This window comes from Stenella coeruleoalba, assembly GCF_951394435.1.
Source record: "Stenella coeruleoalba genome assembly, chromosome: 20".
Classification (NCBI taxonomy): domain Eukaryota; kingdom Metazoa; phylum Chordata; class Mammalia; order Artiodactyla; family Delphinidae; genus Stenella; species Stenella coeruleoalba.
This window is the reverse complement of record NC_137166.1, coordinates 4,753,515-5,035,246: the sequence shown is the minus strand read 5'-3', so window position 1 is coordinate 5,035,246 and position 281,732 is coordinate 4,753,515. Positions and strand designations below refer to the sequence as shown.

At 52.1% G+C, this 281,732-nt stretch overlaps 9 protein-coding genes across 21 annotated transcripts; 5 read left to right on the top strand and 4 right to left on the bottom strand.

Moving 5' to 3' along the window:
• The first annotated feature begins 6,839 nt into the window (after positions 1-6,839).
• Positions 6,840-23,880, top strand: MLYCD (malonyl-CoA decarboxylase). Of its 2 annotated transcripts, none has more exons than XM_079906238.1 (5): positions 6,840-7,511; positions 16,114-16,226; positions 17,114-17,270; positions 19,980-20,132; positions 22,232-23,880. In XM_079906238.1, exons 1-5 carry the CDS (start codon positions 6,972-6,974, stop codon positions 22,763-22,765), a joined length of 1,497 nt encoding a protein of 498 aa, XP_079762364.1. In that variant the 5' UTR covers positions 6,840-6,971; the 3' UTR covers positions 22,766-23,880. The 2 variants fall into 2 exon arrangements, with proteins under 2 accessions (XP_079762364.1, XP_079762363.1); XM_079906237.1 differs by having other exon boundaries at positions 16,020-16,222.
• Positions 23,881-65,570: 41,690 nt separating this feature from the next.
• On the top strand, positions 65,571-76,967 carry OSGIN1 (oxidative stress induced growth inhibitor 1). Its single transcript, XM_079907573.1, has 6 exons — positions 65,571-65,676; positions 69,867-69,971; positions 71,082-71,218; positions 72,332-72,523; positions 72,757-72,848; positions 75,402-76,967. Exons 2-6 carry the CDS (start codon positions 69,905-69,907, stop codon positions 76,348-76,350), a joined length of 1,437 nt encoding a protein of 478 aa, XP_079763699.1. The 5' UTR covers positions 65,571-65,676; positions 69,867-69,904; the 3' UTR covers positions 76,351-76,967.
• A 1,009-nt stretch (positions 76,968-77,976) lies between these two features.
• On the top strand, positions 77,977-116,276 carry NECAB2 (N-terminal EF-hand calcium binding protein 2). 5 transcript variants are annotated; one of them, XM_079907572.1, is made up of 13 exons: positions 77,977-78,213; positions 80,698-80,722; positions 85,965-86,073; positions 88,015-88,040; positions 88,211-88,308; positions 105,646-105,782; positions 108,312-108,415; positions 108,627-108,706; positions 111,771-111,824; positions 112,418-112,509; positions 114,665-114,742; positions 115,186-115,277; positions 115,807-115,954. In XM_079907572.1, the coding sequence occupies exons 1-13, from the start codon at positions 77,998-78,000 to the stop codon at positions 115,833-115,835; spliced, it is 1,140 nt and encodes a 379-aa protein (XP_079763698.1). In that variant the 5' UTR covers positions 77,977-77,997; the 3' UTR covers positions 115,836-115,954. The 5 variants fall into 5 exon arrangements, with proteins under 5 accessions (XP_079763698.1, XP_079763697.1, XP_079763696.1 ...); XM_079907571.1 differs by having other exon boundaries at positions 112,406-112,509; XM_079907570.1 differs by having other exon boundaries at positions 112,397-112,509.
• Positions 116,277-121,268: 4,992 nt separating this feature from the next.
• On the bottom strand, positions 121,269-150,068 carry SLC38A8 (solute carrier family 38 member 8). Its single transcript, XM_079906991.1, has 10 exons — positions 149,878-150,068; positions 145,289-145,487; positions 137,303-137,444; positions 136,374-136,475; positions 133,147-133,204; positions 127,363-127,477; positions 125,932-126,079; positions 125,343-125,551; positions 124,092-124,143; positions 121,269-121,767 (listed from the first exon to the last, which is right to left on the bottom strand). Exons 1-10 carry the CDS (start codon positions 150,064-150,066, stop codon positions 121,674-121,676), a joined length of 1,308 nt encoding a protein of 435 aa, XP_079763117.1. The 5' UTR covers positions 150,067-150,068; the 3' UTR covers positions 121,269-121,673.
• A 13,087-nt stretch (positions 150,069-163,155) lies between these two features.
• MBTPS1 (membrane bound transcription factor peptidase, site 1) lies at positions 163,156-213,141 on the bottom strand. Of its 4 annotated transcripts, XM_079908552.1 has the most exons (25): positions 212,974-213,141; positions 201,812-201,919; positions 201,623-201,704; positions 200,595-201,080; positions 199,624-199,881; positions 196,486-196,689; positions 194,769-194,879; positions 194,249-194,358; positions 192,556-192,672; positions 191,825-191,892; positions 188,121-188,223; positions 186,658-186,809; positions 185,201-185,362; positions 180,937-181,081; positions 178,018-178,206; positions 177,411-177,583; positions 176,806-176,921; positions 176,156-176,312; positions 175,304-175,428; positions 174,533-174,610; positions 171,371-171,511; positions 169,441-169,572; positions 168,462-168,588; positions 165,144-165,274; positions 163,156-163,964 (listed from the first exon to the last, which is right to left on the bottom strand). In XM_079908552.1, the coding sequence occupies exons 4-25, from the start codon at positions 200,761-200,763 to the stop codon at positions 163,768-163,770; spliced, it is 3,165 nt and encodes a 1,054-aa protein (XP_079764678.1). In that variant the 5' UTR covers positions 200,764-201,080; positions 201,623-201,704; positions 201,812-201,919; positions 212,974-213,141; the 3' UTR covers positions 163,156-163,767. The 4 variants fall into 4 exon arrangements, with proteins under 4 accessions (XP_079764678.1, XP_079764677.1, XP_079764680.1 ...); XM_079908551.1 differs by lacking the exon at positions 201,812-201,919; XM_079908554.1 differs by lacking the exon at positions 201,812-201,919 and having other exon boundaries at positions 178,018-178,086.
• Positions 213,142-214,645: 1,504 nt separating this feature from the next.
• On the bottom strand, positions 214,646-231,755 carry HSDL1 (hydroxysteroid dehydrogenase like 1). Of its 3 annotated transcripts, none has more exons than XM_079908064.1 (6): positions 231,501-231,755; positions 224,235-224,293; positions 221,109-221,334; positions 219,987-220,432; positions 219,551-219,778; positions 214,646-217,462 (listed from the first exon to the last, which is right to left on the bottom strand). In XM_079908064.1, exons 3-6 carry the CDS (start codon positions 221,326-221,328, stop codon positions 217,364-217,366), a joined length of 993 nt encoding a protein of 330 aa, XP_079764190.1. In that variant the 5' UTR covers positions 221,329-221,334; positions 224,235-224,293; positions 231,501-231,755; the 3' UTR covers positions 214,646-217,363. The 3 variants fall into 3 exon arrangements, with proteins under 3 accessions (XP_079764190.1, XP_079764189.1, XP_079764191.1); XM_079908063.1 differs by having other exon boundaries at positions 221,109-221,293; positions 231,501-231,623; XM_079908065.1 differs by lacking the exon at positions 224,235-224,293 and having other exon boundaries at positions 231,501-231,664.
• Positions 231,756-231,814: 59 nt separating this feature from the next.
• Positions 231,815-257,832, top strand: DNAAF1 (dynein axonemal assembly factor 1; the record flags this gene model as incomplete). Its single annotated transcript, XM_079907367.1, has 12 exons — positions 231,815-231,950; positions 234,389-234,524; positions 234,976-235,067; positions 236,893-237,114; positions 237,253-237,419; positions 240,577-240,698; positions 248,089-248,255; positions 249,515-249,805; positions 253,901-254,010; positions 255,570-255,626; positions 256,508-256,880; positions 257,711-257,832. The coding sequence occupies 12 exons, from the start codon at positions 231,815-231,817 to the stop codon at positions 257,827-257,829; spliced, it is 1,992 nt and encodes a 663-aa protein (XP_079763493.1). The 3' UTR covers positions 257,830-257,832.
• A 375-nt stretch (positions 257,833-258,207) lies between these two features.
• Positions 258,208-267,629, bottom strand: TAF1C (TATA-box binding protein associated factor, RNA polymerase I subunit C). 3 transcript variants are annotated; one of them, XM_079907364.1, is made up of 15 exons: positions 267,503-267,629; positions 264,504-264,707; positions 263,296-263,377; positions 263,017-263,114; positions 262,852-262,941; positions 262,683-262,756; positions 261,843-262,081; positions 261,630-261,746; positions 261,429-261,546; positions 261,271-261,342; positions 260,992-261,127; positions 260,696-260,839; positions 260,022-260,196; positions 259,798-259,935; positions 258,279-259,720 (listed from the first exon to the last, which is right to left on the bottom strand). In XM_079907364.1, the coding sequence occupies exons 2-15, from the start codon at positions 264,639-264,641 to the stop codon at positions 258,858-258,860; spliced, it is 2,484 nt and encodes an 827-aa protein (XP_079763490.1). In that variant the 5' UTR covers positions 264,642-264,707; positions 267,503-267,629; the 3' UTR covers positions 258,279-258,857. The 3 variants fall into 3 exon arrangements, with proteins under 3 accessions (XP_079763489.1, XP_079763490.1, XP_079763488.1); XM_079907363.1 differs by having other exon boundaries at positions 258,208-259,720; positions 262,852-263,114; XM_079907362.1 differs by having other exon boundaries at positions 258,852-259,720; positions 260,992-261,342; positions 261,503-261,546; positions 262,852-263,114.
• Positions 267,630-272,360: 4,731 nt separating this feature from the next.
• Positions 272,361-278,377, top strand: ADAD2 (adenosine deaminase domain containing 2). The gene is given in 10 exon segments (XM_079908113.1): positions 272,361-272,876; positions 275,902-276,042; positions 276,374-276,421; positions 276,509-276,634; positions 276,717-276,867; positions 276,943-277,108; positions 277,110-277,383; positions 277,508-277,751; positions 277,995-278,115; positions 278,200-278,377. Coding segments are annotated over 10 exon segments (1,836 nt in total). The 5' UTR covers positions 272,361-272,416; the 3' UTR covers positions 278,305-278,377.
• Positions 278,378-281,732: the final 3,355 nt, after the last annotated feature.

Sequence of the window (281,732 nt, the reverse complement as noted above, 5' to 3'; positions counted from 1 at the left end):
GACATTTCACATAAATGGGATCATAAAAAACGTGGTTTTTTGTATCTGGCTTCGTTCACTTGGTGTCATCTTTTCCGGATTGGTCCATGTTGTAACATGCATCCATATTTCATTCCTTTTGATGGCTGTTAACGTTCCCTTGGATAGATAATGTGACATTTGTTTTATTCCATTCATCCACTCATGGACATTTGGGCTATTTCTACTTTTTGAGCTTATAATATTGCTGTGAACATTCATGTACAAGTTTTTCTGTGAACGTGTGTGAACACGTACCTAGGAGTGGAGTTGCTGGGCCATACGGTAACTCTCTGTTTAACTTTTTGAGGTGCTACCAAACTAATTTCCACAATGGCAGCACCATTTTACATTCCCACCAACAGTGTATGTGAGTCCCAGTTTCTCGATATCCTCACCAACGCTTACTTCACTATTATTTTGTTGTAATTATCGTTATTGCCATACCAGTGGATTTGAAGTGATATCTCACTGTGGCTTTGATTTGCATTTCCCTAATGACTATTGATGTTGACAGTTTTTTCATATGCTTATTGGTTATTTGCATATCCTCTTAGGAGAAGTGTTTATTCAAATTCCTTTGCCCATTTTTAAAAGTGGGTTGTTTGTCTTTTTGTTACCAAGTCATAGGAATGCTTTATACATTCTGAATACTAGATCCTTACCAGCTATGCGACTTGCAAATATCTCTCCCATTCTGTGGACTGCCTTTTCACTTTCCTGACAATGTCCTTTGATGCATGAAAGTTTTAATTTTGATGAAGTCCACTGGATCTATTTTTCTTTTGTTGTTTATGCTTTTGGTGTCATATTTAAGAAACCATTGCCTAATCCAACCTCCTGAAGATTTACACCTGTTTTCCCTTCTGAGAGTTTTATAGTTTCAGTTTTTACATTTAGGTCACTGATACATTTTGAGTTCATTTTTGTGTGTGGTGTGAGGTAGACATCCAAATTCATTCTTCTGCATGCTGATATCCAGTTGTTCTGGCACCATGTGTTGAAAAGTCTATTCTTTCCCCCATTCAGTGGTCTTAGAACCCCTTGTGGGAAATCAGTTGACCGTAGATGTATGGGTTTATTTCTGGAGTCTCAATTTTATCCCATTGATCTATATGTCTGCCTTTTTGTCAATACCACACCGTTTTGATTACTGTAATTTTCGAGTGAGTTTTGAAATCAGGAAGTGTGAATCTTCCAAGTTTCTTCTTCTTCTTAAAGAACAAACAAAGAAGAAGTTTTGGCTATTCAGGGCTCCTTGCGTTTTCCTTATGAATTTTAGGTTCGGCTTTTCCGTTTCTGCAAACCGGAATTTTGATAGGGACTGCATTGAATCTGCACATTCATTTGGAGGGTTTTACCATCTTAACAATATTAACACTCCAACTCATGAACATGGGATATCTTTCCATTTACTTAGATCTTCTTTAATTTGAGTGTTCTGTAGTTTTCAGCGTACATGTCCTAAATGTCCTTGGTTAAATTTATTCTTCAGTTTTTTTTTTTTTCTTTTCTTTTTGGTACTCTTGTAAATGGAATTGTTTTCTTAATTTCAGTTTGGGATTAGGACAATGTTTTGAACCAAGGGCACAAGCAGGGAGAAGCAGAGAATGGCCGTTGACACCTGGAGGAAAACAAGTATGAACACAGAAAAAAGCAGATTCAAGAAATTATGTGAAAAGGGAGGAAGTTGGGAGAGAGACAGGATGAGAACCGTACTTGAAGCAAATACCTGAGCAAAGTGGACAAGGTCCCTGCAGCAAGGCAGGAGTATCCCAGGACAGATGAGAGCACATGGGACAAGGAAAATAAGGACAAGCACCAAAGGAACCTGTCTGCACCAGGCAGACTGCTTTCACCAGCTGGAGATGAGTTTTCACCACTTCCTTAGAGAAGAGGAACTAGTATTCCTTCAGAAGGCTTTGTGTATTTCTGTCCCTGCAAAAGGAGCCAAACAGAGTTCCCTGGAGCCCTGTAAGATCCGGTATGCCCAACAAAGGCTGGCCCCATAAAGAACTGCTACCTCTCGGTGTTTTTATACTGTAATGCTTGGACCAGAGGGTTCTACCTATAGGAATTCTGGCACCTAGTCAGCCAGATACCGGCTCCCCTACCATTGAACAAAAGATGCTTTGGATTTCTATCTGAGTGGAACAAAAGTCCCACGTATTCCTAATGCTTCCTGCAGTTTTGCTCCGTGGGAGACCTGGCTGGTGTGGGATATTCTCTCCCATAAATGTGGTGGTGGGGTGGGGAATAGAAGGAGGAGAAAATGGAAGGGAGGTCAGAGCCTCACTTCCTAGAGGACGAAATCATCTCCCTTGATAAGTGTAACTATTTGAAAATTGTTTCAAAAGAAAAATCTTTTTGTTATCCTGGCAATTGCTCAAGGAAATGGCTTTCCATCAGCCTCTCTCTCTGTCTCCGTCTCGGTCTCAGTCTCTGACTCTTTCTCTCCCTTTCCACCCTCTTTTCTCACACTCAGCTGCCTCTTCCCTCACTTATTGCAGAATTCCAGGAAGAAGCTGCACAGGAATCAGAGTGTCTCTGAGCCCGGGGTCAACATGGTGCTTCATTTTTGGATACATGCAAATATACACCCACCCCCAAATATTAATGACCGTAATTTTGCTAAAATGTTACAGAGGCTTTACTACTTGCCACGTGCTTAACATGAATTGTTTCATTTAATCCTCACAAGCCTGCAATAGACAGTTACTCTCAATTACATCTGTTAGATGTGGAAACAGCCTTTAAAAGGTGACTAAACCTACTCAGGGTCACTGAACTGGAAAGCAGCAGGTCCAGGATGCGTCCCCAGGACCTTCTGCTGATTTCGGAGCCCATGGTTTTTATTAATGTGCTGTCCCAGCTCCCTGTACTTGCCTCTGGGGATGGAGATGCGCCAACCAAGCCCCTCCCCCACCTTTATTTTGCTGTTTCTTCCTGGCCAAGGTGCTCCAGCAGAGGATTTTTGAGACTGAGTCCTTGTTGTCGCCAGAGATGGCTGTTCCACCCTCACCTCCGTCTCCTTGCAGGGACCCTGCTGTTGTCCTGGGCTCCCTGCCTGATTCCTGGTCCTGCCGATTGAGAACCCAGGTCTGGTCAACCTTGTCATTGACCCATTCAGCAGATGGAGGATGTATCTGTGCACATTGCTGGGCCAGTTTGTGATGCTGAGAGATAACTGCCAAGGCACCCCTCACCCCCCCACACGGGCTGTACCAGGTGATGCTCCCACCAGTGGTGGAAGAGGATGCCTGCTTCCCCACAAGCTCGTGAGCACAGACTGTCACGCAGCTTTTTGATCATTACAACACGGTAAATCAAAACTGGTAGCTCACTGGAGTATTTTAATTTGCATTTTTTAATCACGAGTCAAGTTGAGCGCTTTTCATATATTTTTTAAATTTATTTATTCTATTTATTTATTTTGGGCCGCATCGTGTCTTCGTTGCTGCCGCGGGCTTTCTCTAGTTGCGGTGAGCGGGGGCTCCTCTTCGTTGCGGTGCGCGGGCTTCTCATTGCGGTGGCTTCTCTTGTTGAGGAGCACGGGCTCTAGGCGCATGGGCTTCAGTAGCTGTGGCTCGTGGGCTCAGTAGTTGTGGCTCGCGGGGTCTAGAGCACAGGCTCAGTAGTTGTGGCGCACGGGCTTAGTTGCTCCGCGGCATGTGGGATCTTCCTGGACCAGGGATCAAACCCGTGTCCCCTGCGTTGGCAGGCGGATTCTTAACCACTGAGCCACCGGGGAAGCCCACCTTACAGATTTTTCAGAGCCATTGCTATTTCCTCTTCTATTTCCTCTCACCAGAACTCTCTGGTGAGATCTTTTCTCCATTTTTCTGCTGGGTTGACAGTCTTTTCCCATGGTGCTTTGTAGTTCTTTATATATTAGGGAGATTAGCCATTTCTATGTGATAATAGCTTGCAAATATTTCTCCAAGGTAGTGTTTGTCTTTTGCTTTTGTTTTTAAGTGTAAAGAACTTAAAAAATTTATATACTGAAATTATCTTCTCTTTTATGCATTCTGGGTTTGTGTCATGCTTCAAAAGGTTTGTTGCACTCTGGGATTATTTTCTTCTAATACTTTTGTTTCATTTTGTGAAATTTTAAACCCTTAAGCCATCTGGAATTTCTTTTGTACAGTGTGAGGACACAACTTTGCTCTTTTCCCCCCAGTGATGTGTGATGCTACCATGATGTGGGCCGCTACACCCAATACCCAAGCACCTCTGGGCTCTTCTGTTATTTTCATAAATGTTTGTGTATTCATTCAGTTTTAATTACTGGAGCTTCATAAATTTTAATATCTCTTAGGGCTGGCCCCCCTCTGCATTTCTCCCCCATTATAAAATAATAGTTATCACTCCCTGTTGGTTCCCATCATCACTGGGATGGAACTTGGGAACAGATGGATGATTCCCGTATGGCCTCTGAGGAAGGAAAACCTTTCCAGAAACTTAACTCACGAGAGTGGGAAAAGGAAAAGCTTCGGCGCCGATAGACAATGGTCAAACCTGGACTTTGCTTCTCACTGACAGGATGACCTTGGTTTGTCACGTGACCCCATCAAGCCTCGGCTTCATCTGTAGTTGGGGGACAACTACCTGACAGTGTTGATGTGAGGATTGAAAGCAGTCAACCCTCGGCCATGTGGGAGGGAGTTGGTATTTATTAGATTCCTGTCTCTCCTGTCTTTTCCTCGGCATCTCAGCATGAAAACAAACTCAATTCTAAATAACGCAGGAATCCTCATTTTAGCAGAGGCAGGATCCTGGGGTGGAAGGAGCGCAGACTTTGGAGAGAGAGCAGCCTGCGCCCAGATAGTCCTTCTGCGCCCCAGGCTGGGAGAGACCTAGGGAGCACTGCTGCGTTTACTAGTGGGAGCCCTTGGGCAAGTCCCTGTATCTCTCTGTGCCTCTGTTCCCACCTCTATAAAATGCGAATAATAGTGCTGGCCCCATAGGGTTACTGGGAAGCTTAAATGAGATACTGCAGGTAAGTGCTAAGAACAGGGGATGGCATTTAGGAAGTGCTGAATGACTGGTGGTCCTATTAGTGTACAGAGAGGCACATGAGGGGCTCGGCCAGGGCCTGCACACATCCTTCTCACGGCACAGGGGACATCAGAGGGACTTCAGTGGGACATCAGTTACTGACTACTGTGTGACTAAGGAAGGGAATGGTTCACCGTCTTCTGCCCACCCATCGCTGGGTGCCCTGTAGCTCCCGAAACACACAAGAAAGGCCCTGCCCCAGAGCCCACTTGCCCCGGGCATACTGCCCACCATGTGTTCTCAATGGTCTCTTTGATCCTCTCCTTCATCCTTTGTACCTAGATGAGGCTTCTCTTTCTCCAAGAGCACAGTGGGACCCTGGATGGCTTTTCCTCTGGACTCCACTGAATTTGGCGTCAAGCCCTGCAAACTCCCCCCAGTCTCTCACTAACTGTGGCAGAAATCTCACTCCTGGAAGGAGGGACTGTCTGAAGCAGGGGTGTGTGTCAAGGCTGTAGACGGAAGCGATCCCAGCCACCTCCCCACTCCCTGTCCTGTGTCCGTCTTCCCAGTGTTTAAAAACTGATCCCCAAATCTAAACATCTGGGAGCCACCAGGCCACAGAGTAAGGGACGTGAGGTGGGAAGAGAGAGAACACGGGGCCAGAGAGGGGAGCAGGGGCCGTCCGTGCCAGGCTCTGCCTGTCAGGCTCAAAGCATTTGGTCATTGAACAAGTGAATAATGTAGTTAGATGGATAGTTTAGAAAGTTCACCCAGCGGCTGATGCAGAGAATGGATTGGAGCAATCAAGCCTGGAAGCAGAGAGGCTACTGCAAGTGGCCCTCGTAAGAAGAGACACGGGCTGCAGGAGCAGAGAGCCAGAGAGAAGAGATGAATGCAGGAGTCTTTTTAAAGCAGATTCGATAAAATTTAGATGTTGGGATGAAAGGCAGGGAAGAGGTTATAAAAAACGCTGCTTTTGAACTTGGGAGAATGGATAGGTGAGCTTCTCCCCACCTCCCCACCTCCCCCCGCTTCCGGTATCAGTTGAAATGTCACCTCCTCAGAGAGGCCTTCCCTGATGACCCTGTCCACAGTGGGACGTCCGCTCTGACCCAGCTGTATCACTCCACCCTGTTTATTTCCCTTATAGCACTTAACACAATTTGTAGTTTTGGTATCATCTGTCTCCCTCGTTAAACTGTAAACTCCCTGCAGCAGGTTCAGGTCTATCTGGTTCATTATTTTATCCCCGTGCCCCATATAGGACCTGGCACATACCAAGCGGTTAATAAACACTCTGTTGAATGAAGGAACGAATGAATGAATGAATAAGGACCAAGGAAGGAGGGACAGGTTGGGGAACCAGATGCTTGGGAGAGCCCGGTTTGCCGTATCGGTGAGAAAGTTCTCCAGCAGGCAGCTGGAAGCCTAGCTCTGGGGGGTCATCTGGGTAAGTGAGAGCGCCTAGGCAGGGGCCAAGACAAAACCTACCTTGCCAGAGAATTACCACCACGAATACTTCGTAGGCACGCAGATTGCTCCGCTCCTCCCCAGACACACTGGATCAGAATCTCCGGAGTAGGGCCAGGAATCTGCGTGCGTAACAGGTTCCCTAGGTGACCGTGATGTTCCTTGGGGCTGGAGAGCTCGGCCCTAGAGGAGAGGGACTGAGGCGGTGACTTTGGGTGGCTAGATAACAGGGCAGAGGCCTGCCCTGAAGTCGCCACCCGCGCCGTCGCTCGGCCCTCCGATTGGTCGCCTCCCGGGTTACCTTTGGCCACACTTGGCCTCGCGCCGCCCTCCGCCCCGCCCCCGTCGCTCCGCCCTCCGATTGGTCGCCGCCCCGCCCGTCCCCCGGGCTGGGGCAACCGGACTGGCGCGTGCCGGAAGCCGGAAGCGCGGCGGCGGCGGCGGCGGCGTTGGCGTTCCTCAGGCAGCTGTATCCTTACGCCATGCCAGTCCTTCGGCCGACCGTGTCGGCGGGGCGCCTCCTCCTCCTCTGGCTGCGGCTCCCCCTGCGGCCGCCCGGAACCCGGCTGTCGAGCGGACGGGCGGCGGCGGCCGGCGCCCTGGAGCGGGCCATGGACGAGCTGCTGCACCGTGCGGTGCCCGCGATGCCGGCCTACGGGCTGCGCGAGAAGACGCCGGCGCCGGCGGAGAACCAGTGCGCGGACTTCGTGAGCTTCTACGGCGGCCTGGCAGAGGCGGCCGAGCGTGCCGAGCTGCTGGGCCGCCTGGCGCGGGGCTTCGGCGTGGACCACGGCCAGGTGGCCGAGCAGAGCGCCGCCGTGCTCCAGCTGCTCCAGCAGCCGCGGGAGGCGGCCGTGCTCCTGCAGGCAGAGGACCGGCTGCGCTACGCGCTGGAGCCGCGCTACCGCAGCCTCTTCCACCACATCAGCAAGCTGGACGGCGGCGTGCGCTTCCTGGTGCAGCTGCGGGCCGACCTGCTCGAGGCTCAGGCCCTCAAGCTGATGGAGGGACCGCACGTCCGGGTAAGGCCCCGCCCGGGCCGCCCCCGACCCTTGGCGGCTCTCCCCATGTCGTCCTCACCCGCTCCTCAAGCCCCAAGCATTCCACCTTCCCCTGCCTGGAGCCGCGCACACTTCGCCCCGAGTCAGAGCCCCCGAACCCTGTCCCCTTCCTTCCCACGCTTTCCCAGTCCTTGCCTCCCTCTAGGGTCACCTCGCTTGTCTTTATAGAAACTCGGCCCTCGCGTACTTTCAAGGTGACTGTCACGCCTCGTTCCTGATGAGCGTGCTCCATAAAATCTCTTTTTCATTCTTTTACCTGAGAGGTTTCGTCCATGTGGTACACTTGAATGCGGACCGAACCGAGCATCCGGTAACTTTCTGAAGACCTGGATGGGGTCAGTAAAAGTTAGTCGCAGGACCCACTGTGTAAGCCCTTGTCCTAAAAAGTCCTGTGAAACGTACACAGGTGACTAGAACTCGAGGTCGCCACCGTCTAGGAGTCTGGATGCCTTCTATTTTCTCTCTGCCTCGTAACTATGACCAGGGTATTTTTACCTTCCTGAGTTCAGCCCTAAAATAGGATTCTAAGTTGACTTCTTGAGGAAATCAGGTGTTTAGCACAGTGAGCTCAGGTTAGATGCAAATAAATAGATTAAGATTTAAATAATGATGACTTGAAAGGTGGCTGATAGTTGACTATAGTCCTTTTATTACTATCGATGTTAAATATGGTGGGACCACTAACTCGCTCTTTTAGTAAACCAAAAATGCTGTAAACGTTCTGGCCTTCAGAAGGTTAGTAGGTGCAGTTGGCTTTAAAAAGAATTGAACAGTTGAACGATTCCTTTAAGAACTCTTGACACTGGCGTAACGGTTTTTACGTTCATTGCCTCACTCTTGGGGAGGTGATAAGCGTGTCTCCACATGGCGACCTCTCACGTGAGGTCACATGACTTGACCAGGCCCTCAGAGCAAATAAGCATGTCTCTGATCATCCACCCACACCCACATTTCCCAGGTTCTTTGCTCTGCACTTTATATCCTCATCATGTTGTGTGAGTTATGGTGTCTATCAGAAACCTTCGTATCTTTCTTGGCTACGGAGCCCGACATGCATAAAATTGTGTGTAGTTAGGATAGGGTTAATCTCAGGATGATAACAGTAGCTATGATTTGATTGCTCATAATAGCTGGCTAATCTACGATGCTAAGTGTTACCTAGGACCAGTGAGCCTTCAGCTGTAAGAGTCACAGGCTGAGAACCTCAGTTGTTTATTGCATTGGCACCACATCAGTCCTGGAATCCCGGTGTGTTGAATCGACCATGTTCCCAACTAAATCCCCATCTGAATGGCTGAGACCTTGGGTTCCACACACTGTGTGCATACCCATCTGGTTCCTCCCAAGAGAGGCTTGGGTTTCGTCTGCAATCCAAGCAGACCTTTTTTTTTTTTCCTCCTTGAAGCGGAGACAGGTGCTCCTGAAAGCCTTCTGAAACTTAATTCTCATTGCATAGGAGGCTTGAGAATTAGGTAGGATGTCTGTCTACCTCATCCAAGGTAGGATGTCTTTTGGGTAGGTGACCTGTCCCCAGATGGAACTCTCCACCCATCCATTCAGCCACTCATCGGCTGTCTGTATGGTACCAGGCGTGCTCAGGCTCCGAGATCACTTGGTCCAGAAGCTTCCCTTCTAGTATGGGAAGAGGTAGGGGCGGGCACGGTATGCGTGAGCGCCTTTCACGCACTTGCTCATTTCATCCTCAGCAAGATGTGGTGACTGTTGGACAGATGAGGTGATTAAAGCTTGTCGAGGCCCAGTGCAGCGCCTCCCCCCAAGCCCCGTCTCCACGCTCCACGGTGTGTACTTCATCATGGCACCCCAGCTCTCTTAGTTGACAACCTAACTAGATCGAAAATGGGCTTATTCTTTTAGATTTGCCTTTTTCTATAAAACTGAAGGGAAGGTAAGACAACCCAGCTGATGAATGGCTTTGTTTTATTTACTTTCACTGACTCAGGAGTTTAATATTCTCTAGTTGTGACTGTGTTTATCTTTCCAAGACTTTGTGTAAGCTTCCATCTTATCAGCAACCTCAGCACACACCTTGTTCTGAAACCTCAGGTCAGTCTCTGCTCTTCTGTCGAAAAATCATCAAACCTTCCGTGGCCAGGAGGATGGCATTCGGTGTCTTTCCTTTGGCATTTTTGCTGCCCACCAGCCATCCTGCGCATTCCCACTCCCCCAGCATTACTCGCTCCCCTCCATGGACCCTCCTCTCCAGCCAAGCTGGCTCCTGGATGGAACGTTCCTGAACCCGCGCCGCTGCGTGATTCCTGTTAGAAAAAGAGCCGCCTGCACTCCCAGCTCGTTTGCTAGGCTTTTGCAGGTGCTCCAGCTCAGGGTGGCCCCACCCGGTTCTGAGCTTCATAGATACGTCATTGTACCACTCAGTTGGATTTGATACATTAACCACAGAATCTGTTGTTTGAAATGTATTTTTCCCCCGCAAGTGGATGATCAGCTCCTTGAAAACTGGGACCTTCGTCTTGTGTAGCAAAATGATGAATGAAGCGTGAGATAGACTCCCGGGTGCCCTGCCATCTGGCGAAGCCAGCAGCTAACCACTCCCATTCGTCCTGAGGTCAGACTGCTCCATTCAGAGGTCTGAGCCTGGAACGGAACCTGGAGGCCAGGGGAGGTTTCCGTGCGGCCGAGAGAGAGAGAGAGAGAGAGAGAGAGAGAGAGAGAGAGAGAGAGAGAGGAGAGAGGAGAGACATCCTAGCAGACGCTGGGACCGCCCTTGTCCTGGGGGATTCCTGATGTCACATCCGATTCTGTGAGACATAACTGGACTCGTTTCCTTACTCTTCCCCACATACAAGAGACGACTCTTGGTTATGAGGTTGAGAAGGGACATCATCAGAGCTCAAAGCTGTGACCCTGAGACTTGACTTGTGGGAGAGGAGCTGGCCCCAGGGAGATCCAGAGCTGCCAGCAACACCATGTCCTCAGACGTTCAGGGTTCCCTTGTTTTATAGCCAAGGCCGTCCACACACGTAAGGGAAAAACATCACCAACCGAAAGGCACAAAGTCACGTGGAATCAAGATATGTCTCAAGCAGAGGGTGAGTGACCCTAGACTGACCTTGGCCTCTGCGCACGGTCGGGACACGCTGGGTGCAGAAGCCTTTTCAGGTGGCTCCGTCACACCTCTTGCGTTTCTCTACCTAGAAATCCTGCTCTTAGCCCGAGTGCCTCAAACCGCTAGCAGCTAAATCTGTCGCTCCCCTTCCCCTTGCTCTTTGTGGCTGCGTAAATGTTTTTTTATCCCTATCATTCAAAACATTCAGAGTTGACTTTTTTTAACCCATAGAAATCGTCACTGGGATCTGATATTGTAATTAATCACCAGAATCACTTAACGTGTGTGTGGTCCATCTTGATTCCGTGTTTGTTTCATTCTGGATTTTGCAGCCAAGTTAAAGAGGTGGTTAAAAAGCTAGAGCTTTTCGCTTGTAGGAATCCAGTGTTGGAAACCACCAGCAGCTTGGCCCTCGAGCTTCAGCGCAGGAGCCGCAGATCCCCAGGCGCCTAGGGTGCCGCGGGACGCCCGGGAGGCAGGGAGTAGCAGACCTGAGCACCCCTTGCTGTGCACACGGCACCCCATCACACAGGTGTGCTTCTCCCCTGGCCCTTGCTGACCTTGGAGCTGCCAGCTGATGTCAGGTGGACGAGAGCTGCTGTGGGCTCAGGCCTGGGCATTGCCCTGGACTGGACTCAGTGCCCTGCTTCTCCTCACAGCTTCTTGTTTGCTGAATCTCGTGAGCACAGAGGCATCCTTAGAATAACTGGCATGTGTGAGGCCCAAAGGGATGCTGACTGGGCATCTCATACAGAACAGTGGGTACAGCAGAAGATGCACCAGGTGGGGAAGGAAGGCCCCGGTTATGCTGCTTTGAAGCGTGATTTTAGGTGATCGTAGCCACGTCCCTTAACTGTCCTGGGCCAACCAGCTCTGCTGCTGAGGCGATAGTGGTCAGTCTGCCCAAGGTCAGCCTGCTTCTCTTCTAGAAATACTGCGGGGCTTGGCTAAAAACACGGTTATGAATGAGGACAGTTTGTCAAGATCTTGGTCTCTGACCGAGGGCTGTGATTATTGGAAATACGGGAAGAATCCAGAGGCTGACGCTTCTGTTTGAGTGGAGCCCAGCGTGCAGCCCAAGGCGGAAGGCCCGGCAGGGGCAGGTCTCTTTTCTTGGGTATTTTAAATCCGGTGAGGTTTCTCTTCTTATTCTTAATCCTTCCTGATAGGAAATTCAGAGTCGGTATCAAGTCTGTTTGCTGGGAAGATGCAAGTGCTGTGTAGAAAGTTTTTACAGCCCAGCAGACGTCAGATGTCTGCTGTGGTTTTCAAGATAGCAGATCAGCTGCAGAGAGGATGGACGTTGCTGCCCATCGATTAAAAGGTCGTTAGAAGCCTAAGTGTCTTGGAGGCCAGCCTGGGACTTCTTGATTCATCCCAAGTCTCTACTGCGATGGTCCGTCCCTCTGATGCCACTTTGTAGCAACTCTTGGATTATAATAAGTGAGTTGATCTTAATGGATTTACCCCAAGAAAGGGATTTTAGTTGTTTTCATAATTGAGGAATTTGTAGAAAAGGGACTTGTCAATGTCCTTGAATTCTCTGATCGCAGGACCCCTGCCCCCCACCCCGAGTTTTAATCTTAGGAAATAGAACAGTAAATCAGTCATCCAGTGTTGGGCAGGGGTGGGTAATACCAAATCCACAAAGCAGCTTAATCACACCAGGAAAAGAGACGGTCCCTTTGCTTACAAGACCAAATGCTCTTTTTGTTAAAAATGCTCTTCTTCTCTGTTGAGGTTCCAAGTGAGTTGAGAGGCTTATTATGATGCCTGGACATGTGGCCGCAAGTCCGGGTTTGCGTGTTCTTTCCCGAGGCGGGGAAGTGTGGGCTTTGGGCTCTGAGGTGTGAATCCAATCCACCCATCAGTTGCCCTCCTCAACGAGACGCCCTGTGAACTTGCGGTTGTGTGTCCAGCTCCTGAGCGGGGTACGCGGTGTGCGGGCAGGCGCGTGCTTCTTGTGTGTGCAGTTTACAGGCTTTTTGTTTTTCTTCAGAGTTATTTCCAAAAGCCCTTTGGGGTTGAAGAGTTCAGTCTCTTACAGATACAATCCCCAGTGAAGCCGAGGGGACTCCCATTCTAAGAGAGGGTCTGGGCACCGTGAGATATTTGTGGGCAGCAGAAGGGTGCTGGCATTTAGGAAACGATGGGCGATTTGAATGTAGAAATGACGGTGAGACCTGTGGGAATCTTAACAGAAGCCCGGGCGGAACACTGGAGAAGGGACCAAACTCATATCAGGCAGGGTCTCCACGCCACCAGCCGCACCACAGTTTGTTGTAAAGCTTCTCTGGTGTCTTGTCCTGTTTTGAAGTTAACCTGGTGGTCCTCGTGGTTCTACTAAATTCTGCCCTTAGCTAGACTAAGAGATGAACTCATTTGTAGATGGGAACGTTGTCCCAGCAGTTGTATTTTTGAGTCCTGGGTCGCTGATAAATGATTTCTCAATCACTGAGCATGACGCATACACGATTCCTCTGCCTCCTGCTGTCTGAGATCGGGTAGCCTTGCTGCCCTCGGCACCTAATTCCAGCCTGAACAGCTGCGGTCCTGTTAGCACTGGGCGGTGGAGATGTGTAACCTTTAACCTAGATTCCCGGATCTCGTGTCCAGTGTCCCACGTTATAGCTGTCAGTAGCCCAGAATAGAACGAAGGGACTTGTAGAAGAGGCGCTTCCGTCAGCCAGACCATTCCTTTCATAATCAATACTGAATGAATGCCGAAGGCAGATTTTTCCAACTTGTTCCTATTGTGCGTCTCATAGAGATGCCATAGAGTTCCATGTACATCCTACATGGAACTCGGCTGGTCCGTTCCTAACCTTTCAGTGCAGAGGTTCCCAACCTGGGGACCCTGGTTGGGAACTGAGTTTCTAAGGGCTCCATGAACCCCAGGAAGCTGTGTGCAGAGTTTTATTAATGTGTTTGCATTTTTCTGGGGAGAGTGTCCCCAGTTTTTAGCACATGTGCAAGAGTGTATGAGGACCCCAGGAAGACTGAGAACCACTGTAGTCAGTGCAGGAAATACAGTTTTATAAGGAGCCGTTCTGTGTTGCCTGGTGAGCCATCCCTTCTCCTCCCTTCCTGCTACTTCCTGGTCACTGTTTTCCAGTTTGTCTTCTCTTTTTCATTTGCCATCAATCTGTTAAATCATCTTCCACATGGAGGACCCCACTGATGGCTTTGAGAACCAGAGGACTAAATCAGAAATGACCTCTGCCCTTACAGAGCTGAGAGGCCAGTAGAGGAGACTAGACCATGGGATAAAGAGTTACGAGGGCCGGGCGCGGTGGCGCGCGCCTGTAGTCCCAGCTGCTCGGGAGGCTGAGGCAGGAGGATCGCTTGAGCCCAGGAGTTCTGGGCTGTAGTGCGCTATGCCGATCGGGTGTCCGCACTAAGTTTGGCATCGATATGGTGACCTCCCGGGAGCGGGGGACCACCAGGTTGCCTAAGGAGGGGTGAACCGGCCCAGGTCGGAAACGGAGCAGGTCAAAACTCCCGTGCTGATCAGTAGTGGGATTGCGCCTGTGAATAGCCACTGCACTCCAGCCTGGGCAACATAGCGAGACCCCGTCTCTTAAAAAAAAAAAAAAAAAAGAGTTATGAGGAATTACAGAGATCACATGGTCCAGTCACCTGTCGACGTGGAAATCCTTTCTAAAACATTTCCACCGTGTTCTTGCCCACCCTGTGCTCATCTCTTCCCGTGGGGAGGGCCGCTGTCTCCCAGGAGGACCTCTGTGGGTGGCCCTAGCTCCTCAGAAGCTCTTCTTTACATGGAGTCTGACTGTGCCTTCCCCCTGTCGGTCCTGGACATGCTCCCTCTCCTTGCCGCCATGGGGCCTCTTGTGTGCCCTAGGCCTTCAGTGTTTAAAGATGGACCTCGCTTCATTCTGAAACCCTTTCTGAGCCACCCACCCCCATGCCTGCAACTTATCCTCAAGTGACAAGGTTCTGAGTCCTTTGACCTTTTACCAGAGATTAAAATGTGAAATGGCCCTGTAACAGTTTTATAGCTTGTGTACAGTTTTACAGGTGTTTTCCATCATGGTCTTTGCGATTCTTAAGGTCAATTCTGTACCAGACATACTGAGATGTTTGCTGTTATTCAATAATAATATGCAGTATATCTGTTAGTATGCAGTTCATCTATAACTAACAGAGACTCAAAACAGCAGTGGTTTGAATAAGAGAAGTTTGTCTTTCATGAAGAAGTCTGGACGTAGGCAGCCCAGGGCAGATCCTGCTCTGCGGTGCCCTCAGTTGACCCAGGCTTCTGTTTGTTGCTCTTCCCTGAAAACCTCATCCCCAAAGTTACCTCATGGCCCAAGATGGCTGCTCCAGCTCTAGCCATCACATCGCCTTCCGACCTGCGGTGGGGAGGACAAAGAAAAAGATGGAAGGACATCTCTTCCCTGCAGTGGGAAGGACAAAGAGAAAGAGCAGCCCTTTGCTGCTCCTGCCATCTTTCAAGGTTCCCAGAAGCTGCTGCAGGATACCTCTGCTTACATCTGAGAAGCCAGAACTCAGTCTCATGATTAGCCCTGGCGGCAGTGCAGACTTTATCCTGAACAGTCACGTGCCCAGGTAAAAATGAAGCTTCTGTCGATTTGGGAAAAAGGGACGCAGCCATTGAGGAACAACAGCCTTGTCTCTCGCCCTGGACGTCCCCTCCGCTCTGGCTGTCACGAAGCTTACCACTATTACATGGGCAGCAGTCACCACAGACTGAACTGGGATGGTTCTGCCCCTGCATGGTGTCCTCTCCTTTCCTTACCTCTTGTTCTATTCTTGCTTGAAAAGTTTCAGTGCGAATGTATCTCTGATGGTAAAGTTGACTCAAATCATTTTGGGAAGTAGAATAAATACAAGTAAGTGAAATTAGAATAACGTCATCCATTCTAAATGCATGGATTGCCCGACACACTATTATTCTACGGCCCACTCGGGGGGGAAAAAGCTGCCGACTAAGCCGTGACCCGCCATCATGTGAACAAGGTGTCCTGACCACCAAGATGTGAAAATAGGAAAACACACACCTTAGAGCTGTCGAAATGTGGGGTCCTCGTTTCTCTTGGGAAACAAGAAAGGGTGTTTTTGGTGAACCAGAGAATGTTCCTGAGAGGGTGTTGGAGCTTCCTGCACTGAGACGCCGTTCAGCGTCAGCTTAGCATCACGTGTGCAGCTGTGTTCACGGCGGCGAATGTATCGGCACACTTTATTTGATTTGGGCAACTTAGCTCAGATGGAACCCAGGTGTCTTGCAGGTGGAAGGAGGGAGGGAAGACGTGGAGCTGAGTTCGGTCTGTCGTGGCCGAGAGCAGAGCCCGGTGGAGCTGCCTCAGAACAGCCTCATCCTGCCCACTCCTCTTTTGTATCAGGTTTTGGTGTCGAATTCCCTGTGCTGGCAGCGATGCGGGGATGGGCTGGACGTCTTTCCCTCGGAAGGCCAGCGCTCCCCCCTCTCCATTTCAGGAAATGAACGGGGTGCTGAAAAGCATGTTCTCAGAATGGTTTTCTTCCGGGTTCCTGAACCTGGAGCGGGTCACCTGGCGTTCACCGTGCGAAATGCTGCAGAAAATCAGTGAGTAAGTATTTATGACGTTTCCGCTTTTCTTGCGTTTCAGCGGAAAGCCAGTCTCCATTCCCGTGTACGTTTTGTTCCAAGCCTGATAAAACCCAAACACAGGATCCACAAAGGTGGCTGTCCTACCAGGGGATGCCGGGACCACGGAGGAGGAAGGGGCACAGGTGGAAGCTGGTCCTCGTGCCGGTGAACCTGCGCTTGGGGTCTCGGTCACGTGCTCATATTTAAAGCCCTCAGGCCCGCGTCTCCCCAGCAACCCCATGATCAGAGCTGCCCGGGTTCACTGGACCCAAGCATTGGCATTAGTAACTCAAAAACCGTCTGTCTCAGCCAGCTGTGAAAATGTCTCCCTTGGATAAAATCTCCAAATTCACAGTATAGTGCGTGATTCCCACCTTCCCCCGGACACGGTAAAATGCAGGCTGGCCGACAGTAGCGTGCGGCCACGTCGCATGTTGAAACAAAGCGGTGGCCGAGGTCGCCGGACCCATGGAAGCAACCAGGCGATGCGTGTCCTCAGGCAGCGCGGACTTCAAACTGCAGAGATTCGGGGGAAGCAAGAGATGTAGGATGTCCGGTGACGGGCATCTGGTCAGGTCTCTGTGTTGAAATCTGCCACATACCTGCTCCCCCGGGGCCTGGCAAACGAGTCTTAAGACCGGCGATGAGAGCACAGTTTTGTGTGTTAAACGGTCACCAGTTGTGCTTCCTCTCAGTCAGCGCTGTTTTGCGCTAAGATGATCTTTGAATTTCCCGCAGAGTCCGCTGAAGCTGTATTTAAAGGATTGCTTTGACTTGAGTGAATAGTACGAGTAGGAATCAGCCCCGCGGCTCTTTAACTTGTGATTTGTACTTTTGTCTTGCCCTTTTTCATCACGTTCTCTTCAGGGCTGAGGCTGTGCATCCCGTTAAAAACTGGACGGACATGAAACGGCGCGTGGGGCCCTACAGAAGGTGTTACTTCTTCTCTCACTGCTCGACCCCGGGGGAGCCCCTGATCATTTTGCACGTGGCCCTGACCAGTGAGATCTCCAGCAGCATCCAGGTACCTGTGCACGGTCGATTCAGGACGGGGCGGACGGCCCAGGGTGCCTTAAGTTTTCTGTTAACTTAGTTTTCTCCCTTTTTGAAAATAAATTGCTTTTCGGCCTTTGTGGATCTTTGCATTAGCTAGACACAGTCTCCAGATCTGCAGCCACAGAGTGGAGGCGGGCAGTGTGTGGGCAGTGATGGGACAGGGCAAGCTTTTGCCAGGGTGTGTGGACCTTGGGTTGAGACGTGGTCCAGGCTGTTATGGATGAGAGGGGTACAGGTGCAGGGGCACGGGGATCAACTCTTCAGCATCTGAGTGCCTGTGGGTAGTTTCAAAAGACAGCCGATTGAGAAATTGGAAAGTCGGCTGTGCTGCGTGCCTGACACGGGCCCAGCGCTCTGCCCAGTGTGGTGGTTCCCCCCCCCGGAAGCAAGCTGGGCTTCTCCTCGAGGCGTTGGGGAGTGTCTGAAACACTCAGTCCGGAGGCCCACGGTGGGCAGGGGCTGGGGCTGCAGAGCAGGTCCGTTGAGGGGAAGTGGGCACACCTGGGTCACTGTGGCTTCGGGGTCGGAATGGCCTGTTCGGAGGCTGAGAGGTGATGGCAGACGTCAGGTGGGCGCTGGGCAGCGTCTCCTGGCATGGGAGGGCGGAGGGCTCGTCAGCAGGGAGACGCTCCCATAGGATGCTTGTCTGGAGGCGCCTGCACTGTGATGACGCACTAGACGTCATCACGGCCTCCCTGGGGGCAGTTTGGTAATAACTATTAAAATGTAAAACGTGTGTTCCTTTTGACCTAAAAATTCCAGTCTCAGGAATTTATCCCAGGAGAGGCTCAGAGCTGAGAGTTTGGGCGGTTGCCCCCTGCAGCATCGTCTGGAGGTGGGAGTGATAACCCAGGTGCCCACCGGGAGAGGCTGCTGTAGGGAGCGACGGCGTGTGCGTCTGGCCTGTCCTCACACACCCTGCGGTCCCACGTGTGGGCTTAAGTGTGGATTTAGCTTTGTACTTTTGACCTGGCACGTCAACCTTGACTTACTATTGACTGAAGATCCGGGTTCCAGCCTAGCCCACCTGGTGTGACCTTCTGCGTCGCCCGCGCGCGCCCTCCTGTGTGACTGCTCACAGCGCCCTGTGACTCAGGCTTGTTGCCGTTACTGTCCTCACCTTAGACATGGGGACTCCGAGGCTAGGGGAGAGCTTTGCCCGGGATGATGGAAGAAGTGGGGACGGTGGAGGGCCGGGGTCCCAGCCCTGAGGGCAGGTGCCTTCCGTGTGAGGAGACTCGCGCATCCGGACACATACATGAGAGCCGCGTGTGTGCGTGGTTTTGTGTGCACACGTACTTACGTGTGTACCTGCCTGGGGCCAATGGGACCGACCTGGAGAGGCGCTCCCCAGAGCGTAAACAGTAGGACTGGGTGTTCAGTTGTGGAGTGATTTGTGATTTTTTCTTCATGCATTTATTTCTTGCCTCTTTGATATTATGCATATCTCATTCACATAATCAAAGAAAGGTTCATTTGTTTGGGTTTGGGGGTTTTTTTTTGGAAAACTTTAAAAAAAAGATTTGCTGGAGACAAATTTTGAGTCCAGAACCACGAGATAACCTACAGACTTCTTGAAAAACAAAGGAGGTGATCCAACAAGATGAGGAATGATGGGAAGAGAGCTCCTCTGGCAGCTGCCGGTGCAGGAGAGGCTGGTGGGGCCCCGGATGTCACGGCCTCTGCGTCACTATCCGCCCAACTTTCCTTATGGTGACGGTTCATGGCTTCCCAGGAGTCACAGAAAAGACCCTCCGAGCGTCTGAAGGGGATGAGAGCTGAGGATGTTTCTCCTGAGGGGGGCACGCGCAGACCCACGCGTCCCATTGGCAATTTAAGGAAGTCTGTGGGCTCCAGACCTCAGCCTGGACTCTGGGCCAGACTCCCCTACTCCAAGCATCCAGGGTAGCTGGTAGGAGTTGAGAGCAGCATAAGCGTGTCCTTCAGAAGCAGGCTGGCAGGCCTGTGTCCACGCCAACTGCAAGGTCTCCACCACTACTGTCCAGTGGCCCTCAGGGTATTAAAGCTCAGAACGCCCCGCACTCACATCTCAGAGCAGATCAAGTCGGACTTGGCTAAGGGACCTCCCAGTACGAGTCATGCTGATTCTTAGATCGCTTCTCGTACGTGTCTGTGCGGGCGTGTGGTTTGACTGTGGAAATATAAGGACGTGACAGAAAACCAAAAAGGTACATAGGAAAAGCATAAAAAGGTACACTTCCTGAAAGAAAACTTAGGTAGGACTGCATCCGGCTTACTGGGAAATGTAAACAGCTAGGATTCAGAGGGGAGGAGGGACGCCTGCAGGACGCAGTGGGCAGCCTGCGCACAGGAGCCGCAGGAAGTGGGCCCCGTGGCCTTGGCAGAGGGCTGGCGTGCTGTCTGGGGGTGTCGCAGGGCAGCAGATTGCACAGAGAGAGAGACCCCCCCTGAGAGAGACCTAGGGGACGTCAGTTGTGATTCAGCGAAGCTTGTGGGAGAATTTCAAAGTGGTAGAAATGATACAACATTGAGCAAACAGCCAGGGAAGTTGTGAGACCACTGCCGCCTCCAGAGAGGTCTCAGAACAGGGTGCTTGCCTCTAGAGCCTGGTCCTTGGGTCGAGGGACCCCCAGGAGGGGTGAGGGCGAGGCGGGTGCATCCACAGCCGCCCGTCACCGTCCTTTATGTTTTCCAGACCATCATAGTGAAGGAGAGTCCCACGTCGGAGACGGAGGAGCGGGACAAGATCACCACAGCCGTCCTATACTCGCTGAGCCTGACCCAGCAGGGGCTGCAGGGCGTGGAGCTGGGCGCCTTCCTCATCAAGCGGGTGGTGAAGGAGCTGCAGGTGAGCGAGGCTCGACCCTGACCCCGCCGCACCTCTGTCGGTGCCCCCGCCTTGGGATGGCCCAGCAGTTCTGCCCTCACCTCTGCGGACAGGGTGAAGCTGTTGGGCCGGAGCGATCAGGAGGGGTGGAAGAGTGCCAGGTGCCCCTCGGCACTTCCTAGGAGCCCCGAGACTCGTCAGGGGGTGGAAGCGGTGCCGAGGAAAAGGCCCTCAGAGCCGGCTTCTCATGGGCCACAAATCCAGATGCGTCCTGGGGGCGGCGGCTTCTGCAGGGGACCCTGCACCCTGGCTGGCGGGGCAGCTCCTGATGGGCACGTGCTGTCCCGGCATAGTCGCCAGCAGGGCCCCCTTCGCTCCCACTGTCCAGTCCTGGCCCTGCCAACCTCCCTACCCACCCTCGCCCACTCGTGGCCCGGGAGGGAGCATCGAGGTTCGACTTCGACCGGGCAGTTGGAGGGTAAATGCACTGGCACCTGGTTTTTTTTTATAATTGCCTTCTCTTGGTTGCCCTGGTAAACACAGAAATGTTCAGGTCCACGCTGGGTTTGGGCTTTTTAAAACTGTCTCATGACGGGCTGGAGTGAACTCTAATGTGCAGAATCTAATTTTTAGGTAAAATAATTAGATCATGACTAATTGGCTCTGACAGCAGCACTCTCCGCTTCTGGTGGTTTCAACACAGACAGCTGCTGCAGAAGCTCTTCCTCAGAGAATGACAAATAGGGTGGAATTTAAATACTTGCGTGCTTCGTGTTAAATTCACAGTTTTAAGTCTGAGAACTTGGGATTCAGTTGGGTATCAGCTTCGTTAGAATCACTCCCTGCCACTTTTTCCCCAGAGGCGGTAAGAAGCACATCTGATTACTCTGAGTTTCTTCTTTTATTTCCTGCTTCTTTGCTGAAGGTGCTAATGCTTGGGGCGAGGGTGGGCGGGTAGCAGGGCTGGTGTGAGGCAGAAAGGCAGTCAGAGGGGGGGCAGGCTCCGGGGTCTGGGTGATACAGCAGGTTCTGTTTCTGAATCAGGCAGCCCAGGAGCCATCCTGCTGCTGACCTCTTCTCCACGTCTGGGCTGGGAGCCGGAAAGTCACCTGAGAAATCGGGAGGGAAGGGCAGCCCCTCCTCCACAGAGGTGTTCGTGGAGGTTTATGGAGGAGGCACCTTAAATGCCCAGTGAAAAGAACAGGGTTAGGAAAAGTCATGGGATCGTTTTATCTTTTAATATTGTTCTGTCGCTAAAGTTACGGTTCTGAATTTTGAGTGACAGTGAGAAAGCGCTCATGATATAAATGCACAAAGCAGGATGAGGGTGTAAAATAACTGTCTTGCCCTTGCAAAAGTTGCCTAGAGAAAGACCAGGAGTTACACTCTGTCAGACCTGGAGAGTGTGGTGGTTTCTTTGCTTCCGTCCTAAATTTAAAAAAATTTATTCTATAGTGAGCGTATATTACATTTTTAATTGGAAGATACTGAGTTCTTCGAAATGATCATTGCGATCTCTCTGTAATTTGAACAACAGTGATTGAACCGTGTTACCTGATGTGGAGACATAACCGTTACCTCCCCTTCTATCCCATCCTCTGCACCCACTGTGCTATATAGTTGAGCGATCAGTTATTCATTCAACAAACAGAAGACAGTCACTGGGTACTTGTGTGCCAAGCACCAAACCAGGTTCTGTGGCGGCAGCAAAGTCCATGGGAGGGGCCTGGTGGGCTAGAAAGACAAGACCTGTAGTCAGAAGACAGCACCCCACGTCGTAGCAGCCCACCCCTCCAATTTCAGGCAGGTCCCCCAACTTGCCGTTGTGGATGGCGGTGCAGATTGGAGACCCCAGTAAAGGCTTGTCCTGGGGACTCAGGTTGCCTCCAGGACCTGGCACACATCAGATCCTTAATAACTGTTCCTTGAAAGAAGAAGATTCGTGCGCAGCAAATATCACTTTGTAAACCACACAGCAGCACACGGAGGTTAATGATACGTAAGCGAGAAATGAGGAGGTGTTTCTGAATCCGTGACTCACCTGCTGAATTGTGTGTGTGTGTGTGTGTGTGTGTGTGTTTTCTCCACCTTCCTTTCCCCACCCCAACTGTGCCCTGCAGAAGGAGTTTCCTCACCTGGGGACGTTTTCAAGTCTGTCCCCTATCCCCGGGTTCACCAAGTGGCTTCTGGGGCTGCTGAAGTCAAAAGCAAAGGATCACGGGAGGAACGAACTGTTGACAGATTCCGAGTGTAAAGAAATCTCCAAGATCACGGGCGGTCCCGTGAATGAGACCCTCAAGACCATTCTCAGCAGCAGCGAGTGGGTCCAGTCTGAGCAGCTGGTCCGGGCGCTCCAGGCCCCCCTGATGCGGCTCTGCGCCTGGTACCTGTACGGGGAGAAGCACCGGGGCTACGCCCTGAACCCCGTGGCCAACTTCCACTTGCAGAACGGGGCCGTGATGTGGCGCATCAACTGGATGGCCGACGTCAGCCTCAAGGGCATCACGGGCTCGTGTGGCCTCATGGTCAATTACCGCTACTTCCTGGAGGACACAGCCACCAACAGGACCACCTACCTCAGCTCCAAGAGCATCAAAGCTTCCGAGCAGGTCCTCAGCCTGGTGGCCCAGTTTCAGAAGAACAGCAAACTCTAAGTCACCTTTGCTGAAGCCAACGTCCCCGGCTTGGAAAAGGATAATTTTCCGAGGGATTGGGGATGGGGTTATGTACCCAAAGGAGCTTCTAGAGTGAACCAGAGTTGAACTGTGCTCTCTGGCCCGTGGCGGGGTCACACCGGAAGGCCGGGCCCGGGCTTTGCACGAGGGAAGATGTGTTACCGCTGCAAGGTAGTGGTGGGTACAGGTAGACGTGGGCTGGATGGGGATGCTGTGCTCTCTCCAGAAGATTCCATCTTGGCCTTTGACCTGGCTCCCTGCCCTGGGATGGTCTTCAGAAACCATGGAGACTCTGCCGGCTCTCGACCCAAGGTGGATGGGTCAGCCACTCTGGGACCCGGGCAGCTGGCACAGGTGAGAACAGATGTTCCTTCCAGCGTAGAACGTGGTTCAGCCATGATCGTTTTAGCCGTTTCTCTCTGCTGATTGCAAAGGGATAGAGGGCTGTGCTACACTTCACTAGTTAAATTCTGGAGATTGTGAACGTGTGAAAAGGTTTGTGACTTTGCACAAACTTCACTAAGCCAAGTTATTGGACACGAGAGCTCTTGTCGCCTGGGGCTTAAATTGCATTATAGACTTGACAGTTATAGCGATTCAAGTTCGTGATGAACTCCGTAGCAAAGAACACGTTTGTCCTGTGAAGCATTAAACACGTGGTTACTCACGATCGCATAGTGGTTGTCTTTGTGGTCTGAGACCTCGTTAGCCGTGCCCTTGGTCCCCAGCCAGCCCGTTGGCAGGTTTGATGCTCTGTGAAGCGGGCCTGGAGCGTGTGGCCTGAGGACAGAGGTGATGGCAGAGGTGCTGCTGATTGTGGGTGAGGAGACGGGTGTGAAGTTGAGTCAGGCAGCAGGAAGCAGCCCCCTCCTTCTTGGTTTTGCTTTGAGCTGATGGTGAAGGCCCCCGAGCTCTGCAGGCCTGATGTCACCACCGTCCAGGAGCTTGGAAAAAGTTAAGGCACCAACTGCTTCCGTGTGGCAGGCGGCCCCTGAGACCGTAGCCCCTGATTCCCACACTGCACGCCTTATCTTTGTTCAGCCTCTTATATGGGAATCTTCAAACAAAATAGAAGTGGAGAAAATAGTGTAATGACCCTAGGTACATACCACCCAGCTTCCACAACCATCAGTAATTTTCCATTTTTATCAAAACTTATTTCTTGGACTTCCCTGGTGGCGCAGTGGTTGAGAGTCCGCCTGCCGATGCAGGGGACGCGGGTTCGTGCCCCAGTCCGGGAAGATCCCACGTGCCGCAGAGCGGCTGGGCCCGTGAGCCGTGGCCGCTGAGCCTGCGCGTCCGGAGCCTGTGCTCCACAACGGGAGAGGCCACAACAGTGAGAGGCCCGCGTACCGCAAAAAAAAAAAAAAAAAAAAAAAACTTAAAATGTGTTACATTTAGTTACATCCAGTCTCCAGTGAAGACTGGATGATGGATGGGTGGACATGGATGGTGCCGTGCTCTGAATGTTTATGTCCCACCAATTTACATGTTGAAATCCTAACCCCCAAAGGTGATGGCATTAGGAGGTGGAGCCTCTGGGAGGTGATTAGGTCATGAGGATGGAGCCGTCCTGAATGGGATTAGTGTCCTTATACCTCATGACCTCAGAAGTTCCCTAGGCAATTCTGCAGCTGAAAGAGGGCCCTCATCCGACCGTGCTGCCCCCCAATCTCAGATTTCCAGCCTCCAGAATTGTCAGCAACCAGTTTCTGCTGTTCTAAGCCACCCAGTCTGTGGTACTTTGTTACAGCAGCCAGAGTGGACTGAGCTGATGGATACAGATGGCTGGATAAGGACTCCGCGCCTCTGTCCACATGACTGAAGGGAAAGCTTATGACGCTTCCATTACAGTGCACTGGGTTGAAATCCCCCTTACTTCATGTGTGTTACAGGGAACCCCCTTCACTTCCCACACTTACCCTACAAGCCCTAGAAGGGCAGAAGATGGCTGAAACAGCCCAGCCGCCCACTTCCTCTGAGGGATGGTCAGACTGCCCACTTGTGCGTATGTTGTCCTTCTGGCAATGGCAGCCAGGCAGGAGTCAGACAGCAGCTGGCTTTGGAGGCAACAGAAGTTCACTCACGGACCCTCCTCACGTTGCGAATTCACATCCTACGGAAGAGTACAACCACTGCCCGGGGGCATCATCGCAAGGGGGATGCAGTAACACGAGCACGGACAGTGTCTCCCAGGCCTGTTTTCCATCCCACTTGCTCTCAAGCCATCGCTCTGACCACCAGATCTTCCTCTACTTGTGCCTGGCAGTATGGTGGGCTCACAGTAAGGGCTCAGTAGAGTGTCATTAGTAGTCAGTTAACACAGCGCCCAGGGTTCAAGGCTGCAGCCACCCTCCACCCCTCCCCAGCACAGAGCCTGCTCCCCCTGGCATTCCCAGCCCGCACCCTACAGACCCCACCCGTGGGGGTGACTGTTCTCCCCTCCTTTCCCGTGCACGGCTCTCCTCCTCTCTCATTGCTTTGGGGTCTGTGGTTCAGATGGACCCCAGATCTCTCCAGCCTGTTGTCCAACAGTCTTGGGCTATTCTGGAATTCAGATGAATTCCGTTTCCAGGGCTGCAAGTGGCCTTGGTGCTGACCTGCTCTGACTTGTTCATGGGCGGCTTTTGTTCTGAAAGGCAGTAGGTGCCATAATGGTTGACGTCACCAGCTTTGGCTCCAGCCAGCGGCGGGTTCAAATCCCGACCCCACCACTTCCCAGCTGGGTGACCTGCAGCAAACCACCTACCCTCGTCTTGCCCATTTTCCCATCTTTAAATGGGGGTAACCACAGCACCTACCTCGGGGGCTGCTGAGAGCCTCCAAGGAGATGACGTGCATAAAGCTTTGAAAAGGCACCAGCTGTTGTCTGTATTACAGATGTTTATACATCTGGACTCTGGGACCACCGTCACACTCACCCAGATGTAGGTTCCGGAATCTGTCGTCCCCCTCTTTGGAAGTTAGAGTTGTGATGGTTTTCTGGCTTCCGTTCTATACGGTGACTAAGTGCACCAGTTCATTTCCAGGAACTTCTGTGCACTGAGGTGTCCTCACCGCCCCATGGCAGCTAAGCAGCACCTCACTTTCAGACGAGGATCCCCATGTTCAGTGGCTTGGCCCAAGCTGAGCTCTCCCGGCTGGTACCTTGTCCAGAAAGCCCTGAGCCGGCTCTCCCATGCTGGCTTGAGGCACTCCGATGCCTGCCCCCGCATTGCTCCTCTGCACCACCCACCCCATCTTCCATCTCAGAGGGCTGGACCTTCTCTGCCCTCCGGATCTAGGGCAGCTGAGGGTTGCACAGCCCTGCCCTCTATCGGTCATCTAGGGGCATAACACTTCTGCAGGAGGGCCATGTTGTTCTGTTTGTGGCTTTATATTTGTTGGAATATAAAGTCCATTTTGATCTCTTCTTGGATAGAAACAAAAGCTGCTCCGTGATTCCTGTTCACCACAGAAAGCTGCTGCATTATTTGCAGTTTATCAAAATCGGTAGAGTGACCCCAGGTCTCTTTCTCGTCTTTGGTTTTTTTTTTTCCTTTTTTTTTTCTTTTCTGATTGCATTTGCATTTCTCGACTAGCTAATTTTTTTACATCTTTATTGGAGTATAATTGCTTTACAATGGTGTGTTAGCTTCTGCGGTATAACAAAAAGTGAATCAGCTATACATATACATATATCCCCATATCCCCTCCGTCTTGCGTCTCCCTCCCACCCTCCCTATCCCACCCCTCTAGGTGGTCACAAAGCACCGAGCTGATCTCCCTGTGCTATGCGGCTGCTTCCCACTAGCTATTTTACATTTGGTAGTGTATATATGTCAGGGCTACTCTCTCACTTCGTCCCAACTTACCCTTCCCCCTCCCTGTGCCGAGCTGATCTCCCTGTGCTATGCGGCTGCTTCCCACTAGCTACCTGTTTTACATTTGGTAGTGTATATATGTCCGTGCCACTGTCTCACTTCATCCCAGCTTACCCTTCCCCCTCCCCGTGTCCTCAAGTCCATTCTCTACATCTGCGTCTTTATTCCTGTCCTGCCCCTAGCTTCTTCAGGACCATTTTTTTTTTTTAGATTGCATATATATGTGTTAGCATACGGTATTTGTTTTTCTCTTTATGACTTACTTCTCGACTAGCTAATTCTTAGTCTTCGAGGAAAGGAGGAAGAAACAGCATTTATCTCTGCTCTGGGCTGGATGTTCTCCGCACCTCCCAGCCCCGAAGCCTGAGGGAGTGATTCCCATTTACAGATGAGGAAACTGAGGCTCTGGGAATGCTGAGAGCAGCTGCTGAGGCTGGAGCTGGGGCCCGAGCCCAGGCCTGCCCAGCGCTGTCCACGCCGCCCTGACTTCCAACCTCACAGCGCAAGCAAAGCCCCAGGGCAGGAGGCCAGCGGCACCGTGGCAGGAGTGAGGGGGATGGAGTCGGGAGGGCAGCCTGGCCGGACAAGACGGCCAGGGATGGAGATGTTGTGACACTAAAACTCCAGCAAGGGGGAGGCTGTTGCGAAGGTTTAAATCCAGTGTCTTCTCTAAAATCTGAGCAGTCGGTATTTGCCAGTGGTTCAGGGACGGACGCCCCGCTGCAACCAGTTCAGGGCAGAGAACCTCAGCTCGTAAAATCCACCGGACGAGGGCAGAGCCACTGAGCGCACGTGGGCGGAGACAGCAGGGCCCCGCGAGCCTTGGGAGGGCAGAGCAGGCCTGCTGCCTGCCCAGGGCCCCCCCCATCTTCTCCGCTGCCCTCTCCGCTCTCCTCCAAGGCCTCGCCACTTTCTGGAGACCCACTTCAGCCCAGGGGTCTGCCCACAGTCCCACCGCTGTAGAGACCATCTCTCTGGGTCGCCCCGCCGCTAGTTACCCGGCCTCAGCCGTGGGCAGGGCGGAGGGATGATCGGCCCAGTCTGGAGACGGGGAGACGGGCCCCGCGAGGGGTCCAGCTGGAAGGCGACTCTGTCTCTGGACCAGTCGAGTGGAGCGGTTGGCATCCACTGTTCCCATGGTGGTGGGAGGTGACAAGTGTCGGGGGTGGGGGACGGTTCCTAGGGGCGGGGGCGGGCCGTAGCCCGTCTACCACAGAGCCTGGTGTGGATGGGTGACAAAGGCTGGAACCCACCCCCCCCAGGCTTGTCCGTTTCAAGTACGTTGCTGTGAATTTTCCCACCACACCTGGCTCGTAGCAGAGGCTCAGTACGTATTTTCCATCCACTGGAGAAACGCAGCCCTCATTCCTGTGCACTAGACAGCACTTCCTGAGCAAAATTTAGTCCCTCCTTGATAACTCTGGCAGGGAAGGAGGGAGACCAGAGAGCTGCCTTAGCTATTGCAAACGCTGTTTTCCTGGGAGAGAGGTGCGGCTCTTTTCCACGCTGCTCCAGAGAGGACTGCCACGGGCACTTGCTCCTTCCCCTCGCCCTGCTCTGGGGTCCACCTCTCACCGGCTCTGCGATACTCCCAGCCACCCCGAAGGGGTAATCCCAGCAGGTGCCCTCTGGGCAGCAGTCAGGCCCGGGGAACGTGCTCTTCCCCCGTCGCTACTGGCCGTCCCGCTGCCTCCTTCCCGCTACCCTCAAGTCTTGGCAGATGGTCCCTCAAGGTCTGATCCCAGGAGTCCCTTCTTTCCCCTCGAGAATCTCATCTCCATCCACGTCTTCACTTGCCACCTGCACACCTGATGACAAGAGTGACCGTCGTCCTTGCTTGCCTGGGGCAACGCCCGTCCGAGGTGCCCCTGTCCTGGCATAGTTGTTACGAGAGCGTCCCTTCCCTCTCGGAAGTGTCCCAGTTTGGACCAACAGTTCTATGGTCTGCCCACCGAGGACGCACACGTGGGTATCGACAACGCAACTCAGCCACCTGCAGAGGGTCCCCTGGCTTTGACAGCGACCATCACCCTGGGCGCCCCGCATCACGGCCCCTTACGGACAGGGTCTTTCTGACCAGGCTTGGCCCCCTGCCCTGGCTCTCCCCACAGAGTCCTGCCCCCTGGGGCTGCTGTGTGGGAATAGGACACAGTCCCCACCCACCCATCCCAGGAGCCCACAAGACCTCACTTCCTGCAAATCCAGTTCCTGCCCGGGAAGCACAATCCCAGCTGCCTTGACGGAGGGCTGTTGGGTGCAGGCATGTTCCGGGTGATGACTTGCATTCAGTCTGAAGACCCCGAGGGGGCCTGTTACAGGAGCGCCATTGTCCCCACTGACAGCTGAAGACACAGGCCCAGAGGGACGGGCCTGGGAGCTGCTCTTACAGCCCAGCTGTGTGACCTGAGACCTACAGGGCAAGTTCCCTCTAAACACAGAAAAGGGAAGTTAAAAGACATGCTTCTCTCCGCAGTCCCACTTCCACCTCTCCCGAGCTACACAGTGTCCCCAGGGCCCCTGCCTGGCAGTGAAGGCAGGTCTGCAGGGAATGCTGGTGTTAGCGCCCAGTCCTGGGGCTGTGAGGGGGGATTTGAGGGGACAGATAGGTCTGGAACCCAGCACGGTGTCTGCGGCACGCAGGCTCTTAGGTGTGGTGGCTCCGTGGGTGGTGACCTGCCGTGGCTGGAGAGGCAAGGAGGCCACAAATCCCCCTTTGCCACTGTCAGCAGGGTCAGAAACCGGTCTGATGCTAAAAATGGTTCTGAGCCTGGATCCCAATCAGCAGGCATCGCGGGTGCTGTGCACACTATTGTCCACAAGATGGCGGTGTTGCCTTTCCTGAACTTGGGGCCTTTTTTTATATATATATAAATTTATTTATTTATTCTTGGCTGCGTTGGGTCTTCGTTGCTGCGCGCGGGCTTTCTCTAGTTGAGGTGAGCGGCGTCTACTCTGTTGTGGTGCGCGGACTTCTCACTGTGGTGGCTTCTCGTTGCAGAGCACAGGCTCTAGGTGCGCGGGCTTCAGTAGTTGTGGCACATGAGCTCAGTAGTTGTGGCGCACGGGCTTAGTTGCTCCATGGCATGTGGGATCTTTCCGGACCAGGGCTCGAACCCATGTCCCCTGCATTGGCAGGCGGATTTTTAACCACTGCGCCACCAGGGAAGCCTGAACTTGGGGACTTTAATCACAACTTAGCAAATAACAAACCCACCTGCCACCCCCAGCCCCCGGGCGGGTGTGTAACCTGCACCCAGATTCCGCACAGCAGGCTTCCCATCCTCTCACAGGAGCTGACAGCGCTCAGAACCGCTGCAGTGACCTGAGCTGTCCAAGCCTGCTGCTCCGCTGGCTTTCACCAAGTTTCCCCGCAGGCTCTTGGGGGCCCCCCAGCCGGAGCTGGTCGTCATCTCCAGTGGAGCAAGAGTGGGCATGTTCGCAGATGTCCCAGGGCACCCCCTCCCCAGGCCCTCAGATGGGTCACCGTGCCGGCTGACTCAGACGTGGCTTTCTGGTTCCGGCACGGAGCCCAGATCACAAATCCCTCCCGCTAAATGTAGAGGCCGTGGCCTCAAACTGCAGACGTTTGGTAACCACCAGGGCGATTTTTACATCACTGCCATAAAGCAACACTGTGTTTCCTGTCAATAAATAGAAGTTAAGAGTAAAGATAATATGTTAAAAACAAAGCAGCATTACAACATTCTAGATAAATTTGGTTGCTTCTGAGATGCATGTTAGGGAGTGGGAAAGCTGGACAAAGCACCAGACAGACTTACAGACGTTCCCCTTGAGGATCCAGAAAGTCCTCAGAAGACTTTTGGAAGAATGAGAATCGGAAAAAGATTCAATGAGATGCTGGCTTTGTCCAAGAGCCTCCAGATTCGCGCACCTCACACTTCGGGAAACTTCTGGGGGACCCTGTCTCTGGACACACACAGTGCGCTCTTCCCTTGGGCTTATCGACGTCAGTTGCTGCAGATGTGCTCTCGAGGGGCCAGCGGTCAGTACGAGGACCGGAAGGAAAGCCACGTGCAGGCAGAACTCAGAGCCCGGCGAGGAGCTGCCCTCGGGGGCCAGGAGATGGGCGGCTCCCCAGCCCCACGTGGCCAGCGGCTGGCGCCCTGATGCTGGGGGACTGTCCAGGCTCTGTGGGCCTTCCGGAGCTCTGCAAACACTGGATTAAGCTTTCGCTTAAAAATCTCGCACACGGGTCTGCACGTCACCTCCCTGCATGGACGCTGGTGTTAGCGGCCATGCTGCGGCTGTGGGATATTTGACAAGATAAGGCCAGCATGGTGTCTGCCGGGCAGCGAGATGCTCTCAGATGTGCAGCAGAAGCAGCCCATCCATAAATGTGGCGCCTCAAACGCGAGCATACGGGGGGCTTGGGGCACCAGGTAATCTCAGCTTCATCAGGCCCTCCGAATACCCAGGCTTGCCCCCAGATGTGTTCAGTGGAAGCCCACGCCGACAACTGCCTTAAACTCTGAACATTTGCACCTTTTTGTCTGCACGGCTCAGCGCTCTCTCTGGGTTCTGTGCAACCACAGAGACGGGTCAGCTTGTTGAAATAAGCACTGGACATCCCAAACCCCTCGGTTCCAATTTCTGCAATTCTCAAAACAGCCTTGTCGCTGAAAGCTTTTTTACCCAAGACCTCAGGATCACGAGGCCGCCACCCTCCAAAGCAGCAGCTGATAGCTGACCTTCTGAAGAGGAAGGTCATGTGTTGAAACAGCCATGGGACTCATCAGTCCTGGCCTGGAGCCAGGCAGGAGGGGGCCTGCCAGGGGCATGGGCTTTTGAGGCTCTTACACGTCACACACGAGAGAAGTTTATTAACAAACACGTGACACCTCCGTCCCTCCAAGCTTAACCTCCACTCCTGCAGTGACACCCGTCGAGCCCAGAGGAACACTCTCCGTGTCCCTTGTTTTATGTCCTTGAATCAAAAGGCCGCTGTGCCCAGCACCGGTGGTTGGCAGGCTGTGCTGTCACTGGCAGACACAGCGCCGCTTCAGAGCAGAGGGGGGACTGGAGCGGCAGAAGAGCGTAGGTGGCAAGGAAGACACATCATTCAACTGTCAGGCCCTTCCTTTCCGATGGCAGAAATCCAAGGGATTTTGGCAGGCCCAAGTGTAGCCGCCCAGAAGGCCAGGACGGTTCATGAGTTAGACACGTCTGTACTTTCTGACCATCCCAACCCACGGCCCCATCCACGGAACCCCCAGACATAACTGTACTGTCATGATTGTTACATGGATGACCTTCAGACACATAAAAACTGTAGCTTTACAGTACTTTTTTCCCTTCGATTTTGTCATCACAAGACTACCTGTGACAGTAGAGGTTAGGACCTAATTTATTTGAACCCAGATACGGGTTCTAACCCTGGTGTCATCACTTATGAGCTATGGGGCCATTACTGAATTTACAACAAGTAAATGTCACCATTTTAGTTTATAAAACAGATGTAGGGCTTCCCTGGTGGTGCAGTGGTTGAGATTCCGCCTGCCGAGGCAGGGGACGCGGGTTCGTGCCCCGGTCCGGGAAGATCCCACATGCCGCGGAGCAACTGGGCCTGTGAGCCATGGCCGCTGAGCCTGCGCATCCGGAGCCTGTGCTCCGCAACGGGAGAGGCCACAACAGTGAGAGGCCCGCGTACCGCAAAACAAAACAAAACAAAACAAAACAAAAAAAACCTTGGCTATTGTGAATAGTGCTGCTGTGAACATAGGGGTGCATGTATCTTTTTGAATTACAGTTTTGTCTGGACATATGCCCAGGAGTGGGATTGCTGGATCTCATGGTAGCTTTATTTTTAGTTTTTTTAAGGAACGTCCATACTGTTCTCCATAGTGGCTGTACCAGTTTACATTCCCACCAACAGTGTAGGAGGCTTCCCTTTTCTCCACACCCTCTCCAGCATTTGTTACGTGTAGACTTTTTTTTTTTTAACATCTTTATTGGGTGTTAGGTTACAAGGGTGTGGGTTACAAGGGTGTGTTAGTTTCTGCTTTATAACAAAGTGACTCAGTTGTACATATACATATGTTCCCATATCTCTTCCCTCTTGCGTCTCCCTCCCTCCCACCCTCCCTATCCCACCCCTCCAGGCAGTCACAAAGCACCGAGCTGATCTCCCTGTGCTATGCGGCTGCTTCCCACTAGCTATCTATTTTATGTCTGGTAGTGTATATATGTCCATGCCACTCTCTCACTTTGTCACAGTTTACCCTTCCCCCTCCCCATATCGTCAAGTCCATTCTCTAGTAGGTCTGTGTCTTTATTCCCATCTTGTCCCTATGTTCTTCAGGACTTTTTTTTTTTTTCGTAGATTCCATATATATGTGTTAGCATACGGTATTTGTTTTCCTCTTTCTGACTTACTTCACTCTGTATAACAGACTCTAGGTCCATCCACCTCACTACAAATAACTCAATTTCGTTTCTTTTTATGGCTGAGTAATATTCCATTGTATATATGTGCCACATCTTCTTTATCCATTCATCTGTCGATGGACACTTAGGTTGCTTCCATGTCCTGGCTATTGTAAATAGAGCTGCAATGAACATTTTGGTACCTGTCTCTTTTTGAATTATGGTTTTCTCAGGGTATATGCCCAGTAGTGGGATTGCTGGGTCGTATGGTAGTTCTATTTTTAGTTTTTTGAGGAACCTCCATACTGTTCTCCACGGTGGCTGTATCAATTTACATTCCCACCAACAGTGCAAGAGGGTTCCCTTTTATCCACACCCTCTCCAGCATTTATTGTTTGTAGACTTTTTTGATGATGGCCATTCTGACCGGTGTGAGATGATATCTCACTGTAGTTTTGATTTGCATTTCTCTAATGATTAATGATGTTGAGCATTCTTTCATGTGTTTGTTGGCAACCTGTATATCTTCTTTGGAGAAATGTCTATTTAGGTCTTCTGCCCATTTTTGGATTGGGTTGTTTGTTTTTTTTGATATTGAGCTGCATGAGCTGCTTGTAAATTTTGGAGATGAATCCTTTGTCAATTGCTTCATTTGTAAATATTTTCTCCCATTCTGAGGGTTGTCTTTTTGTCTTGTTTATGGTTTCCTTTGCTGTGCAAAAGCTTTGGAGTTTCATTAGGTCCCATTTGTTTATTTCTGTTTTTATTTCCATTTCTCTAGGAGGTGGATCAAAAAGGATCTTGCTGTCATTTATGTCATAGAGTGTTCTGCCTATGTTTTTCTCTAAGAGTTTGATAGTGCCTGGCCTTACATTTAGGTCTTTAATCCATTTTGAGTTTATTTTTGTGTATGGTGTTAGGGAGTGTTCTAATTTCATACTTATACATGTACCTGTCCAGTTTTCCCAGCACCACTCTTTGAAGAGGCTCTCTTTTCTCCACTGTATATTCTTGCCTCCTTTGTCAAAGATAAGGTGACCAGGGCTTCCCTGGTGGCTCAGTGGTTGAGAATCTGCCTGCTAATGCAGGGGACACGGGTTCGAGCCCTGGTCTGGGAAGATCCCACATGCCGTGGAGCAACTAGGCCCATGAGCCACAACTACTGAGCCTGCGCGTCTGGAGCCTGTGCTCCACAACAAGAGAGGCCGCGATAGTGAGAGGCCCGTGCACCGCAATGAAGAGTGGCCCCCGCTTGCCACAACTGGAGAAAGCCCTCGCACAGAAATGAAGACCCAACACAGCCAATAAATAAATAAATAAATAAATAAATAAGCCAAGCATTTGAAGCCCTTAAAAAAAAAAAAAAAGATAAGGTGACCATATGTGCGTGGGTTTACCTCTGGGCTTTCTGTCCTGTTCCATTGATCTATATTTCTGTTTTTGTACCAGTACCATACTGTCCTGATTACTGTAGGTTTGTAGGATAGTCTGAAGTCAGGGAGCCTGATTCCTCCAGCTCCGCTTTTTTCCCTCAAGACTGCTTTGGCTATTCAGGGTCTTTTGTGTCTCCATACAAATTTTAAGATTTTTTGTTCTAGTTCTGTAAAATATGCCATTGGTAATTTGATAGGGATTGCATTGAATCTGTAGATTGCTTTGGCTAGTATAGTCATTTTCACAGTATTGATTCTTCCAATCCAAGAACATGCTATATCTCTCCATCTGTTGGTATCATCTTTAATTTCTTTCATCAGTGTCTTATAGTTTTCTGCATACACATCTTTTGTCTCCTTAGGTAGGTTTATTCCTAGTTATTTTATTCTTTTTGTTGCAATGGTTAATGGGAGTGTTTTCTTAATTTCACTTTCAGATTTTTCATCATTAGTGTATAGGAATGCTAGAGATTTCTGTGCATTAATTTTGTATCCTGCTACTTTACCAAATTCATTGATTAGCTCTAGTAGTTTTCTGGTAGCATCTTTAGGACTCTCTATGTATGGTATCATGTCATCTGCAAAGAGTGATAGTTTTACTTCTTCTTTTCCAATTTGTATTCCTTTTATTTCTTTTTCTTCTCTGATTGCTGTGGCTAAAACTTCCAAAACTATGTTGAATAAGAGTGGTGAGAGTGGGCAGCCTTGTCTTGTTCCTGATCTTAGTGGAAATGGTTTCAGTTTTTCACCATTGAGGACGATGTTGGCTATGGGTTTGTCATATATGGCTTTTATAATGTTGAGGAAAGTTCCCTCTCTGCCTACTTTCTGGAGGGTTTTTATCATAAATTGGTGTTGAATTTTGTCAAAAGCTTTCTCTGCATCTATTGAGATGATCATATGGTTTTTCTCCTTCAATTTGTTAATATGGTGTATCACATTGATTGATCTGTGTATATTGAAGAATCCTTGCATTCCTGGGATAAACCCCACTTGATCATGGTGTATGATCCGTTTAATGTGCTGTTGGTTTCTGTTTTCTAGTATTTTGTTGAGGATTTTTGCATCTATGTTCATCAGTGATATTGGCCTGTAGTTTTCCTTCTTTGTGACATCTTTGTCTGGTTTTGGTATCAGGGTGATGGTGGCCTCGTAGAATGACTTTGGGAGTGTTCCTCCCTCTGCTATATTTTGGAAGAGTTTGAGAAGGAAAGGTGTTAGCTCTTCTCTAAATGTTTGATAGAATTCGCCTGTGAATCCATCTGGTCCTGAGCTTTTGTTTGTTGGAGATTTTTAATCACAGTTTCAAGTTCAGTGCTTGTGATTGGCCTGTTCATATTTTCTATTTCTTCCTGGTTCAGTCTCAGAAGGTTGTGCATTTCTAAGAATTTGTCCATTTCTTCCAGGTTGTTCATTTTATTGACATAGAGTTGCTTGTAGTAATCTCTCATGATCCTTTGTATTTCTGCAGTGTCAGTTATTACTTCTCCATTTTAATTTCTAATTCTGTTGATTTGCGTCTTCTCCCTTTTTTTCTTGATGAGTCTGGCTAATGGTTTATCAATTTTATTTATCTTCTCAAAGAACCAGCTTTTAGTTTTATTGATCTTTGCTATAGTTTCCGTCATTTCTGTTTCATTTATTTCTGATCTGATCTTTATGATTTCTTTCCTTCTGCTAACTTTGGGGTTTTTAATTCTTCTTTCTCTAATTGCTTTAGGTATAAGGTTAGTTGTTTATTTGAGATGTTTCTTGTTTCTTAAGGTAGAATTGTATTGCTATAAACTTCCCTCTTAGAACTGCTTTTGCTGCATCCCATAGGTTTTGGGTCGTCGTGTTTTCATTGTCATTTGTTTCTAGGTATTTTTTGATTTCCTCTTTGATTTCTTCAGTGATCTCTTGGTTATTAAGTAGTGTATTGTTTAGCCTCCGTGTGTTTGGATTTTTTACAGATTTTTTCCTGTAATTGATATCTAGTCTCATAGCGTTGTGGTCAGAAAAGATACTTGATACGATTTCAATTTTCTGAAATTTACCAGGGCTTGATTTGTGACCCAAGATATGATCTATCCTGGAGAATGTTCCATGAGCACTTGAGAAGAATGTGTATTATGTTGTTTTTGGATGGAATGTCCTATAAATATCAATTAAGTCCATCTTGTTTAATGTATCATTTAAAGCTTGTGTTTCCTTATTAATTTTCTGTTTGGATGATCTATCCATTGGTGAAAGTGGGGTGTTAAAGTCCCCTTCTAATGATTGTGTTACTGTCGATTTCCCCTTTTATGGCTGTTAGCATTTGCCTTATGTATTGAGGTGCTCCTAGGTTGGGTGCATAAATATTTACAATTGTTATATCTTCTTCTTGGATCGATCCCTTGATCATTATGTAGTGTCCTTCTTTGTCTCTTGTAATAGTCTTTATTTTAAAGTCTATTTTGTCTGATATGAGAATTGCTACTTCAGCTTTCTTTTGATTTCCATTTGCATGGAATATGTTTTTCCATCCCCTCACTTTCAGTCTGTATGTGTCCCTAGGTCTGAAGTGGGTCTGTTATAGACAGCATATATATGGGTTTTGTTTTTGTATCCATTCAGCCAATCTATGTCTTTTGGTTGGAGCATTTAATCCATTTACATTTAAGGTATTTATCAATATGTATGTTCCTATTACCATTTTCTTAATTGTTTTGGGTTTGTTATTGTAGGTCTTTTCCTTCTCTTGTGTTTCCTGCCTAGAGGAGTTCCTTTAGCATTTGTTGTAGAGCTGGTTTGGTGGTGCTGAATTCTCTTAGCTTTTGCTTGTCTGTAAAGGCTTTAATTTCTCCATCAAATCTGAATGAGATCCTTGCTGGGTAGAGTAATCTTGGTTGTAGGTTTTTCTCCTTTATCACTTTAAATATGTCCTGCCACTCCCTTCTGGCTTGCAGAGTTTCTGCTGAAACATCAGCTGTTAACCTTATGGGGACTCCCTTGTGTGTTATTTGTTGTGTTTCCCTTGCTGCTTTTAATATTTTTTCTTTGCATTGTATTTTTGATAGTTTGATTAATATGTGTCTTGGCCTGTTTCACTTTGGCTTTATCCTGTATGGGACTCTCTGTGCCTCTTGGACTTGATAAACTATTTCCTTCCCCATATTAGGGAATTTTTCAACTATAATCTCTTGAAATATTTTCTCAGTTCCTTTCTTTTCCTCTTCTTCCTCTGGTTCCCTATAATTCGAATGTTGGTGCGTTTAATATTGTCCCCGAGGTCTCTGAGACTGTCCTCAATTCTTTTCATTCTTTTTTCTTTATTCTGCTCTGCAGTAGTTATTTCCACTATTTTATCTTCCAGGTCACTTATCCGTTCTTCTGCCTCAGTTATTCTGCTATTGATCCATTCTAGAGAATTTTTAATTTCATTTATTGTGTTGTTCATCATTGTTTGTTTCCTCTTTAGTTCTTCTAGGTCCTTGTTACACATTTCTTTTATTTTCTCTATTCTGTTTCCAAGAGTTTGGATCATCTTTACTATCATTACTCTGAATTCTTTTTCAGGTAGACTGCCTATTTCCTCTTCATTTGTTTGGTTTGGTGGGTTTTTACCTTGCTCCTTCATCGGCTGTGTGTTTCTCTGTCTTCTCATTTTGCTTAACTTACTGTGTTTGGGGTCTCCTTTTTGCAGGCTGCAGGTTCGTAGTTCCCGTTGTTTTTGGTGTCTGTCCCCAGTGGCTAAAGTTTGTTCAGTGGGTTGTGCAGGCTCCCTGGTGGAGGGGACTAGTGCCTGTATTCTGGTGGATGAGGCTGGATCTTGTCTTTCTGGTGGGCAGGTCCATGTCTGGTGGTGTGTTTTGGGGTGTCTGTGGCCTTATTATGATTTTAGGCAGCCTCTCTGCTAATGGGTGGGGTTGTGTTCCTGTCTTGCTAGTTGTTTGGCATAGGGTGTCCTGCACTGTAGCTTGCTCGTCGCTGAGTGAAGCTGGGTGTTGGTGTTGACATGGAGAACTCTGGGAGATTTTCGCCGTTTGATATTACGTGGAGCTGGGAAGTGTCTTGTGGACCAGGGTTCTGAACTTGGCTCTCCCACCTCAGAGGCACAGCCCTGACCCCAGGCTGGAGCACCAAGAGCCTTTCATCCACACGGCTCAGAATAAAAGGGAGAAAAAATAGAAAGAAAGAAAGAAGATAAAATAAAATAAAGTTATTAAATAAAAAAAAATTATTAAGAAAAAATTTTTTAAGTAAAAAAGAAAATGCACAGACAGAACCCTAGGACAAATGATACAAGCAAAGCTATACAGACAAAATCTCACACAGAAGCATACACATACACACTCACTAAAAGACAAAAAGGGAAAAAAATGTATATATCGTTGCTCCCAAAGTCCGCCTCCTCAATTTGGGATGACTCGTTGTCCATTCAGGTATTCCACAGATGCAGGTACATCAAGTTGATTGTGGAGCTTTAATCCGCTGCTTCTGAGGCTGCTGGGAGAGATTTCCCTTTCTCTTCATTGTTCTCACAGCTCCAGGGGCTCAGCTTTGGATTTGGCCCCGCCTCTGCCTGTAGGTCGCCGGAGGGCGTCTGTTCTTGGCTCAGACAGGACGGGGTTAAAGGAGCCGCTGATTAGGGGGCTCTGGCTCACTCAGGCCGGGGGGAGGGAGGGGCACGGAGTGCGGGGCGGGCCTGCGGCGGCGGAGGCCTGCGTGACGTTGCAGCAGCCTGAGGCGCGCCGTGTGTTCTCCCGGGGAAGTTGTCCCTGGATCCCGGGACTCTGGCAGTGGCGGGCTGCACAGGCTCCCCGGAAGAGGGTGTGTGGAGAGTGACCTGTGCTCGCACACAGGCTTCTTGGTGGCGGCAGCAGCAGCCTTAGCGTCTCCCGCCCATCTCTGGGGTCCGCGCTTTTAGCCGTGGCTCGCGCCCGTCTCTGGAGCTCCTTTAAGCAGCGCTCTTGCCCTCTCCTCGAGTGCCAGGAAACAAAGAGGGAAGAAAAAGTCTCTTGCCTCTTCGGCAGGTCCAGACTTTTCCCCGGACTCCCTCCCGTATAGCCGTGGCGCAATAACCCCTTCAGGCTGTGTTCACGCCGCCAACCCCAGTCCTCTCCCGGGGCTCCGACCGAAGCCCGAGCCTCAGTTCCCAGCCCCGCCCGCCCCGGCGGGTGAGCAGACAAGCCTCTCGGGCTGGTGAGTGCTGGTCGGCACCGATCCTCTGTGCGGGGAGTCTCTCCGCTTTTCCCTCCGCACCCCTGTTGCTGCGCTCTCCTCCGCGGCTCCGAAGCTTCCCCCTCCGCCACCCGCAGTCTCCGCCCGCGAAGGGGCTTCTAGTGTGTGGACACCTTTCCTCCTTCACAGCTCCCTCCCACTGGTGCAGGTACCTTCCCTATCTTTTTGTCTCTGTTTTTTCTTTTTTCTTTTGCCCTACCCAGGTACGTGGGGAGTTTCTTGCTTTTTGGAAGGTCTGAGGTCTTCTGCCAGCGTTCAGTAGGTGTTCTGTAGGAGTTGTTCCACGTGTAGACATATTTCTGATGTACCTGTGGGGAGGAAGGCGATCTCCGCGTCTTACTCTTCCGCCATCTTGAAGCTCCTCCACGTGTAGGCTTTTTGGTGATGGCCATTCTGACCGCTGTGAGGTGACACCACACTGTAGTTCTGATTTGCATTTCTCTAATGATTAGTGATGTTGAGCGTCTTTTCATGTGCCGATTGGCCATCTGTAGAAAATACGTTTTTTTTATTTAGAATTTTTCCTACTGGCGTTCCAAGTGAGACTTTTTGGTTTGTTAACATTCTCTGAGTCTGCATGTGGGGGAAGTTCGGGAACGTTGGACGAGATAGTTTGCAGGCCTTTCCGAATGGCAGTGGGGCCCCTGGAGTCTGAGCAGCCTCCTTCCTCCGCTTGGTCCGTCCTCACCTCTGCCCTTGGGGCAGCAGCCTGCATGGCGGCGATGCCTCGGGTTCTCCTGGCTCTGGCGGCCTCCTTTGGGAATGAGCCGCGATCTCGCTTTTCCTTTAGCAGCTCCATCCAGAAACCTCCAGTAAATAGAGGGACGTCTGCCCCATCCCAGGTCTGGAGGGTGCCCGGTGCACGCCCACGCTACAAGTGAGGAGACAAGTGAGGAGACAGGTCTTGCAGGCCACGATGTCTGCCCCCGAGACCAGAGTTCTGAACCGTCCAACTGTGGGGCCTCTTGCCCACCTCCCCTTGCGTCGGGCTCACCTTGGCAAGAGGTGCCCATTTTCAGGGTGGCCACCTTGAGGCCGAGGATGCTCTGGTGGAGGTGCTGCGAGGGAATGAGCGGGGCCCAGGCAGGACCCTGGGGCAGAGGCTGTCCAGGCTTCCCCCCACCACAGACCCCCACCCGCCCAGGGTAGGACTTTGCGATACGACAAACAGGCCAGCCTGGCCTCCTGTCCCCCTGCTCCCCTGATGCCACATCCAGGTTGGCGGAGTGCCCCCAGGGGAGGGCCAGCTCCACTGTGCCCACTCCTTCCCAGCCAGCGCTGGTCACCTGTCAGCCCTGCAAACCCAGCCTTACTTGTCACCAGGTAGGGAAAGCGGGCTGTGGCGAGAAGGGGCCAGAGAGGAGGGGGAGCTCCAGGGACGTGGCGGCCAGACCCCGTAGCCCCGTGGGCCCGGAGCGAGGAGGGTTAAGCCCATGGGCTGTGGAGTCAGGGGGCCTGGGCGGGAGCCCCCGGGCTGTACTTGCCGTCACGCGATCTGGGGAGAGTGCTGTGACCCCTGAGCCTCAGTATTCCCAGCAGTAAAGTGGGCTAACTCTGGTCCCTCCCCTGCGAGGGTGACGGGAGCTCCCTCTGGAGGCCCTGGCACACTCCCCCCACCCCACCCCCCCGTTCAGAAGGTGCCAGGACCCGTCATCGTCCCTTGTCATCAGCCCACGTAAGTGGCCACCATCACTCCCATCTCAGCCCGGAGCCGGGGCTCTCCTCAGAGCGCCAGCTGCTCACAGACGCCTGTGGACCCTCCACAAGAAGGAGCCCTCGCCAGTGTGCCCACGCCCCTGCCACTCCGGGGCCGAGGGAGAGGGTGGCCAGGCCTCCCTCCCTGCCTCTGTCCTCCTAGGCCTCTGGCGCCCACCTTGGCCCTGTGTCCGGCTGGTGGAGACAGGCCCGGGCGCTCTGACTCAGTCTCTGGCGAAGCAGCTCCCCCAGGAGACCACGTGCTTCACGGCGCGGGCCCGCCTCGAGTCCTGCAGAGGAACCGCAGCCCCCAGGGATGCCCAAGGCCCCAGCCAGTCCTCCCCCCGCCCCCCGGACAGGGGATGCTGCAGCCCCACTGGGTCCTGGCCCCAGCCCTGCCACTTTCTGCGGGGGTCGCTTTGGGAAGGTTGCGCAGCGTCCGTTTCCTCGTCTGTGAAATGCCTGTAACCGCAGCTTCCCGGTGGGGAAGCTGAGATGCCCCGTGATGTGATGCAGCTGAGGCGCTGAGCCCCCGGGGTTGGGGTCAGTGGTCTGTAAATGGTGCCCCCCGACCCCATCCTCCTGGGTAGAGACCCGCCTCCGGGTGGCTGGTAGAACTCCACTCCCACGATCTGTTCTGGTTTAAATGGCTGGCCTCCAAGGCTGACAGCAGAGCTCCTGGGGCTTCCGGGCCGCAGCCACCGGCAGCCGAGCTCAGGCAGAGCCAGGCCGCACCCCACGTGCTGCCCTGTGTGCCCCGCCTCGCTGGGCTCCACCTCGGGCAAACACCATGCGCAGGCGTTGCCCGGGCGTTGCCGGGGCGTTGCCCAGGGGAGGTGGTCCTGTACCCGGAAAGCTCCCTGCCCAACGCACCCCACCCCAATCCCAGTGCCGGGAGCAGCCGGGCAGTCGGGTGGGACCAGGCTGAAAGCCCAGAGCTGAAACTTGGTGGGAAAGGTAATCCTCGACAGGCCCCTCCCCGCAGGCTTTAATCCCCTGCAATCCCTCCTGTGGGAGCTTTCTGGGACAGCCGTAGCAAAGGACCACAAACTGGGCGTCTTAACACAACAGAAATGTGTTCTCTCACATTCCCGGGGCCAGAGCCCCGATCAGGGCGTGGGCAGGGCACACCCGCGGGCTCTGCCGCGCCCTCCGTTGGCTCGTGACTGCATCGCTCTAGGCCCTGCCTCCGCGGTCACACGGCCTCCCCTGTTGGAGCCCCCTCTCTGTGACAGGGACAGTTGTCATTGGATTTAGGGCCACACTCAATCCAAACGATCTCATCTCAACATCCTTACCGTGATTAACTTTGATCTGCAAAGACCCTTTTTTCTCAGTTGGCCGCATTCGTAAGTTTCTGGGGTTACAGGACTTGGACGTATCTTTTGGGAGGCCACCATTCCACCCACTCCTCCAGTTTCCTCTCCCCGAGCTGTGATGGCGTCTAAACAAAGATGTGGAGACACATGGGGTTTGCCTGGTAGCAGTTCACGTGGCCCAGCTTACATCTTGACCGCCACTTCCTGTTGCACACTCCCAAGCCCCTGGATATTAGAATGGATGGGGGGATGGGAAGGGCAGGTCCAGAATGTCTGAGATGGAAAGTCCCAGGGGAGGAGCCCAGGCCGACCCCCTCATTTACAGATGAGAAACCTGAAGGCCAGTCGACACTCCCAGGGAGCCAGGGGTTTGAAGGTGCCCTGGAAGAGCTGACGCCTCTGATGTTATGTCTCCAGGAACAGAAAGGTCAGCCCCAGAGGAAGGAACCCAGGAGCCTCTGGTCTTAATTGTCCCTCGCTTAAGGAGTACTCTTAGGCCCAATTCATGCAGTGGTATTTATGGAACACCTATGTGCCAGGGCCTATCCTAGGCATTTGTGATCCACCAGGGAACAGAACAGAAAACACCCTGCCCTCTGGGAACTGGCATCCCAGTGTGGGGACCCAGACAAGCAAACGGGCAAGTAAGTGTGTAGTGTGTCAGTGCTGGCGAGGGCTGTGTGGCGAGAGACAGCTGCGTGAGGAGGGTAGGAGCTGCTTCTTTTTTCATTTTAAGATTTATTGATTTATTTTTGGCTGCATCGGGTCTTAGCTGCGGCACGTGGGATCTTTCATTGTGGTGCGCGGGCTTCTCTCTAGCTGTGGCATGCCGGTTTTCTCGTCTCTTGTTGTGGCGCGCGGGCTCCAGGGCTTGTGGGCTCTGTGGTTTGCGGCACGCAGGCTCTCTAGTTGAGGCACGCAGGCTCAGTAGTTGTGGCGCGCCGGCTTAGTTGCCCCGCAGCATGTGGGGTCTTCGTTCCCTGACCAGGGATCGAACCCGAGTCCCCTGCATTGTAGGGAAGATTCTTTACCACTGGACCTCCAGGGAAGTCCCAGGAGCTGCTGTTTTATACAGAGTGCTCTGGCCACTGAGAAGACATATGAGCAGAGACCCACATGGACTGGAGGAACAAGGCACGTGCATGTCCGAGGAAAGAGCATCGTAGGCCCAGGGCACAGCAAGTGCAAAGGCCCCGTGGTGGGAGCAAGCCTGGGGGAGGCCCAGGAAGGCAGAGAGGCGGGAGAGGAGATCACACGGGTGATGCCAGGTCGCAAAGGACTGGTTTACACCCCAGGTGAGAGGGAAGTCGTTGCAAGGCTAGGGCCCCCTCCCTCTCCCCGCTCCCTCTCCCCCCTCCCCTCCCCCCTCCCCCCGCCCCAGCTTTGTTTGATGCGACTGTCCTAGCTGCTGCGTGGAGGCTGGGCCGGTTTAGTTAGAAGGCTCTGCAGCAACACAGGGCAGAGATGTGGCAGCAGCTGGGGTGGTGTCAAGTGGTCAAAGTCCAAATACATTTGCAGATACAGTGGGTGGGATCTGCTGATTGAGTCGGGGTGTAAAGGTTGCCTCTGAGCAGCTGGAAGGAAGGAAGAGCAGCTCGGGGGAGGGGGGGAGGGGGAGGGGGTCGGCGGGGAAGAGGGGGAACCGGCTCTGGCACCCGGACAGGGCGGGCTTCCCAGTGCAGGGAGCCGAGGTGGCCAGGCAGGTCCTGCCTCTTGAGTCCCCCCTTCTCCACCTGGCTGCATCTTCCCTCTGCCAGTCGCTGCCTGCCGGGGGCCGGAGGGCTGGGGCACGGAGTCAGGCCCCCGCCCAGGGCCCTGCCCCACCCAGTCCCGGCCAGAGCCAGGAGGATCCCACGAAGGGATGCCTTGTCCCCAACCGCCTGGGAGCCGCTTCCCTGCCTGCAGGGGTGGGCGGGGTGCCGATCCTCCTCTCCAGGAATGTGGTCACAGCATTAGAGACACAGAAGCTCCCCGTGGGGGGCCTGGAAGGGATCCAGACCCCCCCGCGCCCCTGCCAGCGCAGACACTTCCACCTGGGGGTGTGTACGCAGGGAGAGGCGGGAGGGGGCAGTCGGGATGGAGAAGAGCCGGAACCCCAGACCCGCCCCCCCCCACCGTGGCCTTGTTTCTAAGCTGGCTCTGCCTCCTGGGCGCCTCCATGAATAATGATGATGTGATGATGCTGGCGGTGGCGGAGGCCAGCCTTTCTGCAGGGCTCCCCGTGAGCCGGGAGCAGTTCTCAGGGTTCACGGCCATTCCCAAACCTGTGCAGGGGTTGCTGTTTTTATCCTCCTGTTACCTGTGGGGAAACTGAGGTCCAGAGTGGTTGAGTCACTTGGCGCAGGCCACACAGCTCGGAAGCACCCCTGAGGCAAGTTCCTCAGCACACTGCCTCTCAGAGCTCTGTGTGGTTGGGCCTCCACCCTCCTCCCCAACACCCCCTCTTTTCCCCCCTAGCACTCGGCACCCTTGGTCCCACTGTCACCCTCACGCTCACCAGGCCGTCCCAGCCCCAGGGTGTCCATCAGTGCTGTCCCCTCTGCCTGGAGGCTCCTCACCTATCCTTCCAGTCTTAGTGGAAACATCACTTCCTCAGAGAGCCTTTCCCTTCCCGTTGATTACTGATCAGTGCTGAATCAAGCAGGACCGCCACCTCCCACGTTCTGTAGGTGATGCCCTTATTGATGTGACCCGGGATCGCAGTACAAAGGACCATCCTCTGGCCCCACCCACTGAACTTAGCTCTGGAGCGGTGATTCTCAACCCTGGCTGCACGTGAGAATCACCTGGGGAATCTTTTAAAACCCCAGCGCCCAGGCCTCTAAGGGTGACAGTGGTTATTTATATAACCGTCTAACCCAGGGTTCCCAAAGTGTGTTCCAGGGAACACTAGTTCTGCAAAACGCACCTTGAAGAAAGGGTGTGTGGCCAGTGAGTTTGGGAAATGCTGCTGTGAAGCCATGCCCCTACACCTGGGCATCAGATGCGTCCGGGTGGAAACCACCCTCCCTCCAAGAAAGGAAGGCCAAAACGCCTGAAGCAGCCTGCCTTCACTGGAAGGACCGCTTCAGCCGAGAGCAGCTGGGTCCTTGTCCAGCGGTCAGTCAATCAGAGACGTTGCCAGCCTACCCTGAGCCAGGCGCAGATGCTGCAGGGTGTACGAGGCAGATATGGTCCCCACCCCTCCCCGCCCGAATCCTGGGCATGGCTGTGGGCGCATCACTCTGTACCCAGCTCTCGCGTCCCTCTTCTCAGGCGGGCGCAGCCACGCTCCGCCCACGGAGCTGAGTGGAGGGTTAGGGCAGGGTGGACATGAAGCCCTTGCAGGAGAGAGAAGTCACCGCCGCAGGGTCCCTCCTGCCAAGCCGGGGCTCCTGGAGGGCCTCGGCTGTGTGCCCCCACCCTGCTCAGCCAGCAGGGGGTCGGGGGGCCGGCCTAACTCGAGTTCAGGGGTGCAGGGTGGTGAGGCCGAGTTGAGAACGAACAGGAAGAGGCATCTGTTAAGTTTCGGGAGCCCGTATTCAGTCCTGTTTGAATTGTATCTATTTATTGACCAGATAGTACAGGAAACTGGCTCGGCACCCAGCAAGTACCAGTGGGTTTATGGTGAGAAATCAGTCCCCAGCCAGGCAGGTCCCCACTCACACGCCTGCTGCAGGTGCTGGCGTGTCCCCCCAGGCAGCAGACCCGTCCTTCCCCTCCTCCCATCCCCCTCCCCTCATCCCCTCCCCTCCCATCCCCTCCCTCCTCCCCTCCCCCTCCCTCCTCCCCTCCCCCTCCCTCCTCCCCTCCCCCTCCCTCCTCCCCTCCCCCTCCCCCTCCCCTCCCCTCCTCCCCCCTCCCCTCCTCCCCCCTCCCCTCCCCTCCCATCCCCTCCCCTCCCATCACCCTCCCTCCTCCCATCCCCCTCCCCCTCCCATCCCCCTCCCTCCTCCCATCCCCCTCCCCTCCCATCCCCCTCCCATCCCCTCCCCCTCCCATCCCCTCCCCCTCCCACCCCCTCCCCCTCCCATCCCCTCCCCTCCCCCTCCCTCCTCCCCTCCCCCTCCCCCTCCCATCCCCTCCCCTCCCATCCCCTCCCCTCCCATCCCCTCCCCCTCCCATCCCCTTCCCTCCTCCCATCCCCTTCCCTCCTCCCATCCCCTTCCCTCCTCCCATCCCCTTCCCTCCTCCCATCCCCGTCCCTCCTCCCATCCCCCTCCCTGCCTGCCTTCTTTTCCAGCACAAATGGAGGCAAAGTCTACCCACCACCCTGATGTCCTGTTTTCACTTGCAGTCATGGAGAACCTTTTGTGTCATCCCCAAAAGAATGGCTGCAACATAATCTACTGTAAGAATGTGCCAGAACCTATTTAACGAGTCTCTTGACCATTGGCACTTGGGCCGTGTCCCGTTTTCTTCTAAACAATGCTGTAGTGGATAACTCAAGGCAAACATCATTTCACACAGGTGCGAGGCTGCCTCTAAGACAGATACCTCCCGAGGCATCGCCAGGTCAAGGCCATGTGCGCTGTCATCATGACAGATGCGGCCACAGCACCTCCCGAGAGGGTTCCCGCCGCCGCGCCCACCCGCGATGCCCGAGGGATGCGAGCACTTCTGCTGAGTGCCTTTCTGTCCTCCAGAAGCTCACCGGAGCCCCCGCCCCCCGACCACCCTCACCCCGGGTTTCTGGCCTCTGGTCTCAGAATCATTTCTTCCACTGACATCCTATGCAGAACGTTGATAACTGACAGAAATTGAAGTGAGCCGGGGTTCAGGCAGGGATGGGCTCCTGCTTCATTGTCTCCCACCCCCAGGACACCACCTCTGGGCCACCCAGCCAGGGCACAAGGAGAGACACTGAGTTCTCCCCGGGCTAAAGAGGCAGGGGGAGAGAGCATCTCTGGAGCCGGGAGAGAGCCAGACCACGAGGAGGGATCACAGGGCTGGAGCCAGGCCACAGAGGGCGCTCCAGACAGGCCGGCTGAGGAAGTGTCTCCAGGCCCAGTGGCCTGCCCGCCAGGCCGACTGTCAAGCCTTCAGAAATTCTGGGAACCAGTTGTTAAGCACTCGCGTTACTGAGAATTAAATTATATGAACTTACAATTAATACATTATACTCAAAGCAAAGATAACACCTACTCAAAATTCATCCCTCCCTAATGACTTTGCTCCATTTCGCTGCAAGCTGTGGTCGTGAGGTTCCCTACAGGGACGCATCTGGAAATACTCCTGCACATCTCTCCCCAGCTCTGCGGGCAGACCTGCCATGGGGGTAGCTTGAAATTGACCGTGGTGGGAGCCTTTACACCACAGAAGTTGGCAGACACTGCCAGTTGGGGCCGGTTCACCCCCTGTAGCTGGTTGTGCAGCGTCTGCCCTGAATGCTCCCTCCTCCTGCCCTCTGACCTCCTGCCTCCTGCCTGCCTCTCCGTTTGATCAAATCCAACCAGAGGCAGCTGGCTAGGGCCTCAGCCTCCCGGGGCTCACAGCAGGACAGAGAAGGGAGAGCATGGATCTGGGAGAAGCCAGTGGAAGATAATTGGCACGCCAGGCGCCTGCTCTCGGGGAGACAAAAGACACCTTGTGGTCCGCATCACCCTCCGTGTGGGGCAGGCGTCTGTGACCAAGGAGGCTCGGGCTGGTGCTCTGACGACGGAGCAGACCACGTCAGCCCTGAGCTCCAGAGCCTCTTTGCAATTTCTAGAGTCGTGATAACATGCTTCTAATCCAGGGAATTTGTGTTCCCATTTTGATTGATTCATCACCAACGTGTTCACAAGCCAGGAGTCAGGGGTTCTCACACTTGAGCTGCATCAGAACCCCCGGAGGGTTTGTGGGAACACAGTTGCCAAGCCCCCGCAAGTTTCTGATTCAGTGAGCACGATATTGTGATATAATAAGACATACGTATTTTGCTCCTCATCCCTGCTTCCCGGCCAGAGCTCCTAAAGCCTTTGTCATTTCCTACATGATGAAATGCTAGGAGCATGTTTTATACTAACGGTTGATCTCTGACCCCCACTTCTGGACGCAGGACTTCCACATCCCTTGGAATTTCCTGGGTGAGGGGAGCATCTTTTGTTCTAATGAGGTGACCCTGGGTGGCCTCAGGGACGGCTTCAGGAGGGGGCTGGTCACCAGGACCACGATGGGAAGCTTGGAGCTTTCAGCCCCACCGTCATCGTCCAGGGAGGGGAGAGGGGCCGGGGAGTCAGTTAACAATCGATCGTGCCTCCGCGATGAAGCCTCCACAACAATCCCTAAAGTATGGGGTTTGGAGAGCTGCCAGGTCAGTGAATGTGTCCCCATGCCGGGAGGGTGACGCAGGCCAGCTCCACAGGGGACAGGAACTCCTGTGCTCAGGATCCTTCCAGACTTCCCGTCTGTCTCTTCATCTGCCTGTTCATGTGTATCCGTTCAAATGTCCTTTGTAACAAATCAACAATAGTAAGTAAACTGTCTTCCCGGGTTCCCTCTAGCAAATTAGTGAAACCAGGGAGGGCGTCGTGGGAACCTCTGATTTGTGGCCAAGGCGGACAGAAGCGTGGGTGGCCTGGGAACCCACGGCTTGTGCCTGGCGTCTAAGTGGGGCAGCAGGGACTGCGCCCCTAACTTGGGTCTGTTCCATCTCTGGTTGGTGGCAGAATTGAATTGTACGGCACCCAGCTGGGGTCTGAGACTCAGTCGCTGAGGGCAGACGCCCACACATCTGGGGCCAGAGGTGCTGTGAACATGAGAGTGAAAGAAAGGAGCAGTGAGTGTCCCAGAGAGTGAGTCTGGACTGGAGCCTGAGAACTTGCATCTCTGAGTTCGCAGGTGGTTGGTGCTGATGTGGGCTTTACTGTACGAAGCTGAGCATTTCCTGCTCTGGGACCCCACTTGGAGAATTCAGCTCAGAAGTGTGGCCAGGTGGACCAAGGTGATGTGCACGGGCCAGAGCTTACAGTGATTAAACCACCAGCTCGTTGCAAAGAGGGGCTGCAGTGAGGCACAGGAAACAGGGACGGTTGCCCAGGAACCCCATGCGCGTAGGACCAGGGCAGTGGCACAGCTTGAGTCCCTGAATTTCAAAGATAACTTGCTGATAACAGGAAGAAAACGCCTCTCCCGCTTAGGAAGCAGGGACTTGCTGACAAAGCCCCGACCCGGGCTGAGGATGGAAGGGGAAGAGAAATCTTGGAAGAGGGAGGAAATCAATCAGGCAGGGGCTGCCAAGGTCGCCGGCCACCGAGGCAGCAGGATTCAGGGCCAAGGAATGTGCCCCTAAGTCCGGAGTCCGGAGCGAGCAAAGGACGGCAAACGTGAGAAAGAACATTCTGTGTGGTTCCTTTGATGTGAAGTTCAAGAACAGGCACCACTAACCTCAGGGGCCAAAAGTCGGACAGAGAGCTGGGCGTGTTCCATGTCTTCCCCTGAGTGGGGGTCACACGGGGGTGCACACTTTGGGCTTTACTGTACGGAGTACAGTACTTAAAGTACAGTGTGGGCTTTACTGTACGGGGCTGAGCATTTACTGCACATTCACCGAGGCCTCCTGTGTGCCGGGCGTCCTGCTGGGCTCTGAGGACGTAGCTGGGAGGAAGGGGCTGCCCTGACTGTGTGGCATCCCTCCCGCGGTGCAAACCCGGTGTGCTCAGAAGAGCCCCGGCCAAGGTGGCTTCGAGCGGGCAGGTGGAAGTGGGCCGAAGGATGCGGGTCAGGGCCCGGGAGACGTCGGCAGGTCGCCACGATGCTCTGGTTAGGTCTGAGAAGACGAGGCGGCCGCCTGCAGGAGGGCGACGGAGGGACGTGTGCTCCCAGCGGAAAAGACAGTCCACGCAGAAGGACAGAAATGACGTGTGTGCAGGGAACTGTGGGCCTTCGATACGGCTGGAATGTGAGGTTCAAGGTGGGACAGAGCCGGAGATATTCGGCTGGGGAGATAAACAGGGCCCGTGGTGGAGGGCCGGGCGATGCCGCCGAGTTGGAACTTCTCCACCCCTGCCCAGCACCCCCCCCACCACACCGCACCAAGGCAGGGGCTGGCTGCAAAGCAAGCTTCCCGTGCAGGAAGTTGGCTGGTGTCGGGGGGCGGGGGCCAGCCGGGCGGCGGCCGCAGGGACCCGGCCAAGGTGGTGCGTCCCTCTGGAGGGCCACGTGCAGTGTCTGGTAACCTCACACACTCGCCTTCCCTGTGACCCGGCGTTTCCGCTTCCATGCATTCACCCCAATAAACGAAAGCCAGTGTCCCCGCAAAGGCTCGCTCTGGAACCATCAGAGCAAAAGCTAGAAACAACCAAATGTCCAGGAAACAGACACACAAGCTGTGGAGGATGCAGACGGTGAGGCTCTGCCCAGCGGTTAAGCGCAGGGACCCACGACCCACGCACCGGCGTGAGTGGACCCAGGGCCAGAGATCCAGACATGAGAGAACATTCCGTGCGATGCCGTTGGTGGCAAGATGGAGAGCCGACAACACTAATGTGTGGGGACCGGAGTCAGAGGAGGGGGCATTCCAGGGGGCCGCGCGTGTCCTGCATGGTGGCCTGCGTGGTGGCCACGTGGGCGTGCACATCTGCAAACTTAAGCGTGCACTGCACTGTGTGTAAGTTAGAAGTTACACCCACTGCATAGAACTCACGGGGACAATGCAGGTTACTGCATTGCAGGACAATGCAGGCGAGAGATGGGGAGGCCCTCGGCAATGGACAGACGGGGGGCTGTGCATGGTGGGGAAGTGACAGGATGCCATGCCCCCTTGCTCTGGGGACCCCCTCCTGGGGATCAACGCGTTCAGCCATCCAGTCCCAGGCACCTGAGTGTGCCAGGGAGAAGCCCGCCAGGAGCTCCAGGCTGGTGAGCGTTGGGAGGCCTGGTGAGGAGGGCCCATGGAGACCTTGGGTGCGGGGGGCCCGTCCAAGGCCAGAGTCAGGACCAGCCTCCAGTCTCGGGGCCTCTGCGGCGCTTGGTGTCTGGCGGGAGCTCAGAACCTGATCATGGCGTGAATGGATGCGAGAAGGAGCTCAGGGCCAGACTGCTGGTAAATTCTTTTGCTGGGAGGCATCTCTTACCCTGAAAACGACTGGCTGGCAGGCCCCCACTCCTGCACCTCTAAATGGGACGAGGCCGCTTCGCAGGCGTTCGGGGCTCAGAAGGGCCCTCGCTGGGTTTAAGCTCTGCTTTCACCATCTTGATCTTCTTTTTTTTTTTTAACTGAAGTATGGTTGACTTCCAGTGTTGTGCTAGTTTCGGGTGTACAGCAAAGTGATTCTCTCTTTTTCAGATTCCTTTCTGTTATACGTTATTATAAGATATTGAGTATAGTTCCCTGTGCTATACAGTAGGTCCTCACTGTTTATTTTATATATAGTGGTGTGTATCTGTTAATCCCAAACTCCTAATTTATCCCTCCCCCCCTTTCCCCATTGGTAACCGTAAGTTTGTTTTCTATGCCTGTGAATCTGTTTCTGTTTTGTAAATAAGTTCAGTTGTATCATTTTTTAGATTCCACGTATAAGTGATATCGTATGATATTGGTCTTCCTCTGTCTGACTTACTTCACTAGGTATGATAATCTCTAGGTCCATCCATGTTGCTGCAAAGGGCATTATTTCATTCTCCTTATGGCTGAGTGAAATTCCATTGTGTATATGTACCACATCTTTATCCATTCATCTGTCAATGGACACTTAGGTTGCTTTCATGTCTTGGCTATTGTAAATAATTCTGCAGTGAGCACAGGGGTGCATGTATATTTTCAAATTAGAGTTTTTGTCCTTTCTGGATATATGCCCGGGAGTGGGATGGCTGGGTCATATGGTAATTCTATTTTTAGTTTTTTAAGGAACCTCCACGCTGTTCTCCATAGTGGCTGTATCAATTTACATTCCCACCAGCAGTGCAGGAGGGTTCCCTATCATCTTGATATTCTTACTAACTGTTGAACAAGGGGCCCTGCGTTATCATTTTGCTCCAGGCCTGCATATTCTGTTATCTGTCTTGGTTTTGGCCCTGGGAGAGGGGTCTCTGGGCATCTTGGGGTAGGGTAGAGGGTGCGAAGACTGAACCAGGACAGCTGTCTGGGGGGTTGGGGGCTCCCAGACACACATGCAATCCCACGGTTGCCAGGGAGGAGGGGAGATTCAGGGTGTAATCATGGTGGTATTAGGGCAGGAGACTCACAGGACCCAGATCCTGCCGGGACCCGGGCTCCTGTCCTCCCCATGAGGTCCCTGGGAGAGGCACCAGCACAGGGGGTGCCCACTGATGTCAGTGGGCACCGTGGGCCCAAAGCTTCCTGCGGAGTGGTCTGCAGGGCTGGGCTTCAGGAGCCCAACCTGTTTCTCCATGGCCCCAGGCCCCGGCCAGAGACCCAACCCGCCCTGCACACGTGGAAGCAGCAGCCACGCAGGGCAGTCCCAGGAGGAGGAAGAGGGCATCCAGGGTGGTGGCTGCCCCTGCCCAGGACAGACCACACAGGCTCAGGGAGAGGAGAGCCTACTGGGCGGCTCTGGACCCTCGGGAAGGAGGACAGACCATGCCCGCATGCCCTGTGACCTTTAACCCCTCAGCAAGTTCCATCCACTGGCATTTCCACCTCTCCTGTCTGCGTCTCCTACCCTACAGCACACACGCACATGCACACACACACACAGTGTCTGGAATATGGCCCGACCCAGGTGGAGCTTCTTCCTGGGGACAGAAAGTGGCCGTGACCTTGATGCTTTCTTGGGACAGACACCACAGCCCCCAATCCACACTCACCTTCACCCTCCCCACGATCTTTTCAAAATGTGAGTCTGATCCCGTGACCCTCATCTGGGGTCTTCCCTTTGCTCCTGGGACAAAGACCACCAGGCTGTGCGTGACCTGGCTATTGTCAACCCCTGCAGCCTCAGCTGATACCCTCACTCAGACACACGCCCCCTTTTGGTTTCTCAGAAGACTCCTTCCAACCTCAGGGCCTTTGCACCTGCCACTTCCTCCACCTGGAAGACCTTTTCTAGCCCAGTGGATCCTTCCCACCCTCTGCTCCCGGCCCAGTTGTCTCTTGGGGGCCTTTCCTGACATGACCAGACTGGTGACAGGACATTCATTCACATGCTCATCTGCTCCTCTCCCCACTGGGTTGTCATCTCCTTGGGGGCGAGATCTGCCTCTTCCTCCAGCATCGTGCGCCCATCTCCTAGCACAGCACTGGTACATAGACGCCTGCTAACTGAGTCCCTGAAGGGCGGGGAGCATGGAGCCCCCTCCCCAGAGTCCTGGCCTTTTTAGGGGGAAGCAGCATGGTGGCCCTAGAGGCACCACTTCCCCTGCTGGACCTCAGCTTCTCCACCTGGGAAGCGAGGCGTTGGGCTCATGGGGCAGCTCCCTCTGAGCGTCGATGTCCTGGTGGCCGGGACCCTGCGCCTCAGCTCTCAGGGGGCCCAGAGTTCCCAGGGGAGTAGGGCACAAGAGCAGAGGATGATCTGCGCCTGCCCCCTGGCTGTGGAGACAGCATCTGCCACGCTCATCAAATAGAGGATGGAGTCCGAATCCCAGAAGGAGGGAGAAGGCTACAGCGGCCTGGAGTCAGGTCCAGGGTCCTTGACGGCCAGAGGTGGACAAGCCCATCCTTGCCCAGACTTGTGAAGAGAACAGAGCCAGACCCAGCCCGATGATGATTTAGCCCCCATGCCTCCGATTCCACTGTCAAAGCGTCATCACCTATAGTGCAGGAATCGTCCCGTGACGAGGGTGTCTGGGGCACCCTGCTCATGCAGCGGACACCTCAGCGCCCCTCCTCCCCGAGCCCGCACAGCCAGGCTGCTCCTCTACCCCCAACCGTGCACCAAACGTGCAGAGCCTCCAAGGCCCGGCCCGGACTTGACTGTGCCCGGGGGCGGCACCCCAGCGCTGCAGAGGGCAGGCAGCGGTGGAGGTCAGATGGCAGGCTGCCCAGCATGCTGGCTCCCCCATCAGTCCAAAGAGCCCAGGGCCTGTCAGGTCCTGCTGGATGCAGCCCTGTGAGCAAGGTGGGGCTCTCGTCTATTCAGACAGGCACCCCCTTGTCCCGGGCATCTCCTTACCCAGCTCCAATCACAGTACCTCAGTGCCATCATGGGATTGCCCCCCTTTAAAATGTACAAGCAGTACTCGGCCATGGCAGATAACGTGGAACTACATGTAAGTAACAGTCCTATTATCCCACTACCTAGTGATGGTTCAGGTGAAGATGATGATGAAGATGGTGATGAAGATGGTGGTGATGTTGGTGGTAATGGAGATGATGAAGATGATGGTGGTGGTGATGATGAAGATGGTGATGATGGTGATAGAGAGGAAGATGATGGAGATGATGAAGATGATGGAGGTGATGAAGATGAAGATGATGGAGATGATGAAGATGAAGATGATGGTGATAGAGATGAAGATGATGGAGATGATGAAGATGAAGATGATGGAGATGATGAAGATGAAGATGATGGAGGTGATGAAGATGAAGATGATGGTGATAGAGATGAAGATGATGGAGATGATGAAGATGGTGATGGTGACGAAGGTGACAGACGATGGAGATAAGGATGAAGATCATGAGCATGAGGAACCAGAAACCAGCTGTGGTTCATTTTGGTCTCAGCTCAGCATAGTATCAAAGGAGACCAAGCAGGCCTCGTTTCTTCAGAAAACAAAACCACTCCCAAGGAAGGCTCTGTGTTTGGAGGGGGAATTGGGCTCAGTTGGGAAGGTAGGCAGCAGGGGGTGTTGCCGCCATCAGGCTGCCTGGCTCGGCCCCTCACTGTCCCTTGATTTGCTCCTCTGTAAACCTGGCTGGTGATGGGACCTGCCTCGGAGAATGACGTGCACACTGATGGTACACAGAGCACTGAGCACCAGCCTGGCGTCTGGTTAGGATGTAATAGATCATAGCTTTTATCGTTATCGTTTTTATCCCAGTCTCTCTGTTCTCTCCGGTTGGCCCGCTCTCCTGCTGGAGCCACTTTTCCCTCCCTCCCCTGGGCCACGCCGCCACCTCAGCTGAGCCAGTGGGGCCTCTAAGCTTCTTTGCAAGATCCTCACGGGGTCTGCCTGTGGTCCAGGGGGCCCCAGAGTCAGCGGCCCTGCGAACATGCACCCGTTGCATTGCTCAAACCAGGAGAATGGCTGGTATTCGCTTTTTTTCTTTTATAAATTTATTTATTTTTGGCTGCATTGGGTCTTCGTTGCCACGCGCGGGCTTTCTCTCGTTGCGGCGAGCGGGGGCTTCTCATTGCGGTGGCTTCTCTTGTTGCGGAGCACGGGCTCTAGGCGCACGGGCTCAGTAGTTGTGGAGCACGGGCTTAGTTGCTCCGCGGCATGTGGGATCTTCCCGGACCAGGGCTCGAACCCGTGTCCCCTGCATCGGCAGGCAGATTCTTAACCACTGCGCCACCAGGGAAGCCCCCAGAGTCCGTGGCCCTGTGAAGATGCACCCGTCGCCTTGCTCAAACCCGGAGAATGGCTGGTATTCTTGACCCCTGGGGTCGGCTCTCACAGGACTACGCTTGTCTCTTCCCAACTCCGCACATCGAGTTGGTAGCTTCAGATCAGCCATGGTGGGAGTTTTGAGGCCGTAGGAATCGGCAGGTACGGCGATCCTGGCTTTTCCTTTGGAGGGAGTCAGTCAGCGTTTCCACATTTAGCAGGACAGCACCGCTCACTCCCCAAGTATAACCTGTCATCGAGTCGTGCTGACGCTGGCTCCAGGAGGGACCGAGCACCCATCTATTCCCGGCCTAAACCGCCAGCCTCGTGGCCCAGGGCACTGCCATTTCTCGCCAAGTAGCCACCACAGCCTGCCCACTGCTCTGGGGCTTCGCTGGCCGGGCAGGGGCTCCCACTGCAGCCCAGGTAATGTCCAGGTTGTTTCTCTGCACGGCCTGTCCTTGGCCAGCCCCTCTGGCTCACCTGCACCCTTCTAACTTCCTTTAGTTCTTCAAACAAAGCAGTCCAGTTGATGATCTGGGGGGGCTTCTGCTTGGGAGTGTCTGCCCTGCCTTCCCTCGGCCTCCCCCACCAACTCCCTGGGTGACCAGGCCCCCTCAGTGGAAGTGCTCCCACTGCCAAGGGGCTCCCCGTCACCCTCACCGCCCTCACCCCCATTCCTCCAAAGCTCCCCCGTACCGTCTTCTCTCGGACGTGGGACACTTGGGCATGAAGCGCTTGTTGGCTCTGGTCTGGTTGGCAAGGCCCGAGCCTCCTGGGTTATAAGCTCTTGGTATATAAGTCCAGCGCACTGTAGGGATCAGGAAATGCAAGCTCCGGTTATCCCTGCTTCACGTGAGCAGCAGAGAGCTGGATCCAGAGAGGTTGCCCGGAACCAGAGGAAAGGGAGGCAGGAGATCGCGGGCAGAGCAGGGCAGCCGGCGGGAGACAGCATGGGCGCTCGGTGCCGGGGGAACCCTGAGAGCCGGGGCAGGTGGGGCCCCCTCCAGGTCCATTCCTGCCGGGCCTGTCTGCTGGGCCTGAGGGCAGGCAGGTCCGAGGACACCCAGGAGCCCCTGGAGGTGGCACAGCAGAGGAGGTACAGGGTCTAATTTGCAGTTTATAAGAGACTCTGGAGGTGTCTCTTATGGGGCCTCAGTAAGGAGGGACAGGAGTCTGGAACCCTGCTTCCGGCAACCACGAGACCCCGAAGCCCTGCAGCTCTCTTCCCGGGAATTCACAGGTGCTCTCTGCAGAGAAACATGTGAAACGCCCCTGGGGCTATTCTCCCAGCCCGTCCAGTCCCTGGGGAAAGGTCTAGCTCGCAGGACAAAGGATGGTGAATGAGGGCACTGCGGCCTTGACCTCACCACCGCCCAGGAAGGCAAGGCCTGAAGGGTATGTGAAATCCAATAAGGACAGCAAACAGGGCTTTTTTTAGCAGCATGTGGGGCAAAAGAAAAAAGGAAAGGGATGCCGCTGCTACCCTGGGCCAATGGACAACAGCAGCGGACTTCCCCAGGAGTGCTTATCCGCCCGGACAATGAACTTGGACTAGAAGGAACCACATACCTGCTAGGAGGGCCCGGAAGCTTGGAGGAGGGGCAGGTCAGGGCAGGTCACAGCCCTCGGCAATACCACCGCTCCGCGTGCTGAGGGACCTGGGACATGCCCTAAGAGGACTCACAGGACACCGGCAGGCCCCTCCAGGTCAGGGACAAGCAGATGGGCCCCGGGTTTCTGAGGGACGAGGGGGCACGTGCTCACTCTCCAACCCCAGATCACAGATTGCTTCTGGATTACCAGCCGGAGGGAGAAGGAAGCAGCGGCCCAAGGACTCAGCACGGGTTCTCCAGGAGCAGTCGAGTCAGATGACGGTCATTCCTTTGTCTTGTGGGGCCTGCAGACGGGTCCGGAGGATGGCATGGACGGCAGTGGTTCTCAGGGTCATGCAGGAGACTGGGGACAATGCAGACAGCGGGGCTCATCCCAGAATTTCTGATCTAGTGAATCTAGGGTGGGGCCTGAGAATCTGCATTTCTAGTAAGTTCCCCGGTGCTGCTGAAGCTGCTGGTCCGGGGACCACACTTTGAGAACCACTGCGCTAGAGGATCTTTGTGGGGGAGGGGTGGAAATGTGGGCTGGATGATTGGAAAATGACTCTCTGCCCAGAGTGAAAACGTCTGGATGGTGGGAAGCACAGGTGGCGGTATCCACAGTTTGCTGAGAACCCACAACGTGCCAAGCAGCAAGCTACCCTGAGGGGCAGGTGTCCCTATTTTATAGACGAGGAGATGGAGGCTCAGAGAAGTGAAGTAAGTTGCCCGAGGACACACAGCTAATAAGTTCCAGAGGGGCAACCCAGAGCTTCTGACTCCACAGACAGGACCCTTCTCACTCACCCCTCTGCCAAAGATAGAGCTGTGTCCACTAGTGGGAGGGTCTCTAGTGGCGTACCACAGGGCTCTGTCTTCAAGCCCCTGCAAAGTTGTCATCCAAGACTGAAATATATACAGAAGGCACACCAATCTATATGCACGTGATATAAAGCCAAGGGGGGCCATTCGTGCTCAAAATCTTTTAAGAATCTGTCAGCAAAGTGTGAAAGCAACAAGATTCATTCACTCATTCATTTCGTATTTATTGAGCTGCTACTGTGTCTGTCCCAGGCCCTGCATAAGGCATACATCAGTGAACAAAATGAAACAGAAAATCTTTGTCTCTAATTGCCTTTCCTTATGATTATTACTATTGATTATACAGAGATAGTGAAAATTCGAATTTTAAAGGTCCATCTACAGGAATTCCCTGGCGGTCCAGTGGTTACGACTCTGTGCTTCCATTGCAGGGGGCACGGGTTTGATCCCTGCTTGGGGAACTAAGATCCTCTGTACCACGTGGCGCAGCCAAAAAAAACAAAAAAAAAAATCCATCTACAATTCCTTGGCCCCGGCAAAGATTCTAGCTTCCTTCTTTTTTTTGTTTTTCCTTGATTCCTTTCCACTTCCTGCCCTCAGGCCCACGTCGTCTGCTTCCCTTGTTTCTATCATAGTGAGTTTCCACATTGCCTCCTGGCTCTGTGGCTGGCATTTCCAAAGGCTGCCGAATGGTCCTCTCCGAGCACTGGCTCCCGCTGGCTGGACTGTGCTCAGTGGCCAGCACGGAAGTTGCTTAGTTCTTGCTATGAATATCAATGCTTGGTGCGTGTCTCCTTGTCTGTCGTGGCCGGGGTTTGTCTCTGCTTCCAGGTTTTCCCTTAGAACTGGAATTTAGGCTCAGGGGCTGGGTGTGCATAGAGGGAATGAGATGAAAAGCCGTGGGGGTCAACGTCGAGTCCTCCATCAAGTTCAAAAGTCAAAGCTGAGGAAACCAAATCTCGGTAAATGAGCAAGGTGACATCGAGGTCTGTGCCGTTGGTCGAGGCCCCACCAGGGTCACCAGCTGGCCCCTGCCATCCTGGTAGCCTGCCTCTTCCAAGGACGTGTTTCTCTTTTAGACCTCATGGCTATTCCTGCAACAGCATAAAGACTGTGGTTTACAAAAAGATGGGCCGCCAGGATGGAAGGGAGTCCAATGTATTGGGCATCTCCACGGGCCAGGCAGTTCCTCGGCTGTATCTCAGCTCATCCCCCAACAGCTGCAGGGACAGAGGCTACCAGCCCTGCCGCACATGGAAATCACCAGCGGTACTTCCCGTGTCTGGCCGCATCCCAGCCCCATGATGTCAGAATCTCTGGGCCTGGGGCCTGGGTGTTAGTGTATCTTTAAACCCCCTCCACCAAGTGATTCTGACGTGCAGCAGGGATGAGAAGCACTGCTGTGCCATCTGCAGCTCACAGATAAGGAAACGGAAGCTCAGAGAGGTTAAGTCACTTGCCCAAAATCACACAGCTGAAAGCGATGGAGCCAGAATCCTGGTTGGTCTGACTCCAAAGTGGAAGCCTTTTATACCCTGGGCTGGACCCCTGACCGCCCTGACTGTTGGGCAGACACATTCATTCTCCTGCCAAAACTTCCCTCCTGGTTTTTGAGGAAAAGAGGGGGGGCAATCAGGAAGCAGGAAATGTAGCTGAAGACCCCCACCCTCAACGCTGTGCAGACACTCCTCCTCGGGGCCCTCCTTGGTTCTCTCCATGTGGGGGCAGGATGTGGGCTTCCCCACCTTTGACACCGCCTCCCCCAGGGGATCTATGGTGACTATCCAGGGCGTGAACCTGCCCCGCGTCCTGGCAGCTCACACCGATGTCCTGGGGCAGCAGGCACAGGCTCTGCCACCAGACGGACCCAGCTCTGAGTCCCCTCTCCCCACTTCACTGCCCCTGGCCTTGGGCAAGTCCCTCCGGGTTTCTTCATCTGTAAACGAAACTTGTCATTGAAAATATTTGCCCACCTCTGTGGGTCATCGGGAGAATCGATGGGATGCGGTGGATGACAAGGCTCTGCAACCGGCAAGGGCAAATATTAGCTCTCCTGTCATGCGCTGGCCGGGCCTGGCCTAGTCATGCCAGGGCTCTGGGCCCAGCTCTGCCGCCTGCCGTGACACAGGGCTACATCTCCCATTCTCAGGGCCTCCGTTTCCTCATGGGAGGGATGGGAGGATAACAGCACCGAGCCTTCCTGGCTGGACTGGTTAACAGGTCAAATGTATCAATCCCCCAAACACCTTACAGTGTGAACACCTCACAGAGGGGGCGGCCGTGGAGATAGGGGGCCCTCCGGGAGAGTTCAGGGGTCTGTGCCTTTGTGTCTGAGACAGGAAGCAGGCTGTCTTCCTCCCTTAGTTCCTTCGTAGTCAGCCTTTTTCTTGCAGGCGCCCAGGCTCTGCAGTTGCAGCGCTGGGTTCAAGCCCCAATTCTGCCACCTATGCTGTGTGACCTCAGGCTCAATATTGGCGGCCTCTCTGAGCCTCAGCTATGTTTAAAGAAACTTGTGTCCACGGTGCCCAGTGCCTGGAAGTGCCCAGCAAGTGGCAGAGCCATGGGAGCTGCCCCAAAGGAGAGGGATGAGGAGAGGCCAAGAACAGCCCCTTCGCACCATCCTAGGATTTCTTTTATTTTTTATTTTTGTTCTTATTTATTTATTTATGGCTGTGTTGGGTCATCGTTGCTGCGCGTGGGCTTTGTCTCCTTGCGGTGCGCAGGGGCCACTCTTCATTGCGGTGCGCGGGCTTCTTATCGCAGTGGCTTGTCTTTGCTGTGGAGCATGGGCTGTAGGCGTGCAGGCTTCAGTAGTTGTGGCTCGTGAGCTCTAGAGCGCAGGCTCAGTAGTTGTGGCGCACAGGCTTAGTTGCTCCACAGCATGTGGGATCTTCCCGGACCAGGGCTCAAACCCATGTCCCCTGCATTGGCAGGTAGATTCTTAACCACTGCGCCCCCAGGGAAGTCCCCGTCCTGGGGTTTCTTAGGGAGGGAGGAACGGTGGGCTTGGTGTGAGGGCTGTTTCAGGATCCCCGGGGAAGCATCCTGAGGCTACCCCTCCCCTCGCTTTCCCTGGTTCCCCAGCTCCCCAGCACCTGCAGGGGAGGTGGGGGGGAGCCTGGGGGGCAGGGGGCTGCACACCAAGCACAGGCTGCTGTGTGGGCTCCTCCCGTGAGCCAGGCCCCTGCCCTCAGCTGCACGGACCAGTGGTTGTTACCACCTTGCCAGCCCCGTGCTGGCGGTACAGGGCACGGAGGGGGAAAGTGAGGCTCAGAAGCGAGGTGCCCAGCTGCTTGCAATGGCCCAGGGTGACCAGCCATCCTGGTTCACCTGGAACTGAGGGGCTCCTGGGACGCGGCGGGGCTTTTGGTGCTAAACCCGGGAATGTCCCAGAACGTCCCCGTTTGCACGAGCCGCTGGTGCAAGCGTCCCGCACAAGCCAAATGAGAGTCGAGTGTGTAACTGTGAGTTTTCCAAAAGCCTCGTTAAACAAAGAGGTGGGTGATGCTAATTTTAATAATCTATGTCACTTAACCCAAGATGTCCAAAATATTTTCACGATTTTCATCTCAACCTGGAATCCATATAAAAATTATTGAGCCATTTTGCCTTTTCTTTTTTAGTTGCTTTCTGTTTTTGCTAACCGTTTGAAATCTAGCGTATATTTTACACTTATGGCTAGATTTGCCAGATGAAGTGCAGGCTGCCCAGGTAGCTTTGAATTTCAGATAAACAATGAAAAAAAATTTTTTAGCATAAGTGTATCCCAAATATTGCTTGGGACATACTCAAAGTTTATTTCTTGTCTATCTGAAATTCCGGAAGTTACCTGGGTGCCCATATTTTTTTTTTTTAATTTTTTTTTGCGGTACGCGGGCCTCTCACTGTTGCGGCCTCTCCCGTTGCGGACTACAGGCTCCAGACGCTCAGGCTCAGCGGCCATGGCTCACGGGCCCAGCCGCTCTGCGGCATGTGGGATCCTCCCGGACCGGGGCACGAACCCGCGTCCCCTGCATCGGCAGGCGGACTCTCAACCACTGCGCCACCAGGGAAGCCCTGGGTGCCCATATTTTTATTTGCTGCATCTGAGCCCTACTTTCAGCACATCAGAATGAGGAAGCTCACACTTCTGGCGCTTAATATTCTAAGTCATGGCCAAGAAGGGGTCGGGGCAGGTCTAAAGGAATCGGGGCACCCAGTGGAGTCCAAGAGAGCCAGTCCCCCAAGAGTGAACCTGCAAAGACCCTTCTTTGCTCTTTCTCTGCGGCTCCTCTCACCTTTGCCCCTTTGTCTGCCTGTGACATTATCAGTCTTTGTCTTAGTCGAGCTTTCTAGAAGCAACTCAACACATTTTATTTCTGATCATCTGCTGTCAGGTAAACAGGCGACAGGGAAGAAAGTCCATGTCCCGCCCACAATTCTCCCATATCAGCAAACTTTCAAAATCCGGAAAAGGGGTCAGGGCCAGTGCGGGCAGCGGGGCAGGTTGGGAGGAAAGATCGACCAGACCCAGAGATGGGGGTGCCCGGAGCCCACTTCCTTCCCAGGCTCTCCCTCTGGACCCTGAGCCTCAGCCTCGCCCTGCCCCACCACGCTCCGGGTGGGAGGCTCTGACCCTGGAGTGTGTCCGTCCGCCTCTGTTTACACACCCACCAAAACCACCGGGAGGCTGCAGGCCAGAGCCCTGGGATGGAGAAGTGGAGACAGCAGGCAGGGCTGCTGGGGAAAGTTGCAGCCTGGGCCAGAGGGACAACCAGGGTCAGCTCTGCTCCTCGGCCGTCACGGTTCCTGGTGTGTGCAAACCCCAGCCTAGGTCCTGGTGTGTGTGCGGTGAACACCAGGGTGTCAGGGAGTTTTGCTAACAAAGCCCCGCTGGAACAGGGGCCCAGAGAGGTGGGCCACCGGTCCAAGGTCACACAGCACATGTGCAGCAGAGCTAGAAGCCAGCCAGGGAGCTGAGGCCTGGAGCGATGGACTTCCTGCCGCCACCTGCATGTATGTCACACTGTGTCACCTGACACCAAGGGTCCCTGCTGCCGAGGACCCCAGGAGGAAAGGACTATGAGTGCCATTTCTCCTGGGTAAACGGAGGCCCCGAGGGCGCAGTGCCTCACCCAAGCTCACCTGCCCTTAGAGCTGAGCCCAGAAACCAGGTGTCACCCACCCCACCACGCACCGGATGCAGCCCTGCCTGGACCAGTCACGTGATTTGGGGGCCCGGTCCCCCGGGGTCTCTCTTCTCATCCCAGCTCCTCTCACTGCCCCCCAAACGCTTGTCACCAGCCCCTTCCTGTGGGGCACCCCTCTCTCCCTCTCCTCCCCCCTCAACCTCTCTCTCTCTCCTTTCTCCCCCTTCTCTTCCGGTCCCAGCAGCACTGCATCTTCAGAGCCATCCTTCACCCGGGCCCTATCCCCTGTCCCCAAAGGAGCCCAGCGGTCAGACCCCGTCCCCCCCTCCTGGTGCCCCGCCTCCCCTCTGTGCATATTCCACGGCAGGGCCCTTGTACCCTGTGGCCACCAGGGCCAGGACTAGGAGAGAGGTATCACCTCGAGCACAAAATGCAAGGGGCAGCAAAGCACTCCATAATCAAGGCACGTAGTGTGTTCATGCAGTATTTTTTTTTGGGGGGGCCTCTCACTGTTGTGGCCTCTCCCGTTGCGGAGCACAGGCTCCGGACGCGCAGGCTCAGCGGCCATGGCTCACGGGCTCAGCCGCTCCGCGGCACGTGGGATCCTCCCGGACCAGGGCACGAACCCGTGTCCCCTGCATCAGCAGGCGGACTCTCAACCACTGCGCCACCAGGGAAGCCCCATGCAGTATTTTTGAAAATCAAAAGTAACGCCTCAAATCCAGGATGAACAAAATATCAAAGTTTTAAATACAGGCAGCATGGGTATCCTGATTTTTCTTTTTGCATCAGGCTCCAGTACAGCTTGGCATGGCATGGTTACAGATCTTTGTTTGAAATTTTAACATTTTTGTTTATCTTGGATTTTTGGCATTAATTTTTATTTTTTTCAATTGCATCAAAATACTGTTTTCTTGATCACTGAGTGTTTTTGGCATCCCCTTAAATTTGGTGCGCAAGGTGAGTGCCTCCTTGCTTAACCCTGGTCCCAGCCCTAGTGGGGCCGCCCACAGGGTGGGGCAGGACTGGCAGGGAAGTCCCCAGGCCAGTGCGGACGATGGGGGTGACAATCACATCCGTAATGAAATGACATCTAACATGCACTGAGGTGTCTGGGGCAAGCACTGTTCTCGAGCCCTCCCGTCCTTCCTTCTGGACCACCTACTATGTGCTGAGCGCTCAGGATAGAGCAGACCGATACACTTCCCTGCCACTCAGAACCCACATCCCGGCTTGGGCAGAGAGATGATACAATAATCAAATGCGTGAGAATCGGCAAAATGTGAGGCGCGCCGTGCTACAGGCTGAAGAGAAAAAATAACGAAGAAAAGAAGACATGAACCATGTTTTAGGCACGGTCACCAAGAATGACATCCCTGAAACGCCACGACCACCCAGGAGGGAGAGTTATTACTCAGCCCCATTCTCAGATGAGGAAACTGAAGCAGCCTGCCCAGGAAGTGACAGCTGGGCTCCCAGCCCGCTCCGGCTGGTGCCAGAGGGCTTTTTATTGTGGGGAAGGAGAGGGAGGGGAGGAGCGGGAAGACATCACGTAGAACCAGATGGAATGAGGGCACCAGGACTTCTTTCTCCACTTAAAGGGGCCGCCTTGACTGTACGTTGGGCAGGACTGTCTCCGCCTCCCTAACGGGAAAGGCCAGGTTGGCTCAGCCTGGCCACCACCGGGCCCCACCCCACCAGGGACACCCCCCCCACCCCCGCCCCGGGTAGGGGCCCTTTAAGGCCGTCCCCCCCCACCCCCGGAGCTGGCAACGTGACCGCCCTCCCTCAAGTGCGCAAATTCATTCATGCAGGGGCCCCTGCTGACTCACGCTTATGAAAGTGATTTCCTGGCCCCGCCCACCGCCCGCCTCCTCCCAACTGGTGAAATACCCTCGCTTCCCGGCCACTCATAGCCTCTTGGATCCCCACGGGGTAATGGGTGTCCTGCTCCCTCGGCCGGCACCGTGAGCCCTGGTTCTCCTAGTGCCTGACGAGGCCAGGCTCACGAGTGTCCTGGACCCCTGCCCGTCAGGTGAGTGGCCCAGGCGAGGCATGCGGGGGAGGTGGGAGAAGCTAGTCCCGCCCAGGCAGGGGTGGCCACGGGGCCCTGGAGCCACACAGGCTCCCCGGACCAGCATGATCGCCCCCACCCCAGGGTCCTCCCTCGCCCCTCCTGGCCATGCCCATCTCCAGGTGCCTGGCACCCTCAGCTGACAGCTGCCCTGCCCGCTTGGAGTACACCCCAGCCCGTGTGATGCTGCTCTGGGCAGGAAAGAGAGGTGTGGCCAGCCCGGGCAGGCTGCCCGGCGCCCCGAGGCCACTGGGTCACAGAGGCAGGCTGGGTGCTGCCCTCCGGGACCCCGCCTCTCCTGCTTGCAGGGGACAGAGGTCCCAGGCACCTGCCCTCGGCTCCCGCCGCAGGGTCCCGGGGACCTGGCTTCTCCCAGGAGGGTTGGGGTGCCCAGAATGAGGGGCCCCAGAGGGTCTGGGGAGCCTCGGAGCTCTTGGGGTTCCAGATGGGGGAGGCTCCGGGGGGAGGCGGTGCCACGGGGCGCACGCTGGGGTTGAGGCGTCACCCTGGGGACTGGCAGCGCGTCCTCAGCGCCCCCGGCCCCCCCGCCACTTTCTTGGTGGCACTGTTGTCATGCTGTTTTCCTCAGAGGGCACTCACCCCGCCTCTGACAGGTATCAAGGGGCAGGATTTGGGCTCGGGGGCGTGGTCTCCAACAGTCCTGGGAAAGACACCTGCTCCCTCCTGACCCCAGTTTTCCCCTCTGGGCAATGGGGATAAGAAAACCCACGGGGCAGGGGGGGTGGGGGTTGTCATTAAAGTGAAATGAGCAAAAAGCCACCACAGGTACTCAGTAAATGTAGCCATACAGGTGCCCCGAGTCTTAGAGCGGTTTCAAGCTGTGATAACCCTAGAAGTTCCAATGCTGCAAACTCCAAAGAAAGAAAGAAAATAATTGCACCTCGGAAGGTGCAGTTATTCCCAGTTCTTTTAGGCTTCTTTTCTCTTGTGAACTTGAATGAGTTTTCAATGTTAACTTTTTTCGGTGGACATTTGCCATCTCCAACCAGAGGAACTCCAACAAAACGTTCGCATTAAAAACTGACCGTTCCAACTCCACAAAACTAAAAAGCATAGCAGAAATGGGAAGTTAAACTTGCAAATGAAAGTTGGCAGCATGCGTTCTTCCGAGGTTTTGAGAGCTTTGTCTCGGGACTTGGGGCTGTATCGCCGCACAGGAAGTAACCTCTCAGGTCAGCCTCTGGGTGGTGACCTCATGTGTGTGGCATCCAGAAGTTCTGGCAGCGAGCACTGGACTTGGAGTCCAAAAGCTCTGGTGGTAAATGGGGCCCCTTTGCCTCCGGGAAGCGTGAAAAGGGGGCAGTCAGTTCTGATTCCTCATCTGTAAACGGGGGCTTCTGCAAGTACCCTCCTTACTGGCGCTGGGAGGATTCAAAGGGACTGGGATCCTCAGTCCTTTACTGAAGCTTCAGGTAAAGGACTTGGCCCGGGGTGGGCACTCCATGGGCGCGGGGAACAGGTTGACACCCATTGTGGGGGGCTATGGGGTGTCTAGGTGGTCTGAGCCCTCAGTGAACAAACTAGTTTCATGACCCACTGGCTCTGTGACCAGGGGGGCATGGCCTCACCTCCCTGAGCCTCAGTTTTCCGGTCTGTAAAGTGGGCTCCATGAGGATTAAAGGAGCCGATGCAGAAGGAGCGTCTTGCAAGGACATCACCTGCGTCCCGTTGCTGCTATTCCTGGGGACAGTGAGGACGTGCAGTGCAGGGCCCTGGGGCTGTTTGAAGGAACCAGGAGGAAGAGTTCTGGGAAGCACAGCCCTCCTCCCCAGGACCACCAGGCACACCCAGCGGCCAGTGGTTAGTGAGAAACTGTGCCCTCCCAGCTGCGAGCATTGGCCACCTGGCCTCCCTCCCCCGACACCAGTGCTGGGACAGAGCAGCAGGGTGGGCAGGGATGGGTACGTGTGCTACACTCAGCCGGGTAGGAGGGGCCTCTGTCACACACTGTCACACACTGTCACTCCAGCTCGGGGGGGCACAGAGAAGACTCTGGAACAGGCCATCCCGGGCTCAAACCCAGCTCGGCCTGCGCGAGCTGGGGCAAACTCCTCGCAAACCATACGGGGCTGTGAGAAGCTCGCTGGGCCTCAGTTTCCCCGTCTGTAACACGAGAGTGATTGCGAGAGTCCTTATAACAACGCAGTTAAATACGGATTAAGTTAGTTAATGCGCGTCAAGTGTTTCGAGCACGCCTGTCACCTGGCTAACTCCATGGAATATGGAAACGTTGGTCGTTCTGTATCGTTGTTGGCAGTGGCAGTGGTGTCACCCCAGAATCCTCTTCCCAGGCAGACAGCCTGGGCCCCTGCAGGGAACCAGGCGTGGAGAGAGCCACGTGGTCCCTGATGGGGAACACCGGGCTCACCAAGACGGGATGAGGAGGCTGTCCCAGCCCAGGCCCCAGCTGAGGTGAGGAAGGCCATTCTCAGGGGACCTGAGGGCACTGGGGAGGGAGTCCTTAAATGTCACATCCCCTTGTGTGACACTGGAGACACCCTTCACCCTCTGAGCTTCCCTTTCCTCACCTGCCAGATGGCGGTGACGCCGCCCACCTCTCAGGGTGCCCGAGAGTCCCAGATGCTACGGCTCAGGTGGAAGCTCCTCTCCTCGCAAACTGCAAAGTGCTGTGCGAAGGTCCATTGTTGTTGCTGTGGGAGTGACACCCAGGTCCTCCCACCAGCCTGTCTGGGCGGCTGTCCCTCGTCCCTCTGCTCGGGACCTACCTGCCCAGCGGTGGACACTGGTGTTGCTGTCACTCTGCGCACATCGGAGGTCGTACGCTGGCCTCGCTTGTGTTGCACCAGCCTGTTCAAGATTTTCAAAAATTGTGAATGAGTTGCCCACTTTTCCAAATCAGAGAATTCACATTAAAAACCCAGATTTCAGCCTTTTCTGGAAGAATCCTGAAGGCCAGCGATGCCGGGCCCCCATCCCTGGCTGCTCTGGGTGGTCTGGGCCCTGTGCCCCCCATTCACCCTTTTACTTGCTACCAGCCCCATGTCTCCCTGGGGACAGGCCAAGCAGCGTGCACGGCGCATTCAGGCAAAGCCTCGGCACCATTAGCCCTGAATTTAAAAGTCGGCTGCGTGATACTGAGCAACTTGTGCGACTTCTCCGAGCCCCAGTTTACCCATCTGTAAGTGGGATAATAGCACCGACAGTGCTTTCTGCATAGGGTCAGTATGAGGAGGACATGAGAAAAAACATGTCAAATACCTGGGACATAGAAAGTGCTAAGTGCCTGCCTGCTCCTCACATGCTCGTGTGCGTGTTGCCCTGTGGTGGTCAGGACAGCAGGGCTGCTGGACAGTGGGTGATGCCAGGGCCCCCGTTAGCTCGTCTAGGGGAATGTGGAGAAGGTGGGTCTGGACTCTCCTCAGGCACCTGCAGCCCTAAGAACGGTGTTTGGGTCTCTCTGAGTGATTTGGGCTTGTGGCCAGCAGGGGGCGCTGGTGCTCCAGAGACAAGCAGGTTTGCACGCTTTTCTCCCCAAACCGAGGGGCTCAGGCGTCCGTGGTTTCTGCATGTCCACCTGTTCTAGCCCAGCCTCTGGAGGAGACAGTCAGCTCCGGTCTCTTCCCGGTGGCCCGTTTTCTCGAGGCAGTTGCTTCACGTACAGAACCTGTGTCCTCCCCCTCCCTGCCTCCAACAACCCCATGGGGTAGAGACGATTATTATTCCCATTTTACAGATGAGGAAACTGAGACCCAGAGAGGTCGCCAGTTCAGAAGTGCCTCTCCAGGGCCAAGTCCACTGAAGACCCGAGGGCCGGATTGTGGGGTGAGGGCTGTGGCCGTCACAGAAGTGCTGGGCAGGGCTTGCCCACAGTTGGGCAGAGGGGGGCCTCATGGAAGCTGAATAAGCTTCGAGGACAGTTACTGCCCCTGATGAGATGGGGAGTGTGGAGTGAGGCTCAGAGAGAGGAGGTGACCAGGCTGGGGGAGAGAGCCCTGCATAATTGGACCTGTTTAGAGTATAGCAGGTATGAGAGGGGAGTGTCATCCTGATAAGACTCAGGGAGGACCTTGGACTTGATCCTGAGGGCCACAGGAGGTCACCCTGCAGCTGGGAAGTAAGTGCATGACACCCCGGCTCACCGAGGGCCCCCTCCTCCCCTGTGCCCCCAGGTTGCTGCCAGCCCCAAGCCCCCCCGAGAGCCCCAGCCATGAGCAACGGATGGAAGGACCACCTTGGTGCCCGCAGCTCAGAGCCCCTCCCGGTCATCATCATCGGTGAGTGCCGCCCAGGGCGGGGGAGGGGCTGCACTGATCCCCAAGGGTTAGAGGTCAGGAGCGGGCAGGCCCTGGAGCCGTCACTCTGTGCCCAGTGCTGTGCTCAGCAATTTATAAAACATCATCCGAGTAACCCTCCCGAGAACGCTCGAGGCAAGAGCAGGGTGCTCTGCAGGGGTTGCGCAGTAAGGGCGGGGCAGGGGGTGGGGGGACTAGTTCTGTGCCTGTGCCCGTCCTGTACTTTCCCTGTGCCTGCGTGCCTGTGTGACGGGGACGCAGCCGAAGCATGTTGTCCTGCCGTCAGGTCTGAACAAATGGGGGACAGAGGGCCCCTCCCTCCGGGCAAACACCAGGTCGAACCGCATGAAATGGCCATTTTTGTAAGTTAAAAACAGTTGCGCATCGGTGATTTCATAGGGTTCGTCTGAACAGCTGTCGACGTGTGAGTTAAGACTGAGAACAGCACAACATAAGACAGGGGAAAGACAGAGAAGAATAGGAGTGATGTCATGAGGTTAATTGCCCAAAAAGTGCCTCTGATAAGCAGTGTGGTTCATCCAGACCTGGGGGCAGGCGGCCCCACAGGTGGCTTAGCGCCCACGCTGAGCACCCTTGGCCCCCGAGCTCATCCCCAGAGCACGTAGCCATCTGTGCTCTAATATTTTACACATCCCTCTGACCGACCTGACCCCACTGTCAGTTCTCAGTAATCTCAGGATCTCAGTCATGCCGCTGTGTGACCACAGGCAAGTCAGTTAACCTCTCTGTGCCCCAGCTTCCTCAAGTAGAAAAGGAGGAAAAGTAGCATGTGTCTGGCTCAGTGCGCTCGGGGCTGTGGAGGGGCCTGGTACAGCAGCCACGGCAGTCAGTTTCTTATTATTTTGTTGTTATTAAAATCGCTTGACACGTAGTAAGCACTCAGTAACTGTCAGCGGTTACTTCCACAACTTTATTGTTGTTCAAGTGGTATAGTGCTAATAAATGTTCTGTTTTTATTTTTATGCCTGAAGAGCAAATCAATGAACGAGACAGATGGAGACCAAAGCCCTCGGTGGTGGTGGTCTCTTGTGCTCAAAAGCGCTGCCCTCTGACCCCGCCCTCTCTCCCCAGGCAATGGTCCCTCGGGCATCTGCCTGTCCTACCTGCTCTCGGGTTACAACCCCTACGTGAAGCCAGATGCCATCCACCCACACCCCTTGCTGCAGAGGAAGCTCACCGAGGCGCCAGGGGTCTCCATCGTGGACCAGGTGGGCTTGAGCTCCGGGTGGGAGGGACACCCCCATTGCGGGGAAACTCTCCCGGGCACAAATGAAAAGGATGCATTCACGAGACGTAAGACCAAACGTGCGAGAGCCCACGAAATCAGCCACAGAAACTGGGGAAGAGGAAGCACAGCTGTCTTTGAAGACTTACAAATCCCACATCAGCTTGTCTCAGCTCCCCTAGACCAGTGCTTCTAAACCCAGGGATGATTTCCGCCCCCCCGCCCGCCCCGGGGACACTTGGCCACCTGGAGACAGTTTCGGTTGTCACGACCAGAGTGGTGACACCACAGGCGTAGAGGGTCGAGGCCAGGGATGCTGTTAAACATCCTACGATGCACAGGACAGGCCCCACCACAAAGAATTATCCAGCTCCAAGGCCAGTTGTGCCCCAGCTGAGAACCCCTGCCCTAGATATTGCAGGTCCACCAGCCCCTGCTCAGGAGGGCCCGCCACCCTCCCCTCCACGCCCCTCGCCTTCCAGGAGGCCACTCAGTGTCTGCCCCCCACTTCAGGCAGCATCCATCCTCCTGGGCCCCTCCCAGCATCAAGCTGGTGGGTGAGGAAGTAAGTTGGCACTGGGTCTAGATAGGCATTTTCCAGACTGCCTTCTACAGCAGGGGTTGCCCCCCGCGGGGGACCCCCCCCCAACCTGGGCCACACAGCAGGAGGTGAGCAGCAAGCAAGCGAACAGAAGCTTCATCTGCCTCTCCCCATCGCTCCCCGTCGCTCACATTACCGCCTAAACCATCCCCCTCCGCCCCACCCTCGTCTGTGGAAAAATTCTCTTCCACGAAACCAGTCCCTGGTGCCAAAAATATTGGGGACCACTGTTGTACAGGACAGCCATCCCTCGGTATAATATGCAGAGAAAAATGTCCCTGCTCCAGTAAATCTGAGAGACACTGGGTTTGGCAAAATTAAACGGGTAAGTGACAGCTGCAGGACTTGTCAGAGCCTTTAATTTGCTGATGTGCACTATCTCCTTTTGAGAGGCAGCATTTCCCAAGCTTATCTGACACCCTGGTACTAGGGTGGAAAGGCAGGACCAGGTGGCCTTCCTCCAGTGGGCCCTCTGACTTGTGTCCCCCCGCCCAGGACCTGGATTACCTGTCCGAAGGCCTTGAAGGCCGGTGCCAAAGCCCTGTGGCCCTGCTGTTTGATGCCCTCCTGCGCCCAGACACAGATTTTGGGGGCAACGTGGAGTCTGTCCTCACCTGGAAGCACCAGAAGGAGCGAGCCATCCCCCACCTGGTCCTGGGCCGGAACCTGCCAGGGGGCGCCTGGCATGTGAGTGGGGCCCAGAAGGGGTGAGGGGACTTGAGCCAAATCTACATGAAGTCTGGGGGAGGGGGAGGGGGAGGGGAGGGGGAGGGTCCCTCCTCCTCCCTAACTCGGGTTAGGACGCTTCCATTGCCCACCTTTCTCTATTCACCTCCCCCTCCCCCCCCCCAGCCTGCCCTCCAGCCCTCAGTGGACTGGGGGCTAGCAGAAGCCTGGACTTTGGTCTCCTTTCCTCCCAGTCCATTGAAGGCTCCATGGTGACCCTGAGCCAAGGCGATTGGATGGGGCTCCCGGACCTGCAGATCAAGGACTGGATGTGCAGGAAGCGAAGGTGAGGCTGCGCTGGAAAGCCCCAGATGGGCAGGGAAGACCTGGGCCCGACCCGACATTGAACTGGGAGCCAAAGGGCTTTGGGGCTCATCTAGCCCGCCCTTCCTCTTACTCCAGCGGGGGAAGCTGAGGTTCGGCTGGGGAAAGGACTTGCCCAGGACCACACGGGGAGTGAAGAGCAGAGCTGCGGTCACCTAGGACTCCCTGTCCAGTGCGCCTGCTGCACGACCTCGACCTGGCCTCCTTGTAGCATCCCAGGCTCTAAGGAGAGGGTGACAGCTGGCCTCTGCCCCCCACGCCCTGCCCCGGAGCCTCCAGCCCAGGCTCCCAGCCCTCTGGCCTCCCACGATTCTGAGCCTGGCCTGGAACAGTCTCTTTTTGTCTAGGTCAGCTAATAGGATGCACTTTTTTAAAAAAATATTTCTGCATTAGAAACATAACCATACTATAGAAAACTGAAAACTGAGAAAAGGAAAACAAGTGATGCCTACCTGGCACCGCCGCATCTCGGGGGGGTCTCTTCCCATCCGGTTTCCTGCTCCATAAAGACCACACTGCACACTTCTCTCCACCCCAGAGAGACAGCAGAATCACTGAATAGAGAAATTCTAGCCCCCGCTCGCCCTCGTACGTTTCCGCCGCCCTTGGGGCTGTGACAGGGGGCCTGTTGTCCCCACCGAGGAGGCGGTCGGCCTCTCTGGCAGCTCCGTTTCCACCCCTGGGGCTCACTGTCCCTTGGACACAAAGACTTTTTGTCCCTGAAAATTTGATAGGAAGACATCCAGGCTGGTGTAGCGATGTGTTAACAGACAGATGGGAACGTAAATTTAACTTGTGGACATGCCCTTTTCTATCGGACTCTTAAAACGTAACATTATGTCCTGAGGATTTCACATGGCCATTACACAGTGTTTGCAACCATCCTTTCACATGGCCACTTACACTCCCAAGAGACGGTGAGCATCTTCACTGAGTACTTCCTCATACCCAGCCTTGTGCTTAGATGTTGGAGCCAAAAGCCACAACAGATGCACTCCCGTCCTCACGGTGCTGCCGCGGTTCCTCAACCACTTCCGGTCATGGAGCTTTCATTCTTTCCCGTGCGCCACATCATAAAGAACCCCGGATGCCACATCTTCGCAGGACAGTCCCTCGAAACAATTTTTACTAAAATAGAGGAGGAGAAATGCCCAGCCCACAGGCATGGATTCCAGACTTGCAGTTTCGGGAGCAGACTAGCAGTTGGGTTGGTTGGAGCCTTAGGGGATGTGCTCTGAGCTCACTCTGCAGTCAGGAGTTGTATTGAAGGCCTGCCCGTCAAAGAGGATTCCCTTCCAGTGAGTTAATCCGTAACAAAGTGTCCACAAGTCAGGAAAAGTAACTCACCTAAGGTCACCCAGGTAGCTACGGGGAGGAGCTGAGATGATGTCAGAGTCTGTGCGTCGGGCTTCCCTGGTGGTGCAATGGTTGAGAGAGTCTGCCTGCCGATGCAGGGGACATGGGTTCGTGCCCCGGGCCGGGAGGATCCCGCGTGCCGCGGAGCGGCTGGGCCCGTGAGCCATGGCCGCTGAGCCTGCGCGTCCGGAGCCTGTGCTCCGCAACGGGAGAGGCCACAGCAGTGAGAGGCCCGCGTACCGCAAAAAAAAAAAAAAAAAATGTCTGTGCGTCACCCACTGGCAATGCTGGCCCTAGTCATGGCCCCAGAAAGGATTGCAATAATAGCAATAGAAATAACAACAACAACAATAGTAGTAATATCATAATAATAATAGTCTCTGCTGCTACTGTGTGGGCTAAGAACTATGCTAAGTGCTTTACATGGGTTACGCTTTAACCAACTTATTTACTGAAATACAGGGACATACAGAGAACTACACAGTTCACATGCCTACAGGCGGGTGAAATTTCTCAAAGTGGATACACCTGCGCTTCAGCCGCCCAGACTCAACAAACAGATTCCCCCCATCCCCAGCAGCCCCCTCAGACCCCTCCCGGTCACCACCCACTTCCTAAGAGGCAGCCACTCGCTTGACCTCTAACTCTGTAGATTAGGTTTGTCTGTTTCTGAACTTTATAAAAACGGAATCCTACCACATTTATGTAAAATATTATTTAGTCACTTGAGGAAATAGTAGTGGCCGACCTCCTGTCACTTACTACCTGTCGTGTTCTATTCTAAATTCTTCATTCGTATTATCTAAGCCTCTCAGCAATGGCAGGGAACGGGTGCTGTCACCACGGTCATCCTCATTTTGCAAAGGAGGAGCCCAGGCAGAGGGTTCCAGGCCCCGAGCTCACTGGTGGCAGAGCCAGGATTTGAACCCAGGCTGTCTGGCACCGGAGGCCACACTCTGAACCCCACCCTAATGAGGCACCCTTATCAGCTCCATTGTACAGAAGAGGAGACTGAGGCTCCGAGAGGTTAAACCACTTAACCAAGTCCTACACGTCTGGGTGGTGCAGCCACCGTCCAGCTCCAGGGCCTGGCTCCAGCCTGTCCATCTCCCCCGCAGTCCGCTCTGTGACACTCACCCTCCCTCGTCCTTCCCCGCAGAGGTCTTCGCAACAGCCGGGCCACGGCCGGGGACATCGCCCACTACTATAGGGACTACGTGATCAAGAAGGGCCTGAGCCATAATTTTGTGTCTGGCGCCGTGGTCACGGCCGTGGAGTGGGGGACGCCCGAGCCCAGCAGCCCCGGCGCCCGGGACCCCAGCCCCCTCTTCCAGGTGAACGGCTTCGTGACCACCGCGGACCAGAGCCAGCAGCCCTTCTCCCTATGCGCCCGCAACGTGGTCTTGGCCACTGGCACGTCTGACAGCCCAGCCCGGCTGGGCATCCCCGGGGAGGCCCTGCCCTTCGTGCATCGTGATCTGTCGGCCCTGGAGGCAGCCACGCGGGCAGGCACCGTGTCCCCGTCCTCGGACCCCGTCCTCATCATCGGGGCGGGACTGTCGGCGGCCGACGCGGTCCTCTACGCCCGCCACTACAACATCCCTGTGATCCACGCCTTCCGCCGGTCCGTGGACGACCCCGGCCTGGTGTTCAACCAGCTGCCCAAGATGCTGTACCCGGAGTACCACAAGGTGCACCAGATGATGCGGGAGCAGTCCATCCTGTCGCCCAGCCCCTACGAGGGCTACCGAAGCCTCCCCGAGCACCAGCTGCTGCTCCTCAGGGAGGACCGCCAGGCCGTGTTCCGGGACCCCCGGGGCCTCCAGAAGGTCTTCGGCATCGCCCTGGTGCTGGCCCTCATTGGGTCCCACCCTGATCTGTCCTTCCTCCCGGGCGCAGGCGCTGACCTCGCCACGGACCCCAGCCAGCCACTGAGCGCCAAGAGGAACCCCATTGACGTGGACCCCTTCACTTACCAGAGCGTCCACCGGGAGGGCCTGTACGCCGTGGGGCCACTGGCCGGGGACAACTTCGTGAGGTTTGTGCAGGGCGGGGCCCTGGCTGTGGCCAGCTCCCTGCTGAGGAAGGAGGCCAGGAAGCCGCCCTAGCACCTGGCCTGGCATCCTTGCACCCAGGCCCTAAAGAGGAGGGGAGAGCACCACGGCCCTGCTGGACGCAGAGCCCATCCCAAGATGCCCCAGTGATGGAAGGGGGCCTCTCCCGGCAGGAGACAGGAGCGGCCACGAGCCCATGCAACGGCCCTCTCAGATGAAGAGTGAGAAACCCAGGCTGCCAGGACTCAGACCAGGGTGGAAAGAGTGACCACAGGACAGGGGAGGCCCAGAGCTGTAACTGGGGGTGAGAGCTGCCGGTGTGAGCTGGGGTCACCGGGGCCAGCTGAGCACCGAGCCAGGAGGACCCCAGGCCCTGCTCTTCCCAGAACCGGGTCCCAAATAAAACCAGCGCCTGCCTGCACTCCTGTGTCTGAGGACTCTGTGTTTGGGGAGGCGGCCAGGTGCCCAGGACCTGCTCTGGGAGCTGGGGAGTGGGGGCGGGGGGAGAAGCACAGGGCCTGGTGGGAGAACGTCCTTGGGCTGGGGGGTTGGGAGTCCATGGACGGTGCCCCAGGAGGAAGGGCAGCTGAGTGGGAGCAGAGGAGACAGCAGCTGTGTTTGAGGAATGGGTGCTGGGGAGGCGTTCCTGCTCTGCCCACCCCTCCAGTCTAGTCCCAGCCTCTCCCACTCTCCCTCCAGCCACACTGTCTCCTTTCAGTCGGTCCTTCATGTTCCCCACACTTGCACCTGCCACAGGGCCTTTGCACAGGATAGTGTCTAGCAGAGGGCACTTTCCCCTCCTGTCTTTAACTCCTCTTCCTTCCACTCTCAGAGCATAAGGATCATTTCCTGTAGGAAGCCTCTTCTGACACATACCCCTCCACGGCCTATAGGCAAATTCCCCTCTCATGGCCCAAGGTGCCACCTCTTCATAACAGTTCAGTTTTAATTGTTCATTTATCCGTGGAATCATTCCAGTATCTGGCTCCGCCCACTTGGATGTAAGCTCAAGGAGGCCAAGGAACTCGTCTGTTTTCCCTGTCCTTGGAAGCCAGTGCCAGCACCAGGCCTAGCACCTAGCAGGTGCTCGTTTAATTCTTTGGGTCGGTGGGTGGATGGATGCGGGGAGTGAGGGGAAGAGGGTGTTCCGGAGTGAAGACTGGTTCTGGGCGTTGTTTAACAGGCGGGTGAGGGCTCACCGGGCGTGCACCTGGAGGAAGGGAAGAGTGAGTACCAGCGGAGCGGTGGGGGAGACCCCCCGTGCGTGGGCGCTGATACCCGGAGCCGGAGCCGGCAGAGGGCGCTCCGGGCTCGCCGGACACCGCGCTCCGGCCCCTGCGGCGGTACCAAGGCGGGGCGGGGCACCTTCCGAAGGGGGGGCAGCCCCCAGGGACGCACCCCCGCAGCCAGACCCCCCCAGGACCCCGCGCCTGTTGGGTAGCGTCCAGCCGCCGCGCCCGGCCGCGGGGGCTGGGGGCTGTGGCCACGGGGCACGTGGCTCGGGGTCCGGGCGGTGCGGCCCCTCCCCCACTCCCGTCCCCGAGCGCCGGCCAGTCCCCGCGCGGCCGCGGGGGCAGAGGGAGGGAGGGCAGGAGGGCGGGGCGCACGGGCGGCGCCGGGGAGGGGGTCGCGCGGGGGCGGTCCGCGGGCCGGGCGGGGGTCGGCGGGCTTCCGGGCGGTGGCGGCGGCGGGCGCGGCGCGATGTGCGAGCGGGCGGCGCGCCTGTGCAGGGCCGGCGCGCACAGGCTGCTCCGGGAGCCGCCGCCGCAGGGCAGGGCGCTGGGCGGGCTGCTGCGCTGGGTGGGCGCCAGGATGGGCGAGCCCCGGGCGCCGCTGGCCCCCGCAGTCCCCGCAGCGGACCCCGGCCCCAGCCCGGGCCCCGCCTCGCCGCGCGGGGGCACCGCGGTAATCCTGGACGTGAGTACGCGCCGGCCGGGACCCCGAGCCCCCTCCTCCGTCCCCGCCGGGACCTGCGAGGCCCCCTTCTCCCTGGGTAGGGACCCCCCTGCCCCTCCCCCTCGGCGGTCCGGAGCAGGACCCGCACCGGCCCCTCCGCGTCCCAGAGCGCGGCCCCCTGCCCCTCTACCTCCCGGCGGGTCTCCATGCGAATCCTTTCTCGTCCCTGGACCGGGACGACCCCTTCCTCCCCGTCCCCTTCCTCCACTTCTGGGGATCTACACGTTCTCAGAGCCGGGAGCCTGGAGCCCCTCGACCCGGCCACCGCCCCCCTACTTTTGTTCTGGCCAAACCCTCATCTTTTTCCCATCCCGACACTTCATCCTCTACCCCCATCCCTTCCCGGGACGGGAGCCTCTGGCCGCTTCCGGCCCCCTCCTCCTCCCCATCCCGATTCCTGCCCCAGTCGTTACTTTTCTAAGACCACCTCCCCGCAACACACACACACACGCACACACAGGCACACACGCACAACCCCTAGGTCCGGGGCCACCTTTCTTGTCCTGGCTGTAGACCCTAAGCCCTTGTATTCTCTACCCTAAATACCCTTCCCCCAGGCACCACCTCTTTCAAAGTGAGGCCCCCTCCGCACCTCTGTCTTCCCCTCTCCTGTCAGCAGAGGCGGAGCCATCCCCCGTCCTCCCTGAGCCTGGACCCCTCTGGGGACCCCTATCCACTCTGAGCCCCGTCATTCCCTTCGCCACCCTCCCTACCTCACCTCACCCCCATCCATCCCCTCCGGGGCCCCACCTCGCTCTCCCACCCACTCCCCACCGTAGGAGGGAGATCCTACAGGATGGATGTCCCCGGTAGAGTGCTGGGGGGAGGTGGAGGGAGCTTTGCCCCCCAGGGGACAGCATGGCAGTGGGGTGTGCATGTCCCAGTGAGGGTGTCCTGTGTGGTGGGTGACCGCGGGCAGGGGTGCCTCTCTTGTGCATCGTGGGTTTCTGGGAGGTGTGTGTGTGTGTGTGTGTGTGTGTGTGTGTGTGTGTGTGTGTGTGTGTGTGTGTGTGTGTGTGTGTGTGTGAGAGACACATCGTTGTGAGTTGGGGGAGCGTGGATTTCCGCTCTCCCCTTCCTCCTGGAGCCCATAGCTGGCTCTGGACGGAAAGGGCTGGGCAGGGAAGGGGGATCTGTGCTGTGAGTGCCTGTGGCTCAGTGCCCCCCGAAACAGGCTCACACAGCCCGACACGCACTTGCACAGCTGAACCCTCTCAAAGCCCCAGCAGCGTTCACAGCTGAGAGTCCTGGGCCACCCTTGCAGGGAAGACCTGTCCAGACCTCTCCTGGTTCTCACAGGACTGGAGGTGGACTCTGGAGTCCTCGCATGCTGGCCATGAGCTGGCTCTGAGCCTCCATTTCCTCATCTGTGAAATGGGCTGATGAGCAGGCATGGGGGCCACATCACGTGGTCGTGTCAGCCACTTGTTCAACGCTCAGGCCGGCACGGGCACCTGAAGGTGGGACCCCTGCCTCCGGGAACCTTGCGGAGCAGGCGTGTGGGGCGCTGATAACTGCTCGCTTCTCTGCCTCAGCCGCAGTGGCTACTGCCCCGTGCCGAGGACTCGGGCTCAGCTAAAGGAAGGGGAGATGTTTGAGAAGCTTCCTGAGCTGCTGCTTTGGTTTGTCACAGCCCCAGGTGTTTGCTGATGGATGCCTGCCCCGTTGCTTGGAGGGAGGGGCCTAGGGGGCTCTGTCCTTGAAGGGGTGATGGTCACCCAGGGGGCCCTGCCTCTCCTTCCATCAGCAAGGCTTACTAGGTCCCAAAAACACCAGGAGGAGGAGTCATCTGGTTTCAGCTGAGGCTGGAGGGGATGGGGTTCCCCCCTCCCCCCCCTTCCCCTTCCCACGGCAGCCGGCAGCGGAACCTTGCATCTGCACCAGATTTCTGAGCTGCTGGCAGCCTACCCACTCCCCCACCCCCCAAATAATCCAGTTCTGCCCTGGCTGATCTAGTCATCAGGCCTCGAGGTTCCCTTAGCAGACACCTCTGTTCAGACTTAACCCAACCTCCCTGGAGGAAACCAGGCTCCCAAGGGGTCCTGGAGGGGGGATGTATAAGGCCAGCGGCTGCATCCATGGGACAGGAATTCTGAGTGTGCGACTTGAGCGTCCAACAGGGCGTGCAGCCCAGAGACCCACAGCTCTGGAAGCACACACGCAAGCACGTGATGGGTGTGAGCGTGTGTCCACGCGCATGTGTGCGTGTGTCAGCGTGGCCGTGGGCAGGCTGCCGGCACAGAAGGGAGAGTGGGCAGCTGCTTCCGCGCAGGCGGCGGGAGGACCTCTGCCTGAAACGCCCTCCCGCCCCTGGATCCCAGCCAGGGTGTCTTCCCCGGGGAGGGAGAAGGGGGCCCAGCTTCCCCAGACCACCTGGGGTTGGGGACGGTGGTCAGAAGCCCGCCCCTTCCGGGCCAGCGCTGATTCGACCTCTCTTCTCTGCAGATATTCCGCCGTGCGGACAAAAATGGTGAGTTTCCCTCCCAGGCTGTCCCCTGAATGAGGACCTGACTCTTTCTGGTTGGGAGTGCAGGACTCTGAATCCTGCCTCTGTTCCTCAGTTTCCCCATCTTACAATGGCACTCCCCGTAGTTCCTGCTTAGTAGGGGAGCCGTGCCGATTCAGAGAGCAGGTGCTGGTGATGCTGTGATGCCTTGCCCGTGGTAAATCCTTGATGTTCTTGAATCTCATGCAGCTGGGCTGGACCAGAGCAACCCAGGCGGGGGCCCAGGAAGCCCCCAGCCTCACTGCAGGCCCTTCCTGGGCCCTGGCACACCTGCTCCTCAGAGCCACCTGATACAGTCGGTGCGGTTGCCCCCATTCTGTCAACTCCGTAGTGGCCCAGGGAGGTTCTGTGACTTGCCCGGGGTCACCCAGCTGCATGAAGACAGTCGAAGCTCTGCTGCGGACCCCAGCAGATTTCCCCACTTCACGCGGCTTCCCGAACAAAGTGAGCCCATTGTCGTGAATTCAGGGCCAGTGAATTCAGGACACTCCACTTCTCCTGACTTGCTGGAGATGTTCCACCCTGGACCTTTCTGGAAGGCAGAGGCCAGAAGCTAACAAGGTTTACTAAGGCCCACCTGAGCCTCACAGTGGCCACAGAGAGCGTTTGTATAAATACCATAGTCATTATTCTTGGGCCGGAAGCAACTCTCTGTGGACTCTAACCAAGGCACAGCCCCTCTCCAGGCCTCAGTTTTGCCATCTGTAAAGTGGGGTGATAACACGTAACCTGTCGGCTTCCCTGGGCTGTTGGGGAAGTGCAGGGAGGAGATGGGTGGTGAATTTTTAAAAGAGAAGCAGGCAGTGCTCAGTGTTGATTTATTCATTATTCATCCATCGAGAAAATACTACTGAAGTATCAAGGCCCGTGCTGGGGAAGGAGTGGGGAACAGATGGCCCATCGCTTGCCCACACCCCCCCAGGGCCTTCAGGCCCCAGGCCCTCTCGTGCGTGGGCCGGAGGTCAAGATGGCAGCGCTCTCCCGGGCCCCAGCACCCCTCCCTCCTGACCCTGGGAGTTACCCTTGAGCTATCCCCGCACTGTGTTGTGGGGTAGAGCATGAGACCTTGGGGAACAGCCCTGGGCTGGAAGCTAGTACCCAGGGGTCTCCCTCTCTCACCCACCATCCCTGGGTGTGGCGGTGGCCCCTCCCTGGCCTCTTGGGATACAGGACTGTCAGATGCAGCAATTCCCTACGGAGCACGGAGAAAGAGAGGGACGCGGTGGGGGGACTTGAGTGGCGCTCGAGAAATCGTCGTGGCATCGCGGCCTGAACAGTGTCAGACTAGAGAAGGGGGTTTGGGGTGCCTCTCTCTACCTTCTCTTGTGCAGACGGCCTGGGATCATCACCGTGTGTTGGCCACGCCCCTCGGCAGATGACGAGGATTTTCCAGGGAGGGATTTGGGCTTGTCCGGCCCACAGTAGGTCCTCAGTAAATGGCTGCTGGCTTACAGGTGACGGACTCACTCACCGCTGGGAGTGCGGTGTGTGTGTCCCTGGGATGCAGCCGTGTGGGTCTGGCTGTGCGTCACCATTCATGCTTTTGAGAGTGTGTGTGCACATGAGGGTTGAACGGCCGTTCTCTGACTGTTGCTGTACATACCAAGGGTGTGTGTGTGGGTGGGCGGGTGGCGCCCTGGTCTCCCTTCAGGCACGGATGGGGTTTCATCCTCGTTGCTCATCCCCCGCCCCCCCGCATCCCGGCCCATCAGAGGCCGTGTTTCCGCCCCCTGAGCACAGCTGCGGGGACCCTCGACTTTGCTCCTGCGGTCCCCACAGAGGCTGAGCCCAAGCCCACTCCTGCCCCTGGGGCCTTCGTCTTCCCGGCCAGCACCAGTGGCCGTGGGGGGTTGTCACCAGGGTTAATGGGGTGTGTGATTCTGGTTCCCAGGAAGCTTCCCGGGCCTGTGAGAAGGAGGTAGGGCCCCCGCTTTGCTGCAGGGGCTGCCAGGGCTCAGCCGCCTACCAGCTCTGTGACCTCAGGCAGTCACCAAACTCTCAGGGTCTCAGTGTCCCCATCTGTAAGTGGGGATCATCATTCTAGTGCCCGCTTCGAGGGGCTGGCATGGGGGGTGGGGTGAAGCGCGGGTCTTGGCGTGCTGTAAGGAACCGGCGAGCCCTCACACCAGCTGATGAGCATTGAGTGCCCTGCAACACGGGCCTTGGTTTGTCAACAAGTGTTTGATTCTCACCCCGTGCTTCACGGGGCGTTCACCATCGGGTGGAGACTGCCCGCAGCTGTGCAGCATCTATTAGGCCCCAAGACGTTAATAGACCTCATGTGATGTTCCCTGGGCTCCTAGTGGGAGAAGCAGCATAACCCCCCACCCCTTTTCTACAGGTGTCAAAAATCAAGGCTCAGAGAGGACAAATCAGAGATCGCAGATGCTCAGGTGGGGAGCATAGCGGGCGGTTCTGACTGAGCCCCGCCTAGTTTGCCAACATCGTGTGGGCAGGGAATGGATGCCGGCTCTGCCCCAGTTGTCCACGGAAGCAAGATGCCAGCCCGTGGCCCCCGGCCGCGGGTTGGAGTGGAATCGGCCTTTGGGATCACAGGAACAAGGGCTTCGGCTCGGGCTGGCCTGGCGGCTCCCAGGACAGAGGCATCTTCGTGGAGGTGGAGCCGGAGCCTGGCCGTGGCGCCCGCGGGGAGGCAGAGAGTGGGGTGCCTGCCGGGCAGCCTGGGGTGTAGGACCTGGAAGGGTGGTGTGGCGGCCGGTGGAGGGGTGGGTGCCACTCTGCGTTTCCTCCAGGGAACAGGGACGCTGGCAGACTCCTGGCATTTGAAAGGTCACTGCAGCAGAGGCTGAGCTCATGCTAATTAGCGAGGACACCTGCAAACGGCCCACTCGGGCGGGGGGGCGGGGCGTCCCGGAGGTGCTAGGCCCTCTCGCTCGTCTAATTGGACAGAGGCCCTGGCGGATGTTGCTTCCCTCATTAGCTGATCTGGGTTCAGCAGGGCTGTGGTGGGACTTTCAAGCTAAATGTCACCGAGAAGGCTTTGTGCTCGGGAGGCCTGGCGGGCCTCTCTCTGCCTGTTCTCCTGAGTGCGGACTGGATGGAGGTGCCTGGATGCGCAGAAGATGGTGGCAGGGATGGTGCCGTGCCCGTGGCAGACGTGACTAATCAATCACAGCACGCTTCCACTGAGTCCAGACTTGGCTTCGGCTTTTCCATGTAGCCCTGTGGCTGGGGGTCTCCACACAAGACCCTGCCCCCGGTTGGGTCGGGAGCATGGACTCAGGAGCCAGGTTCGACCTCCCGCTGAGGGACCTGGGCAAGTCCCATAACTGCTCTGTGCCTCTCTGCTCTGTGGAGGTGATGGTATACCTATGTGGTGGGGTGTTGTGAGGACCAGATGCGTGAACACACAGAGCCTGTGTGTCTGCCCAGGTTCTGCTCCCTGGCTCCTGGGTCGTCATCAGTCTTGTTAAAGGAAACCTGGAAAGTGTCCTCTTTCACAGAAGACAAGGACCATAACTTAGCATTCATGTATGTCACGGCTGGTATCGTGCACTGTTTATGGTTGGTTTCTGGGTCTTTATGTGTGAATGGGGGGGATTGTTTTGTTTTGGGGGGACTCTGGGTTTTGAAAGTTAGAAATTCATTCTCCCGTCTGTGACATTAAAACATGAGCCGGGAGAATTCCCTGTTGGTTCAGTGGTTAGGACTCCGAGCTTCCACTGCAGGGAGCGCAGGTCCGATCCCTGGTGGGGGAGGTAAGATCCCGCATGCTGTGCGGGCGAAAGAAAACGAAAGAAATCTGAGCACCTGAGACAGGAAGTTGGAGGCACGCCGGACATTGCCGCCGCCCCCCACGTGCAAGCCCGTGCCCGCTCTCCCATGTTCCCCGTCTCTCAACACGGGCGGAGCGGAGCCCAGCGCAAGGCGTGGGCATCTTCTCCCTACTCAAAGTTGCCCTACTCTGAGCCCCTGCAGAGCTGTTGGCCGCAGAGATAGAAGCTCCAGAGCCTTTGAAATGGACGAGTGCCTTCTGCCTGGGTCCAAGTAGGTCTGCCGCGTCTGATTGGGCGGGTTGTGCCCTGCTCAAGGGCAGCTACTCGAGAGAGTTGAGGGCCTCAGTCCAGCCTGCGCGGCCCTCCCCTCACGTGCTCTGATGCTGTACCACGTCGCCCCACCCCGCCATCAGGAAGCGCGTTTCTTTCTAATCAACACAACGTGCCACGTGGGCTCTCGAGGGCTTTGACTGCAGATTTGCCATAAGTACTGAAGGGGGTCTGCAGAGAGGGGCTGGGGCTCACCCGTTTCCCTGGCCTCCGCTGTCTCCCACAGATGCGGCCCCTTTAAGGAGGAGCAGGAAGCTAAGATCAGTGAGGAGGGGGCTGTGGCTTCCGGGATGGGTTGGGGAGGTGGGTGTACTGAGCAGGAGAGCCCAGGTGGGAGGAGCGGAGGCTGGAAGCTTGGGGAGTCGCTGGAGTTTTGCTGGGAGCCCCTCTCTCAGGGGCCCAGCTGCCCCCAACCCATGAGAACTTCCCCAGCTTCTGCTGGTACCCAGGGCAACCGCAAGTGGAGGTCGAAGAGGTGAGACGGGGAGGGAGGCGTTGGGACAGATATGTCAGCTGTGAGGGCCCCTTGTCCAGAGCCCCAGGCCTGGCACCACCTCCCCCGGGGTTTGGCATCCTCAGGGCTGTATCCGCGGCACGGTGAGTGCCAACGTTGGCAGCGGGCTCACGTCAGACCCCGTGAAGGCAGAGTGGAGAGGGGTCATTCCCTCCCCAGAATCCGGACCCGGGTGCCGAGGCGGAGATGATTAAAGTGTGCGGAGGTGTTCTGGGTTTTTGGAACCAACAGAGAGGGGTCGTCAGACTACCTCCATGTGGTCAGGTGACTGGGAGAAAAGGTTGCCTGACAGGCTCAGGTGTGCTCTATCTACCTGTTGACTGTGGGGCTTAATGAGCCCCAGCGTTTGCTGGTTTGGGAATTATCTGTAAATGGTGTTGGTCTGTTGGTTTGGGAATTAGCTAGATGAGTCTGTGATCTCCGTGAACTGGAGCTGGCTGGTTAATTTGGATTAGCGGCACCGGCAGGGATGATCTGAGCTGGGGTTTATCTGCTAGTTTGGGAATTAGCGGGGCAGGCGGGGATTACCTGGCTGGAGTTTCTCTGTTGATTTGGGAATTGTCTGGGTCTGGGGATGTCCCATCTGTTAGACACCAGCTGCTCTCCCCTCACCCCTTCCTCGCAGATGACGGGAAGTTATCCTTGGAGGAATTCCAGCTCTTCTTTGCAGATGGCGTCCTCAACGAGAAAGAACTAGAGGGTCTCTTCCACACCATCGACTCGGACAATACCAAGTGAGCTAAGTCCTGGGGGCTGGGGCCGAGAGGCAGCGTTTCCCTTCTCTCGCAGTGGCCAGTCTCCACTGCCCACTCCCCTGGAGGCACAGAGACCTCAAAGTCCCCAAACCAGCTAAGAAGTCCCATCTGTTTGGCCCCGACTGGCCGGGGCGACCTGGGGAGTGGACAGGTTGATACTGCGTCGGCAAGTGTTTGTCTTTTCTGAGCACACATGGCGAACCTGGGAGGGACCGTAGATTTGCAGAACATACACCGGATAACGAAAGGGAGAGATGAGCCACCTTGACCCACCTTGACCCTTAGCCCTGGTCTCACCACGAGCTCTGTGATCCTCTCCAGATCCCGTCTTAAACCAAACTGTCCTCACTCTGACCTGAACTCTCCTTCTCACTCTGTACCTAATCACCTTTTCTCCAACCCAGCCGGAACCCTAACCTGTGTCTCAGTCAATCCCAAACTCCGGCCCCAACCCTCAAACTCTAAATCCCTAAATCGAGTCCAGAGTGCGCGTTGTACTCACACACGCCGACCCTTCCCAACCTGAACTCCAGCTTTGCCCTCTCTGAGTGATCCCCAGGCAGGTGAGGCCCGAGCCCCCTTCTCCACTCCACACCTGAGTTCCTCGGGGCTGTTTGGAGCAGATTGGATAAGCTGGGGTCCCCTGCGACAGGCTAGAGATGGTCTGGACGACGAGCTGCCACCAGGCCCGTTGGCAAGGGACACAGCATGGGGCCGCCTGGGGCCAGAGGTGGGGCAGGCGGAGGGGGAAAGGCCCCTTGAAAGAAACGGCTTCCTGCCGCAGGCTCCAGGGGAGGCCTTTGTTTCTGGAGCGAGATGGAGGGTCTGAGCAGTTCCTGCAGCGCCCCAGGGAGCTTGAAAGGGGAGCTTGAAAGGGCTGCGGCAGGTGCCTGTGGGTTATTCATCCTCATTCGGGCAGCTGGGTCTGGGAGGAGGCGGCAGTGGTGAGCGTGTGTGAGTGCGGGTGGGCGGACTTACCACTAGCAAAGCCCAGACCTCTGAAGACCTTTGGGTGTCTTCTTTCCAACGTTCCCCAGATTGTGAGCCGTAAACATCCCCTCCTTGGGATGCTAAACAGGTTTTCTGCCCAAAACCGTTCACACGGCTCAGAAGGGTCGGTGAAATGCTCCTTTGAGCACAATTAAACAGGCTTCGTTTCTGCAGGACTTGGCCGCACTTTTCACCAGGTGATGCGGATTTGGGGAACCTCCAAGACAGAGTTTGCAGGGCCTTTTCCCAGAAGCCTCTTGACGAAGCCGGCACGCTCTGTAGGCCGGCATCTCTCAGGGAACTGGGGCCCAGAAAGGGAAGGTCATCAGAACCTGCACAGAGCTCAGGTCCCTTGGCGTCTGCCGCCAGCGCACCGCCCCGCCGTGTCTGCGTTCTGAAGCTGCCGCCTGCGCCTTCCCCGGCGTGGGTGGCCTTCTCGTGTTCAGCCTCCTCTGAGGAAGGACAGGAGGATCCCAGGCCTAAAGTGAGAGCAGGGAGGGCAACCCGCACCCCCAGCAGAGCCCAGGACCCAGCAGGCAGGGATGCCCGGGGCAGTGCGTCGAGGGAGAGTTCTGCTGACAGCCTGTAATAGCCGTGGGCTGTTCCCCTCGCTTTTCCCAGCCCCCGGTTTAGCCCCATCGGCTCCTGATGTGGTGGGCAGGCTCTGGGAGAGGAAAGGGGTGGCGAAGCACGGTGAGGGGGTCAGACAGACGCACACACATGGAACCCTCTGGAGGGGGCGGCATTCTTCACCTGCTGTTCCCGCACCTGTAAAGCCGGAGTCGCTGTGCCAGCACGTGGGGTGAAAAGAGAAGAGGCCCAGGAGGTGTTTTACCAGCCGTACTAGGCTGTGCTCGCTAGGGAGGGAAGGAGGGCGGGAGGCACGGGACAGGCCAGTCCCTGAGTCCCTCTCATTCTCTGTCTCTGCAGCCATGTGGACACCAAGGAGCTGTGTGGTAGGTGCTGGCTGTGCAGGGACAGAGGCTTGGCTGGGGTGTGTTTTCTGTGAGGGGAGGGGACCGGGGAGAGGCAATGAATGAGGGGCACAGATGGGATTGGTGGGAGGGCCCAGGGGGAGGGGCATGGTCCTCCTATGACCTGTGACCCCTGCCTTCCTTTCCCCTAGATTACTTTGTGGACCACATGGGGGACTACGAGGACGTCCTGGCCTCCCTGGAGACCTTGAATCACTCTGTCCTGAAGGCCATGGGCTACACCAAGAAGGTCAGCGGGCGTGGGTGGCCCTCGGGGGTCCAGGGCTTGAGTGCTGGTTTGGGTCTACATTTCCGCAGAACGTCCTCGCACAAGGGTGCCTGGATTTGTGATGACAAGTGTTGGGCGAATGTGGCTCTGAAGTGGGCTTTGCTTGGGGCTTCTAGAGAGAGTGAGGGAAACTGAAGTACCTGGAGTGGCTTGTTGAACGGCACTGTCTAGCAGTGTCTGGTTCAGAGCGTGAGGCCCTTTCCCACAGTTGGGCTTGGTCCTGGGATGGAGTCCTAGGAAGGGAGCGGCAGTCACCCTGAGGACTCCGGGGTCCTTGGACAGGTGTCAGACCTGACGATGCCACGCCCTTTACAGGGTTACGGATGGGGTGGGATGGGGGTGGACTTGAGCATCTGAACTTGACCAGGAATCTGAGGGTGTCTGGGGTGAGAACGCCGTTTCCAGACGAGGAGACGTGAGCTGGGCTGTGGGTCCATTAGGAGTGTTGGGAGGGAGCCGGGGGCAGGACTCTGCGTGTCCTGGAGAGAGGGCTCGGGTGTGGCTTCAGAGTCTGTGCCCGCAGGCCTGTCACCTCCTCGTTGGCATTTATGCCCTGGAGGAGGGCAGAAGGAGGGAGATGGGGCAGGTTGTGGGCTGGGCGTCATTGTAGCTCAGATGGGCATAAGCAGCCCACCTCCCAGCTCCGTTTCCCACCTGTGAGTCTGCACCGACTCTGGCTGGTGCTTCTGGGGGGAGCAGTGGGGTGTGTTCCTTCTCTGTATCCACGGAGAGGAGTCACCGTGAATTTCCCGAGGCTCTGTGACAGCCAGGATTAAACGCTCACTTAATCCCCCCAGCAGCCCTGTGGGTAACGACAGTCAATCATAACTATAAGTGACATAACCATGGAAACATAGCTTTCATAACTATGGAAACACGCTCGGAAAGGTGAACCCTGTAGGGTCGTGGCCAGACAGCCAGAGCTTCCTGCTGAAATGGGAGGGGAAACTGAGTCAGGGACCTGGCCGGAGGTATGGAGCACAGCATGGGACCAAGCTGACCAAGGCGTGTAGGAGGGAGTGGGCCACGCTGTGATGGACGTGTAATGCCCGAGGGCGTGCAGCCTATCTGAGCTGTGGGAGCTCAGGAAAGACCAGCCCCGCCTGCTGGTTGAGGCCAGGGAGCTTAGCGGATGAAGTCAGCCAGACCAGGCTGAAGGACCCCAGCCAGTCACTTCTCTTTCTGAACCTCAGTTTCTCCATCTGTGGAATGGGAGCATTCATAAAAGGCAGCATGGAAAGCCCCCAAGCTCTGGAACCCTTGTGCAGTGTGTCAGCCCCAGGCCCTCTCCTCACGGCTGGGTGAGGCACACTGGTTGCCCACATGGGACTCCTTGCGATTGAACTCACCGCCTTGAGCCTCAGTTTTCAAATCTGGGAATGGAGCCACTGCCCAGCAATGTTGTCTTCCGTATTAATAAAACGCATACTTGTTTCTTGGTCTTTGGGCATAACTATTCAGAGATGGGACACAATTCTCTATCAAGAGACGATTTTATTTTATTTTTTAAATTTTATTGGAGTATAGTTGACTTACAATGCTGTGTTAGTTTCAGGTATACAGCAAGGTGATTCAGTTGTACATATATTCATTGCTTTTCAGATTCTTTTCTCATATAGGTTATCACAGATTATTGAGTAGAGTTCTCTGTGCTATACAGTAGGTCCTTGTTGGTTATCTGTCTTATATGTAGTAGTGTGTGTATGTTAATCCCAAGCTCCTGATTTATCCCTCCCGCCTCACCACGTTTCCCCTTTGGTAACCGTAAGTTTCTTGTCAATACCTGTAAATCTGTTTCTGGCTTTTTTTAATCTCTTCAAAATATTGTGTTTTTTTGGTTGTTTAAAACTTTCTATCAGCGTATACTTGGTTTACAATGTTGTGTTAGTTTCAGGTGTACAGCAAAGGGAATGTTATATGTATATATCCATTATTTTTCAGATTCTTTTCCCATGTGGGTTGTTACAGAATATTGAGTAGTGTTCCCTGTGCTATGCAGTAGGTTCTTATTAGTTATCCATTTTATTTATAATAGTGTGTATATATTAATCCCAGCCTCCTAATTTATCCCTTGCCCCCTTGTTTCCTCTTTGGTAGCCATAATTTTGATTTTGATATCTGTGAGTCTGTTTCTGTGTTGTAAATAAGTTCATTTGTATCATTTTTTAAAAAATTAGATTTCACATATGAGCGGTATCATATGATGTTTTTTTTTCTCTGTCTGACTTCCTTCAGTTAGTATGATCTCTAGGTCCATCCATGTTGTTGCAAATGACATTATTTCGTTTCTTTTTATGGCTGAGTAATATTCCATTGTATGTATGTGCCGCATCTTCTTTATCCATTCCTCTGTCAGTGGACACTTAGGTTGCTTCCATGTCCTGGCTATAGTAAATAGAGCTGCAATGAACATTGGGGTACATGGCTCTTTTTGAGTTATGATTTTTTCAGGGTATATGTCCGGTAGTGGGATGGCTGGGTCGTATGGTAGCTCTATTTTTAGTTTTTTAAGGAACCTCCATACTATTCTCCATAGTGGCTGTATCAATTTACATTCCCACCAACAGTGCAAGAGGGAACTGTTTCTCCACACCCTCTCCAGCATTTGTTGTCTGTAGACCTTTTGATGATGGCCATTCTGAACGTGTGAGGTGATACCTCTTTGTAGTTTTTTTTGTTTTTTTTGGTTTTTTGGCTGTGTTGGGTCTTTGTTGCTGCGCGCAGGCTTTCTCTAGTTGCAGCGAGCGGGGGCTACTCTTCGTTGCGGTGTGCAGGCTTCTGTTGTTGTGGAGCACGGGCTCTAGAGCACAGGCTCAGCAGTTGTGGCGCACAGGCTTAGTTGCTCCGCGGCATGTGGGATCTTCCCAGACCAGGGGTCGAACCCATGCCCCCTGCATTGGCAGGCAGGTTCTTAACCACTGTGCCACCAATCCCTCTGATTGTAGCTTTGATTTGCACTGCTCTGATAATTAGCGATGTTGAGCATCTTTTCATGTGCTTTTTGGCCATCTGTATGTCTTCTTTGGAAAAATGTCTACTTTGATCCTCTGCCCATTTTTTGATTGGGTTGTTTGGTTCCTTTTGATATTGAGCTGTGTGAGCTATTTGTATATTGTGGAGATTAAGCCCTTGTCAGTCGCTTCGCTTGCAAATATTTTCTCCCATTCTGTGGGTTGTCTTTTTGTTTTGTTTATGGTTTCCTTTACTGTGCAAAAGCTTTTAAGTTTAATTAGGTCCCATTTGTTTATTTTTGGTTTAATTTTCGTTAGTCTAGGAGGTGGATCAAAAAAGATATTGTTGCAATTGCAAAGAGTGTTCTGCCTATGTTTTCCTCTAAGAGTTTTATAGTGTCCAGTCTTACATTTAGGTCTTTAATCCGTTTTGAGTTTATTTTTGTGTATTGTGTTAGAGAATGTCCGAATATCATTCTTTTAAGCTGCTGTCCAGTTTTCCCGGTGCCACTTATTGAAGAGACTGTCTTTTCTCCATTGTACATTCTTGCCTCCTTTGTCATAGATTAGGTGACCATAGGTGAGTGGGTTCATCTCTGGGCTTTCTATCCTGTTCCATTGATCTACATTTCTCTTTTTGTGCCATTACCATACTGTTTTGATGACTGTAGTTGTAGTATATTCTGAAGTCAAGGAGCCAGATTCCTCCAGCTGGTTTTCTTTCTCAGGACTGCTTTGGCTATTCGGGGTCTTTTGTGTTTGCACACAAATTTAAAAATGTTTTACAGGGAAGCCCAGCCATTGATAATTTGATAGGGATTGCATTGAGTCTGTAGATTGCCTTGGATAGTACAGTCACTTTGACAGTATTGATTCTTCCAATCCGAGAGCATGATATATCTTTGCATCTGTTTGTGTCATCTTCGATTTCTTTCATCGGCGGCTTACAGTTTTCAGGGTACAGGTCTTTTGTCTCCTTAGGTAGTTTTATTCCTAGGTATTTTATTCTTTTTTTTTTTAACATCTTTATTGGGGTATAATTGCTTTACAATGGTGTGTTAGTTTCTGCTTTATAACAAAGTGAATCAGTTATACATATGTTCCCATATGTCTTCCCTCTTGCGTCTCCCTCCCTCCCACCCTCCCTAGGTATTTTATTCTTTTTGATGTGATGGTAAAAGGGAGAGGATTTTAACATCTACCGATACAACCTAAAGCAGTTTGCAGGATTTTTGCTGTTAGAGTGTACCAAAGGCTGCGTGATTTCCTAGTGATGGTGGTGATGCTATGATAGGTTGTCACAATGGTGACTGGCATTTCTTGCATGTTTTCTAACCAGTTTTTGTTGGGAGAAGTGCAGCTCGTTGATTATTTCAAATACGTCTCTTGCATCCACTGATTTAGGGTGACTCACTTGCTTTTGTAGATAGGCAGTCATAGTATCAGGGTTAACCAGTGTAGTTACTGTCTTCATTTCTGATGTGTGTTCCTCCTGTTTCTCTGTTGTGTCCTGCTGCGTTTACCCTGAATTCTCACACATTGTAATGGCGCTACGTCAGACATCCTTGTTTTGCTCCTGATGTTCAAATGCATCTCTCTAGTAGTTCTTCACTAATTATAATATTAATAGCAGCTCTTATTTTAGAAACCTCTTCAGTCTGATAAAAAATATTTTTGTGTTCCCTTTGTTAAATGTTGCCTTAGCGGGTGGTAGTGAATTTTTTTTTCAAATGCCTTTTTGGTATTTTTTTTCAGGGATCATATGATTTTTCTTAAACTATTGATGGGGTGGATTCTATTATTAGATTCTCTCCTATTGAACAGTCCTTAGCATCCTGTGATAAACCCTAATTGGCACATTATTCTTTTACCACGTTGCTGAATCTTGTCACTAGCTGAGTGTTTTATCTCTGTGTCTATCAGGAATTGAGATTGGGTGATAGGGAGTGAATTGTAGGTGGTTTTGAATATCTTTCTGTGTGTGAATCAGCTTCTCTAACTTAGGATCATGTTTTTATTCAAAAATAGAAAGAATCCATAGGCTTGGGTGGAGGTACTAAGCAGGGGGAGGGGATTATTATAGTAGTGATTTTAAAGTCAATCCTAATTTTAGGTAAACTTTTGGTGTCCATTTTAGTATATGTTTAAACAAAACTGCCATGGACATGTTCAGTTTTATGATCGATGATGCGTAGTATGTTCTTATGTTTTTTTTTTTAATTCTAAAACATTGAAACAAAACCGGCACATGACGCAGATTACGTTTAATAAAACATCTACTGTTACAGCTCAGGTCTTGATTTAAATTTTGTACTATTTTGCTGCATTTAAACTTCTATTTAACAGAGTTTTGCCTGTTTTTATTAGTTGTTTCTAGAAACGAGCCCCTGACATGTTTATTTAAATTTAATTTATACAGTATGTTTTCTCCTGTATTTATTTTTTTAATTCTTTTCTTTCCTTAAAAAAAAATCTTTTGTATTGAAGTATAGTTGATTTGCAATATCGTGTAAGATTCAGGTGTACAGCACAATTCAGTTTATATATATATATATATATATATATATATATATATATATTCTTTTTCAGATTCTTTTCCCTTGTAGGTTATTAGATAATATTGAGTAGCATTCCCTGTGCTATACAGTAGGTCCTTGTTATCTGTTTTATATATAGTAGTGTGTATATGTTAATCCCAGCTTCCTAATTTATCCCTTCACCCACCACCCTTTCCCCTTTGGTAACCAGAAGTTTGTTTTCTGTGTCTGTGAGCCTCTGTTTTGGAAATAAGTTCATTTGTGTCTTTTTTTTTCTGTTAGATTCTACACGTAAGCGATATCATGATATTTGTCCTTCTCTGTCTGGCTTACTTAGTATGATAATCTCTAGGTCCATCCATGTTGCTGCAAAGGGCATTATTTCATTCTCTTTTTATGGCTGAGTAATATTCCATTGTATATATGTACCACATCTTTTTTATGCATTCCTCTGTCAGTAGACATTGAGGTTGCTTCCATGTCTTGGCTATTGTAAATAGTACTGCAGTGAACATTGGGGTGCGTGTATCTTTTTTTAAAAATTTTTATTGGAGTGTAGTTGATTTACAATGTTGTGTTAGTTTCAGGTGTACAGCAAAGTGAATCAGTTATACATATATGCACTCTTTTTAAGGTTCTTTTCCCATATAGGCCATTAGAGAGTATTGAGTAGAGTTCCCTGTGCTGTACAGTAGGTCCTTATTAGTTATCTATTTTATATGTAGAAGTGTGTACATGTCAATCCCAATCTCCCAATGGATCCCTCTCCCCCCTTACCCCCTGGTAACCAGAAGTTTGTTTTCTACATCTGTGACTCTGTTTCTGTTTCGTAAAGAAGTTCATTTGTACCCTTTTTTTAGATTCCACATATAAGCGATACCATATGATGTTTGTCTTTCTCTGTCTGACTTAATTTCACTCAGGATGACAATCTGCAAATGGCATTATTTTGTTCTTTTTTTATGGCTGAGTAATATTCCATTGTATATATGCAGCACATCTTCTTTATCCATTCCTCTGTTGATGGACACTTAGGTTGCTTCCATGTCCTGGCTATGGTAAATAGTGCTGCAGTGAACACTGGGATGCATGTTTCTTTTCAAATCATGGTTTTCTCCAGGTATATGCCCAGGAGTGGGATTGCTGGGTCATATGGTAGTTCGATTTTTAGTGTTTTGAGGAACCTCCATTCTGTTCTCCATGGTGGCTGTATCAATTTACATTCCCACCAACAGTGTAGGAGGGTTCCCTTTTCTCCACACCCTCTCCAGCATTTATTGTTTGTAGGTTTTTTTGATGACGGCCATTTTGACTGGTATGAGGTGGTACCTCATTGTAGTTTTGATTTGCATTTCTCTAATAATTAGTGATGTTGAGCATCTTTTCATGTGCTTCTTGGCCATCTGGATGTCTTCTTTGGAGAAATGTCTGTCGAGGTCTTCTGCCCGTGTTTGGATTGTTTGGTTTTGATGCTGAGCTATATGAATTGTTAATATATTTCAGCATTTAATTTCTTGTCAGTCGCATTGTTTGCAAATATTTTCTCCCATTCTGTGGGTTGTCTTTTCATTTTGTTTATAGTTTCCTTTGCTGTGCAGAAGCTTTTAAGTTTAATTAGGTCCCGTTTGTTTATTTTTGGTTTTACTTTCATTACTCTAGGAGGTGGATCAAAAAAGATATTGCTGCGAATTATGTCAAAGAGTGTATGTACTGCCTATGTTTTCCTCTAGGAGTTTTATAGTGTCTGGCCTTACATGTAGGTCTTTGATCCATTTTGAGTTTTTTTGTGTGTATGGTGTTAGAGAATGTCCTAATTTCATTCTTTTAAACTGCTGTCCAGTTTTCCCAGCACCACTTATTGAAGAGACTCTCTTTTCTCCATTTGTATATTCTTGCCTCCTTTGTCATAGATTAGGTGACCATAGATGAGTGGGTTTATTTCTGGGCTTTCTGTCATGTTCCATTGATGTATATTTCTGTTTTTGTGCCAGTACCATACTGTTTTGATGACTGTAGTTGTAGTATATTCTGAACTCAAGGAGCCTGATTCCTCCAGCTGTTTTTCTTTCTCAGGACTGCTTTGGCTATTCGGGGTCTTTTGTGTTTTCATACAAATTTTGGAATTTTTTGTCCTAGTTCTGTGAAAAATGCCATCGGTAATTTGATAGGGATTGGATTGCACCTGTAGATTGTCTTGGGTAGTATGGTCATTTTGGCGGTATTGATTCTGTATCTACTACTGAATCTATTGTATTTATAGTTTTTATCATTATTATTTCCTACCACCTATTTCCTTTGGTTTATTGTTGTTGCTATATACTTTTTCATATGTGAAAAGGAATGCTTAAAATTTTTTGGATAATAAAGTTTGAAAGTTTAGAAATCTACCTTTGAATGATACTTTCACTGCAGTGATAGATTTTAGTATATAGGATTAATATTTCCTCTCTCAATATTCTCTAATAGTTTGTTATATCCTTACTTATTTCTCATTTCATGGTATTAGGATAAAACCAAGTAACCAGTAGCTTGTATTCTATTTTTTTTATTTTTAGATTTCTTCACCGCATATTATTTTGACTTAAAAAATTTTTTTTTTAATTTGGTTGTGCAGGGTCTTAGTTGAGGCAGGCAGGCTCCTTAGTTGTGGCATGCAAACTCTAGCAGCATGCATGTGGGATGTATTTCCCTGACCAGGGCTCATACCTAGCCCCCTGCGTTGGGAGCGTGGAGTCTTATCTACTGCGCCACCAGGGAAGTCCCATATTATTTTGTTTTTATAATTCTCCCATGGATACTTGGAAAGAAGATGTGGATCATACTTTCAGAGTATAAAATCTGAAAATAACTATCCCTTCTTTGTTGTGAAATATATGTTGTTAAAAGACAACTTTGTAAAAAGGTAAAGTTGTCTCTTGTACAAATATAAAGTATACACACGTGAAAGATTTTATTTAACTCCTTAATTTGAGAACCAGTAAGGTGTTACACTGTCTCCAAGGAAAATTCAAAGAACATTTGCCATGTATATAGGCAACCAGGAATTCTGAGATGAATCTGTGAATAAATGCAGAATTGGTCACTGTCCACAGGACAACAGTCAGTTGAATTCTGCCGGGCAAAATTCACATGCATTTCTGTGGATGAGAATTATTCGCATTATTGTCAAGTTTTACATGCTAGAGTTTTTTGTTTTTTTAAATTTTATTTATTTTTTTTCAGCATGGGGTCTTCATTGCTGCACGCAGCCTTTCTGTAGTTGCGGCGAGCGGGGGCTACTCTTCGTTGCGGTGGCTTCTCTTGTTGCAGAGCAGGGCTCTAGGTGCACGGGCTTCAGTAGTTGCGGTGCGTGGGCTCAGTTGTTGTGGCTCACGGGCTCTAAAGCGCAGGCTCAGTAGTCGTGGCGCACAGGCTTAGTTGCTCCGCAGCATGTGGGATCTTCCTGGACCAGGGCTTGAACCCGTGTCCCCTGCATTGGCAGGCGGATTCTTAACCACTGCACCACCAGGGAAGTCCTACATGCTAGAGTGTTAAAAGTAGCTCCCAAACAAGGAAAGACCTAGATAACCTAGAAGGGTGTATTAGACGAGGAACCAGTCATCTTTTTTGCCCATTTTAAAGACATTCACATTTTCCCAGTAATGCCCTTTACAATAGACATTTATTATTTCCAATTTATCTGTCCTATGGGACACTGGTGAACTAATTTCTCACACTAAATTGTTTTGATATTTAATCTTTAAAATTCTAATATTTCCTTCCTGTTTATTTAGCCATGCCATTTGATGCCTATAGACCTTGTTGTAATACTTTTGTTACCTAAATGGTACGTATTCAATATTCAAAATTTAGGAAGTAGAGAAAAATTTCAAATCACTTCTAATTCCCACTATCTCTAACCACTGTTACCACTTTATTACCATTGAGCCTTTTTTTCTATGGGTATTTCTCTAATACACTTAAAATCATTCTGTGTACAAAAATTTTCTGCTTTTTTTCACCTAGCATTTTAACAAACACCTTTCCCTTGTTAATAAAACGGTTTAAAAGTATCATTTTAAATATTCTTCCTTAAATTTACATACTATTCCTGTTCTTGAGGATGTTAGATTATTTCCAGGTTTTTGCTATTATCAATTAACACTAACCTTGAGACATCAGTATTTGTCCACATTTTGCATTATTTCTTAAGAATAGATTATCAAAAGTAGAGAATTACTGGGCAGTCTAAGGCTCTTGATATAAAGTAGAATTGCCTTATAAAGTGGTTTTATTCATCTAACCCCGCATAGCCGTACTTGTAGCGATATCCTCTCCCATTGCACAAAGATTTAATAATGCACAAAGATTTAATAATGCACAAAGATTTGATAACGTCCTGTCCTTGTAATGCATTATGCCTTCTGCCGTTTATTCTTACCCTTTTAATCTTGGTTGATGCTTTCCCATTAACTTCTACCTTGATCGTGGTATTGCAGCTTGTCCCAGTCATTCGATCAAATTTGGTAGCAGAATCTTTGCACAGGCTTTTCTTTGCAAATCCTTTGGTGCTCCTTTGCTTTATATATGCTTCCAGATGGACCTCGTTTGGTCAAATCTGGGACTGTGTCTTTACGTGGGGCAATTTAGGCAGATTTTCTTTATTGTTATGATCTGTCTGGCCTGGCTGCTGTCATAATCTTATATGCTTCCCATTTTTTAATGATCCTTCGTCTTTCTTGACATTTTACCTTTTGGTAGTCTGCTTTGTTTATAGCATTGATTATGATTTCAAAGGTAAACATTCTAGTTTTCATTTTACTAGGGACTTCTAAAACATACATTGTTAACACTCTTAATCCTGTTTTTATACCTGGCTAATAAAGAACACTTTCTATTCCCTCTTGTGAAATTAAAACAGTTTTTGAGGTGATTGGCTCTTTTCCCATACTTTGACACTCTTTATTCCCTGAATCCAATGTGATTAAAATTTAACTATTAGTGGTCAATGTTTTTCTTTCCTAACCTCTGTAACCTTCATTTTCATTCGGGCGATCACCCTCACTTTTTTTCCACAACTTCCCTATTCAAGAATATTTTTCTGTGATTCAGCCCTAGAAGATCTGGGAGAAATTCCTAGGCATTCTTTGCCGGAAAGGTGCTCATTTGATAAACTTTCAGAGATCTGCAGATTTCCGAAGGTTTCCCTGTTATCCTGCGTGTGAATAACTCGTCCACATATTGTGGAATTCCCAGCTCTGCCTCTTTCCCTCTGAAATCTGTGGAGCTGGCCTCTCGCTGAGGCATCAGTGGTAGTGGAGGACAAAACTGTACAAGCTGCATTTTTACTCTTTTGAAAATTTTGTCTTTTTTTTTTAATTCAACTAACCAGTTACACTTATTGATCCCTGACTGCACCCTGAGCCGCTTACCTGTGGGTGCTTTTAACAGACTCACTTTAGCTCGCTTTAGCTGCTTGATGGCTTCTAGCAGCCTTTCTCTTTTTGTTCAGTTTTGGTTTTGTTTTTTTTTACCTCGTTCTGTCTTCCTGTTCTTTGGAGTCATTTGTTTGTCCAGAGCCCATCGATCACTGGATTGCATGTGAGTTCAGCTGTCTGCTAGGAAGGATAATTGATCACTGCAGTGCGTTAGGCTGCCGGAACCCGGCATGCTTTCTGCCGTGGGCTCCCTCCCCGTCGGGACCTGCCGCCAGTGCGCCTGGTCTGATGGGTGGCGCGGGAGGTCCACCTCCACACCTCCCCGTCTGCGTGCACCTCTCCTCGCGGCCCCTCTCCACCCACAGCCGTGTTCCCCTGCTCCGCACCCTGGCCTTCATTCCTCAGTCTCTCTGTCTGTAGCCGTGGTTCCCTTGTGCAATTATTGCTAATTAATTTCCAGTCAGAGTGATGGATGGTTTAATTTTCTTTCCTTGATAGCCCTTGCCTGGCCAAGGTGCTGGGTCACGTGGCTCAGGAGGGTAGGGTCTTGGTAGAGGAGGCCAGAGAGCAGCACAGGGCTTGAGGGACCAGCTTCCCAGCAGTGTCATTTTTTTTTTTTTTTTTTTTTTTTTTTTTGCGGTATGCGGTCCTCTCACTGCCGTGGCCTCTCCCATTGCGGAGCACAGGCGCCGGACGCGCAGGCTCAGCGGCCATGGCTCACGGGCCCAACCGCTCCGCGGCATGTGGGATCTTCCTGGACCGGGGCACGAACCCGTGTCCCCTGCATCGGCAGGCGGACTCTCAACCACTGCGCCACCAGGGAAGACCCCACCTTTTTATTTTTAAAGGCAAAAGTTTATTGTTTATTTAGGGGACATGCAGAACACTTAGGAGATGCAGAATTCCCTTAACGAGAGAGATGGGATCTCGCTGTGTTGCCCAGGCTGGGGCGCTGTGGTTATTCCCAGGCACTATGCCACTGCTGATCAGCACAGGCAGGTTTTGGGGTTTTTGTTTTGTTTTTTTATTGAAGTACAGTTGGTTTACAGTGTTGTGTTAGTTGTTTCTGGTGTACAGCAAAGTGATTCAGGTATATGTATGTACAGTTATATATATATTCTTTTTCATATTCTTTTCCATTATGGTTTATCCCAGGAGATTGGATATAGTTCCCTGTGCTATATAGCGGGACCTTGTTGTTTATCCATTCTATGTATAATAGTTTGCATCTGCTAACCCAAAACTCCCACTGCATCCCTTCCCCAACCCCCTCCCCCTTGGCAATCACAAGTCTGTTTTCTATGTCTGTTTCTGTTTCATGAATAAGATCATGTATGTCATATTTTAGATTCCACATATAAGTGATATATGGTGGTATTTGTCTTTCTGACTTACTTCACTTAGTATGATACTCTCTAGATGATCTCTGCAAATGGCATTATTTCATTCTTTTTGGTGGAGTAATGTTCCATTGTATATATACATATACCGCATCTTCTTTATCCATTCATCTGTCGATGGACGTTTAGGTTGTTGCCATGTCTTAGCTATTGTAAACAGGGCTTCTGTGAACATAGGGGTGCATGTGTCTTTTTGAGTTATAGTTTTGTCCAGATATATGCCCAGGAGTAGCATTGCTGGATCATACGGTAGTTCTATTTTTAGTTTTCTGAGGAACCGCCATACTGTTCTCCACAGTGGCTGAAGCAACTTACATTCCCACCAACAGAGGAGGAGGGTTCCCTTTTCTCCGCACCCTCTCCAGCATTTGTTGTTTGTAGACTGTTTAACGATGGCCATTCTGACTGGTGTGAGGTGGTACCTCACTGTAGTTTTGATTTGCATTTCTCTAATAACCAGTGACGTTGAGCATCTTTCCATGTGCCTGTTGACCATCTCTATGTCTTCTCGGGAGAAATGTCTATTTGGGTCTTCTGCCCATTTTTCGATTGGGTTGTTTGGTTTTTTGTTACTGAGTTGTATGGGCTGTTTGTATATTTTGGAAATTAAGCCCTTGTTGGTCACATCATTTGCAAATGTTTTCTCCCAGTCTGTAGTGTCTTTTCTTTTATTTCTTTCTTTCTTTTTTATGGTTTCCTTTGCCGTGCGAAAGCTTATAAGTTTGATTAGGTCCCATTTGTTTACTTTTCCTTTTACTTCTATTGCCTTGAGAGACTGACCTAAGAACACAGTGGCATGTTTTATGTCAGAGAATGTCTTGCCTCTGTTGTCTTCCAGGAGTTTTATGGTGTCATGTCTTGTGTTTAGGTCTTTAAGCCATTTTAAGTTTATTCTTGTTTATGGTGTTAGGGTGTGTTCTAACGTCACTGATTTGCCAGCGGCTGTCCAGCTTTCCCAGTACCACTTGCTGAAGAGACTTTTTCCCCATTGTATATTCTTGCCTCCTTTGTCGAAGATCAACTGACCGCAGGTGTGTGAGCTTACTTGGCACAGTTTTGACCTGCTTCTTTTCTGACCTGGGCTGGTTCATGCCTCCATAGGCAACCTGGTGATCCCCTGCTCTCGGGAGGTCACCCCGTTGATGCCAAACTTAGGGCCTAGTGCACTGCAGCCTGGAACTCCTGGGCTCAAGTGATCCTCCTGCCTCAGCCTCCCAGGAAGCTGGGACTGCAGGCGTGTGACACCATGCCTGGCCCAAAGAATCCACCTCAGAGGAGGGAGGAGGGAAGGAGGCTGTGAATTCTTCTTCCCTAATACTTTATCCCTGTCCACAACAACATCAAGAACACCACCACCATCACCATCTTCATAACCATCACCACCAACTTCACCAACATCACCATCAGCAGCAGCATCCTCTTCATAACCATCACCACCACCATTACCGCCATCTTCACCATCATCATCACTATTACCACCACCATCTTTACCATCATCACCACCACCATCACCATCATCACCACCATCATTACCACCACCATCTTTACCATCATCACCACCATCACCTTCATCATCAGCATCCTCTTCATAACCATCACCACCACCATTACCGCCATCTTCACCATCATCATCACCACCATTACCATCACCATCTTTACCATCACTACCATCATTACCACCACCATCTTTACCATCATCACCACCATCACCATCATCATCCTCTTAATAACCATCACCACCACCACCATTACCACCACCATCTTCACCATCATCATCACCACCACCATTACCACCACCATCTTCACCATCATTACCACCACCATCTTCACCACCATCACCATCATCATTACCGCCACCATCTTTACCATCATCACCATCATCACCACCATCACCATCATCACCACCATCATTACCACTACCATCTTTACCATCATTACCACCATCATCAGCATCCTCTTCATAACCATCACCACCACCATTACCACCATCTTCACCATCATCACCACCACCATCTTTACCATCATCACCATCACCACCATCATTACCACCACCATCTTTACCATCATCACCATCACCTTCATCATCAGCATCCTCTTCATAACCATCACCACCATTACCGCCATCTTCACCATCATCATCACCACCATCATTACCACCACCATCTTTACCATCACCACCATCATTACCACCATCTTTACCATCATCACCACCATCTTTACCATCATCACCACCATCACCATCATCAGCATCCTCTTCATAACCATCACCACCACCATTACCGCCATCTTCACCATCATCATCACCACCATCTTTACCATCATCACCACCATCACCACCATCATTACCACCACCATCTTCACCATCATCACCATCATCATGTTCATAACCATCATCACTACCACCATCTTTTTTTACATTTTTTATTTATAATTTAGTTACTTTTATTATTTTTTTATTGAAGAATAGTTGATTAACAATGTTGTATTAATTTCTGCTGTACAGCAAAGTGACTCAGTTATATACATGCATTTTTAAAATATTTTCCATTATGGTTTTTCCCAGGAGGTTGGATATAGTTCCCTGTTCTATACAGTAGGACCTTGTTGTTTATCCATTCTATATATAATAGTTTGCATCTGCTAATTCCAAACTCCCACTCCCCCTCCCCCTTGGCAACCACCAGTCTGTTCTCTATATCCATGAGTCTGTTTCTGTTTTGTAGGTACGTTCATTTGTGCCGTACTTTAGATGCCACATATGAGTGATACCATATGGTATTTGTCTTTCTCTTTCTGACTTACTTCATTTAGTATGGTAATCTCTAGTTGCATCCATGTTGCTGCAAATGGCATTATTTTGTGTTTTTTTATGGCTGAGTAGTATTCCATTGTGTGTGTGTGTGTGTGTGTGTGTGTATATATATATATATATACACACCACATCTTCTTTACCCATTCATCTGTCTGTGGACATTTAGGTGGTTTCCATGTCTTCGCTATTGTGAATAGTGCTGCTGTGAACATAGGGGTGCATGTATCTTTTTGAATTATAGTTTTGTCTGGACATATGCCCAGGAGTAGGATTGCTGGATCATATGGTAACTTTGTTTTTAGTTTTTTGAGGAACCTCTATACTGTTTTCCATAGTGGGTGCACCAGCGTACATTCCCACCAACAGTGTAGGAGGGTTCCCTTTTATCCACACCCTCTCCAGCATTTGTCATTTGTAGACTTTTTAATGATGGCCATTCTGATGGGTGTGAGGTAGTACCTCATTGTAGTTTTGATTTGTATTTCTCTAATAGTTAGCAGTGTTGAGCATTTTTTCATGTGCCTTTTGGCTATTGTATATCTTCTTTGGAGAAATGTCTGCTTAGATCCTCTGCCCATTTTTGGATTGGGTTCTTTGTTTTTTTTTGTTATTGAGTCGTGTGTGCTGTTTGTATATTTTGGAGATTATGCCCTTGTCGGTCGCATCATTTGCAGATATTTTCTCCCATGCTGTAGGTTGTCTTTTCGTGTTTTTTTTTTATGGTTTCCTTTGTTGTGCAAAAGCTTGTAAGTTTGATTAGGTCCCATTTGTTGATTCTTGTTTTTATTTCTATTGCTTTGGGAGACTGACCTAAGAAAACATTGATACATTTTATGTCAGAGAATGTTTTGCCTATGTTCTCTTCTAGGAGTTTTATGGTGTCATGTCTTATGTTTAAGTCTTTAAGCCATTTTGAGCTTATTTTTGTGCATGGTGTGAGGGTGTGTTCTAATTTCATTGATTTACCTGTGGCTGTCCAGTTTTCCTAGCACCACTTGCTGAAGAGCCTGTCTTTTTCCCATTTTATATTCCTGCCTCCTTTGTCAAAGATTAATTGACCATAGGTGTGTGGGTTTATTTCTGGTCTATCTATTCTGTTCCATTGATCTGTGTGTCTCTTTTTGTACCAGTACCACATTGTTTTGATTACTGTAGCTTTGTAGTATTGTCTGAAGTCTGGGAGAGTTATGCCTCCTGCTTTCTTGTTTTTTTCCCCCCTCAGGATTGCTTTGGGAATTCTGGGTCTTTTATGGTTCCATATAACTTTTTGGATTATCCTAGTTCTGTGAAAAATGTCATTTGATAGGGATCACATTAAATCTGTAGATTGCTTTGGGTAGTTTTGTGAATTTTAACAATATTCTTCCAATCCAAGAACATGGGATATCTTTCCATTTCCTTGAATCCTCTTTAATTTCCTGTATTAATGTTTTATAGTTCAGCATATAAGTCTTTCAGCTCCTTGGTCAGGTTTATTCCTAGGTTTTGTGTGTTTTTTTGGTGCGATTTTAAAAGGTATTGTTTTTTTGCATTCCCTTTCTGATGTTTGTTAGTGTAAAGAAATGCAACCGATTTCCAAATGTTAATCTTGTGTCCTGCTACTTTACTGAATTCCTTTATTAGATCTAGTAGTTTTTCTGTGGAGTCCTTAGGGCTTTCTATTTATCGTATCATGTCGTCTGCATATAGTGACAACTCTACCTCTTCCCTTCCAATTTGGATACCTTTTATTTCTTTTTCTTGTCTGATTGCTGGGGCTAGGACTTCCAATACTATGTTGAACAGAAGTGACCCACCACCATCTTTCTCATCATCATCACCATCACCATCATCGTCACCATCATAGCAGCTACTGTATACTGAGTATTTGCTATGTGACAAGCACAGTGCTGAGCATTTTATGTAATTTTTTCATTCAGTCCTTACTACAGTGTTATGAGACAGCTACTACAGTGATTTCTGTTGTGGTGCGGAGGTCACAGTACTAGTAATTGGTGAAGCTGGGGCTCACACCGTGGTCTCTTGAGTCTGTACCCCTGCCTTCATGCTGGAGCCCTGTGATACCCCCATCCCAGTGCAGAGACACTGACCCTAGGTGTCCCCCCACCCCTGCACCAGATCTCCACCCACGATCCCTCCCCAACTCCTTTCCCCTCTGTGCCCCTTCCCTTCCCGTCACAGGTGTATGAGGGTGGGAGCAACGTGGACCAGTTTGTGACACGCTTCCTCCTGAAGGAGACGGCCAATCAGATCCAGTCCCTGCTGAGCTCGGTGGAGAGTGCGGTGGAGGCCATCGAAGAGCAGACCAGCCAGATCCGGTGCGTTGGTGGGACCTTGTGGGGGCCTGTGGGAGTGGGCCGTGTGTGTGCTGACCTGCTGCCTGGTGGGGACGTTCGTGTGCTTGGGGGCTGGGTGACCTTGGGCAAGCTGCTGTTCCCCTCTGTGCCTCCACTTCCCCAGCTCTTTAAGTGGGGACAATATATACCTGCCTCCTCACAGAGTTATGACTAGTTCCTAGACTCTGGTCCGTTTGGCCCCATTTCCATATTGCTCACGTTATTGTTTAGCTAAAACTATTCTGTTGTTTGACTCATTTCTTAAAACCTGGGAGTAAATTTAGGAAACTCTGGTGGCTATTACCATCATTCGAAAACAAGTATCACATGCTGTGAGTGAAGAAACTGTAAAAATAAGCGCTGTTGGTGCCCGCAGTCAGCTTGGACCCTGAGGCCTGCTCCCTCTTTGTTCAAAAAGAGAGGCTGTGAGATCATAGATGGGCATTGAAAACAGAGGAGCATCAAAGCATGACTTCAGAAAGATTGAAAGAGCAGTGAAATGGAGTGGTTTTCTCCCAATGTTAGTTAGTGTTATTTAAAGCCTTGTTTGTGGGTCCTTGAAGCCGTGGAAAAGTACCTGGTGTCCCCCCTCGTTGCAGGGGGACACTGTTGGGGCGGTGAGATGGGGGTCCGGAGAGTTAGCAGTCTCGTTCCGGCCTGGCAGGGCCAGCCCCTGGGGGCCACGAGCCCTCCCATTTGCTGTCCTAAGTTCCGGCCAACTCCTCTGTGCCGGTTCTTCCCTGAAGAGCTGATGTGCCCGGGGCAAAGGGGGAATAAAGAAATAGAAACAGGCGGGGGCAGCTGCCAGGTGTCCATGCGTTACTGAGCCTTGAGTCTCTGCCGCGGTTTCCCAGGCAGAGACCCGGCACAGCAGGGTGTTGGTTGCTGGCCTGGGGGGTTGTGTTTTTTTGGTTGGTGGGGGGCTTGTCCCAGTCACATATGACTGCAAAGGCTGCTCAGTGATGCTGTTCGCAAAATGCCTTTGCTCTGAGCACCTGCAGCCCGGTCACCTAGGATATGCACAGTGCAGATTCCTGGGCTCCGGCCGTGCCCGCTGGATTAGGGTCCCTGGGAGCTGGGCCCAGGACTCTGCATAGCTGATCAGTCTTGTGATTCTGAGGGTTCCCAAGGTTAACAGCCTCAGCTCTGGAAGCTGTCACATAGATTTTCTTCATTTTTTTTTTTCATCACTATCTTGATTTAAAAACCTGCGGTTTCTCTCCTGCTGCAGAACAGATAGGACCGCTGCGTGATTTTCAGAGCCCATTTCCTGCGCTTTGCCAGTTCCGTCACGTGCCAGCCGTTACACCTGCCTGCCCCCTTTTTGGAAGCTTACTTGGGGATGTTGTTGGCAGGAGTGGCACATCGCGATGGGGAGACACATCTGCTTCACAGGCACTGCCGCCTCAAACTGCCCAGATCTCAGCTGTTCCGGCTCTCAGCTGCAGGTCCCCTGAGCATTCTCTTTCCCAGGCCTAGGGACGCCGTGACCCAGGCACGAGCCACTGGTTCAGACCCTGCCGCCCTTGGGGGACTCCCACGGTTCCCACTCGTGGTCTGAGTTTGTTGAGGCGCCCCGATTGACACCTCAAGGAACCTGCCAGCCTTTCTCCTCCCTTGGCGGAGGGGTGGGGGGGGTTGGCCCCTCTGCACAGGGAGAGGCTGCTGGGCTTTCAGGCTCACAGGAGGCAAATTCCAGAACCTTACCAAGGCAGCCCTGGGGACCAGGCGTGTCGGCCGTGCACACAGGAGTGTGTGTGTGTGTGTGTCGGCCGTGCACACAGGAGCGTGTGTGTGTGTGTTGGGGGGATATGTGCGTCTGCCTGTATTTTTACGTCTGTGGTGAGTTTTCCAGCATTTTTGCACATGGGGTTTGGGCATTTGTTGAGTCGCTACTACGTGCCAGGCAGTGTTGGGTGGGCTGTGTGTGCACGTCAGGGATGCCGGGTGCTGTGCGTGTGTGTGCACATCAGTAGTGTGCGTGGCGGGTGGTGTCATGACGGGATGGGGCCAGGCCGAGGTCAGGATCACGGGTCTTTGTCTGTCAGATGCCCGCTCTCGACTGTGTCTTAGGGCTTCCTTTTTTGGACAGGGGGCTTGTTAGCCAACGCAGGCCCCCACCCCAGAGGGCAGCGAACGCTGAATCGGCTCCCAGCGAGGCCGGCAGGGCCGGGGAGAGGGGCAGCCGTGGGCTGTGGGGAGGCTGGGGGCCTGGCTCAGCCTCGCCCGGCCCTGGAACTAAACCTCCCGGGAACAGGGTCTGGGTTCCTGGAAAGGATCTGAGTTCATCCCAACCCGGCCCCGCTTGCAGCGTGGCCTTGGCCAGTGGGCCTGTTGTCCCCCTTTGTAAAACAGAGGCCACGATGTTCACTTCACAGGGCCGGGGCTCCACGGAGTGAGTTCTCTGCACGTTTCAGCCCCCAGTCGGTGCTTAATGTTTGTCGAAGCTGCCACAGGCGGCCAGAGCCCTGCAGCCCCCCTCATAGTGTGTGTTGCCCCACTCCTCTGCAGACAGAACCACAGCGTGGTGGAGACCTGGTCTGGGAGCTCCACTCCCGTCTACGCCCACAACCACAAGCTCACGGCCGTGGAGCAAGGGAAGAGCTTCCCGCTTGGTGAGCGAGCAGTGGCCCAGAGTGGGGGCCACTGGCTGGGGGGTCCTGGGGGGAATTCTGAGAGTGGTCCACGTGGGGCTTGGGCCTCCCATGGGGACCGAGCCTGGGAGGGCTGGGGACAGGTCTCAGCGCCGGGGCAGGGCCGGGAGCGCCCCTCCACCTTAGGCCTGGCCCTGCCCTCCCAATCAGCATCTCTGTTCTTCCTTCCCAGTCACCTCGGACTCCAGGGAGGAGGGCCTGGAAGCCCAGATCAGCAGGTTGGCGGGGCTGATAGGACGGCTGGAGAGCAAGGTGAGCCCACTGAGCCCTCGCCTCTGTCCCTGCATCCACCCTCCGCCCTCCCAGCCCCCAGGGAGTGCAGAGTGAGGCCAGAGCTCGAGACAGGAGTCAGGAAGCCTTGGAAAGGACATTCCCCAGGTGGAGCGCGGAGTAAGGGTGGACGCCGGGAACGGGTCCATTGTGTAGGAGCCGAGGAGAGGAGCGGCTGTGGAGGGCGGGCGGGCAGCCAGGAGGGGCGTCTCGAGGAACAGAAAGTAGTCGGCAGGACCACGGGCAGCAAGGGGACAGAGCTTCAAGGAGGCGTTAAGGCGGCGGCGTGGTCTGGGCAGGTGGTAGCCTAGACCCAGCAAGGTGGTGGGTGAGGGATGGTGACGTCCCAGGAGAGATTAGAATGACCGGCAGCGTGAAGTTTCTTAAAATGGGACGTGACACATCCACAAGTGATGGAAAGTGGCACAGCCTTTATGGGATCGTGTTTTCGGAGAACATTTCACGGCTCGGTAGGCAGTCAGGATACGATTGTGTTCGCTTTGCAGGGCTGCCAGAACTGGGGCTTAAACCCCGGCATTTATTCTCTCACAGATCAAGGCTAGAAATCTGAAATCAGGATGTTGGCGGGGCTGGTTTCTTCTGAAGCCTCTCTCGTTGGCGTGTAGACGGCCGTCTTCTCCCTGTGTCTGTGTGTGTCTGTGTCCTGATCTCTTCTTATAAGGACACCAGTCATATTGGATTAGAGCCCACCCATGTGACCTTATTCTAACTTAATCACCTATTCAAAGGTCCTGTCTCCAAATATAGTCACGTTTCGCGGTACTGGGGATTGGGACTTCAACATATGAATTTTGGGGGAACACAGTTCAGCCCATAACGATTACCATTCGTTGGAAGAAAGAAAATAATTTGCCTTAAGGTTTACCAACAGGCTCCAGTATCGGACTGCCTGTATTTGAATCCTGGCTATACCACTTAACAGCTGTGTGACCTTGGGCCAATGACCTACCCTCTCTGAACCTCAGAGTCCTCCTCTAACCACAGAGAAAATAATCAGAATGGCACCTCTCACAGGGTCATTGTGAGGATTAAATTAAATGGTGTCTTAATGGCTTAGCACAGAGCCTGCTGCATCGTTAGCATTTAATATTAGCAATGTTGTTTAGCAGTTATTATTAGACGTTCTGATGCCAGAACCTATACACATACCATACCTGTATATCAACATAAACCAAGATAGCAGGGATCTCCAGGCTGTGGGGTTGCAGTGGCAAGTTCACATTTTTCCTACTTCTCTGAATTTTTTTATATCTTTTGCAAAAGGGCAAAAGAAAAATAGTGCTTTGATGGGTTTGTGGGTTCTGAGGGATTCATGAGGGCAGTGGGTGGGGCTCCCCAGGAGGAGGTGAGGCTGAGACTTGGAGAGGAGTCCGAGGGAGGAGGTGGCCATCCCACCTGCAGGTCTGAGGCCGAGGTGGGATTCCCCGCCCCCCCCCCCCGCCCCCCCCCCCCCCCCCCCCGCCACCCCGCCCCGCTAAAGCCAGCTGCTGGGTGGGAGCGGTGGGAAAGGCTCGGCGGGGACCCTGAGGCCCGGTTGTCATAACAACTCTGCGGGCGCCCCCAGGGGGAGGCTCTTTGAAGTTTATTTTTAGCGCCCCAGTCGCCCTAACAACCGGCTGGCTGGAAACCAAGGAGCACCTGTGCGTCCTGGAGACGGGGCGGGGGGCCCTCTTCCCAGCCTCTGATTGGCCCGAGCTGCGAGCAGGGGCCAATCCGGGACCTGCTCTGGACCCCGCCCTCCAAGGGCGAACCTGAGCGCTCCTAGCTGTGCCTGGGCTCCTGGAACGCTGGGACGGCGAGGCAGGGAGACGGGGCGGGGGGCGCAGACGTGGGTGCCGCCGTCCCTCCTCCACCCTCCCCTCATCTTTACCTCATCCTCACTGCCGCGGGGCCCAGCTGGCCAGGAGAAATCTAGGGAACCAGTGCTCTCCAGGAGCCCATCTACACGGTTTTAAAAGCACGGAAAGAGACTTGCTCTGCCAAGCAGACCTTGGCCGCCTACAAACGCCGACGTGCACACCCTATGTCCCCGGAAAGTCAGTACCCTCTCTGGGGCCGGCTGTGTAATTTATGGGGCCCCTTGTTCCAACATTATTAAGAATGTCCAGGTGGTGACTGCATGGGTCATGGCCCTGCAGATCGGCCGCGTGGGTGCGGGATTGCGCCAGGGACACGGGCTGCCCTCGTGGAGGATGGACAGGGATGGGCACAGAGGTGGCCTTTATTGGGGTGCCCAAGAAAAAGGAAGAAGGATCCTGATTCCGTGGATCAGGAGAGAGGCTTGGCCTCAGACTCAGACTCTGACCCTGGACCAGCTTCTGTGGCCTCTGGGTTCTCTGCTCTGCAGTCATGGTGCTGGGCACCATTACAGACACAAGCACGCGGTCAGGAGCAGAGTGCACGGGCTTCCTGCTTTCCTAGAGCTCACAGTAGGGCAGCCATGACCTCGGGGAGTCTGGCAAGTTACATAAGATTTCGTAGAGAGGGTTTAGCCCCCAGGGCCGGTGGAAGGCCACCGAGCACAGACCACCTCATTCAGGCCGTTATATTCATGAGGCGCCAGGGGCTGTGACTGGGGGCGACGTGTAAGTTGTCGGGGAACCTGTTGCCAGCAAGGCTGTCGGCGGAAGTTGTGACAAAACCCCAGCGTCCTGGGTTCAGCACAGTGGAGCCTCCTTCGTGTGCTCTGCAATTGGCGTGCTTGGCCTCTGTGGCTGCAGCGCCCCCTAGATGCCACGGCCAGAAGGGATCTGTGCCACTCCCTGTGGGTGGCCTTGCAGCCTGGCTTCCCGGCTCCTGTCTTGAGCCGGCACTGCCTGGAGGGTGGGCTGAGCCCTGCCCAGAGAGGCCTGGCCCTGGGAGCTCCCACCCGCTCGGGGACTCCAGAGCCGCTGGAACCGTGGGGTGGAGGGGCTGGAGCTCTTCGGTGGCCCTGGGTGCTCAGGGGTCACTGTGGTGGTCCTGGGAGCCTCCCTAGCAGCGGTGGCCTCTGTCTCAGGCATCTCTTCATGCTTTGTTGTTGCAGACCCTTTGGTTTGACTTCCAGCAGCATCTCTCGGATGAAGAAAGCACCAACATGGTGAGGACCCCTCCCTCTCCTGTGGCCCCATCCCTGCCTGAGCCAGGCCTCAAGATACAGGCGGCTTAGTGTCCCTGACACCTCTACCCTGGGACCACCACAAGGGGAGATGCAGCCCCAGCACTTGGCCACCCTCCCCTCCCATGAGCATTCTTAGAGGCTCCAGGGCTGTGATCGGTGGGGCCCGGAGCAACGTAATCAGCAGGACAGTGACGTCAAAATGCTGATTCAATCAGAAACAATTTTGCTGGTCACTCGTTTTGTTGTGTCCTGGACCCGAAGCCTTGCAGGTAGCTCCCGGTCTCTCTGGAGCCTCTTTAAGCGACCCTGTCTGTTTTTTCAGCACTTGTGGGACTACTCCTTGCATTTGGCTTCTTAAGCTTAGCTCACTTTTCGCCAGTTTCCACGTGTAAGAATGAAAAGTGTGTGTGTGCAGCGGGGGAGTGGGTCGGTTTTATTCTGAAGAAGTTATCCTGTCCTGGGGAGGCGGGCTCCTGGGCTGGGCGGGGTCCCGGGGGAGGCGGGATGCCAGGGAGCCCGCAGGGTGGCTCACTGGTCCTGTGGCCCCGGAGCATCTGCAGCTGGTCCGGCAGGAGATGGCCGTGTGCCCTGAGCAGCTGGTCGAGTTCCTGGACTCCCTGCGTCAGTACCTGAGGGGCACCGCCGGAGCCAGGAACTGCTTCCAGTGAGTAAGCCGCGGGGCGCGGTGGTGGCTGGGAGCTGTGTCTGGGGTGGAGGCACAGGGCAGGACCGGCCTCACCCCTGAGAACACAGCGGACCCCAGGGAAGCCCCCTAGCGGGGTGGTCCTAGCGCGGGCTCTTCCTTGCTGCGCAAACGTGCCAACTGACTTCATCTCGCGGACCTCAGCTTACTCATCTGTAAAGTGGGTCCACTGCCCGGACCCGCTCCCTGGTGGGGTTGGAGGCGTCAGTAGAATAATGACCGTGGGGCGTACAGGCCAGTGCCTGGCCCCCAGCGCCCACTCAGCGTTAGCCGCCACTCGGGGGCCTCACCCTCTGGTCCCTGCGGCCAAGGCCTGCATCCTTGCTGGGGGTGGTCCCAGAGGGCCGTTGGCGCAAGCTGCCGGGCTGTCTCCCGTCCGTGGCCCACCCGTCGGTGCCCAGCGGTAGGCTCCGTGCCTGTTCCCTGCCTCGAGCGTCTCCCTCCCCGGTTGCTTTTTTCCTACCTCAAGAGCACATGTGCCTCACCTGCTTCCTGGTGAAGCAGGGGGGCCAGGCCGGGGGGTGCAGCGTGACTCAGCTGCTCTTGCTGCACGTTAATTCCAGGTGGTGGCGGAGGGCAGGTGAAGAAAGATGATTCCGGTTGGCGGTGGGCACTGTGCAGGCCAGCGCACAGGGGGCTTTGGGGAGGGGCTGCGTGTGTGCTCAGGCTGAGTGCTGAGCAGCTCCCCCCGCCGCAGAAGGCCTGGCACAGGCTCGTGCCCAGACCTGGTGTGGCAGTGAGGGTGCCGTGTTTGAGAAAAAGCAAGCAGCTGGTGTGGCTCGATAGAGTGACCCAGGGGTGGGTGGGTCAGATGGCCAGAGAGGCAGGCAGGCCCTGCTCGTTCCGGGGACCAGGGACCATGGGGGAGAGATGCTTAGGCAGGAGGGAGACTCGGTCTTGCCTCCTTTGTGTAAGAAGGGGTGGCAACAGGTGTGCAGCTGGCGGCCAGGGAGAGGCCATGCAGTCACCCGGAGAGGGCACTGGTCTTGGCACGATGTGGGCAGAGCTGGGGTCTGTGTTGGAGTGGGGCTGACTGGACTTGACCATGGCCGGGATGGGGTGGGGGGGCTGCAGAAAGAGGCCGGGCGGAGTGTGAGATGCTTCAGGAACTTGATGGAGGACGGGGCCACAGGCTGAGCGGGAGAAGCCGCGGAAGGTCAGGCGCGTGGGTGCGGGGAGTAAGGCCACGTTAAATTTCAGATGCCATTCGAGGTGCCGATGTACAAGTGGGGAGATCTGGGGAGTGGTGGGCATGCAGGTGTCACCCGGAGCCACGGGAGCGGGCAGCATGCAGTAGGGCGTCCTCTCTGCAGCCCCAAACCTGGAATTGCCTGTAGTAATGCAGCAGACGCCACGGGGGCAGGATTCTCCTGAGGGATGCTTGGGGTTCTGTGCTATTGAGCGTGTGGGAAAAGGAGAAGGAACGGGGGTGGCCGAGAGGCCAGATGGGGTGGTATCGTGACCTCGGAGGAGGCCGGCCCTCCCTCTCCCGGGGTCGGCCACCTTCTTAGAGGCACCCCCCCACCTTGCTCCATCCCCCCAGCCTGGGTCTCTGTCTTACTTGAAATGGGGTGAGTACCCTGGTGCTCACACAGGGACGACAGCTCTGGCCTTGGGCCATGTCTGATTCTCCTACTTTTAAGGATTAAATGAAAAAATGATTATGAAGGACAACGTGGCAGGTGGAGATGCTTTTAGTTTTAAAGGTAGGTTTTTCAATGACTAGAAAGCCTTTTTCAAAGACGTTTCACTGTCATTCATTCAGCAGCCACGCTGGCCCATGTACTGGGCCAGGCCTTGCTCTAGAGGGTAGAGAGGTGCACGCAGCTGATCAGACTAGGTGGCTGGTCCTGGAGGGTTCGGGGGGCCTGATCAGAAAGGGAGCGTCTTACTGAGGGCAGCCTCGGGTGGTGACAGGCTGCCTTGCGGGCCTGTCACCACTCCCGGCTGCTGCAGCTTCTGCCAGCCTCACGTTTCCAGGGTCCTCAGGCAGCCCCGAGCCTGGCTCAGGGGCCGCCCTGTCTGGGGGGCGTGTGGCCCTGTGTGCACCCCATTGGGGAGCAAGCAGGCCGGCAGCCCCGTGCAGCCACTGAGTCCGGTCTCTCTCCTCTTGCAGCATCGCTGCCGTGAGGCTGGCGGACGGCGTCACCTTCGTGGTCTACGAGTTCTGGGAGACAGAGGAGGAGTGGAAGATGTAGGTGTCAGCCCTCGGCCGGGGGTTAGGTGGTGGGACGGGGGGCGGGGACCTGCCCCGGCCCCCTTTCCAGGCCCTTCCTTGTCCCAGAGGCTCCTTGGCTGGGAGGGTGAAGAGGCGGGGTTCCCGCGGCCTCCACTACTCAGACGGCTGGGCCTCAATCCACTTGGAGGTGGCGTTTCTCAGGCTGGAGCTTGACCCCCTGAACGTGCTCTGCTGGGCCCTGAATCTGGGAGCGGAGGCCAGGGTTGCTCCTGTTTCAAAACTGCTGCCCAAGGATAAAAATCCAGAAAGTTCTTTCAGTGAAGGTTGCTCAGGGGGAGGCAAGAGCCAGGCTGTGCCCCCGGGGCCCCGGCCCCACCTTCGCACCAGGGCTCTGAGCCCCGAGCTTGGCTGACTGGGGTGTGGCCCCGAGAGCTCACGGGCGGCCCCCTGCGTTGCAGGCACCTGCAGAGCCCCGTGTGCAAGGCGTTCCGGCACGTCAAGGTGGACACGCTGAGCCAGCCCGAGGCCCTCTCCCGGATCTCCGTGCCAGGTAGCGGGGAGGAGGGCCTGGACCAGCTACAGAGGAAGCGGGGACGCCATGGGCCCGGTAGAAATGGCTGAGCTGAGGCCCAAACCACCCTAGCCTCTTCTGTTCCCTTAGCTGCCAGGAAGTGTAGTCCACCAGAGGGGGTCCTAGACAAGGCAGCGAGCCGGGCCTCAGCCGCGCCCAAAGGCCAGGGCCCTGAGCCCAGCATGCGGCAGGCCTGTGCTAGGGGCCCTGAAAGCACCCCCAGGCCAGGGCAGGCCGCGCTGTGGGACACCCCCCTGCGTTCCCAGCCAGACTGCCATTCCCTCCATGGGCACGTGATCTGCCCCCAGGACACGCACCTCTGTGCCCTTCGTAGGGCCCGGCCCCTGGCTTTACGCACCCACCTCCCCACGGCGCCCCCTGCCGCCCGCCTGGCACAGAGTTGGCACCGGCAGAAGACGGCAGCCTGCAGGCCTCACTCTCTGGCCCGGAGGGGGGAGGGGCCACTGCAGCCTCCTCCCCCTGACGCGTCTCCCTCCCTCCTCTCCAGCTGCCTGGTGCACCCTGGGCCGCGACTGAGCCCCTGCCGCCCTGCTCCCTCTGATGAAGGACGTGCACTCTTTTCTAGAAACTGTGGTATACGAGCTGTCTTTTCAGTAGAAGAAGGTCTTTTCCCGCTGGTTGAAGTGAAGGCGAACCCCCGCCGTGGCACTCCCCCGCCCCGCTTGTTGACAGAGCAGCATCGAGCTGCTGGGCCTGCTGCAGCCCGAGGGCGGCAGTGAGTGAGGGGGGAGCGGCCCCGCCCCCAGCGCATGGCCACACAGGACCAGCCCCCACGCAGGACCAGCCCCCACGCCCTCGGCCGGGCTCGCCCCTCACCCTTCTCTCCCCTCCTGGTTGCCACTCCTCCTCCTGCGAGGAGCTGGGACCCTGTAGTGCCCCCCAGGCCCGGGCCGAGCCCGCAGGCAGCAGTAGACCCCATGTAGCCAGTGCCCGGGACAGGCACCAAATAAACTAGCGTTGGGGACGGCTGCGTGTTTGTTTCCCGTTTTCTAGTTGATGACAGCGGGCGAGTGAAGCTGTCAGGATGCTCGGGGCCCCTTATCAGCCCTGAAACCTGAACCAAGTCGCCTCAGCTGTCTTATCTGTCAAGGGGAAGTGATGCCGCTGAGGTATGTATCTTGACAAACAAGTCACGCCTGTTGCGAGGTGCGGGGGGTCCCCACGACCACCCTCGGCTCGGTAATTCACTAGAAGGACTCCTAGAACGCAGCCAAGCCATTCTTCTCGTGGTTAACGGGTTACGGCAGCAAAAGCATTACAGACTGAACTCAGCATGGCAGAGGGTCCCGGAGGGACCAAGCTTAGGGTGTCCCTTCCCAGTGACACGTGCAGACAGCACCTGGTTCTCCCAGGGCTGCCCTGTGACATTCATTACGCATAGGGAACTGCCAACCAGGGAAGCTCACCTTCAGAGTTGCACTGGGGGGCGGCTCTGGCTGACCTTAGCCTCCAGCCCCTGTGGAGGTCAGGCTGCTCCCAAGTGGCCCCAGGTAAACAAAGATACACGTGTCAGGACTTCCAAGGTCCTAGAGGTTCATCACCTCCTAAGAGCCGGTTCATCACCTCCTAAGAGCCGAGCGCAAAAGCCAGACCTCCCTGGACACAGTCGATCCTTGACTGCACACCCTGTTCCAACAAGCCAACCAGAAGACCCTAGACTTCAAGGTGATTTCAAGTCCAATGCTGGAAGTTACCTCTGTAACTTCCTATTTCCCCAGCCGCAGTGCAGGAGAGACAATACACAGAAGTCCCAAGGGACAAGAAGAGAGACATGCCTCCCTTTCCCAAAGCAGGGCGGAAAGGAGGGCAGGTAGGGAGGCAGCTGCCAGGGGCTGCTGGGGAGCCGGGGAAGAAGGAGAGAGAGAAAGGGCCTGGAACTGGGCCGCGGTGCCCAGTGAAATCATGGGGGCTTGTTGGAAGCGTAAAATGCAGATTCACATCCCAGCTGAACCTACATCCCAGCTGAACATGTCAGCATCCTTGCACTCAGCCTCTGTTTTCTCATCTGTGAAGTGGGGAGAAGACCCCTCCTTTTCACGAGAAGGCCACTGCAGGAGGTCCTGCTGACAGTGTCACCTCACCCCACCCTGAGCTGCTACCGTTCCAGGCTGTTTTACAAAAAATAATCTCAGGGGGTGGAGGTTCTTGGAGGCGCAACTGAGGAAGCCCGCCCTCTGGGCCCGTGACCCTCTGCCCCAGCTCTCGCCTCTTGTAGGCTCGGGGCTGACTGCACCCACGGGCACTTAGCGCCTCCTCAGATTCTGCGTGGGTGGAATAGGCTCTGAAGAGAACAAACATCAACCCTAAAGGGATAAGGGCGTCCACTTACTTCACTCCAGTGCGAGGCACTTGGCAGGCGCCGTCGCTGCTTCCTGCGTCATCCTGGGATCCGCAGGTAGGGAACCCGATACCCAAAGGCAAGCAGCTCAGCAGAGGCCACACAGCCACGTGGCACTGCTTCATCCAAACCCAGAGCAGCCCTCAGGGCAGCTGTCTGCCCCCAGTGCTGTGCTCTAACCACCTTGCACACAGCAGAGACAGGTGCAGCGGAACGGCTCCGGATTAATACGGTCAGATCCCAGTCCGGTTCCCCCAACAGTTAAAGACCGAGAAAGTCCCCGCCCCCGGGTATATACCAGGCCCAAAAGAATTGAGGCGTTTAAGCCAGCACTTGTGCCCGCAGCTTATTCACACGAGCCAGAAGGTAGAAACATCACAAATGCCCATCGTGGACGAACGGACAAACCCAGGTCTATCCACGCAGTGGACCGTGATTCAGCCATAAAAGGAACCTGACCCCGCGGCCACAACACGGGCGACGCCTACACACCCTACGCTGAGTGAAAGCAGCCGGTCACGGAAGGCCACATTTGCACGAGCCCATGCACATGACACGTCTGGAAGAGTTAAATCTATAGAAACGGAAACTAGAGTAGGGGTTGCTGGGGAAGGCGTTTGGGACGCGATGGAGGGGGTGCTTGTGTGCCAGCGGAGGCGCCCCACGCCCCTGCAGCGTGCACTTCAAAATGGTAACTTTATGCTACGTGAATCTCATTTTTAAAAAAATCACAACTCACCTGCTCAAACAGATGTTCAGCATCTGTGTCCCTGGCCGTGTCCCGTTCAAAACCCAAGCCTTCCACGGGAGGCATGTGGCCGCCGTCCTGTGTGCGACACAGGCAACCCCTCAGGTACTGGGCAGCACCTGGGGGCACCTAGAGCCACTGGAAGGGCACCTCCCCAGGACAGTCGGACCCCCTGTAGCCCATGCTGCTCCAGGCAGGAGAACGAGTCCCCTCGCCTGCAGAACGTTACTGGGCCCCATTCACAGCTGTCACTTGAGACAGGAGGGTCTCTGCACTCAAGCACACGTGTCACCACTGACCGGGGTCCTGAGACAGGCCAGGCTCTGGGGGTCTATCTAAGCTCATCCCCATGGCTATGCTGGGAGGGAGGGGCTGCCCTCAGTTTCGTTTTAGAGGGGAACAAACAGGATAGGAACCAAGGGCTGGAGGAGGAAGGAAAGGAGGACGTGCTGACCCAGGTCCCAGGAAGGACACCGAGGCTAAGAATAGCACTCACGGAGGTTTTCCTGGGTCAGCAACCTGAGGACAAGGGCTGTTGAGAGCGGGGACGGAGCCTGGCCAAGGAGACAGCTCCGATTCCAGACCCAGAGCCCGTGCTCAGAGCCCGGCGCCGCCACCCTGATCTCAAGCACGCCGCGTGAGCCCCTCTGTCCTCCCGAACCAGGGGGAGGCGCTCGCGGCTGGAGGAGGTCAGTCCAGGAGATGATCGTACCTGCCTCACGAGCTCAGACATCAGAGGGCGGCATCCCAGCCTGCATTTCTGTGCATCACGTCCTTGCGTGATCATGGCCAATCTGAGGCTCAGTCCTATGAGAATCCCCCCCACCTGTCAGAGAGATGGAAACAATCGTACCCAGGGGTGACACCTGTCATCCCTGCAAGAGCCCCACCCTCATCTCTGCTTAGCATTAGTGCCAGGCCACCACCTCCCTGACGTGCTTTCCGGCTTTGGCATAAGCCCTGTGGTCCTATTTCCCTTTTCCCCTTAGCTGCCAGGAAGCTCAGTGTTCACCTCCTCATACTCTCAACCTAGCTTTTCTGGAAATAAAACTACCATTGCTTGGGTGCCCCCACCAGCTGCTGGCAGAGAGTATTCACAACCAGTAGTCCAACTCCAAAGCCACTTCGTACACTGCCTCTCTTTTTGGCACGACCCTTACCCGCCATGCTTCATTCTTACCCGGGACCCTCCGTGAAGGGTCCTATCACAGCCCAGCCTTCCTGGGCAGCAGCACAGTGCCAAGCACACAGGATGTAGATGATAAGTCTCGGACCATCCAAACCCGCTGCCAGCTCTGGGGTGATACATGCTCCAGGAAGTCAGTTCTGCCGGCACATGTGCCTGTTCTGACGCCCTTGTCCAGGAGGACGCTGTGGCCACTGTAGGGTGTGGCAGGCCGTGGTGGGGCTGGTCAGAGAGCACTTGGAGAAGGGACCTGTGTCCCCCTCACTGGTTCAGAGTCTCCACCAACAGCCAGGGCACTGGGGGGCAGGAGCCCCATCCCCACCCCCTGGGCCAACTAGTTCCCACCCCCCTTGGCCACTCCTAGGAGCGGACAGAAAATGGACAATGGAATTTAACCCAAAATCAGTCGCAACCCAACTCTGCACCTCACGCGACAGGCGGCCTTGAGTTTTCTAAGCCTCAGTTGCCTCACCTGGAAAATGGGCGAGTTTGAAAACATCACACTAAGTCAAAGGAACCAGACACAAAAGGCCACGTATTGTATGCGTCCATTCATGTGGAAAGTCCAGAACGGGCAAAGCCCTAGAGACAGAAAGCGGATCCCTGGTTATGGGGAACTGGAGAGAGGGCGGAACAGGGAGTCAAGGCTCACGGGTCCTGGGTTCCTTTGGGGGTGATAAACGTACGGGAATCGGATATTGACTCTGTATGTCTAATGCGCACCGAATCGTACACTTTAAAAGGGTGGACTACGTGGTACGTGAATTACATCTCAAAAACCAAAGTTAATACAGGTGGATAAACTGGAAAAAACCAAACTCCAACACAGTTCTATCACCACCAGCCTCACACACACAGGTGACACAAGATAACAAACAAGGCCCGGCTGCTGCATACCTGGAGGGAGGTGTCTGAAGGACGTCAGCCCACGCAGGCTCTGGCACTGCTGGCTCCTGGCAGACATCCCAGGGCAGAGGAAGAGCGGCCTGAATCCAGCAACATCCATCCGGGGTTGCCGGGCCCTGGGCAGGGTCAGTGCCGGGGACAGCGATGCGGGAGCCCCTGGCCCCGTCCTCCTCTCCTCCCTGGCCGCGGGCAGATCCCTGCCCCCTCAGCCGCAGCTCCAGGCGTGGTTCCTCACCCCCGGATCGGGGAGGGAATCATGGAGCAGACAGCGCACTTGGCCTCCAGGCTCTTCAGGTCCAGCCAGCGGAAGGGGCGGGGGCTCTCCTCGGGTCCCCCCCCCACCCACCCACTGGAGCGAGGCCAAGCACAGGCTGTGTGGCCAGCTCTGGGCACGCATCTCCTTGGGCATTCCCCCGTGCCGTGGCACTGCCATCCCCACCGGAGGCCGCCCCAAATGCCCTCTGGGCTCTCACCCACCGAGCAATGCCCTTGCCTCGTGCCTTTGATCTCAGCACCCCAAAGTAGGGCTCTCTGGGCCTCAGCACCTGCCTCCCAGTTATGGGTTTAACTTATTTTTCTGGGGGACACAGTTTAAGCCCTAACCTCTGGAAACCGTGAATGTGACCTTATTTGGAAATAGGATATTTGCAGATCCCAATTAAGTAATTAAGATGAAGCCATACTGAAGTAGGGTGAGCCCTGTAAGAGGGAAATTGAGACAGATACATAGGGAAGACGGCCACATGAGGGAGGCGGCAGAAATTGGACGCATGCAGCCACAAGCCAAGGAGAACCAAGGATGGCCAGCAACCAGCAGAAGCCGGAAGAGGCAGGAGGGACCGTCCCCCTAGAGCCTGCAGAGGGAGGGTGCCAGCCCCGCCCACGCCTTGATCTCAGACTTCTAGCCTCCAGACTGTGAGAGAATGCACTGCTGTTGCCAGAAGCCCCCAGTCTGTGGTCACTTGCAGGACAGGCCCAGGACACTAAGAAACTCCTCACCACTGCACCAGAAACCCTGGGAACCAGCAGAAGCCCAAATGAGCAGCCTGGGAAGGCAGAACGTATCCGTTTCTCCAGCATCTTTATGATGAGATAACATCGGTCTCACGGCTGGATGCAGGCAGCCGGACCAGGGCAGCCGTGGAGACCCCATCCCGCTCAGCCGCGGGCCGCCCCTCAGAGCAGCTCCATGACAGCCGCCACCGTGCTCTGCCCGAAGATGAAGGTGCCGACGAGCACGGAGACCACCCCCCAGGCCTCCAGGAAGCACCTGCCAAGTCAACAAACGCGCGTCAACACGCGCTCTTCTTCCGGAGATTTGCACAGACGAGCCAAACACATGTAGAAAACTTACGATGTGAAGCCTACTAGAGTCACCAATTTGGAAAAAATTCAGGTTACCCTCCTTTACCTGTAGGGATGGGTTTCTGAGACAACAGGAAATAAAGTACCCATGCAATTGAAAAAACAAAAACAACTCTCACCCGATCTGTTGTTTCATAACCTTGTTCCTTCCCAATATTTTATCAAAGACAAAGAAATAGCGGGAGGGAGACACTAGTTTCAAACTCCCTTCTCTTCCGCTTCTTTTCTTTAGGGGGTTGACGCCCCCGAAAGTGAGGAAGGAGAAGAAAGCCCTAGGTCACACAGATGGGAACAGCGGCGGGGGGGCCACGGAGGAGGGGACAGAGGTGGCTGGAACTGGTGGTCACGAGACCACATCCACAGGCTTCATAACGTAACCAGGAGAGACGGTGCAGACAGTGAGGCAAAAGCCACGATAATAAGACTCCCACGAAATGATAGGGATATTTCTGGCCCGTTAACAAAGGCCACAAGGATCCGTTGTCATGGAAAGACCATCTCCAGTTACGCAGCGTGGCAGAGCGGCAGCTCGGTGCCGTGAACACCCGCCTGCCTGAACGCGGGGAGAGAAGTAAACGTGATGGGGCTGCTGGCTCCTCGGGGCAGCTTTGATGGATCAGGAAGCCCTAAAGCAGCGCTAGGATTAAAAATATCTTTAAAGTCCATCAGTAACAGCTGCTGTGAACTTGGGCTGAGGCACCACACAGAAGTAGCAAGACTTGAAAGGGCGCTACAGGGAAAGAACCATGTAGGAGGCCCCCAGGCAACCGGGGCTGCTGCTAAGCCCAAGGCAGCTTTGAGATACCCAGAAAAATGCTTCTCAACCCAGAAGGGAGCCCACCCACGCCTGCCGCTGTGGGAAGACCAAGCTCGGGCTCCATGTGGCTGGACGAAGGGGAACGAGAGGCTGCAAGTGGGCCCCAAGTTCACGGCTGCTGTGACATAAGAGAATCTGTACTGGGCTGAATGGTGGTCCCCCAAATTCACATCCACCTGGAACCTGTGAACACGACCTCATTTGGAAATAGGGTCTTTGCGGATGTGATGAAGTTGACGATCTGGAGATGAGATCACCATGGACTGGGGGTGGGCCCTAAGCCCAATGACAGGTGTCCTCAGAGGAGAGAAGCAGAGGGAGACTTGAGACACAGACACAAGGGAGAGGCTGTGTGAGGACAGAGGCAGGGATGGGAGTGATGCGGCCACAAGCCAAGGACCACCTGGAGCCACCAGAAGCAGGAAATAGCACAGAACGGAATCCCCCCGAGAGCTTGCAGAGGGCGTGGGCCCTGCTGACACCATGACTTTGGACTTCTGGCCTCCAGAACTGGGAGAAAATACATTTCTGTTGATTTAAGCCACAAGCAGCCCTAGAAAGCTACTAGTGTCCTCTCTAGCCGTCTTGGCCTCAGTTTTCACATCTGTGAAATGGGACCAAGATCTGCACAGACTCCCGGGTCCCTGGCACCGGCTGAGCTCTGGCCCATCACCCGTGCACACACTCTCTTTCTCAGTGGGGTCCAACTGGGCCCCTCGGTGGCAGAGTACATGGTCCAAGTCACACCACAGGCCGACCCAGCGGAGGGTACTCCGCTGAAAAAAGGGATGGTCCAAACTGTCTTGTCTAACCAGCAACGTGGAGCAGGGAGGGGGTAAGCGTTGGGCCCCGCGTCCAGTTGGCCAGAGTTGAGCCCCAGCTCTGCCCTGCTCGCCACCTGCCTGTGGGTTGGTTTCTGCCTCCTCGTCTTTGGGATGGAAATATCCCAGCACCGCAGAGAGAGGAAGGGGTAAAGGGGCTGAGCGTGGGGCCCAGCACTGAGGCATCGTCCAACCAGGACCTGCTGTCCTGTTAACAGAACGTGTTGCCCTGGTGCATGGGGGAGCCCACGGCCTCCGGAACTCAGGGACCTGTGGGGCAACAGGACCAGCCTGCCCGGGGTCTGAGTGCAGGATAGGGAAGCATGCACGACTTGGGCCTCAAGACGCCGGGAGGACCCCAAATCACATGAAGCTGCAAGCAGAGGCCACAGCGCTCGGAGCGCAAGGGCGGCCGCGCATGGGCTGAACAGGGCGCGGTGTGCTGGCCTGGGATGTGTGGACAAGGCCCCCCTCCCGGCCTGGCCTGCAGAACCCTCACACACAGGACCCGGCGGGCGAGCAGCCTTCGCACGCCCCTCCGGCTGAGCCCCGCACACGCTAGAGGCGACACCCTCACGTGCACACACTTACTTAACTCGGGGTCCGACGGGCTCCACGCTGATGGCACAAATGAGGCACAGACCTGCGGAGGAGACCCGGGGTCGCACCAGCTCTTCGTTATCGAACCCAAAGCAGCCCCGAGCTCGCAAGGGCTCAGCCGACACCCAGCAGTCCCCGGGGACCCGGGAGGCCGCCAGGGCCTTCGCCCGAAGTGGCCCCGCAGGCTCACCCTGCCCCGGAGAGTGGGCACCGAATGGTGGCTAGTGGCGCCACTGTGGGGTCCCCGCTCGACGCCCCCCAACACCTTGGCCTCTCCAGCGACAACGACGGCGCACACTCACGTCTCTGACGAGATGCAGTGGGTCAGGGCCAGACTCGGGGCCTCACCCCTGGCACGCCTTTCACAACTACCAGCTGCCTTGGTTATTTTTTTCTTTCTGTCATTTTTTTTTTTTCTTTTTTAATGGTGCTACTGAGATTTGAAGGCAGACAGCTCTGCCTAAAGATCCTGTCGATCTCCCCGCCGCCAAGCCTATCCTGGCCCGTCCTTTCCAGCACGGGAAACAGCTAGAGCTACAAGGCCCCACTCAGGACACGGACACCCAGCCCATACTGTGTGTTCAAGACACAGCATCACTGGTCCATCCGCCCTAGACGGTGGTTGGCCGGCGGGGGCAGGAAGCCAAGGGAGGTGGTGACGTACTCGGACCCCATCACTCATGTCTGAGAGCGCTTCCCAGGGCCAGGGGCCGCAGGATCTGGGGTTTCTGCCCCTGCGGTGCTTCCCCTTCTCCGGGAGCCCCTAGCCTTGGCCACCCTGGGTCTGCCAGGCCGGGCTAACCCTCAGGCCAATTTGGCTGGAAGTTCACATCATCACTCACTAACACTGGGAAGGTTTCCTAGGAATCCATCCATCATGGAAACTGTGTTTGCCTCCCAGACTGGGGGATAAGGAGGAAGATGTTTGTGGGGCACCTTTCAACCATAGGAGTTTCATATCATTGAAAATATTAAATGAAATCCTACAGTGAGTGGCAGCAGCGGGAGGGTAGACAAGGCTGTGAGGCTGACTCAGCCCCGCTACATGCTAGCTATTCCACCCAGGAGGCCTCAGGGCCTCCGTCTTCCCATCTGTAGGCTGGGTTGATAACAGCACGCCCATTGAGATGTTAAATGAGGGAAGGTGTGCGAAGCCCCGGCCCCCCGCGCCTGGCCCAGTAAACAGGGCTGGGAGCCATCCCTCCTCCGCGGACTCCCACCCCCCACACACATGGCCCTCACCTGGGAAGATGAAGATGAAGAAGGAGCTGACACCACCGATGACGCCGATGATCTCGCTGAGGTCGGGCAGGAACAGGGCCATGGCGAGCGTCACGGTGACCCACAGGACGGTCAGCGACATCCGGACCCACGGCCCCGAGGGCTCGGCCAGGGGCTGGGGCCCACACGCCCAGCAGCAGCCCCTCCTCCAGAAATCCTGCATCACTGACCTGGAGGCCACGCACCATGGGCTCCCACGGGCTCCCGGGGGCGGTAGCCCTGCACTCGCCCACCACTGGGTGCCCCAGAGTGCCCCCCACCACTGCCCTGCACACCGGCAGGGCTCACTCCCTGGGAACCCCCGCCACACATGGGTAGCCGACAGGGCGGGGCCTCATTGGGCCGCCAAGCTCCGGGGGCCAGGCTCCAGTCCCGACACCAGCTGGGCGACACTGGCCAAACCACCTGACTCCCCTGCCCGTCTCCTCCTCTAGGAAACAGAGGTGAAGACAGTCCCCACGCCACGTGGGCTGGCGTGGCGCCTGGCACGTGCTAAGTTTCGACGGGTGCTGTGCTCTGCACTGAACCATGTCCCACGAGCTGGCCTCACCTCCCCAGGAAGAGCACGATGGGGTAGACAGTCACGATGGACACAGTGAAGAGGACCCGGGCAACGATGATGACCCCATCGTTGCCTGGGTAGGACATCAGGATGTCAGCAGAAACGTCTGTCCCAAAGGTCAGGAAGCCGTACACGCCTGTGAAGGGTAAAGGGGGGAACACAGGAGAGCTGATTAGAAAAATGCTGTCCCCCCACCTCAACTCCGACACGCAGACAGCACCCAGATCTACCGCTGCTAAGGTTTCCCCTAGGAGCTGACAGAAAGTTCTAGAATCTCCCAAGGCTTTCCTGTCCTCAGTCTACAGGGTCCTGGTCCTTCTGACTCAAACTCCTGCTGGGCAAAACTGTCCCTTGTCCTTCTTCCAAACAGCTCACGGCACCCGTACAAGGCACCCACTCGTGGGCGTGGACTGACTGGAAGCAGTCTGAACAATGCTTTCCGTGCCCTGTCCACCCCACCCTTAGAGCACCTAGAGAAAGAAGCTGTCAGTGCGCCCATTTTCCTGATGGGGAAAATCAAGACCCAAGGTGTCAACAACTGTCTGGAATAACACAGCTCATTACAGCAGAAGTCAGGTCCCTACCCCACAACCCAGCACTGCCTCTCGGCCTCTGTGTCACCTGCCCGGTCCTGAGACATCCACCGCGGACCAAGAGCTGTGGTTTGCTTTGGTTTTTCTCCAGTCTGCTGGCCCTGGACCATCTGAAGGAGACTCTCAATCACCGGGTCCAACTCAGGGGCCACAGAATGAGAGAGACCTCCCCTGCTAGACAGAAGTCACCCAGCAAGTGTCCAAGGCCCCTGACACATCTGTGGGAGCCCAAGAGCTCCCTGAATCAGAGACTCTGATAGGCTGATGAAAGAAAGGGCTGCTGGGCTGGAGGAAAGCGGCCAGTAGTCAGCCTGAGCCCAGGCCCTGGGCTGTGCACCGGATGTGCCGTGGGACCTCAGGTGGCGCACAGCCTCTCTCTGAGCCACACTTCTGTCACCTTTGAAGACCCTCCTGTGCCAGTGTGTGGATGGTGAAACCCACTGCATCCAAGAGAGTGTCCTGTAAACCACTGCCTGGATATCATGCTCCGACAGCCATCACTGACGCCATCCCACGAGACGGGCAGGCAGGGGCGTGGGGCGTGAAGAGCAGGGGCTCGGGAGACAGACGGGCCAGGGTCTGCATCTCAGCTTTGCCACGTCTAGTTGGGAGACCCTGGACAAGCCATGGCAACCCTCTGAGCCTCAGTGGCCTCCGCTATGAATTGTGGACTCTCCTGGGGGTGTTAGGGACAAAAGCAGCACAGGCAGTCAAACCGCTTAGCACTGCACCCAGGACACGGTAGGGTCTCTATACACACTTGTGATTATCCCGGTTTCTCCCACTGCTCCGCACCCAGGTCCCAGGCATCCCGCGCGGGCCTTACCTGTTAGCGAGTACACAAGGCAGCAGGCCAGCAAGGACAGCACGGAGACGAGGGCCCAGTGCCCGAGGCTCTGGTGGCGCATGCTGCAGTAGATGGACACGGCAGCTTCGTGACACTGCAAGGGAGCAGCAGGGTCAACGGGAGTGGAGCCAGCTGGGCGCTAGAATCACCTGGCGTCATCTAAAAAGTCTCAGTGTCTTGGGACTTCCCCGGTGTCCAGTGGTAAAGAATCCCCCTTCCAATGCAGGGGACATGGGTTCAATCCCCGGTCAGGGAACTAAGATCCCACATGCTGCAGGGCAACTAAGCCCGTGCACCAGAACAAAAATCACGAGCGTTGCAACTAAGACCCGACACAGCCAAAAATAAATAAATATTTTTAAAAATACAAACAAAAAAAAGTCTCAGTGTCCCCAAACGTGGGTAACAACCCAGATGCCCACCAAGAGCAGAAGGTAGAAGTAAGTCGTCAGATATTCATGTGTGGAATATTACACAGCACTGAAAAGGGGTGAACACAACTGCACACCTCAACAGAGAGCCCTGCAGCTGTAACGTGGAGCAAAAGATGCCAGAGAAGAAGAACGTTTCCATGTACGTGAAGTTCAAGTTACAAGCCAAGCAAGCCAGGACGGGGTTCTCAACCGCAGCACTGCTGATGCTTGGAGACTGTCCTGTGCACGGTGGGATGCGGACCACATCCCCTGGCCTCGACCCACTAGATGCCAGGAGCCTCCCCCACAGTTGCGACAATCAAAAATGTCTGCAGACATTGCCAAATGTCCCCTAGGGGGCAAAATCACCCTCAGTCGAGAGTTACCGTTTGTGGTGACACAGGGCAGAATAGTGGGGTGGGGTGGTGCTATTGAGGGAACATTCCAGGGGTGCTGACGATGTTCTATATCCGCATCGCGGTGATGGTTTCATGGGAGTACACATACTTAGGATTTATATACTTCCTACATACTGTATCACATGGTCATTTTTTTTTTTTTTTTGCTGTACGCGGGCCTCTCACTGTTGTGGCCCCTCCCATTGCGGAGCACAGGCTCCGGACGCGCAGGCTCAGCGGCCATGGCTCACGGGCCCAGCCGCTCTGCGGCACGCGGGATGGGCCCAGCCGCTCCGCGGCACGCGGGATCCTCCCGGACCGGGGCACGAACCCGTGTCCCCTGCATCGGCAGGCGGACTCTCAACCACTGCGCCACTAGGGAAGCCCACATGGTCAAGTTTTTAAAAATATAAAATACATGTAGCCAATGCCAGCAGCCCACCTGTGATGTGGACCTTATTTATCTGGAGCAGGTCCTGGGCAGCGGTGTTTTATCAGCAGCCCAGGAGGCCCTGATGAGCAGCCAGGGGTGAGACGTGCTGCTGTATCTGGATGTGCCCTATGGGTTCTGGGATTTTCCCAGGCTCCCGGGGCAGGGTTCCCACCACCACATCCATTTACTCACTTGTGATCAAAGCCAACAGGATGACCGTCCATGCCTGCCCACTCCCCAGGCTCGAGAGCCCTGCTCCCCTCGCCCACCGAGCTCAGCCCACCACGGTCCCTCTTCGCTGCCTCAGGGCCTTTGCCCATGCTGTGTGCTCTGCCTGCGATGTCTCCTGGTCCAGCCAGCTTCTACTCATCCTTTAGGAAAGCCCTCCTTCCCAGCTGGCCGAGTTCTGCTCTCACGGCCCCCAGGTGAACACATCTGGGTTTGCTGGTTCAGCGTCTGTCAGGTATGTGGTGTCAGACACACCTGCCTCCCGCATTCTCAGCACAGAGCCTGGCCCGTGGGCGAAGGGCACTCCGGTGGTTACTCAATCATCCATCCCTTTGCCCCACTCGCAGTCACGAGGCCTCCCTGCACCGAACCCCAGCTCTCCACACTCAGGTGCCCCTTGTTGCGAGTGTGGGGTACCCATCAACCAGCCTCACACAGTCCCCACCCTCATGGAGTGCCCACTGTGAGGGGCTGGGGCACACCAGCCTCAGGCCTCCCGATTCCAGCCACAGAGGCGGCGTCCAGCCTGCGGCAAGCACGCGCGCACGCACACACACACGCACACGGGCCCTCAACCAACAAGCAGTGGAACTCAGGATCAACGTTCCCACCTCCTATACTCTGGAACCCAGACATGGGGGAAAGGATGCTTGGTGGTTGCAGGATGGGGCCCTGCCCTTCTTCCTGTTTCTCCTATGACTCCTGGGTTGTGTTTCTCTTGGTCTTATGCCGGGAAATAATGCTTCTGAGGGCAGGGCTGCCCTGCTGGGACAGCATCTAGGATGCTGGCTGGCCAATAGCAAGCTCACTATTCACTAAGTGATGGGACGCCGGGCAGAGGAGCATGTGGTGGGTAAGAAGTGGAAACGGTCCAAACGGCCACCAGCTGAAGAAAGGAAAAACAAGCTATGGACTCTCCAAACAGTGGAATATCACTCAGCCATGAAAAGGGATGCGGTCCTGACACATGTACCACACGGACGATCCTCAGAAACTCCACGGTGAGTGGGACTTCCCTGGTGGCGCACTGGTTAAGAATCTGCCTGCCAATGCAGGGGACATGGGTTTGAGCCCTGGTCCGGGAAGATCCCACATGCCGCGGAGCAACTAAGACCGTGCGCAACTACTGAGCCTGCGCTCTAGAGTCCGCAAGCCACAACTACTGAGCCTGCACGCCACAACTACTGAAGCCCGCGCGCCTAGAGCCCGTGCTCCGCAACAAGAAAAGCCACCGCAATGAGAAGCCCGCGCACCGCAACGAAGAGAAGCCCCCGCTCGCCGCAACTAGGGAAAGCCTGCGTGCAGCAACAAAGACCCAACGCGGCCAGAAATATAAATTAAAAACAAAACAAAACACCACATCGAGTGAAAGAAGCCAGCTACAAAGAACCGTATACTGTATGCTTCCACTTACCTGAAGTGCCCGGCACAGGCACATGCAGAGAGACAGAAAAATCTGTGGTTGCCAGGGGCCGGGAGGGAAGCAAGAGGGGGATGTCCCGGGAGTGACTGGTAAGAAGTACAAGTTTCTTTTGAAGGTGATGAAAATGTTGTAAAATTGATGGTGGCGATGGTTGCACAACTCTGTGAACATACTAAACACCACTGAACTGTACACGTTAGAGGGGTGAGTTGTATGCCACGTTAAGTTGTATCTCAAAGCCGTTTAAAAACACCAAGGGGAAAGAAGACACACAGAGGGCCAACAGGCACATGAAAAGATGCTCAACAACGCTAATTATTAGAGAGATGCAAATCAAAACTACAGTGAGGTACCACCTCACACAGGTCAGAATGGCCATCCTCAAAAAGTCTACAAATAACAAATGCTGCAGAGGGTGTGGAGAAAAGGGAACCCTCCTACACTGCTGGTGGGAATGTAAATTGGTACAGGCACTATGGAGAACAGTATGGAGGTTCCTTTAAAAACTAAGAACAGAACTACCATATGATCCTACAATCCCACTCCTGGGCATATATCTGGAGAAAACCATAATTCGAAAAGATTCACGCACCCCAATGTTCATTACAGCACTATTTACAATAGCCAAGACATGGAAGCAACCTAAATGTCCACTGACAGATGAACGGATAAAGAAGATGTGGTACATATATACAATGGAATATTACTCAGCCATAAAAAGGAATGAAATAATGCCCTTTGCAGCAACATGGATGGACCTAGAGATTATCATACTAGAAGAAGTAAGCCAAAGAAAGACAAATATCATGACATCATTTATATGTGGCATCTAAAAAAAAAAGATACAAATGAACTTATTTCCAAAACAGAAAAAGACTCACAAACATAGAAAACTAACTTATGGTCACCAAAGGGGAAAGGGGGATGGGGGGAGGGATAAATTAGGAGTTTGGAATTAACATATACACACTACGACGGATAAAACAGAATACCAACAAGGACCTCCTGTATAACACAAGGAACTATACTCAATATTTTGTAATAACCTCTAAAGGAAAAAAAATCTGAAAACGAACATGCATATATATTCAGCTACATATGCCTGAATTGCTGTGCTGTACACCCGAAACTAACACGGTGTTGTACATCAGTCATACTTCAATTAAAAAAACACAAACAAGGGAGAAGTACCGCGTGTGGCCAGGGTGTCTGGGAGCAGAGCCTGCACCCACAACCCGTGCTCCCCCAAGCCCTTCCTTCCGACTCTGCGCAGGCTGGACGGGGTGCCCCGCTAAGTGTGTGGGGAGCAGTGTGTTTGAATCCGACCTCCCGATGACGCCAGGTGACCGCCCACGCCTTCCCCCGCTCAGCAGCCCCTCCAGCCCAGCGCCACTCCTCACCCGGCTCCCTTCCACCTTCACCTGCGCCTAGTTCCCCAACCCCCAGATCCCTGACTCCCCAAGCTGGATCCTGGCAACCCTATCCCCGGCCTCGGCAACTAGTCCTCTGCCCCACCCCCGCCCTGCAATCCACATCCTTTCCCAACTCCCCCATCTCCGCATCCCGTGTCCCTGGAAACGGCAGCCCAGGCCTCGGTTGCTAGGAGAATGGGATGAGGGAGCCGAGGCAAAGGTGAGGGGGGCACCTCCTCACAAGCATCTGGAAAGCACCCCCCTGCCCGGCGCGAGCCTGCTACACCATATGGTGCTCGGGGACCCGAGAGAGGACTGGCTAAACGGTTGACAGCAAAATCGTCGCCTTCCATCTTTCAAACTATTGGGTGTGCAGGAAGAAACGCTTAGCAAGCCTGTAAGCGGCTTGCTAAGCCCCAGAAACGCTACAGCGACTCATTTATAAAAAAGAGCAACGGAAATGTTTCAGGACTTTTCTTTTCCCCAAAAAGTGGTTCTCAAAGAAAACATAAGCTGACAAACACAAAGTGGAGCTGGTTGGTGAGCACAGCAAGAAGCCGCTCAGGCTACGAAGCTGAGACACTGTCAACCCCGAGCCACTTTCCCTCGAGAACTGGATTTCACTGGGGGCGGTTTTGTTGTTGTCGTGGTGGGGAGGTGGTTGTTTTTAGGAGAGAGGCAAATCTTTCCTAAAATAAACAATGGAGCAAGGGAGTCAGCTGCCGCCTGCTAGGAGACTGCGAGACCCCAGGAAAGCCCAGAAGGCGGGGAGCGAAGCCCAACGCCAGCCCCGCCCCTCCAGCCCCGCCCCGCCCCTTGCAGCTCTCCAGCCTGGGACCCCCGCCCCCTCCGGGGCTCTCCAGCTGAAGCGCCCTCCCCTTCTAGCTGGCCACCTCCCACACATTGCTCAAGACTCCTCCCAGGCATCTGCGCCTGGAAAAGGGCATCTCTGAATCTGCCCCACCCAGCGCTGCGGCGGAAGCCCCTCCACTGGATTCCACGCACGGAATTCCTTACTCCATGCCATTCTATCAAACTCTATATATTCTGCCCAGTACCGCCAGCTCCCCACGCACCTTCCCGCCCTCCTAGCCGGCAAGCCTCCAGGCCTGCGCGGCAGAAGCCACCTGCACGAAGGCGTTCTACGTAAAAAGGCCGCTCCAGGTCCCCAGGCGTGGCGACTCGGCCGTGAGGACTTCGCAAAGGAGGGGACAGGTCCCGGGCCCACACACTGGACCCCAGACCCAACAAACAAAGGTGCTGCTGCTGGCTGTCGGCGGGGCCGGTTCCCAGAGCCCAGATGCCGGCCACGTGCACCGTCTGCCAAAGACAGCCCATCTCACCCTGGCACAAGTCCTCGAGCTTCTCCCGACAGGGAGGCCACGCTCTCCTGAGGGAGCAGGCGGTCCCCAGAGCCTGCAAATGCCACCCTCTGCGACACGGACGCCAAGGTTACCTGAAATCCGAAGCAGATGGTGGGAAAGACACTAAATACGGAGGCCCAGGAGGAAGGACTGTAAAGAGATGAAAACGGGTGCTTGTTACAAAAAGTTAAACTCAAGACAACCTTCAACTTGAAAATGAGTTTTCAACACCACCAGCAAGATGTAACTAAGCGTGACTGTAAGACAGGTTTTAAAAACCATGTCCACTGCCGGGTTTGGGGGGTTGGAAAAGCCTGCATGTTAAATGCTGCACTTTCTAAGTACATCTGTGCTGACACATGGTAACTTGACATTCTCCCTGCAGGCACAACTTGAGCAGGGCGTGGCTGGGAGGAACTCCCAGCCTCCCTTGGAGGCTGCCTGTGCCCAGTGAGCTTAGGGCCTGGGGTGGTTGGGGGCACAGGCAGCCTCCATCAAACAGACCCCACAGGGCAAGGATGCTTTGACCTCTGTCCAAGCTGCCCAAGAGAACTGAGGTGTGCATGGGGCAGAATCTTCAGGTCAAGCCCTCTCAGTGGTCCCCACATGGTGGCCCTCCAGCTTCCTTTAATAAGCAGCTCTACGTACCAGCTTCCGGCACCTTTAGGGACACATGGTGGAGGGAGCACATACAGCACCCGCTATAGAATCGGGGTTTCCTGGTTGTGGTAGAAGAGTGGGCCCCAAAGAGATCCATGTCCTAACCCTGGGAACCTTACACGACGCAAGATGACCCTGGAGGATCTCGGGCCAACGTAGCCCAAGGATCCTTGCAGTCAGAGAACCTTCCCCAGCTATGGTCAGAGGGAGCTGTGACCAGAGAAGCAGGGTCAGAGAGATGGAACCTTGCTGGCTTTGAAGATGGAGGAAGGGGCCCCGAGCCAAGGAATGTGGGCGCTTCTAGGAGTTGGAAACGGATTCCAATCTAGAGCTTCCAAAAGGAACACAGCCCTGCTGACATCTTGATTTTAGCCCAGTGAGACCTATTCTGGACTTCTGATATCAGAACTGTAAGAGAATAAATTTGTGTAGTTTTAAGTCACCAAGTTTGGCAGGAACGTGTCACAGCAGCCACGGGGAAAGTGGGGAAAGTATCTCCCTTCTGTGCTGCGCTCCGGCCGCCTCTTAACTCTGGTGCAGATCACGGAGCCTCCCCGCTAAGCCCTGCCTTCCTGGACTTCCCTCAACAGCACTGTCAGCCGATGGCCAGCTTCTTAGCGCCCACGCTCCCACAGCTCCATCTGCCTGCCCGCGTCCTCTGGGCCTCACGTGCTGTCCTCTCCTGTTCCCGTGGGTGAGACTGCCCGAGCTCCAGCCTTGGAGGCTGCATTTCCAGAGAGCAGGACCCTCCCCTCCGCAGACTCAAGGCCACAGATGAGCAGTGGACCTGGCCCTCTTCTGATCGGGTTTCCTCCACTGCTGGGTCATGCCGTCGGTGTGCCGTGGGCCACACGGGACGTGGCCTCTGTGCCCCGGCACTTTCCGCTTCTCCCCTCTTCAGAAGAGCTCTTTCCTGGCTTTTCCCTTCCCCCTCTCCTGAACCCAATCCACCTGGGCCTTCAACCCCGCCTCCTGCCCTGATGAAACTCAGCCACATCGAGCGGCCTCTGTGGCCAAATCAGGCGCCAGGGCTCAGCTCCATGTGACCCAGAAGCGGCAGCTGGTGGCGATCACCCCAACCTTCTTGAAATTCTGCTGACTTCTGAGACCCAGATTCTATTATCCTCTGTCCTGAGTTGTACAGTGTCCCCCTAGATTTACAGCCACTGGGAACCTCAGAATGAAATCTTATTTGGAAAAAGGGTCTTTGTAGATGTAATTGGTTAAATGAAGATGAGGTCATACTGAAGTAGGCTGGGAGTTAACCCAACAACTGGTGTCCTTATAGGAAGAGGAAACACACAGGGCAGAGGCCGTGTGACCATGGGGGCCGAGTCTGCAGCGAAGCATGTGCAGACCAAGGAAGGCCAAAGAGTGCCGGCAACACCGACGCTGGGAGGGGCAGGAAGGACCCTCCCCCGGAGCCTCCAGAGGGAGCGCGGCCGTGCCCACACCTTGATTTGGGACTTTAGCTTCCAGAACCAGGGGAGAAGTCGCTGCTGCTTTCAGCCACCCGGTTTGTGCTCTTGTGTTACTACGAGCAGCCCCAAGAAGCCAACACGTGCTGCTAACTTGCCATCCCTCTCGCTGATCCCCCAGGGCCTGGCGGAGGGCCACCAGCTCAGTTCTCACCTGGGCTCCTGGCCTTACTTCCACGCCATCTATGGGTTGATGCTCCTCTCTCCAGCCCAGGCCTCTCTGGACTCCAGGCGCACAGTCTGACCAGCTCCCTGACGTCTTTATTTAGTGTCTCACAGCCGTCTCCAACCTTACACATCCCCACCCGACCCCTCCCCGTCCCATCCAGCCCATGAAACGGCATCGCCAAAGCTCAGAGTCACCCGGACTCTCTTCTCTCTCTCTCACTCCACTTCCAACCTACCCTCCAGGAGGGTCCACACGATTTGCGGGACCCAGTGCAAAATGAAAGTCCCGGCCCCTGTTCAACAGCGGTTAAGCCTTTCAGGATGGCGACAGCAGGGCGTTAAACCAAGCGCAGGGCCCTTCTCAGCCCAGGACCCTGGGGGACGTCACAGGTCACAGGCTCATGGAGCTGGCCTGCCACCAGCCGATTTGATTTCAAGCCCCTGCTGTGATCAAAACCCTGCAGTGGCTTCCATGCAAAACTGAAGTCCTCACCGCCGCTCTGCATCCCTACAGGATACCCCCCCCAGGCCCACTCCCACTCTTGGCCTCGCTCAGGCTCGTCGGGCCTCACTGGCCTCTGCCCCTGCCCCTGCATCTTGCTGGCTGGTTCTGCGGCCCCTAAGCTGTGGGGAACGCGTCTGCAACAGCCTAGGAGCCCCAGACTGCTGGGGTGTCCAGTGCTTCCGTGTCCCTTAGCCTGTCCCCCGTCCTCACTAGTGATAGCACTGTCGTTCTGAAGAAGGAAAGGAGCTTTTTTTTGGCCACGCCGTGTGGCACGTGGGATCTTAGTTCCCCGACCAGGGCTTGAACCCGCGCTCCCTGCAGTGGAAGCACAGTCCTAACCACTGGACCGCCAGGGAAGTCCCAGGAAAGGAGGCTTTGCTGAATTCTACGGCATCAGAGACTTGAAGGATTTCACGGGACGAGCCAGGGCTCTGTGCAAACCATGGGCAGGGTCGGGGGGAGAAGCGGCCCTCACAGCAGCCCCGGGAAGCCATCGCCCAAGACTCACCTCGATGCCAGGTGGGGCTCACGAGCGAGGTCTTGGGGCCCGAGGTAGTACTGTGCCACGATGACCAGGGCCAGGTAGCAGGCGGCCAGGGTGCCTAGGATGCTAACACACGGACGGAGCGCAGCGTTAGGGGGCCTCTATGGTGAGGTAGGGGCTGGGGAGCCACACGGAGCGGGGTCTCAATGCCAGCTCTGCCCACACAGGCAAGGTGTCAGGCCAGTGTCTGGACTCCATTTCCTTATCTGCACAATGGGGACAGCAGGAAGAGCATTCCAGGCGAGCAGGGCAGGGCCACGCTCAGGCCCAGCGAGGTCAGACCTGCGAGCCTGTGATTGCTACGGGCGCCCCCGTCTCTCCAACAGCCACTGGGATTCAGTATCTAAGTCAGGACACTGCCCACTGGGCCACAGCACAGGGGGAAGGAGGACCCTGACTCAGCTGGTGAGGGCTGCGGGTGCCCGGGGGCCAAGGGGGTCCTGCCCACTCTTTCTCTGCTCCATTTCATTACACGACAGGGGAAGGTGGGTGGCACACTTGTGTGAAGACTTTTGCCAGGCTTAATTTTTCCAAAAGTACGCGGAGAGCCTAAGACGGTAAAATGGGAAAAAGTGTGTGTATGTGTGTGTGTGTGTGTGTGTCCGTGCCAGCATATGTGCGTGTGTGTGCAGAAAAAGTCTACAATCATTAGGTAACAAAATGTCAGCTGCAGGTCCTGTCATTACGGGTAAATTTCTTTTTTGTTTATCTGTATTTTCTATCAGGCACATGTATGACTTGTGTAATTAACATTTTTCCCCCTTCTGCAAATGGGAAGACCCGTGCTAGCAGCTCCCCTATCCCAGGCGGACAGGAACCACCCACCAAGCGTCCGCCGAGGTGGGGACCCAGCCCCAGCCATCGTCCTGCCAGGAAGGGGCTGCAGCCTGTACCTTGTGTATTTCTGGAAGCCGATCTCACGTGGGGCAGACAGGGGCAGGATGGCCAGCATGGAGAGCAGCGTCAGGGTGAAGCGCTGGTCGGTGTACCAGGGCTGCGGGGCTGGCGGGGCGCCGGGCAGCAGCAGGTCGCACACTAGGGGGAGGGAGGGAGGGAGATGCAGCGAGCCCCGCGTGGCCTCCCCCAGCTGAAGAGCCGCGGCCACGGGCTTCCCAGCTCTGGGTCCTCGGGTGGGTTCGCCGTGGGCACTGAGTCATCCCCGTGAGTTTAAAGGGGTGGGATGACAAGCATGATGGGGACCTTGTCACGTGCCACCAGGACGGAGGGAACACGCTGTAGGCATTCATTCAACAGACCTTCACCGAGTTCCTTCCGCCTGGCAGGCGCTGCTCTAAGTGCTGGAATCGGCAGCAAACAACACAACGGTCTGCCCTTGGGGCACCCAGGCCCTCCTGTTTGTGGAAATTTACTCAAGGGCTCAAAGGGTGTGTGCGGTGAAGTCGGGGCCTGGAATACATTTCCCCCAAACAGCAGCCCCGGGCAACCCCATTATCAGAGAGAGGAGAATTAGGGCCGGGCTGAGCTGGCCTTCCGCAAGAGATAGGCTGCGGGCCCTCGGGGGTATTTGGCAGGGGGCGGGGCTGGAGGGTCCTCAACGGCTGCGGCTGCGCTCACACAGGGTGCCTGGTGGGGATGCCTGGGCTCCGCGGGGCCCCCCCTGCAGACCGTCCAGCAGGCTGGTCCATGACAGCTGGGGGGTCCCGAGCCCAAGGCGGAAGGTGCCGTCCTATTAAAGGCCAGGCCTAGAACTGGCAGTGTCCCATCTGCCCTCCTCCACCAGGCCGAGCCGTCACGGAGCCCGCTCTGATTCGGGGGAGGGGACACAGACCCCATCAAACTCTCAAGAGAAGGAACACCTAAGAGTCTGGACCCGTTTTGATTCCACCACAGTAAGACGGAGAATTTGGAGTTATCAGATAGAGGAGGCTAGACAGATGGGGGAGAGGGGAGACAGCGAGATGGCTCGAGGCCGGAAGCACGCAGATAGAGGTGCCCACTCGGGGGGCTGGCGCTGCTGTAACATAACCCTTCCGGTTCTCACGTGCTCCGTAAAGCACGCGATGAAAAGAGATCAACGGCCTGACCACAATGGCTTGCTTCTACTGGAGTGACGCAACGGGACAGCTCCACGTGGAGCTCAGGGGACAGAGACCTCCCCTGAGGGCGGCAAGGCAGGCTTTCCTGGCCAGAGAGGCCAAGGGAATGCGCGTACCCAAAGGTGCACAGAGACCCCACGTGGCCTGGGACGGGGGGCAAGCCCTTCTTAGCCATCTGGACTCCTGAAGCCAGGAAGGCACCCCCTCTGCCATCTGGGCTGCCCAGCTCCTTCCTGAGCCCTCACTTTCCAGGCCATACCTTGGTGTCCTCGGCACCATCGTTTACAGTCTCTTGTACCCGATGAACGTAATGACTCCATCAAAAAGCCCAACGTCCAATTAGCCTTCAGCCCAAGTAACCTGGACTTGCCTTCAGAAAGACATATCCCTAAATACCTAACCAGAAACACGCAGACGATGCTCTCCTCCCACCAGTCAATCCATCCGACATGACCTCTACTTGCCACTGTCAGGCAGGGCATTTCAGTGCCAATTTAAAGTTGGTTCAGATCTACCAACTTTCATTTTTGTGGAGGATAAGAGTCCTTCCCACAACATGGGAGCCTTTAATTTCCATATCCCTGCATCAGGGACCTTTTTTTCACGGTTCAAGAGACAGAACAAACAGCAAAATGATAGACCGAGATGCAACCATCAGTCATTATTACATTCCAAGTAAAAGTCTAAATATGCCAATTAAAACCCGAGACTGTCAAGATGATAAGAAAGCAAGACCCGACCATATGCTGTCTACAAGAAGTGCATTTTAAAATTCCAAGGTTCAGAGTAAAAGAGTGGGAAAAGAAATTCTGTGCAAACACTAATCTTAAGGATGTGGGAGAGGCTATATTCACAGGTGTATTCACAAAGCATTACAGAGACAAAAAGTGAAATTTCATAATAAAAAGGCAATTCACTGTGTGTGCTTATTCATAAGAGAGCTTCAAAAACCATGAGCAAAAAATTCATAGAATTAAACGGAAAAGTAGACAGATCTGCAATCATAATTGGAGACTTTAACACTCTCTCTCTCATAACCTGACAGAATAACTAGACTCCCCCACTGCCCCAAAAATCTGCAAGGCCATGGAAGATCTGATCAAAGCTCTGGATCACCTTGACCTAATGGAGAGTTCTAGAACACTGTACCAAAGAACCACAGAATACACACCCTTTAAGAGCTCACCAAGACAGACCACATGCTGAGCCAGAGAGTAAGTCTCACATGGCAAAATTATACAGCTGTGTTCTCTGACCATGGTGCATTTAAGGCAGAAACCAAAAAGGCGACATGCACAGAAAGACAGACAGGATGAAAAGGCAGAGGGCTATGTACCAGATGAAGGAACAAGATAAAACCCCAGAAAAACAACTAAATGAAGTGGAGATAGAAAAAGAATTCAGAATAGTGTTAGTGAAGATGATCCAGGACCTCGGAAAAAGAATGGAGGCAAAGACTGAGAAGATGCAAGAAATGTTTAACACAGATCTAGAAGAATTAAAGAACAAACAAACAGAGATGAACAATACAATAACTGAAAAGAAAACTACACTAGAAGGAATCAATAGCAGAATAACTGAAGCAGAAGAACGGATAAGTGACCTGCAAGACAGAATGGTGGAATTCACTGCTGCGGAACAGAATAAAGAAAAAAGAATGAAAAGAAATGAAGACAGTCTAAGAGACCTCTGGGACAACAGTCAATACAACAACATTCAACACAACAACATTCACATTATAGGGGTCCCAGAAGGAAAAGAGAGAGAGAAAGGACCTGAGAAGATATTTGAAGAGATTATAGTCGAAAACTTCCCTAACATGGGAAAGGAAATAGCCACCCAAGTCCAGAAGTGCAGAGAGTCCCATACAGGATAAACCCCAGGAGAAACACGCCGAGACACATAGTAATCAAACTGGCAAAAATTAAACACAAATTGCTGAAAGCAGCAAGGGAAGAACGACAAATAACATACAAGGGAACTCCCATAAGGTTAACAGCTGATTTCTCAGCAGAAACTCTACGAGCCAGAAGGGAGTGGCATGATATATTTAAAGTGATGAAAGGGAAGAAACTACAACCAAGATTACTCTACCCGGCAAGGATCTCATTCAGATTCGATGGAGAAATCAAAAGTTTTACAGACAAGCAAAAGCTAAGAGAATTCAGCACCACCAAAACAGCTCTACAACAAATGCTAAAGGAACTTCTCTAAGTGGGAAATACAAGAGCATAAAAAGACCTACAAAAACAAACCCCAAACAATTAAGAAAATGGTCATAGGTACATATTAATAATTACCTTAAAAGTGAACGGATTAAATGCTCCAACCAAAAGACACAAGGCTTGCTGAATGGATACAAAAACAAGACTCATATATATGCTGCCTACAAGAGACCCACTTTAGACCTAGGGACACATTCAGACTGAAAGTAAGGGGATGGAAAAAGATATTCCATGCAAATAGAAACCAAAAGAGTAGCAATACTCATATCAGATAACATAGACTTTAAAATAGAGAATGTTACAAGAGACAAGGAAGGACACTACATAATGATCAAGGGATCAATCCAAGAAGAAGATATAACAATTGTAAATATTTATGCACCCAACATAGGAGCACCTCAATACATAAGGCAACTGCTAACAGCTATAAAAGAGGAAATCGACGGTAACACAATAATAGTGGGGGACTTTAACACCTCACTTACACCAATGGACACATCATCCTGACAGAAAATTGATAAGAAAACACAAGCTTTAAATGACACAACAGACCAGATAGATTTAATTGATATTTATAGGACATTCCATCCCAAAACAGTAGATTACGCTTTCTTCTCAAGTGCTCATGGAATATTCTACAGGATACATCACATCTTGGGCCACAAATAAAGGCTCAGTAAATTTAAAAAAACTGAAATCATATCCAGCAACTTTTCTGACCACAACGCTGAGATTAGATATCAATTACAGGGGGGAAAAATGTAAAAAAAACACAAACGCATGGAGGCTAAACAATATGTTACTAAATAACCAAGAGATCACTGAAGAAATCAAAGAGGAAATCAAAAAATACCGAGAGACAAATGATACTGAAAACACGACGATCCAAAACCTATGGGATGCAGCAAAAGCAGTTCTGAGAGGGAAGTTTATAGCTATACAAGCCTACCTCAAGAAACAAGAAAAATCTAATATAAACAATCTAAACTTACACCTAAAGAAACTAGAGAAAGAAGAACAAACAAAACCCAAACTTATCAGAAGGAAAGAAATCATAAAGATTAGAGCAGAAATAAATGAGAGAGAAACAAAGAAACCAAGCAAGGATCAATAAAACTAAAAGCTGGTTCTTTGAGAAGATAAAATTGATAAACCATTAGCCAGACTCATCAAGAAAAAGAGGGAGAGGACTCAAATCAATAAAATTAGAAATGAAAAAGGAGAAGTAAAAACAGACATTGCAGAAATACAAAGCATTCTACGAGACTACTACACGCAACTCTATGCCAATAAAATGGACAACCTGGAAGAAATGGACAAACTCTTAGAAAGGTATAACCTTCCAAGACTAAAGCAGGAAGAAATAGAAAATATGAACAGACCAATCACAAGTCATGAAATTGAAACTGTGATTAAAAATCTTCCAACAAACAAAACTCCAGGACCGGATGGCTTCACAGGTGAATTCTATCAAATATTTAGAGAAGAGCTAACACCCATCCTTCTCAAACTCTTCCAAAAATTGCAGAGGAAGGAACACTCCTAAACTCATTCTATGAGGCCACCATCACCCTGATATCAAAACCAGACAAAGATACCACAAAAAAAGGAAATTGCAGACCAGTATCACTGATGAATATAGATGCAAAAATCCTCAACAAAATACTAGCAAACAGAATCCAACAGCACATAAAGGGATCATACACCATGATCAAGTGGGATTTATCCCAGGGATGCAAGGATTCTTTAATATATGCAAATCAATCAATGTGATACACCATATTAACAAATTGAAGAAGAAAAACGGTATGATCATCTCAATAGATGCAGAAAAAGCTTTTGACAAAATTCAACACCCATTTATGATAAAAACTCTCCAGAAAGTGGGCATAAAGGGAACCTACCTCAACATAATAAAGACCATATACGACAAACTCACAGCAAACATCATTCTCGATGGTGGAAAACTGAAACGATTTCCTCTAAGATCAGGAACAAGACAAGGATGTCCACTCTCACCACTATTATTCAGTATAGTTTTGGAAGTCCTAGCCACGGCAATCAGAGAAGAAAGAAATAAAAGGAATACAAATTGGAAAAGAAGAAGTAAAACTGTCACTCTTTGCAGATGACATGATACTATACATAGAGAATCCTAAAGATGCCACCAGAAAACTACTAGAGCTAATCAATGAATTTGGTAAAGTAGCAGGATACAAAATTAATGCACAGAAATCTCTTGCATTCCTGTACACTAATGATGAAAAATCTGAAAGAGAAATTAAGGAAACACTCCCATTTACCACTGCAACAAAAAGAATAAAATACCTAGGAATAAACCTACCTAGGGAGACCAAAGACCTATATGCAGAAAACTATAAGACACTGATGAAAGAAATTAAAGATGATACCAACAGATGGAGAGATATACCATGTTCTTGAATTGGAAGAATCAATATTGTGAAAATGACTATACTACCCAAAGCAATCTGCAGATTCAATGCAATCCCTATCAAATTACCAATGGCATTTTTTTTTTTCTTTTACAGAACTAGAACAAAAAATCTTAAAATTTGTATGGAGACACAAAAGACCCCGAATAGCCAAAGCAGTCTTGAGGGAAAAAAGCGGAGCTGGAGGAATCAGGCTCCCTGACTTCAGACTATACTACGAAGCTACTGTACTCAAGACAATATGGTACTGGCACAAAAACAGAAATATAGATCAGTGGAACAGGATAGAAAGCCCAGAGATAAACCCACGCACCTATGGTCAACTAATCTATGACAGAGGAGGCAAGGATATACAATGGAGAAAAGACAGTCTCTTCAATAAGTGGTGTTGGGAAAACTGGACAGCTACATGTAAAAGAATGAAATTAGAACACTCCCTAACACCATACACAAAAATAAACTCAAAAAGGATTCGAGACCTAAATGTAAGACCGGACACTGTAAAACTCTTAGAGGAAAACATAGGAAGAACACTCTTTGACATAAATCACAGCAAGATCTTTTTTGATCCACCTCCTAGAGTAATGGAAATAAAAACAAAAATAAACAAATGGGACCTAATGAAACTTAAAAACTTTTGCAAAGCAAAGGAAACTACAAACAAGACGAAAAGACAACCCTCAGAATGGGAAAAAATATTTGCAAACGAATCAACGGTCAAAGGATTAATCTCCAAAATATATAAACAGCTCGTGCAGCTCAATATTAAAAAAAACAAACAAACCAATCAAAAAATGGGCAGAAGACCTAAACAGACTTTCTCCAAAGAGGACATACAGATGGCCAAAAAACACATGAAAAGCTGTTCAACATCGCTAATTATTAGAGAAATGCAAATCAGAACTACAATGAGGTACCACCTCACACAGGTTAGAATGTGCATCATCAGAAAATCTACAAACAACAAATGCTGGAGAGGGTGTGGAGAAAAGGGAACCCTCCTGCACTGTTGGTGGGAATGTAAATTGATACGGCCACTATGGAGAACAGTATGGAGGTTCCTTAAAAAACTAAAAATAGAACTACCATATGACCCAGCAATCCCACTACTGGGCATATACCCACAGAAAACCGTAATTCAAAAAGACGCATGCACCCCAATGTTCACTGCAGCACTATTCACAACAGCCAGGTCATGGAAGGAACCTAAATGCCCATCGACAGATGAATGGATAAAGGTGTGGCACATATATACAATGGAGTATTACTCAGCCATAAAAAGGAACGAAATTGGGTCATACGTAGGGACGTGGAGGGATGTAGAGTCTGTCATACAGAGTGAAGTGAGTCAGAAAGAGAAAAACTAATATCATATATTAACGCATATATGTGGAACCTAGAAAAAGGGTATAGATGAACCAGTTTGCAGGGCAGAAATTGAGACACAGATACAGAGAACAAACGTATGGACACCAAGCGGGGAAAGTGGTGGGGGTGGGGGTGGAGTGCGATGAATTGGGAGACTGGGATTGACATGTATACACTGATGTGTATAAAATTGATGACTAATAAGAACCTGCTGTATAAAAAAATTTTTTAAAAAAAGAAACCAAAAAGGCAACTAGAAAACTCCCAAATAATTGGAAATTGAATCACACAATTCTAAACATCCCATGAGTCAAATAGGAAATCATAGCAAAAACTAGCAAAGGACTGAATGGATTAAAAGTGAAATCAGAACATATCAGAATCGGTAAGACGCAGCCAAAGAGATGCTTAGAGGGAAATTGTTAGTGGGGGGACTAGAGGCCAAGGGAGCATGGGGCTGAGCGTCTTTGACATCCCCAAATTCAAGGTGTTGCCGGTTCTCTCACAGGGGTGTCTTTGCAGTTGGGGCCGCCTCCCCGTCTGTAGAATGAGTCCCCCCTGGATCCCCAGCACAGCTCCCTCCAGCTCCTTGACTCTCACTGTGGTGGTAATTGCTAACCCTGCACCTCCCTTCGCCACGACGTTAGGAGCTGGCAGTGGTCTCGGCCTCCGCTGCCTGCCAAGGGCCCAAGCCAACGTCCTGCTCATCCACCAGGAGCTCGGGAGACGCGAGCTCCACACCCGGGGTCAGCCCTGACTCCAGGGCAGGTACTTACACTTCTCCAGCTGGTCCCCGATCACCCTGAGGAAGGCCACGGAGATCATGAGCAGGTTGACGATGAAGCAGGCCTCACATAGCTTCCTGATGGTGGGGCCACACAGCCCTCCAACCACGCCCTGGTAGGTGGCCTGGCCACTGACGGAGGCGGCATAGCCCAGGATGACCAGCCCACTGATCAGGAAGACCAAGGAGACCTGCAGAACAGGACCATGGGGCCAGGCGTGCCCACAACCACCCCCCAGGATGCTGATACCACTCCCTCCGGGTCTCACCTGCAGAGGCCACGGCTGCCTACAGCCTAGGGCCTCTACCTGACAAGCGACCAGCCCCCTCCCTTGAAACCAGAGCTGCAAAGCAGGTGGATTCTAGAGGCCGCACTGGCTCTACGTCTGTGAATCTGGGGTTCCCACCACTCCACACCAGTTGGACAAATGAGGCATCAGAAACTCAGAGTTTAAATTACTTTCCTAAGATCACATGCGTTGCAGGTGGAGAGCCATAAAGCATGATGGTTAGGAAGCAGGCATACTTGGGTTCAATTCCAACTCTGCCACTCACCTGCTCTGTGGTATGAGGCCCACCATCAACCTCTGTTTTCCCATCTGTGAAATGGGGATGATACCATCTACCTTACTGGAGAGTTGTGCCAGCTCAGTGCCTGGCACGTGGTAACTGCTCAAGAAATGATGGTCATTCTTATTCTCCAGACTCCCTCTCCAGTGCTCTGTTGGAATTTTTTCCAACACTGAAAAATTTTCAAACATCTAGGAAAGTTGGAAGCATTTTACAATGAACGCCCTGTACCCACTACCTAGATTCTACTAGGAGCAGATCACTGGGCTTATTTGATCACATCTCTACCGTGCGTCCATGTGTCCATCTAAACTTGGGGGTACGTTTCAAGGCAAGTTGTGGATATTAATTAGCATACTTCCCCCTAAAGATCTGGGCGTGCGTATCGTTAATTAGAGCTCGATGTGTGTTTACAGTCCCTCTCGTAAGATAAAATTTACACACAGTGAAATGCAGTCTTAAGTGTATATCAGTATATCATTGGAAGGGGTATAACCAACGTACATGTGCAACCTAAACTCCTACCAAGACACAAAATGTTACCACGTCCCCGAAGTTCCCTCCTGTCCCTTCCCAGTCACTTTCTGTTCCCGTGCCCAGAAAAAAACCACTAATATTTTTCTGCTTTTAGCCATTTTCTTATCTGCCTTTCCACTGAGTGGTAACGTTTGTGAGGGCCAGCCCTATCGGGCACATCGGTAAAGTTTATTCCCATTTTTGCCAAGTGCTATTTCACTGTGTGGATAGAAGCACAACTGGTTGATCCAATCCCGTTGCCAGACATCTGGGCTGTTCTTCGTGTTTGGCTACTACGAATGAAGAGCTGAGCATTCTAGAATAAGTCATTCTGAGGACCCACGTTTCCTTCTCCTGGACACACACCGAGGAGTGGAATTCCTGGGTGTCAGGGTAGATGTGTGTTCGACTCTAGCAATTTCTTACAAACTGCTTTCCAAATCATCTGCGCCACTCGACAACCCCCCTGCCGCCCCCCCACCCCCGCCTCAACTGATGCATTTGAGACCCACTTGCCCCACGTAGTTAAATGTTTTTGAGCCTCTCCAGGATGGACGGCTGCCTGTCCCTAAGCTGGACCTGGTCTCCACGGCCAAACGCCCCTCCCACACTTCTGTGGAGGAGAACAATGCAGGAGCTGTGAGGTACTCAGCTAAGAAGCCCGGGGAGAGCCAGCACGGCCGTCTTCATACACAGTTCGTGCCCCTGAACAGCAGACGCGTTCTTACGCCAGCAGCCACAACTAGGGCTGCTGAAGGGAACATCAAACTGGACTGCCTGAGAGAAACTTGGAAGTTCAGAGCCAGGAGGAACATGCATGCTCCCTCCAGCCCCTCGACCTCTGCCCGTGCCGGTTCCTCTGCTTGGAACACCACCCTCCCCGCCTCCACCACCGTCCCTCACCTGGGGAACTCCTACTCTTCCCCCCTCCTCTCCAAGGTCACCTCCTCCAGGAAGCCTCCCCACACTTCACCCCCGAGGTGGGCTCAACCCTCCGCTTCTGGCAGAACCACACCTTTCGTGGGCCCACTTTTTTCCCCATGGTGGGTGGAACCCCCCAGAAGGTTTGTCTACATCCTCATCTCCAGAACCTGTGAAAGGGACTTACTGGCAGTCATCCTAGCAGATGCAAATAATGAACATGTAATTAAATGAAAAGGGTCTTTGCAGGTGAAATTAAGGATCTTGAGATGAGGTCATTCTGGATAAGCCAAGTGGGCCTTAAATCCAACAAGTGTCCTAATAAGAGACAGAAGAGGAGGAGACACAGAGAAAGCTGTGTGGCGATGGGGCAGAGACTGGAGCGACATGGCCACAAGCCAAGGAACATCTGGAGCCCCCAGGAGCTGGAGAGGCGGGAAGGACCCTGCCGACACATTAGTTCGGACTTGCAGTCTCTGAGACTGGGAGAGAATACACTTCTGTTGTTTTACGCTGCCCAGGTTGTGGTCCTTGGGTCCAGGGGCCTGAGGCCACAGCCTCACAACAGTGCATACAGCGTGAGGATCCCTGTCTCGCTCATCCACCAGACTCTAAGCTCCATGGAGACTGGGATCGTGTCTTTTTTGCTTACCGTTTAGCCCCAGAAAAGCACCCAGAACACAGCAGGTGCTTCGTAGGTATTTGGGGATGAAAGGAAGGGAAGCGGGGTGGGGGGTCAGGCTGAGCCTCTGCCAGTGAAGGTACGTCTCTGCTAACGCAGTGAGCTGTCCACGCAGGAGTAGCTGACCCTCGAGACGGTCCCTGAGCCTCTTAGCAGCCAGTGAGCAAAGAGCCCTCACAGCCCCTGGCCAGGCGCGCCTCTCTTTGGAGCCGAGGAGGGTCCAAGCTCATTAATTTCATTAACCCTCCGGTGCTCATGGGGCCATTAGAGACCTAAAACCTCACACCACTGACCTCCCAGTGGCAGGCATCTTTAAACATTCCTCCCGTCCAAGGGGAGGCCTTGTACCTGGGGACAGGGCAGAAGTCTCACTGGCTAAGAGGAGGGGAGAGTCAGGAAATGATGGGGGAGTTGCTAAGTACCAGCCTGACTTCTCCCCTTGTCGGGAGTTTCCACTTATTCATATTTGGGGTCCCCTCTCCTGAAGGCTGGCTGCCTGCCCAAGACGGGATCTTTAGACCCTCCTGTGCAAAGGGCAAGCCACCCCAGCAGCATCTCTGTTACCCGGGAGCCTGTCAGAGATGCACGATCTCAGGTCCACCCAAACCTGGGCAGTCGGCATCCGTACTCCCGAAAGGTGCCAGGAGACCCCGCACGGAGCCTGCGGAGCGGCGCGCCACGTCCCTGCCTCCGCCCTGCCTGGCGTCCTCGGACTGGTCCGTCTGTGCCTGACCACGGACCCCCATGCGGGCCCCATCCGCTCTATCGCTGACCCTTTGCGGCTGGAGGTCGGGCTCCCTGTTCCGGAAGCGCGGCCTTTCTGCCGCACACATCCAAACACCGCTCTGTTGCCCGTCACGTGCGCCTGGACAAGCTGGGGCTCAGCGCCGCCTTGGCGGGGGCCTCTCTGCCCCCCTCCCGCTCCCACGGATGTCATCCCACCCGTCACGCTGCCCACCATCTGACACTGTGTCATTCGACTTCTTGAATCTTGTCCGAGTTCCCTGTTAGAACAAGCTTCACAAGGACGGAGACCCCAGTGTCTCAGCCACCCGGCGCCAGACAGGCGCTCAGCCAGCATGGGGGTGGCACGGGTTACACCAGACACTACACAGGGCAGCATGTGGCAGCTTCCAGAAGGACAAGAAAGGCCCCGTGGGCCCACCAATGGGGCCATTATCAGCCAGCTGCCAGAAAAAAGCACTCGAGATGATGCCCGTCAAAGAGCTTACCACGAAATGCCTGATTCCTATCAGCTCAAGGAAAAGATTGCTAATAACATGAAGCTGTGCTAATCAGCAGCTCTTTCCCGCTGAGGATGGTCGGGCCCTGGAACTTTCTGGGAAGGGAGAGAGTTCAGAATCCACACGCAGCCAGCAGAACTGGCCAAACACCGCTGACACCGTGCAGGTTGCAGGCGTCACGGCGGCCTCAGTCCTGACCTGTCCACGAGATTTGGGCTTTCACTGGGGAACCGAGACCGGGAGGCAAGACAAGTCAATCCGTGGCTCGGAGACAGCGCCTCCCCAGCTGAAAGGCCAGGTTCATTGGCTACAGGTGCTGAGCGCTCCGCATTGGAGTGCTGATTGGCTACAGGTGCCGAGCGCTCCGCAGGGACCCAGCGCGCCTCTACCTTCCCCCCTGCCCCACACCCCGCCTGGCTGCGAGGCCCTCAGCCGCCTAGAGGATGCTCTCGCCCCGGGTCTACAGGGGGATTCCCTCCTCCCTTCGTGAGCTGAGCGGGATGGAAAAGCAAAAGCCACAGGAGTAATTTCGGAGACAGGCAGCTCTGCAAAAGCAACACCCAGGGCTCTAGCTGGAAAAATAAAATTAAGCTCCTACCTGCCCCCGGAGACCCGCCCCCCGCCTCAAAATGCTCCCCATGGGCTTACCAGCTCCGCTAGGAAAGCGGGGGCCACCCCACCCGCCTTGTGGAAGGCCCACGGGAAGCTGAGCAGGCCGGCGCCCAGCGCGGACTTCAGGAGAATGAAGACAGCACCCAGTGAGGACAGACTGGGGCGGGTGGCCGTGGGGACCGGCTTTTCCGAAAGGCCTCTGTCTCCTGGGGTCTGTCCCTCCATGGCTAGAAGCAGCAGAGGGGCAGAGAGAGGGGGTGGTCCCGGCACTGTCTTCCCAGTTCACGGCACCCTTCTCCAGCTGGGATGCGTCTCTCCTCGATCCAGCCAGAGCCAGGACGCCTGTCCCAACCATCCCAGCCTCTGTACCCCTCTTCCCGAGCATCTGCTGCCCCCTTTCCAAAGCGTTATGCAACCACTTGCCCCCTAGCTTCCGGTCCGCACGCCTTTCCCCTCAACCAACGCTGCCCCCGCAACTTCCAACCTTGTTTACGGGCACTCTTACCCTCCCACCCCCTTTCTGTTCCAAATCCCCAACTCCTTCCTCCCCATGGCTGTTCTCACCCACCCACCCGCCTCCGGGCCAACTTCCACAGCGAAGGGGCTCCAGCCCCTGGTCCTTACCACCAAGTCCAATCTTCAAGACGACAGACAGTCCTGGGCCATCAGGGACGGGGACTCGGGCTCACTTCAGAGGACCCAGAGGGGTGGGAGGAAGGCTCTAGCTCCACCGGGGTGGGCAAATGCGTCATGAATTATGGGAGCCCTAGAGAGCACGTGCTGGGGTCACGTCCCCGAACCTAGGAGGACACGGACAGGAGGTCGGCGCCACCCGTCCCAAGAACTCGTAGCTTCTGAGACCTCTGGCCTGAGCACGGGCGTCTTAAGACTCCTGGGGGCGGGGCCTTCCCGGCCGCCCCGAGGGTTAGAGCTCAGCTGGGAGAAATCAGGGAGGCTGCACCAATCTCACCATCTCCAACGCCTCCTCCCGGGATGCCTCCCAGGCCCCCTACCCCCATCTGTCACCTGTTGGGGGGCCAGCCCAGTTTCCCATCTGCAGAAGGGGGTCCGTGTGCCCTCCGGGGGGGGGGTGCTGTGGACTCACGCATGCAAAGGCTCTGGAGAGGCGCCCCAGGCAGACGAGCACGGGAATCATCTGGGGTCTTGTTAACAGGCAGGTGCTGATTCGTCCCACCTGGGGTGGAGCCGAGACTCCACGTTTCTCGCGAGCTCTGCGGAGGTGGGTGCTGCCGGTCCCTGGACCACACTTTGAGTAGAGACTACCTCTCCGACCCGATACAGTCGGCTAGGACGGCAGAATTCTGGAAACAGTCCCAACACGGAAAACACAGCCCCGTGAAGGTCGGATCTTGAATTCAGAGGTGAACCTGTTTATTCCTGGAGCCCAGGCTCAAATCCCCCCGAGAGCATGTTAAAACACCGAGTGTGGGATCCATCACCAGCGTCTCTGACTCAGGGGGTCCGGGGCCCCTTCCTGAGAACTGCTGCTGTAAGTTAAACATGTTCAACGCCTCCCCCAATCAATCAGTCCTTCTCCGTCGAGATCAGCACCAAAGGCTTTGCTCGTATGGTCTCAAGCCCCTGACCGTGCCACCTCCCTGCAGCGGCTCCGTTTATACTTTGCGGGCTCTGCTCCATCTGCTGAGTGGCCAGCCTGTCCACGGGCTCCAGAGGAAAGGGAGCCCGGAACTGGACGGCGTCGTGGGCCGCAGTTCTGCTGCGACCACGTGAGCGGTGCTCGCCGTGACCCAGGCCTGGCAGCAAGCGCTCCCCGCGTCCTCACCCTGAAACCCGAGGGCTGTCACCGCGGTCCGTAGAGCGCAGGGCTCCCACGGGTGGGGCAAGAGGCTCAAAACGTGAGCGCTGGCCAGGGCCAGGTCCGGAAATCAGCCCCGAGTGTGTGTCATCTCAAAGCCAGCAGTGTCACGCTGGCTCCTGCACCCGCCCGGACCCTGATGGTGCCCGGATGGGAGCGGACACGTAAGGGAGGGAATGAATGGGTGAGCAGACGGCAGGATGTGAGGGGCTGGGGCGCACCCCTCCGGAATTCACATGGCTCTCTCCCCCCACATCCACCCCGAGGCAGTGAGAAAGGAGATCAAGGGCTCTCAGAGCGGCCTGGCTTTGTACTCCTTAATCTTGGCTCTGGGCGCCCGGGGCACGCCCCTGTCCTGCCTGGGTCCCTCATTAGCTGCCCATTAACGTGCATGACTTAGAAATTGGCCACTGGGCTGTGAAATTCCACTCAATGGGGGAAACTTCTTAATTCTGAGGGGCTTTGATTTGCACTCTACCCAGTCTCAGGGCTGTGTGACCTTTCCCGGGGAGGAGAGGTGCCTGTGGGGCCCCATCTGTGTGGGTGGGCAGCCCTGGTGGCACACGGGGCTCAGCCCAGCGCCCCGCACACGGCCCCGTGTCGCCCCCCATGGGAGCACCCGTCAAGGGATGTTCCAGGCTCCCTCCTTTCCGTCACCACAGAGTACTGGTCACCTGACAGGTTGGGAACTTCAGGGAGAAAGTGACCTCAGCTCATTTCCGCAAACGTTTGTCTCACCCTTTAGAAAGTTCTGGAAGACAGACCGGGGCAGGGGTCGGGGGGTGGGATGGTCTCAGCAACCAGAGTGCCTAGGACTGAGATCCAGGCCTCACTGCGGTCCCCTGCGAAATGGTGGTAACAGCCCCTGTCTACCCTGCAGGGCCCTTAGGAGGACCCAGTGAGAAGAGGGTTGCTGTTGTCGAAATACGTACGGGGCAAATCCAATGACCTGTACATGTCTGTGTTTCTACCTCTGCCGGCCTCTGAGCTTCTAGGACAATGCTCTGAACCTGGGCTGCACAACACCCGAGGGACCCTTCAAAGTGCCGGCGCCAGGCCCACCCTCAGAGCTTCGGATGAAGCTGGTCTGGACGGGACGGGCACCCGGTTTTCTATAACGCTCCCCAAGAGGTGTTCACGTGCCGTGTGGAGGAGGAGGGCAGCCCTGTGCGCCTGGGCTCACGGCGCCTGCTCAGCCGCAGCTCTGTGCCGCGGCTCGGCCCTCAGAAGCAAGGGAGCGCTCATGTGACTGGGAGGGCGGGCAAGCGCGCAAACCTCAAGCCCGCCTCGGCCGGAGGCCAGGGCCTCGGGGCATCTGTGGGATCAGGAGGGAAGAGGTCTGAGGCCTGCGCGGCCTGGGCAGGGAGGGGAGGCGCGCAAAGGTGACGGGGAGAAGGCACGGGAACCCGGAAGCACGCAGCAGAGGACGGCGCTGGCTACCGCCTGCTGAGACGGGGTGGAGCCCCAACAAGGGCTTGACGAATGAAACTAGCTGGCACTCCTGACAGTATTTTCTTGTTTCTAGTTTCATATTTTGATCCCAATAAGCAAATACCACCTGTGGGCCAGCTGTCAAGGCAGCCACAGGCCCAAGACTGTTAACTGAACCTGCAAGATATTCCCTCAGGGGGCACACAGAATGACACACGTGGTTACCATTTAGAATTTTTAGGGCTTTTGCCTAGGACAAGGTCAAGCAGGGACTGCTTCGCCTTCAGCTTTGTGCCCTGGCTTGGCCCTCAAAACGCGGCTTAATAAATGAAAGGTGGAGTGAACCAGACGCTGCAGGAATAAAGCCTCAGGTCTGCAGATACAGGAGCTCGTGGACCTTTCAGGGCGACAGTTAACCTCTGCGGGGAACAGGCGCCAGCGCAGGGGCAGGAACCCAGTGCGGTCGGTGGGCAGACTGGCGGCTCCCAAAGATGTCCTCACCCTCGTCCCAGAACTTACGGCTGTGTCACCTGGCCAAAGGGACTCTGCAGATGAGAGCAAGTGCAGACCTTGAGACGGGGCGAGTATCCTGGGTGGTCTCGGTGAGCCCTGATCACCATCACAGCGCCCGAGAACAGGGACACAGCAGGGTCAGAGGGCAGAGACGTGCGGACAGAAGCAGAGGGTGGAGTGGTGTGCACTGCAGGTGGCGGAGGGGCCCCCCGGCCAAGGGATGCGGGCGGCTCCAGAAGCTGGAGAAGGCCTGGGAATCAGTTCTCGCCTGGAGCCTCCGGAGGGAACCAGCCCTGAGTTTAGCCCCACGAGACTGATTTTGGACTTCCAACCTCCAGAGCTGCAGGGGATAAATGTGCTGTTTCAGGCCACTGCTTCCTGGTAACTGGTTATAGTGGCAGCAGGAAACGGACACACCCAGCATCCTGAGTGCTGATGGTCGGGCACCTCTGAGAGGCTGGAGGCCCATGGCGTCCCCACCCCCCGACCCCCAAGCTCAACAGCAGGGGTCTTTTCTCAGCCGCAGAGCAGAGGTTGGGGGCCTCCAGGTGACACACAGCCCAAGGGCACAGGCCTTGCTGTCCCCTCCCTCTTTTTGAAGGGCTGGTGCCCTGAGTCATGATCCGGAGTCCCACTCTGGGTGAAGGAAAAGAAAACTGCACCTTGGATTGGAAAGTGAAAGGGAGCATCTTCACACAGTCTTAACGTTGACCCTCCTCCACCCACTGCATCCCAAGGAAGGGGCACCCGGGAGGCATCAGCGGCCAGACTGGAGGCTGAGTCACAGGGCAGCGGGTGGGCTGGATCCTGGTCACCTGGATCCAGGTCACCTGGATCCTGACCCCCAGATCCATGCTGACGTGTGGTCTGGGGGGCCGGAGAGCCTCTCCCCGTCCCTGAGCCGGGGGCTCCCACCTGGCCTGTTCACAAGAATCCTCTGGGGAGATCTGTGTGGGGGTTTTCTGGTAAAATTACATGAAATTCACCATTTTAGCCCAAGTGTACAGTTCAGTGTCATTTCATGCACTCATACTGCTGTGCACTGTCCCCACTGCTTAGTTCCAGAACATTTTCAACAGCCCAGCACGTCCCCACCAGCAGGCACGCCCCATCCTCCCGTCCCCCAGCCCGAAGCAGCACTAACCTGCCTCCTGTCTCTGGATTTGCCTGTTCGGGACATTTGACCCAGATGGAACCCTACGCTATGAGTGTAACGTTTGCGAGGCGCCTCCACGCTGCAGCGTGGTCAGAGCTCGGCTCCCTTAGGGCTGACTAGTATCCCACTGTCCGGATGGTCCTGCTGCTGTCGTCCATTCATCCATTTGATGGGCACTTGGGTAGTTTCCACCTTCTGGCTACTGACTCATGCGGCTATGAACTTTCACGTACAAGTTTTTGTGTGAACACCTGTTTTCAATTCCTCTGGGTCTACGCCTAGGAGTGGAATAGCGGGGTTGTACGGTCATTCTGTTTACCTTGGGGAGCTTCTAAAACAGATTTCTAGGCTCTTCCCAAGGAGCATGTGAGTTAAGTCGACAGCAAGGCCCAGGAATCTATGTTTACGACACTCGCCTGCACTGCCCTCATGTTACCAGCAAATTAAACCAACATTCTGCGTGTTAATATCCTCTTAACGGCACCACGGTTAAAAAAAAAAAAAAAATCAAGATTTTTTTCTCTGAAAACTTCTACTTACTCTACATAGAAGTCCTTAACTCACTTCATTTTCTAGCCGGTGAACCTAAGTAGCACCCCCATTATTACCAGCAAGTGGGCATCCTTCCTGCCATAAGGAAAGGGGAAGCAGTCTGGCACTGGAGGCTCAGAGCTCAGGCCCAGGCCAGACCTGGGCTGGAATGCTGGTCCCATCTCGGTTTTCTCATCTGAGAAATGGTGGTGAGAGCATCACGGGACCGCTGAGACCCCCAGATCCCACAGCGCACGCAGACTTTGCCAACACCAGGCCAGCGGTGTGCCCAGCAGAGGCAGCACGGTTGTTCCAGGGCAGGTTCACCGAGCACAGACCTGTTCTGGTGGGAGGTGCTCAGGGTCCTCGTGCCCAGGCACCGGAGGGCTAAGTGCATGTGCAGGGAAGACCCTAGCTAGGCCCATCTGCCGACACAGGGCGGGGCTAAGGGTGGGCAGCTGCAGGTGTCCTGCTGCCCTTATTTCTGGCCCATCTCCACGCAGTCAGGGCGCTGCCTGGCTAGATGAGCACGGTTAGGGACCAGCCCTGGGGCCCAACCCCCATGCCCGGCCCCTCGGGGACCCCAGGGCCCCCGAGGACTCCCAGGCCTATCTGTGGTTGTGCTGGGTTGGCTCCTCCGGTTTCTGGTTTTTAAAAGAAATAGAGCTGTTCCCTAGAACAATGAGAGCTCACGCCAGGGCATGAAAGGGAATCTTTGAAGCAGTGAGTAGGCCTTAGGCACATCTGTCACCGCGAAGGGACCCGCCACTGGGACAGGTGACATAACTGAGCACTGGCTCTGTGTCCGGCCCGGGGCTGTCCGATATCAGACAAGGCCCACGGGCAGCAAGTGGCCAGGTGGGAACTGGATGGACCCCAGGCGGTCTGAGTCTATAGCCAGAGCCCTGGATGGTGATACCCTCTCTGGAATGTTCCTCGCAGGTGGACCTGGGTATCCCACCGCAACACCCGACAAGGCCTCCCTTCTCGGACAGGGCAGCACACAGCAGACCCCATCGACTGGTCCTCCGGAGAGCCGATCCCCTTCCTGCGTACGCTCGCCTCACTGAAGCCCTCTCTCCAGCTCGGTCTCACTGCTGCTTCACCACCTCCCTCCTCCCTGACTGTCCCAAGGCAGGCAGCTCCCAGTGGGAGCGTTCTGGCTGGCAGACAGGAAAGGATCCACACACGTGTGACCCAGCTGGTCACGGCAGGCAGGTCCTGTGTCTTCGGTGCTGCTCTGATGCTCCCTTCACACTGGGCTGCTGCTGGCCGGCACCTGTACCTGACCCCCACGCAGGGTTCCCTCTGCAGCGGCAGGAACCACAGGGCCCTACAGCTCTCGGTTCCTTAACAACTCTCCTGTGGTGTCGACCTGGCCTCAACGTGTGCCCTGGGGATCCACGCTTGTCCATCTCTGTCCTCGTCCTGTCCCAACTACATGACCCTACAAATGCCCACACCCAGAGGACACACGTGTGCACCGAGGCTGCTGTAAGAGCACTCGAGGCTGGGCCAGGGGCTGCACCAGCTACAGGGGACGCTGGTCTCTGGAGAACAGGTGGGGCAGTGACCAGCCTCAGCACGGGGAAGGGACGGGAGCAGGAGACCTGGTCCCCAAAGCAAGTAACGCGTGTAGATGCAGACCTCGAAGGCTGGGCGAGGGGTGCTCCCAGCAAGTGGGAACAGGAGACCCCAGGTCCAAGCTCCATCCTTAGGGCACGAGGTATCCAAGTCCCCAGAGAGACAGGCGAACCCAAAGCCTGCAGCCAATGTGGAGATGTGGAGACCAGGTGCCCAGCTCAATGCTCTGAGGTCTAGAACCTCCTTTCACAACCACATGGCTGCAGCATTAAGATGGCCTCACGATGGAGCTGGAGAAACACTCTGGTTGGCAAACAATTACTCTAATTCAGTCATTTGCCAACATTAATACTGGGAGATGCCCCAACCAAAAGACACAGACTGACTGAACGGATACAAAAACAAGACCAATATATATGCTGCCTAGAAGAGACCCACCTCAGACCTAGGGACACATACAGACTGAAAGTGAGGGGATGGAAAAGATATTCCATGCAAATGGAAATCAAAAGAGACCTGGAGTAGCAATTCTCATGTCAGACAAAATAGACTTTAAAATAAAGACTACTACAAGAGACAAGGAAGGACATTATATGATGATCAAGGGATCAATCCAAGAAGAAGATATAATAATTGTAAATATCTATGCAGCCAACATAGAAGCACCTCAATATATAAGGCAAATGCTAACAGACATAAAAGGGGAAATTGACAGTAACACAATAATGGTGGGGGACTTTAACACCCCACTTACACCAATGGACAGATCATCCAAACAGAAAATAAATAAGGAAAGACAAGCTTTAAATGACACATTAGCCCAGATGGACTTAATTGATATTTATAGGACAACCCATCCAAAAACAACAGCATACACTTTCTCCTCAAGTGCACATGGAACATTCTCCAGGATAGATCACATCTTGGGTCACAAATCAAGCCTCAGTAAATTTAAGAAAACTGAATTCTTATCAAGCATCTTTTCCAAGCACAAGGCAATGAGACTAGAAATCAACTACAGGGAAGAAAACATAAAAAACACAAACACATGGAGGCTAAACAATGTGCTACTAAACAACCAAGAGATCACTGAAGAAATCAAAGAGGAAATCAGAAAATACAGAGAGACAAATGACAATGAAAACACGACGACCCAAAACCTATGGGATGCAGCAAAAGCAGTTCTAAGAGGGAAGTTTATAGCAATACAACCCACCTCAAGAAACAAGAAAAATCTCAGATAAACAACCCAATCTTACACCTAAAGCAATGAGAGAAAGAAGAACAAAAAAACCCCAAGGTTAGCAGAAGGAAAGAAATCATAAAGATCAGATCAGAAATAAATGAAAAGGAAATGAAGGAAACGATAGCAAAAATCAATAAAGCTAAAGGCTGGTTCTTTGAGAAGATAAACAAAATTGATAAACCATTAGCCAGACTCATCAGGAAAAAAAGGGAAAAGACTCAAATCAACAGAATTAGAAATGAAAAAGGAGACGTAACAACTGACACTACAGAAATACAAAGGGTCATGAGAGACAACTACAAGCAACTCCATGCCAATAAAATGGACAACCTGGAAGAAATGGATAAATTCTTAGCAAAGTACAACCTCCCAAGACTGAACCAGGAAGAAATAGAAAACATAAACAGACCAATCACAAGCACTGAAATTGAAACTGTGATTTAAGGTCTTCCAACAAACTAAAGTCCAGGACCAGATGGCTTCACAGGCGAATTCTATCAAACATTTAAAGAAGAGCTAACACCTATCCTTCTCAAACTCTTCCAAAATATAGCAGAGGGAGGAACACTCCCAAAGTCATTCTACGAGGCCACCATCACCCTGCAACCAAAACCAGACAAAGGTTTCACAAAAAAAGAAAACTACAGGCCAATATCACTGATGAACATAGATGCAAAAATCCTCAACAAAATACTGGCAAACAGATTCCAACAGCACATTAAAAGGATCATACATTATGATCAAGTGGGGTTTATTCCAGGAACGCAAGGATTCTTCAATATATGCAAATCAATCAATGTGATACACCACATTAACAAATTGAAGGATAATCTCAATAGATGCAGAAAAAGCGTTTGACAAAATTCAACACCTATTTATGATAAACACTCTCCAGAAAGTGGACACAGAGGGAACCCACCTCAACATAATAAAAGCCATATATGGCAAACTCACAGCCAACATCATTCTCAATGGTGAAAAACTAAAAGCATTTCCTCTAAGATCAGAACAAGACAAGGGTGCCCACTCTCACCACTATCATTCAGCATAGTTCTGGAAGTTTTAGCCACAGCAATCAGAGAAGAAAAAGAAATATAAGGAATACAAATTGGAAAAGAAGTAAAACTGTCACTCTTTGCAGATGACATGATACTATACATAGAGAATCCTAAAGATGCCACCAGAAAACTACTAGAGCTAATCAATGAATTTGGTAAAGTAGCAGGATACAAAATTAATGCACAGAAATCTCTTGCATTCCTATATAATAACAACGAAACATCAGAAAGAGAAATTAGGGAAACTCCCATTTACCACTGCAAGAAAAAGAATAAAATACCTAGGAATAAACAAACCTACCTAAGGAGGCAAAAGCCCTGTATGCAGAAAACTATAAGACACTGATGAAGAAAACCAAGGACAATACAAACAGATGAAGACATACCATGTTCTTGGATTGGAAGAATCAATATTGTGAAAACGATTATACTACTCAAAGCGATCTACAGATTCAATGCAATCCCTATCAAATTACCAATGGCATGTTTTACAGAACTAGAACAAAAAATTTTACAATTTGTATGGAAACACAAAAGATCCCGAATAGCCAAAGCAATCTTGAGAAAGAAAAACGGAGCTGGAGGAATAAGGCTCCCTGACTTCAGACTATACTACAAAGCTACAGTAATCAAGACAGTATGGTACTGGCACAAAAACAGAAATATAGATCAGTGGAACAGGATAGAAAGTCCAGAGATAAACCCACGCACACATGGTCACCTTATTTTTGATAATATACAATGGAGAAAAGACAGCCTCTTCAATAAGTGGTGCTGGGAAAACTGGACAGCTACATGTAAAAGAATGAAATTAGAACACTCCCTAACACCATACACAAAAATAAACTCCAAATGGATTAAAGGCCTAAATGTAAAGCCTGACAGTATAAAACTCTTAAAGGAAAACATAGGCAGAACACTCTATGACATAAATCACAGCAAGATCTTTTTTGATCCACCTCCTACAGCAATGGAAATAAAATTAAAAATAAACAAATAGAACATAATGAAACTCAAAAGCTTTTGCACAGCAAAGGAAACCATAAACAAGACGAAAAGACAACCCTCAGAATGGGAGAAAATATGAGCAAAAGAAGCAACTGACAAAGGATTAATCCCCCAAATTTACAAGCAGCTCATGCAGCTCAATATCAAAAAAACAAACAACCCAATCCAAAAATGGGCAGAAGACCTAAACAGACATTTCTCCAAAGTAGACAAACAGATTACTGACACACACATGAAAAGATGCTCAACATCACTAATCATTAGAGAAATGCAAATCAAAACCATAATAAGGTATCACCTCACACCAGTCAGAATGGCCATCATTAAAAAATCTACAAACAATGAATGCTGGAGAGGGTGTGGAGAAAAGGGAACCCTCCTGCACTGCTGGTGGGAATGTAAATTGGTACAGCCACTATGGAGAACAGCATGGAGGTTCCTTAAAAAACTAAAAATAGAACTACCATATGACCCAGCAATCCCACTACTGGACATATACCCTGAGAAAACCACAATTCAAAAAAATACATGTACCGCAATGTTCACTGCAGCAGTATTTACAATAGCCAGGACATGGAAGCAACCTAAGTGTCCATCGACAGAAGAATGGATAAAGAAGATGTGGCACATATATACAACGGAATATTACTCAGCCATAAAAAGGAACGAAACTGAGTTATCTGTAGTGAGGTGGATGGACCTAGAGTCTGTCATACAGAGTGAAGCAAGTCAGAAAGAGAAAAACAAATACCGTATGCTAACGCACATATATGGAATCTAAAAAAGTGGTACTGATGAACCTAGTGACAGGGCAGGAATAAAGATGCAGACGTAGAGAATGGACTTGAGGACACAGGGGGGAAGGGGAAGCTGGGATGAAGTGAGAGAGTGGCACGGACATATACACACTACCAAATGTAAAATGGATGGCTAGCGGGAAGCAGCCGCATAGCACAGGGAGGTCAGCTCGGTGCTCTGTGACCCCCTAGAGGGGTGGGATAGGGAGGGTGGGAGGGAGGCTCAAGAGGGAGGGGATATGGGGACATATGTATATGTACAGCTGACTCACTTTGTTGTACAGCAGAAACTAACACAACATTGTAAAGTGATTATACTCCAATAAAGATATTTAAAAAAAGAAAAAAAAAAAACAAAAAGCACTGGGAGATTTCACATTCTCCAGATTGTAGGCTTCTCTAGAAAGATCAAAACACGTGCCATCCCCAAGATGTGGCCTGAGCACTCTGGTGAGTCCCAGCCCCCCGAGACCCGCTGTCTCACTAGGGCCGTGTCCTCACTCCCTGGACCCCAGCTTTCACAGTGCTGGGCGCAGGTGGTGAGCCGTCCACACCTGTGGAGGACAGGCAGGAAGACCAGAGGCACAAGCCCCTCGTCCTGAGATGCTGAAACCACGCTTAGGTCTACAGCCCGTCTCTGAGGACAACACACCACCGTGAGCCTGCAGATGCTGACACGCTGTGGGCTGCTGGGGACGGGGAGAGCTCTGAGGGGCCCTCGGCAATTCCTCTAAAGTCCTCGAAGCAACAGCAGCCACGAAAGGCGGTGACAAGCTGCCAGCTCACCACTGTGACCTGCCAAGGGTGGCGCGTGGCAGGGAGAGTTGGGCGTTGGCAGCTCCTCCCTCACCCCCCGGCCTGGGCCTGTCTCTTCGCAGGACCTCACCAGCACCCCGATCCCACAGGCCCTCTGCCCTTTCCGGTCAGTCTGTCCTCACCAATGATCCGAAAGCTCATGTTTGGCCACTTGGAGGACAGAAAACGGTACAGGCAGGGGTTAAAACTTAACAGGCTGCCTTGGGTTAGGCAACGGTTTCTTTCTCAGAAATGGCCCCTCATACATAAAAAGGACTTCATCAAAATGAACAACTCTTATGCTTGTAAGGATACCATCAGGAAAGTGAAAAGACAACAGACAGAATGAAAGAAACTATTTGTAAGTCATGTACCTCATAAGGGACTTTCATCTGGAAGCTATCGAAGAACTCTTACAAGTCAATAAAAAGACAACTCAGTTAAAAAATGGGTAAAGGATCGAAATGGGCATTTCTCCAAAGAAGACATAAAAATGTCCAATGAACACATGAAAGGATGCTCAACATCATTATCTTTAGGGAAATGCAAATCAAACCACAATGAGATGTCACTTCACACCCACTAGAGGGCTATCGTCAGAAAGATGAGTAACAGTAACTGTTGGTGAGAATGTGGAGAAGCTGGAACCCTCATACGCTGCTGGTGGGAATGTAAAACGGTGAAGCAGCTTTGGAACAAGAGTTTGGCGGTTCCTCAGAAAGTGAAGAATAAAACTATAGGGTTTTACTCCGCGGTGCCAACCCAACAGGAATGAAAACTTATGTCCACACTGGAAACGGTACATGCATGCTCAAAGCCACACCATTCACAACAGACAAAAAGTGGAAACAGCTCAGTGGTCCATCAAGTGAGGATTAACAAAATAAGACCTATCCATCCGACGGAGTGTCATTCAGGTCTAGAAAGGAGGGAAGTACGGAGACAGCTACAACATGGATGAATCACTAAGACGCACTCCACGAGAGCAGCCAGTCCGCCCAGGCCGTGTATTATACGACGCCCTTTTTATGAAATGTTCAGATTAGGCAAACTCATAGAGACAGCAAATCAGTGGTTGCCTGGGGCTGTGGGAGGAGGGAATAGAGGCTGACTGGCTGCTGGGTAGGAGGTTTCTTTTGGAGGCGATGAAAATGCTCTGAATTACAGCGGTGATGGTTGCACAACCTTGGAATATACTAAAAACCACTGAACGGTACACTTTTAAACAGAATTTTGTAGGACGTGAATTACATCTCAAAAAAATACTTAACAGGTTGACTCAGAAGCCATTCCAGGTTGTCATCAAAGAGAAATGGACAGGTGGGCAAGAGCCCGTTACACACTTCTTTTTAGCTTCATACAGGTAATGCGTATTTATTGAAAATTTTCTTCACCAATAATGGTGAAACCAAGACCCAAATTACAAAACACGATGGCAGTTGGTACTTATAAAAATAAAGCGAAGGGCTATGTTTCACAGATTTGTGCAAGTTTCTGTCAAAATCTCAGTCGGTCCTCTCATCAAAAAGGAGATCATGGCATCTGTGTAGTTCCTCATGATGTAATAGTAAAAAACTGCGTTCTGTTGACAAAAAAAATAGCTTTGCTTCCATACAGCACAAGTCTTTAAAGTGACTTTTCCCCAACAATAAATATAGAAAATAGCCTTTATGGAGCACGTCTAGCTTGGTCAGAACCGTTTCCTCCCCGACAGCCTTTAGAAGTCGTCCGAGTCTTTGGTGCACGGGTGGCCGGCGAGGTCTGACTCCAGGCTGCCCCGCGGGGCCCTCCCGCGGCCCCGCGCCCCGCACGACACACCGTGAGCCTGCGCTCCTCGCCAGGGGAGGCCCGCTCAGCACAGGCTCTCAGAGCGTTTCGAGCAGGGGGACCCCGGGAGCCCACGGCTCCACCCGCCCGCCGCGGCCACCCTCGAAGGCGCTCCCTGGCGCTCACAGCCAGCCGGGCGGACGTCACACCGAGGGGGCCTTTGGCGGGTGAACCTGCTGCACGAGCTGTGGGCGCTTCACCCTGGGCTTCCTCCGCTTTGGCCTGCTCTTGGCCTTGTTGATCTGCACCACGAAGAAGGCCAGGACCACCATGGCTCCCAGGAAGGCGAAGACGGGAATGGTCTGGCCCACCTCCTGGTTGTAGCGGCCAGGCATGATCCCTGCAGGAGGACAGCGGGGGACGGTCAGTGCACACGGCCGCGGCCTCGGTGCCTACAAGGTGAGCTGGGCTCGTAGTGACCCAGAGAAAGAATGAGAGAGAAGTGCATCCAAACTCAGACGAGGGCTTCCTGGGGCAGGGGGTGGGGTGTGAGGTCTCTGCCCCGCCTCCCCACCTGTGCTCCCTCAGAAGCCAGCGTGGTCCTTCTGCTGCCGCGGATAATCTGCAACGGGGGCGCCCTATCTCTGTTATCATGAAAACCACGGAAGACGGACAAGTCTAGGTGCTGGTGTTACACTAGCTGGACGGGGGGAAGAGGGAGGAGGCCTGGCGGGAAGGTGAGGACGGCCGGCCACGCTCCCGCTGCTGGGAAGGACTCCCGCAGATGGGACACGTGGTCGGGAACCGAGAGTGGCCATCGGAGGAACCTGGTTTGTGCTGTCACACGGCTCTGTAACTGAGCGACGCTGGGGTTCCAGAACTAACCTTTACCAGTGCACCCCGGGACCTGCAGGCAAGGCCCTCAGGAGCTTGACGTCAGCACACAAAGTCCCCAGGGTTGGACCACGTGGGCCAGGGTACCCCTTCCTGATCCCTGGAGTTCCTGGCCAATTCCTAACACCAGGAGAAGTGCCCGTGGGGAGCTGTAAACTCGTGCAAGAGCACAGGGATTTCCGGAACAGAAGAGGAGCCCGCACTCTGCTGGAATGACTTGGTCCAATCATCCCAGACAAAGGATGTCCCCAACAGTCCAGTGAGGCCAAAGCCATTATGTGGCAGGTGGGGGGGGGTACCATTTGATGTCACTTAGGGTGAGGGACACCCCACATTTAACTGAGAATCCCAGCTCAGGGAAGTCCCATCCTAGGGGGGCCGGGGCAGAGAATCGGTGAAGACGTCTGGGTTGAGGGTTCAGGGGCCATGCTGTGACAGATGGACATCATAAAAGAAATTCTAACTTGAAAATTCAAGTAGAATTTTCTAAGAGACGACAGCAAGTGAATCCTTTAGGTCTGCTTTGGGCCTTGTTGATTTGTACCACGAAGAAAGCCAGGAGCCCCGTGGTCCCAGGAAGGCAGAGACACGAACGGCCTGGCCCACCTCCTGGGGGACAGAGGGAGGCTCTTTTGAACAAACCATAGTATGAGTCAGCCCAGCAGTCAAACGCCGAAGAACTGACCTCCAGGGATGTCCCACGCTCCGCTCTCTCCCGGAGACAAGGGTCTCACTTGAGGGCGATTCGGTCGGAAGCTGGGTAACACCACCTTGTCCAGGTCGATGGAGAGTAACTTCTGGTGTTTCCAAAGATTACTTCAGGAAAACGGATTCAAACAAAATAAAAATAAGCAACTGTACTGGCCCAAGGAAGCTGAGCCAATCCCTAAGAAACAGAAAGTGATTTAAACATTAATGTGAAACGCTGTCCCACCTACGTCTACCTGAACACAACTGCTGAGGTAAACACAACTGGCGGCACACTTCCAGGCCCCGAGACAAGAACGTCAAGTGAAGTCCGTACACGCAAGATTCAGTTCTAGAGGGTTTACACCACTAGCAACTCGAGCTTGCCTTGGCCTCAACCAGAAACGTCACCCAGAAGAAGGAGAGCAAACTACACGTAACCTCTGAAAGGAGCCGGCGGACGCAGGCGAGTGGACACGGCCCGGCTGGAAGGTGCGCGGTCTCCACCGCGAGGCAGCAGAGCCGTGGGCACTGCTCTCTGACGGACGCAAACCACGGCGGCAGAGGGGGCAGATCTGGTGCCAGGGGCCAGCCGTCACCTTGGTCCTCAAGGACACCCCTCTCGGGAGGCAGAACAAGGCAGACGCACGAGTAACCGAGGCGTGGACAGAAACCATGGGCATAAAGGGATGAGCATCTGCCTAGCCTGCAGGGCTACAATGAGGAGAAAGGAAACACACGTGCTTTGCGAAAGGTACTGGACTTGCTACGATGGTACCATTATTCGTATCACTAATTCTAAGATCGGAAGAAGAACTTATTCAGGCCAATACGGCTTGTAACCGAGGAAGAGAGGCTGGTATACTGCCAAGAGCAGCCTGGGAAGACACAGAGATTAGAGCAAAGAGTGCGAATGGAAACTCTGAAGACTGCTGTGGCTAAAATCAGGGAAGAGAATGAAATATGCTTGCAAATTATGAATTCGCCATTTTTCCGCTTCTCATTCATTTGGAAATTGCTGGCCCATCTCTCACTCTGGCCAAGAGAGAGCAAAGAGTTCAGTTCTATCAGCAATCAGGATGAAGGTCAGCAGGAAGCCGACACTGGCTCTGTGAAGAGGTTTTCCAAGCAGGAAGCAGATAAGCTGCTATCTTGCCCGTCCAACCGGGCAACTGCTCAGAAAATGCCGAGTATTATAACCTGTTCTATTTTATGTAATTTAACTTTACTTTTCAGGTTTAATCAGTCTGAAAATTAAACTGACAAGGCTAAGTTACAGAATCAATGACATTTAAGCTTTATAACCCTGCAGGTGAATATACATGGGGCTGTATGTTAATTCTCACGGTGCTTTCCTGTTCTGGAATTTAATTACCTGGCAGTGGCCCCTTCTCGTTGAGCAGACGGGGTGACAGCGCACCACATTATCACTTGAGAATTTCACAATGTCCCGATGGGAGGACAGGAGGTTAGCCTCACCCAGGGGCTCCTTACAGGTCTGACATTCCTGCAACTGCTCTGGGTACAGATGCCTGACGCCCAGGAACGACACTGGGAGATGAGTCCTGGTTTCAGGAACGGAGTGGACGCCTGCACTCAGCACTGGGTTGACGGACCCTGAGCCTTTCCAGGGCTCTCTGACACTGTCTCGCATCGCTTCAGAGATTCAGAATCTAGACCTAGATCTAGGGCGATGAGAACTGAGAACAATTTTCCACAAGATGTGAGATGTGAGGTAAAGGTGAAGCCTGGTGGGTGTATTAAGGAGGAATTCTTGAGAGCGACAGTGAAAATCAAAGTCTAGGAGCCGCACAGCAGCAGCATCCTTGACGGGCCAGGCTGGGACTTGACACGTTGTTCGACGTGGACACGCAGACACCAAGGATACTGTTATCTATGCTCAGAGCCCCGAGCAGCACTGTGGAGAATAACTGGGTTTCGGGAACCTCTGCCAACAGCCACTGTCCACTGGGCATGAACTGCTGACCACAGCTGGAGTCCAAGTCTGGTGTGAATACTAGGATGATGATACGTTATAAATAAATGAGATGTAAAAGTGGAATCTTATCAGAAATTTTTAAATGATGGCATGGTAACTGAAATGGAAAAGTACTCAGTAATTAAAGTTTCAGGACCAAAAGTGCTGACGAGCAGAGAGCGTAATGAATCTACAATGCTGTTTTCCATCGAGCGTGTTCTGAAGAGGTCGTGCTCCTCACTCACTGAGTGAGTGGCGCACTCAGTGCTTCTGTTCATGACAGTAAAGCAAAGGAAGCTTCGGGGCCTCCTGCGGGCAGCCCCCTCTTTGTGGCTCACAGTGTAGACAGTGGCTCCCCATGCCCTGCCACACACACCCCAACACCTGTACACACGGAGACCCAGACAAAGTGGGCAGGCTAGGCGGGGGAGAGGAGGCAGGGGCCCCCCTCAAGGGGAACCTGCCACGTGCGTGAGGCGCGCTGCCTGTGAGGGGAAACAGCTGCTCGCGGCGTCGCTCAGGGAAGCGGGAGCCGTGGGGGTGGGACTGCTCCCACAGCCACGCCCAGAACATGGGCCCCTGCATCACGTACCAGGACCTCAAATCTCCTCACCAGAGCAGGAAATTGTCCTGCTGGGGCCAGCCATGCCCAGGAGAGAAACAGGGAGAGGGACTGATCTAGAGAAAACCTGGAACCAGCGGCCTGAGCTGGCTCTTCTGCCCGAAGAGAGAAACAGCAGGGGTCACTCAATTTTTGGCTTCTGAAAGGAAACGACAGAAATGAAGAGGCTGAGCGTGACAGATGGAGAAGCAGGCAGATCAACGTCTGTCATGGTTAAGAAGTCACTTTACCAGGGACAACACTCAGCCCAGGGTGAGGGCACAGACGCAACCCTGGGCCCGGCGACAGGCCAGAACCCAGATCTACTCCTGAAGTCTCTGCCTCCGGGTGTGACACAGAAAGACCCTGTCTGTATCCCAGAATCAACACCACACATGGGGAGCGCTCAACTCCTGAACCTCGAACTAAGGGAGCCAGAGCTTCCCTTCAAGGGGACATCACTGTCAGATCACAAGCTTTTTAACCAAGAGCCAACCAAACCTAACGGGAGGCTAATTACCCAAAGCACTTTTTATGCAGGACACCACCAGGGTGCAGAACTCCAAAGGTCAATAAAGGAGTTCGCTAATTTAAAAAACATCACAAAATGACAAGCTAGGCTTGATTATTCGATAATGATGTCAGTAAAATTCCGCTCCCTCTTACTAAAAAAAAAAAAAAAAAAAAGGCAATGAATCATAAACCCAGCAGGAGTGGAAAAGCACAGTGTCACCAACCTGGGAGCCGTCTCATTCAAAGGCTGTGGCTTGGCCCACGACAGGTGCGGACAGGCCGGCAGTGCCCGAGGCTCAGGGCCTCCCAGCCGGGCCTCAAGGACCTTGGAGTACCGGTGCAGGTGGTTCCCTGGGCAGCACCCATGCCAGCAACCAGGCCATCGTTGTTAAGAAGATGCAGGGAGAAAACAAGGCTTCGTTAGTTGTCTGTCTGCTTCCCGGCCGTCAGGCCCACTACACGCGCTTCTCACCTGCCTGCCAGGTGCTCAGGGGTGAGGCCTGGCTGCTGCCGAGAGTGAGCAAACAGATCAGGACAGCCGCTCCCTCTAAGGTGGCCATGCTGTACACACGGCAGCGGCCGGGCCACCCCACTGACCGGAATGACACGCACTAGGCTGTACTCGAGGAGTCTAACCTGTAGATACACTTCGTGGAAACAGCTTCCTCTTTTCAAATATTTAACGCTCAGGCCAAAAAGAAAATCTGCATTTTCAAAATTCAAAATTCTTTTTGCTCCTCAGATCTGTGCCGTCCCTTACTGCAGCCACTGCCCACGTGCGGCTACTGAGCGACTGAGAGGGTGGGCGTCACACGTTTAAATAATGGCGTTCTGGTGAATGGGGCTAAAGAGTTTTATCACAATGAACTTAACCTGTTTCTTTTTAGTCCTTAAATGCGGCTACTGGGAAGTTCAGAACCACACCGCGGCTCGCACCGCGTCCAGGGACAGCCTGGGAGGAGGGGGCTCGGGCTGCGCGGCCACGGGGCTGTCACCCGCTAGGCGACCTGGGGCCCTGTCTCTTCTGTGAACCGGAAAGAAGTACCTATTTTCAAGGGTCCGGAGAGGGCTTAGAGATTAGTCCCTGTGAGCAGCCCCGGGCTGGCGCCTGGTACCTCGAGAGCGCTCTGAGCTGCCGGCGCTCCTCCCAAGAGCCCGTCTCGTGGGAGGACACGGGCGGGGGCGCCCCCCGCGGCCACTCACCTTCCATCCTCTCGGGAGCCACCGAGCGCGCTCCGCTGGGGGGGCGCTGCCGAGCGCCCGAGTGGCTGAGGCTGGGGGGCGTCACCCCGTACGACGTGAACTGCAGGAGCGCATCCAGGAGCCAGAAGCAGTCTGCGGGTTCAGCAACAGGCTGCTTAGCAACTAGACCTGTTTACAGCGACCTCTACAGGAAAATCAAAGCTGGCCCCCGAACAAGGGGGAAACGGGACGGCAGAAGGTCGGGTCCCAGTACAGCCCTGTGCGTGAGACACTCGCGTCCTCCACGGTCATCGGCAGCCCACGCGGGCCTCACTCCCAGCCCCCAGGCGCCCCTCGGTTCTGGGTTCCTCACGACAAGGACAGAAGGGGCTCCTGCAGGGACGGTGGGACCACGCGCCACCAGAGAGCAGAACCGCCCGGAGATTGGGGGTCTGCGAGAAAGGAGGGGAGAACCGGGCACCAAAGCTCCCGCCAATGCCCGCAGGCTGTCCCGGTGGAGGGATCTAGATTTTCAGGGGAGGGTAGAGCCAGGACCAGTGGGTGCACACCACAGGGAGGTGGGTTCAAGGTCAACGCAAGTACAAAGTCTAGCAGTTTGGGCCGCCCTGAGTCAGTGGGCCCTGACCACAGAGCAGGAAAGCTGAAAATGGTCAGTTACTTTCGGGGGTCATCCCAGGGAGTCTAGGTGCTGGGCTGCACTCAACAGCCTCCGTCACAGGGCCACACGGACGGATCCTTCCTATCAGGAGACGAGGAGCTGCACAGACTTTAAACCTGGGATCACTGCTCCCCAGCGGCCACCTCCCTGCATCCCATCAACACCAGCACAGACGGGGTGAGGGTCACAGAGAGGGGACGGCAGGAAGCACTTGTCTCCCGACGGAGCACCCAGTCACGTGCTCCCGGCCCCAAAAGCTCCTCCAGGCGGACACGGGAAGTGTAAGGACCAGGACACTCTCTCAGGCATTTACAGTTTTCATAAAGACTCACCAGAGATCTCAGGTCTTAAAAGACAATCTCTGTAGAAATAAAACATTAATCTTCTTTCAACTATGACTTTAACCTTCACTTTGGACTGTTTTAAAAGAAAACGTTCTGTGGATTTACATGAAATGCTAGGAACGTAGTCACTTGACCTTCACATCACAGAGAGCGAGAGAGGGAGAGAGAGAGAGAGGGGGACGGACGCAGCGCAGACGCCCAGCTCACGCCCAAACCGCCTCGGCCCCTCTGCCTGCACATGAGGACATGGCTCCCCCTGGCCCCTCCTGCCCCCCATCCTCAGGGACCTGAAAGACTAGGTTCTGGTCTGGTCTAGTCATCATCTCACCAGCAAAGAGACGGAACACTTGCACCCATCCATGCCTCCTTTACAAAATGAGAAAAATGAAAGCCTTCGTCCAAGTTCAAACCCCCAGACCTGAAGGTGCATCCAGAGAGGCCGAGGAGGAGGAGGGGCGCTGAGGACGAGCTGCGCCTCTCTGCCCCCACCTCACACCCAGCGATCACACCAAGCACCCCTCACGAGGGCCAAGACTCCCGAGTCTGGGATGAGGGTGGGTCAGACCTGAGAGGGGGACTGCGCGGCAGTGCCAGGGACACAGCCTCCAGAGGGGGACACCAGGGAGGGCAGAGACTGGGTAAACTGGCCTCCCTACCAAAACACAGGGGCCCTGGCCTCCGCTGGCCTCAGCACAAGGAGCGTGGAGGGGGAGGGGAGGGCAGCGCAGCCTGCGAGCGCGCTTTTGTGTTGCTCATTAAACACACCCAGCCCGAGATACCTATCAGAACATCCCAAGCACCTGGCTCACCTGAGCAGCCCCTAGGTACCAGCATCTCATGGGTGCCTGTCCAGGGACAAGGGGGAGAAGGGGCAGGAACCTCAAAGCCACCAAGGCCCACCCGCTGCGGCCGCACCAGCACTTCTCACCCTTCTGCCGGTGACTGTCATCCAAGCAATTGGAGTCTCCGTACAGCACGATCCGGCCTCCACCCTCGGTCGGGATCTGATACAGCCCCAAAATGGGGACGTTTTCAACCACCGCTGCTTCCTGCTTTAAGACCTCCAATCCTGAACAACACAACAGAAACAGCAGTGAGAAGTTCTGTGGAGGCATGAACAACTTTCCAGATGCCCCTTACCTTGACATTTATTCCATATGACCCCCCTGCAAAAAAAAAAAAACCCACAGCAAAATCCAGTAATCACAACCGTGCCAACTTTTAGGATAAGAAAACAACATGTAAAGTGCCACTAACTTGGGCTGCAGCAAAATTCACGTATGTGTGTACGTATATTCCCATAACCCTCCTTTTCCATTTTCACTTGAAACGGTGGTACATAGTATTCACAATCCTAGAGGCGTTGCTTCTCCCTTTTTATCCACCAAACCCAAATTTCTGTCTCTTCTTATTATGCTGAGAGGCTTATGTCTTCGGATCACACACACAAGGGGCAGCTCCTGCCCAACACACAGGTGCCTCTCTGGACACAGTTATACACACTGGTGCCCAGGCTTCACACTGAATACCTGAAAGCTAGGACAACCAGAACTAATTTTTAGAACATACGCCCATGTAGTTTTAGTTTAGATTTAAGGTATCTGTTACATGAATCTCATAAATACAGTAACAAACGTTCCAACAGCAGAGACTTCTCACCTCTACCCAACAACACAGTTTACAACGCTGACCACATCAAGAAGCCAACAGTGCACAGATGCCACGCAGCAACTGCTGGTGACACCATCACATAATCAAAGTCTCCACCCCTGAAGCAAACGCATCCCGCACACTGGAGACGACACACGTCTGCACCAGGATCCAGCATCCACTGCGCTGGTCACACCTAAAATGTCTGTGGCTCAAAAATGCAGTGCTTCCTGCTCTCTACGTATAATCCCACTAGGAACTGAGTGGAAGGGAAAACAAGATTTTCTTTGTTGGGAGGGAGAGACACATCAGTAAAACAGATGACGTGGGGAAAGTGCACACAGCATTGCCACTTGGCCTCGTGGTTTGACAGAGTTTTGTTTCTGACAATAGAAACAAAATGTTGATCCAGCATAACCCAGATTTTCAAATTCCTATTTTGTACCCAAAAGATTACTCAACTTAAAGCCTCTTTGGAAATAAAAAGTCCCTTAAAAAGGATTCCCAGGTAATTAATTTTCATTTTCAGGCTAGCAGAACACCAAAATAAAGTACGCACCCTTAAACCTTTTGATTCCTCTCCCCCCCACAAAAAAAGGAGCTACCAGATGGCAACAAGGTGACAAGGAGACCACGGCCTTCACCCCAGGGGAGTTTCCAGAAGCAACACTGCCCTGTGAGCAACGGATCTCAGAAAGAATTACTAAGCCACGGTAAACTGTGCCAGGGGACTGGGAAGACAGGATCATTTATGTTCTAAAAGTTAATATATACCCTTATGAACACAGAACTACTTACTGACTGACTCTGCCCTGACCGGAAGGAAAGAGCCCCTTCCAGGCAACACAGAAGTAAATTATACGTTGCAGACACAAACCGATGAGTGAGAAATCCTGACTTCTTGTCATTTTCAACTAGGGAAACTGTCCCCGACTTCCAGTTACAGAAAATGACAAAGTTCACAAGGAAGGGGGCCTTCCCTTTTGAAACAGAAAATATCAACGTGCAGGAGGAAACGGATCCATCCTATGAGTTTCCATGAGCCCATCACATCGGTCACGGAATACTCTCTCACAGCCTTGTACAGGTGAGAGGGACACACGGTGCGGAACCCTGGCTCTGGAGGGGCGGGGCTGGGGGAAGACCACCCTGGGCAGCACGGGGGCGGCTGCCACCTTCGGGAAGGGCAGAGGCAGCCCGGGGCACCCCGCTCCTCCCGCACCCCGGTTTGCTCAGCGCGCTCAGCAGTGTCACAGGTACTGATGCCAGGGGACATGGCATCGTTTGCCTTCCTAGGTGATGGCTGTCTGTAGTAAAAAGGCAAAACTGAAAGTAAAGACCTTTCTTCCCTTCTAATTCTTCAGAGAATTTTAGATGACTGTAGTATTCTTTATGTTTACACAGTTAAGTTCAAAGCACAGTCAACATTTTTCTAAAATTTTAGTAATCTGGCAATCACAGAGCAGAACAATTCATAAACAGTAACAAAAATTTCAAGCAACTTTGAAGACAGTCTTAAAAAAAGACCCTACAAATATTCAAAAGCCCCTCTTCTCCTGTAGGAAACTCAACTTATTTTGCAGTGGTCACTACACACATATTCCAACTAGTAGCAAGAGACTGTCTTATCTTTCTACGTATCCCCCAGAACGTATTACACAAGACGTCTCACCTGAAGTACCATACACATACTGCAAAGAATTTTTTAAAAATCCAAACTGCTAATGGGTACGGGGTTTCTTTTCTGGTGATGAAAATGTTCTGGAATTAGATGGTGGTGATGACCGTACAACTTGTGAAAACACTACAAATCACTGACCTGCACACTTTAAAAGGGTGAATGTTATGGTAGGTGAATTACATGTAATAAAACTGTGATTGGGCTTCCCTAGTGGCGCAGTGGTTAAGGATCCGCCTGCCAATGCAGGGGACACGGGTTCGATCCCTGGTCCGGGAAGATCCCACATGCCGTGGTGCAACTAAGCCTGTGCACCACAACTACTGAGCCTGCACTCTAGACCCTGCAGGTCACAACTACTGAAGCCCATGGGCTTAGAGCCTGGGCTCTGCAACACAAGAGAAGCCACCGCAGTGAGAGGCCCACGCACCACAACGAAAACCCAACGTCGCCAAAAATAAATAAGTTAAATTAAAAAAAAAACAAAAAAAACCCTGTGATTTAAAAATGTGAAAGAGGGCTTCCCTGGTGGCGCAGTGGTTGAGAGTCCGCCTGCCGATGCAGGGGACACGGGTTCGTGCCCCGGTCCGGGAGGATCCCACATGCCGCGGAGCGGCTGGGCCCGTGAGCCATGGCCCCTGAGCCTGCGCTACGCAACGGGAGAGGCCACAGCAGTGAGAGGCCCGCGTATCACAAAAAAAAAAAAAAAAAGTGAAAGAAAGAAAAAGGGAAACCAGAAAGTATACGAATAGCATTCCTTACCTTGGTCCTTAAATGTCTGTGTTATCACTATGCCATCTTCTGGAAATTTAGCAATGCTGCACCCCGACGCGTAATACACTAGAGAACAGTCGTTCAAAGTTAGAACGTAGGAACACTGAACGCTTCCAGCAGCAGCTACACATCTACGGCAGATGCAATCTTCAGGCATGTCATGTATTTGCTAAAATCGCTTCTCATCTTAAGAGAGGAGCTGCTATTATTGCCTGGTCACACAAACTGCAAGTAATTACGTCAAAATTCAAGCTGAATTATTCTATTAATCTAAGGTTTCTGGGTAGATTTTAGAAGTTGGAGCTGTCAGGCTTGGGGACAACCTAAGTCAGGATGAGCAGAGTTAGCGACAGCAACGTTCAAGATATTGTTTTAGAAACTAGTCACCAAAATGAAAGGGGGGGACTTCTTAAATGAGATACGCCATTATTTCATAAACAGAATTTATACATTATCAGGGGCCTGGCGGGTTATGACATATTTGGGAACACCCAGGACACAAAGAACCTTATAGGTGGGTTAGGAATGCTCACAGGAAGTATTTTCATTTTAAAAGTCTGGACAAAAACTAGGGTCAACACCCAGTGTTACAGGTGCCCGTTGTGAAGACACCGCGCCGTTCTCTCCACAGACCCTGCTTACTCAGGTGATATCACATCATTCTCTCTCTCTGAAACTTAAGACTTCAAAGACGCACGGCTTCTGCTTGCCCATCTCTGGGAATGATGAGCCCTACTAAAAGCAAACACAAAACCTTACTGTCATGGTTTGCCAAGGTGAAGTCCCCCTCGTACAGGCCATCGCTGAATCCCATGTTCCAGACCGACAGCAGCTCATTCAGGGCTGGGATGTTGGCTCCTCCGGTGTCTGGCATCCACCACTGCCTGTGAAAATGACAGGGACTTCATGAAGGACTGAAGCGTCCCACAAACGCCTGATATTTTTGTCACAAAGCTGACTTCTCCCACCAGAGTCCAGCCCCTCCACACTAGGTTTCGGCTAAAAACGAGCCTAACTGCCTGGGTTTCACTAACACTGCAATGTAAATGCTGCCGCCAGCGTGCAGAATAAAGCAAAGCCCAACTTATTTCATGAAATGCGCCACATTTAACATAAACGCGCTGCACGTAGAGCCTAGACCTTGAGAGGATGAGTAAACGCAGAAAGAAGCTCATGAAGTTCAAGGCACAGACTCTGAAGAAAGAACGCACATCGTAAGGATGAGATATTCACAACACGCCGAGAATTCTTCAGCGAGAACCAACCTACTGAAAGGTTTCTTTAAATAACTGTCTTCTCGGTGCATTTAAATGTACACAGATTCGGTAAAGGAGAGGTGGGAGAGCGGAAAAGAACTCAACAGAAATTTAAAGCCGAAGGGTCTGAGATCAACAAGGACGAGGAACCCTTTCAGTCACGACTTGGGTCAGTGAGCAGTTTACTTCCTTCCCAAGCAACTTTCAAGAACATCTCTGCCAACGAAGAGAGAGCTTGTCGGAACCTGACAGCCGAAAGGACCACCGACAGGCCAAACAATCTACGTCTTTGCTGGGTGGAATTTAATTCCCAGAGAGTCAACTTTCTTACCCAAACACCAGTTGGTATCAGTACCTTGTGTTTTCGTCGTAAAACTTGACCTTCCTCATCACGGACGTGTTGTACCAGTCGCTGAAGACGATGAGCGAGAGGCCGTTGCCCACGTCCCTCCGGAGCTTGGCCACCTCCTCGGGGAAGTACTCCTCCTCGCTGTCCACCATGAGCAGGGTTCCTGAGGGAGAGAGCCCAGGGTGAGAGCAGCGGCCACTGCGCCCACGGGGCCGCACCCACAGGACATCACCGTTTCAGGAGCACGGTACTTCACTGGCCTCAGCAACTCCAGTCACTGGCCTCTAGTACTTTGGCCTGTGCCCTGTTCCGCTTTACAAGGGGGTGAAAAAGAAAGGATCAGGGTCCAACAGTACGCGGACACCAGCCAGCTGCGGCCTGTTTCACTGCTGATGCTCTACGTGAAGGATATTCACTCACCTGAAGAGAAGCAAAATTCTGTGCTAGAGTTTCTTTTAATTAAAATAAAAAATGCAACGGAAGTGTACAAACGTCCTTGTGCCCAGTGATTCTGAGAGCTTCTCATTTCAGCTGAACGCTAGGAACATGGGCCACTCTCTCTGGTCCTGGCCGCCACTGGGAACGGGAGAGCCTACCCTGCCTCCACCCTTCCCCAGCTGAGCGGGACCGCCGCGCCGGCACCTCGTGTCCCTCACCATACTGACTGGCGTCAAAGCACGTGAAGGGGGAGCCGAGGACTTCGACGAAGTAGCCCATGCTTCTCAAGTGCTGATACATGTCCCTGAAGTTGGTGTGGATGTGGTCACCATTCCTGAAACACAGGAAGCCCGGCACTAAAACCAACAGTCCTTACTCGGAATAAAAGCCGCGTGGCCACAGGGTGCATTTCTGAAGGAGCAGCTCCACCGCCCACAGAGGGTTGGGAGCCAGTCCACTGGCAAGAAAGTCAGCCTTTCAGAGCAGCTCTCTCCGGGCTGCACATAAAGTGGGTGATAACAGGAAATCACCTGCGCGGCACAAGCACGAAGGAGGTAAGATGACGAGAAGATGTGGCCAAAGAAACGTTTCGTGAAGGGCCCTGAAGCGTCACTCTAGCGGTGGCGCGGGAGTAAAAGGCCAACAGCCACCTGCACTGGACAAGTTCAGCATGGCAACGCAGGCATGCTGGGAGTGAACCAGGGTGGCCACACACAGGTGACCTTGCATCACTGCCACTGATCACCCTTCCTCCTGTCCCAGCCCCGCGGAGGAAGGACAGGGGCAGTGGCGGGGACGGACGCCGGGTCTGGCGGCCACTTACCAGTCCAAAGGGTCGTTCTTCATCCTCAGGTTATCCCTGGGGAAGTAGCCGGGCGGGTAGCGCAGGTTGTGGTACTGGTCCCAGAGAACCCTCTTGCTTCGAGGAGGAGCGGGGATTATCTTCACCTTAATTGGGAGCTTCACTGTTGAAGTCTGTTCTGCACCACTGTTTGACTGAAAAAAATAAATTTGAAACGTCCCTTTGGCTCAGAAGAAACTTTCAGGTTTTCAGGTTGGAAACCTCACTTCTATTTATCAATTTAACCCAAACAGAACACAAGAATTTCTCACAACAACGGTAGGAGAGGACATTCGTGTATCATAATTAATTCCATTCAGAATTATGAATTCAATTATGATGGTTTCAGAATTCAAATTTAAGGCACCTGGTTTCTAAAAACGACTAGACTGCATAGCACGAGCCTTACATTTTACAATCATTTTAAGCCTGAAATTTGGCACAGAACAGCCCACCCATGCCCCCTTCACCAAGTGGGTTGTGACCCCCCTGCTCGCCGGGCCGGGACCCCGTGGACGGCGCCTCACAGCCCAGCGCCCGGCGCTCAGCCCGTCCCCCTTTGCCCACGAGCCCCCGCGCGCGCACTTACGTCCACCTCCGCCGGGGAAGCCACGGTGACTGTGACGTGCCCCTGTGCGACGCCTTCCCAGGAGGCGGCCTGCTTGGTGACAGAGATGGAAATGGCCAGGTAGCCCGACCAAGGCCACAGCACTGAGGAGTAAGAGAAAGCCACCTCGATGCTGTCTCCGTTCTGCGGTAAGTAGGGCTGCCACTCGGGCTGCGGGAGGAAAGTGGCAGAGGCTCGGGTGAGAAGCTCCGTCCGGGTCACCGCCCGCTCAGCCGGTACCACGGAGCCCATGCCCAAGGCCGCCGTGCAGCGCCAGGCCGTCACCCACCGGAGGGGCCTAGGGACACCGCCGCTGACCAACCCCACCTTTAAAGACAAGTTCCCCGCAAGCTTAAAAGGAGGCAGGGAGTGTGGACGCACACGGCTTGACGAAGAGCCTGCACCTGCAGAGAACTTACAGAAAAGAATATTCCCAGGTTTGGGGTTAGATCTCAACTGGCTGTACACTTAACGAATCACATTGCTTGAAAGGAATAAAATAATAAAATGACACGGCTGCAAAGTGTCACCAGTCAGGTTCTGGGCCAGCGACCGGGCAGGCGGAGTGTGCGCGGCGCCCGGAGGAGGCCTCTCCAGGCTTGGGGGCAGGTGAAAGGGAAGCACGAGACCGGAAACGCACATCAGCTCGCACAGCGAACCAACGTTTCAAGCTAACCTGAACTACTCATTTCCCTCACAAGCCAGAGTGCAACGACATACTCCCCCCAGGCGAGTCGGCATGTTAAAAAAAACTGTGAAAAAGAAGAAAAACATTCGTAGGGCACAAGACCACTGGTTAACAACAGAGAAGAAAATTAACTTTTATCCATCGCTTGTAACACATATCAAGTTAACACAGGTGAAAACATTAAATATTTAACAAGCATAAAAGGAAAGTGAGTAGAAAATAAAATTGAGATTTTTCTTATATTTCTGGAGGGATAAGCTTCTAATTTTTGAAACAGAAGAACTCACAAAAGATGAAAATTCAACTACATGTAAAAGTGAAACTTTTACAGCACCCACCCCCCCAAGTTTTTAAACCACCTCTAACATTAAAGAGACAACAATAATCTGGGCAATCTTTTTGCATGACACACAACAGTGGTTAATCTCTCTATGAAGTGAAGATCTTGGTCGGATTGACAGGGACAACCTAAATCCTAGCGAAAAATGGGCCAAGGAAATGAAACACGAATTCACACAAGAGGAAATATAATCAGCAAACAAACGTGCAGACACGCACCTTACGAATCGTTAAACAAGGCACCGACTACCCCCTGCAGATTTAAAGTTAAAAGATGAACCATGCAGAAACAAACCAAATGTCCACCGACTGACAAAGCGGGGTCTTATCCACACAGTGAACCACGTTTCAGCCATGAAAAGGAGTGAAGCACTATATACACTGCAATGCAGATGAGCCCCTTTAAAGACATTACGCTCAGTGAAAGAGGCCAGTCACAGAGACCACGTAACATACCACTCCATTTATAGGAAACGTCCAGAAAAGGGAACTCCGTGGAGACAGAAGGGGATTAGGAAATGCCACGGTCTGGGGGAAGGGGAATGGAAAGTGTTAACAGGGGTTTCTCCTTCAAGTGATGAAAATGTTCTGGAATTATCCAGTAGGATGGTTGCTGCATCACTACTTGTGAATATACTAATAACCACTGAACTGCACAATGTAAAAGGGTGCACTTTATGGCATGTGAATTTTATCACAATGTTTTAAAACCTCATGCAACTGGGAAAAAAAGGACGTGCCACCAGAGCAGAGACACTACCCCTCTGTACACCATCAGCGGCAGTCTGAGCTGATGCACCTCTTTTGAAAAGAATCTGGTATTACGTACCAAGAGCCATTAATAATGTTCACACCCTCTTACTTGGGATTCTAATCCAGGGAGTTTATGTTAATAATTCAGAACAAAAGAAAACGATATATACAAAGATATTCAGTGAGATGTTTACAGTTGAAAACCACCTAACTGTTCAAGCAAGAAGAAACAGTAAGCACGTAACGATTCAACAATTCTACAGAGCATTAAACAACCATTAGAAAGAACATCGGTGCTCATATATAGTAACATTTTTAAACGTTTATAACGTGAGAACTGAAAAAGAAAAAAGACTAAATTTTTGTCTGCCACACAAAGATAACTAAAAATATCTATTTCAGATAAGGGCTGGAAAAGATTCTTTTTTTTCTTTCCTGCAGGCAACTGACTTTATTAATCTCACGAAATCATAAGAAATGTACTTTCTGTGACAGCTTGATGAAAAGTGAAATCCTGCAGTCAAGAAATAGATGAAATGAGGCACCTGGAAATGAAAAAGCAAGGACGAACACAGCAAGTGTTGGGGGGCATTGAATCAATTTAAACACACCTATTTAAACAACTACAGTGCTTTGTTAGAAAATATGATTTGAACTTTTTCTTTCAAATCGTGGCTCTAGAGTGTGTAGGGCTGAAGTCGCTTTTCTGCTCTCTTTCCCAATCCTTTATTTTTGTGATAATGTTTATGTAGTAAGTGTAAAACAAATTATAAACACAAAATTCAGATAAAGACCATGCCTTCTAAACATGAAGGCCCATGTGTCCTCATTAAACAATAAAATAATTGTAAGTGAGCCTTTAATTACAGACAGGAAACTGTAAAAATGAAGATTCAAATGCAATTAGCTGATTCAGGAGTCAAACCCAAGATGCCAAAGTAGAAGAGTGGCACACTGGCCTCATTACTGTATCCCTGACTTATATACAAAGCACTCAGGGGAGAACAAACCACTACTTCCAATCCCCCGGCACCCAGGCAGGAGGAGGACCCGTCCCTTTTAACTGCAGGAGTAAATCTGGGTCACGTCTAAGCTCACCGCTGGCCAGACGGCAGTCTCACCTTGTCTACGATTCTTCCTGTGACACCCATGCCGTTGAGGATGGTGACGTTGACGATCGTTGGCATCCCTCCGTAGTAGATGGGCTGGGAGCAGTAGGGCCACATGTAGGGACACTCGGTCAGATCGATGTAGCTGGGGCTCAGACTGAAACAAAAAATCCAGTGTTACAGGGCTTCCCTGGTGGTGCAGTGGTTGAGAGTCCACCTGCCGATGCAGGGGACGCGGGTTCGTGCCCCGGTCCGGGAGGATCCCACATGCCGCGGAGCGGCTGGGCCCGCGAGCCATGGCTGCTGAGCCTGCGCGTCCGGAGCCTGTGCTCCGCAGCAGGAGAGGCCACAGCAAGGAGAGGCCCGCGTACCGCAAAAAAAAAAAAAAAAAAAAAATCCAGTGTTACCGTAGACGGCGTTGGAAAGCGTCAACGGGGCGGCCCTGAGCCTCGGAAGGGCCTGCCTCCAGGGCTGCCCTCGGCTGAGGTCTGGGAACCTGGCTTCAGAACACGCCCTGTGCTGCGGAGGCCTCCCGGCCAACCTGCCTCACCAGCAGCACAGCGGGATGCGTGGGCATCACCTCTCCCCTCTGCGAGCCTGGAATCTGGTGGCTGCGGCTGGTGGAGAACGAGTATGTGACCAGCCCCAGAGCAGACGCAGGACTCGGTCTCAAGGCACTGGAGCAAAGATGGACTTTTAAATAACTGGAGCGGGGACAAATGGGTGGTCACTCGGCAAAAGATAAAATCAGATCCCCACCTCAGACCATACACAAGAATAAACTCCAAATGGATCAGATCCTCTCAAGTAAATAAAAGAAAGCCCACAGGCATTAGAAGGAAACATGGGCGAGTCCCTCCTTCACCTCAGTGCAGGGAAAGGCTTCCTGTGCCTCAAAATCCAGGGGCGACAGCAACGACAGGCTAACAAATTCGGCTGTTAAAAAAGAAAAAAAACACATGGCCGAAAACACTTTCACAAAGTCTAAAGGCCACCAACAAACTGGGAGAAATACTTGCAATAAAGGGTTGCTTACCCTAACATAAGAACACGTAAAAACCAAGGGACAAAAACCCCAGAAAAGAAAAATGGTGAAAGAAATGAACAAACACTTCACAAGAAAGATATAAAAACAGCTCTTAACTCTAGACAAAGTGTTCAAACTCACTCATAACCTGAGAAAGGCAAATTAGAACAACACTGAGATAGCACTTCTCACGTGTCAGATTGGCAGAAAGGAGAGCATGGCCGGACACTGCAGGTGAGGCTCCGGGCAGACAGGCGAGCTCCCACGGCACAGCCCTTCTGGAGGGCAAGGGAGAGACCTGGAAGAGTGCCCTCTGTTCTCAGCTTGGACCCAGCAACCCCACTTCTAGGAATCTTCCCTGGAGACGCACCTCCAACAAAACTAAAATGCACAGGCACAAGCAGCTTAAAATTACAAAATACTGGAAAAAGTTTCAACGCCCATATATAGATATGTGTTTGAATAAACAGAGGTATCTACACTATGGAGCTGTAAAAGAAAAGGGAGGAGAAAGATCTCTGTGAACCGACACAAGGTGATTTCCAGGATACTGTTAAGTGAAAAAAGTACAAGAGAGTATTTATAGTAATGCTGTCCTTCACGTAAGAAAGGGGATATGAGATGGTAGGTATGTATCTGCTCGCATGTGAAAAAAGAAATGCAAGGATAAAGCAAAAACTAATGGCGTGGTTACCTAGGGGGTGGAGGGAAAGGGGCAGGGGGAGTGGCACAGAAGGGTTGAGGGGAGCCATACCTGGCCCGGTGCACTCTGTCCAGTTCCAACCTTAGAGTCATAACCCGATACATAACTAGTTGAAATCAACCAGGATGTGGGAGGAATCCGAAAAGAAATAGAAATGCTGACAAATGAACTCAACTGCATTGAAAATAAACAGCAAAACCAGATTGAAAGGGGTGTGGTGAGGAGGAAGATATTAACCTAAATCACTGTGACAAACAGTAGACTACATGCTATAAAGCTAAAGATAAAAAGAACTACACACAAACACAATCCTCTGGTTAGCATATCTGTTTTCAGCACGGTACGAGCTAGCAGTTCTAAAACTTGTCCACAAGCGTGTACTAGGACTGAGCAAATAAACATCGTGGCGAGTGACAGCCAGGTTTCTGGCTGCTGGGGAAGGACAGCCAGCAAGAAGGAAGACTCAAGATGAGGGCCGTGGCGTCAGGTGGGATCAGGAGACAGACGACTTCACGGACAGACATAGAAACAGGTACAGGTGTGTGTGTGTGCAGACACTCGCCAGCTCTGTCTGCTGAAAGGGGCTATGGGCACAGCTGCCAAGAGCACGCCTGGTGCCCAGGTGTCCGTTTCTAAACCCACCCTCCAATTAAAGGACCAGGGCTGCTCGGGCAAAGAAGCGATACCAACACTGGGCACAGAAATGCTGCCATAAAGTGAGAAAGTGCCCCCAACTGATGGAGACGTGCTGAAAAGACACGGGAGCCAACCAGCGGGAGCCCTAGAGAGCCAAACCTGGGACAAATGAGCAATAAACAATGACACTAATGGATCATGACCCACAGTCAGATAAGTACCTATGTGTCCACGCTGATACCACTGAATAAATAAGACAGGAGGACAGCTCTTCCTTACAGCAGAATTTCATTTAATATATGCAGAAGGGAATGAGAGAAACAGAAAATCACCATGGGACAATCTCTACAGTAAGAACTGTTACAGGGAGGAACCATCAAAGGATGCTAAACTTAGCGATGGAAAGTATGTTAAGAAACAAGATCATCTGCTTTTTTTTAATTTTTATTGGAGCATAGTTGCTTTACAATGTTGTTAGTTTCTACTGCATAGCAAAGTGAATCAGCTATACGTATACATACATCCCCTCTTTTTTGGATTTCCTTCCCATTTAGCTCACCACAGAGCACTGAGTACGGTTCCCTGTGCTATAAGAAACAAGATCACCTTCAAGGGCGTCCCCACAAGACACTTCGCAGTCACAAAGGGACAGTCACTGCAGTGGACACCTGGCAGAGATACTCACCGCACCAGATCTCCTGCTGCGGAGCCCAGCTGACGGACGCCAGTGGACCCTCCACTACATCTGTGCCAAGGACTGAGCACAGAGGGCACCAGGGTAGGCCCAGCCCTGGGGGACACAGGTGCCTCTACCAGGCGACTGCGGTTCAGGGAATCTCGGTGACCGGGAAAAGTTCAGACCTGTGCTGGGTGTGAGGGTCCTCCTCCCTCCTCGCCCCTTCATCCTTCATAGGCCCCTCCCCCAGGAAGTCTCTTGGCCGTCTGAGTCTACGTTGACACCTGCTTCCTGGAGGGTCCAGCCTGACACATCACCTAAACTTCATGATGCAGGTGAGCACCACCCAGAACAAAAGGAAGGACACTGAGACAACTGTCCCAACTGGAGGAGACCAAGGACACGCGGCGACTGAACGCAACGTGGATGCTGGCCTGGATCCTGGACCAGGCCAAGGATGTGGGTGGGAAAAATCTGGGTGAAATCCAAATACGGTCTGCAGCTTGGGAGATGGTAACGTATCAGTGCCAACTTCCAGGCTCTGAGGCTTCTACTATGGTTATGTAAGTTGCTAGCATCAGGGAAAGGTAGTGAAGGGTTTATGAGTCCTCGTGCACCAATTTTTAAAACTTTGTTGTAAATCTAAAATCATTTCAAAATAAGAAGTGAAAAAGAATTCTTGCCAAAAATACAGCACCTCACTAATCACGAGAAAGCATCAGAGGACTCAGAGTCATGAATGACGAGACAGATGAACTGTCAGGGGTCCGGGGAGCCCAGGGAGACATGGCAACTGCACGCAACGTGGGGCCTGGACCCTGGACCAAAGAACATGAGGGGAGCCGGCCACTGCGCGTCTGTCTGCAGACTAACCCCAGCACAGCATCAGGGTGCACCTGTTGGCTCTAGCAGAGGAATCACAGACTACCAAGGTGTTGGCCTGAGGGGAAGCCGAGGAGAGGGTATATGAGAACGTCCGTACGATTTGTGCAGATTTTTGTAAACCTAAGATGATTTCAAAGGAAAGGGAACCCCTGACGTTACAAACAGCAGAACATGAGGAAGTGGGGAGCAATCCTGTCGGCAGCGCCCCAGCAGAAGCAGCACGGCAAAGCTCTCCCCGAGGCCCCCGAGCGCTGTGTGACTGGGGCTGGTTCCACGTGGAGGCTAATACTCTGTGCCGAGGAGGCCGGTGCAGAGAAGGCAGGCCTGTTCAAAAGGAAAGCGCACCGACCTGGCCTGTGGCTTGTAGCTGCTGAGGATCTGGTAGGCTCTGAGGAGGTCCAGCTTGCCGTGGCCTTGTTCAAACATATTCACGCCGGGCAGCCTCCGGGCTGCTGCAATCAGGGCCTGCTTCATGCTGGCCGGATTCACCAGCTCCCGTCTCTGGACTGTGCTGGGGGCAAATACCATATTCGCTCATTTTCTCTCAGCAACAGAATGAAAACCAGACTATCCCTACCCTGTTCGTGCGCAGTCATGTGACCTCCAATCTTGATCTGTATCTAACAGGAGCTTCTTCGGTAAAACTCATGCAAGATGCAAACGAACGTACTCGTTTCTGCACCTGCCTAGGGACTGACCACTCATCAGCCTTCCGTGTGGCTTGTGAGAACACGGACTCTTGGGCTAGCGCCTGTTTTTACTAAATCGATCGGGAAAACACATCTTCCCACTAACTTAACAGTCGACCTCAGAGGTTGCAGGAGACAAGAACAGGTAGGAGTTACAGGCTCCGGACACGTGGACGCAGCCCGGCCGGGAGAAGGGAAGGATCGAGGGGGGTCCTGCGGGGACTCGAGGCAGCGTGGCCAAGAGGCCCGGCCTCGGAGTGAGGCCCACTGCGTCCAAGTGCTTGTTTTGCTTGGAGGCCTGTGTGTGACGCGTCACCCCGGTGGGACAGGCCTGGTAGAGGGTTCAGCATCGGAACGCGGCGCCCAGACATTCCCACTTGCTGTAGAACACCAGCATTAAAACACGCATTTCTGCGTATCTACGTATTATAAATACAAGTAAATTTTACGCCCCTAAATGCAGGGGAGAAAATCCAGTAAACAAAAACTGACTCTACTAAGTTGCTAAATATTTTTCTACGATGACGGGTGGTCGTGGAGTGTAGGTGGACCTTTTCTAATAGGTCTAGACGGGAGACCCGACTTAAGGAGGAGTGAGGGGAGGAAAGCGGCAGCAAGTCTTACTGGCAGAAAAAAAGAATTGCTCACAGCTCAGCCCCCCTCCCGCCGACAGCGCAAGACCAGGCTCAGGCTCTGGCTCCTCGCCGGGCTCTAAGGCTGGAAACGAAGAAGCGCTTCTCTGCCGCTCGGCATCTGTTATGAGCTCCTCCTCACACCATAAAAGCACTTCTGACCCACCACAGAGGCATTTTACCTGCTGCAGGGAGAAGAGGAAAGCAAAAGCTTCCTCACCACTGAAAACATCTGTACGTAGAGAAGCCGCTTGGCTGGGCACGGAAGACACAATGGCCTCCCCTCCTCACTCCTCTGACAGCAGGAGGCTTGACGGGCTCATCTAACGCCCACAAGAACCATCTAAGAAAGAACGGACTCCTGCCTCTTCTGTAGAGATGGGGTGAGGCCCCGGGATGTGCTCTACATACAGCCAAGCTGGTGACAAGCAAGACTCAGCTCCTGGTCCCCTGACGCCACCTCCTCCCAGCTGGGCCACACTCACCTCACCAGCAAGGTGACAGCACCTGCCACCACTGGGGAAGCCACGCTGGTCCCCGAGAGCGCCCGGCACCCGCCTTTCACGCCGGAGCCCCTCACTCCAGCGCCGTAGGTGACAATGTCAGGCTTCATGCGGCCATAGCCTCCTGGCAGCTCCTGTAAACAAAAGCAGGGTGGTCTCTACCACGGCACATACACTGGCACATGGTCACGCGCAGTTATGAGTGGATAAAACCAGAACAGAAATGTGGGTCAGCTAAACACACTGTAACCTCAGTACGATGCTGGTTTTCATCTGAAATTCACTGCAATTCAGAAGAAGCTTAAATGACAGTACACAAAATAAAATTATTTTTGGTGCGTTTTGTAATGACCAGCACGACAGTAATGCCATCAAGCGTTTTAAAAGTGAATCTTTTAAATTCTGCTAACATGCAAGGCTGAAGACTGGAAACTGATGTATTTCTAGATAATTTTAAAATTAGAAATATGCTAGAAAAATCAGAAAATAAAAATTAGAAATTAGGAAAAAAAAAAAGAAACATTTTCCTTTACAAGAAAAAAAGTACGTGATATGACTGGATATTTCAATCTTTCACCAGAGGGGAAAGAATGACTTAGAAGAGTGAGTATATAACCATACAAGTAACCTGGGATAAGAGTTTAACTGAGAACTCTCTTAAGCTTCCCAGAAACTGGGGCAAAGTGAGAATTACAATAGGAGTTATATTCTGTAAGAAAGAAGTACACCAATCTGAAGTGACAAAATCCTTCCCGGCAACCAAGCATAAATGGACCCTGGAGCCTCACACGCGGGACACTGAGCAAAGACGTCTTCACCTGCAGCCCCACAGATAATTCAGGAACGTTTCTCAAAATGCCGTCAAAACACAGGCCTCGATAAAGGCCGAGGACATGGCAGGGGGGTCGGAGCAGCAGGGGGACGCGGAGGGCAGGTCAGGGTCCCCAAGTGCCGCCCGAGGGAGCGACCCCAGCTCTGCTCAGATGGGAGGAGTCGGCCACATAATTACAGCTCACGCAGCTGAACTAATTACCTTGCTAGAGTCGTTTCAATTTTGTCCAGCTAAATGCAATCATTCCCACGTTAGGGAGCTGATATTAAGCCGTGCTCACTGGCTTCTCCTGCTTCCCAAGGCCAAAAAAAATCATCCCACCCAGCACGGAGGACTGCTGGCCCTCCTCCTACCAGTTAGGACCAGTGCACATGAATCCAACCGACCTAAATGATGAGTTACTCAGAAACAAGTTAAAAAGAAGTGGACCCGGGAAACACAGTGAGAACCGGCACCTGCCCGCTGGGCCACAGGGACACGGCAGGGAAGGCGCTAGAGCGTGTCCTCGTGGCGGGCTGCCTCCAGGCTGCTTTTCTCTCCGTGCTCACAGACAGCCCCGAGGCCCTTGCACGCGGCTCCCGCGGGCACGCCGGACAAAAGGAGCAGCGCCTACCCAGGTGGTCATTCCCCGCGATGAGAAGCGGGCGATGTTGTCCTCAAAGTCAATGCCGCCCACTCCGATCACATCCATCTGGTCAGCAGGGTTATTCAGAGTGCTGCAGCGAGGCAAGAAAAAGACACAAAGGGTGGGGGGAGAGGAATCACTCTAAGTGAGAGAGTCAAACAAGGGCAAGCAGCCCCGGGACGGTCGGAGCCCACAGCAGCTCTCCCGCGGCGAGGCGCGTGCGGCTGGGAGGGCCCGGCCCGGCACTGCCACCTCTGCCGGCCCGGTGGTCTCCCCACACCTGAGACGCCCTCTCCTCCTCTCCCTCTCTCCTCCCCTCCCTCCCTCCTCCCTGTCAACTTATCGCCCTCCGGCCCAAGACTCTCTTCTGCCCTCACTACTGCCAGGCGTGCAGCAGTCCCCTTCCTCCGAGCTTCACAAGACTGGCCACGACCAGCCCCGTCACCTGCGTACACGTCCGTACACCACTTCCCAACTGCTGCGAGCGCAGCCCCCCCGAGCTCGGTCCCCGGCTCCTCTGGGAAGGAACTACAGCCACACACGTGCACCTGCCACCGTCAGAAAGTGAAAGTTCTCCCTGGGTCTCGGGTAGGTGTCTCCCTTCCTCATGGGAACCGTGGGGACCACTCATCTCTCCGTAACCCCGGGCTCCTCAGCGGGCATGCGGTTCTCCCCTGCACTTCAAGGGCGCTAGATCCGCAATGACACGAACACTTAAACTACGGAGTCAAGATGTAAGTCAAGATGAACTATTTGACAGTATGAAACAACCACTTACGGAACTGCACTTCCCAGCTTTATCTATTTCCGCTCCACCACCACAACATGAACTCCTGAACCACAAGTGAATCCGAGCAGCTGAAGCGACAGCAGCAGCAAGATACTACTGTTTCAACCACACGGGGCCGACCCTAGCATCACCTCCTTAGCTTACCCACCACCAGCATGCTACCAGCTGGTTGTTCAGAAGCACCAACAGTGATTTGTTAATCGGCTGACAGTAAAAGTTTACAAATTTCTATGACATCAAAGAGCAGAGACTAGAACAGAAGTCACTGGCAGTATTTCCCACTGAAGTTGATAGCAAAAAACACCAGCTTCCCACCCTGCCTCTACCTGCCAATCCCTATACTTTACACCCTTAAAATCAGGGGAAAGCATCAGAAAATCTTTGCTGGTGCTGAGAAGGGGGAAGTGCAGCTGCAGACTCCTTGGCACCATGAAATCTAAGCATCGAGGGTGCCGGACCCCAGAGAGCTCCCAGAAGGGGTACCCGTGGGGACATGTCGGGCAGCGTCACGCCTCCGATAAATAACCGGGCTCTTCAAGTGCATGACTGTCACGTGACCAGCCCTATCCGAGGCCCCGCAGTAAGCCACACCCGTTCAGGCTGTGGCACCGTGACCGCGCGCCACCCCCAGCCTACCCAGCAGCTGGCGGACACCAGATGCTGTGAGGCTCTGTGGGCAGACATGAGTCCGACACCGGGGCTTCCTCTCCCGAGATGCCCCTGACACACTAAACACGAGCAGCTCTTTGATTAGAAGCCCTCACGTGGACCGCCCACAGAAGTCACAGGATTTCAGAAGAGTGACCAGTGTGTGCAAAGCAGTCAGGATGGCACGTGGAAGAGCTGGTGTGAACGGAAAGGCAGGCTTGCGGCAGCGGGGGGGGGGGGGGGGGGGGGGGGGGGGCGGTCAGCAGCAGGATCAGGTGACGGAGACCGAGAGGAACACGGTTTCCCCAGGGAGACCTGAGGAGGAGCCTGCTCTGAGGAAGAGTGCACGAGGGAGTGGGAAGTGTTTACCGGGACACAGCCACGCCCATTCGTCTACACATCCATGCTGCCTTCGCACTACAAGGGCAGGCGAGTAGGGGCAACATACCATGTGGCCCACAACGACTCCACTAGTTACTACCTGATCCTTTACAGAAAATGTTTGCCAGCTCCAGGCTAGACTACTGAAGACCTTGAAAACCAAGGAGAAAAGTTTAGATCTGATCAGGCAATAACGATCCACTGCAGATCCTTAGTTAAAGAAACTGCTAGACTCTGTTTTAACAACAGAAACACAGAGAAACGGAAGAGAAAGGAACAGCTACCACTCACAGAGGCTCCGTGTTCGCGGTGCTCTCCCTCGGCTGGCTCATTTTATCCTCATCCTCACAGCCACCAACCCGGGCGGGTCTCGTGCCCTCCAGAGCCAGGCGAGGGGGCCAGGGCTCGGAGAAGCAAAGGTCCCACAGCCCAAGGGCAGGTCAAACTTGCCTGGCTCCGTCCCCGCACCCTCCCCGCCACCCCACATACCCCATGAAGGGAGAGCTGGGCTGGGGAAGACTGGAGGCAAGAGGATGGGCGGGGGAACTGACAGATAACCTGGGGATGCTGAGCTTCGGTGGGCTGGCCTGGAGCGGGGACGTCAGAAGTGGGGGGAGGGACAAATGGAGAAGCGTTAGAAAGACAAGACATGGAAACTGGGTGAGGTCACTAAGTAACTGGTGCTTTTCGTGGCAGAACTACAGCTGGGACGTGTTTACACCACTCACGCCTGTGAGTCACAACACACGTGACTGAGGACCCAGCCAGATCCCCAACCGTGGAGCCCTACAAGGAGATGGGATCGCTGACAGAACAGCTTTTAGGCTGGAACCACGACTGCGCATGTGCACGGGTTGTGACTTATAGAATCGTAATTTCACAGAGTCCAGCCTAATCCCCAACCTGGATGAGCTCAGTCAGCGCTCAAGACGGCCTGCTCTGCCCCAGCAGCACGGCCAGGGTGTCCCTGAAGACAGGGCACGTGCTCCTGAAGGCACGAGCAAACGGCCATGCCAGGCGGCTCTCCTGGATCAGGGCACGCCGGGCAGGCTCCGTATGTTCTCTCCTTCCTGTGCAGTTACTTTAAGCCCTCTGCCACGGCACTGAACCACACACGTCCCGGGAGCCTGGTAAAGTGGGGTGACAGACATCCCACCGCAGAAGTGATTCAGCACAAGAGGTTATTTATATTATCTACAGAATAAAAACTGGAGGTGTAAGCAGAAGGAAAATTGGGATCACTAACCAGACAAACGCTTACGACTGCCTGTGATTCAGTGACTGATGTCCCGCATCTCAAGCCACTTTAATACACCATAACCCGGCACAAAGGGACATTTCTGTGACGCTGTTCTCTGCTCCCTCCCTATCTGATCCTTCTCCTCAGTCCCCCAAACACGGTGTCTGTTACGCCACCCTGCACTTTCTCCTCATATTAGTCTCATCGTACCTGTACCTTATTTTTCCTAAAAGGCAGGCACCTCAACTTACCTACCTCTTTACCCTGTGCCTTGTGCACACTGGGTCTCAATAAATACGGTAGAATCCATTTATTTCTAACAGATTTACTTTCCTGATTGATTTTGGGTTGGGGGTAAAAAGAGTAGAATAAAAACTTTAGGCCTCCAAATTGCTATTTCCAGCAAAGTTAAAAACACAAAAAATAAAACAAAATCGGCCTTGAGTTGGCAACTGCTGGAGTGAGTGGGCACATGAGATTCATTACAAAGTCTTTTGTATGTGCTGAAAATATCCACAATACAAAGTTTTAGACAGATATAAACAGGTATAGCAAGAGACAGACAAACAACAGGTTTTCAGTTATTTCAAGGAAAAAAATACCTCTAAGGTTATTCCTATCAGGGGTACTTACCCATAAAGAGGCCCGTCATTGCCGATAGCAGAAACCATGATGACGTTGTTAGCTGTTAATTCCCACACCTACAAAATTAACAAGCATTTATTTATGAAAGTACACCACTCTTTTTTTTTTTTTTTTGCGGTACGCGGGCCTCTCACTGCTGTGGCCCCTCCCGTTGTGGAGCACAGGCTCCGGACGCGCAGGCTCAGCGGCCATGGCTCACGGGCCCAGCCGCTCCGCGGCATGTGGGATCTTCCCAGACCGGGGCAAGAACCTGCGTCCCCTGCCTTGGCAGGCGGACTCTCAATCACTGCGCCACCAGGGAAGCCCCACCACTCTTAATCAATATATAATTGTTCAAAAATAACCACAACTTCCAAAAACAGAACTAAAAAAAGAAGGTATCCCCCTGAAAGCGCAACACCAGGCCAGTACAGACGTGGTATGGCTGGCAGTCAGAATTTCCAGAGACGATAGACTCCAGGACACAGATCCACGCACACAGAGCAGACCCGGGCTTTCCAGGCACGCCCAGAAAAGACAGGCCGTGTGCTCAGGTGAGAGGAAGCAACACAGCACCCTGTGCTGCTTCCCACACAAGTCACCATGGCTCACGTCCTCACAGAGTGGTCACCATGTGGGCGACTAGCCACCAGCACACTAGACACGAAGCAAAGCGGGGCGCGAGGCAGAGCAGGAGTCGTCACCAAACGCCTCGTCCTCCGCACAGCGGCAGGACCAACCTTGTCGACGAACGGGTGGTCCATGAAGTCGGGGCCCCCGATGCTCAGGTTCAGCACATCGATCTTCTTCAGGATGGCGTAGTTGAAGGCGTCCAGGAACCAGGACGTGTAGGAGACCTGGCCCATTTTTAAAACAGTCCTTTAGGTGTTTCAGTGGAAGTCTCCAAATGCTAGATTCTCAGCAGCATGAAGTATTCACTTAAACTTCAGAAACAGATCCCAAGAACAACAAATGCCCTGCGATGTAAACCACTACACCCAGAGCTTCCAATCCTCGGGGCTGGACTCTGGGGAGAGGCAAGGTTCCCAGGGTCCCGTCCCACCCGGCCTCACGTCCAGAGCCTTCCTGACCTTACAGCCTGCCTGCCCAGGGAAGACCTCAAACTTCTAACTGCCCCTCTTATAAAAGGACTTGTCCTAAGACACGTCTATTCAGTTAAGTGTTTCTAAATAGTTTGATGTATTTGTCTAATATTCTTTATTCCTAAATAGACTGAAGAATAAATGGTATCAATGAAAGTTATTTCACAGAATTACTTCTGATAGTTATTATTTCTCTCATAGTTTCCTTACAAAAGTTAAATTTCTTTGTGTATCGCCATTCACGTGTTTTGTAAGGTACAAAATTAAACTTAGAGTAAAAAACAATAGATGACAGAAAACAATAAAATAAGCGCTGGAGGGAATGAAAAGACTTTCAATCCAGAATTCTATATTCAGTGAAAATAGCTTTTTGAGAATAAAGATGAAATAAAGATATTTGCAGATAACTAAAGCTGGGAGAAGTCATAGCTACTAGACTGCATTACAAGCAATACTAAAAGCATCTCTTCATGCTGAAAGGAAATTACGTGATGTGGAAACTTAGATCTACAGGTAGAAATAAAGAGCACTGGAAATTGAAAATATGTGAATAAATACAAAATGTTAAAAAAAAAACCTTACAGTGGAAAAAGAATCAACATAATGATTAAGAATTATGTTTTTTAAAGGCTTTTAAAAATAAAACATTATATTTGCTTGAATGTGCAAAAGAAATTCTAGGAGTGGGTATGTGAAAAAAAGAAACTACCACATAGGGAACATGGGGAAGTAAAGGTGAGAACCCGTCGGACGGGGACAGGGTTGGGAGAAGTATCCCTGTGTTGCCTTTTGATGTTTTTGAACTATGCATTACCTATGCAAAAATTAAATTTTAACAGTTAATAAATACTAGGACCCTCCCTTTTTTCAGTAACGTTTCCAAATGCAGAGCGAGGGAACAAGCTTCCAAATCCACGTTACCCAACACGACACTGGGTGCTGGGCACAGAGGCTACCCTCAAGGCGGTCAGTCCAGCAGGGGCAGCAAACACACAGACACGGGGTTGTTCTCTCCAGCACAAGAAGTGTGCCCGAGACATGGTGGACAGGAACCCTGGGCCGGCCGGCGGGACAGGAGAAATGGGAAGTCAAGGAATCCCCTCGGAGCAGGGTCTTTGGGGTTCCAGTGAGGCCGATGAAGGGGGCGGTGGGAGCAGGGCAAAGCCACCCCGCGGGGGGACGCGAGGGACAGCACGGCACACGGGGGACGCCAGCCGCAGCTCAGCATCGCAGACGTGCGCTGCTTTTGAAGCAGCGCGTTTTCTAGAGTTTTGACTTTTCACATTTTAATATCAACCCTTTACGTTTCAGGGGTCCTCAAAACACCTACCTGGTTGTTGGTAAAGACCCTGAAAATATGAAGTTCTGCATCCGGAGCAAACCCCTGGCACTCCCTCATGCTGGCTATCACACCCGCCACGAACGTGCCGTGGCCCAGCCCTGTTGTCCAAAAGGAAAAAGGCACGAAACACAGCTGATACAACGTGTGCCAAGATGCAGCATTTCAAATGAGCTCATTCTCTGAGCCCGAGACACAGACTCCCCAGCACCTCTCCGGCCTCGCCAGCCCCACCTCGGGGGGCAGCCACTCCTGCTCTCCCCCCAAAAAGGAGGTTCCCTTCCACCAGGCGTCCCTCTCTCCTCACTCACCTCCCGACCTACTCTGAAAAGCTTCTGCCAAAAGGCACAAAACAACTTGGGTCTGCCTGAGTAACTGTTGTACATGGACTGTTTAAGCATCTACACTGAAAAATACCCTCTCAGCTGATAAAACGGAGGATGGGAGTGATGCGAAGCCCGCCGGTGACCAGAAAACACCCCCTCAGGTTCTCAGGACATCAGCCACCCACCGTCGTCCAGGGTTCGCTCGTTGGTCCAGTTGGTTCTCTCCTTCACGTTTTTGAAGTGGGGATGCTTCTCACTCAGCCCGGTGTCAAAAACGGCAACCCTTACGTTAGCACCTTATGCCAAAAAGAAAGCACAATGGTGTCTGAGAAATCATCGTTTATGAAATACATCCCTCTTTGGGACCCAGAGAGAATGACAGGCGACCCAGGGCCAAAGCCTGCCCAGAGGGCACACAGTAGGCCAGGTGCGAAGGAGAGGAGGGGACAGCAGGGGAATACCATCACCTGCCGCTAAATGAGACCTGAGGACACACAGAAAGTCCCTCCGGACGCCCCTCAACGTCACCGGCTCTCAGGGGGGCGGGGGGACCACCTCTCCCGATCCTCCACCAATGACTGACTTTCCCCTCTGGGCAACTTTCTCCAAGTCTCTACGTCCTCATCTCCTTAGAGAGGCCCATGGGGCGAAGGGCACCACAAAGCACTCACTTCCGGGAGGGCGGGGGCCGCTTCTACTCCCGACCAGGATTCGGTGCTGCTCACTAACGGACAGCGACTCTGCAGAGAGGGGCTGTCCACCACACGCAGGGAAAAGCACACTTTAAGGAGGACCACTGTATTGCACACTTTTCTATGATAACAAGCCTACTTCAGATACTGGCCAAAAGCCATCTGTTGCGATGGGAAACATGACTCATGCTGTTAGATCAAGGAATTCTAGAAAACACGTAGGAAAAAATACAAGATACTCACTGAAAGGCTAACAGAAGTAACAAAGGTAATGTCTTTTTGGTATGAGGGTTGTATTTATGTATCAGTACTACATTAAATAATCAATTACACTGAGATAACCAACAAAGTGTATTGTTTACTTTTTAAAAATGCAGACACAATACTGGAAACCAGCTGGTTTGGGGGGAAGGAAAAATGCTTTTCTGATGATTAGAGAACTTCTGTTTTGTGAAGTTTTCCCCCTAAAAGGATAAACCAAGAAGAGACAATAATTTAATAAAATGTCAGCCCCCCAGGTTTTAAGTCTGAGGCGCGGTTAGGGAAGGTCTTTGGTTCTCTAAGGTAAGGGTCTCTAAGCCAAGGAGAAATGGAAAGACACTGAGACAAACTGTGATGTATGAGGCGCCAGAGACATGGGCTGATATTTAGGGTCCAAACCTCCACATTCGTTAAAACAGGAATCTTCTGCCCTGATGTATCAGCAAGAAAAAAAATCTGATGGGTTGTGAGTTTTATTTCCCAGGGTATGGTCGTTACTATCGTTTCCTGTTCTGAAACAAAAGGTAACCACCTCGACAGTCAATCACTTAGCCATGCCGAACACAGGGCACCACACAGGAGGGACGTGCTCCATTTCACGAGACTGCCCAAATCAAGGTAACTATCTCTGGATTTGATCTCATTCCCTGGGAAATTACAGAACTCTGCTGGACTGCCAGTCAGCTCTGGCAGGGGCAGTGCTGTGTCTGTTCACGTGTGTCAACAGGAAAGAAACACTCCACAATCTACTCCTTGTCACCTCAGAAACAGTACAGGGAAATAAGACACAAAAAGTGAACAGGACTAAACAATTAGAAAAGCCACAGAAACAGATGCCCCCCACAACAGGAGCCAGAGACGAGGGGCAGCTGACTGCGTCCAGCTCAACCCGCAGAAGGACAGACCCGTGAGGCCCTGGAGGGGAGGCCACCCCGGCTGACAGGCCCACCTGTGTAGCCCATCTGCCACAGCACGTCGGCCTGCAGCGTCTGGGCGACCTGGCGCGGGATGGCCCTGAGCAGCCGTCTGCTCGAGTGTCTCCCGGTGGCGTGCCAGAAACCCGAGCCCAGGGAGAGGCTGGCCCTGCGCAGGGGGCGGGACGACTGCCACTTCTGGCTCCAGCGGGTCTCGTTGCAGGGCGCGGCGGGGTCAGCTGCAGCCACGGGAGAGAAAGATCAGAAACGCAGGGGACACGTACCTGTCAGAGAAACAGCCACTCCCCCAGTGCAATGACTCCCGTCTGAAATCCCTTCTGCAGGGTGGTGATATTCCCTCCCCTCGGCCAGAAGGAGCTTCTCCACGTGGCTAGAGTCAGAGGATATTACTTAGCCATCACGTTATTCCCAAATAGGTCTTTACCTGGAATTTTCCAACCAATGTAAGGCAGGGAAAGACTGATAAGATAATCATTTCTGAAGAAATAAAGTCAACTGTGATAATAAAACTGAAGAAATGCCTGGTTTTTCATCAACCACTTGTTCCCACTGAACCAGAAGTGTGTGTGTGTCGGGTGGGGAGGGCGGAGTATAAGAAAATGTCCACTAAGCAATGGTGACACTTCACCGTTTACAGTGTGATCCCTGGGACAGGAAAAAGCCGTGTGATCCCAGGACACCTCGCTCTGACCTTTTCCTACTGTGACCCGCCCAACGTCCTCAGTGTGCGTAGCGTGCGTATCTGCTAGAACGTCACCCTTCAAAAAGCAGAACAGAGGGCTCGGGGGATTGCTGGGGGTGAAGGAACTGTCTTGTATCTTGATTTTGCTGGTGGGCACCTGACTGCACACTTTTACCACGACTCGCCTAACTGTACTAAAAAGCATGGATTTTACTATCTGTAAATACTTTTTTTTTTCTTAGTGGAAGAAAAAAGTAGAAGAAATACCACAAGGGTTGTCCCTTTACCTTTCAAAAACCATGCTATAATGAAGAAAAAACCATATGTCACATCCGTTTCTAAAGGGCAAATCTGTAATACCACTGAGGTTCTGTTTCTAAAGCCAATTACTTTAGCTTTCCTTCCAGTCTCACCAGGCTACACCCATGAAAGCACAGGGACCGGGAAAAATATACAGTCATGTCAATTCTATTAAGTAATTATGTGCCCAGTGCAACTGAAATTATTCTATACTGAACCTCCCACGTTGATTCTGTTCCTTCGGTCAACAGCCTGGGCACTAACTGAAGGACAGTATTCGAACTAAGGACGGGTCTGCTGTGCTCTCCTTTCAGCAGACTGGACTGCAACCAAAGGACTGCATTCAACTCCGGCTTCAGTCGTTAAGAGAAAACAGGAAGCATTCAAAGAAAAGCAATTAAAGTGGTGAGGGGACTTGACGCCAGGTCATATTAGTAACCCCTGGAGGAACTGGATATTTTTATTATCCTGGAGAGAAGGAACTGTTAAGGGGGACACCAGGATAGCCTTGAAATACCCTGCAGTGCTGTCTTGGGGAACTCAGGTTAGCTCTGTCTTATGGCCCATGGAGAGACCAGGGATGGGATCCAGAGCGTAACAGATTCCAACCCAAAATAAAGCAAAGCCTTTGAACAACAGAGCCACAGAAAAAAACGAACTTTTTTTTTTTTTTGGCCGTGCCACGTGGTATTCGGGATCTTAGTTCCCCGACCAGGGATTGAACCCGGGCCCCAGCAGTGAAAGTACGGAGTCCTATCCACTGGACCACCAGGGAATTCCCCAAAAATGAACATTTAATGTCTGCTCACAACAGCCTAAGAAATCTGCTAAGCTCTCTTCACACGCACTACTTCCTTTTACCTTTGTAAGAACTCCGAGGTAGGTGGTATTACCTCCATCTTCTGGATGAGAAGCACTGAAGCTTAAAGAGGCCTTGCTTACCACAGAAGGCCACGGCTAACAAGAAGATACATGCTATTTCCTTACGGGCTGCCGAGCACAGCATCTGACGACCGTGGTGGAGAGGATACAGAAGGGAACCCCCACCATGAGCCCTACGCTTCCTGTGCTAAGATCAGCCCTTCTATGTTTCCTAAAATATTCTGCAGCTCTTTAAGATAAGATTAAAAAATAAAAAAGGCCGAATTTATATATTTGGCTAAGTGTACAAGTTTTGGGTTGCTTTTATCTTCCTGGATTGCTCTGAGGTTATTGCTTTTCAAAGAGAAAAGGCACCACGAAACGTGGACTAGCAGAGAGAGCTCTGCGAAGCCAGACACCTGAATTCCACAGCTGACGCTCCAACTGGCTGTCACAGGATGCAAATTAGTCAGGCTTGTCCCCTGGGTGTTTTTGAAACCTCAGAGGCTCTCGGGCCTAGTATACGACAGACAAAAAAAGAAGAGCAAAATTTTCTTTTTCCATCTAATGAAAGAAATGACAATAAACGGTAATGGAACTAGCACTCTGTTGCCCCAGTTTACGTCAAATGGGGGAAAAAACCCCTTTCCTTTGGTAATACGTTTGCTTTGGAAAATATTATGCAATAATATGCAACTTGTTATCTAAGGATAAACTTATCTCGACAGGCCCGAGTTGTAAGGACTATAGGAGAGTAAGCCCTGGAGCTGAAAGGGACTCAGCAAATTCCTTCCATCACTGCCCCTGCCCAGCTCCCAGCTTAAACAAGCCCAGCGGAGGCGCGATGGTGCGCGGTCGGGAGGGTCTGAGAAAAGCAAAATGAAACCCAAGGAAGAGGTGTTTTGCGAGATGCCTTCAAAAATAAAAACATGCGCTGAAAGAAGCAAAATGCAAATAAAAAGGAGACTCAAAGACACCGTCCTCGTTTCAGAGTGTGAAGGGGCGTCAGGGCCTCAAAGCCTGAACGCTTTGAGAGGAACCTGGTGAAAATCACTTCCCACACGACAGACACAACCATCACCCTCTACTGCAAACCTGCATTATTTGTTTCTATCAGAAGCACAAAGTCTCTTTTTGGTTTTTTAAATTCCTGCCAGGAAAACGTTCACGACTGACGAAACTGGATGGAGGGACAGGAATATTCACTGTACTGCTTTTCAAATTCTGCCACGTGTGAATACGCACATCCTCCCCCTATTCCCAGCGCAGCAGAAATGGATACAGACCAGCCCAAGGTCACAGTACTCACACTCCGTATACTTGAGGGAACGAAAGACTTTCCGTTGGGGTGTTACCCGTTTGATGTTTGGATGGTCTTCAAGTGTTAGCAGCCCCGCTTTCTGTTTTTCTTTTATCTGAATCACCTCAAAATCACTAGGGTAGTCACTGGATGGATTGTTTCGAGGTATAATTCTCCAGTTGTCGATTGCACTGCTCTTCAGGGCGCTTGAAATAAATGAATTTCTAGCTTTGGCTGTAAAGTACCCATTGAAAGCCACGATATACTCTGCAATCAATGACCACAAAATAAAAGTGAGAATTTACGTACTTATATTATGACATAAGATTATACTTAATCTAAAACTTCCCTGGTAAAAGAAAGCTTACATATCATAAAACCTAGTAGAAAGAGGAGTAAACGAACAGACTGCTTTAAACACCCTGGATGGCAGCTTCCAGAGCTCTGAGTTAAAACGATGTGGATGAACCCCCACTGATCACAGGACACATCACTTCGAATCAGATACCTGGGCTATTTTTCAAAAACCAAACATTAACAGAAATTTGAGTGTACGGCAGAGAAATGCATGCAAGGTTTTCAAACAGGAAGAAGGAATTCAGAGAAGCGAAGGCTCAGTTTTATTTTACTGAAAACAGTAACAAAATGTAGAGCAGATTATGTCAGACTAATTGCTTAGTTATCCACAACTGGTCACATAAACTTTCAGCCCCTCCAAAGTCCCCACCCTCACCAGCTACAATGACATCTGTTCCATGGAATCCAGTTTTAGGGAAATAATTCAGAACGTCAATTTACTTCCTTCATATAAGCTGATTATACGGGAAAAACAAACTTCAGCAGAACTAATATCCAAACACTATGCACTCAGCCCATTCGAAATTTATTGTTTTTGGCAAAAGCTGATGTTTACAATAAATCTGAAAAAAACCGCATTGGGGGTGGGGGAAAGTCCCTGACATTTAAAATAATATCATTACCATATTCCACAACTGTTGAGGAGAACTCCACCTTCAAGGTCAGGTGGGAACAGCCAGGGCATGGGGCCTTTTCAAAAGATTTCTTTTCCAGTCTGTCACCCAGATGTTTCTTCCCACAGAGCAAAACCACCAGCAGAAGCAGCCAGATGTGGACAAGCTTCATGGTCATGAGTGAATATGGTCATAAAATCGCATAAATTCAAATCGCACTTTTTTCTTCCTTGATTATAAGTTAATTTTTGTTTCAGCTAAAAGCTGAAACATTACTGATCGGCCATTTTACAGTCTAGTCCAAGGTAAATAAAAGTTAAATTTCATGGCCTTTTGTGGTTTGGCCTGAAAAGAGGCTTTCATTTCTTTCTTCGTTTCTTCTCCATCTTGGGCCTCAGGCTTCGCTCACTCTGGCCCAGACACCTGAGTCCTACGCTCCATCTGCACCACAGAACCAAAGTCCAACAGGGATGAGTGATCACTCCGTGAGCCAGTCTATAAAACAAAGCAAGCGCACAGAGACATGAGCAGTGCGCTGACAGAGCCGGGAGGGTTAGTGATCCCTGCAATTTAGATAAGAGGGTCAAAAAGACACACCAGCTACAAGACGAAATAAATGTATGACACAACCATGGAACATCTTATTATTTCACTTTCATTTAGTTACTCCTCACTTCTTTCAGGGGGAAAAAATGTTTTAAGACAGCTTCAAAAATAAAATAGGATAAAATAAATGAGAAAAATAAGGATGACAAATAACCCCGGGAATATTAAGCACACTGGCCCTGAGCACCCAGCACCACGCAGGAGGAGGAACCATGACCCTCTGCCTATGGTCCTTACTACGCCTCTATTTCAGATGCTGTATTTTCCCATCATTTGCAGCTCTTCATTTCCAGGGCGTTTCCCCAGTCAGCACTTTAATTCCCGATAAATTTTACCAATTTTTCAGGCAAAAGCTTGGTATACACCCTTACTTTCTGCTTTAAAATTAACACCTGAGAGCAAACTAATTTCCATGCAAGTCATGTACTTACCACCTTCTTTAAGAGACGACATAAATGGTCTAAAATTACTCAAACTATGCCTCTTCAGATTTTGAAATACTTTCTGCCAATTCTATGAAGAGAGCACAGAAGAGTTTTTATTGTCACTAAGTGTATTTTACCTGAAGCCTCAACTTAAAAGATTTTCAACCTGCTGAATATGTTATAAAATCAAATTACCTCTTTACTGGGAGTGACATGAGAGGACAGTTCGTGAGGTAAAAGCTGTTGCCAAAGAAAACTGCTGAGTATTAAACTGCACGTGAGCACGAATACCTTTCAAAGTATCTGAATGGTAAGGAAAATCATAATTCTTCACAATGAAGAACAGAGCAGTGATAAAACAACAACACAGGCTGCAGCACGCCCAGAAAAATCCGTTGCACAGCTCACACCAGAAACATAAATAATCCAGCAGGGGGAAGACAGACCAGTGAGACAGACAGGCCTTCCATTCCTACTTGTTTCTAAAAAGAAAACACGCAGGACAAGGAGTTAGCCCCCTTTCAAGAGAGGGATGTCAGGGTGTTAAACCTATTCTTCCGGCAGAAACTGGTACCTGAGAGCAACAAGGAGTCTGTGGTTTCTGGAACTATTCATGTGTGCTTCTATAAACAGGAAAGCACTGATAAAGAAAAGTAAGGGTTTGGGCTTCCCTGGTGGCGCAGTGGTTAAGAATCCGCCTGCCAATGCAGGGGCCACGGGTTCGAGCCCTGGTCTGGGAAGGTCCCACATGCCGCGAAGCAACTAAGCCCGTGCGCCACAACTACTGAGCCTGTGCTCTAGAGCCCGTGAGCCACAACTACTGAGCCTGCGCTCTAGAGTCCATGAGCCACAACTACCGCAGCCCACATGCCTAGAGCCCACACTCCGCAACAAGAGAAGCCACTGCAATGAGAAGCCCAGACACCACAATGAAGAGTAGCCCCGCTCACCGCAACTAGAGAAAGCCCGCGCGCAGCAACAAAGAGCCAACGCAGCCAAAAAATAAACAAATAAATAAATTTATTAAAGGAAAAGAAAAGTAAAGGGTTAAGAGTATCTAAACAATCTTTGAAGTTCAAAAATTAGGACATTCATTGTTATAATAACAAACGAACCTGAAAAGCAGGCCTATCTCTGCAACTGGAGACCAAGGTTGGTGGAACAGAGTTAATCAGATAGAAATGAAATATTAAAACTTATTTCCATAGCAACATGAAGAACAATGAGAATGCCAGTCATATAAACAAAGAAATTGAAAACAAAGACCAGAACAGAAAGATGGAAGAAAAGCAACAGGGGACACCAACAGTCACTCCGACCTATTTTACAGCAAAGCCGCTTGCGAGTGAGGCCCAAGTCCTTGTTCATACTTGATACCTGCAGCAGTATCACAGAATACAACTATCTGAAGTATATAGCTGACTTAATTATAGTATTACGGGTCAAAGTAGAGAAAGCTAATCACTGGTGATAAGAGCTCTAATGTTCATAGGAAATGAACTTACAGTGAAAAGATTTAAATGGGTCTCAATTAAGGCAATTAAAAAAATAAAATAAAAACAGAATGCTAAAGAATCTATGACACATCTTTACACTACCAAACGTAAAATAGATAGCTTTAAAAAAAAAGAATCTATGACACATTTGGACTGGATATAACGCAAATATTAGTGAGCCATACTAGTGAGCAAATATTAGACCTAACAAGTTGAGTTACATCAACTTCAATTAAACCTGTTCCAAAATAATTCACACACAGGTAAAGACAGTGAACTTACAATCAGCCTGTGGGGGAGAGATGGCTGATGTTCTCTCACAGCTGAGGGCAGGGGCCTGACTTGAAAAGAAAAACGGAAAGAAAAGGTCAGGGATTCTGAAATTTTAAAATGACTAAAGTAATCAGTTCTCTTCCAAACAGAAACAGGAAACTTTTTAGGTCTTTGGAAAACAGGACACTGCACGATCGTAAGACAGTCTACCTTAATTTACTCACTACATCGTACAAATTTATGAAGTGCTAACCAAGTTTCAGACACTGCCAGGGGTTACAGAGGAAACACGTGTTGTTAGTAGGTGAGGGACGCAGGCCTCCAGGTGGGAGCCTGCAAGGAGGCCGAGCACAAACGCCAACGGCCAAGCCAAGCGCAGGAAAGGACGACAGCAAAGGAGAGGCACAGGGCCCGCGTGGGGACGGGGGACGGAAGGAGGAGCCTTCGGGAGAGGGGGCGCAGCTGGCTCTGGCCGACTCTACCCCCGCAGGGCTGGAAGCGTGGAAATACGGAAGGAGAAGCGGGGCATCCTGAGCAGAGCTACGTCCCGGCGAGGAAACGCTGGGTGCGCGCAGGAGCAGCCAGTGAGCGGTGCCAGGCTGGAGAGGGTGACAGGGCGGGCGCTGAGGCAGGCACGGGTCTGAACAGCAGGGCCAGCGACAGGCGGAAACAGCCGCTCAGAGCGCCAGCGGAGCGCCCTGCAGAACGAGAACCCCGCGGCGGGGCGGGGTGGGGGGGCGAGCGGCTCAGTTCCCTCCTCCGACCCATTTCCCCGGAGCCCCAGAGCCAGGCACTGCTCCGGCCGCCCCGCAGAGCAGTGAGCACAAGACAACCGAAATCTCTGCCTCGTGGAGCGGCCCTTTCGGGGGAAGACAGGTATCACGCACGATGAGGAGAAGACGTGGCATTTAGCTGGTGATAAATGCTGAATTTTGAAAGCAGAAAAAAGAAAGAAGGGGGATGTGACAAGTCAGGCAGAGGGGTGAAGCTGAGACAGAGTGCTGCAGAAGCTTCTGGAAGGGGACTTCTGAGTGAAGACCCGATGGAAGCGGGGCGCTCACCAAGCCCCCTGGGGAAGGGTGCCGCGGGCGCTGGGGAGACAAGGGCAGGAGCCCGAGCGAGGGCACGCCTGGTGTGTGCCAGGAAGAGCAGAGGCCAGGGGCGAGGGAAGGGGACCTCGGGGGGGAGATGAGAGGCCCGTGCCCTAGCGCTGAACGGGCAGGGAAAGCATGAGCAGAGCAAAGGAGCCTCACCGGCCGGCTGGAACTCCGTGTGGAGCGGACACAGGCGGAAGCGGGGAACCCCTGGAAGGCCCCTGTGAAGAGGGTGGCTTGGGCCAGGGAGGGGCAGGGGTGGCGAAGGCAGAGCCGAAAGGCTCCGCTGACGACCAGATGTGGGGCGCGCCCGTGAGGAGGCAGGGACGGCACCAAGGCCTCCGGCCCAACGCCCAGGGCGTCTGCCCCAAACGGGATGGCGAAGGCTGCAGGAAAAGCCGGCTCAGGAAACACGGGCAGGACCTGAGTGCTGTCGGGCGAGCCTGAGAGCGGGGGGGGGGGGGGGGGGGGGGGCGGCATGGCTCAGGGCAGAGGGGAAGAGGGAGGTCATAATTGAAAGGTCACTGAACCTCTCACCAGAGGGCCACACTAGAGGAGTCTCCAAACCACAGGGGCTGGAAAGCAGACACCCTCATGAGGACAATCCCCATGGAGGGGGAGGAAGGAGAAGGCTGGGAAGGACGGGAACAAGGAGACACTCCCTATCTGGACCTGGCTGACCTGCTTCTGTTCTTTAAAGGTGAACTAAAATCTGGTTCTAGGAAGACACTCTTTTTCAAGAGTGACAACAGATATGGAGGTTTCTACGTTTCCCAGTCCCAGAAAGAGAGAGCTTCAAAACATAAATTTGCACTGAGGAAAAGAAAAATGCCACGGGGGACCTAGAGGCGGGTGAGTGACGGCGTGGGCGCTGGGGAGGGAAGACCCGCCACCGCCTACCGACCTCTGCGCCCTTGGCCTGTCTGTTTTAAAGATACGGCTCCCCCGACTCCTCCGCAGCGCTCTGAAGGCACCCCGCGACCGCGTGCACAACGGCTGCGTTCCGCTCTCACTCCACAGTTCAGCCCTGGAGAGTGTGTCCCCAAGACGGGCTCACCATCTAGTGGCCAACACGTACGCAGCAACAAGCGTAAGGTGAGCACAGAGAAGAGGAGCACAGACACAACAGGAAAAGAAAACACTTTCTGTAAAAATAATCGGCCGAGGATAAGGAGGAGGCAGCGGTGGGAGAGCTGCAGCGGCCTGGCGCGGAGTGACGGAGGCTGAGGGGAGAGGCCCCTGGCGAGGGGTATCAGAGCCTGCGTGAGGCGCCGGCAGTGACGAAGGGACACTGATTTGATCAAATAAATATTTTGTGGATGATGGGAGGCAGATTTCTCACTGACAGGGAAGGAAGTCTCAAATATGAAAGGGGAAAAACTGGAATGAACCATGCAGGATCACAATAAAACTGGAAGTAGTGGTGTGAACTCAAGGTTTTCAATATACAGACAGATGTAGAAAAATACACTCACACAAACACACATACATGTATTTCCTAGCTCTGTCTGCTGAAAGGACACAGGGGCAGTGATATCCCAACAGGAGGGAAGCCAGAACTGGTTTTCTAAATAACTATTCTCCACTAAAAGAAACCAGGCTCCTTGGAGAGAGAGCTAGTTCCAGGCTGGGCAGGGTGAACAGACATGCGTCTGGAACATCTTCTTGCGCCAGAAAGTAAGGAAAAGCTCAAAGAATGGTGGGGATGTGTCAAAGGGACACAGAGGCCAGCACAGGACGATCTGAGCATCGAAGCAAATAATGAACGTAACAGATCCTGACCCACTGAATACAACAGGAAAGCATGAGTCCACTGTAGCATATATACGTAAAATAAACTTAAACTGTGAAGAGGAATAAGTTATTCACATGGGCTCAGAATGGCTCCCAGCAAAATCCTGATTTACGAAAGGAAATAGGGTAACCCTACAATGGAGACGCTTCATCAGGTTAACCAGCGATGGGACAAATGGACCCAGGTCCGCCGGGCAGACGCACTGGAAGAGCCTGGCGTCACCTGAGGGGCTCCTGCCAAAGAAGCACAACCTGAATCAGATCCTAAGGAAACATCAGGACCCCAATCGAGGGACATTTTTCAAAACAACTCGCATAGAAATTCCATAAGTACTGAGGTAATGAAAGTCAAGGAATGGCCGAGATTGAAGGCGACTCAAGAGACATGACCGCTAACTGCAACTCAAGACTCTGAACTGGATCCCTTTACTGTAAGTACATTACCGGAATGAACAACTGGCAAAACCTGAATGGGGCCAACCTGTGATCAGCTAGCAGTGGCGTATCAAGACTAACTGCTGGATTTTGAAGGCTGTGCCGTGACTGCATAAAAAGGTCCTTGCTTGCAGGAAATGCCCACTGAAGTATCCAGGGGTAATGGACATCAGGTCTGCAACTTACTTTCAAATTGTTCAGAGGGAAAAAAGGGCTTCTATTGTTCTTGGACCCTTTCTGGCAGGTTGAATGGTTTCCAAAATATGCAAAAAAAAGGTCCTACATTTAGTCTCAGTTGCTAGCGCTGCCCTCAGGAGGGTGGGAGTATGAATTTGAAAATGTGGTGGAGGACTTCCCTGGAAGTGCAGTGGTTAACAATCCGCCTGCCAATGCAGGGGACACGGGTTCGAGCCCTGGTCCAGGAAGATCCCACATGCCGCGGAGCAACTAAGCCCGTGCGCCACAACTACTGAGCCTGCACTCTAGAGCCCGCGAGCCACAACTACTGAGCCCATGTGACACAACTACTGAATCCCGTGCGCCTAGAGCCCATGCTCCGCAACAAGAGAGGCCACCGCAATGAGAGAAGCCCGCGCACCGCAACGAAGAGTAGCCCCCGCTCGCCGCAACTAGAGAAAACCCGCGGGCAGCAACGAAGACCCAACGCAGCCATAAATAAATAAATAAAATAATTTATAAAAATACAATGTGGTGGACGGGTGGGGGCAACTTTAAGCCTCTTCTGTGAGACTCACTCTGCACAGACCCATGTGTGCACAACCAGACCATGGACCTTATCAAATAGGTTTACACCCACCACCTGTCACACAGAATGATATCTGAACACACCAAGAGATGGACTGAGCCAGTCAAAGAGAAATTAAAAGTATTTCTCATTCCAAGGAATTAAGGAACTGAGATAGTAAACAGCTGCTAAGATTAACCCCAGTGCCTCTATAATCTACAGGATGAAAACCAAGTAACATTTTGACAAAAATTGAGACAAAAATTGAGTATAAAATAAAATCATGTTTAAGAATCCCACCCAATAAAATGAGTACTCTCATAGGTTGCTAGTGAATGCAAAAAACTCTTATGACCTTTTAGAGTAATTTGCCAATATATGGACGTAAAAAACTTTTAGTCTAATAACTTCAGTAATAACAACAACTAACACTTACTGAGCATTTATCATGTGGCAGGTGTTATCCTAGTAGCGTGCATGTATTAACTCACTTAATCCCACGACAACCTGTTCCTACCCATCCCCCCATTTTCAGATGAGAAAACTGAGGCCCACGGTGGCTCAGCACCTTCCCTGGAGTCACCCCGCCAGTAAGTGGGGAAGCTGGGCTGGGAACTTGGGTGGTCTGGCTCCAGAGGCCACACTCTTACGAGGTAGGTTACCCTGCTTTCCTAAAATCCATATAAGTATAAACCTGAAAGCATACAATAATTTACGTCCAAGGATTTTAACTGGGAAAAATTACAGACCACCTAAATGCAATAGGGGACTAGCTAAATAATTAGTGCACCCATACTATGGAATGCAGTGCAGCAATTTCAAACTATGGTCCTTTGGAAGGCTGAATAATGGTCCCCAAAAGATGTCCACATTCTCATCCCCAGAACCTATAAATGTTACTTTATATGGCCAAAGGGACTTTGCAGGTGTAACTAAACTAAGGATGTCTAGTGTCCTGGACGATCCAGGTGGGTCCAATGTAATTACAAGAGTCTTTATAAGAGGGAGGCAGGGAACTGATGACGGAAACATGAGGCTGAAGTGATACAGGAGGAGGTCAGGAGCTAAAGAATGCAGGTGCCTCTGGATGCTGGAAAAGGGAAGGAAACACATTCTCCCCTGGAACTTCCAGAAAGAATGAAGCTGACACCTGGACTTCAGCCCCGTGAGACTGACTTCAGACTACCGACCCCCAGAACTGCCAGAGAATAAATCTGTGTTGTTTTAGGCCACCAAGTTTATAGAAATTTGACACAGCAGCCATAGGAAACTAATATATTTCCCGAAGAATATGGGGGAAATGTTAATGAAATATTAAGGAAAACAGTTCATGTACAGTGTGATCCAAATCTTGATTTTTTTTTTCTTTTTTTTTTTTTTGCGGTATGCGGGCCTCTCACTGTTGTGGCCTCTCCCATTGTGGAGCACAGGCTCCGGACGCACAGGCTCAACAGCCATGGCTCACGGGCCCAGCCGCTCCGTGGCATGTGGGATCTTCCCGGACCGGGGCACGAACCCGTGTCCCCTGCATCGGCAGGTGGACTCTCAACCACTGCGCCACCAGGGAAGCCCCCAAATCTTGATTTTTAAATATGTATCTATGTGCACAAGGAAAAAAGAACACGAAAAACTATCCACCAAAATGGTACCAATGATTCTATTACCTTCCAATACTATGATTACAGGTAGTTATGTTCTTAATTCTATTCATACCTTTTCACAAAGAGCACATGTTACACTTTTAAATTAGATAAAACATATTATTTAAATACTTTAATAAATCTTTTAAAATAAATTTTATAGAAAAACAAATTTTCTGGTAAGACAGCGGCACAAAGTCAAAGTATGTTAAAAATGTAATTTTATTTGTACATATAGCAGCGCTTAAAAGGGATCTATTTCCTAGGAATTGTTTTCAAAAATCTCTGTGTCTACCTTCTAGCTTAAGGCTACGCTTTTAGCTAGTACATTCTGAACGAGTTTATCATCTGTAATATCACTTACTCATAGGGCCTGGTTAGGGCTGTTACTGGATCCACTAAGTGTTTACTGGATTTAATTTCTATAAATTCTTAACGTAGAAGACCTGGTTATCTTTGCATACAAAGGTACACCCTAGAAGATGGTATTTACAAAATTATGGATTTTCCATAAATAAGTATAATTATGCCTCCAATAAAGGTACAATCAAAAAATATTTGACATTAAATACTAAATGTAAAATAAACAGCTCAAAAAATACAATGCCAGGAATAATATTTAATGAGACGTGTATAAAAGGGAGACAAGGTAGAGGAGATGTATTACTTGGGCAAGTGACAGCTAACATTCCTTACAGCTCTGAGAATCTTCTACTTTGCATTATAAAAGGGTATCACTAGGATTATGATGCCCCGTAGAGCTCAAGTACATCCAAAAGGATTTCTTTGCAAATAATTAAGAACACAATTCAGATGAGAGGAAATGACTTGTATCACCTGATAGTCGTCTAATTATGAAGATGTGCCTTGCTTTTTAATGACCCTTTACTGCAACAGATCCAGAGAAAATTGAACTGTTTAGGCTATGGAAGGATACCACTCAGTTCAATTAAAATTTGACTGTAAAAATACCGCTTTTGTAACTAACTGCATACTTGACTGTATTACCATTGTTTAGCAGGCTAACATTTAAGAGATGCCAGACCATGCCAAAACAAAGGTGTATTCTTAAGCCTGACTGAACCATTCATTCTGGCACATTCTGTCCATTAGTAGGTTTCGTAGGGGGAAAAAACACAAGCAATTCAGCCCCAAGAGTCAAGAGTGCCCAAGTGAAGGACCATCATGGTCCACACTGCTTTTATTGCCTATTCTTTCTCAGATGTGGCTGTCTCCTTATTCTCTTGACCCTTCAGCCATCCAGTACTGGCCAGCCCCGTAGAAGGCTAGTACTTTCCTCATTTTACTTGAAACTCATTTTCTTAAGCAAAAAGACATTCTCAATATTAATAAACCAAGTTAACAGATTTCTCAGCGTGTCAAAACTGATCAGGCCACAGGGAGGAGGAAATCAGTCTCCCTAACCTGACTCAGGCCAAACACTGAGAAACCAAGGTCCAGCCTCCCGTTCTTAATATTTCAAGTCACCGAGGGCTGGAGTTGCCAAGTTGTTCCAAAATATAACCAGTACCTTAACTCTCCCCTGGTGTCAGGGGGCAGATGCCAACACACGCCCACCCCAGCTCCACTTAAAGCGCTACGCTAGGAGCCATGTGTGGTCTGCCCAGGCCTGCGGCCTCTCACTATCTGTGGCACTTACTGTGGCTGCCACACAAATGAAAGAGGCAGCAGGCGGGGCAAGAACTATCTACCACCAGACCGACAGAAAATGCGATCAAACAACACGTGGATGGGAAGGGAACGCTAAAACCTCCTGACTCTTCAGAAGAGAGCCTGCTTGATCCCATAGGACCCTAGGTGCTTCTAAGGCTCTGCAAGCACTGAACCAGAATTTCTTTATTTATAGACGCAACCAACTCTTGATTATAAGCCTTATAATCAATTATAACTATAAGCCTTATAATATAAGGGATATAAAGGATACTTGGGGAGCACCATTGAGACAGCTTATGGGCAAGAGTCCCACCCGCCACCCCTGCTGCCACCTCTAACAAAAAGGGCTCTGGCCATCTGCATCATACATGGAAACGTAACATTTTATTTGAGAAAAGTGTCCAGGGGACTGCCCTGGCCGTCCAGTGGTTAAGACTCCGCGCTTCCACTGCACGGGGCTCGGGTAAGATCCCTGGTCGGGAACTAAGATCCCACATGCCACACAGCCCCACCCTCACCCCCAAAAACGTGTCCTGCATGAATGGATAAACAAAATGTGTTATATCCATACACTGGGATATGCCTGGGCCATAAGAAGGAATGAAGTATTGGGGGAAGGCATAAACTAGGAGTTTAGGATTATCAGATACACTCTACTATATATAAAATAGATAAACAAGGACCCATTGTATAGCACAGGGAACTATATTCAATATCTTGGAATCACCTGTAGTGGAAAAGAATCTGAAAAAGAATATATATATGTATAAATGAATCACTCTGCTGTGCACCTGAAACTAATACAACATTGTAAATCAACTCTACTTCAGTTTAAAACAAAGGAATGACTTCCTGATACAGGGTACAATGTACATGAACTCTGAAAAGAGTACGCGAAACAAAAGAAGCCAGACACGATGGCCACATACGATCTCACCTGAATACACGAAATATTCAGAAAAGACAAATCTCAGGAGACAGGAAATAGATTAGTGGTTGCCTGGAGCTGGCGTAAGAAATAGGCAGTGACTGCAGATGGGCACCAGCCATCTTTGGGGGATGTCACCTTAAACTGGGTTATGGTGGTTGCAGAACTCTGCAAATTTACTAAAACAACAACTACCAACAAATACTGAATAAGTACACTTAAAGCAGCTGAATTTTATGGTATGTAACTTTACCTTAACAAAGCTCTCACGTTAAAAAATACATAAATAAAATGGGTGCTGCAGATTAAGGGTTGGGAAGAGTCACTGTTCTCCAAACCCCTCATTTTTATACTCAGGCAAACTGAGACCTCGAAGTGAGAGCGCTACTTACCAGCACAATCGAGACTAAAGGGCCATAGGAAACGAAATTCTCCAGTTCAACTCAAATCTTAAGCCACTCGCAAAGGACACTTGGAAGTGTCCTTCAGAATCTAAAGTAACTGTAAATATTTAACTTAATCTGCATAGGCAAACAGGCCATAAGTCTCAGGGGCTCTAACCCAAACAAGGGGTAAACATCTTAATGAACACATGTAGACGGTGTATAACCGTCTCACGCAGCACATTCAGGACAGGGCAAGGCAAGATTTTAAGATTCTACAGGTCTGAAAGGCATTCTTGTTCTGAGAGTCAACCAGAGCCTCCCGAACCCAACTTGCCGACGAGCTTCTTACCCCGCATTTTTGAAAAATCAGTGGAGCAATGCGTACAGACCGAGACGGGGAAGAGAACCGAGGTCCCTTAAGATCTGATACCAGCTCCCTCTGGGAACAGACCCGAAAACTGCGGTCTGTTCGGAGGCGGAGGGCCAGGGCCAGGCATATGGTTTGACTCCGTTAAAGTGTATTTCAGATAAAGAAAACGGTGAAATGGAGCAAGCTACCGAAGAGTGTCAACACGCAGAGAGGGCCAGGCGGGGACACCAGCCGGGAGCCGGGCCGGTCTGAGGCGAGTGGAGGGGACCGCGAGGCTCCCACGGGCAGGCATGCAGTGCACCGGCGCGTCAAGCCGCCCGTCCTCCCCGCTCCCCGCACCGTCGCCCCCGCACCGCCCAGTCGGCGCCCAGAGGTTCCCGGGGCGCAACGAGGCCCCGCCGCCGCCCGCCGCCCCCGCCAGCGCAGACCCCCGCCCTCGGGGCCTCGAGCACGCCGGAGAGCGCGGGCGGCCGCGCGGGTCCGGAGAGGCGGCGGCTCCGGGGAGCGGGCCGCCTGACGTACCTGCGGCGGCCTCAAGCTCGGGTCCGCCCGGCCCGGGATAACGGCGCCTCCGCGGCGAACACGCCTCGGATCTCCATGCGGGGTGTTTACTCCCAACGCTCGCGATACTGCGCGATCCGGGCGGAGAAACCGACGGCCTGGAGCGCCGGCCCCGGCGGCCGTGCGTGCCCTGCGTGCGCGCTCTGGACGCCGGGGGCCGCGGGGCCGGGCCGGGCCGGGAGGACAGACGAAGGTCTCGCGAAGTTTGCGGCCCTGGGGCGGGACCGGGTCGGAGTCCGGGTAAAGGACTGTTAGAATGGGCCGGCGAGGGATGCGTAGGGATTTAGGGCAGGAGCTCATGGAACCTGCACTGGCCCGGGCCGGGCTCGGTCCTGCAGAGGACAGCCATGGCGAAACGGCCCCTGAAAGCTTCTACTCCAGCGCTCTCCTCCTGGGGCCTTTTGGTGTCCGGAGCAAGAGCCGGGTTCAGCGCGCGCCCCCTGCAAACCGCTACCCGTTTTACCCGCGCGGCACCTGGGACGCGGGCGGGTGAAGTGCTTGCTCAGGGCGTGAGGATGCGAGTCCTCCCCTGACTCCCACCCTGACCGGCGAGACCCCTGCCCCAAGTCGGTCCGCTCCACTCCTAACCCCTCGCGGCCTCGCCTGGAGCACGGACGCCAAGCGGCTACCCCTTTTGAAGAAACAAGGATTAATGTGTTGAACTCTAGAAGTGCGCCCCCCCCCCAAAATGTCCGGGTGATTGAGATCACGGGCTGTTTTGTGTCTAAATGTTGAGCCGGTCCACACTTGACGTTGGACACAACTAGGGGACTGAAAGCCTGTTTTACGTAATGCTGATGACAAATGATGTGCTATATAGTGAGACAAAACTGCTTGCATCTTGTTTGAACTTTCCACGGCACCATGAAGATACTGCATGGCCCCAATATTAGAAACCACAGCACTGCATCTTCCCTTTAAGAATATTTAACCAAACTCATTTGACATAAGTGGCTAAATACAGAATCCCCGACTGGCTTTGTGATCTTCGGCAAGTTGTACCTCAGCTCTTCTGTACCTCACCTTCCTCATCCAAAAAAGAGATATGAATACCTACCTAATAGGATGAGGGTTAAATGAAACATACACATACAGAGCTTGACACACATTCAATAAATGCGGTCGTTACACTAGATCAACCCACACCTGATTAAGTTCTCCCCCCACCCCCGCCCCGCCCCAGGTCGCATCAATGTTAGGAACTTTCAGAGAATTCTTGACCCTCGCACTTGCAGATCCTCAAAATTAAGCACTCCCTGCTGCCACCACATAAGGTACCTGATCTTAAACTTAACTGTGTTTGTTCTACTCAGGGTTCTTTTAACAGCCCTTTAGGTCACTATGCCATTGAATACAAAGCCCAACTGTTAGGAACAGAGGTAGGCTGATGAATTGCAAACATCCTTGTCACGTGATAGTGAAGTCGGAAGCGGGGGAAGAGAGACAGCTGCCAGCTCCTGAAAACCCTAGAAACTGCAGGGGGCCTGGGGCATGACAGGAGGCGGCCTGGAAATTGACCAAGGAAGGCTGAGAGCCCCAGAATCCTGGTCTACCGGTTTTCCACCACTCCAGGTTCTACTAACTTCCTAAACTAACCCTTCACGTATATAATAAAGAATTCACAATTCCATGGGAAGGTAAATCTTTATTAACACTGAGTGCTATTTTAAAGAGTAACAGCCTGAGCCGATACTGAGACAGAGACACACAGAGAGACTAGTTTCCCAGGGCAAACAATGTCAACACTGAGGACACCACTTAACCCTCTGGTTCCCAAATGTGCCAAGATTTTAAGTAACTGAGGGTAAAACAAAACAGACTCCTCCAAAGAGCTGTCTCTACTCACTGACTCCCTTTTTCTTCCCACTCTTTCTTGAACCCACTACTTTTCATCCCCACCACGACTTTCATCCCCACCACTCGATGAAAATGGATCATGACAAAAGCACCAGTGACCTCCACATCGCCAATGTCAGTGAGCAAAATCAGCCTTCATCTTATTCAACCTATCAGGAGAATGAGAGCAAGAAATCAACTCTATAGTTTCACAAGATTTATGAGACACGTGGTTACACGCGCAATTTTCTTACTGAGTTACCAGCTTTTAATGAGTTACTATCACAGGTGTTTAGAGATTAATTTTTTGTAACTTTTAAATTAACTGTTCCTACGGGGAAAAAATGTGTCTCTCTTTCCAAACAACCAATTTACAAACATATGGAGCAAAACCTCTTCCAAAGGAAGCAGAAGCAACTGCTTTTATTGTTGTTTTCAGGTCACAGACTCTTTCAAAGGTTCTTACTTCCCACATTCTTAATAAGAAATCCCATCTACAGTGGTCCGATTATGACTCTCAAATGAGCTCTGGGAAAGGTAAAACCTAAGAAGAGTCTTGGTTTTGATCTTTCATGAACTTTGCACCAATCAGCATATTTACATATGTCCTGCCAAGGAGAGAATTTTAAAACATCACTGACATGGTTTACTTAGTCTCATCATATAACAATGATCAACACCTAATCTATAAATATAAGACACTGCTGTACCACATAACACCTTAGATATAAATACGGTATTTTTACATCAAGTTGCTGCTTCTTATTATATGTCAATTAAAGTTCAAGTCACTGTGGCATGAAGTCAAATTTTCGCTAGTCTTAATGACCATAAATGGTCGGGTAGGGAAATGCCAAATATGACAAAATAAAGGTTTCCAAGCCAACTTGGAAGCAAAAAGTTCTACGTAGTAGTATCGTAGAAAGGTCAGTTCTACGTAGTATCACTAGTGTGTAAATTTTCACACCTGAAGTTCCTCCTCTTATGTGATGAAGGCCTGATCTGTAAGTTGAAGAGCTCTGAACTGAACTTCTGATCTTGAGTCCAAGTCAGATCTGGAAATACTAAGGCAATGTCACTGGCAAAATTGTGGGCATAACATCAAAGCATGCTTTAGGCCTACTCGTAATGGAATATTATCTCAGGAGAAAGCAATTTCATCAAAGTCCTGATTTCAATTTACCGGTTTCTGCATCGATGTTGCAATATTAAACTGTGAATTTCAAATCTGCACATACGATCATATTCGTATAGTGATTTACAACTGTCAAAGCACTACGTATGTGACTCTCAAAAATGTTTGGCTTTACAGGACCTGAACCAAAAAGACTTCACAGTAGGTTTCAGTGCAAACCCGTATTGTGGTGGGTTGTGCGTAATTATCTTCATACCAATAGAAGTATTCACTGTAACGCATAAATCCTTTACACGAACCAAGAATGAGCTTCTAACTTATTTCAACAGACACAATATGTCATATCACACACACATAATCTGTCCATATTTTAACTACTATTCTATAAATCTTTGATGTTTACACCAATAATGCCACTGGAATGGACTAATATTACATAGCAAAGTGTTTGACAAGGTAAAACAAGCTCTAAAGGGTTAAATTTGTTATAAAATGGGTCATAGGCTGAGAAGTCATTACTCATCCGCAGTAATTATAAATCAGAGGATGACTGAGGGTCAACTACTACATGTCCAAATCTAGGAATGAATTAACTCCTTAGTAGATTAAAAAAAACAGAATGTCGTAAGTAATATTATACTTGGCAAATCTATAGCACAAAATTGGGTAGCCTTGTTTAGTATGAAAAGGAAAAATCTAGAATTTTAATACCCTTAAGATTCCACATTAAGCCATCTTGACGAGAAATCTTTCTTAAAGTAACTTACCCATACATAAAGTTGCCTAGATGCACACAACATACACCCGTATATGGTTCTCTAACGAAGCATCAGCTGAAGAGCAGCATTTCATACACAGAGAGCCGAACAACTAGAGTTACACAATATAATACAGAGTTCCACTAATTATACCAGCAATCTGACCTAGAAAACAACACTTTTAAATAGTTTTTCCTGATGAACATTTGAAAACCAATACTATAATTCATCTACTGAAATAATTTCCCTTAAGAAACAACACGCGAAACTGTAAGAGCTGACAAGTCACATCATATTTCAATATCAGACTGCGAGTAGCTCTTAGAACAACATAAATCACACAGCTTTCGAACAGCTTAAAAAAAAAAAAAAAGCATCAAAATTTAGGTTGCCTCATGGTTCTTGTGTGGTGGTCGTTGTTTACCCTGTGCCTTCCAAGCGGCCCTTGAGGCTTTTCCACAGCATTCTTAAAAGTGTTATGTTTATTTTGCAAACGATGAGTCAACAGTATGCTAAATGATCGGTAGAAAGAAAATGCAGAAGATAAATTACATGTGTTCTTCCAAATGTAGAATGCTGCAGGCTCCCCGAGTTGGCAACACTTCCCAACCATCAGCCAGCTTCACGCTTTGCAGGATAAGGCCTCCTTACGTAGGGAACGATTGAGAATATTTGCTCCCCACACCCAGAGCCATTCAGGCATATACTGTGCAAAAAGAAACTAAAAATGAAAGAGAAAAAGACTGTAAGGTTAGAACCCGAAGTCATCGACAACAGAACGCACAGATCAGCAATCGTTTAAACCAACAAACATCACCAATCCCATTAAATACAAAAAAGGGAAAAACCTTAGGTGCTACTGCACTGAGCACCTACTTTTGTATAAGACCCTATGCTAGACTCTCTGGGGAACAGAAATGTGATCACCGCCCACCCGCCGCCTTTCTCTAATGAGGCGGGACAGACCTACACGCAGTGATACGATTTCATCTTTACTTAACGTGACATGAATAGTATGGAATGTGGATAAGAATTACAAATCAGCCCAGGAATAAAAGGCAGGTGAAAGAGAAAACTGCATACGTGCTTAGTACTGTGTGAGAAAACTGGGGACTGAGGGGCAGAGTGGTGCTAAGTTAAACAAACGCACTGAGTCAAAAACACCAGGACCCTGAGAGAGTGTCTTGAGGTGTGATGTGGAAGCCTCGGGGATACAGGGAGGATGTCCGCTGATGCTGCTCTGCTCCAGGGGGTCTCCAGGGCCACGTCCCCACAGGGGACATTCGGCAAGGTTCAGAAACAGTATTAGCTGTCACAAGTGGGGTGGTGGTGCTACCGGCATCTCGTGGGCAGAGGTCCAGGACGCTGTGAGCATCGTACAGCACACAGGAAGGTCCCACAACAAGGAACGAACCAACCTCTACGCCACTAGTGCTCAGGTGGAGAAGCCCTGCGCAACACTGACGGATCTGTCCGAGACCGAGCAAAAGTTTAACACCTTGTGTGTGAAGGAGGGGAGATGATGGGCCCCTGGCAGGTGCTGATGTTCTAGCCTTGACCAGAGGTGTAATAATACAGGTCACTCCTTAAGAAACAGACCCAGGTCACTCTGCTATTCCAGGAACCACAGTGAACAAGGAGGGGGTCCCAGCACGATGAACTGTGGGGTGAGGGTCCCAGAGGTGCAGGTGTTCCCAGCAGGTTCCACAGAAGCTTCAGCTTAGCCACCTTGGAGACAAGGGTCCCGTGTTTGGCCTGGAGCCGTAAGTAACTACCTGTGAAAATGACCAAGGTCTCTTTGGACCTCTTTAAAGAGTCAGGATTTCATGGAAAAAAATACCCAAATACTCCTCCTTGGGGCCACTGTCCTAAAGCAAAAGGCTCTAAAATCCAAGGAGATGAAAGAAGGCAATATATGGTCCCTTAGGAGGACTCTGTAAGGAGGGTCACATTGAAACATGGGGGCGCCTGACACAGGCTAGGTAATCGGATGCCCCTCCAAAGGGCATTTTATTTTCAGTGTTTACTGAGTGGAGAGTGAAGCAGCATCTAGAAATCTGTTTGTTTTAAATCTCCTCTCATGACCACTTGTCCACTACAGGGGGACCAGCATCAAGATGGATTCTGCCCGTTTCCTAAGGACGGGCAGGCGGAGCCTCATTGGCTTGTCCCAGGGAGGTTTCAGCACACCGGGCAGTGGGAGGGAAAGCGCTAATGGAAGAGGAGAGAATTTCATCCTCTGGGTACTGACGGATCAACTCCGGAGGCTGACTCATCGGCCTGTTGAGATAACAGCAGTAACAGGAAAGGGATGCCAAGTGTCCAGGCACCGGGAACTGCGGAAAAGCCGGGGTGGGGGGGGTCGGGTTCTGCAAGGCTCTGGGCGCCTTCGGGGATCCTGACCCGTGTGTCCAGGCCTGCTCCTGACCAATGTGAGACAGAGTAGCCTCCCCGGGGACCCGGCTCAGTAGGACTTGGGAACAACGAGCTGAGGGGAGGACGTCCACAGCGAGGGTACACATCCAGCTCATCGGAAAAGTGCACAGTGCTGAAAACACAAATGCCATGCGCTCCCCAGAGACTGAGACAGGCGGGACTTAAAAAGGTAAGAAACAAACGGGAATGGAGAAGATGGAAAGGAACTCAAAGAACGCGAGCTGGATCCTTAAACCGGAGCACTCTAAGGTTGAGAATCAGAATTCACAATCCTCATCTTTCAGCATCATGCTCCAATCAGATTCCCAAGTGTCATTTTAAAAAGGTTTAGGATGCATTAACCTAATTACGAGAGCTGAGCGCACACTGTTACCTGGATGGAATGGGACCAGTATCCTGTGGTCCTTTTTGAAATGCCAAGGGTAGAAACAGCGTGATGTGCGTACACTTGTGGCGAAGGCACCAACCACGGGCACTTGTGCAGAAAGCTGCCAGGGGTGGACACGTTGGTAGCTACGTAGAACGGGATTAGACTCTGTACGAAAATTCCTTTGGAAGCATATTCATACTGCAATGCTCTGCTGAAGTGGTCTAAGTAAGCCTGTTGAAACAGGAGGGGAAAAGACCTCATTTTTCAGGAACTCGGAAGAAATTCAGGAGAAAAAAAAGATTTAATGGTCATTTCAGGGAAAAAAATACAGCACAAGCAAACACGAGCTGCTGACAAAGAGCTCAACAAACTGGACCAAACCATCGTGATAAACACTGTCCTGCATGGTGATTTCACTTTCCAACTGGGGACGCGTTACCTTAGACGCAGAAAACGCCGCCAGCTGCGGGGTTGGCTTGCAGCAGGAGCCGGAGGAGATGGTGACGATGGCCCCTTTCTTCCTCTCCACCATCCCGGGTAACACTATGTGCACCATCAGACTGGCGGCGGCAACGTTCACGTTGACGATGTCCCAGAGCGTGTCCTCCGAGACCTGTGTGAAGTACTGCGGGTAGGGGTAGAACACGCCCACGTTGTTCACCAGGATGCCAACGTCTCTGTCCTTCAGGGCTTCCCGAATCAGGCCGTAGATCTCGCGGCCATTGCTGAAGTCCGCGACAATGACGTCAGTCTCCACTTTGTAGGCGTCAGCTATGTCTTTAGCGACCGTCTGCAGCTTCTCTTGGTTCCGACTGATCAGGACGATGTTGAGCCCACGGCTGGCCAACTCCTCTGCGTAGGCCCTTCCGATCCCATCTGTTGCGCCTACAGTACAAGCGGGGACAAGAGAGCAAACTCGTTTCTCAGTGTGACCTTTAAAATGGACTTTAAATACACTGTGTCCGGGTTTATTCAGAGAAGGATTCACACTAGAAATAAACCGAGTTCTGTAAGTGATCAGTCAAGCACAAGGTCAAATCCATGACACAAGCTAGTCAAATACTCGCCCAGACACTCTGACAGGCAGAGGAAGAGCGTTTTACATTCACCAAGTTGACTGTGAGACACAGTGGGAAACTGTTTTCAAACTCTCATCTGGCTTGAATGAGTGCCAGGGGGTACTTTCCTGGGAAACAATGGTAAATTAAGATGAAATTTAAAATAAGGGAAGTGTTTCTGAAAGTGGTACCAGTTTGTAAGGACACTTTGAAAACAGAGAGCAAGAAGGAAAAGCAAAGGCTAGGAAGGTGGGGCTGGAGCTGGACTGGCAACAGGAGGGGCAGAATGAGAAGCACAGAAATCACAGGGAAATTCTTCCAGGACGAGGGCGGTAAGAAATGCGCCCATAATCGTAACAGAGTAGTTTTATTTCTTTATCCCATGAAAACATTACATCAAATTCAGTAACTCCAGGAATGATGCATCCAACTTAAAACACAGATTAAACAGGAAAGATGATTTCATTTTTAGATTGGGCAAGAACTGAAAACTCATCTCTTACCACTCACGACTGCCCATCTTCCATACTGCTTGATCAGGTCTGCTCTGCTCACCAGGCGCGGGATGAAATGCAGCCTGATGAGGCTGTAGAAGTCACAGACGACGGTGATGCTCTTTCTGGCCGTGTACCAGGCTCCAACCAAGGCGAGGGCTTCCATGTAGCAGTTGCAGGACCTGGCGATTTCCCTGTACAAGAGGTAGAAGCTGTCGACGGCAGCCATGGCAGCCTGCAAGGGAGGGCAGCGAGAGAGAGGTGGCCTCTGCTTAGTAAGTTAAAGGAACATGCACAGTGCGCGGGAAGAAAGGAATCCGAGGACATCAGAGCTTAACAATTTTGCATTCAATAACACTAACCGTTCAGATGCACATAGCCCATGGATCCAGACAATTTATGATCTCATTATTTAACATCTGTAGCTTATAAAGTTCTTTCCTTCCAAGAAGATTAGTCAACATAGTTATCAAGAGTTACCAAATTCCTACTAAAATCCAGGCACTGCGGCGCTAAATGTTGTGGCTACGGAGATAAACACAACATGCCCTATGCCAGAAAAAGCTCCTGGTCCAGCACAGCGGCAGACACAGAGCTTTTAATTCACGTAACAGCTGAGAGGTATGTTTCTTTCTTTTACTGAATTTGTATGTATTCAAAACCGGCAAGCGCAGAGGGCCTACTATCCCTGGAGAGACAGAGGAGAAGAAACAGAGGAAATATTAAGACAGGGCCTTGGCCTCAAAGACCTTACAACCCATTTGTGACAAAACTAAGCTCTAATAAACTTTAACATCAAATAAACATAAATTAGATTATGTATAAATAATATTCATAAATGTATATTTAAAAAGAGATACTCCCCAAACTTGAAGAATTGTTTTCTCAAACGACAGTGCATAAGCACGCTCCACTGTGCTGATGTCACTGGCACACCACTACCCTTCCCTGGCCCCTTAACGTTTGGGGAAAGAAAAGCCCAATTCAATTCTTGTGAGTATTCACACAGCAAGCATCGCGACGCACCTATTATGTGCCATGTACCGTGACAGATGCTAAGGACTCAAAGATGAAGTAAATAACTACCTAGAAGAAGAGACGAACATTTAACAAAACAACTTTAAATGTCATACGAACTGGTGTATGTACGCCTGTGCTCAGAAAGGCAGAGAAAGCCCGGGCACGACCAAGGCTGATGAACTTCATCCTGGACTAGACCCAGGAAGCCACTGAGGCCTGAGCCAACTGTGTGCTATCAAGTGAGGGTCAAACATCAAAAAGATCAGAACAGACCACAATTAAATTTCAGGGAGCTCTGATATGCACAAACACAAGGATACAGCATTTATTGTATATTAATAAAAGAAAATAGATTTAAGCCAAACAAACATTTATATAAAACTTCTGGAAGTGGCCCCTTTCATAGAAACTGCATTAGAATAGGAAAAAAATAAATCCTGAAACTAAGAAAAATCCCTGACAATAGCAGCAAAAGTTGGCATAAGCTTAAGGAAGAATAAGTGAATTCCTTCCCACTCGACCGCAATGCAATTTGAGCTCAACCAAGGTTTGCAGAGTGGAGAAAACAAATTAACCTCTGGAATGGAACACAATGTAAGAATGATATCACACTGTGGTAACAGGCACATAAAATAACGAAAAAACTACTGAATATAAATATGTATATATCGATATCTATCTGTGTGCTGAGTGTGCACCTGAGTGTGCAGTCCAAATTACAAACCAACAAAACACACAAAAGAAATATGACAGAAAACTGAAAGAAACAGGCAGCAGGATTCCTAAATGCCTCACGATGAGGATATAACCCCTCAAACGTTAAAATTTCCACTCCTACCGTAACTCTAAATGGGTGTGGCATTAAGTAAGTTAAAGAAACGTCCTTCTCAAATAGCAATACAGGAAATGACTGAAGGGGCCACCTTATTTCCAGTAAGTAAAGTGCTGTACACTTTGGGGTTCTGTTCAGAGAAACTTACCTCCTACGACAAGGATGCCAAGATTGGTCAAGAAAAGAAAACATTATAAACTTGATTAAGCACACAAACCAATTACTTAATAAGATAAAAACAATTACATGCTCCTCTGGGGTAATGCTTCTCCATGGACCACACTGGCTGAGATCCCCTAAAACATGAACTATCAAGATCAATGCAGTCTGGGCTGACGATGCTTTTCTTTTTCTGGTCCGTCCGCCCCACTAAGGCCGTACGCTCCGGGCACTGCTCCAAATCCTCTGAAAGACGCTCACAGTCACGGTCATCCACCTTAAACGTGTTCACCCCTTTACTGCTGTGCATGAGCGCCTCTCAAAGCTTCCGGATGCTAGCGATGAGGTAGTGACGTGTCACCCCCTCCAAGGGTCCCCGCTGCTGCACCATCTCAACACACAGCCCCCTCCTGAGGAGGCAGGCGCCGGCTGCAGAGGCCCCTGCCGGGCACTGAGCACACTCACACTGGCTGCCGTCCCCGAATGGCGCTAATTCGATTCCCAGAGCAACAGCCAAAACATTAGCTTCTTACCAGGAAGAACTTTATAAAAACTGAGAATCCAAACCCAACCACCCTAAGTTAGGAGTTCCTGAGATAACTTTTTAAAGTGGACACGTGCCTTTTGTCATAATTAATCAAATACTAGGCCATGAAGAAAGCAAATGTGAAACATAATAGTTGTATGCACCAGTACTTTTCAAACAAAATGTGATAAAATTCGAAATAACAAAACTATGACCAAGAAACTAGATACTTGGAACATTAAATCTATTCTTCAAAATAACAGGTGGGCATACAACTAAAATGTTAAAACAGTGTTTTCAATGAAAAATTGCAAACCATATATCAAGGACTAATGGATCGTAGCCAAAGAAATACTTGTGAGAAAATGAATTGCAGGAGTGTCTGTAATAGGGTTCCAGCTAAAAAGGTCAGGTATGCCTCAGAGAATGACTCACCCCAAGGGGAAGCTGTGTAAAGGGAACTTCGACCCTCTCAAACACCATTTTTTTCAAGAATTGAACATCTCAGAAGGAAAAACTTCAGCAAAAGAAGCCTGACTGCGACCGAGTTCCCCGATTTTTCTGCTCAAGTCATTAAGTACCCGTGGTTTCCTCTTACCTCCTCTGCCAGCCCTGGGCCTTCAGGAATACACTGCTCTGTCTTCTCTTCAGGACAAGCTGTGAACAAAAACCAACAGGAAACAAATGCCTCTCCTTCACAGCTCAGCTGGGATAAGTTTATATAAAACTACGACCAAAGCGTTTTAAAAGTTAAGGGAACGGAACAACTCTCATGCCGTGATTCCCTGCACAGGCAGCGACGCATCCCCTGGTCTGGGAAAAAGGCAGGCGCCGCCAGTGCCCGTCTGGTGGAAGGCTGGGCGGGGAGGCATCCCGGCTCCTGCACCTTGTTCCTTAAGGAACATTTCGTCACACAGGACAAAATCTGTCCGGACCGCTTGGAGGGAGACCCAGGACGGCGAGCAGACACCCTGCCCCCGACCTGTCCCGGGCATCTGCTGGGCTTCCCCCGGCCTCATCCTCCTCTCTGCAAACACTGTGCTCGCTCCAGCCACAGAGCACTAGACCCTCCGCTCGGCCGCAGCACCTGTTCCACACTCCCGGCAGATCCCGGCTGCCCACCTGAGCACGTGGGTCCTGGGCTGGCGGCAACGGCAGGGAGGAATGGCCCCTTCCAGCCTGCCTGGGGCCGGGGGCTTACGGATAAGGAGACGGAAGGAAACGCCAGTGCCACCTCTCCCTTCTCCCTCCGCCCTAGACACCGCCTGGTGCCTGTTTCGGTTTTGAAACCCCCCACCCAAGGCTGCGTTCCCTGGGGGGCCGCATCTCCCCACACACCCCTCCAGCACCTCACACAACCCCTGGCGCGGACGGACAGGAGGGCCCAGACCAGCTGCTGCATGAAATCGCACCACCCAGCCTAGCTCAGCTCAGTCCCGTCCCGCGGGGAGGGGACCACCAACACCTGCGATCCTTTACAAAGAGAAACCCCTCGTGGGCAAGGCCCCCAGGGCCGTCCTGCGCAGGCCCAGCAGGAGCTGTACAGGCATCGGAGGGGAGCAGAGACCAGTGGTGCCAGGGCCTCCAACCCCGCTTCTCAACTCCACCCACTGGATACCCTGCACCACCAGTCAGGGGGGACCGTCACGGTATTTTAAATTGCAATTCCGTCACAGACAGCTACCTTACACGTTGATTATCATTGCTGGATTTTTTTTTTTAATCGCGGATCATCAGAGGGCTGACAGCATTCTAGGTCTGAGATGCATCTCATCGTTCCCCAGAGGCAGCTCAACGTGGACAGACCTGACTCACGCCAACCAAACTCACAAAAGACTGATAAATTCAAAAGCCAATTTAGTTATGAATAATAAGCGATGCAGCCAAGAAGCCTAAACACGCACGGTCACTAGGCTGTAGGAAAGTCTACAAACTACTAGAACAGCAATGAAGAAAGCAGTAAGTGTCAGACGCCGAGGACCCGTGCTGGGTCTCTCAACAGAGCGATTCCCCAGGGAGGAGGGCAGGGGCGAGACGTGCCCAGGAACAGCCCAGCCTGCCGGGAAATGGTGACAACAGCAACGAGCTCACAGCACGGGATGCGCACCCAGGGGTGGAAACAGGGCCGGGAGGGGAGTCCAGGCTGTGAGATGCCTTTATGCCACACAGAAACGTTGGGCCAAAGGCAGGCGCTCATCAAGTTTAGCGCAAAAGGCAGTTGGCGGCGGTGGAGGGGCAGTGGCCTTGCGGGCAGGAAGTCAGGCGGCCTGGGCCCTGGTCCATCCAGACGGGGACGAAGCAAAGCTAGACGGAGAGCACGCAGCTTTGTGACCGACTCCCTGCCGCTCCTCAGACACGCCAGACATTTTCCCCCATTTGCTCACACCTCGATGGACCATAAATGGCAAAGGATTGGAAATTCTACATGCCCGACATCCTCTTAATCCTCTCCCCATCGGTAAGTAGCTGATGGAAAATAATGTCTTTCTAATGGAGGAAGAAATCAGGACTCCCCCCCAAAGCCATTCAGTTCTAGGAAAGCTCGTGGAAGCAGTTTTAAAGGGGTTTCCTACACACTTAGGTCGAGAAGCCTACCAAGGTACGCACAGATAGCAGGCTGCTCTTCACTTGCTTTGGGGCTTTGACTAGTTCATTGTTCTGTGGATAGGTACTAGTCTAAAACCTAGAGAAATCCATTACTTAGAAAGCAACACTGCAACACAGTAAAATCCTGGTCCCTGTACACCCTATCTGGACAAGTTATTATAAAGCTTTGTTTTCTTGCCTCTACGAAAACTAAGACATCAGTGAACAACAGAGGCAAACAGTCAGAACTGTCCCCGAAATAGGAAACGCAGTGCAATTCCCTACTGTCTTCTAGGCATTTTCTACTTCTCCAGGGCAATACTCATCAGGGCTAAAGGACCCTTAGGTAAGCTACGGAGTCTGAGTGATTATGACGTGTCAGGGTAGACGCATGCTCGGCAGAAATGGCACCACTGGCCAGTGACGCTGATACAGGGGAGGCTCTGCACGTGCCGGAGTAGGGGGCACATGGGGTCTCCGTACCTTCCTATCGATTTTATTATAAACCCAAAACTGCTCCAAAAGAGCCTAAAAAACCCCTTTGAGGTAACATCACAACTATGAAGGCATCATGGGAAAACTATGGTCGAGACTCCAGGAGCAAAGTCACGTCTTCAAAGCGCGGCTGCTGTGCCTGTAACATTATCCTGACCTACAGTTTAGCTGACTCGACATCACCGTGAAAAAGGCGATCAGACCTAATACAAAACCCTTCGGGAATCAAAGAGCTCTGGGAGCAGTGTCTTGGCTGAAACACAGGCATCCCCAGGCTATCCAAATGAATGCTACCTGGGGGTGATGCTACAAGAACATAAGACAGATTGTCCAAAATGTTTTCAAAGAAAATAAAGCAAGTATGATGGAAAAAAGACAATTAAAACACCACCGAACAAAAGGTAGTGGGGTGGGTAGATAATGGCCCTCCCATATGCCCACACCCTAATCCTCAAAACTCGTAAACATGTCACCTCGTGTAGCAAGGGGACTTTGAAGATTAAGGATCTTGAGATGGGGAGAAGCTCCTGCATTATCCAGGTGGGTCCAACGTGATCACACGTGTCCTTATTAGATGGAGGCAGAAGGGTCAGAATCAGAGAAGGAGTTGTGACCAAGAAGCAGAGGTCAGAGAGCGCGAGGGAGATTTGAAGACCAGAGGCTGCTGGACTGAAGATGCAGAGAGGGGTCACAGGTCAAGGAAGGCAGGCACCTCCAGAATCTGACAAAGGCCAGGATACGGACTCTCCCCAGAGCCTCCCCGAGCGACACAACCGTGCTGACACCCTGGCTTTAGTCCAGTGGGACTGACTTGAGACTTCTGACCTCCAGAGCTGTAAGAGAGTAACTATGCCTTGTTTTAAGGCACTGAGCTTGTAGCGCTTTGTTACAGCAGTCATAGGAAATTACGATGGAGGGACGGACAGACTGCCAGTCTAGTTTTTAAGACAGTATAGAGACAAGTTGCAAATCCTGAAACATCCCTCAAACCAAAACCTTCCAGTGTATTCAGGAAGCAGAAAGTATCCTCAGAGGCTCCTCAGATCTTCGACTGGCTGAGGCCGTCCTCACCACCCCCGTCAACAGCCGGCACTTTCCAGTAAGGCTGCAGGGTTAGGACTTTAAACCTTTTTTTAATAGAAATCTCACTTCACTCAGACCCTTGCTCTCAGCACTCCCATCCTGTCTCTCCTCGCAAGCCCAGCTCAAGTCCCATCCCTTCTCCCCAGCTCAGTCCCAGGACCCGCAGACAAGCACCACGACACGCCAGCCCTGGGGATGGACCCATGGACGGGAGGCCCACGCCCCTCTTCCTTTCCCTTCCCAGGTCTCCACACCCACCAGCATGAGTTCCCCTCCGTCTCTCTCCCCCACGTGACACTTAAACACTTAAACAGAATGCGGAGCAGTGCAGTAACTGGACTCTATCTTGGTTCCTCAACTAGAACACAGGCCTCTCGAGGGCAGGAAATATATCTAAAACTAATTTTTCTGTAATTTAAGAAAACTGGAAAATGTACACAAAAGTTGTAAAACCTATTATGCACAGTTCAAAGAGTAATGAACAAAACACCCGCACAGACACCCTACTTCACAAATCAAAGCAGTCTTGGAAGCCCCGATGCTTCCTCCCTGGTCACATCCCCTTCTGCCACCTGGGGTCGGGGGGGGGGGTAATCAATCTCCTAAATTCTGATGTAATATTCCCTTTTTTTTTTTTAATAGTTGTACTATTACTGCAGCGTGGATTCTGAAATATTCCGTTTTCCCTGGTTCTGACCTTTACATAAAGGAATCAAACCCCTTCGGTATGCTTTGGTGCCTTCTTTCACTCAGCGCTGTCTTTGAGACTCACCCACGCCTCCGTAGCTGTAGGCCATATACGCTCACTGCCGCGCTACCTCACGGTACAGACACACAATGCATATAACCATTCTACTGCTGATGGGTTGTTCTCGTTGGTTTCCACTTTACAATTATGAACGGCACTGCCATGAACCTTCTCGTGCATGTCTCCTAGGCACGTGTACAAGAGTTCCTCAAAGGGATAGGCCTATGAGTCGAACTGCTGGGCCACAGGGCATCCAGGCATCCAGTGAGATGTTGCCAAAGCGGCTGCACCGATTTACACGCCCACCAGCAGCAAGTGTGAGCGCATGCTGTCTCCTCTCGGTGGCTGGCAACGTCCACCAGTTCACTTCCTGCCAAAGGCTGGCTGTGAAATGGGATCTCACCATGGTTTTCACTGGCATTTCCTGACTACTAATAAGGCTGACTGGCACTCCTTTGATGTTTATGTGCTGTTTGTGTTTTCTCATCTATGAAATGCCTGTTCCTAGCTTTTGACGTGTTGTCTTCTTTTTCTTTCAGAGTTATAAGAATTCTTTCCATATTGTAGATACTAGCTCTCTGTATGCTTTGTCTCTTTATAGTGCCTTTGATGAACTGAATGTCTTAATATTAATGTAGTCAAATTTATCTATCTTTTCCCTGCATCGTTTGTGCTTGTCATGTTTTATTTCAGAAATCCCATCCTAGTCCCAAGTCATAAAGATATTTTCCCATATTATTTTCCAAATTTTTTTTTACAGTTTTGTTTTTCAGATTTAACTCTTTAATCCTCCCACAGCCTTGTGATGGTGTGAGGCTGGGATCGCATCCATCTTTACTATTCCTCCTCAGCACCTGCCATGGTGCCAGGTATATGACATTTATTTAACAAACAGAAGCAAATAATGCTTTGTGTTCAAAGTTCAAACCTCCCTCTCGGGGAGAGAAAACTTGAGAAGCTTCTCAAACTTTGCATCAGCACTTTGACGAAGTTATTATTGGTGTATCATGACTTTCTGGAATTTCCTTACCTTCCTTTGCCAAGTTTCAGTATACCACTACCATGAATTGCATGGAAAGAGCAGAACACGGGAGTTCTCATCCAAGATCCGATAACCCTCAGGTTCAGGTCTCCCTTTGTGCAGTGGGAATTAAAATAATAATAGCATCTTCTCCTAGATATAGACCCAAGATAACCGAAGACTTAGGCTCACACAAAAACTTGTACAGCTGTGTTCACAGCAGCATTATTCACGAGCTAAAAAGTGGAAACAACCCAAATGTCCAACAACAGAGGAATGGATAAACAAATGTGGTCTATCCACATAATGGAATACTATTCAGCAATAAAAAGAATGAAGTATGGGTACATGCTATGCCATGGACAAACCTTGAGAACAGTATGCTGAGCAAAAGAAGCCAGACAAAAGGAGACACATCATGGGATTCTACGTATATGAAATGTCCAGAAAAGGCAAATCCAGAGACAGAAAGTAGATTAGGGCTGCCACAGGGGGAGTGGGAAATGGGGAGCGACTGCTAATGGGGTGGGATTTCTTTGGGGGATGATAAGAATGTTCTGGAATTAAATAGTGGTGAGGACTGTACACCATGAATATGCTGCTATGAGCAGTACATGTTTAAATGGCTAAAATGGTGAATTTTATGTTATGTGAATTTTATCTCAAAAAGAAAAAATCTGCTAAAAAAAATACCAATTTGTTGAACTCTATGCCCCTGGAACATTACTGTAGTGATTACAACCACAGACTTTGAATATAGACATCCTGGATTCGAATCCACGCTCCCCATATAAGAGCTGTGTGTCTTGGGTGAAGGTGACATTACTTCACCTGAGCTTTCCTTACATCACCTGTAAACACGGGGCTAATAGTTCCTGCCTAAGATTATAATGAGAATTAAAGTAGATCATATGTAAAAAGCACTCAGAACAGAGCCCAGAACATAACTGCTCCATAAACCTTGGCTATTAGCCACTATAATTCAGTGTTCAACGTCAGCTCTTGTCTATTTGTAGTGCTCAGGGTTAAAACTGAGAGCTGGCTTTATGCAAAAGACTCCACTAAGTGCTTTATTCCCACCATCGTACTTGCCCTCTCATCAACCTTACGAGGCAGAGTTTTAATCGTTCCCAGTTTACAGACGGGGAAACTGAGGCTTGCCGAGGTAAAGAGAAGAATTGGGCTGTGGGAATTCAGATCAAGGTCTACCAAAGTCCTGAGCCCTGGCTGGCGACGCCCACTGTAAGACCCCCAGGCAGGCATCTTGCTAGCATCACCGAGAGGGCCGCTGAGTTTGGCTTCAAGCGCCGGTCTGTGTCTGGGCTGCACGTTCATTTGGAACAGCGACAGCCTCACTGGTCTCCAGAACCCTTCCCCTCCAGCACCGGGCAGGGCCGAACAAATGACCGCCGCTGGGGAACTGGTGGGGCCCTTTCTCCAAGAGCTCCCTTATTCTGAATTACTTCTACTTCAGAACAAAGACGACGACAACGAATCCCACTCAGACCAAGTCCTTTGGAAACGACAATAAAGAAGCACAAAGGGGTGATCTTCAGAGCCTCGTGCGGAGCACCTGGGTCAGGTCTGGGAAAGAGTGGGACCCGCGCTCGGGGTGGCTGGGGCCCCAGGTCGGCCGGGTCCTGGGGGAGGGGCGGGCCCAGAAAAGGGAGTCCTGTGTGGGTGCAACGCCGGGATGGAGCTGTGGAAGGGGCGCTCTTGGGGGACACTCTGGAAGGAGGGAAGCTGGGGGCGGGGTCCGAGGGAAGGGAGGGACGAAAGGGTCCGGGAGGCCTGGGTGTCTCGGCGCTGAGGGCACTAGTCCAGGGGGGCGTGGTGGGGCGCAGAAGGAGGCGCCGGGCCGAAGTCCCAGTGGGCGCCGAGGGAAACCAGGAGGGTCTGGGGCCCAGGGCCTGGCGTGGGGGGCGCGGTACCTGCAGAGGCGACGCAGTCTCGGAGCCGGTACCACGAAAGACGCTCGGCCACCACCCCGTCGCCGCCGCCGCAGCTACAACGAGCCGCGCCCCCACGTGACCCGCGCACGCGCTGTGGGCGGGACCGTTGCGGGACCCGCCCCCCGGCGTCCCGAGTGCGCGTGCGCAGTGGTTGCCGTGGGGACCAGGGAAGCGTAGGCCTGCCAACGACGCACACGCAGACGCAGAGTGCCCTGGCGGGCTGGGTCACGTAGTGATCCCACACAACCGGGCTTCCCCACTGCTACGGGGTGTTCAGTGTTTCAGGAATAAACATGAACCGCGACGCCTCGGAGCCCGTGGCGGACGGGGGAGCGGAACAGGACTGCGCGCGGGAGCCGGGCTTGGAGCCAGCCGTGGAGGAGTCGGCGGGTGACCACGGGAACGCAGGCCAAGGGGGCCGCAAGGAAGGTGCAGACAGCCGCCCCAGGGAGGCGAGGGGGGCGACGGCCTGCGCCCAGCACCACACCCCTAGTCTTCACAGCCAGCAGTAATAGTAATAATAATAATGGCGGCCGACACTTACTAAACGATGCGTGCCGTGCGCTCACTGCATTCGAACCATACACCCTCCCTCTGCGGTAGGCACTCCTCTCCCCGTTTCATACAGATGAGGAACCTGGAACTTAAAGAGGTTATAGAACTTTCTCCAAACAGATTACCCTCAGCCAGTCAATGACAGAACAGACTCACGCCTGGACAGTCTGACTCCAGAGCCCAAGCCCTCACTGAACACACCATTCTCCCCACCGCCCAACTTTTTAATGTTTTGAATGTTTCCCTTTATTGCCGTCACCATGCAAGATCAAAGGCTCTCTCCCCCTCTAGATGGCAAGCTATGTCAGGGCAGGACATCCTGATTGAACTGGCAGTGTCCGGTCCAGTGTCTGATCTGTGGTAGACAGAGTGAATGACGAGCTGGTTCTTCTGAGGTGACTCCTCACCAAAGTTTTCCGGAATGGGCTTAGAAAACAGCCTCCCCTCCTGCTTGGCTTGGACTGTAAGGGAAACTTTTTAGGAGCTGGTAAAGAAACTACTTGATGTGTGTCTCATGTTTTGAACCCAGCCAAGAAATATATCGTGAGCATTGACTGTCCAGGCAAGCCCTGTAAGAGTTGCTGTAGGGAAGCCATGTTGCTCTGAGCACAGACACAGGTTTGAAGCCACTCCTGCTGGGTTCACGCTACCGTTCTGCAACTTGCCGGTTTTATGGCTGTTTGCCCAGAGCTTAAGCTCTCTATAGGGCAGTCTCCTCTTTTGCAAGCGAGATAGTTATAATTAGAGTGTCTGGCATACATTGGGCCAGTAATAAATAGCAGTTCTTGTTATTAATATAACCAATCAATTATTATGTATATTGAGCACCTAGTCTTTATTCCGCAAACCTTTATCTGGTGCCTGTTGTGGCTAGGCAGTATATGCAGTGGGAAATAGGAAATTATAAGATACAGTCCCATACACGGAGTGTTTAATCTCATTCGGTAGTCCACAGGGACACCCAGAGAGCAGCAGCAAACAGCCCTTAAGATCAAGTGCATTTGAATCAGCCAATTTTAATTGACCTTTAAAAAAAAATAAGTGCATTTGAGCGTGTTCATTTTCTTTCTACCAAAGATATTCCCATAATTTTTGTTTCTTCTTGTGTGTTTTTTGGGAGCTTTTTTCAAATTGAAGTATAGTTGACTTATAATATTAGTTTAGGTGTACAACGTAATGAGTCAAAATTTTTATAGATTATATTCCATTTACAGTTACTATAAAATATTGGCTGTATTCCCTTTGCTGTACAATACACCCTTGTAGCTTATTTATTTTATAGATGGTAGTTTATATTTCTTAATCCCCTACCTCTATCTTGCTCCTCCCTCCTGTTTGGAGAACTTTTTTAAAAGAACAGAGAACATTATAACAAACACCCATGTATCACCACCAAGAATTGAAAATGATTAGCATGTTAATCATATGTACTTCAAGTCTTTTTTTTTTTTTTTTTTTTTGCGGAACGCGGGCCTCTCACTGCTGCGGCCTCTCCCGTTGCGGAGCACAGGCTCCGGATGCGCAGGCTCAGCGGCCATGGCTCACGGGCCCAGCCGTTCCGTGGCATGTGGGATCTTCCCGGACCGGGGCACGAACCCATGTCCCCTGCATCGGCAGGCGGACTCTCTATCACTGCGCCACCAGGGAAGCCCCCTCAAGTCTTTTTTTAAAGAAATAAAGCATTTCAGATAAATTTGTGTTTTTTGCCTTACCCCACCTCTACTCCTAGCCCCATTCCCTTCTCCCCACCTCCAGAATTTTGTGTGGGTTCTTTCAATCTCATCTGCCTCTCTCTCTTCCTATCCTATCTATCTACCTATCTACCTGTCTATCTAAAATGTGTCCTTAAACAATGCACAGCATAGGTTTGTGTGGGTTTGATTTATGTAAATGATATCCTGTGCTCATTACGAAACTTGCTTTTTTCACTCCGTATGTGTTTCTGAGAATTATCCATATTGATTGACATAGCTCCAGTGCATTCTATTCCAAGGCAGAATAATAATCTGTTGCTTTATTGAACCAGTCCCTATGGATGGACATTTGCATTAATAGGTTTTGGCTGTTACAAGTAATGCAGAAGTGAATATCTTCGCACACGTCTCCGTGTCCAGCTGTACAAGAGGTTTCATCAAAGATCTGCCTAGAAGTGAAATTTTCATAGTCCTTATCAGTGCTTTAAAAATCACCGTGATACATTTAAAGAGTACCAGTTCCATGCTAAAAGCAGACAGTTATTCATCAAGTTGAAATTGGGGGACATTTTTTATACATTTCTCGATCTCTATAGAACCAATCTCTTTATTTTACAGAAATTAATGACCCTAAGGAAACATGCGTAGGTCCTTCGGACACTTCCTACCTCAGCGAGCAGAAACACAGTGGTGATAGCTGGTCAGAGGGTCACTTAGCACAGCAAAGAGATGACAAAGAGGATCGTGGCCCCAGGTACGTGGGTGTGCTCTTGCCACTCAGCACGACGCGTTTACCCACTAAGGTGGATGTTACAATCACCCCTTTGTCCAGATAAGGAAGTTGAGGCTCACAGAGATTAAATAGTCGGCCCCACGTCTGAGGATTAGTGGCAGAGGCAGGAGGGCGTCGTTCTGTGGCTTAACTAACCACAATCTATACAACTTGAATGCTGGACCTGGAGAGAGAGAAACATTAGTAGTTCTTGATGACACAAAGGTATTTCTATTAGCACACACTTTGCAGTTTTTGAGAAGGCCGAAAGTCACAATACTGGACGAGGCCCTGAAAGCTATAAACAAAGTCATCGGGCATATAGAATATTCTGGAATTTGTGGACGGAATGGGTGTGGCAAAGAATTTATGGGATATATTTTACAGCTGACAAATTGAAATAACTGTCTTGTTCATGTTTTTCATTCCACAGAATGACTAAAAATTTTCTGCGAAAACTATGCAAGCAGCATAAGCTTTATATCACCCCAGCGCTGAACGATACGCTGTACCTACACTATAAAGGTAAGCGCCACCCCAGCGCTGAACGATGCGCTGTACCTACACTATAAAGGTAAGCGCCACCCCAGCGCTGAACGATGCGCTGTACCTACACTATAAAGGTAAGCGCCACCCCAGCGCTGAACGATGCGCTGTACCTACACTATAAAGGTAAGCGCCACCCCAGCGCTGAACGATGCGCTGTACCTACACTATAAAGGTAAGCGTCTGGTGGAGGCGCGACCTCATGTCAGGTGGAAAGACTCCAGTGGTGTTAAGAATTACTTGCAGGGATCATCTGGTGTTCTTAACTTATATTTAAGTAGAAATTTCAGAGTTTAGTGGAGATGCATGGAAAAGCAATAATATTTCTTTGAAGAAAAAGTCTTACGTGACTGGAGTTAATACGGGTTCAAGGGAAACACATTGGTATCTTTTATCTATATTTGCTAAAGGACTCATACTTTTTCGAGCCAGTAGCTACTTGTAAATACTTTGGGCCTGGGAGGGTTACGTTGTGAAGGACTGTGTCGGTGTCCAGTATCACACATAAACTTAAGTTCAGGTTCATAGACAGGGCTATTCTAGCAATGAGGAACCAGAGTGAGAACTCCCAACCTCGTGCTGAACTTGGGATGGCCACCCTGCTTCATCAGACCATCTTTATGTTCATTTGTTCAGTAAGTGTTTACTGAGAGCCTTCTGTGTGCTGGGCAAGTGCTGAAGATACAGAGACGGATATGGTAAAGATGCTTTGGTGTCTTGGGGGACAGGGCGGCCACTGTGAGAAGGTTCACGCTGTGCCTGGGAGATTCACGGAGGGCTCCAGCAGCACAACTACTCTAAAGGTGTGGAACGACCCCTAACTGGTCTCCTCACCTCCACGTTGCCCCCCCAAAATCCTCCACCCAATATCTTGGTGTAACAGTGATGAGATGACTTAGGGGGGCAGACCCCAGAGGACCAATATTTAAGAGGTGGGAAGAAGAAGAAGACCCAGTGGGTTAGACCAAGTAGAAAGAATCAGAGAGGTAGAAGAATTAGGAGAGAGATATGCCTATATTATCTACTGCTGCCTAACAAATTACCCCCAAACTTACCAACTTAAAAAATTATCATTATTTGATACTGTTTCTGAGGGTCAGGAATCTGGGAATGACTTAGCTGGGTGGTTCTGCCTCATCGTTGCTATTACCCTTTTTTAATAAAAACTTTTGGTTAAAACTTTTCAGGCAACAAAACAAATGACTTTGAAAAAGTTTTGGTAATAGCAGGTGCACTGTGAATTACAAATCTATAATGAGTCACTCAAGGAAACAAAAATGTTTGTTCTCCTCACCTTACATGTGGCTCATAAAACTGAAAAATACCGTCAAACCAGACCCGAAGTTTGGACTGGCTTCAGGCACAGCTGGATCCATCCTGGTGCTCACCGCATCTCTTCACGAGGCTGTTTCTCCCCTTTCCTTGGCCCTGCTTTCCCTTGTGCTCATTCATTTCAGGCAGGTCGCCCCTCACTTCTCCCCACTCCCAGGCGAGAAGGGAAGGTGGCTCCTTCAGTGTTAGGCTCCACCCTTCCAGGCTGGCAATTCTAGCAGAAAGTTACCTCTTTCCAATGGAGCCAGCAAAGTTCCCCGGGATTCATGAAGGTTGGCTCCACTCGGCTAAGCGTGACCAGCCCCCTGCAGAGAGCCATGGGGTAGTATCAGGACAGGGATGTCCCTCCAAAGAGGCAGTGGTGTAACTGAGGAAGGACATGTGGATGCTGGGCAGATAGGCAGAAAAGAGGGTGACCCCTGTGCCTCTGAGTGTGTAGAAGCTTAACCGACTCCCCCTTCCTCCCCACTAGGCTTTGACCGCATCGAGAACTTGGAAGAGTACACAGGGCTGCGTTGTCTCTGGCTGGAGTGCAACGGAATACAGAAAATCGAGAACCTAGAGGCCCAAACGGAACTGCGATGCCTCTTCTTGCAAGTGAACTTGCTCCATAAGATCGAGAACCTAGAACCTCTGCAGAAACTGGATGCTCTCAACATCAGCAACAATTACATCAAGACCATTGAAAACCTCTGTAAGAAGGCCCTGACGTGGCGGGGCGGGGTGGGGTGGGGCGTCCACTAGGCACCCACATCCACCACCGTTTCCTAGCGGAGGTTCTTAACATTCTTTTCCACCTGTGTCGCTTACTTCTGCCCACCTCCCCTTCCAGCCTGCCTGCCGGTCCTCAACACACTCCAGATGGCCCACAACCACTTAGAGACCGTGGAAGACGTTCAGCATCTCAAGGAATGTTTGAAACTCTGTGTCCTTGACCTTTCCCACAACCAGCTGAGTGACCCAGAGATCCTGAGCATTCTCGAGAGCATGCCCAACCTGGTAAAACACACACACGCACACAACTTGCGTTATCTTGTGTTCTGTAGACAGCAGATCTCTTTTCTCTTTCCCCTCCCTCCCTTCCCCCTTCCTTTCTCCCTGCTTTCTTCACACCCATCACACTTTTTTTTCTTCTCTGTATTTTTAGCTGGAGTGTTTTCAATGCCAGATGCTGTATCGTTTCACCCACAAATATTTCAGTGCGTATTCTTGACAGATAAGGACTTTTTAAAAGCATCATGACAATACTATTATTATATCTAAAATATTATCAGAAGGACGGTTAATAACCAGTCCATATTCAGTGTTCCCCATTTGTCTCAAAAATGTGCTTTGACTGTTGGGTTTTGCAAATCCAAACCAGATCCACACATCACGTTTGGATTACGCATCTCTCAAATCTCTTGATCTATCACAGTCTCCCCTTGGCTGTTCACACACACACACACACACACACACACACACACACCATAAATCTGTCGAAGAAACCGGGTCCCTCCTCTGGTTGTCAGCCACATCCTGGATTCAGCTGACTGCATCCTCATGGTGTGGTTTAACGTGTTCTGCTGTCCCCAGTATCTCTTGTAAAATGATGGTGGAGCCAGAGACCTGATCAGATATGGGCTCAGAATCTAACTTTGAGGTTTGCTGTTGCATCAGTCAGGGCACCTGTAAGTCTGGTCGCCTCTCGTTTTGTAACTTTCAGCTTGATTCGTGGGTTTGGCTGCTGGCAACCAGATCCAGCCTTCATGAAGTCCCTCACCCCCTTCCCCTGATCGTTTCTGCAGCTCCCGAAGCATGTTGCCTCCATGTGTGATTTCATTAGGAGTCACACAGTGACCGTATTCTAAGTCTCTTATTCCTTCTGCACCTATTAGCTGGAATGCTTCCACAAAGAGCAGTTTTGCTCATCCATTCATGCCTCCCTAATATAAAGTCCATATAGAAAAGGCTGGGATAGGGACTTCCCTGGTGGCGCAGTGGGTAAGACTCCGTGCTCCCAATGCAGGGGGCCTGGGTTCGATCCCTGGTCAGGGAACTGGATCCCACACGCATGCCGCAACTAAGAGTTCACATGCCACAGCCAGTGAGCTGCAACTAAGGAGCCCGTGAGCCACAGCCACCTGCCACAACTAAGACCCAGTGCAACCGAATAAATAAATATTTTTTAAAAAAGAAAGAAAAAGCTAGGATAAATGCTTGTTTTTTTTTTTTCTTTTTATGTATTCCTTTTCAGAGAAATGTGTCAGGAACGTAGGAACCTGTAAAGGTGACAATGAGGTTGAACCTCTAAAGGTTCACGTTATCATCGTGAACACAAAGATTTATAGATACAGTATTTGATATGACTTAACCCTTGCTGTCATTTTAATTTGGGGTGATTGAATGGTCCCATCTTCTGGCCTGTGGCAACCCCTCCAGGCAGCTCCTGTGTCCATTGGACTCCACTCCAGCAGCCTTTGATGACTTCCTTGCTTTTTAGTGTATATGTGTTGTCATGTGAACTAGGAAAAAATATTCCAAATAGCACACAACAAACTTGAGTTCACTGTTTACTGCTTAGGGTATGGATAAGAAGGAAAAAATAAGTCCATTTAAAGAAAAACAGTGAGCAAACCATAGTTCAGGAACAATCTGTAGGGCTTCCCTGGTGGCGCAATGCTTGGGAGTCCGCCTGCCGATGCAGGGGACACGGGTTCGCGCCCCAGTCCGGGAAGATCCCACATGCCGCGGAGCGGCTGGGCCCGTGAGCCATGGCCGCTGAGCCTGCGCGTCCGGAGCCTGTGCTCCGCAACGGGAGAGGCCACAGCAGTGAGAGGCCCACGTACCGCAAAAAAAAAACAACAAAAAAACCCCAAAAAACCAATCTGTAGAGCAGACTGTCACCAAAGACGACTTTAGAATCTATGTCGTCACCAGTACATGGTGATGATATAAAGCTGTATTATGATACCATTGTTTGGCCTGGCTGCCGTAACAAAGTACCAGACTGGGTGGCTTACACAACAGAAATTTATTTTCTCATGATTCTGGAGGCTAGAAGTCCGAGATCAAGGTGTCAGCAGGCTTGGTTTCTCCTGAGGCCTCTCTCCTTGGCATGTAGGTGGCCATCTTCTCCCTGGGTCCTCATATGGCCTTCTCGGTGTGTGTGTCTGTGTCCTAATCTCCTCTTCTTACAAGGACCTATTGGATCATGCCCCACCCTAATGACATCATTTAATCTTAATCACCTCTTCAAAGACTCTGTCTCCAAATACAGTCACATTCTGAGGCGCTGGGGGTTAGGACTTCAGCATATGAGTTTGCTGGGGGGAAGCAATTCAACCCATAACAAGAACAGTCAGCCTCGTGGTTGTTTTGTGATGGCTTTTACATTCTCCCTACACACGCAGCCCTTTAGTTCCTGCCCCTGGGGCACATCGCTCCCCCGACTCAGCCCCACAGAACAGGTCACTTGAACCAGTATATTTATTTTCCTGAACAAGAAAAATCACTTTGGATATGAAAAACATTTCACCAGTTCAGGCAAACTGATGTTAAATGTTTCACCCACATGTCACCTTGACCATTCACCTTCTTGAGTTTCATCGGCAGGAGGGGAGGTGACAGTATTTAAAGAGGGGTGGGGACGGCGCACTGGCACTGCTGTGTCGCTTTCCCTTTCCTGGTCCCGACTTGACATCCAGAAGACCTATAAGCTTGGCAGTAGATAAGCAGGCACTTTGCATCCTATGCCCTCAGTCACCACTTCTTATCTGTCTAGCTGCTGTGTACATTTTCTTAAAATGGGTCCTGGCTGGGAAGGACAGAAAATGATCAATTGGAGATTAATTTCAGTAAAAGAGATTGGGCCAGCAAAACTAATGCAATCACTGCCCTCGGGTAAAGGCCTCAGGAAGTGTTTTCCAGTATTGTTCTGGAAGGACAATGAGATTTAGGATCTGAAGTTCAAGTGTAATAGAAGAAAGGGCTGCCCAGTTCTCGGGACAGTTCTGATGGCACAGAAACAACGAAAGCCTCTGCCTTCTCTGATATCGTCTTCGTGATTTGATGTAAACACTCCCTGTTTATTTATTTTCAGAGCACTGCACATATTAAATGTTTTAATCGCATCCATTTTTCAGTGATTAATGTGGTTCTGCCTGTGTGCTTCCAGCGTGTACTGAATTTGATGGGAAACCCAGTGATTAGGAACATCCCGAATTATCGACGGACACTCACTGTACGACTAAAACATTTAACATACCTGGATGACAGACCAGTTTTTCCAAAGGACAGGTAAGGAGACAAAAAGCCTTTTGATCATACTTAATAGTTGAGCATACTCAATATTAAACTTTTAAAATTTTCTGATTTTTGAGCATTTCCACACATCATTAAATATTTCAGTTAAATAGGTTTAATGGCTTACATGATTGTTTTTAATAGGAAATTCCCTGTTTTTGAGCACTTATTCATAGATTTTTCATAATCCTTTGATAATTATCCTTCTATATAAGCCTCTGATCTCATGGCCGGTTATTTCCTTAGGATGGAACCCTGAGTTGTATTATTGGATTAAAGATAAAGACTGTGGTTTGAGACTTTTAAAAGGTGTTTTTAAATATTTTCTAATTGTTTTCTAGAATGTTTGTATCAACTTATAACTTCCGCAGACACAGCCATGTAAAAAAACAAAACAAAACCTTTGCCAGGCCAATTGATGAGTGAAGGTGGTACCTCGCTTTATTTATTTATTTAATTTTTATTCATTTATTTATTTATTTTTTGGCTGCATTGGGTCTTTGTTGCTGCGTGCGGGCTTTCTCTAGTTGCGGTGAGCAGGGGCTACTCTTCATTGCGGTGTGTGGGCTTCTCATTGCAGTGTCTTCTCTTGTTGCAGAGCACGGGCTCTAGCACAAGGGCTTCAGTAGTTGTGGCGCATGGGCTTAGTTGCTCCACGGCACGTGGGATCTTCCCAGACCAGGGCTCGAACCCGTGTCCCCTGCATTGGCAGGCAGATTCTTAACCACTGCGCCACCAGGGAAGTCCCAGTACCTCGTTTTAAATTTGCATTTTTGGGTAACTGATGAAGTTGGTCATTTTTACTACCTTTGTTGGGCATTTGTGTTTCCTTCTCTATAAGTATTGCATTCATGACTTCTTCCTAGTTTCCTTTCGGGGGGATGCTTTTTCTTACTGATTCATAAGAGCTCTTTGCATATCAAGAATATCGAACCTGGGACTGCCATGTATATCATCACTGCTTTTTTTTTTTTTTTTTTTTTTGCGGTACGCGGGCCTCTTACTGCTGTGGCCTCTCCCATTGCGGAGCACAGTCTCCGGACGCGCAGGCTCAGCGGCCATGGCTCACGGGCCCAGCCGCTCCGCAGCATGTGGGATCCTCCCGGACCGGGGCACGAACCCGTGTCCCCTGCATCGGCAGGCGGACTCTCAACCCCTGCGCCACCAGGGAAGCCCACAGATTTTTAAGCAGATTTTTAAGGTTCACCCACATTGCAGCCAGTGTCAGTAAATACTTCCAAAATAATGCTGTGAAATAACATTCCATTTGGAAAGCCCACATTTTATTTTATTTTATTTTTTTATACAGCAGGCTCTTACTAGTTATCCATTTTATACATATCAGTGTGTATATGTCGATCCCCATCTCCCAATTCATCCCCCCACCGCCCCCCACCGCTTTCCCCCCTTGGTGTCCATATGTTTGTTGTCTACATCTGTGTCTCTATTTCTGCCTTGCAAACTGGTTCATCTGTACCGCTTTTCTAGATTCCACATATATGCATTAATATACGATATTTGTTTTTCTGTTTTTCTCTTTCTGACTGACTCTTCACTCTGTATGACAGTCTCTAGGTCCATCCACATCTCTACAAATGACCCAATTTCGTTCACTTTTATGGCTGAATAATATTCCATTGTATATATGTACCACATCTTCTTTATCCATTTGTCTGTCGATGGGCATTTAGGTTGCTTCCATGACCCCGCTGTTGTAAATACTGCTGCAATGAATATTGGGGTGCATGTGTCTTTTTGAATTATGGTTTTCTCTGGGTATATGCCCAGTAGTGGGATTGCTGGGTCATATGGTAGTTCGATTTTTCGTTTTTTAAGGAACATTCATACTGTTCTCCATAGTGGCTGTATCAGTTTACATTCCCACCAACAGTGCAAGAGGGTTCCCTTTTCTCCACACCCTCTCCAGCATTTGTTCTTTGTAGATTTTCTGATGAAGCCCATTCTAACTGGTGTGAGGTGATACCTCATTGTAGTTTTGATTTGCATTTCTCTAATAATTAGTTATGTTGAGCACGTTTTCATGTGCCTCTTGGCCATCTGTATGTCTTCTTTGGAGAAATGTCTATTTAGGTCTTCGGACCATTTTTGGATTGGGTTTTTTTTTTTAAATATTGAGCTGCATGAGCTGTTTATATATTTTGGAGATTAATTCTTTGTCTGTTCATTCGTTTGCAAATGTTTTCTCCCATTCTGAGGATTGTCTTCTCGTCTTGTTTATAGTTTCCTTTGCTGTGCAAAAGCTTTTAAGTTTCATTAGGTCCCATTTATTTTTGTTTTTATTTCCATTACTGTAGGAGGTGGATCAAAAAAGATCTTGCTTTGATTTATGTCAAAGAATGTTCTTCCTATGTTTTCCTCTAAGAGTTTTACAGTGTCCGGTCTTACATTTAGGTCTCGAATCCATTTTGAGTTTATTTTTGTGTATGGTGTTAGGGGGTGTTCTAATTTCATTCTTTTGCAGGTAGCTGTCCAGTTTTCCAGGCACCACTTACTGAAGAGACTGTCTTTTCTCCATTGTATATCCTTGCCTCCTCTGTCATAGATTAGTTGACCATAGGTGCGTGCGTTTATCTCTGGGCTTTCTATCTTGTTCCATTGATCTATGTTTCTGTTTTTGTGCCAGTACCACATTGTCTTGATTACTGTAGCTCTGTAATATAGTCTGAAGTCAGGGAATCTGATTCCTCCAGCTCCGTTTTTCTCTCTCAAGACTGCTTTGGCTATTCAGGGTCTTTTGTGTCTCCATACAGATTTTAAGATTTTTTGTTCTAGTTCTGTAAAAAATGCCATTGGTAATTTGATAGGGATTGCATTGAATCTATAGATTGCTTTGGGTAGTATAGTCATTTTCACAATATTGATCCTTCCAATCCAAGAACATGGTATATGTCTCCATCTGTTGGTATCATCTTTAATTTCTTCCATCAGTGTCTTATGGTTTTCTGCATACAGGGCTTTTGTCTCCCTAGGTAGGTTTATTCCTAGGCATTTTATTCTTTTTGTTACAATGGTAAATGGGAGTGTTTCCTTAAATTCTCTTTCAGATTTTTCATCATTAGTATATAGGAATTCAAGAGATTTCTGTGCATTAATTTTGTATCCTGCTACTTTACCAAATTCATTGATTAGCTCTAGTAGTTTTCTGGTGGCATCTTTAGGATTTTCTATGTATAGTAACATGTCACCTGCAAAGAGTGACAGTTTTACTTCTTCTTTTCCAATTTGTATTCCTTTTATTTCTTTTTCTTCTCTGATTGCCGTGGCTAGGACTTCCAAAACTATGTTGAATAATAGTGGTGAGAGTGGACATCCTTGTCTTGTTCCTGATCTTAGAGGAAATGGTTTCAGTTTTTCACCATCGAGAATGTTTGCTGTGGGTTTGTCGTATATGGCCTTTATTATGTTGAGGTACGTTCCCTCTATGCCCACTTTCTGGAGAGTTTTTATCATAAATGGGTGTTGAATTTTGTCAAAAGCTTTTTCTGCATCTATTGAGATGATCATACAGTTTTTCTTCTTCAATTTGTTAATATGGTGTATCACACTGATTGATTTGCATATACTGAAGAATCCTTGCATCCCTGCGATAAATCCCACTTGATCATGGTGTATGATCCTTTTAATGTGCTGTTGGATTCTGTTTGCTAGTATTTTGTTGAGGATTTTTGCCTCTATATTCATCAGTGATATTGGTCTGCAATTTTCTTTTTTTGTAGTATCTTTGTCTGGTTTTGGTATCAGGGTGATGGTGGCCTCATAGAATGAGTTTGGGAGTGTTCCTTCCTCTGCAATTTTTTGGAAGAGTTTCAGAAGGATGGGTGTTAGCTCTTTTCTAAATATTTGATAGAATTCACCTGTGAAACCATCTGGTCCTGGACTTTTGTTTGTTGGAAGATTTTTAATCACAGTTTCAATTTCATTACTTGTGACTGGTCTGTTCATATTTTCTATTTCTTCCTGGTTCGGTCTTGGAAGGTTATACCTTTCTAAGAATTTGTCCATTTCTTCCAGGTTGTCCATTTTATTGGCATACAGTTGCTTGCAGTAGTCTCTTAGGATGCTTTGTGTTTCTGCGGTGTCTCTTGTAACTTCTCCTTTTTCATTTCTAATTTTATTAATTTGAGTCCTCTCCCTCTTTTTCTTGATGAGTCTGGCTAATGGTTTATCAATTTTGTTTATCTTCTCAAAGAGCCAGCTTTTAGTTTCATTGATCTTTGCTATTGTTTTCTTTGTTTCTATTTTATTTATTTCTGCTCTGATCTTTATGATTTCTTTCCTTCTAGTAAATTTGGGTTTTGTTTGTTCTTCCTTCTCTAGTTCCTTTAGGTGTAAGGTTAGATTGTTTATTTGAGATTTTTCTTGTTTCTTGAGGTAGGATTGTATTGCTATAAACTTCCCTCTTAGAACTGCTTTTGCTGCATCCCATAGGTTTCGGATCATGTATTTTCATTGTCATTTGTCTCTCGGTATTTTTTGATTTCCTCTTTGATTTCTTCAGTGATCTCTTGTGTATTTAGTAACGTATAGTTTAGCCTCCATGTGTTTGTATTTTTTACATTTTTCCCCTGTGATTCATTTCTAATCTCATAGCATTGTGGTCAGAAAAGATCCTTGATATGATTTCAATTTTCTTAAATCTACTGAGGCTTGATTTGTGACCCAAGATGTGATCTATCCTGGAGAATGTCCCGCGTGCACTTGAGAAGAAAGTGTAATCTGCTGTTTCCCAATGGAATGTCCTGTAAATGTCAATTAAACCTATCTGGTCTATTGTGTCTTTTAAAGCTTGTGTTTCCTTATTAATTTTCTGTCAGGATGATCTGTCCATTGGTGTAAGTGAGGTGTTAAAGTCCCCCACTATTAGTGTGTTACTGTCGATTTCCTCTCTAAAGCTGTTAGCAGTTGCCTTATGTATTGAGGTGCTCCTAGGTTGGGTGCATATATATTTATAATTGTTATATCTTCTTCTTGGGTTGATCCCTTGATCATTATATAGTGTCCTTCCTTGTCTCCTGTAACATTCTTTATTTTAAAGTCTATCTTATCTGAAATGAGTATTGCTACTCCAGCCTTCTTTTGATTTCCATTTGCATGTAATATCTTTTTCCATCCCCTCATTTTCAGTCTGTATGTGTCCCTAGGTCTGAAGTGGGTTTCTTGTAAACAGCATACATATGGGTCTTGTTTTTGTATCATTAAGCAAGCCTGTGTCTTTTGGTTGAAGTATTTAATCCATTCACATTTAAGGTAATTATCGATATGTAGGTTCCTATTACCATTTTCTTAATTGTTTTGGTGTTGTTTTTGTAGGTTCTTGTCTTCTGTTGTGTTTCCCACTTAGAGAAGTTCCTTTAGCATTTGTTGTAGAGCTGGTTTGGTGGGGCTGAATTCTCTTAGCTTTTGCTTGTCTGTAAAGTTTTTGATTTCTCCATCAAATCTGAATGAGATGCTTGCCGGGTAGAGTAATCTTGATTGTAGTTTCTTCCCTTTCATCACTTTAAATATATCATGCCACTCCCTTCTGGCTCGTAGAGTTTCTGCTGAGAAATCAGCTGTTAACCTTGTGGGAGTTCCCTTGTATGTTAAATGTCATTTTTCCCTTGTTGCTTTTAATAATTTTTCTTTGTTTTTAATTTTTGTCAGTTTGATTACTGTGTGTCTCAGTATGTTTCTCCTTGGGTTTATCCTGCCTGGGACTCTCTGCACTTCCTGGACTTGGGTGGCTATTTCCTTTCCCATGTTAGGGCCGTTTTCGACTATAATCTCTTCAGGTATTTTCTTGGGTCCTTTCTCTCTCTCTCGTCTCCTTCTGGGACCCCTATAATGTGAATGTTGGCGCGTTTAATGTTGTCCCAGAGGTCTCTTAGGCTGTCTTCATTTATTTCCATTCTTTTTTCTTTATTGTGTTCTGTGACAGTGAATTCCACCATTCTGTCTTCCAGGTCACTTAACCATTCTCCTGCCTCAGTTATTCTGCTCTTCATTCCTTCTACTGTATTTTTCATTTCAGTTATTGTATTGTTCATCTCTGTTTGTTCTTTAATTATTCTAGGTATTTGTTCTTTAATTCTTCTAGGTCTTTGTTAAACATTTCTCGCATCTTCTCGATCTTTGCCTCCATTCTTTTTCTGAGGTCCTGGATCATCTTCACTATCATTTTTCTGAATTCTTTTTCTGGAAGGTTGCCTATCTCCACTTCATTTAGTTGTTTTTCTGGGGTTTTATCTTGTTCCTTCATCTGGTACATAGCCCTCTGCCTTTTCATCTTGTCTTTCTGTGAATGTGGTTTGCATTCCACAGTCTGCAGAATTGTAGTTCTTGATTCTGCTGTCCGCCCTCTGGTGGATGAGGCTATCTCAGCCCACATTTTCTTTATCTATCAGTTGATGGACATTTGGGTTGCTTCCACTTTTTGGCTGTTGTGAACAGTGCTGCTATCAATGTTCGTGTGCAGGGTTTTGTGTGTGGACGTTTGTTTTCAACTCATTTGAGTAAATACTTAGGAGCACGATTGCTGGATTATATGTAAGATTGTTTGCTTTGTAATTGCCAAGCTGTCTTCCATGGGGCTGCGCCATTTTGCATTCCCACCAGCAATGAAGGAGCATTCCTGTCGCTGCACATCCTTCCCGGCAGTTGGTGTTGTCAGTGTTCTGGATTTTAGCCGTTCTGTTGAGTGTCAAGTGGCATCTCATTGGTTTAATTTGCACTTTCCTGATGTCCTATGATGATGAGCTTACTTGCCACCTGCCTATCTTCTTTGGTGAGGTGTCCAGTTCTTTTGCCCACTTTTTAAAAATGTGTGTTTTTTCATTTTTGAGTTTTAATAGTTCTTTGTATGTTTTAGATACAAGCCACGTTTCAGTTATCTTTCTTGCAGATATTTTCTCCCACTACGTTTGCCTTCTCATTCTTTTAACCTCTTCCCGTTTTTAAGTCATCTTTGTATTAATGAGTTGCAATAGGTCTTTATATATTCGAGATACAACCCCCTGATCAGGTATATGATTTGCATACCCATTCTGTGGGTTGCCTTTCATTTATGGTATTCTTTGCATGACACACATTTTTAACTTTGGTGGAGTCCAATTTCTCTATTTTTTTCTTTGTCACTTGTGCTCTTGGCCTCGTATCTAGCTGGCTTTGCAAACCATTAGACTTTACAGATTAAAAATGTGCACATGTTAATACGTATCCTTGCAGTCGTATGTCCTGTGCCTTTAGTTTGATTTTGGGGAAGATGCGCAAGTTTGGTCAGATAGTGTATGTTTTGGATTTACTTCGAACCTGTGACAATTCAAACCTCCCCGATTTCTGGGGTGTTCTTGTTTCTTTGTTTTTTGTTTTTAATACTCCTAAACAGAGCTTGTGCAGAGGCCTGGGCACAAGGAGGGTACAAAGCTGAGCAGGAGGAGAGACAGCAGTGGGAGAGCAGAGAGCGGAAGAAGATCACAGACAGCATTGAGGCCTTAGCCGCAATCAAGCGCCAGGCCGAGGAGAGGAAACAGCAGAAAGCAGGCCAGGAGCAAGGTGCGTGCTTGAGACGCAAGGAGGACCCCGAGCTCTGTTCAGATTAAAGAGCTGGGCTGTGGAACTCAGCCTTTCATCTCAGGGATTGGGGGTGGGGGGTGGGGACCATTCGTTCACGTACCTGCAGATCTATCTGCCCTTGACCTCAAGGACGGTGCTCAGGGCACCTTATTAAGTAGGAACCCCCTTCCTCCTCTTACACCCAGTAGAAGAGCCAGAGTCTCTATGTGTGCTTTTAAATGACATTTAGTGTTTTTCACCTAATTACAAAATGTAAATACGCTACACATAGAAAACATAGAAAGGCAAGAGTAATAACAGTATCATAGCAAGAACCACTCAGTATTCAGTGTGGGTATTTCCTGGCTTTTCCCCACGCATGTAAAACATAAGTATTTTTTTTAATAGAAAAAAATGGCATAGCTCTATGGCTTTCTTTTTTATATATATAAATTTATTTATTTAACGTATTTATTTTGGCCACATTGGGTCTTCGTTGCTGCACGCAGGCTTTCTCTAGTTGTTGGTGAGCGGGGGCTACTCTTCTTTGCAGTGCACTGACTTCTCATTGCGGTGGCTTCTCTTGTTGCAGAGCACGGGCTCTAGGCACGCGGGCTCAATAGTTGTGGTGCATGGGCTCAGTAGTTGTGGCTCACAGGCTCTAGAGTGCAGTAGCTGTGGCACATGGGCTTTGTTGCTCTGCGGCATGTGGGATCTTCCCGGACCAGGGCTTGAACCCATGTCCCCTGCATCGGCAGGTGGATTGTTAACCACTGTGCCACCAGGGAAGCCCCTGGCATAGCTATATTGCTTTTTGCCTACTCTTTTGAATCAGCATAATAGTACAGTCCCATAAAATCGATGTTCCCCTGTAGCATGGTTTTATTTCCCTTTTCCCAACTTTTAATTTTGATATTTTTCAAGTTTTAAGAAAAGCTTAAAGAATAGTTAAAATGAACAGCTGAATTGTCTCTCTAGATCGGATGGTTGTTAATATTTTGGCACACACACACACACAGTCTTTCCTGTTCCGCTGACCCATTTGAAAGCAAAGGCAGACATCGTGGCCCTTAACCCCAAATACCTCAGCCTGCGTCTCCTAAGAGCCCCCTGCACAGTTTTCTAGTGGCTGTGTCCTGTGCCGGCAGTGCACGCGCTAGGCATCCCCCTGGTGGACTTTCAGCCCGTGTATTTAGCACCTAAACAGCACTCTGATGACCATCCCGGCAGTTCACTGCAGGTCCCCCTTGTCCTCCCAGGACGTTCCCAGCTCACTGTGGACTTCTGCTCAGGGGAGATGCTCGCGCCAGACAGTGCCAGGGACTTGGGTGCCACTGTGGAAGGGGAGGAAGCGCCTGAAAAGGACAGAGAAAGGTGGCAGAAGACGGAGCTGTTTGTCAAGGAGAGCTTCGAGGCCAAGGACGAGCTATTCCCAGAAAAGTCAGAAGAGTCGAGTCTCCCAGAGGAGCTGCCTGTGGATGCTGACGGGGAGCCAGGGGCGGCGCTCCCTGCCAAGGCCCCGCCACCGAGCCCCGGAGCTGCCTGGGAAGGTAGGTGGTTGAGAACAACAGGGGTGTAGATGGGCCAGCACCCGTCTGCGGGCCTCGGGTTTCCACTTCTGACTGCTGAGTCTGCGAGTTATCTAGAACCACAAGGGGAGCCCGGACTGCATTTCTAGTATCAGCTTCAACAAGGTGCAAAGAAATGGGTGAGACGCTAACTGTATTTTATCTAACCCAGTACATCTAAAATATAACTGATATAATAACTGACATCATCATAAAGTTATTCATGAGACACTTGCCCTCTCTTGACACCAAGTCTTCAAAATCCAGCCTGTATATGCCACTTACAGCACTTCTCAGTTCACACGCTCACTTTTGAATGGTTAAGGTGAAATGCAGCTCTATGAAAAGAAGCAAGTTGTTTTGGGCTGCTTCATTTTTTCAATTGAAATGAATTAAAAATAGATACAATTAAATAAAATGTAAAATCCAGCCCCTCAGGAGTACTGGCCACACTGCCGGCACATGGCCACAGCTACCACAGTGAATGATGGTGATCTAGAACGGAAGCCCACTAGCAGGTTCTCGCCAAGTTCCTGGGGTTCTGCTGACTAACAGATAAACCCAGGACTCGGCCCTGGACACTGCCCATTACTGCTGTGTCTGTGCAGCCCTGGGGGACCCGAACCTTCTGTTCCCAGCCTGAGCAGGATTTGAGGTCCATCTGGGGAGGTCAGCTGGTCTGGCCCCCACTGTCTGGGAGAGACCTCGAAGTAAGCCTAGCCTCTAGACTGCCGAGGGGGCAAAGGCCACACCCCAGGGCACCAGAGATGGGTGAATTATCTTTCCAGCTGAAGATAATGGCAGGGCAGACTGTCCTCAAAGCTTAACTCAACTGAGCTCTATTTTAATTATTCTTTTCAAAACCTTACTGGCCACTCCATAGCCCCAAACAATCAGTGCTCCATTATTCACTGGGATTTACTACTCACCCCGCTTTTGTTCAGTAACATCTGAAAAATGTATCGTGTAGCCTACAGTCTTTAACACGACGTCTGTGGGAAATAGAAACGCACCTTAGGAAGGAGGGGTGGTGTAGGGAGTGAGGTGACCTGTGACTGTGCTGACATCCATGGCCCTGGCCCCCATCTGGGATGCTGGAGCTCATGAAGTCCCCAGGGGTTCCAGCAGGTGAGGCAGGAGCAGTGGGCGGAGAGCAGGGAAGGAGCAGGAAAGTGCGTGGGATCTAAACAGCCACCGCCGCGGGGAGAATAGGCTCCCGCCCCGCCCCGCCCGTCCCTCTGACGCCCTCCTCACACTTGTCGGGTGGCTGTGCCACTCCTCTTCTGACTTTGCCATGAGACTGCGGCTGGAAGGCATCTGTGAGAAGCGTGACTTGTCTTGATTTAACTTCCCCTGGGAGGCACTGAAGCCCTGCTTTCTGTGGCTCCTGGCTCCACTTTGCTGGATGGGATTGTAGACCCTCCAAGACCTGGTCACTCCTTGGTTTCTGGGAGAGAATTTCTACTAGACAAGGGTCACGTTTTCCCTCAAGCTTCCCACAGATGGCGATGTTATAGGTTTTGTTATTTAAAAGGGGCACTAATCATGTATTAAACACACGGGGAAAAGAGCATCCTCTGAACTACTGATGTAGGTGTTGGCACGTGTATTCTGAGACCCAGATACAAGGTTTTGCCTGCATCCTCACTCCCCCTCCCGTAAGTTTTTTGCCTTGAAACTGCACCTAGCCTAGAAGCAGAGTTTTCTATGAGTGAAACCATCAATTGCCTTCCTGAACGAAGGGCACATTTAACGAGGAGCTGGCAACCTGCGGCAGGTCGGAAGAGGGAGGCGCAGCCAGATGTTTATCTAACGTGTCAGCCAAGGCCATGACTTCCAGCTTAGCCTCCCCAAAATCCCACGATCAGGTGCTCTCACTAGTAACCCATGTTACTGAGTTGGCAACTGGGGCTCAGAGAGGTGAAGTAACCTGCTTCACGTCACAGAGCGAGTGATAGTGGGGCAGAACTGAAGCCAGATCTGCCCGCACAGACCAAGCTGGTCTCCACCTTGATTCACTGCCATCCTCCCTGCTTTTAAGCCCCCACGGCCTTTGCAGCCCACCCCTCCCCCATAGTCCCCTCCCTACTGAGCTAAACCCTCTGGGTGTCCTGAGTCCCAAGAGGGGAGCTGGGCTGTCAGAACAAGGAGGTCCCTCTTCCACGCAAGTTACTCAACCCCAAGAAAAGCAAATCTAAATATAAAAGCCATCTGTTTTAAAAAAATCACTTTTCCATTTACCTTTCTTGCATGGCACACAGTCTTCCCTTACAAGTCACGAGGCCTAGTGAAGGAGCAGGAAATTAGGAGATAAACGGTACGAGCAGCTTTGCTGCGTTCCCTGGGCTCATCCTCTCTCATCATGGAGTCAGGAGCCAGGGAAGGCGGCCTGGGGACCGAGTCAGGGCTCAGAGGCTTGAATAGCTCCCCATCCCGACGTTGAGTCTAAACAGGACCAGGGGAGACGTGATGTGAGCGCATACCGTCACGGAGACACACGTTTCCCACCTCTAACTGATGACACTCGGTCTAGGGGAGCCTTAGCTTCCTTCCAGTGGTCACCAAAACGGCACAGAGGATGACTCACGCATTTCACTAAAACACTCTGTGAACAGGCGAGGCAGCGAATTTTCTAGACAGACACCCTGAGGTCAAACCCAAGTCCAGCCCCTTAACCAGCTGGGACACCTCAGGCAAGCCACAAAACCTCTCGGAGCCCGTTCTAGCCCCTGCAAAGTGGGAACAGTCTCTGCCGTGGATCGCATGAGGCAACGTGAGGAACACACCCAACAACTACTCTTCCCTGCCTCGCCTTTTCCCGGCACACAAAGCCTAGGCAGGTAGGTTTTAGGAAACAAAGGGTCTCGGCAGCTGCCTGGACTAGAAGCTTCTGCTGGCTGGGAAGCTGGACGCCACGGCGCCACAAGCAGGACACAGGGGTCCGGGGGAAGGGCTGGTTGGAGGGGAAGCAGACTACTGTCGTAATTAGAAGCTGCAAAGCCACGGGCACAGCCAAGTGGAAGAGACCACGACAAACCGGGCCTGGGAGGTGGGCCTGGGATCGTCCACAGCAGCCCCGAAAGCCCCTGCCCACTTCCTTATATCATTCTTTTTTTAAACGTCTATTTATCTACTTTGCCTATTTTATTTTATTTATTTTCGGCTGCTTTGGGTCTTCATTGCTGCACGCGGGCTTTCTCCAGTTGTGGCGAGCGGGGGCTACTCTTCGTTGCAGTGCACGGGCTTCTCATTGCGGTGGCTTCTCTTGTCACGGAGCACGGGCTCTAGGTGCACGGGCTTCAGTAGTTGTGGCATGCGGGTTCAGTAGCTGAGGCTTGCGGGCTCTAGAGAGCAGGGTCAGTAGTTGTGGTGCATGGGCTTAGATGCTCTGCAACACGTGGGATCTTCCCGGACCAGGGACAGAACCCGTGTCCCCTGCACTGGCAGGTGGATTCTTAACCAATGCGCCACCAGGGAAGTCCCCCTTGTTTCATTCTAAACGGGTGCCCCAATGCAGCTCTCGAGTCAAACTAGGCATGGCCAGTCCTCAGGGTGGACAGCGGACCAGCATGTTGTGAGCAGAGCGGGGCCATTCATCTTTAATCACGGAGACTGGAGAGGAAGCAGAGGGCAGGATAGGAGGGCCCTGGGGGAGGAAGACAAGCCCTGTCTGGACTCCACGTTCCACAGGCAACCCTGCGGTGACTTCACAGGTCTCCCTGACGCTCGTGCGGCAGGAGGGGCTGTGAAAGTTGGCCTTTGGCACCACGGCCTTTCTTTCTTCATCTCCTGGCCCATCAATCATGCCTTTTCCAAGGTTCCTGCGTATTCTTCACAGATTCCTGGCTGGTGCTTCCATCTCCAGGCTCCAGAAAGGGGGCGGCTGTCTCCCTTTCCTTTCAGACATAATCTTGTCCTAACCTGGGATTCTTGCAGCTCCTGTCACAGGGGCTGGAGGCTTTCGGACCTGAGGGCTTTGTCCTTCCTCTTGGAATCGCCTTAACCTCAGGTTTACCCGTCTGTCCACCGTGTATGAAACTAACTCCAAGATTAATATAACTCTTTGTTGTTCCTTAGAATCAGCTCCCCAGACAGTGGCCACTGAAAGTGCATCAGGTACAGAGCTCTGTGGAGCTGAAGATTTGGAAGCCATCAGACTGGAGACGAAGGAGAAGCTCTTCATCGATGTACGTAATTGGTGCATCTGCAGAGAAGTATCTGTGGTACAGCCGGTATCAGATCAGGCACAAAACTTCCAAATCCTTGCTGCCCAGAGTGTGGCCCTTGGGCCAGCAGGCATGGTCTCCCCTGAGGGCTGCTCAGAAGGCGGAACCCCGGGCCCCACCCCAGACCCACTGCTCAGGACCTGCAGTTAATAAGCCCTCCCCCAGAGGCGTCCGTGCCTGTGCCCCTTCAAGACTGAGAAGTGATGGCCCAGGCTGAGTCCCCTTGAACTACATCTACAAACCTCCTGCCGTGTTTTCCCCGAGGAAGCTACGCTGAGCGCAGCTCCGTCTGGCGAGCCTCTCCCTCTGTGGACAGCTGCCCGTCTTCCTGGCCTGACTGTCCAGCGGCCCGCCCCCTGGGGCTTGTTCAGTGAGGGGCCGCCTGACCTTGGGACTGATCACGGCCCGGAGCACGGCCCTCCTCCCTGAAGCCCTTCCGCTCTGATAACAGTCTGACATGCTGTGCCCACAGGAATGGGTCTCTGGGGACGTACACACTTTGCCATGACCCCCGGGAACGGTGCTTTGGTGGGGCGAGGGGTGGGGGCCGGCGCCCCACCCTGTAGCCTCACACCCTGCCCGCCCGGAGGACGGCCCGCCTCTCCGCCCACGAGTGAGCTCCTTCTGTTCGAGACTGTGCGCAGCTTCGCCTGCCCCGCCCGCTTCTTCTATAAACTCCTACACGGGTGTTTCATTCCCAACCTCACAATTTCACGTGGCTCAACAAGTGTTCAACTGAGTACAGCCAATATTCAGAGTGGGTTTCTGGTTTTCTGGGCCTGCATATACAAATGACAAAAACAAAAGTGGGCAATTCTTCCCTAACATTTGATAACTGACTGTATACAGGACCCCAACACTAAGCTGGCACTGACCTTCCTCTTTGTCCGGCACTATTTTAAACACATCTTGTTATCGATTCATTTAACCCTTCCAATAACTCTAAGACATAGGTACCATTGTCATCCCCATTTTACAGATGAGGAAACTGAGAAACACAGAGGTTAAGCAACTTGCCCGAGGCTCCACAGCCAGGCAGCGTGGCTCCAGAGCCCACACAGCTAACACAGCCCGCGCCTGCCTCACACGGTGGACGGGGTGCTCTAGATGAAGACACCCCGATACACAACACAAAACAGAAGACCCCCCCTAGTTTGGGGGAGGTCCAAAATAGACTCGTTTTATGCCACAGAGTCCTAAGACAAATTTGTGTGTAGGAGGTACGTCTCCCCACAGATGAACGGGGTGAGTAACACCAAAGTGAAGTGGAGAAAGAGGTGGGAATTTCTGACACGTCACACCTTGCAAATCTCTTTCACTGATCAGATCCAGGTACCTGATGTTGCCTCGTGCGTGTGTTTCGAGCGTGCATGTGGCCTGAGTGGTCTGGGTCACTCCGCGGGCCCCTCCACACTCCGAGCACGTAGTGCAGGCTTGGTTGGCTGTGCGGCCACGTCTGTCCCGTGGACTGGGCGTTGGGAGCGTGCCCTCCTGCTGACGGGGATGGTTTTCTCTTCCAGGACCTGCCTGACTTGGAAGACGTGGATGCAGGCGGATCTCCGGGAGACCAGCACAAGGTGACCTCTCACACATCCCCCCAGTCCCACCTTCCCTTCCAGCCCTGTCACTGACCAGGTGTCTGGGAAAGCTGCATGCCCTTTGTGCCTGAAGCCTCCTCACCTCACCTAAGGAAAGGCGGCTGTTTACTGCTGCTCCCCTCTCTGAGGTTTCACAACTACCCACTCGGGTTTTTTGAACGGATCTTTTATCACTGATTTTTAATAATCATGTTCTGTATGTAATTATCTGAACATTTTTTCTATCCTTTTGATGTATCCGTATGTTCATCTAGTGAATGTCTGTACCACAGCGACACATGGGCAGGGGGGAAGAGAGGGAGGAGAGCATAGAAGGCCCTGTGGGGACCTCTCCCAAGGTGACCCGACCCTCCTCCCTCTGGCCGTACTGAGAGCCAGTGTGGGCCAGCCCCGGGAGCCCCAAGGAGAGGGAAGCCTAAGGTGTAATCTCAGGGCAGGAGCTCGTCATCGAAGGAGGGACACAGACAGGGGACCACAGTTCCATGGGGGCCTGACCTCCAAAGCACGACTAGGTGGCCGGGTGAAGGTGGAGCCCGTCAGAAGCCAAGGCTCACAGATGAACCATTCAGGGACCCAGGAGGGTGCTGGTGCAGCAGGAACAGAGTGGGCGAGGGCCGTGCCACACGGAGACCTGACGAGGACCGGAGGGAGTGGAGACCTGGCTGCAGAGCTCACCATGGCCTCCAGGGCTCACAGACGGCTGCCAAGGAGTGTCCATCCTGAGGCCCGACTTTCAAGCAGCGAGTGCTGTGCTCCGTCGGGCCCACAGTGTGATAGATTAAAAAAGCCGAGTTAGCATTGCGCATTTTGGAGACTATTGTGGAAACAGAAATGTTCAAATACATTTTTTCTTTTAACAGAAGATGTGCTTTCCAAAGATTACAGCCATCTCGAGCCTGGGTGACGACAGTGACCCTGAACTAGACTACACCTCACTCCCAGTGCTGGAAAACGCATCCACAGACCCCCTTTCCAGTATATTTGCAGTCTCCAAGGACACCTCCAGGAAGGCCGAGACGGAGACGCCCTTTACAGGCATATTCAAAGCAGCAGCAGAGAGGGACTTGGCAACCCACAGGAGAGACACCAAGGCCCCTCGCCCACTGATTCAGGAGCTGGACGATGACGAGCCTTCAGGGCAACCACCCTGGCCCCCAGCCTGCAAAAGGGAAGCCGCGCCAGCCCCGTGCAGTGAGGACAGGCATGGGGACCTGCTTCTGGCCTCCCCTCCAGGTACTGTCACCCAACTTTCAAGGCTACAGGGGCCAAAAGCTTCTCAGGGGGAAATGGACTGTGGACCACCCAAACCCAGAGCAGGTGGCCACCTGGGCCTTTGCCCTAGGAATCCCGTGTTCTCAGAGCGGGTCACTCACGACCTCTCCAGAGACCACGGAGATCGCTAGAGCATGTTCGTAAGTCGCCGGCCGGGGCCAAGGAGCTGCCAGAGTGACCCCCTCCCCAACCTTCCCCATCCTTGGCCCTTCCAGACCAAGGCTGCTGAGGGAAGGAGGGGACTGGTGATACCGCAGCTGGGAATATGGGACAAAATGAGGGTGACAGCTGGCCGGAGGGTGTGGGTCGTCCACATGCAGGCCCAGGACCGGGATGAATGACTGTGAGATGCTGCTGGCCGGGAAGCAGGCGGGGACGGCGCCCACAGTGCCCGGCTGGGTGGGACCGGTAAAGCCACACCCTGACGTGCCCGCCGGCCTGGCGCTGGGGCCTGTGCCCATGACCAGGGAGAGGCACTTTGGGGGAAGCTGGCTAGTGCTTGCTGGTCACAAGCGCAAGTGCACCGGGGGTAGCTCTGTGTTCAGCTTTGTGCCTCCGGGTATCCAACTCGGGGAGCCTGTTGAACACAGACGACTCCCGCTGAAGTCCATGCTGGATGGCAGCCAGGCTTCTTGCTGAACACCAGCTCGCGTGGCCGCCCCGAGGCCTGCACGCGGGAAGGGGTGAGGGCTGGCCGCACTTCCCGAGGACACCGAGCCTGCACGCGGGAAGGGGTGAGGGCTGGCCGCACTTCCCAAGGATACCGACTTACCCATTTCCTGGCTCTTTAGGAAACAGCCCCGAAAAGGGTGAAGCCCAGTCTGAGGTGGAGGCTGAGGAGCGCCCGGAGCCCAGGGCCAGAGAAGACTGGGACTCAGCCACAAAGGCAGCCCCTCTGCTCTTGGACTAACAGGGACAGGCCCTGGCCTGACCCCCCAGCAGGGGCACGTCACCCCCTTGGCTGGGCTCCCCTTCCCTTCAAAGAGCTGCAGTTACTGCGGGCGTGCAGGGCCCTGGACATGGATGGCACTGTGCTCCCTGCTCTCAAAGCCTAACACAACCCCCGGTTATTTGCAGTATAAACCATGTAACTGTAAATGTCTCCCCTGAGCACTGTAAACATTTTAGCACCCACGCAAGTCCCTATGTTATTGGATTATTCGATGTCCAGTGAGTCACATGTGATTCACTTCATCAGGTACCCGAGACAAGGACCATTCCTCTCTTCACGTGTGATCCGAAACCTAGGTCCCGCCCCAGGGCCCTGTGTCATTCCCAGGGGGTGTGTTCCCCACAAGACTCTTCACTGGAGCCACAGAGCTGCGAAGAAAGCGAACCTGACGCACTATGTCAAAAGCCAAGTAAGGGGACGCAGCCCGGCCTGAGAAACTTGATCGTTCAAAACCAGGCTCAGCTGACAGTTTATTCAACCCCTAAACGTGGGTCCAAAGTGCCTCCCTCTATAAAACATTAGATGGTGCTAGAAACCGCTTCACACACACACACCTCACCACCAGCAGCGAGCTGCCGACACCCAGCAGCGGAGCACCGGCAGGCTGGGCAGCTCACTTCACCATCACCCGCCACGTCCCCAGGGGCCCGTGCGTGGCGGAGCCCTCGGCCGCCTGGAGCCCCTGCTTTCCGGCACAACACTGTCGGCTGGAGGGGATCCCGGCGACACTGACCTTCAGGACGGGGCTCCCAGGACTTCTCAACGTGCCCCTGGGAGCACGAGCTGCAGGAGAAATGACTACCTTGTCCTTCTTCCTCCAACGTGGATTCAAATCGCTTCTGAATGTCTCCCGCAGTCACGAAGGCCTTCGGAAAGCAGGAAGGTCTGCACCCTGGCGACTGTTCTGTTTCCCGTTTCAACCACAAAAGGCACAGCTTATCCAGGACAAAGGGCTCCCCGGAGGTGGGGGGCAGCTTCCCCGGGCCTCAGAAGCCCATGCGGGGCTTCTTGCAGTGTGGCTGCGAGCCGGAGCGGACAGCTGCCCGCTGCCGGGAGGGGGTGGCCCGGACACTGGAGGTCTGGGAGGAAGGCACAGAGGCACCCCCCGGGGCATCCCCCCGGAGCGGCAGCTCAGCCATGTAGTCCCGGAGGGTCTGCTGCCGCTCCGAGGGGACGGCCCGGGCCCACAGCTCCTGGGTGGACTCCTGGGAGGGCGGGGTCACTGGAGGCTGAGGCCTGGCCGCAGGGAGTGTCCGCTCTGGGCTGGGAGGGGGGCTGGCGGCGTCTGAGAGGTCTAAGCGGCCGCTGAGCGAGGAGAAGGTGTTGGACAGCTGAGTCCGGCGCTTGTGCCGCTTGGGCTGTTTGCCGGGCCCCAGGCTGCTGCCCCGCCGCCTCTCCCACCAGGCCGCCGCCTGGCCCTCCCAGGCTGCCTCCAAACGCTCGCTGAGCTCGTCCTCGGGGCCTGGCTCGGGGGCTGGGGCCCGCTCTTCCGTGGGGAGCAAGCCCAGGTCCCTCAGCTGCAGGAGACGCCCTTTGGCCATGGCCGTGCGGAGACCCTCTGGCGCTTTGCCCTCTGCCTTCTGGGGCTCAAAGCAGCCCAGCAGGCGGCGGTGGGAGAAGGTGGGTGCAGCCCACACGGGGGGAGCCGGGGGCACCTCCAGCAGGGCCTTCAGCCACCGGCTGCAGGAGGCAGTGGCCTGGGGGGTCCAGGAAGCCGTGGGGGCAGAAGAGTCAGGCCCGGGGTCTGCCTGGAGGTGGAGGCCCTGGTGGAAGACGTCTCCAGCCGCCGAAAGTTGGAAGAGCGACAGCACCGGTGTGTTAGCGGAGGGTGGGATGGCGGCGGCCAGACCTGTAGGTGGAAGGACCATGACCCTACGGCCTGGTGCGGGTGCGGCTCCTCAAACCCACTCCCCTGCCCCAGCGCACCTATGGCTGGTGCTGTCAGACGTTCCTGCAGCCGCCACTGACTCTTGGGCTCCAGTGGGGGGAAGGCAGAGAGGGAGTCGCTCCTGGAAGGGAGAGACTGGGGGGGCCCTGCCAGCCGGGGTGTGGAGGCCCCCTCTCCTGGAGGAGGGACAGACAGCTGAGGCCCTGCCCAGGCCCGGCCCCGCCCGCCCTCCTGCCCGCCCCCCGCCTGCGCCGCCCCTCACCTGCGATGTGCAGCAGCTGCAGCTCCCCACCCTGGCCTGCCAGGAGCAGCGGCCGCGGGAGGCCTGTGCGGGGCGGGGGCAGCAGCCGGGCCAACAGGGGCGCGGAGGGGAGGCCGTGGTTCCACTTCAGCAGGGGCACCAAGGGGAGGCGCTCATCCACCAGGTAGAGCGAGAACTGGAGGCCCAGGAAGAAGACAGAGGGGCCGTGACTGAGGAGTGGGAGAGAGGGACGGGACAGGTCCCCCTGGGTGGCCCCCTCTGGGGCCCCATGTGGCTCTCAGGCTAAGTCTCAGCACTCCAGGACCGGCCCTGACCACCTCTGCAGCGTCAGCTGCCCAGCCCCGCACAGGAGGCACCCCCGAGCAGGTGGCACTGTCCCCTGTCCTGATGGCCTTGCTGGGAGAAGGGTTCTCGAGAGAGGCTTTCACCCAGCCTCCCCCAACCTCACCTGACCCTGGCACATACGCCTGAGACACACCCACTAACACCCAGGGTCCTGAGGGGGCGGGGTGGAGCCAGACCTCCTCTCCCCTTCCGGACACGGGGGGACTGTCCAGCTCTGGCCATTGCCCCCATGCCCACGCCCTTCCCCCTTCCCCAGCAGCTGTCCAGGACCGTCTCCAGTGACCGCCTGCGATGGTGCAGGACGGAGAGAAGGGGAAGGTGTCGCTCACCTGGGTGCAGATGAGGTGGAGCGTGGGGTGCAGACACTCGGGGCCGCACTCCCCCAGGTACTGGGTGAGCAGGACCCGTTCCCCTTTCTGGCATGACGCTTCTGCCCCTCCACGAAAAAGCAGCAGACCACAGCCTTGCGGGCCCTGGGGGACACGGCCAGGTCAGCCAGCCCACAGTCCACCATCTCTGGTGCCACCTGCTGCAGCTGGCCCGGGGCTCGCTGGCCCTGCAGCTCATCACGACCTCAAGGGGGAAGCCCCCCCACCCCCACCAAGGACCTGCTTTGTCCCCTCACCTGAGTGTCCACCATCTTCACTCCGGTGCGATCACCCACAGTCAGCACTCGAGGGTGGGCGGTGAAGTCTGCCCAACGCCAGGGAGAGGGGTCCCGGAACACAAGGGTCTCGGGGTCCTTGTAGATTTGCTGCAGCCTTGGGGAGACAGGCCAGCCATGGTGGGGAGACCGGCTGATGGGGGGAGGCTGGGGTGACCTGGCCTGGTGTCCAGGACATGGGCCGGGTTCTGCGGGAGCCGTTGGTTGGGGTGGAGGGTTTTTATGGGGAAGGGGCGTTACCCGTCCTGGGGAGTCCACAGACAGATGGCTCCGGAACGGCTGCAGATGGCCAGCTCTCCAGGCAGGTGAGGGCTACAGGGCACACACGTGATGAATGCCGGGCCACGCCCTTCTCCCACGCCCATCTCCACAGAGACCAGCCTCAGTGAGCCCCTCACCTGAGGCTGATCCCTGTGGCCCCCTTCTCGACCTGCAACACCTGGAGAGGGGCCGGCTGCCCCTGCTTACTGACCTTCCACAGGGCACAGTGGTAGTCAGAGCGGACAGCCAGCAGAGCTGAGGGATGGAGAGGGTCAGGGTCAGGGTAGAGTCAGGCAACAGGTCAGTGAGTGGACGGGGGAGGTGTCTATGGGCCTTACCTTCTCCCTGCACGGTGCGGGTCACCACCTGCCGGACAGGTCCCCGGAGCCGGATATGGCCAGGGTCTCCGAGAACCCGGGGCTCACTGCCTGGGGTCAGGTTGACCTTCTGGAAGTCTGGGCATCTCGCTAAGGATATGTTCATGCGTTATGGCCACTCAAGGCTCCCAACTTCCCACCTGTCCCTAGAGCATGCCCAGCGAGGGAGGATACACAGCCTGTCCAGGGCGCCTCCTGCAGGATAGACCAGCTGCCCAGCCCCGGGCGTCCTGCCGGGCACCCAGGCCAGCGCGCCCCCAGTGCAGGCGTCGTCCAGGAGCAGCTGCTCCCACCGCAGGGCCAGCTCCTCATGCAGCAGCTCCCCCAGGAGGCTCGCCACCGACGTGCTGAGGATCGGGCCCCCAAGGATGGAGAACCGGCGCTGGCGGTGGCTGAGGTAAGCCCAGGGACAGCTGGGGGCGAGAGGAGGAGGGTCAGGCTGTGGGTGATGGGGAAGAGGGCGGGTACCATCCCGAGGGAGGCCAGGTGTAGCAGACGCATTCTCGGTCACCCTAGAACTTCTTCCTCTGGGAAACCAGCCCGCCCGATTCCTGTGCTGCAGTCACACGATCCAGGCCCGGCCACAGGGATCGGCTCACGGCGGGCGTGACACCCAAGCCGAGGCAAGCCGACCGCACCGTTCCCGGGACTTCTGCTGGTGCCTCAGGAAGGACACTAGCCCTTTCCCTGGACTCGTAAACCATCCTGCTGCCGCTTGCAAACAGTCTGTCTAGGAATTGAGCCAAGCAGAGGCAGGAGGATGAGGAAATAAAGAGGCAGAGCCCTGTTAGCATCTGAGCACCTGGATGCAGCCGTGCCTGTAGCATGAACTCCCATTCTCTCTCCCTTACGTGGCTGCTGCAGCTGGGAGTTCTGTATGGGGCAGCGTGGCTCATGACTGCACGGGGGGTGTGGAAGCAGTTTGATGGAAACCAGCATCCAGGCCCTGGTTCCCTCCATAGCCCCACCACCAGCTAGGCACACCCATCCCATCCTTTCTCACTAGCCACTTGCCCCCAGGGCTGGTGTCCACCGAGGTCCTGGAGTAGCCTCTTCACGCTGACCACTGTCTTCTTCTTAGAGCGGCTCTGTGTGGAAAGGCCTCGTCAAGCTCACATGCCCTAGGGCTTACCCCGACGGGAAGTGGGGAGCCCCCTCTCCTGGCTGGCCAGGGGTTACTCACCCGTGCTCCCTCCAGTTTGAAATTCTCCAGCATCAGCTTCCCCAGGGGTGCAAAGGCTATGTCCCCATGGTCCCACAAGAACCGGCTGAGCTGCAGGAGGAAAGGAGGCCAGGTCACTAGGCACAGCCCTGGCCGCGTGGCACTGTCCGCCGTGGGGCCGCTTACCTGCTCAGTAACGTCCAGCACGGCTTGGGGCTGTCTACGGAACTGGTAACCTCCCCGGAAAAGCAGATCCTGGGCAGTCACACCGGGGTCCCAGGGATCTGAGGGGAGAGTGAGGCTGCGGAAGGGCCCGGAAATGGAACCAGGTGCCCTAGGTGCCTAGAGGTGCCAAGGGCCCTGTAGGGCAGAATTAGCAGGGAGAGGAAAGGCCTCGCGTGGGAGTTGGGGGAGAGGGGCAGCGGGGAGCAGCTTGGGAGGGGGCCCCAAGGCCGAGATTCTTACCGGCACCAGGAGGCAGCAAGGGCAGCGGCCCAGGGGTGTCCGGCTCCCAGAGCAGGCCCTTGGCCACGTGCGGCGCCGTGTTCTGAGGAAACACAACCGTGGCCACGAGAGAACAGTGAGTGTGTGCCGGGCCAGGCGCCGTCACCCACTCTTGTCTTTTATTAACTCATTTAATCCCCCCAAGGCACCGGCCAAACTGGTACTCCCCTGCATCGGCAGGCGGACTCTCAACCACTGCGCCACAGGGAAGCCCCATCGTCACTTTAATGGTGAAGACAATGGAGGCACAGCGAGGCCGTCCCTTGTCCCAGGCAGCAGCCACTAAAGAGAAGGCCTGGGATTTGAACCCAGGCAGTCTGACTTCAGTCTGTGCTCTCGACCTCCAGGCTGCACAGGCTCTCGCAGGCGCCCCTGGCCTTTGAGTCTCACTTACACTCAGGAGACCTTGTGGTCACTTACTTGGGACGCCCACAGGCTGCTCCATCCCACTGCGGGGCTGGCCTGAGACAGCTCAGCTCCACACCTGGGGACGGAAGAGCAGCAGGCAGGCGAGCAAGGCTCCCGCAGGGGCGGATCTGACGTAAGCCCTTCCTTGTCAAGGGAGCCCCTCCCGCCCAATGCCAGCGTCTCTTTTAAATTTCTCGCCCACTTGCCTCTGCCGGGCGTAATCCTTAACCAGCCTGTCTCCAAGTGGCAGCCGGATGGCTTAGGCTTCCGGGGAAAGAACTGGCGTCCTTCGTGTCCCAGATCTCCCCTCCCCTCCCCACCTCACCCCTACTGTACGGTTTCGGCACCCTTCTGGTTTCGCTCAGAGCTGTTCTCACTTTGTAATGATTTTATCCATTTGTCTATTCTCACTCAACCTAACTCTGTTCCATGGGGCTGGGAGCGCATCTGACTTACTCATTCTGGATTCCCAGGGCCTGGTAAGGCACCTGGCACATAGTAAGGGCTGTTCAGTGAGTATCTGTTGGACAAATAGAGGAAAAAAAGATGGGGGCCAACAGCTCCCGCTCAGTAAACCCTCTGCGGATGGCAGGGCATCCCAGGTCCCCAAAGGACGGGATTCTGGCTCAGCCTGTGTCTTAGCAGATTTGTGCCAATGCCACCCCACTCTGCACTCCTGCCAACTGGTGTGAATGCTAGGACGGGGGGCCAAGGGACGGCACCCACCCTGCAGCCACCAAGGCTCTCCCCGCCAACCTCACCTCAGAACCCTGGGGCGGGGACTCCGGCAGGGTCAGCGCGTCTCTCCAGCTGCACATGAAGGACACGTCAGGGACATCGCTCAGACCAAGGGGGCCAGTCGTAAACAACGAGGGCGGGAGGGAGCTGGGGAAGTCCATCCTGGAAAACAGGAACCACCCTGGCCTTCCTCGGAGACCTGAACCTGACAGCCACTTCCGGGGTTCCTGGAGGGCGAAGAGCACCCTAAGAGGAGTACAATTTCTCTGGGGAAGCAGATAACAAAGAACAAATGACTATGTCGCCTAACGCCTGATAGTAATAAGCGCTACGTTAAAACCAACCAACCAGCCAGGAGGGAGGGGATGGCGGTGGCCGAGGGGTGTGGTCTTAGCATCGTAAGAAGGTGGCGCTCGGCATACCCTGAGCTAATGACAAGGCCGCTGGGAAGAGGGTACAGCAAGTGCAGAAGTTCTGGGGCAGGAAGCGTGTGAGAAACAACTGGGCAGCCATGGACCGAACTGGGAGGTGAGTGACAGGCCGAAGTCAGACAGGTGGCGAGGGGTCCGCTTCCAGCATGCTCGTATGTATTAATTATAATTACACGTTCATAGACTACACACCCCACACTCTACGCTACGCTCCCAAGACAAACTCAAGTTCCCCAAAGCCAGAGACGAGTCTTATCTGTCTGCCTTCCCACTGTCAAGTACAGTACCTTCCAGAAAAAGGAACTGACTGTGTGTTGAAGAATAATTAACTTATGTCAAAGGGCTTTGGTCAGTACAAAGTGCTCCAGAAGGATAAACAGCCATCATCCCTCTTTTTTATTACCTGCAAAAATAAGAGCAGAGCTCACTCACTGAGCGCCAGCACCTGCCAGACACGGCACTACGGGTTGTACTCTTCTGCCCCGATTATGGAGTTCAGGAAACTGAGGCTCGGGAAAGAGCAACTTGCCCGAGGCCAGCAGCCTGATCCCCGCCTTGATTCCAAATCCAAGTTCTGCACCACCACTCTCCCACGCACCAGAAGCAAACACCAGTCTTAGAGACTCAGAAGCAAAAACTCTTCCCCTCGGAACTGCAGCTGCATCGTATCCGTTCAGTCTGTAACCTCCGGACATCCATGTACCCTCGGCACCTGGCAAAGTGCCCACCACACAGTACATGCCAGGAAATACTTGCCAACTGAATGAATGTGTGTTTCTTAGGGCATGTGTCAGCCTCATTCTAATTGTGGTTTATAGGTACAGCCTTATTTCTTCTTCGAGACTGCTCTCCAGGGGCAGGAACTGTATCTGATTCATTTCTGAGTTCCTGGCATCTGGCTGTTGCGGCCATTCTCCTCCGCAGCAGGAGAGGACAGTGGCGGGAATGCGTCTTTTCACTGCAGGACCCTTTCACGCTATCTCTCCGCTTAAAAGGAACACCATTGCCCTTCCTACCCACCTACAAAATCCTCCTCATCCTTCAGATTTTCAGTCAGGAAGCCTCTCCCAGTTCTCCCAATACTATCCCACAACACCCTGCATCCCTTCTCCAGAGCACACATTGCAATGTGGGATTAGATATTTAAAGGTAAAGCCGTTTAATTCCAAACTGCTCTGAGTCCCCATGGGGAAGAGCCTTTATCCCCAGTGCCTTGGTACTTACTACATGGTAACAATCAGTACATAAAAACTGAAGGAACAGGGCTTCCCTGGTGGTGCAGTGGTTAAGGGTCTGCCTGCCAATGCAGGCGACACACATTCGAGCCCTGGTCCGGGAAGATCCCACATGCCATGGAGCAGCTAAGCCCGTGGGCCGCAACTACTGAGCCCGTGCTCTAGAGCCCGTGAGCCACAACTACTGAAGCCCGTGCACCACAAGTACTGAAACCCGCGCGCCTAGAGCCCGTGCTCCGCAACAGAGAAGCCACCGCAATGAGCAGCCCCCGCTCGCCACAACTAGAGAAAAACCCGTGCGCAGCAACGAAGACCCAACGCAGCCAAAAATTAAATAAATTAAAAATGAAAAAATTTAAATTAAATTAAAATTTAAATAAATAAATTAAAAAAAATTTTAAACAAATGTTACTCATTGTTCTTTTTTTAAAATTTTATTTATTTTATTTATTTATTTTTGGCTGCATTGGGTCTTCGTTGCTGCGCGCGGGCTTTCTCTAGTTGTGGCGAGCGGGGGCTACTCTTCGTGGCGATGCGCGGGCTTCTCATTGCAGTGGCTTCTCTTGTTGCAGAGCACGGGCTCTAGGCACGCGGGCTTCAGTAGTTGTGGCTCGCGGGCTCTAGAGCGCAGGCTCAGTAGTTGTGGAGCACTGACTTACTTGTTCCACGGCATGTGGGATCTTCCCGGACCAGGACTTGAACCTGTGTCCCGTGCATTGGCAGGTGGATTCTTAACCACTGCGCCACCAGGTAAGCCCTAAAATTTTTTTTAAAAAACAAAAAAAACCAAAAACTGAAGGAACAAATCCAGGAATGAATGAAGGAGAGGAAAAAGGAGCCAAACAAACGCAGGCAGGCTGAAGGCGCTGGTGGAGCCCACGACCTCAGAGAAGCCCCGAGACAAGACAGCCTCGACTTCCCGCCCTCGCCCTGGGCTCTCTCGGCCCGTTTAGACCGCCAAGGCTGCAAAGTCAGTCGGGTCTGCATTCATGCCAGGCCGGGCACGACAAAAAGTGCGCCTGCAATGGGATGGGAGAGGGGATCCGGGCGGCTCTTCCCCTCAGACATCTACTCGCCCACTCCCTCCCTATCCACCTCTTCCCACTCCACCTCCAGGCCCCAGAATTTCAACGCAACAACAATAACAGAGGTCTTGCATCAAGCGCCGTGCGCCAGACAGCTGTTGCTACCACGCTTTACATCGGTGGGATGTTCCCCACCCCATGAGCCAGCGGCTGCTAATACCCCACTTTGTCAACCCTGGGCGACTTGTCCCAAAGCCACAAAGCTTGGCGCCCGTGGACTTGAGCAGAGCGACCTGCCTCTCCGTCCCGTCCGGGCGGCGCGCGTACTTACGTGGCCCCGGCCGTTCCGTGCTCGTCTGGGAAACGAACCTCCGCGTGACGCTCGCCTGACCCTCGAGCCACGAGGGAGCCCGAGAGTACCAACCTCGCTCCGGCGCCCTCGACAGGACCGCCCGACAACGGCGTTTACCCGTCGCTTGGGCTGGGCCGGAAGTGCTCCCTGAAAGGCAGGAAGTCCCGCCTCCCAGCCTGGCCTCACGGGCGCTCCAGAGCGCCACCTCCCGGGCGGAGGGGGAATGCGAGTGCAGGCGACGCTGTGGGCCGCAGAAATCAAATGCCTTCAAATCCCAATAGTGAAGTCCAGGTTGACGGGCGTGCGAAACTCACCTCTGCTTAACTAACTTCCTACTTTACAGAATTGTTGCATTAATTCACTCAACAAACACTGAGCACCTACTATAAGCCAGGCACTTTATTGGTCAGTAGGAATCCTACTGACTGTCTTTATATCCTGTGAAGCAGGCTTTCCAAATAGGAGTACAGGTACTGCTGGGAATGCATGAGGCTTTCCCAGTAGTCAGGCAAATACAGCTTTAGGCACTGGTTCCCAGATTCTAGCATGCATCAGCATCAACTGGAGGGTGTGTTAAAACAGAGTTTCTGGGCTTCCCTGGTGGCGCAGTGGTTGAGAGTCCACCTGCCGATGCAGGGGACACGGGTTCGTGCCCCGGTCCGCGAAGATCTCCCTATGCCGCGGAGCGGCTGGGCCCGTGAGCCATGGCCGCTGAGCCGGCGCGTCCGGAGCACAGGCTCTGCAACGGGAGAGGCCACAACAGTGAGAGGCCTGCTTACCGCAAAAAAACAAACAAACAACAACAACAGAGTTTCTGATTCACTGAGCCCGGGGTGGGGCCTGATAATTTGTATTCCTGAGTTCCCAGGTGACGCTGATACTGGTTGTCTGGGGGCCAAGCTTTAAGAGCTACTGTGCGATCATAAATATTACCCTTATCCAGCCCAGTAGTTTTCAGACCTGAGCATGCATCAGAATCCCCTGGAGGGCTTGTTATAACCTTTTGCTGGGCCACACCCCCAGCGTTTTCTGGTTCAGTAGGTCTGGGATGTGATCCAGGAATTTGCATTTCTTTTTTTTTTTATTCAACTTTTTTTTCATTTAAATGAATTCCTCTTAGAATTTAGTCCCAGAAAAAAACTTTCTTCTTACAAACTTTTTGCTACTTCTTTTTTTTTTTAAGAATTCCACATATTACTTATTTTAAATTTAATTCCATTTTTTTTTAATTGGAGTAAAATTGCTTCACAATGTTGTGTTAGTTTCTTCTGTACAATGAAGTGAATCAGCTGTCTGTGTACCTATATCCTCTCCCTCTTGGACCTCCCTCCCACCCCCACCCCCAACCCACCCATCTAAGTCGTCACAGAGCACCGACCTGCACTCCCTGTGCTATACAGCAGGTTCCCACTAGCTATCTATTTTACACATGGTAGTATATTTATGTCAAACCTAATCTCCCAATTCGTCCCACCCTCCCCTTCCCCCCCAAAATTTGCATTTCTAATGAGTTTCCAGTGATGCTGATGCTGCTGGTCTGGGCACTACACTTTGAGAACCATTACTTTCAAGAGTCAATTTCCAAATTCTTGGCTTCCATCTATATAGATTTTATCTGGGAGGTGCTTGGCTTCGGAAGCTTCGAGCTTTTTTCTCCTCCGTGGAGTGTTGCCTGAGATGAGCGCAGAACAAGGGGGCTATTCCAAAAAGCAGAGTCCCTGCAGGAGAAAGTTCACATAAGACTAAGAAAAGCAGGCTCAGTAAGAAGTAGTGATGGAAGGGTTCAGGAGAGGGTCTGTTTATATATTATATTTTTTCAATTCTTTATTATTTTTATTATTGTTATTATTATTTTTGGCTGCAGCATGCGGGATCTCAGTTCCCCAACCAGGGATCGAACCCATGACCTCTGTAGTGGAAGCAGAGTCTTCACAACTGGACCGCCGGGGAAGTCCCAGGGGCTCACAGTGTTATGTTCGTTCATCTGAGTCCTGGTTACATGGCTCTGTGCCATGTGTGAAAATTCATTGAATGATCCGTGCACTTTTCTGCGTGTATGTTATACTTCAGTAAAGAATCTTTTTTAAAAAGAAAAGGAAAAAGGAAGAAAACTGCTGGCTGTGACACTTGATATTACTGAGACTTCAACCTCTAGGTCAGCCTTCTCAGCTACCTTAGAAATAGAGTCCAGAAGTCCCTCTACGAGGGCAGGGATTCTTCTGTCTGTGTTGGTCCCTGACATATCCCAAACAGCTAGAAGATGCTTCATGCATATTTGAATCAACGGAAGAGGGCATGAATGAGATGGCTCTTCTGAGAAAGTATCAACACATTTACTTCAATTGAAAAAGCTAAGTCAGACTATTTCTGATGAGAAGTAATTCCATTTTAGCTGAGTGCTTTGTCTATGAGAGTAAGCTTTGACGATTAAATCATTTGGAGGGTGTTTTTCCTAAATGGAATAAGCTAAGTCTGCATCTCCGTGGTTTTGGTGAAAACATATTGGAAAGATGATTACAATATACAATAAACTAGAAATTGCACCTTTCATAACTCCATGTAACTAAATAATTGGGGGATACATAGTCTTTCAAAATTATTTTAGGGGTATATATGCCAAAAATATTGAAGGCCTTTTATACTAGTTTCCTATTGCTGTTGTAACAAATTACCACAAACTTAGTGGCTTTAGACAACAAAACATCATACAGTTCTGGAGGTCAGAAGCCTGAAATGGGTCTCACTGGGCTAAAATCAGGGTGTCAGTAGGGCTGTGTTCCTTTCCGAAGGCTGTGGGGAGACTTATCTTTTTTTTTTTTTTTTTTTCGCCTTTTTCAGCTCTGAAAGCTGCCTACACACCTGGGCTCATGGCCCCCTTCCATCTTCAAAGTCAGCAATGACCAGTTGAATCTTTCTCACAGGCCATCTCTGATTTTGACTCTTCGGTCTCTTTCTGGTTTAAGGACCCTTGTGATTACATTGGGCCCACCCAGCTAATCTCCCTCTCTTAAACTCAGCTGATTAGAAGCCTTAATTCCATGTGCAATCGTAATTTCCCCTTGCCATATGATGTAACAGAGTCATAGGCTGAGGCGATCATGATGTGGACATCTTGGGGGTACCATTATTTTGCCTACCACATCACTATTCACATCACCCATCCAGCTTCTGCTCGGGGAGGCCAATTCCATTTCCTCCTTCCTTCTTCCCTTTCTATAAACAAGCTGTTAGATTTCCTCCTGTTACTGATATATACTTAACATGCAGTAAAGTGTACAAGTCTTAAGTGTACACTCATCAAGTTCTTACATACATATAAACCCACATAACTACCACCCAGATCAAGACAGAGAACATTTCCATCACTGCAGAAAATTCCCTGGTGCCTCTTGCCAGTCAATACCTCCTTGAAGAAGTTACCACGATTCTGACTCATCACCACAGATGAATTTTGGCAGCTCCAGAACTTTATATAAATAGCATCATGTGGAAGATAGTCTTTTTAGTCTGGCTTCTTTCACTCAACACGCATATGTGATTGTTAGCACAAAGTTAGCTTGTTTATTTTTTTAAAAAATTATTACTGAGTAATAGTCCATTGTCTGAATATATCACCATTTGTTTGTGTAGTTTCCTGCTGGTGACGTTTCTGGGTTTGGTGACTCTGGTGAAGTCTTTGTGGATTTGTGTAGTCCTCATTCCACTACTGAACACCTGCTATGCTGTTCCTCTACTAGGTATAATTCTGCTCTCTGGGCTACACACAAAAGAAAAACCATAATTCCTGATGCCAATCCTTGAAACGTTTGGGAGTTTGCATCTATGCCGCTCCCCGCAGCTGCTCTTACCGAGTCAAATGTTACTGGTTCTACCAACTGCTCCTCCTATGCCTCTGTATCCACACTGCCCCAATCCTGGCTAGTGTTCTCAGACCCAAAGGTAGCAATCAGCAGCCGCGGCAACAGTGACAAAGCTTACAGACGGTAAACTGAATCATTGGTCACGTTTTCCCATTCACTGGCTCGAAGACTGTTAAAATTTCCAACCCCTTCGAGTAACTGCGTTGCATCGTAGCAGGCCATATGTAAATTGTCTTCATCTCTAACTTCATTTTATTTTTGTTTTATCTCCTTCATCCCTAGTCCCTCATCTTAAAGCACTGCTGTCTCGCGATATTTTTAGGAACCAACCCAAAATCCCTTCTGGAAAAAAAAAAAAAATCGGGGGGTGGATGGGTGGACAGGGTACCAGATGAGTAATTTTAGCTAGAGCACACATCGAGCATTTACAGTTGGTTTCAGGAAGGCCTACGGTGAACAGTTTTTAAATGTAGGTCCTAAAGATTCTGTGGGGCTGCTGCAATTGAAAACACCTTCATTTATCAAAAGAGGCCTGACTTTCCACCTCCCCCCGCCCCTCCGCCCCCGCCAGGTTCAATCAAGCAGCTGGGGGCAGGCTGGCATGATATGGCGTGATTTGGGAGGCATCCTAGGATGGGAGCAGGGGTGAGGTGCTGGACTTGTGTCCCCAGACCCCTCCCTGGTCTTTGCCTCCCCAATACCAGGCAAGGGCGGAGAAGAAGCTAATGGGAGTGCCCAGTGCCCCATCCCCACCTCACACCTGAAGCCCCGCCCCCCGGATGTAGGATGTTGGTCAGGTGGCCACTCAGTCCACATCCAACGGTTTGGGAGACTGGCCTTTCCATTGGCTGGGCACACTGTCGGCCACAGCTTTATGGACTCTCATTGGCTAGGAGAGAGGTAGGAGGCGGAGCTCTCCATGCGCTGTCTGTCGTGTCACGTGCTCCCCATGCGCGAGCTCGCTTTCGCGTGTAAAAGGGCCCGGGTGGCGTGAGAACGTGCCCACTGTCCTCTCGGGTCCTCGCGTCCGGCCATGGCTTCACAGGCCAGCGCAGCCCTGGGCGCGAACGCCGGTGCCCGCAGGAAGACCCGCCTGGCGGCGTCATTGCAGATCAGCCCTGGGCCCAGCCCCAGGAGGCCTTCAGCCAACCTGGGCCAAGACCCCTGGGAGATCGTGCCCGCTCCCAACTCAGACGACGCTGAGCAGGGCGGGCAGCTCCAGGCCTCGGCGACGGGGCATGGTGGGCCTGGGGTGGGGGCCCGTGTCTGGGAACTGGGGGCAGCCAGGGCACAGGAAGACTCGAGGGGAAGGATGCGGAGGTCCCACAGGGTCTCCTTTCCGTCCGCCGGGCCCGCCGGAGAGTTCCCGACGGCGGCCAGACAGCTGGGCCTACAGATCAAAGACCCGCCACCGGGCCAGGCCGTGGCCTTGCTTACTCAGTGCGCGGCCACTCTGGGAGTCTCCCTGATCTTCCGAGAGAACCAAACAGCAGGTGAGGCCCAGGGGGCTGGGACGGCCGCGTGCCCTGGGCCGACCCCAGATGAAGGGAGGAGGACTGTGAGTTGGGCCTGAGCCTGGGGCCCGAGGGTAGGCCCTGCTGTGAGCAGCGTGGCGCCAGGAGCACCAGGTACGTCAGGTTTCTAACTGGCAGGTCATGGCCACATCTGAAGCTTGGGTTGCTTAAAGGACCTGCCTCAAGCTACCCCAGCCTTTCAGCAGGCTTTTCTGAGGGCCAGTTACATACAGTTAGAGTTGCCATGCCAGCACTGGAGAGGAGATACCTGAGCGAGGGCCAGCCCCAAAGTCAAAGACATTATCAAACACAGCGTGATGATGGCAACACCGCAAAGAGATGTAATCATTACAGTCCTCCCCCTGCCCTCCCCAAGAGCAATACACCAGGTCCTAAATTCAGGTTCCCAACTTTAAGCCAGGACATTCCCTGCTTCTCATGAGGCAGCAAGAGAATCATCGCTTAAGCTTTTGGGAGCATTTGTAAAACCTCCTAGGAGAACCCCAACGGAACAGCTCAAAACGAGATAATGTGTTCAAAATCTATCCGGGATTTGTTTTAATCAGGTATGGCAAGAACAGCAGACGTGAGAATGATTGCCATGAAGGAAAAAGGAAATACAGATCCCTAGAAACAGGAAGCACAGCTTGCCATGCCGGACCATGTGGGAAAGGATGGGGGTGGTCCGGAGGTAGAGGAGAGAGCAGAGCCCAACCCACAGCCTTTATGGGGTTTTCTTGGGACAGAACGGTTGAGGCAGCGTAGGGACGCTGAGTAAGTTTAGGATTGAGGAAGGCAAGACAGTAAGTTTAGGGGTTAGGGGTTGGTTCCTAGTTGTCTAGTGCCTGGCCTGGGGGGGGGGGTGATTTAGGGTGTGGGGAGTGTTGGCTTGTGTGAGAGTTTGATGGTTGGGGCGCGAGCTCTGGATTGGTTGGTTTCTATATGAAAGGGCGTGCTTGCAGGGGACTCATCTGCTATGTCCAGGAATCAGCTAGCCCTGGGAGGGTCAGTCTCTCCAGGATCAAATCCCCAAATGCCAGAGCATCGGGAACACAGAAGTAAGGACCTCGATTCAACAGCAGTGATGCTAGCTAGCGTTCACGAGTTCTGGAGATGGGCCCGGTGCTGTTTGAAGGCCTTCAGACAGTAACTCCTGGAGTCCTCACAAGTATTCCTCGAGGGAGCACAATACCGTTACCACCACTTTACAGACTGAGGCCAGAGGGGCTGTAGCCCAGAGGGGGCACTCTGCATTCAGAGCCTGTGCTGAACCACTGGGTAATATCGGCCCCTCCCTTCTGCCTAAGGTCCCCCTTTCCACTGTTCACATGCATGGGCATATTTTCAGTCATTTTTATTTTTTATTTTGGTAAAATTTCAAAGAAGAGTATAAAAGAGCTCCCACAAAGTCTTCATCCAGTGTCTGCAGTTCACATTTGCCACACTTACTTTGTGTATGTCTCTCTCCCTCCCTCCCTTCTATATAGTTATATATGAATATCCACATTAATTTGTCGTGCTCAATCTGAACACTGATTGACTGCTCCTTAAACACTTCAGGATGTATTTCCTAAGAACAAGGACATCGTCTTATAGAATGGCAGTCCAGTGATCGAATTCTGGAAGTTGGACATTGATATGATCCTATTAGCTAATTACCATTCACATTCAATTTTTGCCACTGGTCACAATAAGGGCCATTTTTTCCCAACCCAGCAGGACCTATCACATTAGCTCTTACACCTCTTTAATGTCCTTTCATCTGAAACAATTCCTCGGAGTGTCTCTGGCTTCAGGACATTGATGTTTTTGCAAAGTAAGGGCCGGTTGTCCTGCAGAAATTCCGTTCACTTGGGTCTGTTTCCGCAGGATTGGGTTCAGGTGATGCATACCTGGCAGGAGCGCCTGTAGGAACCTCGTGGCCCTGGCTGTGCATCCCACCAGCAGACCTGAGACCTGTTTGTCCTACCCCTGGGATGTCAGCTGGGAGGGCCTCGCTAGGGTGGCGTCTGCCAGGTGTCTTCACTTCCCCCTGGGTGCGTCATCAGTCATCCGAGGGGGGCATCTCCAGATGGCGTGACTATCCTGTTCCCCAGAACACCATCACCTCGTGGCTGTAGCAGCCTTTGATGATTGTTGCCAGATTTAATTGTCACCCCGTTGGCTGCCGTGGATTCCTGATGCTAGCCTTCCTTCTGCATCTACTAGTTGGCATTTTTTTTCTTTTTTTTTTTTTTGCGGTACGCGGGCTTCTCACTGTTGTGGCCTCTCCCGCTGCAGAGCACAGGCTCCAGGCGCACAGGCCCAGCGGCCATGGCTCACGGGCCCAGCCGCTCCGCGGCATGTGGGATCCTCCCGGACTGGGGCACGAACCCATGTCCTCCGCATCGGCAGGCGGACTCTCAACCACTGCGCCACCAGGGAAGCCCCTAGTTGGCATTTTTGATGCCCTTTTAAAGTAGGTGAATCTCTGTGCTAGGGAGGGGTACTGAAATGTGGGTTCTCTTCTAAAAGGGAGACCTTTGGGCAAGCAGTTTAGCAGCAGGTACCAGCAAATACCACGAACGGAACTAAATTTATGCCCTTTGACCAAGTGATCCCAGTTCTAGGATTTTTCATCTGTCTCTGTTGTGTCATAAGTAACACCTGAAGTGGCAGGGTTTGGAAGATGACCCTTTCAAATGTAGAAAAGAAATAGAGCTGTGTGTTTGGGGGAAGACAGGGGACCTTCATCCTGGGAACAGTGCAGCCCTGGATGTGGGTCCTGGCACCACCTGGGCACGCTACCTGCCCCTTGTGTGCCCCCTCTGTAAAGTGGGGTCATAGGGCGCTGTTTCAGAGGGCCTAGTGAGGATTCTGAGTGGGCATGGCCTGGGTGGAGGTCCGCAGGCCTGTCACCTTGTCATTCTTGTCCTGCTCACTGGCAGGTGTCATGGCCCTCCTAGAAGGGGCCCATGATGCGGACAAGGTGCGTGGTGCTACTTCTCAGCCCCTCCTTCCCCAGACCCCTGCTTGCCCTTCTCCATGTCCGTGGAGCTGGATGGGGTGGTCTGCCCTGCGGGCACCGCCTACAGTAGGGCAGAGGCCGAGCAGCAGGCAGCGCTGGCTGCCCTCCACTACATCCAGCATCGGCTGGAGAGCCCAGGTACCGGGGGAGGGGACCCAGGGCCCTGAGCCCCGGCGGGGGGCAGATGCACGTGTGTGGGGAGGGGGGAGTCGCTGCGGAAACCATCTGGGCATCAGGACCCGGCCCGCAGGGAGCTGACCTGGCCCTAACGTCCTTTGAAGAATGTTAGCAGTTCCTGAGGACAGGGACTGCTGGGGGCAGCCCAGGAACTTTGGGCTTCTGGAGGATGAGCCCCCCCCCCCACACACACACACTGCTTGCCAGTGGGACTTCTGGGATTCCTGAAGGACACAGGACAGGAGGGCAGACCCCAGCACCTACGGCAGCCCGCCCCTTGTCTGTCTTCCAGAGACCCCAAAGACCCCCAGCTGGCCTCCACTCGCCCCCCTGAGCATTGGTAGGTGGGCCCCCATTGACCTGACCCCTGGCACGGGAGGGGCGTGGCCTGTGGGCCCCCCACCGCCGCCCTCTCCCTCACCCGCAGAGAACATCCTGACCCACGAGCAGCGCTGCGCGGCCGTGGTCAGCGCCGGCTTTGACCGCCTGGTGGACGCGAGCTCGCAGTACTGGGCCTGCAAGGGGACTGTGGCCGCAGTCATCCTGGAGAGAGGTAGGGCTGGCCCTGCCCCTCACCTCGGAAGGCCTCTGGGCCTCTCGCCTCAGTCTAGTCATCTCGGCCCCCTTCCCCGCAGAGGTCCCGGGCGCCCAGGGCCACGCCAAGGAGATCTACCAGCTGGTGGCGCTGGGCACCGGCAGTGGCAGCTGTGCCGGGTGGCTGGACTTCTCGGGCCGACAGCTCCACGACGGCCACGGGCTGGTGGTGGCCCGCCGGGCCCTGCTGAGGTGAGGGGTCGGGGGGCCCTCTGCGCCGCTCCGGGTGGGCCGGGCCGCCCCAGCTGCTGCTCCCTCCGCCCCCAGGTTCCTGTTCCGGCAGCTCTTGCTGGCCACGCAGGGGGGCCCCAAGGGCAAGGAGCAGTCTGTGGTGGTCCCCCAGCCGGGGTCCGGGCCCCCCTTCGCCCTCAAGCCCCGGATCTTCCTGCACCTGTACGTCAGCAACACCCCCAAGGGAGCTGCCCACGACATCTAGTATGTGGCGCGCCCGGGAGGGCCGTGTGGGCGGGGGCGGGGAGAGCGGCCCTGAGCCCCGCGTCCTCCTCCCGCACAGCTGCCGCCTCCGCCTGCAGGCCCACATCCAGGGGCGGCTGATGCCCGTGTGCTACGTGGCCCCTGCGCTCCGCGACACCCACGTGGGCTGCCTCTCAGCCAGCGACAAGTTGGCACGCTGGGCCGTGCTGGGGCTGGGCGGTGCACTGCTGGCCCACTTCCTGCCCCCCGTCTATGCCAGCAGCCTGGTCCTGGGTGAGGCCCGAGGGCGGGAGGGCTGAGGCGGGCTGGGGCGGGCTGGGGGGTGGGGTGGGGGGGTGCGGGTGCGGGGGAGCGTGGCAGAGACTCAGGTCTCGTCCTGGGCCTTCTGTCCCTCCAGCCGACCCCTGCCAGAACACTCCGGCCCTGGGCAGGGCCATCCACGCCCGGCCTGACCTCGACGGCGCCTTGGGGCCATGCCTGCCGCCCCCCTACACCCGGACCATGCTGCACCTGTTTGCGGGGCCCTCGGTGGCCCCCTCCGACCTCCCCTCCAACACCTGCCAGGGCCTGAGCCTCAACTGGAGCCTGGGGGACCCTGACGTCGAGGTGGTGGATGTGGCCACCGGGCGTGTGAAGGCCGAGTGAGCGAGGCCCGGGAGGGGGGGCAGCGGGACGGGCGCCTGGTGGTGGGGGTCCCCGGCCCCCTGCCCGTGGGGAAAGAGATCGCATCTAGCTGCCAGCCTCTTACCGGTAATGTGACCCACCCCGTGACCCACCCCCCGGATTGTCACGGCGTGGGTGGTGTGCGGGGCATGGAGTGGGCCTGTTAGTTTTGTCCTCCCTTGCCCTCCCCCGACGTTCGGTCCCTTTCTCTCCATCCCCAGCGCTGCCCTGGGGCCTCCATCCCGCCTCTGCAAGGCTGCCTTTCTCTGGGCCTTCCGCCAGGCTGCCCGTGCTCTCGGGAAGTCCCACCTCCTGGCCTTGAAGACCTACGAGGCAGCCAAGGTCAGCTGCTTCCCTGCCCGCAGCCCCCTTCCTCCTGCACCCCCAGCAGGCACCCTCTCTCCACCGTCTCATCTCCTGCCCTAGGCTGGGCCCTACCAGGAGGCTCGCCAGCAGCTGTCTCTCCTCCTGGACCAGCAGGGCCTGGGGGCCTGGCCCTCGAAACCACTGGTGGGCAAGTTCAGAAACTGAAACAGACGTCCGGCCCGAGGTCCCTGAGCCCAGGCGGAGCTTGCTGGAGGAGGGCCGTTTCTGGGCGGGGGCACGGGGCGGGGGAGGGTGGCGCACGGGGACACAGGGTGAAGCTGGGGGTGGAGGGAGGGCCTGGAGTGCTGGAGAGGTGGGGCGGCTGCATATTCGGGGCTTGCATAAAGAAGCTGTTTCTGGTGGTTCTGTGTGTTGTTGGCTTTCTGGCGGGGAAGAGGGGAGTCCTAGCCCCTCGGTTTGTGAAGGGAGAAGCCCCCGTGGTGGCTGGGGCTCGGCTGGAGCCTCCTCACAGAATCACTGTGTCGTCGCCCAGCCTTCGTGCCTGGGGGGCGGCAGTGTGGTGTCTCAGTCGGCGGGTGTGGGAGCCTGTCCTCCCTGGTCTCCTTCCTTTCCCAGGACTCGCCCGGCAGGGTGGGGGGAAAAGGGTGGCACCTGGCCAGAGGAGGCAGCCACGAGGCCCATAGAGCCAGCTGGGTCCGGCCAGCCGCTGCCGGGAAGGGTGGCTTTGGGAGAAGAGGCGGCCTGGGCGGGCGGCAGCCCCAGTTCCTGCCCTCTGCGTCTTCTGGGTTCCCGCGAGTGGGTGGGGCAGCGCTGGGCGCCAGCAGGAGGCTCACGCAGAGCTGAGCCCAGGCTCTCTCCGGCCGCCCCAGCTGTCACAGCGGCTGAGGCTGTGACCGGCCCGAGCCCCTGTGCCCGCTGGATGGGGGCTGCCTAGCCTGCCTCTCAGGCCAGGTGGGCGGGTCTCCTTCCTTCTCCTCGGGGGCTGCAGTGAGTCTGTGGGGACTACCGGGCTCTCCAAGGACCTTGGGTGTGGAGGGAAATGCTGTACACTTCACATGTGCACACACGCACACGTGCACACACACCCACGCACAGGTCTGCAGGCCTGGGCGCCACCCCAGCCTGGGCAGGGCCTGTTGAGCGGGAGTACAGGCAGCTTTGAGGTCTGAGGACCTGGGTCCAGGAGGGCTTGAGGACCACACCAGCCCACAGCTCCACACCCTGTGGCCGGACGCTCCCTGCTCCCTCAGCAGTTCCAGGGTTTAGAACTACAGACTGCTCTCCCTGGTGGGCTGGGAAGCTGGGCCAGGCCGGAGCAGACGATGGAGCCCTGGAATCGCCTCCCCTCCCTCCAAGCCACCTCCCGGCCCCGGGTGTGTGTGGCCTCAGCTGCCGCTTAACCTCGGTGCACTTGGGTCGACTCATCTGGAGAAATAACTGGAAGGCCGGCCCAGGTGGCCTGTTCTCCTCCAGCCCATCCGGCCTCAGGCTGGGCTTTCCCTCTGCCTGTCCGCTGGGTCCGTGCTCCCTCCCTTTCAACCAGTGCCGCTGTCAACGAGGGGACCTGGGAGGGACGTGGGGGCAGAGGAAATAGCTGAGAGGCTAGAGGCTCTGGAGGCCCTGCACCCGAGGCTTTACAGATGCTGTCATATGGAAGAGGTAGATGCTATCGCTGCCCCATTTACTGGTGAGAAAACTCTCAAGGTGAAGTTGGGTAACCTCCACAAGAGCACGCGGGGTCAGGATGGAGCTGCGGTTCCCGTCCAGGCACCTGACTTCCAAGCCCCTCAATCCCACTCACCGCCTGGGCCGCCACTGGAGTTGCTTCTGTGACCTTGGACAGAACCCCCGACCTCTTTTATAACGTGACTGGACCGTATGGCTCCAGGAGCTTCCTCCTGGCTCCGACCATCGCTCCTCGGCTCTCCTAACGGCCACGAGGGTGGGAGACGCAGCCTTTGCCATTGAGAGAAAGAGCTGCGGGCTGTCAGGCTTGGGAGAGGGCGGGAAAGGGGCTGGGGGAGGTGGGAGTAGCCGCCAAAGGCAGGACAGGTGTCCAGGAACGCGCGTGTGCAAAAGAAGGGCAGAGGGAAGTTTGGACCCGGATGGAGGGTCTCCAAAGCCAGGTAAGCGCTGATTTTTTTTTCTTCTTCTTCTTTAACTGAGAAAACAGCGAGGTTATTTACCCATGTTGTTATTTAAAAGAAAACAAACTTAGGCCAGCTTTGAAATAATGATTTCTCATGGTTATTTTTTTCAGGGATGGAGAGGATTTTTAAAACAGCCAAGCCTGTTAATTAGCACATTTACTACACGTTTTTCCCCCTGGAGAGCATTTAAATTGATTTCCTTTTTGTCCTGCGATGGTGACTACAACCAGATCCAGAAATATACCAGCCATTCCAAATGGCAGTTCTATGCAACGAGCCTTTTGATATTCATTAATCACATAATCAGTGGGTAAACAAGTTGTTCAGAATGACATTAACTCTGCTGCGTTCTGCCCAGTAAGTAATATTTGTCCCCATGTTGCATAAACCTGCCTGGCCAATCCTCCCCTCCCAAGACAGTCCTCATTACACAATATTCGCTCAGTTCCTTTGACTCAGCTTATGATCGCAGGGTGACGATGAAGGCTGCTTCTGAAACGGAGAGCCTGTTAATGTCTTCTTGGCCCGATCCCCTCTGAGTGAGGTTTTGCCAACAACAGCATATTTGAGCAGGGAGGTGACGTAACCCAGCCAGGCACAGCTCAAACGCCGCTTCCTCCACGACGCCTTTGCCATCATGCCCACCTTCCCTTCCCTGCAGCTCCAAGCTCCGGGGGTCTGCCCTGGACCCCAGCACTGCGCTGCCCCTCCCCGTGTGTGGTCTTCACCACTGAGCACAGGTGTGGACCCAGCGGCTGAGGGGCTGCTCCACCTTTCCAAGCCTCAGTTGCCCCACCTGGGAAATCGGTCACAAACGCGTGGCCTGCAGGGTCATGGTGGGATGAACTGAGAAGTGTGCCGAGCACTGTTCCCGATGTTAGCAGTCATCGTTGGTGGCTGTCATAGGGCCTGGCTGCTCCCAGCTCCCGGAGGTCAGCCTGTTGCCTGTTTCTCTCCATCCCTTCCTTGAGGTCTCCCACAAAGAACATGCCCAGCAAATAAGCGTTGAATGTAAAATGAATGAATGATAGTATCTTCTCTTTACAGGAGTGGGTTAGAGGGAAGGAACAAAATCCCCGTTCTAAAATACGGCTCTAGAAGACATTTTGAAAATTTCCATTTTATTGTGAGCTCTTTTTTGCTGAGCCGTAGAAGCATTCAGAAAGACCTAAAGAATGTGATTACACCACACCTGAACTCCTTGTGTCTTGTCAGTTAGAAGAACCAATAAGTCTCCTTTAGTTTGTCTGCTTGTTAAATGAAGTCTGATTAGAGTTTCCTGTCCTTGGAAACAAAATATTTCTCACTGATATTTGTGGGTGTGTCCTAAAGATGTAAAGTGTTGGTTCAGTTCATCTCCCAAACTGCCTGCATGTAAATCCTGGCCGCGGGGTCGGCTTCCGGGGGGACCCAAACATCTGGGAGAACCAGGGCAGACCTCCTCAGGGCCCGTGCCACGTATGTAACGTTAGTCCCGTCACC

Excerpts from the sequence above, each read along its gene's own strand:
- MLYCD (XM_079906237.1), top strand. The coding sequence starts at position 6,972 with ATGCCAGTCCTTCGGCCGACCGTGTCGGCGGGGCGCCTCCTCCTCCTC. Across the intron at positions 16,223-17,113 it reads CGAAATGCTGCAGAAAATCA|GGCTGAGGCTGTGCATCCCG; the intron begins GTGAGTAAGTAT and ends CGTTCTCTTCAG. Across the intron at positions 20,133-22,231 it reads GGGTGGTGAAGGAGCTGCAG|AAGGAGTTTCCTCACCTGGG; the intron begins GTGAGCGAGGCT and ends TGTGCCCTGCAG.
- OSGIN1 (XM_079907573.1), top strand. The coding sequence starts at position 69,905 with ATGAGCAACGGATGGAAGGACCACCTTGGTGCCCGCAGCTCAGAGCCC. Across the intron at positions 71,219-72,331 it reads GGGTCTCCATCGTGGACCAG|GACCTGGATTACCTGTCCGA; the intron begins GTGGGCTTGAGC and ends CCCCCCGCCCAG. Across the intron at positions 72,849-75,401 it reads TGGATGTGCAGGAAGCGAAG|AGGTCTTCGCAACAGCCGGG; the intron begins GTGAGGCTGCGC and ends CCTTCCCCGCAG.
- NECAB2 (XM_079907568.1), top strand. The coding sequence starts at position 77,998 with ATGTGCGAGCGGGCGGCGCGCCTGTGCAGGGCCGGCGCGCACAGGCTG. Across the intron at positions 86,074-88,014 it reads ATCGACTCGGACAATACCAA|CCATGTGGACACCAAGGAGC; the intron begins GTGAGCTAAGTC and ends CTGTCTCTGCAG. Across the intron at positions 88,041-88,210 it reads GGACACCAAGGAGCTGTGTG|ATTACTTTGTGGACCACATG; the intron begins GTAGGTGCTGGC and ends CCTTTCCCCTAG.
- SLC38A8 (XM_079906991.1), bottom strand. The coding sequence starts at position 150,066 with ATGGAGGGACAGACCCCAGGAGACAGAGGCCTTTCGGAAAAGCCGGTC. Across the intron at positions 126,080-127,362 it reads CCTTGTGTACTCGCTAACAG|GCGTGTACGGCTTCCTGACC; the intron begins GTAAGGCCCGCG and ends TACCCTTCACAG. Across the intron at positions 125,552-125,931 it reads ATCGTGCTCTTCCTGGGGAG|GTCAGTGATGCAGGATTTCT; the intron begins GTGAGGCCAGCT and ends CGTGGCCTCCAG.
- MBTPS1 (XM_079908552.1), bottom strand. The coding sequence starts at position 200,763 with ATGACCATGAAGCTTGTCCACATCTGGCTGCTTCTGCTGGTGGTTTTG. Across the intron at positions 177,584-178,017 it reads CTTCCCCGGCGGAGGTGGAC|TCAAACAGTGGTGCAGAACA; the intron begins GTAAGTGCGCGC and ends TATTTTTTTCAG. Across the intron at positions 165,275-168,461 it reads TTGAATGAGACGGCTCCCAG|TAATCTTTGGAAACACCAGA; the intron begins GTTGGTGACACT and ends GTTTTCCTGAAG.
- HSDL1 (XM_079908064.1), bottom strand. The coding sequence starts at position 221,328 with ATGGCTGCCGTCGACAGCTTCTACCTCTTGTACAGGGAAATCGCCAGG. Across the intron at positions 219,779-219,986 it reads CGGCGTTTTCTGCGTCTAAG|GCTTACTTAGACCACTTCAG; the intron begins GTAACGCGTCCC and ends CTGTTTCAACAG. Across the intron at positions 217,463-219,550 it reads ACTGGTCCCATTCCATCCAG|TTTCTTTTTGCACAGTATAT; the intron begins GTAACAGTGTGC and ends TTTCATTTTTAG.
- TAF1C (XM_079907362.1), bottom strand. The coding sequence starts at position 264,641 with ATGGACTTCCCCAGCTCCCTCCCGCCCTCGTTGTTTACGACTGGCCCC. Across the intron at positions 261,547-261,629 it reads CCGCACCGTGCAGGGAGAAG|CTCTGCTGGCTGTCCGCTCT; the intron begins GTAAGGCCCATA and ends TCCATCCCTCAG. Across the intron at positions 259,936-260,021 it reads GCAGCTGCTGCACATCGCAG|GAGAGGGGGCCTCCACACCC; the intron begins GTGAGGGGCGGC and ends TCCCTCCTCCAG.